Consider the following 288358-nt stretch of genomic DNA (forward strand, 5'->3'; position numbering starts at 1 on the left):
TAAGATAGCTTGGCAGGCAGGATGGCTGTGTTTTGGCTCTTGTCAGCCCCAAATACGGTTTTCATTGTTCTTGGCTGAAGTTTCCATTGTTCGGTGAATACGAGGAGTCTTTTTGCTGAGATTTGCTGCATCCCGGACGAATTCCAGACAGTTGTCAAGTGTGACTGATAAACACAATTTAATTTCCTCTTTTTAAGAAATAGCTTGAATGTATGCTGATGCTTAGGTCGAAAATAGGTCAGTTTTCCATTTTATGAGGGCTGTGAAGTCCATGATTGTTTGGCTCTCGTGGAATTCATGCCTTGCAGCCCGTCTCAAGCATGTCCTTATGAGTGGGTGCCTTTGGGGCCCCCTAACAGGACACACGCCATTGTTGGGCTCTGATCAGTCCTGCTTGTTTATTAGGCACGATGATTAAAGTGGTGGAGAGCTTGGATGGAGAATTCTCCAGACGGCGAGCCTTACAGTCCGCATTCACGAAAGCTTTTGGGAAGACTCCAACCTCTATTTTATTTTAAGGCATCAACTTAACTTCATTTCATGAATGAAATGAGGCTCTGGGCTGAAGACAAATGATTCTACTGCAAATCGTGGCAGCCATAATACATGGTTGAAGGTGTCTGGATTGCCCTAAACTCTCTCTTGATTAATAGCTGACGGATGGTTGATTTTTGGGCTATGAACAAATTAATGTACCAAAACTGTGGTTTATATTTGCAGCTTGGATTTGGGGACACTCATGTCATAGTCCTGATGTTAGATACGATGTTCAAGCTGGCATTTCAATTTTAGGCTACTGTGTATACCTTCTTGGGATGGTGTTGTTCCAGGATGAGAGTGTAAATGCAGAATGATCATGTGACACGGATTCGGATGCACAGGACAAAGGTGTGCATGATATGGGGCCTTTGAAAATCATTTTCCAATATCCATGTTTTTGTTTCCATTCAGAGATGTGTGCCTTGCTAGGATATTACTAATGTCTTTCAGCAATGACTTTCGACATACTTCTGAAAAAGGATGATCAAAAAAATTCACCTAAGACATCTGAGCCTGTGTCATTCCATGGGGCCAAGTAATAATTAGAGGAATTTGAGTCAGTGGTATTTTAAATTCATATATATATATATATATATTTATTTATTTATTTTTATTGTGCTTCACTTTATTGCACTTCACAGATGTTGTGTTTTTTACAAGTTGAAGGTTTGTGATAACCTTGTATTGAGCAACTCTATTGGCACCATTTTTCCAGCAGCACTTGGTGACTTCATGTCTCTGTGTAATATTTCACTAATTCTCCCAATATTTCAAACCTTTTCATTATCATTATATTTGTCTTTAAAAAATTTTTATTGTAGTATAGTTGCTTTACAATGTTGTGTTAGTTTCTACTGTACAGCAAAGTGAATCAGCTATACGTATACATATATCCCTCCTTTTTGGATTTCCTTCCCATTTAGGTCACCACAGAGCACTGAGTAGAGTTCCCTGTGCTATACAGTAGGTTCTCATTAGTTATCTATTTTATACATAGTATCAATAATGTATACATGTCAATTCCAATCTCCCAATTCATCCCCCCCACCACCTTCCCTGTTTTTTTTAATAGCAGTCAACTGTTTGTGGTCTCTTTGGTATCCAGAGAATCAACTTTGCCTGGCTTGATGCCCTGATTCTGTTTTTTTTTCCCTTCCAGTTTTATTGAGATATAACTGACATACAGCAATATATAAGTTTAGGGTGTAAAGCATAATGAATTGACTGACATACATCATGAAATGATTATCCAATAAGTTTAGTAATAACATCTGTCATCTCACATAGATACAAAATTAAAGAAATAGAAAACAAAATTTTTCCTTCTGATGAGAGCTCAGGATTTATTCTCTTAACAACTTTCATATATGATATACAGCAGTGTTAATTATTATTTGTCATGTTGTACATTACATCCCTAGTACTTATTTATCTTAAATTTGAAGTTTGTTCCTTTTGAGTCAGTGTTATTTGAAAGAGTTTTTCAAAAACTGGGGGGAAGGAATCAAGGTTGTGCTAATAAGTTGCTTGAGTTGGTTTTCCTATCTCTCTCAGTTTTGCTTTTATTACATCCGATTTTAAATTAGATGGCAAATAGTGATTGCAATCCAGCCAGTGTGTAGGGTTAGATGTCTTCATATGAATTTAGCTCTGACAGGGACTTTTGCTCCTCTCTTGGACTCGTGTGCGCCTGCATCACTTTTCCATTTATTTTTACAGGGATGTGTTCATATTCTTTGACACTGCACGTCTCCCCTCCTGATTGTTCCCTTATGTGTCCTTTCCCACATTTAAGCAGTGAGGTTCTTGTGAGCTCATTGCCTCACTGCACAAAGCAGAAAATAACAGGAGCATTTCCGCCTGGCTTTGGTTTCCAGGAGCCGCAGATCCTAGGGAACTAGAGGGCTCTTTCTCGATAGAAAATTTGGGGAAGTTTGTGGGTTGAGGAGAGATGGCTTTGGCAAGAAACTAGAAAATATTTGTTGGGGCCCCAGGATGGCAGAAGAGGAGGTGTGGATAGAAGGGCTTTCCGGGGGGCGCCCTGTCTGAGACCGCCCACTGAGCAGAGGAAATGAGCAGGGACGCTGGTGGAGGGAGCCTCTGAAGGCTCCGTAGAGATTTTGGGAACCTGCCGTCATCAAGAAGAGCAGCAGCATCTGGTGAAACACCCACTTCAGGTGTGGCCGTTGTGAGCCCTCTGGGCGAGGGGCGCCTGTCTCTTCTGATAACAGGGAGTGGGGCTGTTTCTGGGAGGGAATTTGGGAGATGGAAACGCTCAGGCTGGTGCAGGCTAAAATCCTCCTCCTCTGTCTCAGAATCCTACTCTTTTCTCATTAAAGCTCTGGCTTTGACTTAGAAATCAGGCTGCACGTTCAGTCTCTCTTGCAGCTCTGCTACTTATAAAATGAGAACCTGGGCCTTATTCTCAGCACAGTCTGCCCTGTGGTTGCTGGAGATGAGTGTCCTGAATCGGTGAATAGCTTCCCTGAGCCTGTACATTTCTTGCAAAGCTTCTAATGCCATCAAGAGAATTCCTCCTGCACTTAATCTTTGTAACTATCGCTGTCCCCTCTCCAAACCTCACCTTCCACCTGTGCCTCCTCTCCATTAGCCACAGGTGAGGCCTCAGGAGCTACGATGCCCCTGCATGCCAGGAGTGATCACCGTCCTGTTCATGATCAGTGATCAGGCCCCTATTGCTGTCAGACTGGCCACCCACTTCCAAAATCCTATCCTGAGGGTCTGCTTCCTGAAGCCACTGTTGGTACCAACTGTCTTAGGTCAGATTCTCTGGGAAATGGACCTTGAGCCAATAGCTTGTGTAGAATATTTAATTGAGGAGTGAAATCCCAGGCAAGCAGAGACAAGGGAGAGAGGAATGTGGTAGGCAGAATAAAGGTCTGCCCAAAGATGTTCTGAAACAGTGCATGTGATATCTTACATGGCAAAGGTGCCCGATGAGGCACGAGGCAAGGTCTTGTCAAAGTGTGCCCTGAGGGACTCAGCCTGAGTCCCCCACGTTGGTCACTGCAGTGGAGGCTAGGCCGATACGTGGCGGACAGCCTCAGGGACATGGGGCCAAGAGGACCCAAGGTGATGCATGAGGCACGCCATCTGAATCAGGAAGAGGAAAGGGAGGGTGTTCTAGGACAGGTGCCTATGGGCCATGGATGTTGGGTTCCTCCAGGAAAGTTCTCACAAACGCGTTCTTTTAAAAAAAAAAAAAAAAAGATCATAGTTCTCTTGAAAAACGCGCCATTTTCCAAAGAGTCTTTTCTTTTTTTAAAGTGCTTTTATGTTTGCAGTCTGTTTCTATTCCGTAAGTACTGGTGTGGCTGTGGATGAGGTGCAGCCATATATTTAAGACTTCCTGCTGTGTTCTCTTTCTCCACCTTGCCCTCCTTTGGCTGGTGACTTTTGTCTCTGTCCCTGGGAAGCTGAACCCTGGTGCTTTCCCGAACGACGTGCCGATACCCTGTGCTCCCTCCCAGTCTGGTACACTTGCCTCAGGATTCAGGATTTCTGAATTTCTCAGCTGGACAGCCTGGCTTACAACCCCGGGGCCCCTGATCCTGGCTTCACCCTCTGCTTTGCCCCAGATTTTCAGGTGTTCTGCTGGATTCCAACCTCTATGTGAGCTCCTATTCCTTAATAGTTTGAGGTGGCATTACATATTATTATTATTTTACCTTTTAAACTAAACTTTTCATTGTAAAATGAGACATAAATACAGAAAAGCACCCCAAAGTGCATAAAGATTATATGGCAAGCACCCTTGTAAATATCATGCGTGTCATAAAGCAGAACGTCAGCCAGCACTCTAGAAGCCCCGTCCTGTGCCCCTTCCCAGTCATACCCCATTCCCCTACCTCCATGTACACACTATCCTAATTTTTACAGTAATTACTTCCTTGAATTTCTGTAGTTCTGTCCCCTGGATATGCATCCCTAGGCATGATGGGTTTTATCGACTTTTGTAATTTGATGTCTTTTAAATCACTTTTAAAAAAAAAAAAATTAATTAATTTATTTTTGGCTGTGTTGGGTCTTCGCTTCTGTGCGAGGGCCCTCTCCAGTTGCGGCAAGTGGGGGCCACTCTTCATCGCGGTGCGCGGGCTTCTCACTGTCGCGGCCTCTCTTGTTGCGGAGCGCAAGCTCCAGACGCGCAGGCTCAGTAGCTGTGGCGCACGAGCCTAGTTGCTCCGCGGCATGTGGGATCTTCCCAGACCAGGGCTCGAACCCGTGTCCCCTGCATTGGCAGGCGGACTCCCAACCACTGCGCCATCAGGGAAGCCCTAAATCACTTTTAATCTGTGCTTTTCTCCATTCCTTTTGCTGTTGTTATTCTTACAATTTATCTGTTGAGGAACCTGGGTTATTGGACCCGTTGAGTTTCCCGAAGTCTGGACTTTGCTGATTGCTTACTTATGGTGAAGATCAGTATTTTCCTCTGTTCTCTGCATTTTCTTCATTGGATGTAGAGGCTTGATCAGACCCGTTTTTATTTGTGTTAAGCCCAAGAAGATGTGAAAGGGAGGAACTAATAAGCACTGTGGTGCACAAAACGGCTGCCGATAAATGGTTCTTCCTCTCATCCCTGGTTTAGACCCTGTTGTTTCAGAAAACCAAACATGTTTGTGTGTGTGTGTGTGTGTGTGTGTGTGTACATATACATGTGTTTTGGGGGGGGCTTTTACGTGTGCCCAATAATTATCCATAGGAAAGTCTTGGACAGTAAGCAGCCCCGATATACCCCACATTGATGGGGAGATTGAGGATCTCAGGTACCCTTTTGGGGTGTTTTTTATGCAGAGATTGAATGAACTAAAGAGTTTGTTTAGAGGATCTCAGATTCTTTAGAGGATTTCAGAGCAGACACGGTGAGAGCCGGGTTGATACTCCTCCAGGTGTGCCTTGTGGACGACTGGGGATTATGGAGCATGGATCCAAGTGTAGAAAGAGTCCTTAATTCGAGGTTGTGGCATGGTCACTTAGAGCCTGTCCTTTTAGCTATGGAAGACTATACAATATTTAAAGCAAATGCATCCCCATGGACTTGCTTGGCAGTGAAAAATGTTCATGTGGAAGAGTTTTTCAAACGTTCAGGTCTTCTCGTGGTTAGTTAAGAGTGATTGCCTCACTTGTGTTATTCTTCCATCTTTGCTTGTGGTTGTCCGTGCAGGTAAATGCAGGGAGAAATGGCATGATGGCAGAAGGAAGATGAGGCAGAGAAAGGGAAGTGACGCGATTGATGATACTGGGGGAAAGAAAACCTCGGCACACTCATTGTTATGGCTGGTTAACTGATATGTAGAAGGTTTAATCAAAGGACAGCTGTATTTTGGGAATGAGATTCTCTCTGTGTTATCTAATTAGCCAGGTCATACACCATCTGTTTTTGTGAAGCTGGTTGCATTAAAAATCAGCCAGTTGGTTTTTTGTTTTAAAACTCTTTAACCTGTTTCAGGGGAACAGACATCAAAGTGGAACATTTAGGGAGAACATAGCTTTTCTGAAAAGTTAATGCTTTAGGGTTGGCAAACTTGGGTGTACTTCATAGAAGTAGCCTGAGAGTAGCAGTACAAAATAATAAAGTAAGAAACACTCACTGAAATAGATACAGCCTTATTTGCCTATTTACAAATTTGCAAATTGTCCCCACAATCTTTTCCAATAGCGCAAAAGATATCTGTCAGTGGTCTTTAGGTGTGGATAAAGTAGGCTTGATATGATTCAACTTGATCCCGTACACTGACAACAAGTGCAAACACTTTAAAAGATTGTTTTGGATCTTTATGTTTGTTGCATTGAGTGTATGTGTATGTTTGTGTGTCTATTGTCCTAGGCTTATAAATTCTGCAGGAATCGAGGCATAGAAAATAACTGGAAAAATACTTGAGAAGACTCATTATTATAGACCTCATACTTTGGACCTGGGTTTTCTATTTAGGTGGAAACTGCCATTCAAGTACCTGGAGCTATTTTCAGGAATACATGGCTGTGTAGTCCCTGGGGCAGCAGGAAACATCTATTTTACACGCAGGAAAGATGGAGAGGAGGAGGAGGTGCGATTCAAAATATGTTTGTCTTGCGTATTCTCCCCAAAAGAAGTGTCAGTATGTTTTCGGTAGAAATAATTTTCAAGCAGCATTTTACTGGACACCTATTATGCCAGGGACTGTACTATATACTTGACTTCCTTTGATCTGTTCCCTTACAACCACTCTGAATGAGGACCGCTGGAGAAAGGATTCCAGGAGGGATGCTGCCTTAGAGTTAGATGGAATCATATTCCCACAAGTGATGCTCCAAACTTCATTTGGAAATGATGTTTCTAGAGGGAGAAAAAAGAAAAGAAAAGGAGAATGTACTATAGGCAGTGCTTTACACAATTATTGGGAACAACACACCATTGTCCTGGAAATTTTCCTTTGTGAGAGGCTGTGTGACTTTTATCTGTAACTAGGCATTATTGCTCAGCTATGTCCAACTGATTATGTGGAACCCACTCTACCCCAACACTCAAATACTATAGAATTACCTCTGTGTAAGTACACGGCACGAATATTTTGTAAAACATGAGTTAAAGGGAAAAATATTTTATAATGACAGCAGAGTGAGGGAGAGACAATTTCTGACCAACTATACAGAAATCAGTCATCAAATTCTAAGAATTTAAGAATTGTTTGCCTAATGCTCATTGTTCTTTCTAGCACTTGGGCAGTTTGTAGAAAGTCACAATTTGCAATGCCACAAAGGTAAATATATTGGATTTAAAACAATTCCACTGTGATCTAACTGAAAATATTACTGAACTCAGGGGCTGTCTACTAAAATTCAGTTTAAAATATATGAGGTCCAGCAAGACAGTCTTTTTTAGGGAGTCAGGGCAAGGTGATGTCCTGAAAGCTTTCTGCCAGTAGAGTTTGATTTCAATATTTTTGCTAAAATGCCTTATTTTTGTTTCTGTTAAAGAGCTTTCCCTAAAACTCCCTGGGAGAAGCCTAAAGCAGATTTTAAAAGTTGAAGTGAACTTAGCAGAGATAATGGTTATTAATGGCTTCATGTTGGCTGCAAGGACCCTCTCCCCGCTGTCTAAGATTCTGTCTTCTCTGCCTTTGATCTTCCCGGGAAGCTTTGAAGCTGCCGTCATCTTTGATTTTGATGTGCTGTTCTTGAGTCATTGTTTGAGTCCTTGGAAGAAGCAGAAGGGCTTATGTTCTTCTGGGCCTCTTTTCTTTTCTTTGGGAAAGTTTACATGCCGTTGTCTTGATGCTGATCCCTTCACACAGCATGGGCAAAGCTCACTTTGATGGTAGTGGGAGCCTCGTGCGTCGTGAGGGGGATTAACGGATGTGTGAGAGAAATTGGGCCCCATGGGATTCTTTCTCCATAGGTTTGAGCTCTCTGTCTCTCCTTGTCTTGCTGCCTTTCTCTGTCTTGGTTTCCCTCTCTCTGTCTGTCTGTCTCTCTCTCCCTTCCTGCTTCTTTCTTTTCGTCCCTCTCTTCCTTGATTTTAGAATTTTTTTGGCATTAAAAAATCCCAATCAACTTCAGAAAAATGCAGGCATCAATGACCATGTTATATTAGTAGTTTGAAGCATGTTGTCCTTGTGGTAGAAGATGTGACAGATTAAAACCAGTTTAGGAAAGAGCTCCTGACACAATGCAGTAAGTTGGCACTTGGGGCACAGGCAGCTCTATGGGACATTGCTTTCATTTTTGGAGCAGTAGAAATTATAATGTTTGCCCAGAACAGTGTTCTGGGGCAAATCATATTCCCTGAAACATAATTTTTCTTAAAAATCTAACAGTTCACCTGCCGATGCAGGGGACACGGGTTCGTGCCCTGGTCTGGGAAGATCCCACATGCCATGGAACAACTAAGCCCGTGTGCCAGAACTACTGAGCCTGCGCTCTAGAGCCTGCAAGCCACAACTACTGAAGCCCGTGTGTCTAGAGCCCGTGCCCTGCAACAAGAGAAGCCACCGCAATGAGAAGCCCGCGCACCGCAACGAAGAGTAGCCCCCACTCGCCGCAACTAGAGAAAGCCCGCGTGCAGCAATGAAGACCCAACGCAGCCAAAAAAAAAAAAAAAAGAATCTAACAGTCCATGTGAGTTAGGAGGATAAACCCCGGTAACACTGTCAGCCTCTGAGGAGTAGCCTGTGTGTCCAGCAGCTGTTCATCACGACATTGATTAGTTGATTAATCCAGCGTCCTGGAGGATCTGTGATGCCTGAGTGGGAACCAGCTGGTCCTTCTTCTACTTTATGTGCAGCTTCTTGGTGATACTGTGAGGAAAGAGGTCTCTGCTTGGTGCTCAAGAATGTGTCCAGGGAGGTTGTTTAGACTCTTCCTGGTTAAAACCGCCTCTTTCCTCTCCTCTTTCAGAAGTCATGTTCCCATGAGTAAGGCCATTGCCAGTGGTAAGCATCGGGGGGGAGAAGGTGCTCCTCTTGAAAGTAAGAAGGAGCCGAGGTCAACTCTAGAGTTGGTACCCTTCCTTCCCTGGTGTGAGGATGTGAGTGACAGGATGGCCTGGAGCTGGGGCCTTTCTAGAGAGATGGCCAGGGACCCAGAGAGTAGGGACCACAGAAGAAGTAGGCGCGTGCTCGTGATACCTTTTGGCCCTAGAGAGTACATACTTGAAAGTGGCGTTTGGAGAAGGGAAGGGGTGACGAAGAGGAAGTGACGTGATAGGCCAGGTCCGGAAGTCCTAGGAAGTACCCAGCCGTTTTCCCTCTCAGCTTCTTGGCTTCCCTGAAAGAACTGTACTTTGCTCTCTCTCGGGATTAGAATAACAATATACTGTATATTATGGAACAGAGTGGTCAACAGTGTCTCTATGATGGTCTAGATAAGGAGATGTTTTAGGATCTGAAGGCTATAACGTCTCTGTGACAACTACTCTACTCCACCCTTGCAGCGCTAAGCATCCATACAGCATACATGGCAAAGAGATGTGACCAGGTGTCCATAAAACTTCATTTACAAAAATAGGTACTGGGTCACATATGGCCTCTGGGTCCTGCTTTGTCGATCCACACTGAAGGCCACCATGCTTGGAGGCCATGGGATTATCGTTCATCCTAGTGACTATAATGTTAATAATAATAATTGTAAGGATAATAACTATTGAAATCATAATATTATTATCTTATTGTAATAATGTTATTATTGTAATAACCCTTACAAGGCCAAACATGCGGCAGGTACTGTTGTAAGCATTTGACATTCATTTTTTACAGAGTTGCACAACCGTCACTGTAACCTAATGTTACAACAGCTTTATAACCCCCCAAAGAATCCCCATACGCACTAGCCGTTACCTCCCCTTTCCCCAGTCTTCTAGGCCCCTGGCAAACCCCTCAACTGTTTTCTGTCTCTCTGGCTTTTCCTATTTTGGACATTCCTATAAATGGAACCATATAATACGTGGTCTTTTGTGTCTGGCATCTTTCACCTAGCATAATCTTTGCAAGGTTCATCCATGTTGTAGCATGTATTAGTAATTCGTTCTTTTTTTTTTTATTAGCAAATAACATTCCACTGTGTGGATAGACCACACTTTCTTTATCCATTCATCAGTTGATGGATTTTTGGGCTATTTCCACTTTTTGGCTGTTATGAATAATGCACCTATGAACATTTGTGTACAAGCAAGCTATCATGTGGTATATGTTTTCATTTCTCTTGGGTGTATACCTAGGAGTGGAATTGTTTGGTCATATGGTATCCCCCCATGTTTAGTTTTTTGAGGAACTTCCAGACTGTCTTCCAAGCAGCTGCACCATTTTACGTTCCCCCCGATAACAATATAGGAAGGCAACCATTTCTCCACATTCTTGCCAACAGTGAGGTCCCCTTTGTTTTGAGAATACATGAGAGATGACTGAATTGGGGGCAGGGAGAGATGCAATCAGATGTTTATTTTGGTGCTCCTCCGTGAAGAAATGAGTCACCTTTGCAGACAGGATGACACGTCACGCTGGGACCTGAATCACACATGTGTTTACGGTGAACCCTAACCTCTCGTCATCTCGAGCTCTTTTTGTAAAGTATTCTGTGTAAGTGTAAGCTTGGCCTAAGGTCATTAAAATTATGTTCCTTCAGAAACTTTTTGGTACATATTTTTGAGAGTTTATGCCTTCTTTTCATTTGCGTCATTTTATGTCATTGCAGTGAGAATAAAGCAAACTGCAGTGTCCCACATAATTAATACTTAAGAACTAACTTAGTAAAGCAACAATCAGGACCAATTTTTAGTGGAAACTGAATGTGACATAGTAAGCAAGAGTAAGAAAAAAATCAGTAGTCAGGAGAGCTGAGTTCTGCCTGCAGCTCTGCCTCCAAAATTTTATAATTCTGGGTAAATTGGTGATTTTACTGCCTCCACTTTCCCATCTCTAAGTGGGGTCCTGGCCTCTTCCATTTCTTACCTCGCAGAGCTGTTGGATGTAGCGTGAGGCAGCATATCTGGATGCACTTTGGAAAAGGTGCAGGAGTGTGAAAGTGTGCTACAGAGTCACACTGGAGTGGAATTACTAGTAGGGCGAATAGCAGCCATCTGTAGGTTGCTAGACATCATCTAACCGCCCACCGTTTTCTTCTCTTCCGTGCTGACCCTTCTCTTGTACCAGTGTTGCTCTTTGACCCAGCCACACGCAGGAGGCTGGTGTCCCCAGAAAGAAGAGGAACTGGCTCTAGGGGCCAGCCAGCCAGCGGCAACCACAGAGGCACACACGGTGGGCTGGAGCCGCTGGCTGGGAAGTCTCCCACCCCGCCAGGTCACAGAGCGGCTCACCCGCTACAGTTTTAGGGTGAAGGAGAGACAGTGCAGGCACGTTAGGCAAAGGCATGGTCTGGGCTGCCTGGAGACCACGATGGAGGCTCTCCGCGCCCCCCGTGGGCAGGAGGGAGTGGACAGAAAGCTTGCCTCCCGGCACCAGGAAGCTTTGGATGGCTTTGCTTGGGTCTGCAGCTCTCTCCATCCATCCCACCCTTGACACACTGCACCTACGAGGCGGGACGGCAGGGCGGGGCAGTGTAGAGGTGTCAGGCTGGACATGAGGCCTTCCAGATGTCAGACGGAGACACGTCTGCCTCTGGGGGCGGTGCTGGCGGCACGGAACATTTTCTTTGCCGATGGGGGCACATATCCCACGCAGAGAAAACTCTGCTCTGAGATTGTGGGAGGTTTTTTCCCTCTTAATTGAGCTCAGGTATGAGACTCATGCTGAGATTTAATTACCTTTTACCTTTCAAATTCCTTGAAATAGTAACGATTTGCAGAGTACACCCACATTCTGTTAAACGCACTAATAATTTTCTCCAACAAGCCTAATACCCAGTACGGTGTCTTTCTCTGTAGCTTCCATGTGTCCTACTGGTTTCCACCCTTGGCTGTCTCTGGGCCTTTTGGGATGCTCTGGAGGAATTTGGGTGTGGACCAGGGCCCGCCGTGTGAAGGACTGTGGTTCTGCACACTGTGGACCCTGATTCTTGGGGCACATTTAACTGCCCTCGTCTTACACTTCAGATTCCTTACCCCAGCAGTCACAGTGTGGTTGGTGCTCTGCTTTATTTCCCCGCTGCTCTTTACGTCTTTCTCGGTTACCTGACACTAGTTACTAGATTTGTATAGGTGAACTTGAAAGAGGTCAATACTTGCAGCGAAAGAAAACGTTTGGAGCTGTCAGTACTCAGATAAAGCACGTGTGTGTGTGCCTCTCTATGTGTGTGAGTGTCGTGTTGTGTTTGTGCATGCATGTCGTGTGTGTGCTGTGTGTGAATGTATTTTGCAGATGCAACTCAGTAAAGGAAGGAGACATGAAGAAACCAATTCCTGGGTGACATGTCAGGACAGCTTGTGGTTGCAGGAGCAGAGTTGGTTGCATCTTTTCTGCATTCCGTGACGCTGGAGTTCAGTAGAGATCTCTGGGCTCTTGGCAAGGACGACTTTCCCTTTCCCGTTGCTTTCGTTTCTCCTTTGGGACTAACGATAATAAGAGGGTCTTGCGTGTACTGCCTGTGTCAACGGGACAAAGCAGTTGGCTTCTTCGTCAGGGTCCCTCCCACAGCTGTGCTATGACAGGTGACGTGGCCAAGTGTCACACGCTCCAGCCAGGTCCCGTGGCAGCTGCAAGGGAAGGACAGGTGGCTTATGTTCCACGCCCTGTTTTGAGAATGGACTCCACGTCGTGTGAGACAACGGAAACAGCTTTGCGAACTAGGCCGATCCAGGCATGACAGGGAAGCAGGGACAGCTCCATGTCCAGAATAATGGCAGGTATTTTTGTTGCCTCATCCTCGTGCCTTCAGAATGTTTAATGCCATCTTTCGTTCCAGGGCTGCTCTGATTCTCTCAGTAAGGAGGCTCCATCCTAAATGCCCCCAGACTGTGACTCCTCTCATACCTTAGCGGGGGACCATTGGTCACCAGTTAGCCTGCCCTTGTTAATCGTGAGAAGCCAGTGGCCCGTACTCTTTGACCGTCAGGAATATAAGCCAACACCTCATGCTATGATGGTAGGGGGTAGGGGGCACTTTCCCAGTCTGAATTTTATGTCATCTAAAGCCCAGGGTATGTGTCAGGATATAGAAGCAAGTGAAGTCCCTGGGAAAGAGGCGATGGACCTTTTCAGCCTTCCCTGTATCCCTTAATTGCCCTGAAGAGTATTCCCGAAGTGTCTTCTACATAGGGCTGCTGGAGGGGCACCTCCAAATCCTTCCCAGACACTTAGAAGCATTTCAGACATACTCTGGGAACAAATGCATCTCTTCAATGACTGATATTTTTGCTATTTTCATGTGCATATTCATTTGGCTCCAAACATAATTCTAGTGATGTTATAATTTAATAGTATGATTATTGTATTCTTTAGAAATATAAAGATGATTTTAAAATATCTATGGCGTTATCGGAGTTGATGCCTCATAATAAATATGACAGTGTTTTTTTTTTAAGAATAAATGGTTTTTATTTACTGGTTCCAAGACTAAAGTATCACCATTGAATATACTTAGGTCCTAGGATTTGTGAGTGAATATCTGAACTTGTGGAGCTTCATTTAAGCATCTTACAAATCCGAGATTTTTTAGATAGTGCCTATATATTTGCTTCAGAAATTCTGTATTCTTCTAGTCAACACATTTGCAAAATGTAGATTCTATTTTCCAGACTCCCCCTTCCAAAAATATTAGAAAGCCTCTAATTATCAAGCTATATACAGAGAAGCTATATATACAATAATATGACAAAGATTTTGACTGAAAACTATATGTCAATGATTATTTAATAATTTCAAGGTGTAATCCATAAATAATAACTTGCTGACGCTCTTAGTTTGTGTTTCCCTAGGAAAGGACTCTGAGGTGAGGATTTAGTGCAAGTAGATTATCGGGAAGCTAGTCTTTTCAGAAAACACGGGAAAGGGGAGTGAAGAAGCGAGACAGCGAAGGGAAGCCATCCAGAAAATCGTATGTCATTCAGCTGGGTTGCACTGAAGGTAACTGGAGCTTAATGCACTCACCCAAGGAGCAAGGGAGCTGGGGTATTTATACACCAACTTGCATCATTGGTCATTGGTTGCTGGCTGCTGGGGGTGGAGCCTAATTTTCTAGCACTTCAGGCCTTCAGGTGCACGCTGCAGTCACTAGGGGCGCCCTCGGGAAGTGAGAAGTCAGGCTGTGTGGGAAGGCTCAGGGGCTACAGGGGGAGCGCCAGCAGCGTCTACCACAACTCCCTGCAGTATATTCCTGATCTCAGAGTGAAGAAAAATATGTGAGATAAGTACTGAATTCTGTGGAAGCAATTAGACAATCAGGAATGACTTGCTTTTCTGAGCTAGACCACAAATGGACCAAAGGGACTCTGAGAAGGGATTTATAATGACTGGAGTGTTTGGGAAAAGCTCCTTAAGGAAGGGGAATTTAGCTTGTGCTTTGAATGAAGGAAAGACTTTGGACTGTGGAGGGGAGAAGAGGAAAATTCCAAGCAGGAGAAATAACAAGAGCAAAGAAGGGGAGTGTGCAGAGATTCATGGAGATATGTCTTGTTGGGGGTCAGGATCTCCAGGGGTCACTGTGTTTCTGTGCATCTTGTGAGCGAAGCACAGGATGCCCTTTTATTCCAGAATGTCTTTTCAAGGGTGTCTGTGTACAGAGGCAGATGGAGATAGAGTCTCCCTCTGGGGCAGAAGGCAGGCTAGCTTTCTCTCCAGTATTATAAAGATGGTATCTCCCTCCAGGGCAAAGGTCAGGCAGGCTTGTGTCCATTAAAAAAGATTCAGGTCCCCAAAGCTCTGGTTTCCTCTCCTAGAATGCATCTCACTACATGCGCAGGTGTCCCCTGGCCTTTGCGTCACCTGGTGGGAATCGGGGAACGGGCCCCGCTGACAACAGTCTGGTCGCTGCTAGGGCCGTGAGTAATAGGGTCCTTTGTCTCTGATCCAGGAGCCTCGTGTTTTCTGCCAGCATCCGTGAACCTGTTGTGGCAGGCTAACCCGTTTGCTTGCAAGTAGGTAAAATTTCAGACCTTTCACAGTTAGGGGTATTTCTAAACACTGTGCTTGAATAAATGATCTCATTCAAGTCTCACACATCCCCATGAAGTAGGCATTGTTATTATTGCCCACATTTTACATCGAAGGAACCTGAGACTCAGAGAGATTAAATGACGTGTCCAAGGTCACTCAGCTGGTTAATGAAGAAGCCAAGGTCCAAAATTAGGGTATCATGGCTTCAAAACCAAGTTCCTTTCCCCACCCTAGCAGCCCCCGCGGTGACATCTTTGTGGTGGTGCAGGTGAGGGTGGTGGATGTGGCAGCAAAGTGACGGCCGCCCCTGGTGGGAGGCATCGTCCCGGGGAGGGAGTGGCAGGGAGGGGAGGCCGCGGTGCAGGGCTCGCGTCTCACTTAACAGCCAGGGAGGAGCGGCAGGAATGTAGTTAGTGAGACTAGGTAATTTAAGAGACGTCTTGGAACTTAATCTTATTGCCAGGCTGGCACAGTGTTCATCTCCACTGCTTCTCAATCCAGGACTTGAATGCTGACTAGGCTCTGAGCCTGTGGGAGCGTGGATGGAGGGCGGTTCAGGGGAGGGCAACGGTTTCCGGAAGAGTGGAGTGGTTTGGGTTTTACAGTGTGTCATTCTCTCTTTCTGTCTCTGAATCTCTCCCTCTCTTTTTCGGTCTCTGTCTCTCTTTCTATGTATCTGTCTATCCATTATATGTGAACTATTTAAAGAAACTCTAGACTGAGATTACAAATTAAAATAAAACCAATCTGACTTCCTTCACTGAGTATGATCATCTCTAGGTCCATCCATGTTGCTGCAAATGACATCATTTCATTCTTTTTTATGGCTGAGTAATATTCCATTGTATATAAGTACCACATCTTCTTTATATGATATCACTTATATGTGGAATCTAAAACATGATACAAATGAACTTATTTACAGAACCGAAACAGACTCACAGACATAGAAAACAAACTAATGGTTATCAAAGGGGAAAGGTGGGGGGAGGGATAAATTAAGAGTTTGGCATTAACATATACACACTACTATATATAAAATAGATAATCTACAAGGGCCTACTGTAGAGCACAGGGAACCCTTCTCAGTGCTCTGTTATAACTATAGGAAAAGAATTTGAAAAAGAATAGATATATGTATATGTATAACTAAATCACTTTGCTGTATGCCTGAGACTAACACAACATTGTAAATCAACTCTACTCTAACACAGAATAAGAATTTAAAAAATAATGAAATCAATTTGAGTCATACTGTGGGAAGGTCCACTTTTGGTCTTCCCGCTTTACGGGCTCGTGTTTACTGAACGTAAACAAACTACCAGTGTCTCGCAGCTGTTCACCCATGTTTGCTGTTCTTTTTACAGTTGAGCAGGCACTCAAGTTTGCATGAGCCACACACACGTGGTTCAACCGGAGTGTCTGTCTGCTCATCCACTGTGAAGTCTTGGGCAAGTAGGAAGAGGTTTTAGTGTGAGGCTTGGGCCTCGTGCTCTCCAACTCCAGCCCTGCTTCCTGGACTCCACCCTGCTTTCTGTTGACCCTCAGGCAAGGAATTGGCCCTTTTAGTTGTGGGTTTTTTTTTTTTTTGGTGTTTTGTTGTTGTTTTGTTTTTTAGCTGTCCACCAGGAAAGGAGAAATGGAACGGTCCCGGGTGGGGAGGGCACCTGCCCAGGTCAGAGCAGAGGCCTGCCCCTGGAGCATGGCGTGTGGGCGGAGGAAGGAGGGCCCTTGCAGGGAGCTGTCACCCCTCTCATTCCCGGCTGTGTCTGTGCTGGTGGCTGGCTTTGGGTGAACAAGTTCCTCTTTTACAATGCAAACACCACTGGGACGGTGAGAGAACTCGACTGATAACATGGTGCACATCTGTTTTGCTAGATTGCTTTTCTCTTAATGCCCGCTTCAGCTGCTTCTCTGCAGGAAGCGAGGTTACTTTTCTTCTTTGGGAAGGGGAGCATGTAGTTCTGAAGTATGGGATGCCATGGTGGGTGTGGCAGGCAGGGTCAGAGCTCTGGTCTCAGGGAATCAGGGATGGAGTTAATATTTATTGAGCGTCTTACGGTGACCTGGCATTCGTTTGGGCTCTTTGTAGAGGTTAATGATGCTGGATTTTCCCAACAGAACCTAGGAGGCCAGTATTCTCTCCCCCAGTGTGCGGATGGACAGATGAGCTCTGATAAAGCACTGTGGCCCCCATTTTATTGCAGAGATGCTTTTCCTTACAGTCTAAGAGGAAAAAGGAACTTCTAAGAGGTGAGAATAAAATCAGTGTCTGGCATGGTCCTTACCAGGTGGAGAGGAGGGAAGGAAGGAGGAAGAATGTTTATTGACCACTTACTATATTCTAGGTGCCCGTGGGCACCTTACGTCTCTAGTCATTTAGTCCTTAGAACAAGTCTGTGATACACTGTTTCTATTGTACATATGAGAACACACACTTGCTGAGAGGGTAAAGAATTTCTTCAAGGTTTCAAAAATAAGAAGCGCTGGAGCTGGGATGAGAATGCAGTTTTGTGTGACTCTGGACAAGATGAGGTTGGCCAACCGGAGTGCCCAGTGCTGGCAGCCGAGAGAGACAGAGGACATCACAGGAACGGGAGAAAAGTTCAACAGTCGGTTTACAGAGCCATTCAAGTCCCACAAAGGAAGGCAGGGGGTAGGTCTCAATGGATCTCACATAAATAAAGCAGACTGAGTTTTCTGCTGAAGGGAGGCCGGGCAAGCGCCCCGCTTCTTTGTCCTGGAAGTTGTGTGCAGGACTGGAACATACGCCTGAGCCGGTTTCTCTAATTGGCACTTGTGGGGCACAGATGGTCACGTCACCATCACCAAGGATTCAGTTCACGTGGCCCAAACGTGCGTGAGGCTCACGGGCATGGGACCTGCTTCCGTGAGGAGCATGGGGGAGCCTGGAGGGCCAGGACCGGGCTCTGAGGCAGGCCCCTGCCCTGGGGTGGGGCAGGCAGTGGGAGATTCCAGCCCGTGAGCGGTGGTCAGTGCTTGGAGCGTCAGCTAGCCTAGGGAGGAGTGTGGTGAGCCAGGGAGGGTGACTTGAGGAGGTAGGGAAGCGTAGGCATATAAAGTTGCGGCCCATGTCCGTGGTCATCATTGCCATTTAGCGCCCTCTCCCCTGTAGGTGAGGCAAGAAACTGCCCCTCTGTGCCCTCCTGACTCCACACTCCGGTCACACACATCCAAAGGACCTGGGATGGTGGTTTAAAATGCAGGTTCCTGGGTTCCATGGAGAGTTACAGAATTAAACTAATAATAGGGGCAGGACCTGCAATTTCACAAGCCCCATAATTAATTCTTTCACACATTAACATTTGAGAAAGCTTGATTAGGAATATGCATTGCTCCTTTAGAAAGTGCTCTCATGTTAATATAGGTATGTCCAGCTAGAAGTGTAAAGATAACATTTATTAAACTGCAGTTATGTGCTACGTTCTGAGCTAGGCATTTAAGTGTTATTTTATGTGACTTAAAAAATAAAACCCGTGTTGTCAGAACTGTTATTGATATTCCACACGTGAGGAGTGTGAATTCAAGAAGTAGATTGCGAGATTATCTAGCAAGTGGTAGAGCCAGGACATAAACCCAGGTGTCCTAAACATAGGGAGAGAGAAAGGCTTGGATGGAGAAAACACAGTTGGGGTGGGATGGGATTGTGTCCTGGGTCCTTGCCTGGGGTCAGAGACTGGACAGCAGCCCCTGGAAGAAATGGAAAGGGAATCTTAGACCTGGAATAGAGTCCGGTCTTTAAGATAATATCTTAAAATAAAAGGATGGTAGGACATGGAGATTTATGATTTGGTTTAACCAGCTAACAAGGTAGAATCCAAGTCCTAGAAACGAGACACAGTTTCCAAGCTAGGTGAGCACTATAAGTTACTTGCCTTCACTTCAGCTACTAAAGTAGGATTTGTGAAATTCTCCACGAATGTGGAGAGAGAATAATGATCATGCGCCCACGTCAGGTCTGAAGCAGGCAGACAAGGTGTGGGCAGTGGAAGTGTGGAGGCAGGTATCCAGGCACCAAGCTAAGGGATTCCTCTAGTGCTGATATTTTTAGTGAAACAAGCCTGACACGAATGGCTGTTAACCTCAGCGTTGTGATGCCCGTGTGCTAGCTTTCCCCAGAGGTGAGGATCCCTGGGAATCAGGATGTGTGCAGCTTGAGAGATGCTCAGGAATCTCAGCTTTGGGAAGGGCGGTCTGGACAGATCCACCAAAAACTAGGCTGTCTGAGGGGATTCAAGGACTCCATTCAAATACGGTCACAGAAAGAGACTCAGACCAAGAGAAGCCACAACCCAGTACAGATAATTTATTGGAGCAGGGTAGAGGCCTGGGATGAAAGAGGTCTGAGAATCAATTGGCCACTGGATGCAAATAAGGGCGTTCTAGCTTATTTCTTTAGTTGGTGATAGAATTGTGTGGAATTTTGGATGTCTCCTTTCCTTTGGTGCTGATATAATCACATCATGTCTCAACAAGTGAGACTAGCCTTACGATTCTCCCCTCCTTCCCGTGACACCATCCTTTTCCTTTGCCCTGTGAAAGTGACACTGGAACATCAGATTAAAGAGAGGAAAAACAGGCAGGTAGTCCTGTTTCGACCTCGGCACCAAATATGCGCATATATGGAACTGATCAAGGGATTAACGTTTTCTCTTTTCACTGGGATGCTGGGCATTCTGAGGATAAGGAATTTAGCCTTGATGATTTATACTAAAATGTACACTCCTGCAGCTAAAAGCCTCAAACACTTGCTAACGTTTGAAAGCTGCATACTAAAGGAGATAAGTTTCTGAAAAGGTGAGAACTATTGGGAACATTTGTGATGAACACAAATACTTCAAGTCTAGTGTTAAGGAATAATTTTCCATATTTTATAAACACAAATGAAAAGAGAAGTGTAATCATATTCAGCAATAATGCTTCAAAAAGACTGATTTAAATTAAATTAAAACACATAAATAAGTGTAATTCTCTATTTAAATATCAACATAGTTGAGGGATTTTCTAAAGTCAAATTTATATTGCTAGTAGAAATGTAGGGCTGTGCCTAGAATTTAATGGAATGTCATTGACATTTTTAGGCCATTTATTCACATTTGTACTTACTGATAATCATTATGTCTTAATCATGTCTTGTGTGATAAGCCATTCAATGACTTTTACTCAAATGTGTCTTGATTAATTGCTGCCGAGTGACCCAAAGTCACGGATTTTCATCAGCCAGTTTGTCTTCTTTACAAAAAAAGAGAAAAATATTGCTAAAGCTTTGGAAAGCTATTTAAAATTTGATTCAAGTCTGAAAGCCAGCCAAGTAATACATGGGGTTTCTCAAGTGGTTCAAACAGTATTATTAATTTGCATTTTTAGAATTTTCAATGAAATTATTAAAAATTGGGAATTTAAAGCTGACTATACAATATGGACACTTTAACAGATTTAATTTTTTATCAGTAGTTGCACTTTGATTACAAACAATAACAAATTATTACTGAAAATAATTAGTATTTTCCCAAAAGATTGCATCAATTAATCCTCTACTGATTTTATGTAGGTTCTCTTTAACTTTTTTGTTTTCAGAATCTTGGCTTTTATTGTCAAGTACATGATAGTCAGTTTTAGTACATTAACAGATTTAATTTTAATCAACACAAGCAACTAATTTGAATTTTGTCATATTCCTACCCCTAATTGCTGAGTTGTCTCAGCCAATGGACACACACTAATCATTTTTAAAAATTGTTGACATATATTAACTGATTTAGAAATTTTATGGCACAAATACATTTTTGAGGATAAAATGACAATTGAAGTTTAGATAATACAGTCATACTTTTGTTTACACTTGTAATTCTTTTGTAAGAATCAAGACTTTGGCTTTACAGTTGTTGGGAAATGGAAAAAAGTTTTTAAAAATTTTTATTTTATAGTGGAGTATAGTTGATTTACAATGTTGTGTTAGTTTCAGGTGTACAGCAGAGTGATTCAGTTATACACATACATATATCTATTCTTTTTTAGATTCTTTTCCCATATGCATTATTACAGAATATTGAGTAGAGTTTCCTGTGCTATACAGTAGGTTCTTCTTAGTTATCTATTTTATATATAGTAGTCACACTAATTATTTTGTTAATTTGTTTTTTTTTTTTTTTTTTTTTTGGCCATGCCGTGCGGCTTGTGGGATCTTAGTTCCCCGACCAGGGCTCGAACCCGGGACTTTGGCAGTGAAAGCGTGGAATCCTAACCACTGGACTGCCAGGAAATTCCCCACACTAATTATTTTGATCAAAAATTTTAAAGCATTGTATTGAAAATTTCCCTTTGGTCACATCAGATAAATATTTTTGATCTCCTGCCTGGGCCCACTGCTAAACTAGGTGAGATGAGAAATAAAATGATTCTGAAGTGGATTTTTTAAAGTGTGGAATAAAAGGGTAATAATGTGCACTGTGCTGAAGTGCTAAATTGTGCAATTTGACCTCTCCGATTAGAATATGATATTGCAGGTCAGTTACACAGTGATGGAGGAATAAGTGTGCGTCAGGGTTATCAGGGGCAGCTTGGTGCAGTAGAGGCATTTCCAGGGATTTTCAAAGAGTGTATACATTTTTCTAACGCAGTAGTTTTCAACCAAGGGCCATTTGACTGTCCAGTGGCTGTTTGACAATGTCTGGAGACAGCTTTGGTTGTCACAACTAGGAGGGGTGCTACTGGCATCCAGTGGGTAGAGGCCGGGCCTGCTGCTAAGCATCCTGCAGTACACAGGACAGTCTCTTTTCCCCCAACAAAGAATTATCCTGCCCAAATGTCAACAGTGCTAAGGGTGAGAAACCCTAGGTTAGGTGGAAGGAGAGAAAGTGGAAGTTCTAAGTAGGGAAGAAATGTGGATTTGGGAATAAATGTGATCCTGGATGACCTTGGGGCCAGTGGGGAGGCTTCCTGGTTATAAGGAAGGAGGTGGGGAAAATGGAGGGAAATGAGATTGGAAAGCAGATGGGCCATTAGGAGAGACTTCTGCATTTGTTATTCAAGGTAATTTTGGCTTCAGTTTTGGCAATATTATGGACTAGATATTCAAAAATATCATATGAAAAAACCCACCAGAATAGGATGAACAAATAAATTTAAAAAATCTTTTTAAAAGCAGGACTCAATTGACAAGAAATACTCAGGGTTCAAAACGAACAAAATAGCAAAAATACAGAGATTGGGGAGGCACTGAAGAAGACAGCTGCCCTGTGAGCATCTGTTGATAATTGGTAGTCAGGAGCTTTAGTTTAGTGAGCCACTTGGGGCTGTGCATCAATATAAGAGCTAAAGCCAGCCAGCCAACCAACCAACTAACCAACCAACCAACCAACCAACCAAAAACACTCATCCCACAAAGGGACACTTTAAGAGCTAGCCTTGGTTCTGGGTGGAGGGAAAACAATTTTTCTCAGAAACTGTGATCACAGGCGAGCCTTCACTGGGGGCCAGAATTTGCAGCCCTTTTGTGGTCTGAAGAAAACGAAGCCAAGAATTTAGTTCAAAGTCTGCCTGGATTGTTAGCACCTCTAGGCACCTGGCAGAGGCCAATGCAAATCATCTTTAGAGGTACGCACTTTAGACCCAACTTCAAAGGCTGCCTGTGAAGTTCCAAGGAAGATGAATTCACAGCCCCAAACCACAAAACACCCATAGTAAACTGCCATGAGTGAGAGTCAGCTAAAGTCACAAACAGCAGAGTCAGATGTGTGAAGTCTTCAGGTATGAGAATCATCAGACTGAGTTTAGTGAATTGAATAAATATAAAAAGGAATCCATAAGGAAGAAGAGATGAACTGAATAAATATAAAAAGGAATCCATAAGGAAGAAGAGATGAACTGAATAAATATAAAAAGGAATCAATAAGGAAAGAAGCAGATATGAAAAATAACCAAATATATATTCTAAATATGAAATAAAACAATTTAAAGTGAAAACATCAAATGTAGAGTAAGTAGAAAATTAGACCGACCTGAAGAGAAACAGTGAGCTGGAAGGCAGAGCTTTAAAAAAAGTCACTGAGAGGGCAGCTCAGACAGTCAAATATATGGAAAATATGGAAGTGCGGTTAAAGGACAAGGGGATAAATTAAGATGGTTATAGCCTAAATCTACTTAGAGTTCCAGAAAGAGAGAAGAGAGAGAATGAGGGAAAAACATGTCAGAAAAGGAATCGATGGAACATGTAGCTGACTGAATATGAGGGCAAAGGAGAGGGAGATTTAAGATTCTGAGACTGGGAGACCTTGCTGGTGGTAACAAACGGGGGTATTGCGAAGGGAAACTCCTTTGGAGGACTGTGGAAAGTTCGGCTTTGAAACACTGAGTGTGAGGTGGTGAGCTAATTGAGATATACGGATGTAAAGCTTTAGAGATAAGGCAAGTCTTGAGGCAGAAACTTGGGAGACCATGGAAGAGATTCGGGTGGTCCTGAGGAAGGGCAATTCCTCCAAAGAAGTAACTATGAACTAATTTTAGAGACCATTATCCTAGAGTTTTGAGAGAGGGAAAGAGAAAGCCAGATAATCATGTTAACAGGGTAAGAAAGGCCGAGACAAGAGAGAGAAAAACAGTTAACAACAAAAAGTGTGAGTGCTTCTGAACAAAATGAGTGTTGAGACAATTCCTTTGAAGTGGATTTGGTGACGTCAGATTGGAGGGGTTCAGGGCGGAAGTGTGGAGGGCAGTTCAGAGGGTTGGCAGCGTGGAATTTTGGCTCTGGCACTAGTGATTAGCACCCAAGACCCTATGTTCTGGCTGTTTGTGGTAGAGGGAAGTCTTTCACCTGGCTGAGCTCCGCGGACACGCTTCGTGATGTTCATACCAGAGTGCCAGCTTGTTTAAGGACGTGGTGCCATCTCGGGTGAGGGCCTGAGAGCATGCTCCCTCTGGCTAGCTGCTGTGCCTGGGCCTGGACCCTGGTGACTTACCTGCTCTCCAGGGTCTGGGTGAGGCAAGGTATATCGGAACAACAGTCTGAGGGGCACGCTGCCTGTCCTAATGCTCTGGGTGGTTGAAACCTTCTCTTGGGTGAATCTGCGGCGAGTTTCCTGTTTGGTGTTTATGACAGTGGGGAAGTGTAGTTGATAGAAAGAACATGGGCCCTGCTTCCAGTTTGAATCCCGGCTCAGCAACTCCGGAGCTGACTGGACCCTGGGCAGTTACCAGACTTCTGAGCCCCGGTGCCGCGGAGACCCAGCCATGCGGTGGGAACTGCTATGACCACCTCAGAGGAGTGAGAGGTGGGCAGAATCAAGGCAGAATACCTGCAACGGTTCTTGGCAATTAGGAGGCTTTTAAAAGCTGGCTGGTATGACTCCTAAAATCCCATAAGCTCTGCCAGCAGGGACAGTAATTAGATCAGTTGTACTCTCTGCACTTAAAGCCCAAGCAGTCATGGTATGGCTAAGAAAATGAAAATGTTAAGCTTACATATGTGTTTATGCACGTGTATAAGTATGTACGTGTGTGTGTTGGTGTGTGTATGCCGTGTAAGGCAGTTTCTATTTTTTCCCATTTTACAGTTGAGGACACTGAGTCTGAGAAGGTAACTTACATCTCAAGTCCCAGTTTTTCTCTGCAGCAGAGACAGGATTCAGTTCAGCCTCGATTCTCAGTTTTGAACTATGGGTCACAAGACTCACAGAAGCTGTGGACTACAGTTTTGCTAACATGACCATGAATATTTTAAAGTATGATCAGAGGGCACATTATATACAATAACCCTTTCAGTGGAGTCCTGAGAGATTACAGAGGTTGAATTGTGATCAGGAGAAAGAATTCCTGTGTATTCTCTCTCTCTCTCTCTCTGAAGGTTTTCATTTCATTGCATCATCAGGCTGAAAGAATCAAATCACCTTCCAGAAATTAGTTGACTAAATTGCTTGGAAAATAGCTTTAACAACAGCGGCTGGTTTCGAAATAGGTGAGTGTCCTTCTTTGCAGACCTCTCTCTCGCCTTCCTCTGCACCGGGCGCCAGGTGATGCTTGGTGCTATTGGAGGGAGGTGGACTTGGGGCCCGGGCTCCCGGCACGTCCCAAGGACGCGGGGCCTGAGCGTGTCTGTTTCAGCAGGCAGTCGCTTCCCTGATGAGCTGTGAGGTTGGTAAGAGCAGGGCTGTGTGATGGATTGGAGAGGGTTGCACTGTTCTTCAGACAAATGGCAAACATGTATTTTACAACCAGAAGATAAACATGGTAATAGCCACACAGAAAAGAGGAAAATAGCCTATTCATGAGAAATCATTTTTAAAAGCTTACAATAATACAAATAAATGCCTTTCTGTTTTTCCCCTAGCATTTTTTATATCTCAGGAATAAAAAGGTTTGGCTTATCTCTGGGGACATAGTGTAATGGCGTGAAAATGATATCTTACATTTGTGCGGTGAGGTGAAGTTTCCAGAGCTCTCTGAGTGATGGTCAGGACATGTCTAACAGCCAGGGGAGCCAAAGGGTACACTCCCGGTGTCTTCACCCCATGGCCACACACCCTATTAGCCTCTTGAGAACTTGCCTTTGTCAGTTACGTTTGCAATGAGCTGTGTAATATTTGCTCTGCCTTCTGTTTGCCGAGAGGATGGTCAGGACCTTGTGGATGAGAGTGCTTTTTAAAGTAAACGGTACCGATGATGATGATGATAGCAATAACAATATCATCACCATTGTATTTGTCATGTGATTATTTTTTAAAATATATTTTTATTTATTTATTTATGTATTTATTTTTGGCTGCATTGGGTCTTCACTGCTGTGTGGGCTTTCTCTAGTTGCAGCAAGAGGGGGTTACTCTTTGTTGTGGTGCGCGGGCTTCTCATTGCGGTGGCTTCTCTTGTTGCGGAGCATGGGCTCTAGGTGCGCGGGCTTCAGTAGTTGTGTCACACGGGCTCAGTAGTTGTGGCTCACGGGCTCTAGAGCACAGGCTCAGTAGTTGTGGCACATGGGCTTAGTTGCTCCGTGGCATTTGGGATCTTTCCGGACCAGGGATCGAACCCATGTCCCCTGCATTGGCAGGTGGATTCTTAACCACTGTGCCACCAGGGAAGTCCTACCATGTGACTCTTTATGAAAAAGTTTGATGACCTCGGTCTATAGGAGGCGAAGAAAATGTTTGGATTTCATAGATAGGGAAAAAGTTCAGAGAGCTTTATTCACTTGTTCAGGCTCTTACAACTGAAAAGTGATGATTCCTGAATTCAAATTTAGCCATCTAGTGTAGTGGTTCTTAAGATGTGTGTGTGTGTGTGTGTTTGTTCACTCATATGTGTCTTCCTGTGGTCCATTCAGGCAGAGCACAAAGAAAATTCATTTTCCCATCTGCGCTACCAACTCCTATTTTCCAGTGGTGACAAACTAAACAATAAATCTGCCCCCTCCAAAGCAAACACTGGGTGTTAGTAGTGAACTATCCTCCTACAAGCTTATTTTTGGGGATTATGTGTATGTCCACTACAGCAATCAGAGTATGGATGATTCCCACTTGAATCATGGTATATATATGACTTAAAACCCATTTATTGGAAAAATATAGGCAAAATATGATTGATCGCGTCATTACTCTTGGTTTCATCAAATGACCCTCAGTAAACAAAATTGATAATGATGAAGTCATTACATATATATTTACAATGTATAAATTATCAGAATCAAGAATGACAGCAATTCAGACCATCCCAGGTCACAGCGATGCTGATGATGCAGCAGCCTCAAGAAGCATCCTTCTTCCAATTTGGGAGAACTCCAAGCCTCTGCGGGTGTGAGAGCCCAGCAGAGACTCTGCAATGTTGCTAAGGGTTGCTTGGCAACAGACATCTGGGTGGAAAACTGAATTAGCATCTTTGGAAAACTTAGTTTGGTGGTTCTTAATAACTCATGTGGTCGATTACTAGTTACAGCCCTTTGCCATACATTGGGATACGAACAACTATGGAGTTGCACATTGTTGTCTTTTATAACATTGCTTTTCTGCATCTCTTACCAGGAAGGGCTTCCTTAACATCAGTGGGTTGTGGATGACACTCCACTCTTCCTCCTCTTCCTGGCTCATATTCATGGAGGCTTTCCAGGGGCCCGGTGGGGTTGAATCCTAGCAGCATTATTTACTTTACAGATGAGCAGACAGAGGCAGAGGGAGGATAAATACTTGCCCACACTCATGCATCTGTTAAGGAGCAGTGCCAGGATTCGAACCCAGGGCTCCTCTCAGGAGCCTGTGCTTTACGCACCTGGAATCCTGGAATCCCAGCATCCACGGGACTCGGGGGGTCTTTGAGCCGCTGTCCTTGTAACCAGAATTGTGCCTGTGGGGATATCTATGGACTTGATTTTTTTAATCCTTGCAAATAGGGTCATAGCTTCCATCAGATTCTCAAAGGGATACATAACCATAAAAAGGTAAGAAGCACTATGTCAGGGGTATTTTCCCTTAAGTTTATGGAGCAAAAGAGACCAAAACTAAACAAGAAATGGTTTGAAGGATGGTGTCTCTCTAGACAGACCAAATGGCACAAGAACACTCTTTGAGGGAGGCAAAAGAATATGTAGGGGGAGATCCAGACTTTGCCCAACCAGTGATCCCACCTTTCAATAAAAAGGAATTTAAAAATATGATAGCAAACCTTAAGCAGTAGAATTTGGGACTGGCTCCATTTTTCTATTTGTTTAGCACTTCCAACTGAGATGAAATTCTGAACCATTATTTTCACACCCTTTTCTGGGCTTCCTATTTCTCCATATTGTCATTTCATTGTGAATTTCATAGTTCTTCAGGTTTTTTTTTTTTTTCCTCAAAAGAAAATAAGAAAAAAATTTCCCGCATATAATACAAATCCCTGCTACTCTGTGGCAGTGAATAGTTATCCTTTTAAAAAGTGAAAAAGTCTTTATAGAGATGGAAAGGCCCATAGACATCATTTGATTCCAGACTCCATTAAAAAAATTAATTTTCGATTGACACACAGTAAAAGCTACACTTTGTGGTAAACAATTCTATGTTGTTTGACAAATGCACAGAGTTGTGTATCCAGCACCACAGTCATGAGACAGAGCATCCCCAGTGCCCCCCAGATTTCCTCATGCTTCCCCTTTCAGTCACCCTCTGTCCCTACATGAACTCCTGGCAACTCCAGATCTGTTCTCCATGCCTCCAATCTTGCCTTTTCTAGAAGGTCATATAAATGGAATCATGAAGTCTGTAGCCTTTTGGGATTGGCTGATTTCGCTCAACATATGCCTTTGTGATCCATCCAGGTTGTTGCGTGCATCAGTAGTTTGTTCCTTTTTATCGTCGTGTAGTATTCCACTGTATGGATGTTCAAGAGTTGAAGGACATTTTGGTTGTTTCTATAGCTTTTTGGGGATCATGAATAAAACACCTATAAACATTTGTGTGCAGGTTTTTGAGTTATATGGTAAGTATCTTTTCTAAAGTGTTTTTGTACCCTTCTGCATTTTGTATACAAGCTATGTATGAGAAATCTAGTTGCTTCATAGTCTTTCCACCGTTTGGTATTGTCATTTAAAAAAAGTATTAGCCATTCTAATAGATGCATAGTGGTATCTTACTGTGGTTTTAATTTGCATTTCCCTGACAGCTAATGGTGTTGAGCATCCTTTCAGGTGCTAATTTGTTTTCTTTCTTACTGTCGAGTTGTGAGAGTTCTTTTTACATTCTGGATCCAAGTTCTTTGTGATTTCTGTGGTTTACAAATATTTTCTCCCAGTCTCTATGGCTTGTCTTTTCATCTCTTAATGACACTACTCCCATCTTAAATGAGAAGAAACTGACACATCGACAGACAGCTTTTGTTGGCTCTGCCATAAACTGACTGCATGTGACTTGGGCTAAACCATTTAATTTATTCTGTGTTTTGTTTCCTGTTCTGTAGGACCAGAGTCAGGGATGAGAATATTCCTGAGATTCTTTGTAGCCAGAACAGTCAATGATTCTAAGACCGGCCCAAGTTCACATAGTTAATTAGTAGCAGAGTTGGGCTTGGACTTGGGCTGCCTCCCACTTTCTGCTGCCTTTGATTTCAATAGAATTCTTTTCACTTTTTAAAATCTAACATTTTATTAGGTAGTACATTTACAGGATTAAAAATTCAAGAAGTATAAAAGGGTATACTGTGAAGGAACTCTCCCTGTCACTCTTGAACAAACAATGCACGTTATTATTTCTTGTGTTCCTTTCTGGAGCTTTAAAAAATACGTACAAACACATTTTTATATGTGTTATGTTTGTGTGTGTGTTTTCTTTCTCTCCATTTTAAAGTGAATTATTGGCACTACAGCTTTCTTTTTTTTCACTTCTGATGGAAATGCAAATTAAAACCACACAGAGATATATTTTTTTCAGTTATATGTGTGAGGCTAAGGATATTTTCAAGGGACTAAAAAGCATTTGTCTTGTCTTTTCTGTGAATTCTCTGTTCATATAGTTCCCCTGTTTTTCTCTTTTCTATTGTGTTGCTGACAGTGTATCTATGAGTTATTTATTAGAGAAATTAACTTTGTGATATATTACAGTTTCCCCCAAGTTTGTCATCTGTCTTTGAGTCTGCTTATTGTAGCTTTGCCCTGAGGAGTTCTGACTCTTACGTGGTTGAATTCATCCTTATTTTTGTTACTTCCGGCATTTGATCACAGTGGGAAAGGGCTTCTCCCCTCTAGTGCTGAAAGAAGAATTATCCTGTGGTTTCTTTGGTTTATTAGTTCATTCTACATTTTATATATGTTTAAATATTTGATCTGTTTGGGAGTTATCCTGGCATAAAGTGTGAGGCATAGATCCAAATATGCGACTCCAGAAGGCAGCGCATTTGTCTCAACACTATTAAATAATCCATCTTTTCCCTTCTGATTGTAGTTGCCACCTATAACATATACTGTATTTCCAGAATTTTTTTATTGTGGTAAGAACACTTAACACGAGATCTACCCTCAAACGTTTAAGTGCACATTGCAGTATTGTTAACTGTGGTCACAAGGTTGGACAACAGCTCTCTAGAACTGATCTCGTATAACTGAAATTTTATACTCGTTGACAGCACTCAGTTTCCATATTTTGGGGGTTCTATTTCTGGATTCTCTACTGTATTCCATTGATTTTTTTCCTATTTATGTTAAATTTAATATGTAACATAAATAAGTTTTAGCATGCTGTAGGGCTAGTCTTCATTACTATTTTAGTTTCTTCAGACTTTTTTCAACATTTTATTTACAAAAATTTCAAGCATATGGAACTGTTGAAAGAATTTTACAGTGAATATCCGTTTGCCCACCACATAGATTCTACCATTAACATTTTACTAACCTTGCTTTAACACACATCTGTCCTCTAGACACTGGATCCATCTTCCTTTTTTTTAATGCATATCCGAGTAAATTAGAGATAGTAGTACACTTTCCCCTAAATAGTTTAGCATGCATTATCATTAACTAGAGTTTAGTATATGTTTATAGTATTTTTTTATTTTGAACTAAAACTTACACACAATGAAATGCACAAATCTTAGGTGCATATTCACCGGGTTTTGACAAATGCATGTGCTTGTGTAACTCAAACTCTTATCAAATACAGAACAATACCACCACCCCAGAAAACTCCCTTATGCCTCTTGCCAGCCAATCCTGATACACTCCCCCAGAGGCTACTGCTGTTCTGACTGCACACAGTATGCATGCTTTTGTGGAAGGCTTCTTTTACTAAGCATAATGTTTTTGAGACTTAACCACGTAGTTGCATGTATCTGTAGTTTGTTTCTTTTTACTGATGAGTGATATTCCATGTATAAATGTACCACATTTGGTTTATTTATTCTCCTATGAGGGAACAGCTGGGCTCTTTGTAGTTTTTTGCTATTATGAATAAAGCCGCTATGAAGGTTCTGGCACAGTTTATTTTGTGGCCCATGTGTTTTCTAAAAGAGGGGAGGGGGAGAATACAAATGAGTGAAACGGCTGAGTCCTGGGATAGGTTTTTAGCTTTTTAAGAAACCCCCAGTCTGAGGCTTCCCTGGTGGCGCAGTGGTTAAGAATCCACCTGTCAATGCAGGGGACACGGGTTCGAGCCCTGGTCCGGGAAGATCCCACATGCCGTGGAGCAACTAAGCCCATGTGCCACAACTACTGAGCCCATGTGACACAACTACGGAAGCCCGCGCACCTAGAGTCCATGCTCTGCAACAAGAGAAGGCACCACAATGAGAAGCCTGCGCACCGCAACGAAGAGTAGCCCCTGCTTGATGCAACTAGAGAAAGCCCACGTGTAACAACGAAGACCCAACACAACCAAAAAATTTAAAAAAATAAAAAAAGGGCTGTAGTAACAGTTTCCTTTAAAAAAAAAAATTATCTTCCTAAAGTCTTACATGTTTCTTATTTCTAAGCATTTTATCTTTATTATTGCTATTTTAAATGGTTCCTTGCCTTCAGTTTTATGTTCTAGTTTGCATTGTTTACAGATAAGAAAGCTATTCAACTCGAGACATACTAAAAAATTTGGTGTTTACCTGAAATTCAAAAAAAGAAAGCTATTGATTTCTGCACATATATATGTCTTATTTCTGGATGTTTTCTGTGGGAAAGAAGCAGTGCAATGTGCGAGAATAGCTGGCCTTTTTCGTTAACCCAGGGTTTTACATATGCGTTTATTTATCCTTTACTTCTCAGCCAATGAAAATGGCTGATTAAAACATTTTCTTTAACAATTCAAATTTCTCTTTTTCCCACTGCCATAGAGACATAACAATGCTTTCAAATATAACGTGTGCACGTGATTCTTCATTTAATTTTACTTTTTTGTGCTTCTGGAAGTTGATTCGGTATAGGATACTCCTGCTGCCAGCTGGTTCACCCTCACTTCTCTTCGTGCAAACACATCATCCCTGTTCTGTGCCTCGGGTTGTGCCCCTTGTGTTTGAGAAGCGTGTTTTTGCTGGTTCCTTGGAAAATCTCTAGCTGCTGCATCATCCCTGTGGTTTTGTTTGCTTCTGTCTTTTCCTCAACATACCCTGATCAATCTCCAGTTGCGCTGGCGGTCATTTTGATACTTTGAGGTCTGGGGTTCAACTTTCTTCTTGTTTTACTAAAAACAAATTTTTCAAATACTTGTTTTTCTTCTCCTTTATGCTTTGTGTATTTCCATGAAGAAAATGGTGGAAATACTGAACTTCCGTTCTCTTTTCATACTAAGTCTTTGAGCTCTAGAGTGTATTTTTCACTTACATTGCCTCTCAGTTTGGACTTCCACATTTCAGAAGCTCAGTAGCCACGTGTGGTTAGTGACTGCCGTATTGGACAGTTGTAGAAATTCCATCTGTTAACTTTCTCTAGGACGGGGTTTCTCATCTGTTAACTTTCTCTAGGACGGGGTTTCTCATTCTTGGCACCGTTGACGTCATGGGCCGGACAATTTTGTTGTCGTGCGGCAGGAGGGGGGGCTGTCTTGTGCGGCAGGAGGGGGGCCGTCTTGTGCGGCAGGAGGGGGGCCGTCTTGTGCACTGTAGGATGTTGAGCAGCACCCCGGCCTCCGCCCGCTCGACGCCAGTGTCGCCGCCCTTCTAGGGTCCAGCAACCAAAGATGTCTTCCACACGTCACCCGACGAGACCATGACTGGGAGAAGTAGTCACAGACACCCCGATGCGTTATTTTTAGTTGTGCTTATTAAAAGTCATCGGTGACTTCTCCCAGCCTCTGGCAGTTTCCTAAAGAGCTAAGAGAGTATAGGGAGACGTTGTAATAGGCATTCCGTTCCATCTATTTTCATGTCTCCGTGCTCCTAAGAAGCCATTTGGTAGCAATGAATTAGTTATTGATTGGAGGGCACACTGGATTGTTGAAATCCTCTTACCAGCCCCTTTCAAAGTGTTCTGGATCGTCATGTTGTAAGCCGAAGTAAATACTTTAGAGACTGTGCTGCTGAATGCTCTTTCTGAGAATCACTGTCACTGTGAATGTAATGTTCATGGAACTTATTGCAATGCATTGGGAAAATGGAGACATTCTGTTGGAGAGGAACAGGATCAGTGGTTTAGGTTTGATGACTGGATTTATGACGAAGTGCTTATTTTCAGCGATGATGTTAGATAGACAAGTCCTTCAAATGTCATCTAGAAGCCCGTAAATCTGTGTGAGAAGCCCAGATTTTTTCAAAGACCCCGTGAAAGACAAATGTAGACTGTATTTAGATTAGCAGGCAGCCATGGATTTGCTGCAAGCAATTATTTTTTAGGAACGAGGGACCTTAGGGACCTCTTGTTCTAGAGGTTTTGGTAAGGATGAGCTGGAGAAAGAGGTAAGTTACTAGCTTGAATAAAACCAAGAGTTCCAATTTGGAGTGGTCAGTGTCCCCATGTAATGAGAATATTTTTTAAATGTCAGGAATGTATCCTGACTGACAGAGAGTTCAAACTACAACTCTTAGTTTATTTTCGGTCCAAATAGTTCATTTTTTTGTGCGGTGAAAATTCTGATGAACATCCGGTCATCTCCAGATGAATGGGGCAGGTTGCTCAGACTGCTTCCAAGCTCACGTGTGTGATTTGAACTTATAGCTCTCCATAAGCAGAGTTTTCAATTATTCTTATTTTTAACGATAATAAGAAAAAATGGGGGAAGAGAAAATGTCAGTAGGTAGGATATGTTTATGTAGTGTAGTCAGGTCAGTGTTCATGTTTCACAAAGGATGAATACTTATATCCAAATTATTCATCCAACAAACGTTTTTTTGAGTATTTGCTGTATACCAGACACTAATCTAAGGCTGGAGGCACAAAGGTTAGTAAGAAGGATGCAGTCTGTATTCACAGAGATTATTGTGTGATAAGGGAGAGAAATGGGCAATGTTTAAAACATTCAGTAGGTACCATGGGGGAAGAATAGGGCACAGTGGGATGTATGGGAGAATCTGGGGTTGGCAACTTTCTTGGATTCTCGAATCTAGAGATGCTTCTAGAATGTAATAGTCTGAAAGAATGAGCAGAAGTTAGTCTGGCACGTGATAGAGATGGATTTATGTCATAAGAGGGGCAGAAGGTGTGGGAGATTATTCTACGCAGAGGAACGGCATGTGCAAAGGCCCAGAGGTTAGAGAAAGTCTGATATTTTGGGAAAATCAAAGTTCACTTCCATACTTCACAAGTGGAAAAACGCTGGGAGCTAGTTTGTGTGTTGTGAGGGTGTTATAGTTTAGCTTATTTTCCAGATATATTCACTCCCTTGCTTTTGTTGGGGGAACATACTTGCCCATGCTATTGGTGTTGGGCTTGGCCACGTGACTTGCTTTAGCTAGGGGGATATTAGTGGACGTGATGTAGTGAGGCTTGAAAGAACAAGCTTGAGTTAGCTGACTCCTGGATTTGTGAACATGCCCAGCCAAAGTCAGCAGAGCCACCTACCTGAATCCAACCTAGGTCAACCAACCCTTAGCCAACCCACAGACCTGTGAGCTAATAAACACTTATTATTGTATGCTGCTGAAATTTTGTAGGTGCTTGTTGTACAGCAGGAGCTAACTGATACACTAGAATACCAGAACACTGATCTGTAATTCAGCCAATCCCTGTACAGATAACATGTTTAATACCATCTATATGTTGCTTGAATTGATTGTAGAATGAATAATGCGTTGACAAAAGGGAAAAATGAGTATTTTAATGCAATATGATAACAAGGTTATAATTTGAGTGACCACAAATAATGCTGTTCGAATTCAAAATAAGACCTTTATTCATTTGTGTGTTCATTCAACAATGTTTATAAACAATGTTTATTGATAAAAAGTGCAATGTATCCAACACTGTTTGGAACTAGGAAGACAGTCCTCATAAAGATTATAGTAGAGGATCCAGAGGTTTCTAGAGAGAGTTTTGTAGAGATTAAAGAAAAATTCTCTACATAAAAACTCAGTGGATTGGACTCCCCACTCTGGCCTCTTGCTTACTCCCCGACCATGTGCTCCCACCCACAGTTGACTTTTAGGAAAGGCCAGATGTTCTTACTTCTTCACAGGTTGGGACCAGAAAAAAACATGAAGGGAGAGATTTCAGGTGCCCCCCAAATTAAATTCTCATGCTCAGAGGTATCCTGAGACTCTAGAAGCAATTTCCAATGGAAGTGTGAAAATTCCTTTCTGGGAGATATTTAGGCAAGGGTGTGAAAAAATCTTGGGGAGAAGTTTTAAGTTCAGTCATTCCACAAGGGGTTGGAGAGCAGAGCCAAACAACTCCATTGTCCCAAGACTCTCTTGCTGATCTGTGTGAAATGACTATCTATGGGCAGAATTTTGGTTTCCATTTTTAGTTCAGCTGGCTCTAAATTTGATGTTGTTAACGCATTGTTTAATGTGTATTCCATTGTGGCAGCTTGTCTGCTCTCAGAAATAAGCTAAAATAATCAATTCCTAAAAATATCCTCCAAGCCCAGTTGCTTTTGGCATGTTGGACGCAGGCAGGCTTTCCTATGGAAAGTTTAGCGAGCTGGGTATTTTTGTAGACCTGTTCTCGGTTGTAATCATCACCACACTGACAACCATCTGTGTCAATCTGTTTATTCGTTCCCATTTTATTCAAGGGAAATGAAAATAAATGGGCAGAACCGACTCTCTTGTTCCAGGAGAGTAGAAGAGAAATGTAATAGAGGCATAGATCTTAGAGACGGAGTCATGACATAATGTGCAAGTCATTCTTTTATTTATGAAGCCAAAAAGGGTCTGCATTCACAATACGGGCCAGAGGAAACGTTAAGGAATCTGCTCAAAAGAAAATTCTTAATTGTTAGCACCACCAATGGTGGGACAAAATGCCTTGGACACAGCTTTACTTCTGCCATTGCTGCCAAATTTTGCATTTCTGCCAAAAAAAGGAAAAAAAAAAATGCATAACCTGAATCGAATCAGGAGAAAGCATCAGGCCAGCCCAAACTGAGAGCATTCTACAAAACAACTGGCCTGTACTTTTGGAAAATGCCATTGCCATTCAAGACAGAGAAAATAGACATGAAAACTAAACGCAGTATGGATCAGTGGAGAAGTTTTCCCTAAAAAATGTGACTGGGAAAGTTGGTGAAATCTGAAGGTGACAGTAATAATGTATCAGTATTAAATTTCTTCAGTTTAATAATCCTGTTGTTCTTAGGAAGTATACTCTGAAGTATTTAGCGTTAAAGTGTATGATGTCAACAATTCACTTGCAAATGAATGGTTTGGGAAACACTCACACAGATAATAAGCAAATGGAGTGAAATGTTTTCAGTTAGTGCATTTACTGAGGGTACATGGAATGCTTTCTAGGCTTCTTGTGATTCTTCTATAAATTTTAAACTCTTTCAGAATAAAAAGTTAAGAATTTTTTAGCAAAAATTCTTAATGTTTCAAAAGGTTATGGCAGAATAAATTACTAAAAAATCCTTTACCCCACAGTCTGATGTGTAAGCAGCATGAACTTTAATTCTGCTGGTATGAATTCGTTGGTAAAAATGATCTTAAAAACTAAGTTTCTTAACCTAATAAAGAATTGTTTAACTGTAGCTAATTGTTCAAAGGGATCCACACTTAAGAAATAGTTTGTTTAGATTTATCCCATGACAATACTGATTTTAAATTAAAAAATCAAACAATTAAAATAATTAATAGCCTAATATTAATTTTCTAAAAATCAATTGCATGTTCAACCAAAAGGAATAAGCTTAGTGGTGGATTGGTCAATGTCTAGGTAGTTTTTTTGACTAAAATAATTAACTATTAGCCAATTTAGTAATCTCTAAGTTAGTAAATGTGACTGAATTTTATGTGCATTTAAGTCATGACTGGAAGCATTATTTCTTAGAAAGAAATTAAATGTATCTTTGTAGGTAGAAGAGAACTTTATGATCTTTAAAACACATCCACAAATAATTTCTATTTTGTCCTTATTCTTTAAAAAACATTTAAACTGACTATATTGGGAAGGAAAATACGGAAGGAGCAAACAATGCAGAGGTCTGCCTACTTGAGTGGGCCCATTCTTTTACAAAATAGAGATAAATAAAATCTTTCTTGTCATTCTTGATGGCAGAAAGTCTCAAAGGTGAATGTTTTGTTGACCTCCAAGAAACGCCGATGCTGATCCTCAGAGATAAGAACCAGCACGAGTTGTTGAATTATTGGAACGTCTCTGGATAGTTGGTAGTAACCGGGGCTCCCAGCTCTCAAGTGCTGCCCCCCGCCCCGCTCCCGTAGTCCTGGCCTCTTCTTTGGGTACCTCAGACTCCGTAAAACCCAACCACTGAGGAGTCAGAGTCGGGCATAGCCGGGAACCTCCAAGACCTAACTTGCATTTGACCTCATGGGATGCTACCCCTGTTAGATATCTTGAATATGATGCGTCTCTTACCTCAGGAAATTGAGCAAGATGAGAAATTCAGCTTTCAGACAGAAAGAATCAAATTAAGGATTTAGTGTAAATCTTTGAACAGCATAGGTCTCCAGAGTGACTTTTCTCCTTTGAACCAGCGTGGAGGATGGCTCCGTGCCAGCCAGCGGAAGCAGACTCTTTGTGGGTTTAGATGGCAGGAGACCAAGTCTCCCCTTAGGTGCAGCTGGGGCTAATGTTCACACTGAGAAAGGGAAAAGCAGCCACTCGCAGCTGGGAGCCAGTCTGGCATTTGCAGCCAGGTCTTGGTTTGCTGTGGCTGAACAGAAACAATTTCACAGAATTCCTAATGTGAGACAAGGCCAATCTAAAACCACAATGGTCAAGGAAAAAACCAGGACCTCTCCATGATCAAGGCGGAACGTGGACAAAAACACAAACATTCTCCAAACCACAAAATGATTAAACATCCCACTTTCCTGGTTAATATGAACGACTGCTACTTCTTTACTAATTAAAGCTTCAGTCTTACTTCCTGCCTTCTAGAAGACTTGATCAAGATGCCCAGTGATATAATTACCTCTGCTTTCTTACAGCATCCAGTTCAAAGCAAAGCCCTACTTTCTTGAATCCTTCCTCAAATCACCTAATACAAGCCCATCTTCTATAATAACACCTCAGTGAGATGCCCAGGAGTCCCCAGGATGTGGTCCTCTGGTTGCAGTGAATCAATAAACCACTATAATTATCTGCAGTTGTTTTCCTGTCCGGTCTTTGACTGAAAGACATTGATATTATCATGATTCTGTAATGCTCAAGAATACTTTCTTAGAGAACTTTGGGGAAAATAAAATAAAAAGGTCATTTTTCAATCACCACGTGACAGAGTGATTCTTAAAGCAGTGTCCTCTGGCCACTGAGAATCTGAAAAAAACAAAGGTCACTGGCCACTGGCTTGTAATTGTGACTTGGGTGGCATAGAGGATATGGGGATTTCTGACCTTTCTAGGTTTATATTTCAGGTAGTTGTAGGAAAGTAAAGGATTTATGGATTCTCTCCCTACCTCTTTATTATTTCCATTATTTTAGACAATAAATAATGGTAGAAATTAGATATCTAAGAAACAAGTTTTGATTTCTTATGAATGTTATAAAAATAAGTGTCAAACATAGTTAAAAAGTAGTAATTACTTGGTGACATTCCGCTAGGTGCTCCGTTTGCAAACAAATAAATCATCTTTGTGCTATTAACGAAAGTATAGACATACTAAGAAAACACATATTAGAAATAACATTTGAAGTTTATCATTAAGGAGAATAAATCAGAAGTTAGTTGACATGGAAGCACTGTAATAAAAATGCGAACAAGAGAATCTGAGGAATTAGGAGGACGCTTTGAAATGATAATTGTATAATGCTCTGAACTAGTCGTTAATGCTGAGCATTTTGGAGCAACTGCTTGTGTTAAAAATATTCTGTTTACTCTAGTTATTTGAAAAATAATAAAGCTGCAGTCGATGAGTTTAATTTTTTTAACTTTTATTGAAGTATAGTTGATTTACAATGTGTTAAATTTCTGCTCTATAACAAAGTGATTCAGTTTTACATACATATATACATTCTTTTTCATATTCTTTTCCATGATGGTTTATCACAGGCTATTGAACGTAGTTCCCTGTGCTCTACAGTAGGACCTTGTTGTTGATCCATTCTATACATAATAGTTTGCATCTGCTAGTCCCAAACTAGCACAGACCACAGGTCTCTTCTCTATAGTTGATGACATTTTAGCATGGAAAGCAACCTAAGAATGCCTTATTGTTGCATGGAGACTGTAAACTGAGGCATGGAGAAGTCTGAATAGAGGAGATACCTGATTCTGATTTATTGATCATTCCACCTTGCCAGCGTGCAAAAATGTTAGTGAAAGATGTATGTCACTGATTCACATGGACCTTTTCCTCAATTGGTTCACTGTGTCTAAACTTATGATGTATTATTGGTTTTGACTTCATGAGTAGATCGTCTAGAACAGGTTTTCTCAACCTTGGCGCTGCTGACATTTTGGGCTGGATCGTTCTTTGTTGGGGGAGGGTGCTGTCCTGTGTGTTGTAGGATGTTTCATAGTGTCCCTGGTCTCTACCCTCTGGATGACAGTAGCACTCCTCCCACACCTCACCCAGCTGTGACAACCAAAATCGCCTTCAGACTTTGCCAGACGTCCCCTGGAGGAGTGGGGGGAATTAGCCCCCAGCTGGTCTAGGGTATCCCTACATCAAACAACTCAGTGCGGTGATGCTCCCTAGGACTTCCGGGTCCCTGAAGGCTCGCAGAAGAAGGGAAGATCCTTCCTGGTGGGGTGTTGGTTGGGTCTTCGTTGCTTTACTTTAGATTTGTTCTTGTAAAGGAGTCTTCCCTGGTCTCATCCTTCTCAACGTTTCTTTCCATTTTGGAGGCAAGCGTGGAAGACCCAACTGTCAGATTTGTCAGTAACACAAAGGTGGGAAGGGTGGCACCTACACAGGGCAGCAGAATCAGGACCCAGACGGCTCCCTGAGGAGCTGGGCGCCATCGTTAGGAGAACGTGGTCTACGCAAACTACTGTATATACGATGGATAAACAACTAGGTCCTACTGTAGAGCACAGGGACCCATATTCAACATCCGGTGATAAACCATCATGGAAAGGAATATGAAAAAGAAGGTATATATACGTATAACTGAGTCACTTTGCTGCACAGCAGAAATTAACACAACATGGTAAATCAACTATACTTCAATACAATTTAAAAAAAAAAAAAGAGAGAGAGAATATGGCCTAGAGCAGGCCTGCTGAGGTTGGAATTCAGTCCTGGCTGCTAAGGGATCTTGGTGCGTTAACTTAACTCGTTTGTCAGTCTCTGCATCTGTAAAATGTCTATAATATTAGCACCTACTTCATGGGATTGTGATAAAGATCAAGTGATTTAATATTTGTGAAAGGCTCAGAGTCTGGCACTGAAGAAGTGCTCTATATGAGTACTTGTTAAGTTTTTTTTAAAAATATTTATTTATTTATTTATTTTATTTTTGGCTGTGTTGGGTCTTCTGTGCGAGTTGGGTTTCTGTGCGAGGGCTTTCTCTAGTTGCGGCGAGTGGGGGCCTCTCTTCATCATGGTGCGCGGGCCTCTCACTGTCGCGGCCTCTCTTGTTGCGGAGCACAAGCTCCAGACGCGCAGGCTCAGTAGTTGTGGCGCACGGGCCTAGTTGCTCCGCGGCATGTGGGATCTTCCCAGACCAGGGCTCGAACCCGTGTCCCCCGCATTGGCAGGCAGATTCTCAACCACTGCGCCACCAGGGAAGCCCTGTTAAGATTTTTTAAATCCTGAAATAATTGGCAGAAACCAGACAAAATGTAACGGGGGCGGAAAATGCCAGGTTTGCTATTGTGTTTAAAGATAGAACATGTTTGGGGGTGTTTGTTTAATAGAGAAGTTCATGAGAAAAGGCCCTGAGAATTTAGTCATGGCTGGAACCTGACTAACACAGGGGATCATGTGGGCAGATCCAGCAGGTCGCCGTCCCACCTTCTCTGCCTGTAGCAAATTGTTCCTGCAGGGCTGTGGAGTCAACTTTAAAGTCAGACACCAGCAGACTAGGAAATGTTGGGGGTAGTGGATGTGGCTGGAAGGAAACCGGGCATCATGTCCTGTGGAGAAGAGCTAAGTGTATTGGGGCTTTCAGTCTGAAGACTGTTTAGCAGGGCGAGTGACAGACAGTGTCCGTGATTTCAAGGTTGATGTTTGGCAGTGAGAGGTGTGTTCCTTATGCTTCAGAAGGCGCACCTGGGAGTTCTGCTTGACCCTCCCACGGGCACGGCTTTTTGCATTTACCATAAGGGCACATTCTCATAACAAGCTGCATCTCTCCATAGATGTGCTGCGCTGCGAGCTGGAGTGAGCACCCAGGCCCTAGTCATGGAGGAAGAGACTGAGTCTCTAGATTCCTGTTTTGATTGGGATGCTGGCCTGAAACCTTCAAGATATCTCCCAGTATTAAGATTCAATTGGTCTGTAAATGCTGAATTAACAAGTAGAATTTTTTTGATATGGTCAAAATCTCAGAGAGTCGCAAAATGTTTATAATGAAACAACACAGTTCATAGGCCTCCCCGCCCCTCCCTGTTCATAGGTCCACTCTTCTTTCTGCTTTTAGTACTTGGTGTATCTATCACAATAGTTTTAGAATCCTCATTCTGGAGGTAGCACATGTAGACAGTCTCCGCTGGTTTCTTGCTCTGAGGGTCGATAATATACTTTCCTTATTGTCCTACTCACTGCTTCTGACCCCGTTTCCAATCCAGATTTACCAGCTTCTTGTATTAGTTATGTATTGGGTTGGCCAAAAAGTTCCTTCGGTTTTTAAGTAAAAATAAAAGACACGTTTTTCATTTTCACCAAGAACTTTATTGCACAATTGCAATTGCAATTCCAGGGAATTGAAATTTTTTTCCATTAAGAGAATTTTGTAAAGACTGAAATAAATGGAAATCTGAAGGTGCAGTGTCTGGTGAATATGGCGGATGAATCAGAACTTCCCAGCCAAGCTATAACAGTTTTTGCCTGGTCATCAAAGAAACATGGGGTCTTGCATTATCCTGATGGAAGATTATGCGTTTTCTGTTGACTAATTCCAGATGCTTTTTGTAGAGTGCTGCTTTCAGTTGGTCTAATTGGGAGCAGTACTTGCTGTAATTAATTGTTTGGTTTTCCGGAAGGAGCTCATAATAGAGGACTCCCTTCCAGTCCCACCATATACACAACATCACCTTCTTTGGATGAAGACCGGCCTTTGGTGTGGTTGGTGGTGGTTCATTTCGCTTGCCCCACAATCTCTTCCATTCCACATTGTTGTACAGTATCCACTTTTCATTGCCAGTCACAATTTGTTTTTAAACTGGAAAGTTCTCGTTACGTTTAAGTAGAGAATCACCTGTGGAAATATGGTCAAGAAGGTTTTTTTCGCTTAACTTATGTGGAACCCAAACATCAAAGCGATGAACATAACCAAGCTGGTGCAAATGATTTTCAACGCTTGATTTGGATATTTTGAGTATGTCGGCCATCTCCCGCGTGGTATAATGTTGATTGTTCTCAATTAATGTCTCAGTTTGATCTCTATCAACTTCGACTTGTCTACCCAACCATGGAGCATCATCCAGCAAGAAATCTCCAGCACGAAGCTTCACAAACCACTTTCGACACATTCGATCAGTCACAGCACCTTCTCCACACACTGCACAAATCTATTTTTGCGTTTCAGTTGCATTTTTACCTTTCTTGAAATAATAAAGCATAATATGCCAAAAATGTTGCTTTTTTTTCTTCTATCTTCAATATTAAAATGGCTACACAAAAATCACCGATTTTGATAAGTGTTTTTTTAAATGCACACTGACATGACAGCTGTCACTATACGGTCTAACAAAAATCGTTTCGAATGAAGTTAAAGACAACTAAGCACTACTAGACCCATCTTACAGAAAAAACTGAAAGAACTTTTTGGCAAACCCAATAGTTCTGCATAACAAATTACCAAAGGCTCAGCACCTTAAAAAGCTTGCATTTATTAAGGATTCCTTCTGGCAGACCCTAATCCAATTTTCATATGATGTAGTTTCTTATTTTAGTAGGTCTGGGCTGGGGCCAGGAAATCTGCATTTACTGCAAGTTCCCAGAAAACGCTATAATTCGAATAGCAGGGCCTTATAGTGAAGAGGAGGGCCCAGAAGGGTGTGAAAAGATGAATGAGGAGAACAGTTTTTAAGGTTTATAAATGTAGTCACTTTGTTGGATGAGTCAGTCTCAGCAGGATGCCATTAGATTCCAACTTTATTTCTCTCTCGTTCCTGCTTTGAATTTCTTTCCCACTCCTGGTGACCCCATAGCTCTTGCATTGAGCAGACATAAATTCAGATGTTATAATTTAGTAGCAAAACTGCCATCTCTCACCCAAGTGAAGGCATCCTTTCCACCCTAGCTTGGCATTGACCAGGTTCAGCGCCTGCCAGGGAGCAGTGGGTCAGGGTCCGCTTCCTTACCGTTTTCCTGCCTTTACCCCCCATGCAGTCTGTCACTTGCCTTCTCAGACCTCATTCCATCCCTAGGCTGTTGTCTCAAGTGTGCGGGACACTCTTTTTGTTCTCTAACATCTCACTTGATCCTCCTGCGCCAACCTACTGATTGCTTGTTAGGACAAAAGTGACAGCTGTCTACCTGGGACTTTGTTTCTTGGCTCTTATGAGTAGGTGCCATTGTTTCTTGGATCTTAATTTTTCTTCTTCTTGGTTTACTGACAGATCCCTTCCTAAGAATGGTTGCATGGGACATTAGCTGTGTTCTTGTAAGTCTGAACATTTCTTTATTTGGTTTTTACACTTCACTACTGGTTTGACTGCATAGAATTTTAGGGTTTTTTCCAACATCAGAACTTTGAAGATACTCCTCCTCGTTTTTAACATGCCATATTAGATCATCACTTCTAGCATTTCTCAAAGATGGGCCTGGGTGAAGACTGTTTACTCATCTCTTCAGCAACTCATAAGCCCCTGTGATTTGGATGCAATTGTTTTCCTTCAGTTCTGGGAAACTTAAAAAAAAGTCCTTGAAAACATCCTCTTCCATTTTCTGTTATTTGTTAGGAACTCCTATTAGTTTCATCTTCTGAATTCATCTTATCATTTTGGCTATCATGTTCTTACTTTCCCAGTGTTCTCTTGTTTTCTGATTTTAAAAATTTCTTTCTTATTAGCAGGATTTTGATTTTTGTTTTGAATGAAATGTCTTCTTAAATGTGTCTGAGCATGTTAATTTTCTTTTTATCTTTTTCATCCCCCCTTCCCATTCATCTTCATTTGTGTTGTGTTCAGTTTTTCTCTTTATCTTAGTCTTTCTCTTTCGTAGCCCAGGCTTTCCTCAAATGCCTCCTGATTCTTGCTCATCCCGTTTCGCAATAGAAAGGCTGAAGGCTCCATGCGTGTGGAAGGGGCTTATTGGCTGGCAGCTTCAGTTTGGGTTGGCAGGTGTTCCAGTGCTACAGTTTTGATACTCTTCCTAGCTGATTGAGTTCTTTGTTTAATTTTGTGGGAAGAGCACTCTCTCCTCAGGAATGGATATGCTTGGCTGCATGCTTTTCTGCCGTGTGTGTGTGTGTGTGTGTGTGTGTGTGTGTGTGACAAAGAGTGAGTATGCAAGTGTTTGTGTGCATGCATTTGTGAGGGTGTGTGTGAGGGAACGTGTGTGTGCATGTGAGAGAGTGTGTGTACATATGCACCTGGGTGTGTGTGCTTATTCTACTGTGGTGTCTGCAGACCTTCACTCAGTCCCGGGGTTTGCTGCTTTTCCCTCCTTCCCTCCTTGGATCTTCTCTTGCTCTGTAGCATCCTTGTTAGGACTTTCTTCGGTGCTGTGACGTACGGCTGGCCTGTCTCCTGCGTTCTCATGCCCTCTGTAAATCTCCTGGGCTGCAGTCTCCTTTGCTCAGCTGTGTGACTAAATATTCCTCCATTTGCTCTCTGTCTTGAGACCGGTGGTTCTTAACCAGGGCAATGGTTCCTCCAGGGGATACTTGACAATGTCTGGAGAGATGTTTGGATTGTTTTAATTGGGGGTGAGGGGAAGATGCTCCTGGCGTCCAGTGGGTAGAGGCCAGAGATGCTGCTCAACCTACCATGCTCAGGGCAGCCTCTACCACATAGATGTCCGGTCCCAAATGTCAGCAGTGCTGTGGCTGAGAAACCCTGATCTAGAATCTTGTTGAAATTGCACATCTGTTAATAAGTTAGTACCGTAAAATTTTTGTTGCTGTGGATTTATTTTTAATCACTCATTTACCATCAATTTAAAAAGTTGTAAGAGAGAAATAATATAAAGTCTGTGCTGTCTCCTTTCTTAACTGGAAGCCTGAGAGCTGTGTTGTTGATTATTCCTGTTTGTATTTCTAAAAACAGGCACCGAGTTCCCTGACATAGTCTAATAGCTCTGTCTTTAAATACATTCAAATGAACCAACCGGGACTTTATAAATTCCTATTTCCTGCTCCTTATTTTTATTCTCATTCCCATTCTTCTTCCCTGCATATGGTAAGGTGAGACTTTTTGTATATGTCGGTATGGAAAATGCAGAGCTCAATCTGTCAAATAGAAAACTCCATTGAAATGCATCCCAGCTATGCCATCCAAGAAAAAAATATTTGTTTGCAAAAATGTATACTTAATTCCAAACATTTTTGCAAATCATTTTTCCCCCATTTTTCACGAAGACATTTGGATATTATCTCAAATCATTTGTAATTAGAGACATTTGACCTCTAGTTCCCTGTTTGTTTTAACTGCCAAGGCATTTTTTTTTCATTCCACATTACTCCACAGAGGTAAACTTAGCCCTGCATTTTGTACGAGCCTCTCACTGCCCTGTACATTCAGGGCTCCATACCTTACCAATGATGGGCAGAGTGGAGTTCTGAGAGCTTCCTTGTCATAGCTGATGAAAGGGAAATTCCCTCTGTGGTGTCTCCTGTTTGGAACATCTGTTTCTTGTTTCTCTGGCATTTGGCAAGATAACATAATAAGATGGCAGGAGGCAGGACAAACATGCCGCAATAAAAGTGTCCTAAGAAGACACTTAGTTCTAATTACCGCTTCACAGAACACGGCTGAAGGCAGAAAGAAAAGTTAAATTTGGTGCCGACAAGGAGGGTCACAGGGGATGGCAAGAGCGGCTTAGTTACTGCTGTTTGAATTTGGTGTTGCTCGGGAGGCATTAAGAACACCAAGCGGAGGCGTCCAGGCCAGAGGGTGTGTTCCTCCAGCAGATCAGTTACTTTATTTCCGCTGCTTCGGGGTCACAGAAGCGACGCCAAGGCCCCAGTCTGCTGGCTTTTGTGACAATTGTCGGATAAATCTGGATGCATCAACACAAACTCATCACGGGGAGCAGGGATGCAAAGCGGGAACTCACTCTGATAAAAAAGAGTCCCACCTCTCACAGGCATAAATCATCCTTTCTTCCAGCTGTATTGAGATGTAACTGACATATAACAGCGTATACGTTTAAGGTGTACAAACTTACATGGATTTGATACATGTATATGTCGCAGCGTGATTGTCGCTGTGGGGTGACCTGATGCCTCCATCACGTCACGTACTTCCCATTTCTTTTTGGTGGTCTCTTTTAAGATTTATTCTCTTAGCAACTTCCATGTATATAACACAGTACTGTTAACTATAAACACAATGCCCAAAAGGCATAAATTAAACAGAGCTATCATAAAATGAAACGTCCAGAAACCATGGGTGTATTTTAATGACCCGGGCAGGTTTGTAAGTCAGTTGCAGTTGAAGGCACTTCAGGTGAGTGCTTTGGAAGAAGACAGGGTCTTCAGGGGGAACACCTTCACTGCCACGGGTAGAAATGGCACACAAAAGTAGAGAGCAACACAGCACCTAGATTTTCCCGATTTTGTGAGATTACCTGTAATTTTTTTTTTTTTTAAAGTTACGAAAAAAGCCTCTTCCCGTCCCCAAATACCTGGACCTAGTAATGTGAGCGTGGTACCAAGACTATTTTGGCTTACGTATCCCAGAGGATGAGCCCGAGATAAAGGCTTATGCAGGACGCTCTACTGGGGAGAGTAACCCCCATGGGCAGGGGCAGAGGCAGTGAAGGTCAGGCAAGAACACAGGGAGGGATGCCCATGCAAGAATGATGTGTCACCTCGGCCACCACGGCTGGGAACTAGCTGCTTCCTTCACTGAGACTGTCTGTGAAGTCATACGGGATGTTTTTCAGACCGTCCAGCCAGGGCGGAAAAGAGAGAAGCATTTGTCGATTGGCTCCAAACCCGCCCCGATCAAACATTTGCCCTTGTGGGACAACCACTTCCCTCCATCTTTGGGTCACACGGTGTGGGTTGTGAGCTGACGCCCAGGCTGTCTCATGCGTTAGCCTCAAGAGAAGCTCTTAGAAGGCAAGCAGGGGCCATAGCATGGGGCTGAGAGGAGGTGGGGAGGGGCTTCACGGAGCCGGTCAGGGCCTGCGCAGGACTGCGTGCTGCAGCCGTGGCTGGCCCAGGAGACTGGTGAGGCCAAGAGCATCTGAAGTCGGTCCTGAGAGGCATCCTCTTCTAGGACACAAAGGCTCAAGTGTATTCGCCACCTGGGGAGCTGGCGTGCTCAGAACAGGCATGATTTTAATAATCAAGCAGGAATCTGAAGGGCAACAGTGTGACCTGCAATAAGTATTAGTTCTTTCACAGTTACAGGAAAAATCTTGTATGACCCTATCTTGTTACATTTAAAAATAATATCTTTGTTTTCTAGAACATGCTCTAGTAATTACAAAAACAAGAGGTCAGATCCAGAACGGTCCTCTCCATGCTGTGCACAGGGGACAGATTCTCCCTGCTGCCGTGAGGCTAGGAGTGGACACTGGGCTGAGGTGGTCCTCCTGTGGGCCCCACCCATAGGCTTCTGCTCTGTTTCGTGGAGAATCATGTGTGTTATGCGATGCAAATTTGGTTTCACGTGTTGAAAAAGGGCTAGAGCTTTTTCTCCCCTCATTTTAATATCTTTAAATTATGAAATAAATACACATATAAACTTGCAAGAGGATATTTCAAGAGTAAAGCCCTTACCCCAAACCCTGGAGACTAGGGGCTTTTAGAGCTCAAACTTTTCCAGATTTTGGAAAGGTGAAATACGGGCCTAAGCCATTGTGAATCCCATACCACCAGGGTCCGGAAGCAGACCATTACCAAACACATTCAGATCTCTGCAATGAAATGTACGAATATTCACACTGGAGCAGCCAGTAAAGACTGTCATAGCTTCCCTCATTTCATTTAGGTTTTTGCCTCCATGTAAGTTTTGGTACGAAAATTAATAACAAACTTTTCAGAATTGCAGGTAAGGACTGTGGACCTATATAGAAAACCTCTATACCCAGATGAAAGAATGAAAAAATGTCAACATTTTGACGTATTTGCATAAGATTAAAAAGCTTTCTGGTTCAGTTCCCCATCCTGCTTCTCTTGAGTTAACCATTGCCCTGAAGATTATGTGTGAATTCACGTGTGTTTGACACATATGTGTGTATCCAAAAACAGCATGTATTTTACAGAAATGCTGGAGGTATTTTTGTGGTTTACTTATGTCCCCCTAAAAATAGATTGAGATTTATCCACATGGATTCCTGTCATTTTATTTATACTAACTGTCACACAGTAGCCTATGGTACAAATATTTTCAAAATTTTATTTATCCATTTGTCAAGAGGGTCTGAGGTTTGACCCTACTTTCACGCTAACAGTGTAGCTGCCGCAGGTTCACGGATGCTGACAGGGGACACAAGTCTCCTGGGTCAGAGACAAAGGCTTCATTCCTCACACACAGCAAGCATCATGAGCTTCATGTCTGCACCTGTTCTCCTGGGGGCGACCCAGAGGGACCCACGTGGCTGCTGCACATGCAGTGCGTGGGTCTGTGTCACAGCTGAGGAGCCCTGGTCTTAGGAAATCCGAATCATGTACAATGGGCAGGAAGCATTCTGCCAGAACTGTGCTCCAGAGGGAGACGCAACCTCTATCTTCTGAGGCTGTTCACTACACAGACACCCTTGAGGAGGCAGTCCAGAACAAAAGCCATCAGGGCTTCTGCTGGCAGGACGTGCAGAAATTTGAGGGAGACCCATGGAGAATTGTCTCCCGTTCCACTTCTCTTATTGACACAGTTTTATTTTGTTTGCAGTTTTCTCTGTTACAGAGAGTGTTTAATGAACATTTTTCTGTATGCTTCCTTGCATGAGTTTCTCTGTGATGTGTGCCCAGGGATGGAAGTTCTGAGCTCTGTGTGTGCACATCTTCGGCTTCACTAGATGTTGCCAGCTTTCCTCTAAAGTGGTTGTAGGATGTTATCTTCCTGCCAATGGTATATAAAAAGTCCACTTATTCATAATTGTCAAAAATTCATGGCAACCAAGTTGCCCTTCAATAGGTGAATGGATAAAAAAACTGTGGTTCATCCCCACAGTGGAGTACTGGTCAGCAACATAAAGATGAGCTATGAAGCCGTGACAAGCCATGGAGGAAGCTTACACGCGTGTTGCTAAGTGAAAGAAGCCCACCTGAAAAGACTGCATGGTTCCAACTCTGTGACATTCTGGAGAAGGCAAAATCATAAAGACTGTAAAAAGATCAGTGGTTGCCAGGGGCTGGGGGGAGGGAGGGGTGAATAGGTGGGGCACAGAGGATTTTCAGGGCAGTGAACCTAGTCTGTTTGATACTGTAATGGTGGATACATGACATTATGCCTTTGTCAAAACATAAAATGTACAACACCAGGAGTGAACTCTCATGCAAAGTATGGAACTCAGTTAATAATAATGTGCTAATATTGGTTTGTCAGTTGTAACAAAAGTACCACACTAATGCAGGATGTTAACCGTGCAGGCGGTTTGTACATGGGAACTCTGTGCTTGCTGACATTTTCCTGTGAACCTAAAACTGCTCTCAAAAAAACTATTAGAAAAGTCCATTTCCCCCATCCTTGCCAGCTCTTTGTATGCCAAACTTACGTTTTTGCATATACGATGGGCGTGAAATAGAATTTTATTGCTTTAATTTTTATTTTATTTTAGGACTTTAATACAACTGGAATTAATTTTTGTGCCTGCAGTAAGGGAGGAACTAAATAGAGATCTATCTGTCTGTCTGTCTGTCTGTCTGTCTACCTACCTATCTAAGCTCTTTATGTAAATGAAGAGCCATTTATGAATGGCTCCTGGTATACCTATGTCACCCCTTCAAGATCTGTTTATTTATCCCTGTACCACCTCCTCATTGTTCTAATTCCTAGAGATTTATAAGAATGCTTGGTATGCAGTAGGGCATGTCCTTCTTCCTTCCTTTCAAATTGTCTCCAAATGGCTATACCCAGGTCTTTATTCTTCCTTAGGCATTTTAGTATCAATTTGTCAAATTTCATTAAAACTCTGTTGGGTATTTGTGAAATCCAGTGAATTTATAGATTCATTTGGGGAGAATGGTATCTTCGCCAGATTGAGTTATCTTCCCATCACATCGTGTACAGTTTTTTAGGCCTTCCTCTTAAAACATGTTCTTTTAGTTGTAAACTTTATTTTCTCAGTTAACGCACACATGGTAAAATTGACTTTCTAATATGGACAGTTGTGGTCATTCTAACCCATACATCGATTCATGTAACCACCACCCAAATCAGGATACAGAGCAGTTTCATCATGCCCCAGATGCCCTCACTGTGTCCCTTTGCAGTGACAACCTCCCCTGCCCCCAGGCCCCGCAACCACTGATGTTTTCCGATGTAATAGTTTTCTCTTGGAGAATGTTGTGTAAATGAACTCATACAGTATGAAACCTTTTAAGACTTCTTTCACTCCTGATGCCTTTGCGATTCATCCAAGTTGTTGTGTGTACCAGTAGTTCATTTCACTTTACTGCTGAGTACTATTCCATTGTATAGATGTGCCCTATTTTGCTGATTCACTCACCAGACGGACATTTCTGTTATTTCCAGGTTTCGGTGACTATAAATAGAGCTACTATATGCATATATGTAAGTTTTTATCTCTTGAGGGCTAAATACTTAGGAGTGAGATTGCTAGATCTTATTTTACGTCCATATCATCTTCTGCATAGAGATCTTGTACTTCCATTATTTGATTTAAGCCTAGGTAACATACTCTTTGATGCTGTTGTGAATGGGATTATTGACATTTTTTTTCGAGCTGATTTTTGCTGGCGTGTAGGAACCTTTCCATGTTTGTATTTTGATCTTGTATCCAAAAACCTTGCCAAAGTCTCTTATTAGTTCCAAGAGTTGGTTTGTAGATTCAGTTAGTATTTTTATGATTTGACAGGCGTATGTCTGCAAATTATGAAAATGTTGTCTTCCATTAAAATCTATATCTGTATTCATGTGTGCATATTTCTCTCTATCTAAAGATAGATATTTATATGTTATATATATGTGTACACACAAGTATATATACATATATATAGTATCTATATCTACATCTGTATATGATTTTTTAAAAAACCCTTAGTTCACTTTCTAAGGTTTGCAGAACAGCGTTGAACAGAAAAGGTGATGGCAGGCGTCCTTATCTTCCTTCTCCTTGAGTTAGCCAGTTATTGCACTGCTGTTCTATTCTCTTCTTTAATTCTGTTTATAAGCTTACTGTCTTTTTTAGACGGCGTGGTTATTTTGTATCCTCAGGCTGCTGTTGGCAACATTTGTCTGCTCTCTCAGGTCCTTTCCTGCGGCACGTTATTTTATTTTAGCTCATCTGCAACAAGTTTTTTAAAAGTGTTTAATGGCAGTCCTGTGTGCCCTCTCTGGCTGGTGAAAGTGTCCCTCAGAGCAATATTATATTTGCTTCTGTGGGTCCCCCTTGAGATTTTATGTTAATTTCTTGGTTTCAGGTTCCAAACCAAGAAATGAATAAAGCTGAAGCCTAAGCACTCAACATAGCAAAAGCCCAGGTTTCCGGTGCCTTGAGGTGACCGTTTCTCATGCTTGACACAGGCTGTGGACATGGCCAACCTGCTTGTCTCTCCGCCAGTGGGTAGTTTTTCCATCTCTCTTTTGGGGGAGGGGCAGACATCTAGGCTTCTGGCTTTCCCCTAAGAGGCCAGTGCTAGCTTTGTCACCTTGTGTAGCCTCAGGGCCATGCCTCCTGTTTTTCAGGCCACAGAACCCGCAATACCAGTGAACCCTCCACAGTCATCTTGTTACTGTCTCCTGTTTACCACTGGAGCCTTGGTTGCTTCTTTACGTCTGACACCTGGGTGTATTCCCCCACCAGTTCCCACTCCGCCCCCAAGCTGGTACAGGCATATATTTTCAACCTTGCAATGTCTTTGCAGAAAGAGTGGTTGCTTCTGTGCCACCTCGGTCTACTATAATGCCTGGGGTTCCCTTTTGCTTTCCCGCGTGGCCCTCTTCTGTATTAGTGACCACTGCAACGGCTATGTTGTAGATAAGGATAACAATGAAAAGATGTGGCTTTCTTTTTAATAACTTCCACCCATCTTTCAAGTCCTTTGGGAAGAGAGATGGGCTGTAGATAAATACCAGTTTCCTCTTACAGTCTGCACAATGCTGGGGACACAACGGGGACACAATGCCAATCGAGTGCCAAGTAGACGTTTTAGCTAACGGACATAAATTTCTCCTTAACTTTAGAGGAAGTTTGCTCTTAGAAATTCTCATGACGGAGGAAGTTGGACCACTTTGTTTCTTAATAAGTCTGTTTGCTTGAAGATACTGTCATCGCCCCAGCTGAAGCCTCTTTTGGTTAATGTGCCCCACATGGCTCTTGGGTTGGTAAGCCCTGCTGAGGATTTAGATCTTATCATGATTGGTGTCGGTTTAATTTTTGAAAATGAAAGCACATTATTTTAATTATCTATGAAGGATATTTTATTTTTATTTCAGATGTCTTTCTCTTTTCCTTTTAAATGACATCTCTGTCTTTAGCACTGTTTGTTACTTAGATGTCCTATTGATTTTGGTGGATTCTAGGCTGGCTTTTCCTTTAAAGTAATGATTAATCAAGTCTCCGTCATAGAGGCATTTGTCAAGATTATACTATATATATTCATTATCTATTTATCATCTATCTATCATCTCTCTCTCTCTATCATCTATCAATCTACCCACCCATTCATCTATCAGTCACCTGTCTCCTTTCTAGATCTTTATTCAGTTATGTAATTAACAGATGAACATTTTTAGGTTTGGGTCAGAAAATAATCACCTTTATACAGATTATTTCTAGAATTTCATATTTCAACACTTGAGATCTATGTCTGTATATTGATGTTAAGATTTACCTTTACCACTATATTTATATTTCCATATATCCTTACACAGACATGCTCCCGAAGTACAGACAGTGTTTCTGCAGCTTATTATACTGAGTCCAAACTGACTTCTATTAGGTTTTTTCATTAGTTCTAAGACTAAAGTATCTGAGTCAGAGTTGGGAATTTGCTTTCCCCGCCCTCCACTTTTTAAAAAGCCTGATCAGGCTGGGAGGACCTGATCGCCTGCTCACCCCCTACATGGCAGGGAAGTTCTGTGTGTTAAGTGGGATAATGGACAAGGAGGTCCTCAGCCCTGGAACGGGTGCATAGTGCAGCTTGAGAAACGCCCCTTCTTATTATTACGTTATTATCCATCATTCTCTCCTCCTCCTCCTCCTCCTCCTGTGTGCTGTTTTCACGATGAATTCTAGTACCCTGCCTGGCGCATACGAGGGACGAACGAAAGAAGGCTGTTTGGAATCTGTCCCTCTTACTTTAGAGAGCAGACACAGGAGAACAAGTTTCTCAGCGGGTCTTTCTTTCACTGCTCGGTTCTCACACAGTTCCTTTCCATAATGCCTGCGTTGATTGCACCTGGTGGCATGTCCCACGTGCTAACGATAAGGTGCTGATAATTATTCACCTAAACCTTCTTAGCCCTGGAGAGGGATACAGACAGTAAAGGCTACAGGGAGAAGCAGTGTCTCCCGCGGGCGGGGGTCATGTAGGGCCTGGTGGAGGGTTGGGGGCAGAAGTCTGTGCTTTTCCAGTTGGAAGCTCCACAGTAAGGCCGTGCTTCTCAAACTCTGTGCTGAAGGAATGGGTTTGGTTGGTTGTTTTGTTTTTCGCTTTCCAATCCATCCCACGACCTTCCTGCAAGACTGATAACATTGGAATTGGTCTGTACCCTGCTCAGCAAGGTGAGTACACATAATTGGATGTTGTGACAATGTCAGTTCCTTTAAGAGATATAAACATTTACTGTCACTTTCTATGTTTGCCCCGTCATGGCCCGGGAACAAATATGTGTGGATTGGTCTGTTTGGAGACCAGGCTTTTTGAGTAGCAGTGTGATGATCAATTAATGTAACCACCAACTCCTGCCTATTGTTACCCCTATTTGACTACTGTGATGACTTAAAATGCTTATTTGTTCATCTGTTCATACGATGAATACTTTACCGACGGTTGATTACATATCACTGATGTTGCCCAAGCTTGGGGAACAGAGTGAACAGTTCTGGAAAAACCCCTGCTTTGGTAGACCTTTCCTGCCAAGCCCTGCAGGAGAGGGTTTACAAAGGATTATACGAAGCCCAAGGTGAGACTGACAGGGCATCGTCATCAAGTTCAGCGAACGTTTGGGGAGGGTCCACCTTGTGCCCGAGGTGCTGCCGCCGTGCTCTCTGCTACGAGGGGGTTTAACTTCTGATGGGGGGGGTCAGTGGGCTGGACAGTGGGATGACCCACACTCAACCCTCAAGTGGAGGGCGGCACGGGGAACGTTCTGGAAATACTGAGAGCTGTGGTCAAGTAGAGGATTCATTGTTTCTGCCAGGTTAACGAAAGCAGGCTTCAGGGAATGTTTGAGCTGACGTCTCAGAAACGGTAAGGGAGATGACAGGTCCACATGCCGGCGGGGGAGGGGGAGGGAGGGAATCCCGACTAGAGGGCGGCCTTGAAGCGAAAGGAACAGGGTGGTGAGCGCATGCTGCACGTTGGCAATGGTGAGTAATCCCACGTGGCTGATGTTTGGGTAAATGATAAAACGGAGCCTGATGTTGGGAAGTAGGGTTGGCTGATGCCTTGGGTGCTGATGTGGGTGAACCTTGAAAGCTCTGGGCTCTGTTCTGTAGTCCAGAGCAAGCGTAGATGGCTCTGCAGCAGGAGACATGAGAGCCGGGTAAGACGAGGGCTGCAGCGCCCAGGCTGTCGTGCCTTCGAGGGGATGGTGAAGGCTGGAGAGAAGGCAGCGGGGCTGAGGCTGGCGGGGAGGTGATGCGCGTCTGGGGCAGTGAGGGACCCCGTGGCGGAGGACAGGACTCCACACCTCGCCCCGCCGTTTCTAACTCGAGCGACGTCGTCCCAAGATTGCACCTGGAGGGCCAGACGTTTGGGGAGGAGACATTTTGAAGAGAAGGGATGGTACCGACAGGCAGTCGGGATTGGGTCTGTGACTCGGGCGAACAGTGCTGTGCGGGAGAGCCCCGCAGCCTCCGGCTTCAGCTCCTGCTGTGCGCTGCGGAAAGCGAGGAGGGGCGAGCTGCTCAGCGGGGGCTGGGGACCACTGCAGCCTGCCTCCTCGGTCACGGGGCTTTGTCTGTGAGCACAGCCGCAGAGCCTCCCCCAGCCGTGACCCGGGGCGACGAGGCTGCTGCTGCTTTGTCGGGAGGGAAGGGGAGGCCTTGTGGTATTGGGGGAGGCTAAGCACAGGCTGCCCGGAGTCCCTCAGAGCTCTCCCTCCCCGAGGGTCCCCTCAAGCCCGCCCGCACCCCTGCACGTACTCACCTCGTTCCGTAAACTCTGTGAAGTCACCCCTGCAAGCGCCCTCTCTGTCCCTGACTGCATCCCCAGCCCACGCCCACCTTCAGTCTGGTTTGCGCTGTGTGACGTCACAGTGCCTTTAAATGATGTCACCTTTCTTCAAAATGGAGGATATGAGCAGAACTCATTACCATGGTTGAGAGGGACTTTTTATGCAGGTAAGAGGGAATTATGGGATGTGGGATCTCAGAGCACTGGGTAAAAGAGAGCCAGAAGATGGGGGCTTTGCAAGCTCTGATCAAGAAGTGGTATAGGTGGTAGAACAGGTATCTAAACGCACCAAGCCCAGCCCTTATGTAGCCTTCCCTGTGTCAGGCACCATCGTGAGTGGTTTACATGTTTTAACTCCTTAAATCCTCGTGGGAAAAATGACATCACTATGCCCATATCACAGAGGGAGCTGAAGAACAGAGAGGCTGTGTAGCTTGCCCAAGATCACACAGCTAGTATGTGGTAGAGCAGTGATTTTAACCTACTCTTCATTGTTACGGTGTGCCATTGCTCAAGTTAAGCAACAGAAAGCTTCTCAGAAGAAAATGTCTAGTATTAATTGAGTGTATTTTTTTTTTTAATAGAAAGAGATACTAGAGAATGGTAGGGCAGAATAGAAGTTTAAGGATGAGAACAGAAAAGGAGGAATTTGTATTAAAAATAAGTCTATCATCTCTGGTGTGTTCCTAAGTCTGTGTTATGCAATGTCTTTGCAAGTAGGATGGAACTTGAACTCATAAAAATAAAAGCTTGTAGAGTTTAACCAGGGCAAGGCTTTTTTATTGACCTAGTGGGACTTTGCTCGGGGGGAATGGCTACACTCCTTCTACTCTGGTTCTCAGAATCTGGGTCCCACGGAGACCTCGTTTCCCCGAGTACCAGTTTACTGGAAGTGAGTAGGTGATATCTGCACACTAAAACCTAAAAATATACATCAGTAGAACTCAAGGTTTAACAAATTCTACATTCCCTTTCTGTTCCCGCTAGGGGACATTCTTGAGGAATGGCATTGGTGGCAGCTGTGAGTGTGACATGAGACTCGCATCTGCTGAGGTTTGGATGAATGGAGGGCACAGGAAGGCCACAGAGGTGACAAGGCTGGTCTAGTGAATTTCAGCAGGAGCTGTACAGAGTTCCTAGAATGCCCACGTTATGAACAACGACTTTGGTTGTTTTACCCTTTTGTGGGGAGAGAGGTTCAGTATAAGGAGAGCCTTGAATTTGTTTTCGTTAGTTTTCAGATGTGAATTGACCTAAGTATTAAAGGAAGCAACATATGAAAGAAAACAGCACAAAGTCTTGCACTGTTTTTCTACAGTAGTTAAGTCTAGTGCAGTTTCTCAGAACCCAGAAGAATCTTATCTCTGTTGAAGGGTTGTTTCTTACCATGACGCCCTTGATTTAGGGTCACGGAGAATATGATGCGCAAGCTGATGAGTCAGGAATGTGTTCTCAACCCTGAGAAGATTTTCTGAGAGAAAAGTCAGTAGTTGAGTGTGTGTGTGTGTGTGTGCGCGCATGTGTGCGCGCGTGTGTAAAAAAGCCAATTTCTTCTTCTGATTTTCTGTTTTATAAGGAAACACAAGATATGAATAAAAACAGATATTACAGAGAGAGAGAGGGAAATCTGAACATAATCTGGATTTAAAAGGATGGTGTTGCAGGGATGATTTTATAAGCCTAAGAGCCCTTGAAACATCAGCTATGAAAAATAAATGAATATAACCGTCTTTCAAGTTACGCTTTCTTAACTTTGATTAACTGCTTTCTAAAAATGTATTCTGTGTTATGGCCACATCAGACAAGCTCTATTACAGTGTATGTGAGCTTACAGAGCATCAGTCAGACTGTAGACCACTTGAGCATGTGGGTATATGGGAGTGGAATGCAAACCATTTCCCTTGAACAACGGACGGAGAAATCCAAAACTATGACCTCGGCCAGCCTTCAAATATGTTAGCCTAGAAAAGATTTCTTGATGTTTTCCTCTTGTTATTAACTTCTTGGTATATTCTATCACTATTCATTTTCTATTAATGTCAGCATTTATTTATCTATAAGAACATTTTCACATAAATTTTATTTCCTCCAAGGATGACAAAGAAGGACCTTGTATGAAATGAAGTTCATGTGAGTTAGAGCCTCCAAAAAGTAGAAAATTTTCCTTTGCTACAGAGTGTCTGGTAATAAGTTCAGCACTTTAAAAACTGTAGTAACTTTCTCAGGTGAAGAAAGGTAGTAAATCTAGTGAAAATCAGATTAAAGGTACTGGGCCAGGCACACTTGAAGATCCAAAAGATGGATGATGAAGTAGCTACAGTGGCTGAACCCACATGGTATTTTGGGAACTAAAAGTATACACATCAGTGGTGAATAACTAAAAGTTAATACAGTATTACAACATAGCAGGCAATTGGAAATCTAAATTAATATCACCTGGATAAGGTTAGGTTTAAATATGTGAGACAATACAGTGCAATGCAAAAAGAACACAGAAAGAACAAAAATGGGAATTCTTCACCTACATAAGAAAATGTATACTGAAGAAGGGCAAATAAAAATTGGGACATAACAAAGGATGAATAAAATAAATGCAAATCTGTAAAAATTTATACAGAAATATGAGTATGGGGAGAGTAAACAAACATTTTTTTTCCTGAAAAGTGATTTAAAGGAAATCTTCCTAAAGGTCAACTCTGCGTAAATGATGTCATAAGATACTGATGCTCAGTGAGTCTACTTGTGCCCAAGAAATTTCCAGCCAGGAAAAATCACTTTGGGGCAGAGATTGGGTATGGTTGGAAGGTGGGTTTTATATTTTATAGAAAATACAAGGGCTTGAAGGAGGTATAAACATCATAGGCATGTTGAAGAGTGGGGAAGTGACATCCCAGGTGAGGAAAGTGGTGAGGCAAAGGCTGGGGACAGGAATGGTCTGAATAATCCAACATGAAGCAGTACATTGGACAGATCTTACAAGGCTCTTTTCTGGAAGCTGGAAAGGAGTCTGGCAAAGAGCAGAAAGTAAAGGACAGAGGGACTCTTTTGAAGTGTATAAGTTATCCGGTGCTCTGTAACAAATTTCCCCTAAATTTAGGGGCTTTTTCTCAAATTTCTGTGTCAAGAGTTTGGGCGTGACTTTCCTGGCTCCTTTGCTTCAGGCTGTCTTACAGGCTGCAGTCATGCTGTTGGTCATCTTCACACTTGCCTGGAGAAGGGTCAGCTCGAGGCTTACTCACGTGGTTGTGGGCAGGATTCATTTTCTTGCAGGCTTACAGGATTGAGGGCCTCGGTGCCTTGCTCGCTGCTGTCTGGAGGTGGCCTCCAGGTCCTTGTGATATGGGGTGCTCCACAGGGCACCTCATCACACGACAGCTTGCTTCCCCAGAGTGAGCAAATGAGAAGATCCAGAGAGAGGGCAAACAAGGTGGAAATCACAGTTTGCTTTTTGTTTTTTGGGTTTTTTTGGTAACAACTTTAATGAAATATAATTTATATGCCATACTGTTTACCCATTCAATTTGTACAATTTAACAGCTTTTAGTGTGTTTGAAGATTTGTGCAACCATCACCTCAGTCAGTGTTAGAACATTTTCATCACTCTCCAAAGAAACCCCACACCTTTTAGCCACCGCCCAACCTTCCAGCCCTAGGCAAGCACGTAATCTACTTTCAGTCTCTATAGATTGGTCACAGACTTTTATAACCTAGTTCCAGAAGTTACATCCCTTCACTTTTGCCATATTCAATTGCTTAAAAATGAATCCTTATGTCTTGGGCTTCCTTGGTGGTGCAGTGGTTAAGAATCCACCTGCCAATGCAGGGGACACGGGTTTGAGCCCTGGTCCGGGAAGATCCCACATGCTGCAGAGCAACTAAGCCCGTGCGCCACAGCTACTGAGCCTGCGCTCTAGAGCCTGCATGACACAACTACTGAAGCCCACACGCCTAGAGCCCATGCTCCGCAACAAGAGAAGCCACCGCAATGAGAAGCCCACACACTGCTGCGAAGAGTAGCCCCAGCTCACCGCAACTAGAGAAAGCCCACGCTCAACAGAGACCCAATGCAGCCAAAAAAATAAATTAAATAAATAATAAATAAATTTTAAAAAATGAGTCATCAGGTCTCACTGTAAAGATGAAAGGAGTCTCTGTGGCTCATAGGAGTGTCTTGTGAACAAGGCAACTTGAAATCAGATATGGCAAGACTTGGAAGGGGCTTGATTCTCCTGCAGTCACCTTCCACCTGATGTGACTTTGCCCTTCTGGGTGTGCTCTGGCTGGCTAGAGTAACTCAGAACTTGCAGGGCCCCCAGAACTGAATTCAGCAGTCCAGAAATCTGGTGTCCAGGGCAGATCACATTTTGATTCTTAGCTTTTTAAATGTAGACATTGCACATTAATTAGCATAGTTTGAGGCTGTGGTGGTTTAGTTTTTCCCTGAGATTTTCCAGAATCTAGTTGCATGAGAGTCTCTGTGAAACTACTGTCCACTCTTTGATATTCCAAATACACAATGACATCCTGAAAGCTCATAGTAAAGAAACTCACTTAACCTCATCCGACTGTGTCTTTTCCACATGTATTTGACCATGAGATACTTTTTCCCACTCGTTGCCATCTGTTAGCATTGTGGGACACAGGCGCTACACAGAACATTCTCTGAGGAGTAAAAAAAAAAAGCCATTGTAACTCTCAGTAACTCTCTGGCTCTTGTTCATACTGGGCATTGAGACAGCTAGAACTGTTGGTATTTATCACAAGGAGGATGTTAAGCCAGGGACTTCTCATGTTGCACTTTCCCAGGTGAGGTTTTGAGCCTTTGTGGAGAAGTTTACTTTGATCTGTTAAATATTATCAGGTTAAAGATCAACCATGTGCAAGTAAGCATGTGATACTGATGCTCAATTATGTCAACGGTTGCCCATTGGTTAAGCCTTAGGGATGATGTTGAATCTTCATTCTGTGATTTAGTTCATGGACCTGTGTTTCCAAAATAGCCAATCCACAAACCCTTCAAAATATTAGTTTTAATATTGAGCAGGCCAGTGCTGAGTGCTTTGTCTAACTGCCAGATGCCACTTTTCAGATTAACGTCCATCTCACTTCAGTTGACGTGCGTCCAGGTACAGCAGTTAAGAAAAAAGAACACCTGAACACATTACATCAGATAATATTTCTTCCTTTTCCCCATAAGGGGCATCTCTGTGAACTAGCTTACAGTCAAAGGGGACCATAATTTCAACATTTTCTCCAAAAAGTTGTCAAAGGAATGGGTTAGACTGAAGGGAATGGTATTAGTAAACCAATACAAAGTCCTGGTAATCCACACAACATTTTCTAGGAGCTTACAAAATCTGTCTAATGTATTTTAGATTTTGGAGGAGGATTAATAATCAACTCATGAGTCTTTGGCTTTGAGTCTACTTGCTTTCCTTTTTTAGAGTTTGTCCACTTTTGGAAACTTGCCTGTATTCCAGGATTACAAAGGCTGGTTCTTTGTAGTTCCTGGGGTGCACTGTTTCAGTGAAGTCCAATGGACTTAGAATATTCACCTGAGTCTAGAATGTTGAACTAAGTTTAAATTAGATTGTTTCCTTTACTGTCCTTGGTTTTGGTGCCATCTTAACTATGTTATTCCTTCCTTGCTAGCTATGGTAGGCTGAATGCTAAACCAGCCCCTGAGATTGCCATATCCTGTAGGACATGCCCTGTATGCTCCTCTCCCCTTGGGTGTGGGTGGGACCTGTGAATATGATGAATGCCATTCCCTTGATTAGGGTACCTTACAGGGCATAGATGATGGGATGGCACCCCATGATTATGTTATATAAGACTCCATTGGAGCAGACTGGAGAGAGATACTCCTGCTGCCATTGAAGAAATAAGCTCCCCTGTTATGAGAGGGTCACGTGACTAGTGCCTGAGGGCAGACTCTAGGAGCTGACAGCCAGTGAGAAAATGGGGACCTCAGTCCTACAACTGCCAGGAACTGAATTCTCTCAACAACCACATGAGCTTGGGAGAGGGCCTCTGTCTCCACACAACACAGGCCACTGACCCCTTGATGAAAAGCCTTGTGGAAGTGTGAGTACTGGGCCCTGTTAAGCCATGCCTGGACTCCTGACCCACAGAGACTGAGCTAATGACTGTGTGTTTTAAGACACGAAGTTTGTGGTAACTTGTTCCAGAGCAATAGATAACACATACCAGCTTAAAAACATTCTCGCAAATACCACACACTTGCTCACTTCATCTGACAGTGTTGTGTCTGCACCACGCAAGACATCTGTTCCTACTGGGTCCGATTCTTCTCCGCCCATACTTAGCAAAGCTTTTGAGGTTGACTTGGGGACACTCTATAAGCCTTAGCTCCTTGGGGGCTTTACCCTTCTCAGTTCAATTTCCACACTCCTCCTTCCAGCTTTTCTTCACATTCCTTTAAAATCCGAGCTCATTAAAGGGTTATCTCTGCAACCACAGCAGGGATGTTACCCTCTCTATTCATTAGGATCATTTGCAATACTGCTGTCTAGTTGCAGCGTCCTTCAGGGCTGCCATGCCCATATTTCTTCCCTGAATTAGCATTTGCAGTGTTGCCCCAGAGTTCTTCTAGTTGCTGCAGTTTTTAGTAGCTGCTAAAGCTTAGCAAAGGAGCAGAGGATGCTCGGAAGGGAAGCACCTGGGTAGACTGAACTGAGAGCCGTGTACCCTGTCCCCCACCACGTCCACACACTGCATCCGGTTGGGCAGTGGTCAGGGGAGTTTATACAGGTGAATTAAAGGGTTGTCTTCCAAGGGGAATCCCAAGGCCAGTAGGACCTTCACATGTGAGGTCAGTGGGGCTGGGACTCCACACATATTACAGCCACCTACCACTGGACACCAGAATTCTGTTCTTGAAAAGTCAAAGATCTGCGTGAAAAAACTAACAGGGAGCCTAAAATACAACAGAAATGTAACCTTGGTAAATGTGAACATTCTCTGAGGATTGTGTGCTGAAGGTTAATGGACCCTCTACTGAGAAGATATCCACCAGCAAGACATCTGCTGCGTGTGCCTGCGTTATGCTTACTTCCTCACTGCGATGGCTGTGAAATCTGCCTGCTGCGTGTGCAACTGGTTTCCTTGCTAGAGGGGAAGGGAAATCAGTTTCTTGCTTGTAAATAAGAATGCAGTTTCCCTACCCAGGAAGGATACCCAATCTAAGAGGGAAGAATAGAAAAGAAAAAAGACTTGGAAGAGTCAGTGGGTTGTCAGATCTCGTGCAGAGATGATGAAGAGCAGAAGACCATTGCACAGAAGCAAATCTCAGCGAGGAGAAACTCCCTGTCAGGCTGGCATAGACATACAGAAAGCTCCGCCTACAGGGACGTGTTGGTATCTACTGAGAAGTCACCCATGTGCGGCAGGGCGTGTGCTTAGAAAATTGCAGACCTGTTACCAGCTGCTGCACGGAAAGATGGCTTGGTTAGGGGTCCTGTTGTAAGTCTGGGGCTGCCCTTGTAGAGCTAGGCGTTGGCAATTTTAATCCAGGTTTGACATGAAGTAGCGCGGTTGCCTAAGCCACCTTCTGCAAAACGTACAGCCCCACAGATAAGGCTAAGAGATGGTGCCTATTAACCCAAGTACAGTAGCCTGTCAAAGGAAAAGATTGACTTGTCTTCTTCTGTAGCGCGGAGTTTCCGAACATCGTTTCTTTTGTAGAGCACAATTTTACAGCCATTCTATTTATTGGATTACTTTTCTTGGAGGCGGGCAGGTTTCTCACTATAATGTAATCTCCATGAGGGCATGTTGTGGGTCTCACTTGTCCAGCACAGCAGGCCCAGCACCTAACCCAGTTCTCGGCCCAATAGCTTTTCCTTAAACGTGTGTTTAATAAATGGAGAGAGGAGACTTGATTGTTTAGAAAAGTTTTTAAAATTTTATTTTCAGTCCTTCCTTCTTCCCTCCCTCCTTCCCTTTCTCCCTTCTTTCCTTCCATTCTTCCTCTCCTCTCTATCCGTGTAACACCTGACAGTCACCGTAGGGTTCAGTGGTCCTTGGAATGCCACGTGGAAGTCAGTGCGGTAGCGGGCTCTGCCAGAGCCTCCCACACCCGCAGCAGCTCCCCATTTCTGCTAAGTCATACGGGCCCAGGTGACATTACCAGAAGGGATCTGCAGTGCATTGCTTGTCACTTTGAATTTCTGCTTCCAACGCTAAAGGACTTGGAGCCACATTTCTGTGTTTTCTATTTGGATATTGTGGTTGTTAGAAGAAAGTGGAGATTTGGTGGGCAGAATTCTAAGATGGTCCCAGAGATTGCCACCCCTTGGTGTATATTTACTCTGTGTGATACCCTACCTTGACCATGGGCAGAGCGTTTGAATGTGATGGACCATCACTTCCATGTTTAGGTTACCAATCAGTTGCCTATGAATTCATCAAAAGTTGGGTTGTGATATGATGGTTCTGCCCAGTGAGCGGCTGTCTTCTGGGTGGGATCCTGGAAACCTTTTGCTGTCCTGTTAGAAAGAGAGAGTCCATGGAGTGCCCTTCCCCCTTCATGCGTGGATATCTGGGTGTATGTCAACCATTGTGACCATGAGGCCACAACCTTGAGAGACAAAACTAGATGCCGAGGGTAGAGGGTCAGATATAGAAAGAGCACAGGTACCTGAAGGCATCAGTGAGCAGATGTACCAGCGCTTGGCCACCCACCTCCTGACGTCTTGTTTTGTGAGAAAAATAAGCCCTTTTATTCAAGCTGTTGCTTTCTCGTCACTGTATGTTCTCCTCCAAACACAGACCTTGGGACTCTGAGATACCTGTAGTTTCTCCTACTGAGGGAAGAAGGTTGGTGGTTGTTAAATCTCTAGAAATAATGAATAACAGCAAAAAAAATTCATCCAAGATTTAGCATTTATCAAAGCAAGAATATGTGTTGCTCTCTAAGAAATGTAGTTTTAAGGGATTCATACTTTATTTCTTAAAAAAAAGAAAAAGAATTGAAATTAGTTTTCCTTTCCTAACTGCGCTCTGGTATCTGATTTCTGATCAAACCTCTAGTTATTTGTTGTGCTGGGTTAAAACCAGTTGCTTTTATTTATATTTTTAATGTACATAACATTAGGACTACTTGTGAATGTGCTGCCTGTAATGGAATTTTATTCTACGTAAATGATATCTAGTTAGTTACACAGATTCTTGTCAGGATAATCACAAAGCTGTCCATGCTCCTAAATTTTGAGAATTACAATCATTTGGGGTTACTATTATTCTCAATTATGTCAATGAAAAAAATAACTCTAAAAAATATCATATGCTGGGATGATTTTGTGGTCTGCTTCAAGGCTACCATCTCTTGTAGAAAAAACGATCAGTGAGATTAAAAGAGATACCATGATAAATATTTTTGATTCTTTAGTAGCTGAAAGATAACTTGGAGAAGTTCCCAGGAAAGAGGTAGAAATGATGAAATAAATTCAAGGACTGACATATGATGGAAGATCAAAAAGATCCAGTTAATGTGTCTTGTGGAGCTGTAACTCAGCATGATACAACAATCTATGATTACGTGAAAGGCAATACCTGGGAGAGACAGAAATAAAAAATATAGCACTTTATTTGGTTTTGATGCATCTGGACAAAACTCTCATTCATTTCTTCAATAAATATTTACTGAGTGCCTAGTGTGGGAAGGCATTACTTTTAGCATGAAGATATAAAGAAGACTGACTCAATCCTTGCCCTGAAGGTGTCACTCACAATCTGGTGAATGAGTCAGAGAAATGAACAGGCGATAAAAATGGAGGGGGGAGGAGGAGGCAGAGGCACTGGGAAGCTAACTCAGCCTGGGGGTGTCATGGAAGACCACAGCAGGGAGTGATGCTGAGTGGGGTCCTGATGAGCTAGGAGGAACTAGCTGTGTGGGAGAAGGGAAAGCATAAGGTGGTCAGGGCATATGAAATAACTCATGCAGATGGACCCAGGGGCATGGTGCCTTAGGGAAATTGCAAGCAGCCCACAAAGGCTGGAGAAGGGTGCTTGTGGGTAGGTAGCAGGACATACCCTGGGGAAAAGCAAAGGGAAAATTAATAAAGGAACTTGCAAATGATGGTAAGTCATTAAATACTTGGAGCTCGGAAATTGCATGATCAGAACATCAGTTCTGGATAGACCACTCATCTAAACGTGGATTCTAGGGTACCTGGACTAAAATCTGAGACACTAGATGGAAGGCAAGATTTGCTTGGTACCAGGCATAGTGTGGCTGGAGATGAATGGATGGATTAGAGAGGTTTTTGCTGAGTAATTGGATGAGGAGTGAGGGATGAACAAGAGCTTAGCAGCAGACCCAGTGTGGATGGTAATCCATTCTGACACCTGTTTTTTGAGTTCATTTTTGAGCATAATGAGTTTGACGTGAACACATCCATGGTGCAGTTGTAATTTATGGCCCTATGGCTCCATAAGAGACTGGGATGGGATATATTTTTGAGAGCTATCAGCATATAGAATGGATGAGAGCTCTTATGGAAAGTACCCAGAGTGAGAAGAAAAGAGGTTGAAGATAGGATGCTCAAAATCACCAACATTGAAGGGATGAGGGAAGGAAGAAGAGCACATACAGGAGACAGAAGAGGAGTGCCAGGGAGAAAGGAAGAGATCTAGGGAGCCGTGATTCATGTCATGAGCAGAGAGCAGAATTTTAAAGAGGAAGAGAGCCATACCATAAAAAGAGACCTTGCCAGCAACACTGGCATTGGGATATTAGGGGTGGAAGTTGGTGTGAAGATTGTTAGGTTCAGGGTAAAGTGAGTTTATTTTTTTTGTTGCAAGTTCACAATGTCGACTTATCATGTTATCGCTCTCTTTGATTGCTGAAAACATTCTGGGGCTAAGTAAGCAGGTGTACATATGGGGCAAATCTGAATGTGTCTTAGGAGTGGTGAGACGGTTCACAACACTTCTTTTTTGTGTCCTTTCACAACCTTTTTTTCAGCTATAATCTGCATAGCATTACATTTACCCATTTTAAGTGCAATTCAATGATTTTTTTAGTAAATTTGCTGAGTTGTGCAACCATCACTACAATTCATGTAAAACATTCCCATCACCCTACTACAAACCCCCTTACTAGTTGGCAGTTAATCCGCATTTCCCTGCCTGAGCCCTAGGTAACCACTAATCCACTTCCTACCTCTTGGACTTGCCTGCTTAGGAATTTCATGTAAGTGGGATCCTATCAGTACAACATGTGGACTTCTGTGGCTGGCTCCTTTGACCGATCATAATGTTTTAAAGCTTCACCCGTGTTGTAGCTTGTGTCAGTACTTTGTTTCTATTTACCACTTTTGACCAGGTGTTAACTGGTTTTAACCCTTGGAATCCAGAGCTAGGTAGAGGTGGAGTTCACCACTCTCCACTGCACTGCTGTCTTGTCTTCCCCAAGTCTCTAGCTTCCACTCCTCAGGGACCTCTACCATTCTCTTTCCATCTGCTAACCACTGTGCTCTTCTTTGGTTTTGGAATCAAGTGCTAGTGTTCCCTTTGATGGGCTGGGGGAGAAAAGCAGTGCTAAAACACATGCCTATCTATTTACTTATTATTGTTGTATTATTTATTTGGTACAAGGTATATGCATATGGGGAAATGGACCACTGGCCTAAGTGCTTTAACCTTACTTGCTGAACAGAATCTCATTACACCACAAACAAAGGAACCAAAGGCCAGAAAATATAAGTACATAGCCCAAGTCAGAGCCAACAGGTGTGGGGAGTCAAGATTTGAACCCAGGTTTGCCTGCTTCCAAAGCCTTTGCTCTTTCTGTATCACTGTGCTTTTCTAATTAAACTTATTTAAAGGAGGTTGCTTCTTATTTTTTAAATTTTTAAATTTTTTTTAACTCTTACTTTATTTTATTTTTTATACAGTATGTTCTCATTAGTTATCTATATTATACATAGTACTGTATATATGTCAATCTAAATCTCCCAATCCATCCCACCCCCTTCCCCCCCTTGGTATCCATACGTTTGTTTTCTATGTCTGTGTCTCTATTTCTGCTTTGCAAATAAATTTATACCATTTTTCTAGATTCCACATATATCCGTTAATATACAATATTTGTTTTTTTTCTTTCTGACTTAACTTCACTCTGTATGACAGTCTCTAGGTCCATCCATGTCTCTACAAATGACCCAATTTCATTTCTTGTTATGGCTGAGTAATATTCCATTGTATATACATACCACATCTTCTTTATCCATTCAACTGTCGATGGACATTTAGGTTGCTTCCATGGCCTGGCTATTGCAAATAGTGCTGCAGTGAACATGGGGGTGCATGTGTCCTTTTGAATTATGGTTTGCTCTGGGTATATGCCCAGAAGTGGGATTGCTGGGTCATATGGTAATTCTATTTTTAGTTTTTTAAGGAACCTCCATACTGTTCTCCATAGTGGCTGTATCAATTTACATTCCCACCATCAGTGCAAGAGGGTTCCCTTTTCTCCGCACTCTCTCCAGCATTTGTTGTTTGTAGATTTTCTGATGATGCCCATTCTGACCGGTGTGAGGTGATGCCTCATTGTAGTTTTGATTTGCATTTCTCTAATAATTAGTGATGTTGAGCAGCTTTTCATGTGCTTTTTGGCAATCTGTATGTCTTCTTTGGAGAAATATCTATTTAGGTCTTCTGCCCATTTTTGGACTGGGTTGTTTGTTATTTTAATATTGAGCTGCATGAGCTGTTTATATATTTTGGAGATTAATCCTTTGTCCGTTGATTCATTTGCATATATTTTCTCCCATTCTGAGGGTTGTCTTTCATCTTGTTTATAGTTTCCTTTGCTGTGCAAAAGCTTTTAAGTTTCATTAGGTCCCATTTGTTTATTTTTGTTTTTATTTCCATTACTCTAGGAGGTGGGTCAAAAAAGATCTTGCTGTGATTTATGTCAAAGAGCGTTCTTCCTATGTTTTCCTCTAAGAGTTTTATAGTGTCCGGTCTTACGTTTAGATCTTTAATCCATTTGGAGTTTATTTTTGTGTATGGTGTTAGGGAGTGTTCTAATTGCATTCTTTTACATGTAGCTGTCCAGTTTTCCCAGCACTACTTGTTGAAGAGACTGTCTTTTCTCCATCGTATATCCTTGCCTCCTTTGTCATAGATTAGTTGACCATAGGTGCGTCGGTTTATCTCTGGGCTTTCTATCTTATTCCATTGATCTATATTTCTGTTTTTGTGCCAGTACCATGTTGTCTTGATTACTGTAGCTTTGTAGTGTAGTCTGAAGTCAGGGAGTCTGATTCCTCCAGCTCCGTTTTTTCCCCTCAAGGTTGCTTTGGCTATCTTGGGGTCTTTTGGGTCTCCATACGGGGTCTTTTGGGTCTCCATACAAATTTTAAGATTTTTTGTTCTAGTTCTATAAAAAATGCCATTGGCAATTTGATAGGGATTGCATTGAATCTGTAGATTGCTTTGGGTAGTATAGTCATTTTCACAATATTGATTCTTCCAATCCAAGAACATGGTTATCTCTCCATCTGTTTGTGTCATGTTTGATTTCTTTCATTAGTGTCTTATAGTTTTCTGAGTACAGGTCTTTTACCTCCTTAGGTAGGTTTATTCCTAGGTATTTTATTCTTTTTGTTGCAGTGGTAAATGGGATTGTTTCTTTAATTTCTCTTTCTGGTCTTTCGTTGTTAGTATATAGGAATGCAAGAGATTTCTGTGCAACTGTATCCTGCAACTGTACCAAATGCATTGATGAGCTCTAGTAGTTTTCTGGTGGCATCTTTAGGATTCTCTATGTATAGTATCATGTCATCTGCAAACAGTGACAGTGTATTCCAATTTGTATTCCTTTTATTTCTTTTTCTTCTCTGATTGCCGCGGCTAGAACTTTTAAAACTATGTTGAATAACAGTGGTGAGAGTGGACATCCTTGTCTTGTTCCTGATCTTAGAGGAAATGCTTTCAGTTTTTCACCGTTGAGAATGATGTTTGCTGTTGGTTTGTCATATATGGCCTTTATTATGTTGAGGTAGGTTCCCTCTATGCCCACTTTCTGGAGAGTTTTTATCATAAATCGGTGTTGAATTTTGTCAAAAGCTTCTTCTGCATCTATTGAGATGATCATATGGTTTTTCTTCTTCAATTTGTTAATATGGTGTATCACATTGGTTGATTTACGTATACTGAAGAATCCTTGCATCCCTGGGATAAATCCCACTTGATCATGGTGTATGATCCTTTGAACATGTTGTTGGATTCTGTTTGCTACTATTTTGTTGAGGAATTTTATATCTATATTCATCAGTGACATTGGTCTGTAATTTTCTTTTTTTGTAGTATCTTTGTCTGGTTTTGGTATCAGGGTGATGGTGGCCTCATAGAATGAGTTTGGGAGTGTTCCTTCCTCTGCAAATTTTTTGGAAGATTTTGAGAAGGATGGGTGTTAGCTCTTCTCTAAATGTTTGATAGAATTCACCTGTGAAGCCATCTGGTCCTGGGCTTTTGTTTGTTGGAAGATTTTTAATCACAGTTTCAATTAAATTACTTGTGACTGGTCTGTTCATATTTTCTATTTCTTCCTGGTTCAGTCTTGGAAGGTTATACCTTTCTAAGAATGTGTCCATTTCTTCCAGGTTGTCCATTTTAGTGGCATAGAGTTGCTTGTAGTAGTCTCTTAGGATGGTTTGTGTTTCTGTGGTGTCTGTTGTAACTTCTCCTTTTTCATCTCTAATTTTATTGATTTGAGTCCTCTCCCTCTTTTTCTTGATGAGTCTGGCTAAAGGTTGATCAATTTTATTTATCTACTCAAAGAACCAGCTTTTAGTTTTATTGATCTTTGCTATTGTTTTCTTTGTTTCTATTTTACTTATTCTACTGTGATCTTTATCATTTCTTTCCTTCTACTAACTTTGGGTTTTGTTTGTTCTTCTTTCTCTAGTTCCTTTAGGTGTAAGGTTAGATTATTTATTTGAGATTTTTCTTGTTTCTTGAGGTAGGCTTGTATTGCTATAAACTTCCCTCTTAGAACTGCTTTTGCTGCATCCCATAGGTTTTGGATCATCATGTTTTCATTGTCATTTGTCTCTAGGTATTTTTTGATTTCCTCTTTGATTTCTTCAGTGATCTCTTGGTTATTTAGTAACATATTGTTTAGCCTCCATGTGTTTGTGTTTTTTACGTTTTTTTCCCCTGTAATTTATTTCTAATCTCATGGTGTTTTGGTCGGAAAAGGTGCTTGATAGAATTTCAATTTTCTTAAATTTACCAAGGCTTGATTTGTGACCCAAGATGTGATCTATCCTGGACAATGTTCCATGTGTACTTGAGAAGAAAATGTAATCTGCTGTATTCCAATGGAATATCCTATAAATACGAATTAAATCTGGTCTGTTGTGTCATTTAAAGCTTGTGTTTCCTTATTGATTTTCTGTCTGGATGATCTGTCCATTGGTGTAAGTGAGGTGTTAGAGTCCCCCACTATTATTGTGTTACTGTCGTTTTCCCTTTTTATGGCTGTTAGCATTTGCCTTATGTATTGAGATGCTCCTATGTTGGGTGCATATATATTTATAATTGTTATATCTTCTTTTGGGTTGATCCCTTGGTCATTATGTAGTGTCCTTCCTTGTCTCTTGTAACATTCTTTATTTTAAAATCTATTTTATCTGATATGAGTATTGCTACTCCAGCTTTCTTTTGATTTCCATTTGCATGGAATATCTTGTTCCATCCCCTCACTTTCAGTCTGTATGTGTCCCTAGGTCTGAAGTGAGTCTCTTGTAGACAGCATGTAGATGGGTCTTGTTTTTGTATCCATTCAGCGAGCCTGTGTCTTTTGGTTGGAACATTTAATCCATTCACGTTTAAGGTAATTATCGATATGTATGTTCCTATGACCATTTTCTTAATTGTTTTGGGTTTGTTTTTGTAGGTCCTTTTCTTCCCTTGTGTTTCCCACTTAGAGAATTTCCTTTAGCATTTGTTGTAGAGCTGGTTTGGTGGTGCTGAATTCTCTTAGCTTTTGCTTGTCTGTAAAGCTTTTGATTTCTCCATCGAATCTGAATGAGATCCTTGCTGGGTAGAGTAATCTTGGTTGTAGGTTCTTCCCTTTCATCACTTTAAGTATATCATGCCTCTCCCTTCTGGCTTGTAGAGTTTCTGCTGAGAAATCAGCTGTTAACCTTATGGGAGTTCCCTTGTATGTTATTTGTTGTTTTTCCCTTGCTGCTTTCAATAATTTTTATTTGTCTTTAAATTTTGTCAGTTTGATTACTATGTGTCTCGGCGTGTTTCTCCTTGGGTTTATCCTTCCTAGGACTCTCTGCGCTTCCTGGACTTGGGTGGCTGTTTCCTTTTTCATGTTAGGGAAGTTTTCGACTATAATCTCTTCAAATATTTTCTCTGGTCCTTCCTCTCTCTCTTCTCCTTCTGGGACCACTATAATGCGAATGTTGTTGCATTTAATATTGTCCCAGAGGTCTCTTAGGCTGTCTTCATTTCTTTTCATTCTTTTTTCTTTATTCTGTTCTGCAGCAGTGAATTCCGCCATTCTGTCTTCCAGGTCACTTATCCGTTCTTCTGCCTCAGTTATTCTGCTATTGATTCCTTCTAGTGTAGTTTTCATTTCAGTTATTGTATTGTTCATCTCTGTTTGTTTGTTCTTTAATTCTTCTAGGTCTTTGTGAAACATTTCTTGCATCTTCTCAATCTTTGCCTCCATTCTTTTTCCGAGGGCCTGGATCATCTTCACTATCATTATTCTGAATTCTTTTTCTGGAAGGTTTCCTATCTCCACTTCATTTAGTTGTTTTTCTGAGGTTTTATCTTGTTCCTTCATCTGGTACATAGCCCTCTGCCTTTTCATTTTGTCTATCTTTCTGAGAATGTGGTTTTCCTTCCACAGGCTGCAGGATTGTAGTTCTTCTTGCTTCTGCTGTCTGCCCCCTGGTGGATGAGGCTATCTAAGAGGCTTGTGTAAGTTTCCTGATGGGAGGGACTGGTGGTGGGTAGAGCTGGGTGTTGCTCTGGTGGGCAGAGCTCAGTAAAACTTTAATCTGCTTGACTGCTGATGGATGGGGCTGGGTTCCCTCCCTGTTGGTTGTTTGGCCTGAGGCGACCCAACACTGGAGCCTACCTGGGCTCTTTGGTGGGGCTAATGACAGACTCTGGGAGGGCTCACGCCAAGGAGTACTTCTGGGAACTTCTGCTGCCAGTGTCCTTGTCCCCACCGTGAGCCACAGCCACCCCCTGCCTCTGCAGGAGACCCTCCAACACTAGCAGGTAGGTCTGGTTCAGTCTCCCCTGGGGTCACTGCTCCTTCCCCTGGATCCCGATGTGCACACTATTTTGTGTGCGCCCTCCAAGAGTGGGGTCTCTGTTTCCCCCAGTCCTGTCGAAGTCCTGCAATCAATTCTCCCTAGGCTTCAAAGTCTGATTCTCTATGAATTCCTTCTCCCGTTGCCGGACCCCCAGGCTGGGAAGCCTGACGTGGGGCTCAGAACCTTCACTCCAGTGGGTGGACTTCTGTGGTATAAGTGTTCTCCAGTCAGTGAGTCACCCACCCAGCAGTTATGGGATTTGATTTGATTGTGATTGCGCCCCTCGTACCATCTCACTATGGCTTCTCCGTTGTCTTTGGATGTGGGGTATGTTTTTTGGTGAGTTCCAGTGTCTTCCTGTCGATGATTGTCCAGCAGCTAGTTGTGATTCTGGTGCTCTCGCAAGAGGGAGTGAGAGCACGTCCTTCTACTCCGCCATCTTGGTTCCTCCTCCTCAAGAACTCTTTTTGAGAGTAGCAAATGAATTTTTTTCTTGTTTATGAGTCTTTAATCCTTGCACTGTTTTTGTTATTGTAGCTGCATGGTGTTTCCAAGTTATATCCTCATTCAACATTTATTGATCCAGAATTAGTGCAGATTTAGAGCTTTAAATTTTATAACAGAGTTAGAGAAGCTTGGAATTATGATCTTCCCTTACAATGTTACTGGTAGGGGAAGCAGGTTGGAAAGGGTCAGCATTGATGGCCAGGTGAGGCAGTGGAGGTGAGGCAGAGTTTAGGTGGGGGCAGTGATATTTCTCTCAGTTTCTCCTCCTACTTACTAGTGCCCACGTGTGACTTTGTAGCTCAGGGGAGGCACAGTGGGTGGGTCGGTGGTGACAGTATCCATAGCTCTTCCAGATATTGGCTGTTGCTTGTATCATTTATCAGAAGCTGATGGGCTGGAACACCTGTGCATGTTGACATCTTTCTTAGACCTGGAGGAATTCCACTCAGACTCTAGTAGCCTCATGACTTATCACAGACATGGCACACTGCTGACACCAGGCAGGGCCAGGCAGGCTAGAAGAGGCAGGCCTTGGTGCCTGGTGCCTCTGATGGGCTTGTAGAGTAGTTGGCATTGGTGAGAGAAATGGGACTTCATTCCTGGGAATTTTTGAGGCAAGGAAGAAAGTCGGGCAGAAATGGGGGTTAGGAGAAAATCAAAGAAAGATTGCACATAGGAACAGTTAGGGATAATAAATCACAGGCAGGTTTGGTGAAGGAATGATTTTTATAGAGAGGCATGTTTGCTTCATTGGAATGAATTCTTTGGAATTTAGATCACATTAGAAAGCCCATTTAGGCAGCGAGAGTATGTAAAGGCAGAATGGGGCTGTTGATGAATATATTTGAATCATGCAGTGTTTGTCCTTCTGTGACTGCCTTACTTCACTTAGCATCATGTCCTTAAGATTCATCCATGTTGTCACATGTGGCAGTATTTACTTCTTGTTTAAGGCAGAATATATCACATTTTCTTTATCCATTCATCTGTTGATGGGCATTTAGGTTATTTCTACATCTTGGCTATTGTGGATAGTACTGTAATGCACATGGGAGTGCTAATATCTCTGTGAGATCTGATTTCAATTCATTTGGATAAAAACCCAGTAGTGGGATTGTTGGATTTAGTCAACAGGAATAAAGTTTCAGCTAGGCAGGTGAATAAGTTCTAGAGGTCTGCTCTACAACGTGGTACCTGGTACCTAGTATAGTTAACAATACTGTTTTGAACACTTAAAAATTTAAGAGGGAAGCTCTCATGTTAAGTGTTCTTACTACAATAACGTAAAATTTTATAAAGCTGTATTTGAGTCTTAGTGCATGCTGTGTATTTGAATAATTGGTTTAATCTGGACTCCTAGGACATAGGTTTTATTATCTCCATTTAATAGAAGCAGAGTTCAGAGAGGATGGTGATTTGCTCAAGGTCACACAGCTGAATCAGTGGCACAGATGTGTCAAACCTGATCCATTTTGACTCCACAGTCCGTGTTTGTGGCTAGCTGGAAATAAATGGAGAGGGACCCTGGAAATACATAGTCAGGGTGAATAAACTAAGAAGCTTTGGGAGAGGCAGTGGGTTAAAATGTTGGTGTAGGGATGCATTGCCAGCTGAATTTCCAGGAAATTCTCATTTTTACCCTCATGCTTTTCAAATGGACGCTGTGAGACTTTGCTGAAAAACATTTTCTTGCCCTCCTTCGAATTTGCTTGACATGTAAAATTTTCTCCTGTCAGTACTGGCTGATTTTAGAATGTAGCAGCTTGCTTGTGTCATGCAGATAATATTTGTGGTAAACAACTTCCTTGTGTCCTTACTGCTTCTATTTTATGCTTTTATTACTTTTCTGGCTTGTTCATCTGTATCTTTGCCAGCTGGCTCAGGGTGGAGCCTGTGTGGCCTGCGAGGCCTCACCAGAGAAGGTTGTCTTCTGACAATACTCTGTTGCATGGAATCCATGTTTCATTTCCAACTTGGAGACTGAAAAGAGGTTCACATTATTACCCCTGAAACCATCTAGAACAAAATAGGGAAGATATTGGTATTCCTAGATCTAAATCTTCAGATTAAAAAAAAAAAAGACATTAAATTAATAAAATTTAGAATGTGAGAACCAAAAGAATAGACATAAAGATGAATCTAGTTGTCCAGGCTATCTGTGTTTTAGACAGATATCAGACTCTAGTGTAATTTTCCTATCTAATTACTCAGATACAATTTACTCACACCTGCCAGTGGCAGCGTGACAAGTCCTAGAAGTTATGGAGACACCAGGAAACCCTGCAGATAAGCCTGTTTGGTGGTAGTAACCATCAGCTTTATGTGGGTGCAGGTCCTTTGAACGAAGGTGGTGTCTTAGCTGCTCTAAGTGACAGACCAGCCCTAACACAAGCCACCCCGGCACGCTCCTAGTATGGGCCGCATCGGCAGCACCTGAGAGCTTGCCATCCCAAAGCCGCTGAATCAGAAGCCTGGAGTTAGAGCCCGGGGATCTGGTGTGAAAAAGCCTGCCAGCTGCTCCTTGCTGGAGCCTGAGAACCGGCCCCCTGACCGATCAGATCCCAGGCTGGTTTTTTTTAAAAAATTGATTGATTTATTATTTATTTTTTAACATCTTTATTGTGGTATCGTGAGGAGCCTTTTGTCTTAGAAAATGCCAGTGTCTGTGATGCCCCCAGGGCCCACCCATGTGTGCCACACTTACTCAGTGATGCTGTGGAAACTCGGGTTTGACCTTTCACTGAGGACGTTGAGGGACACCTAGGCCCCCTGCCAGGAGAGGCTGGCGTCAGTAGCGACTCCTCTCTCTCTCTTCTGCACGCAGCTTCCGGTTCCCGGTCAATCTAAGGTGCTGACCCAGCGTGCCCTCACTTTTCCCAAATCTGTGTTCCCCTTAAAGCAAATGAACGAATCACTCCACGGGGGTCTTAATGAGCTGCAGGCGCCTTCAATCGCGTTCCAGCTGATGGACTCGAGAAGGCAGCTCCACACGTGCCAATTAGTTTCCTTGGCTACGTCGCAAAACGAAGGCTAAAATGCAGCCATCTCTGTGAATCATGTCACCGCGGGTCTCTGAAGCTGGGCTCAGAGGTGCTGCGTGCCGCGGTGGAGGCCATCCACTGGTGAGTTTCCGAGGCAGGTGTCCTTGGTCCTCAGGGACCAGGACTCAGGACACCTCCTGGGATGTTTGTGACGCAGGATGTTGCTTCCACGTGCAGCCACGCACGGCAGCTTGGCGCTCGTGCCGCTGGCGCTCATTTTCTCTGTCTCCTTTCACCTATTGAGAGCCTCATCTACACCCAAGGCCACAAGAATCTTTTTGCCCCATTAAAAATGTCACCCTCACAGAGTGGAAAATGCACCTGGGTGTTCTCCTGAGAGCATCAGTAATGCTTTCTGATACATTTAGAACAAATATATTGTGCCCTTTTCTAGGGTCAGAAAAGGTTTCTTGGAAACAGTGTGTTTCCTGTGTTATTTTTCTTGCAGTATCTTACATTGTTTGAAAGCAACTTGAAAATTTTAAACTAAGTGATAACTTATGAACAGTAAAGGTCAGGTAGTGTGCCAGTCTTTAGTGTGCAGCGTGATGTGTTTTACCTCTGTCTGCACCTGTGTAACCGACACCAAGATCGAGGTCCAGCTTCTGTCCAGCACCTGCCATCGCCCTCCTGCTCCTGCCAGGCTCTCTGTCTGCACCAGGCTGTGTATCTTCTGATTTCTCTCACCATCCATTAGTGTCGCGTGTCCTTAAAACTTCATGTGAGTGGAAGCAGGGAGTGTGAACTCCTCTCTGTCTGCCCTCTTCCCCCCCCACATGGTGTCAGTGACGCACACCCACGTGGACGCGTGGGTCACTAGCTCATTGTTTATTACCGGAAAGCACCTTGCATTTTTATTCGGAGAGGGAAGTAGTGAGAAAACAAATTGGTTCTGTTGGACTTAGATGTGAAAGCAAAGTTACTAAATGAGTCAATCCTAGGTTTTTGGTTGTGGAAATAAATACCCCAAGTGGGAGAATACCTTTGGCTCCCTGACTCTGTAATACTCTGTTTCCTCTGCTCTTAGATTCCTAGGGTCGCTTGGTTGAAGGATAATTGACTCCAGTAGGTGAGTGGGTGGTGTGAGGTGCTGGAAAATCTAGACTTGTGGATAAGTAAGAGACTTCCCAGAGGCAGAGAGTGTGGCCGTGCTCTGAGGCAGCCCTCCAGGGGACAGGCAAGGAGGGGGAGGTGAGGCGAGCCACTCCCGTCTGCCCAGCACCCACAGACCCGTTTCCCTTAAAGTCATCTTTGACTCATCTCTGGGCCTGGGCCATGTTCCACAGCAACATCAAAAAGGCTCTGAGGAAGGCCAGCCTCGCCTTGGGACATGGGTGTGATCCAGTGCTTTCTGTGGGTTAGCTCCTGCCCTGTGATTTGTGGACGTGGGGACTGTGGATCCAACCTACTTAAACCTGGATCATGTAACCACACCTTTCTGACTCAGTGGGCCCCTAGCAAGACGGTTCTGTTTCATGCTTCGATGTCCTGCACCTGCCTTAGCCCAGTCCTCCTGAGGCTCCCCCCACCCCTGACCGCCTGGCCTGCAAACTCCATCCCCGCCTTTCAGCCCTGCTTACTTCTCCTGTATCATCACCTCCAAATGTCCCATCCTTTCTGCTCAGAGGCATGCCTGGGTGACTGTGAGTCTAAAGGGAGAGGACCCATGCTCTCTGGGCATTGTTCATAGTCTAGTCACATCCTCAGGGCAGCCCCAAGCTGGGGTCTGAGGAAGCACTTTGTTCAGCAGCCCAGATGACCGTGTTCCCCAAAAAGTACACTGGACGGACACAAGGAACCTTTTCCCCGTTGTTATGTGGCAGGTGGTTTCAGTGGGGTAGTGTGTGATTTTTGTCCCCTCTCCCCAAGGGGTGTTTGACAGTATCAGGAGATACAGCTGGGAGGTGGCAGGGGCTACTAGCATCTAGTAGGTGGAGACCAGGGATGCTGCCAAACTTTGAATGCACAGGATAGACCCTGACAACAAAGAATTATCTGGCTCCAAATGCCAAGAGTGACAGGTTTGAGGGACCCTGATGTTAAACAACTTGGGATACAAGCTTGTGGTGAAAATGAAGGCATAGAGGAGGTAGATACAGAGAGGGATAAAGATGGAATTGTCATGTCAAGAAGTTACGAGCTGAATTGGCAGGATGAGAAGTAGTTTCACATATGCACTGAAGACAGGCTAGATTGGGTAAATGTAGATAAGGGTGAACATAGTCAATTAAAAATTATGTGAGTAGCATTGAGGTCTAGAAACCTCGGGATGATGCTTGTAGGGCTGTGAGTAGGAAACCAATCTTTATAAGGAGGAAAAAAAACTGTGAAGGAGAGCCTTGAACTTGGGGAAATCCTGTTGATCTGTTGGGACATCACCCATAGGTAGTTTGTATCCACTGACAGTGCTGGAGGATGGGAGCAGCCTTGTTTGCGATTCTAAATCAGTTGTATCAAAGCAAAGGCAAAACTAACAAACCCTTTTGTGCCCGATTTTAGAAAGGGATAAGAGTCTTGGAAGAGAGAACCTTCTCCATTATCAGCCATGCATTATTAAAGGAAGCTAAGGGGGTAGCAGAAGACAAGCAAACTCTTTCTTCCCACTGGCTCACATTGTTGCCTAGTTCCGATGCTTCCCAGGGGAGTTAGAACTTGGGACTTTGTTTCAGGCACACATGACTCTTCCTAAAGAAGCCTAAACATCCTCCTCTGCCTTGAGTAACTAAGATGGAGTGTAAAGGAGACTGTCCTTGAAAGGAAAAGTTACGCACGAATGCTAGGATCCTGAAGCAAGAAAACGGCTTGACATTAGACGTCAAATTGTGGAGAATTTTTGGACCATTCACATCACTGTTTGCTTTTGTTGGCAAGGTTGGCTTAGAGCAAGCAAAGCATTTTGAAGTATTTTGTTTAGACAGGAGGAATGAGGAATTCATAGACTTTGAGTTGGAGAGGACTTCAGAGGTTTTCAACCTGGTCTCCCACCCAATGCAAGAATTCTCTTCCAAGGTCACCGTTGGCCTCCAGCCTTGGCTCAGTGTCCCGACGTCCCAGTGTTCCTGCCTTTCATGGGTCAGCTCTCTGTTTGGCAGCCCTGGTCATTAGGAATATTTTTTCAACCTTGGGATTTCACCTCCTTTGCTCTGGGCTTTCTCTCTGAGCAGGAGAAATGAGAGCTCCTGCATTGATGACTAACTGGGCAGTGGTTCAGGAAGGGTCCTGGGCAGGACTGAGGATTCTCCACTCGCTGAGAAATAAACATGGAACTACTTTTATTTTCTCTAGTAACAGCTATCATGGGGACCTCTTGAGCCCCTCTTTCCTATTCGATGCTGAAATCTCTTGAGGATGTCTTTTATGGTATCTTATTTAATTGCTATTACTTAAAGACTCTTACCTGTAGTGCTGTCCATCTTGAACTTAAATTTCTTACTGAAGTAAAGAAAGTAAAGAAGGAAGAGTTCTTCCTTCTTGTCCAAAGCCCGAGCTGGCTGGTCTTGGGGACCCTGCGGCCTGGAGGGCGTGGCGGTGAGGACAGGACCTGCACTCTGACTCCGTCTCTGTCTGAACTCCCCTGGTATTGGTGCAAACATGAGCTGGGTGGAGGGAAAATACCAGACGCCGCTCTCCGTCACTGCCCTTGGCCGAGTGTTTCAACCCTCTCTGTTGTCTTTGATACCACAGGCCTGCAAATATTTCGGCACAACTTTCATGTATTCTTTCCTTCCATTGCTTCTCATACAACAAGGCCTCACATACTTTATATTTTAGTTCCCTAAGATTAAAGAGTCTACCAGTAAAAAAAATAATATGAAGTATTCATATTTATAAGACTATCAGCTCTTCCCAAAGTGTGTTCCACCTCACAAAACAGAACAAAATGCAACTGCCCGCATGCATTCTATGGTGAAATATTTTTAGGAAAATGCTTCCTTCTGTTTTTTGCCCCTTCCTTTTCACTGAGGATTTCCATTGCATATTAGCATATTAAAATCCCCAGTAGACTTGCTTCACGTTGACCCTAGCTTGTCTTAAACTTAATTGGCCATGGAGCCATTTTTATCACATAAAATGTATTACACACACATTGCATAACCCTCTAATACATATTCATATACATCTAGTAACAAAATATGTAACTGAACAATTTGTGCAAATTATACTGTTACTAATATTCACCGTCTTAAGTTATAGACAAAAGTACAAATTTTGTTAGAAATGCTGAGTCTGGCTGAATCGTTAGGTACACCATTAGGAGACCCACAAAGTTTTCCAGCTTGAGCTTCTACCTCTGAGTTCTAGGCCACTTGAGGGTTTAACCGCTGACTTGAGCCATTTCAGGTTCATAATCTCACCTTACTTTTGTAAAGGGACCATTTTTTTTCCTTTTTATAAATACTTCCCCTCGCACATCATTTTCCTTTTTAGTCTCACCAGCCAATTTCAAACACATACAAGAACCATGTAGTGTGTTGCCCCAAGGTGGAAGAAAACCTGGTGAGAGGCTCAAAGCTCGGTTTTGTGGAAGAGAATTTGCTAAATTCCTTCATCTTCCTTTTCAGCATGAGTTCGTGGGCTCAGCCTGGAATACCTACCTCCCAGAGGGCAGGGAAGAGTGAGGCCTGCCTTCAAGCATTAGCCAGGAGGTAGGAGAGATAAAAGTAAACCTCTAAGCCTCAGAGCCTACCTGTATTTACTGAAAGGTCCTCACCACTTTTGCCCGCCCCCCAAGTTGGCTTAGGTCAGTTTGCAATATTAGGTGCCGTGAGCAAAGTGATATGTAGCACAAGAACCAGTCACACATGAGCTGAGGGTTCAAAACTTCAACAGAGGAAATCAGCGTGTTAGGAATCTTCTGGGAAACCCAGACATGCTTAAGGGGGCTGAAGTTAGATATCAGGTATTTTGATAATGTAGCTTACATTTGCTGTCAAAACCAAGTCAAAAGTTGCAAATAGCTGGGTTTTCAGAGAATTTGAAATGGCAACATTTAGATAATTAGTGCAGTAGGGACAGCTAGTTGTCCCGTAAATTACTCAGGAATGCTATTTTTCTTAGTAATAAAACCTCTGATTTTTAAGTGGGCACACAGGCTCCCAGAATGAAGACTACATTTCCCACTCAGCCAGGCAGCTTGTTGAAGTCACGTAGCTAAGCTTTGGCCAATGGGCCAGATGTGGACGTGAGGTGAAAACCTGGGCTGTGGCTTTAAAAGAAAGGAGTCTGCCTTCTCATTGGCACAGGGGTGGTTAGGGGTTCAAACTGGCAGTTATGCTCGTGAGACACAGTCTGGTTTAATCTAATATTTACTTAGATTTTAAAGTATTTTTATGTTAAAAATAATTACAGATTCAAAAGAAATTGCAAAAAAAAAAAAAAAAATGTACAGGAAGTCCCATGTAAGCTTCACCTAGTTTCCCCCAGTGGTAGCATCTTCTATAACAACTATAGTGTAATGTAAACACTAGGAAATTGACATTGGTACAATCCACAGAGCTTATTCAGGTTTCACCAGTTTCCATGCACTGACGCGTGTGTGTATTTTATCACGTGTGTAGATTCTTGTTACCACCACCATAATCAAGACACAGAACTCTTCCATCACCACAAGGGCCCCTCAGACTACGCTTTTATAGCCACACCCATCCCTAAACCCCGGCAACCACTAATCTGTTTTCCATGCCTATGATCTTGTCATTTCTAGAATGTCATTTAAATGGCATCATAGAGTACATGACCTGTGGAGACTGGCTCCCCGCCCCCGCCCCAGTATGGTTCATTCAGATGGTTCTCTTGAGAATCATCCAAGCTGTTGTGTGTATTAGGAGTCTGGTTAGTTTTTGTTTGTTTGTTTGTTTTAACTTTTATTGGAGTATGGTTCCTTCTTTTTTTGTTGTTAATTTTTATTGGATGGTTAGTTTTTAAGATGATGTGGGACAAGATCTATAAGTAGAAGAGATCTTGCATTTTCTCTGGAAGCTCGGCAGCTCCCCCAAGAACCCAGCTTCCCTGGTCTCCTTGGCTACACAGAGCATGGATGGTTCATGCATGTGAAAACCAAGATCTTGATGTAGAAAAGCTGCTGCCTCAGTTTCCCATCTACCTTTTACATCATGGCGGAAAAACACAATAGAGGGGACCTCAATCCCTGCTGACTTTATGCAGCAGGGCCACCGTCCCAGCCTGGAATTAGTGCAGGACAAAAGTCAACTTTTATCTTGTTTAAACCATTAACAGCACGAGCCTCTTTTACAACACTCTGACCTACTATACTTAAATACAAACTCCAAATGGAGGTTTTTTCCCTTTGGGATTGGGTGAAAACAAATTCAATACACTTATAATCATGAATAAGACTAAGGGACAGTCTGTCATACTACCCAGTGCTAAGTACATAGTTAATAGCTAGAGCTAGCAATAGAGAATTGCAGATCTGCAAATCATCGAAGGCTTGGAAGAGACAGGCGTCATTTATAAGACTCTACAATCATGCAGTTCATGATTGGAAAAGCCAGAGGGTCATGGAGACTTATAATAGATTATCTGTTATTAAATAAAGCAATAGAAAGGGAAAACTCTTTGACGTGGTCCACATTTGTAAATAAATAGCTAATAAATAACTTCACTGACGTATACATGGCAGCAACCCAGTCCAATTGGTAAGATGTCTCAGAGTCAGATTGCCTTCATTTTACAAGTGGGCACAATATACCTTTGCTCACCTGGGTCAGGGTTATGCCAAAAGATAATAATTGCACATAACTCAGGTGGACAAGATACAGGACATATGAAGGTCACTCTTAGACCTGTATGTACTCCATTATATTGATGATACCCTCGTTAAAAGAAAATTTACAGGAAGATAAAACATATTATTCAGGGACTGAAAAACTAGAGGATGGAATCTTACACAGAAGAAAATAAAAGGAACTCATAATTAATTAAGATATGTTAGGAAATAATTTGGAGCTCTGAGGCAATGCAAATTGTAAAAGGAATTAAGGGGGAAAAATGGTTAAGTGAACAGACCCTCACTTCTCCTGCAGCAAACAGGAGCAGTTCTTCCAGGATTATTTGGCCTGTGGATGTCTGTTCTTAATATGGGGGTGCCATTCACACCATTTAAAAAATACCTTGGGGAAACAAGAATTTTATCTGGAATCTAGATTAGTTACAAATGGCTGTAGAGCAGTGTGCCTTTGGTGCACCAGTCTTACCTGAATTCACTTTTGAAGTGTAGGTATTTGCATCTCACAGTAGGTGGATGGTGTCTTCCAGGTTGGAAAGGATTGATTAATTGCAACTTGTGGGGTTTCAGCTCAGATTCCAGGGGCTTTAGGCAAACTATACAGTCTTAGAAAAACAATGACTATCTGAAATCAAGGCCTAATGGGATGGCTGTTACAACGCTATGAATGGGGCATCTACTTATGCAGAGGTCTGATTAAATTCAGAGCAGCGTGTAGGGATGGGTCAAATGTTCCCAACTGGAAAGCCAGTGGGCATCAGGAGAGAGGCCCTGGAGGTGTGTCTGCACTTTATGATGGGATGAGCAGTCAACACCAGCATGGTCATGACTCCAAGCAGTGTCCATCTTCCTAACTGGAAAGAGACATCTGCCCATGGGGACAAGTCTGGGAGGATTACAGAGGGAACAGAAAAGGCAAATGTAGTGCCTTCATAACCAAGAATGTGTCCTCATGGAAGAGCTGTCCTCCACCTCACGAAGGGATAGTCCCTTGACGTGAAAGGTCCTGGTGGCAGAACAAAAGGCAGAGAAACTACATTACTCATCATTTCATAGTTTTGAAGGTTTGAGAGTGGAGGTGGAAACAAAACAGAAGATCTGTTTGGAGACAGGAACTCTGGGAAACAGAGATTAATAGGGCAAAACCAATTTGGATATTTCATGAAGCCCTTCCAAAAGGGAACTAAAAAAGTAATTATTAAGTACATAACCTCACTAATGCCATAACAACTCCATGTAAAAAGAAAGGGCAAAGGCAACAGGAAGTACCCCATTATCTGGTCCTTCCACAGAATGGTTAAAAGTTGGGCTCACTAGAAATCTGTGCATTTCGATTTTAGCGTTATAAGCAAGTGGAGAGAAAAAAAAAGGGGGGGGGGTTGTCATAAAGAGGAGTTTTACTTTTATATAGGTAAGGTCAATAACGTTTTGTTTTTTTTTATGTCTTATTGATTTTATATCCGAGTAAAAAGACCTCCTCTATTCCCAGTTTATGAAGATATTTAGTTGTGTTTTCTTCTAGCACTTTTATGGTTTAATAATTTTAGACTTAAATGTTTGATCTGTTTGGAATTCATCCTATTGTGTGGTGTGAAGTATAGATCCAATACCTCATGGTTAACCCTTGTCTCAACATTATTTATCAAAGAGTTCATTTTTCTCTAGTAATTCAAGATGCCACCTTTATCATGTATTAAATCTCCTTATGTATTGCGTCTATGTCTGAACTTTCTATTTAATTCCATTAATCAGTCTCTTCATAAGCCAGAAGCCATCTATGGCTTCATGATATACTTTAATTAACCTGATAGGGCCTGGCCTCTGTTTGCTTTTCTGGATTAAAGTTTTCCTACTATTCTGTTTATTTTGCACGTAACCATCAGAATTAGCTTTCTAATTACTCTCACCACTCTGTCCTCCTGCCCCCACCAAAGTTGGTGTTCTTATTGGAATGTTGAATTTGTTAAAACATAGGGTGGGCTGACATCTTTACAATGTTGAGTCTTCTTCGCCAAGAGCACCATGTGTATTTCCATCTATTCAGACCTCTTTTATGTCTTTTATGTTAATGGAGTTTTTTTTAAGTTTCCTTCTAACAGGTGTTCACATTTCTTGTGTGTTAGATGTTCTACCTTTCACGGCTATTGTATAAGCATTTCAGTCAATAGTTTTTCTAAGCTTTTTAAAGAACATATATCAGAGGTATTGATTTCTGACTATTGATTTTGTGATCCTATTATGTTACAGCATTCTCTTTAGTTTGTTGTAGTTTTTTTAGTTTGTTTCCATAACTTTTCCTGGTATACAATCACATTTGCAAATACAGATGATTTTACCTTTGCTCTTTAACTTTATATTTAGTATTTTTCTCTTATATAATTTAATTGGCTAATACCTCTATTAAAGTATTATATAGTAGAGGTGACGGGGCAGATGTTTCTTTTTCATTGCCATTAATACTTAGACTAAGTTTATTATATCTCATCAAGTTAAAGGATGTTCCTCTATTACTACTTAATTGAGTTCTTTTGATAAAGAATGATGCTTGAATTTTGGAATATGTCCTTTTCAGTATCTGTAGAGATGATCATTTAATTTTTCTACTTAGATCCATAATATGAGGAAATATAGGCTTCATATTGAACTAATGTTTAACTATCCTTTTATTTCTGAGAGAAAGTATGCTTGATCTTGTTGCATTATTTCATTAACCTGCTGTTGGATTCTGGTGCTAATACTTCACTGGAATTTTTGCATTAATATTTACAATTTACAATTATAATTTATTTACAATTTATGGCATTTACAATGATAATATTTACACTTTACAGTATTTACAATTGCAATATTGTTGATTTTGGAATAAATGTTATATTCACTTCATGAAAAGAATTTTTCCTTCTTTTTCTGTGCCCAAGAACAATTCAAATAACTTTGGATTTATCTTTTCTTTAAGGTTTGGCAGAATTTGTCTGTGGAACTCTCTGCCTGTTGTTGTTATTATTATTTGGTGAATTGCTCTATTTTCTCTATTACTTCCATTTAAATGATCTAATTTTCTATCTTGTCAATTTTGATATTCTGTGTTTTCCTAGAAATTATTCATTTTCTCCAGGTTGAAACTCTGATCATCATTATTATTCTCTCTTTAGTTTTACATATTCTCCTTTATTTATTTATTTGGCTGCGTTGGGTCTTTGTTGCTGTGCGCGGGCTTTCTCTAATTGTGGTGAGCGGGGGCTACTCTTTGTTGCGGTGCGTGGGCTTCTCATTGCGGTGGCTTCTCTTGTTGTGGAGCATGGGCTCTAGGTGACCAGGCTTCAGTAGTTGTGGCGCATGGGCTCAGTAGTTGTGGAGCACAGGCTCTAGGCGTGAGGGTTTCAGTAGTTGTGGCTCACAGGCTCTAGAGTGCGGGCTCAGTAGTTGTGGCACACAGGCTTTGTTGCTCTGTGGCATGTGGGATCTTCCCAGATCAGGGATCGAACCCGTGTCCCCTGCATTGGCAGGTGAATTCTTAACCACTGCACCACCAGGGACGTCCCTATATGTTCTTCTTTAAAAATGAGTTTGTCTGGGACTTCCCTGGTGGTCCAGTGGCTGGGACTCCACACTCCCAATGCAGGGGGCTCAGGCTCGATCCCTGGTCAGGGAACTAGATCCCACATGCCCCGCAACTAAAGATCCCGCATACCGCAACTGAAGATCCCGAAGGTCGCAACGAAGATCCCACGTGTGGCAAAGAAGATCCCACGTGCTGCAACAAAGACCTGGCGCAGCCAAATAAATAAATAAATAAATATTTTTAAAAAATGAGTTTATCTTTTTAAATTTTTTTTTTCAAAAAAACTCTGAAATTAGTTTATTAGTTGTATTGTTTTGTGTTGGCAACTCATTTACTTCTTTATGGATTCCTTATGATTTCCTTTGGTTTCTTTCATTATTTTCTTTCCAAGTGTTTGAACATCATGTTTAAATTATTTGTTTTCATTCTTTCTTAAGAATAAATATTTAAGACTACACACTTTCTTCTAATGTTACTTTAAGTGCATCCCATGGGGTCTTAAAAATAGTGGTTTTACTATCATTGTTTCCTAGAAATTCATTTCCATTCTGAATTTCCTTTGTGACTAAAGAGTCAAAAGTTGTTTTAAAAATTTTAGACCCCAAACCCATTTATTTTTTATTTTTTTCATTCTGATTTTGTTTATATTTTGATTATAGAATGTTTCCTGTACTGTTTCTATTTATTTATTTATTTTTGGCTGTGTTGGGTCTTCGTTTCTGTGCGAGGGCTTTCTCTAGTTGTGGCGAGCGGGGGCCACTCTGCATCGCGGTGCGCGGGCCTCTCACTATCGCGGCCTCTCTTGTTGCGGAGCACAGGCTGCAGACGCGCAGGCTCAGTAGTTGTGGCTCACGGGCCTAGTTGCTCCGTGGCATGTGGGATCTTCCCAGACCAGGGCTCGAACCCATGTACCCTGCATTAGCAGGCAGATTCTCAACCACTGCGCCACCAGGGAAGCCCCTGTACTGTTTCTATTTTAAAAAATAAATTAAGGTCTTATTTACAGCCTAATAGATGGTCATTTTTTGTGACAACTGAAAAGGCATAGGCAACTGAAAAGGCATAGGCAACTGAAAAGACGGTGTTTTCCATTTTTAGGTTGCCAAGTTTGATGTCTTTCAATGAGATCTACCTTCTTAGTCACGTTAATGAGGTCTTCAAAAGTATATAGGTGCTCTTTCATGGACTGGGAATAATGAATTTTTATCTCTGACTCGTCATGCATTTTTGATTCCTGTAATTTCTGTTTTATGAAAGTTACTTATTTGCTACATTAATATTTATAGCTACTATGTATTTCCTAAGAACCACAATTTTTAGTATTTTAAAGTGTCCTTCTTTGTTTTGTTAATGTCATTTTGCCAAGTTCTACCCTGTATACTATTCAAATGGTGAGTTCAGCTTTTTTTTTTTTTGGTATACATCTGGCATCTTGACCATTCTGTTATATTCTGCCTTTCTGAAACGTATTGAGTTATATGTGTGGTTTTTAGTAGCAGGTGTCTGCATGAAATATGGCCCTGCCTTTCAATGAACCATGCCCCCCGGTATGCATCCCCTTATGTTGTCCCTTCCCGTTGATTCTTAAGGATTCTGGGCTGGCCCTGGGACTTGTTTGTTTCTGGTAGGATGTGGTGGAAGTGATACTGCCTGACTTCCAATGCCAGGCCTAAAGAAGCCTACAGTTGTCACCTGGGTCCCTTAGAGCACTCATTCTGGGGAAGCCAGCAGCCACATAAGAAGACTGTTCTGAGACTGCCATGGTGTGAGGAATCCCAAGCTAAGCTTGTGGAGAGGCTTCTCAGAGAGAAAGAGCTGCCTGAGCAGCCCCTAGTGTTCCATCCTTCCAGGTGAGAAGCAAGTCATGGTGGGGAGAAACCTTCCCTAGCTGAGCCCTCGGATGACTTCAGCTCCAGCCACAATTTGACTACAACTGAGTGAAGGACCCCAGGAACCTCCCAGTGGAGCCAGGTGTACCTACAGAGCTGTAAAAAATATATGTAAAGTATGGTATTAAGCCATACTTTTGGAGTTGTCGTTATGCATGAATAGATTACTAAATCAGTGTGCATTTTAGGGGGTTTGGTTAAGGATGTGTTTATTAATGTTGACTCCATGTGCATTTGTTAATGAGTATTACTGTTCTCTCAAGTAAGTTTACATTTTCTATTTTAATAGCTTTGTTTAAAAAAAGTCTTTCACTAAGAGATCTGTGTGCTTTGCTTTTTGTGCATACTCTGTCTTAGAAAACGCCTATGTTTGTTTTAAGGTTTACCTTTACACAATACATTTAACCTTTTGTTTCTTTATACATCATTTACTATTTTTCTACTCTAAGTAATGTAAAAATAGCAAGTTTCTCTTCCTCTTTCTTCTACCATCTGATTTCAGTCAATAATATAATTTTTAGTGTTTACCTTTGTACTTTCCTAAATGATTGTACGTCCATGCTTTCTGCATTAAAATGGCAAATCATTTTTATACAGTGATACTCTGAAGGCAGAACCAGACTACTTGACAGTTGAGGCAGTTTACTACAGGTTTCTCTTTCATGTCAAGTGATGGAATGGTAATGAGTCACATCTTGAACCCTTCTCCGAAGCAATTCTGCCGCCCAACTTGCTGATTCTTATACGTCCTTGTACACAAACACGTATATCAAACAGCACTCATGTCTTTAATATGCCTTCACCAGTCCATTTCAATAAGAATATTTGAAGTGCCTGAAAGCTACCTCTGAGGTGTGAATTCCTGATTCTGCTAAGCAACCACCTCTGGTGTATGAATTAAAGTTGACTAAGACACTTGTACATATTCACTGCACTGTTTTCTACTGAACAGTTTTAAAAGTAAATTACCTCACGAGCAATACAACTTACTACCCTCAGAACACTTCAGTATGTTCCCCAGTTTTTCAGGCCATGGCTTACATACAAAATCATCACAGTTGTGGTGGAAGGCACTGAAGTAAATTAGGTGAGGTTCCTATTATTGGGACCAGGTGTCCTAGGCAAATGTGTGCTTGTAGAATTTTATCAGTGATAAACTTTCCTAAACTTTGAAATGCAATATAAAAAAAAAAAAAAAGAAAAAAGGGAGGGAAAGAAAAAAGATGTGAATATTGAAATAGTTCTCACCTGTGAGCTTCTCAAGCACACTACTTCTTGCACTCATTTTTCTGTTAAGTATCATTGAAGTCATGTTCCTTTCCCCCTCCCCCTTGAAGACAAGCCCATTAGCAGATCATTTATCTACTTCTTTATCTTAGGAAACTGTGTTGAGTCTGTTTGCAGCAGATGAAAGGTCAGCAGATAGAAATGGTTGGCCTCTCTTAGAGGCCTCAGGAGCTTGCTGTAAGAATTTGCAATTAGCAGAAACTAAAGATGTTACAGATATCTTGGGTTGGCCACAAGAAAAGGAAAATGAAAACAGAAATGGGGTGGGGTGAGGCAGTTGTTCTGGTAGAATAAAGAATGATCAGTTTTTGGAAAAGATAGTAGAAAGATAAGTCTTGGGCGACTGTATTCTAGTTTTGGATTTATTAGGTAAACAGATCGTTTAGGCAAACCTGGGAAAAGTGTATTTTGTGGTGTTGGTCTTGGTTATGTAAGTGTTCCTGACAATCTCAGCTATTTACAAAGGCATGTGGTAACCAGATGGCCCAGCTTTGAAAAATGATCCTGGATATCTCCCAGAGCAGATAACCGAAATAGAGATGATTGTGATGTGACTTTATTTATCTTAACAGAAATTGCCTCCTTAGAGTGAGATAAATTTCAAAACTTTTCCCGTCTCCTTTACCTCACCAAAAATTCTGACCAAAAATTCTATAAGCAATCTTTAAAAAACCACTTTGGGGCACTTCACTCTCTGAATAGATCCTAAATAGGTATTTAGGTTTATTTGTTTGTTTTGTTTGTTTTTGGTATCTGTTTTACCTCCCGAGAGTAGACTGTCAGCTCCTTGGGTTGCTGTCTTCATCTTCTCTGATTTTTTCAGGATCACACACGTGCATTTTTATGACCTGAAGAAATCTCAGTGATGATCTGCTAAGTCAACAATTTAGTTTTAGAGATGAAGAAACAAGAGGACAGATGTTATGCTAGTTGCCCAGGTCATTAAGCTATTCAGTTGAACCTTATGAATTTGCCCTTTTGTAGGTCAAAGCAAGTCTAATTGGCAGTTTCACATATTGTTTAACATAAATGGCTAGGAATGGAACCAGGAGGGGAATGTGATGTGGGGTGTATTACACATCTTGTCACCTCAGATATTTATGGACACAGTCTAACATAAGTATTTGCTGAGGGGTTAACAGAAAATTCAGAAGCCTCCAAATTAAATACTATTTCTATAACCTGTTGAGTTTCAGAAAGGGCCTATTTGAAAAAAAATGTAAATACCAAATGAATGTTTAAAGTTGACATTTTTTTAGCTATGTCCTAAATCAGTACATTGAAAAACATACTTTGGAAATTTAATGATTCTTTTGTTCTTCCACTGAGTGTATTGTGACCTATTAACTTTGTTGCTTCAATTTATCATGACTGTAAATGGAAATAATTTTATAATATTTAATTTAGAACCAGCATTACATAGATAGATCTATAAATATCTCTAGAGCCCAAGAAGTCTTCTGATCTCAAATGTGAATATGTTATGTAGTGACCAGTTATTGGAATCTAGAGGTGGAGAAAGATGGTAACAGCGTATTCTTTTTATAAGAAGTGGAATTATGACTAATTCTTATTCTGTAAACCTACAGGTATGTTATAGTAACTTTAAATTTGTTTCCATAGTGAGGATTGAGGTACTGCAGGTACTTTTAGGGAATTTTAGGACTGATTTCTCTCTCATGGGGAATGTTCATGTCATGCTGATGAAGCAGACTGATCATTTAGTTTTGTACTGATATATATGACTCATGTTCAAAGACCAAAATGAAATGAAATGAAATTGCTTTTACTAAGCTTTTTCTAGAGAAGCTTTCCCTTTGTATATCAGTAATTAAAGGTCAAAGAGAATAGAGTATTAAAAATGCAGGTCAGGAATGTGTGATTCAGTGTGAAGCTGAATTTGAATCAATACCTTAAGTTGCTAGATGGATAATGTGATATTTTGATTAGATAGCTTGTTCTTTAAACAGGAGTGCTCTGTGTCACAGCTTATTTTTTCAAATCTTCAGTCATGTCTGTAACTAGTGTTTGTTCTAATAGTTTAACTTAATTTTTAAAAGATAAATGGTTATTCTTTGCATTTTATTGATGATTATTGCTGGAGATCCTTAGAACCTGGACTGGATCCTTAATTTCCATGCTTGCTTCCATATATTTAAATATATGTATATTTTAAAGCACTTAGGAAGGTCTGGTTTTTCCTTATTTCATGGTATATCAATTTTTTTACTGGTCTTGATAAATTATTTTTTATGATTCAGTTTTACATCTACTGTTGCCTTATTATCGATACCTCTTAAAATTTTATTGATTGTCCTATGGTTTAAAATATACTTCCTTTATTAGTTACAATCTACCTACAAATAGTATTGTAACACTTCAAGTAGTGTAAAGACTTCACAGCAATATAACCCCTTTCCCTCTCTCACCGTTTACGCTATTTTTCTGGAATACAGTTTACTTTTCCATATGCTATAGACATACACTACGTTGCTTCTATTTTTGCCTTAGAAAATTAGTAGTCTTTTAGAGCAATTAAAAGTAAGAAAAACATATGTTCTACATTCATTTTTAAAATAATTTTATTGGAGTATAGTTGATTTACAATGTTGTGTTACTTTCAGTTATACAGCAAAGTGAATCTGTTATACATATACATATATCCAGTCTCTTAGATTCTTTTCCCATATAGGTCATTACAGAGTATTGAGTAGAGTTCCCTGTGCTATACAGTAGGTCCTTATTAGTTATCTATTTTATATATAGTAGTGTGTATATGTCAATCCCAATCTCCCAATTTATCCCTCCGTCCCCCCATACCCCCCTGGTAACCATAAGTTTGTTTTCTACATCTGTGACTCTATTTCTGTTTTGTAAATAAGTTCATTTGTACCATTTTTTAAAGATTCCACATATAAGTGATATCATATGATATTTGTCTTTCTCTGTCTGACTTACTTCACTCAGTGTGACAATCTCTAGGTCCATCCTTGTTGCTGCAAATGGCATTATTTTGTTCTTTTTTATGGCTGAGTAATATTTCATTGTGTATATGTATCACATCTTCTTCATCCACTCCTCTGTCATTTAGGGCAATTAGGTTGCTTCCATGTCTTAGCTATTGTAAATAGTGCTGTAATGAACATTGGGGTGCATGTATCTTTTCGAATTATGGTTTTCTCCAGATATATGCCTAGGAGTGGGATTGCTGGATCATATGGTAGTTCTGTGTATAGTTTTTTAAGGATCCTCCATACTGTTCTCCATAATGGTTGTACCAATTTACATTTCCACCAACAGTGTAGGAGGGTTCTCTCTTCTCCATACCCTCTTCAGCATTTATTGTTTGTAGATTTTTTGATGATGACCATTCTGACTGGTGCCTCATTGTAGTTTTGATTTGCATTTCTCTAATGATTAGTGATGTTGAGCATCTTTTCATGTGCATTTTGGCCATCTGTACGTCTTCTTTGGAGGAATGTCTGTTTAGGTATTCTGCCCATTTTTTGATTCGTTGTTTGTTTCTTTGATATTGAGCTGCATGAGCTGTTTGTATATTTTGGAGATTAATCCCGTGTCAGTCGTTTCATTTGCAAATATTTTCTCCCGTTCTGTGCATTGTCTTTTTGTTTTGTTTATGGTTTCCTTTGCTGTGCAAAAGCTTTTAAGTTTAATTAGGCCCCATTTGTTTATTTTTGTTTTTATTTTTATTACTCTAGGAGGTGGATCAAAAAGATATTGCTACGATTTATGTCAGAGAGTGTTCTGCCTACATTTTCCTCTAAGAGGTTTACAGTGTTTGGTCTTATGTTTAGGTCTTTAAACCATTTTGAGTTTATTTTTGTGTGTGGTGTGAGGGAATGTTCTAATCTCACTGGTTTACATGTAGCTGTCCAGTTTTCCCAGCACCACTTGTTGAAGAGACTGTCTTTTCTCCACTGTATATTCTTGCCTCCTTTGTTGTAGATTAATTGACTGTAGGCTTGTGGGTTTACTTCTGGGCTGTCTATTCTGTTTCTTTGATCTATGTGTCTGTTTTTGTCCCAGTTCCATGCAGTTTTGATCGCTGTTGTTTTGTAGTATATTCTGAAGTGCTGTGTTCTTTTTTCTCAAGGTTCCTTTGGAAATCCAGGGTCTTCTGTGGTTCCGTATGAATTTTAGGATTATTTGTTCTTGTTCTGTGAAAAAATGTCATGGGTATTTTGATACGGATTGCATTAAATCTGTAGATTGCTTTGGGTAGTATCGCCATTTTAACAATCTTAATTCTTCAAAGCCAGTAGCAAGGGATATCTTTCCATTTCTTTGTATCATCTTCAATTTCCTTTATCAATGTTTTATAGTTTTCAGAGTATAGGTCTTTGACTTCTTGGTTAAGTTTATTCCTAGGTATTTGATTCTTTTTGATGCAATTTTATTTTTTTAATTTTAATTTATTTTTGCTTTATTTGTTTATTTTTTTGGCTGCACCTCACGGCTTGCAGGATCCTAGTTCCCTAATGAGGGATCGAACCCATTACCTCTGCAGTGGAAGCGTCAGAGTCCTAACCACTGGACTGTCAGGGAATTCCCTTTTTGATGCAGTTTTAAATGGGATTTTTTTTTTAACTTTCTCTTTCTGATATTTCATTATTAGTGCATAGAAATGCCAACAGATTTCTGTGTGTGTTGTTCAGCTGCTTGTGGAACTTATTGAAATGGTGGTTTTATATCTTTTATTATTTAAAAAAATTGTCTGCCATTATCTTTTCACATAAATATTTTGCTATGTTTTGTCTCTATTCTTACTCTAGGAATGCAGTCACCCTTATTAGATTATTTGACATTGTCCCACAACTCTTGTATGCTTTGTTCTTTTCTGTTTTGTTTTCCTCCATTCTTCTTTTTCTTAGTGTTTTATTTGGGTAATTTCTATTGAGCTATATTCAAGCTCACTAATTCTTGCCTTCACTGTGCTGAGTCCACTGATCAGCCAGTTGAAGGCATTCTTCATGTCTGTTACTATGCTTTTAAAAACAAATTCTAGCATTTCCATATGAGTCTTTCTGAGTTGCCATATCTCTGTCAAAATTCTCCATTTCTTTTTCTGAAATTTTATTGAAGTATAGTTGATTTACAATGTTGTGTTAATTTCTGCTATACAGCAAAGTGATTCAGTTATATATATATATTCTTTTTCATATTCTTTTCCATTATGGTTTATCACAGGAGATTGAATATAGTTCCCTGTGCTACATAATAGGACCTTGTTTATCCATCCTATATATAATAGCTTGCATTTGCTAATCCCAAACTCTCAGTCCTTCCTTCCCCCACACCCCCTTCCCCTTGGCAACCACAATTCTGTTCTCTATGTCTGTTTCATAGATATGTTCATTTGTGTTGTATTTTAGATTCCACATATAAGTGACATCATATGGTATTTGTCTTTCTCTCTGACTTACTTTGCCTAGTATGATCATCTCTAGGTCCATGTATTTTGCTGCAAATGGCATTATTTCATTTTCTTTTTACGGCTGAGTAATATTCCATTGTATATATAGGCCACATCTTCTTTATCCATTCTTGTTTCGATGGACATTTAGGTTGTTTCCATGACTTGACTGTTGTAAACAGGGCTGCTATGAACATAGGGGTGCATGTATCTTTTCGAATTATAGTTTTGTCTGGGAATATGCCCAGGAGTGAGATTGCTGGATCATATGGTAGTTCTATTTTTAGTTTTCTGAGGAACCTCCATACTGTTTTCCATAGTGCCTGTACCAATTTACATTCCCACCAACAGTGTAAGAGGGCTCCCTTTTCTCCACACCCTCTTCAGCATTTATTATTTCTAGACTTTTTCATGATGGCCATTCTGACTGGTGTGAAGTGGTACTTCATTGTGGTTTTGATTTGCATTTCTCTAATAATTAGCGATGACAAGCATCTTTTCATGTGCCTGTTGGCTATCTGTATGTCTTCTTTGGAGAAATGTCTATTTAGGCCTTCTGCCCATTTTTTGATTGGGTTGTTTTTTTGTTATTGAAAAATTCTCGATTTCTTCATGCATGTTTCCCACATGGTCCACTAGTACTTTTATCATATTATTCATAGTTATTTCCTGATATTCATATATATACACATATGAATATAAATAGATATATAACTATTCCCTGTTTGATAGTTCCAACACATGATTATCTCTTCATCTGGTTATGTTGATTGCTCTTTCTCTTGAACGTGTTTTCTTTTTTCTTCCCTTGCTTTTTTTGTATGCCTCACTTTTTTTTTTTTTTTAAACTGGATGCTGGACATAATGTGTAGATAAGTATGGACTGAGATAAATAATATTTATGCCTGGAACTGACATGTCTTCTAGTGCTAGGCCATTAGCTTGTGGGTTGAGTCAGTCAGGAGAGGAACTGGATTTTTTTTTTTCTGTTGTTGTTACGGTGTAACTTCAGTGCGCCAGGAGCTTCAAATTCCTCTAGCGTCATCTTTTGCTCAGGATTGAGACTGGCTTCCTGGAGGATTTTTCTCAGTGTTCCTGTCCACCCTCGGTCTCAGGCCTTCCTTGTATTCCTGCACCTCAGAGAGGGTTTCTCTTCTTGCTTTGTACCTCCTAAACTCTATTAATCACATATTCTTGATGATCTATTTTGCTAAATGTAGTAGGGCATTCAGAATATTATAAGGCACAGTCCCTGCCTCTCGTGAGTTTGTCAATCACAGTTGAAAGATGAAACGTAGATCCATAGAGCAATGTGTGATATAGACAAGGTGTGATGTCAGCCCAGGATTTGTGAAGGACGTAAAGATCAGAACAGGAAAGTCTCTGATTTAGCTTGCTCATGTACTTCCGCTCTCTTTACCATTTTTAGCAAAATATTTGACTTTTGTTTTTTTTTACTTCTATACTTGGATAAGTTGTCAAAGGTGAGTCTCAGTGCTGTGAGTTGTCACAGTGATCCAGTAGACTTTCAGATCTGTTAACCTCATATCAACCTGATGTGTGGGTTATCCTCAGGGGTGTGAGGAAGTGTGCCAGGGATCTGAAAAGCTATAGGATAAACCACTCACCTCTCCATAGACCTAGGTCTATGGTTTATGTGACTACAAGTAAGTTAAAAAATCCTGACTGTATTAAAACTTAAAATTTACCATATTAAAACTCACCTATAGGGACTTACCTGGTGGTCCAGTGGCTGTGACTCTGTGCTTCCAATGCAAGGGGCCTGGGTTCGATCCCTAGTCGGGGAACTAGATCCCACATGGTGTAACTAAGAGTTTGCATGCCACAACTAAAAGATCCCCCATGCTGCAACTGAAGATCCTGTGTGCTGCAACTAAGGCCTAGCACAGCCAAATGAAAAAAAAAAAAAAAAACAACTCACCTATATAATGACTTGGATAAGTTGTCAAAGGCAAAATTTGTATTAATTTCTTGAGATAAATCACAATTAAAAAATATAATTCCTTTGAAAGAAATTCCACACTGGTAGTATTGCTGTGGCCTTCTTGTTCCCAAGGGATGTCCATCTGGCTCTGGTGCTGCTGGGGACACTTGGAGGAAAGATTTAAGAAGCTCTTAAGTTAGTTAACCCTCCCGTTGATGTTCTGTGTTTTGTCTCTGGCCTAAGATGGGGGTGGGAAGAGGCAAAGAGAGGAACATTTCTCTAGTGTGGATACTTGTGTCCTTTTATAAAGAGGGGTAGGGTAGGTAGAAGGGTGGGTAGTTTCTTTTGTCTCCATACTTGGATCATGAGTCCTTTTCCTAAAATGTATACACACTAGGTATGAAATGACGGGTGAGAGGATTTGTGTTTTCTCTTGATTTAGTAGTTTCAGGATGGCAAATTTATTTGAAAGGAACATTTTCATTTTATTTTTACTTAGCATTTATCTTCCATAGTTCATGTTAACTTTCTGTTTTCTATTGATCTTACAGATTGGTTAATTTCTGTGTTTGGAATACAGTGACTTATTTTCCCACTACTTTTAAACAGAAAAATAAGCACAGTTAACTCTGCTGGGTTTGTCTGAAGCATCTTCTGCATGAAAGGACTTTTCATTAGAAGTGGCAGCTGAGTCCTTAGGGGACCTTCACAGCTATTCTTGTCCTCCTTTTACCAGGAAGCATTTCTGATGGGAATTTGGATGATTAATCCCATCAGGAGGTTCCTTCTAGCACATATTTACATTCATACATGTAAATTTAGCAGCAATAACATCTTCTGAACCACAAGTCATCCTCTCTCTAACTCCCTATGCTAACCTGAAATTAAACAGGATGAAGGTATAATAGGGGAAAGAGACCATTTCTAAACTCCCAGTATCTAGGGTATGTTTTCAGAAAGTTGAGTTACATTTTAGCTGAATAGGGGAGAATCGTAGCTTAACATTCAGAAGTACTATTTTTAGAATGTAGAAAGTTTAATATATCTAGTTAATACTTACTCTTGCTTAGATAAAATGCTACTCAGTTATTAGTGGCTTACCAAAATATTTATTGCTAATTAAGTTCTAATTCTCAGGGTATATGCCTTAGTGTTCAAGAAGTATTTTTAATTTTATTACTGTACCTGCAGCTGTTTAGCTTTGATGTTGTTTTGGCGAGTCATCCAAGATATCTTATTTCTCAATTTACAAATATCCTATGTAGATATTTGTAAATTGAGGGATATTTGTAAATTATTGTGTATGGAGGGCGTACACAACAGAAAATTGTACCACGAGCTCAATTTTAATTTCTATATTGTAAGAGAAATATAAGTTCTACTCAGAATAGATAGGAAATTTGTTCAGTGCACTTCACTTAACAAGCTTTTACATTTATATTATCTCACAACAAAGAGAGTCAGGGCTGATATCTGTACAAATGAACATACCTGAGTCCCTAAAAGCTGCAGGAGCCCCAGGAGTTAGATTTCTTCATCTCCTCTCTGATTCTGAAAGATATTCCAAGGAGATGAACTTGATGTTTCTGTAACTTTGAATGTAGTATCCCATATCACGGAATATAAAAGAAGGCCTGGAAAAAAACACAGAGAAATTATGCTTTAGTGACAGTTGGAAAAAGAGTCAACTCTGCTTTTTGGTTTCCCAGCTATTCAGGTTGTCCCATCTTGGTACTAGAACATGGTAGAGGTGAAGTAAGTTATTATTTTAGGTATATAATATAGCATAATGAAGAAGGGCACTAATTCCAAACACAATATAATTTTTATCTATTTCAGAAAGGTTGTCTGACAACCTTCTTTCCATTAGTAGATTGTCATTGACTATATTTTCTCATTTCTAGAAATTGACTTGTCTGATTTTCAAATAATCTTGTTCTTTTCACGTAGTGTCCTATTTTTTTTGGTTGTTGTAGTTTCTGTTCCTTTTTTTTTTTTTATCTGTATTAGACATAATAAAAGGAACTTAATCTTTAAGTAATAATCTCAGTTTTTAGGGTACAAATGATCTCTTTCATAGTGGACCCTTTCATTGTGGACCTTTAAATTTACTATAAGTTCGTCTTGAGTAGGGGCAGTTTTCCCCTTAGTATTCCAGGTCAGGTTCTGGAGGAACTTTACAGAATCACTTTGCATCTGCTTCTGCTGTGACTGATGAATTTTTTTTTTGTTTTGGGATTCTCACACCATGCAATTAATCCGCATTTTGACTGTGATTTCTTATATAAGTGATTTCCCCCAACTCAGAAGTCCAGGAGCATGGTTATAGTATACTTCCCTCTAGTAGGAAGTTTTTCTAGTCAATCTTTAGTGGACAGACAACTCCATTAGGTTTAATTCTGTCCTGTCACCTCATTAAGACCCAAGGCTACATCTCCTGTTCCACGAAACCCTCATCTCTTATTCCCTGATGTACACTCTGTTCCAATAACTCTTTCCCTCCCCTGAATTGAGAATCCGCTGTTATCACCTGAAAGTGGGAGGAGCAACTGTAGTCAGTTGGGATTATTTAATGACATTACCCGGGACATGACATAGCTTCCACGCTTATGCCTGTCGAGGGCTTGTGTCTACATGGGAATATCCATTCTCAGTTCCCACTGAGCAAGGACCTCTCCAGGAAAAGGAGCCTGAAAATCTCTTGCATTTTTTTTAATACAGTAGCACACACTCAGACACGGGGCAGAGTGCTCAGAGCCGAGAAAAAGTACATAAGCATTAACACAAGTTCCTACAATAAAAGGGCAGCCTTTATAGAATATTCTGTTAATGGAGTTTATATTGGTACATGTGTGATAGCAAGATACCCACAGATTCTGTCCAGCTGGTCCTGAAAAAGACATCTGTCATAGCTCAACAGGCTACAGATTTCAACAAATATTCTTGAGATCATTACTAGCAGATGAGAGTCTGCCCTTGGAAGCGCTTATGAACTGCCATTGAGGGAGAAACATAGTGACGTAGCAGATAGGCAATGGCTTTGCAACATCATGGTTTGACCATTACATTGAAGAGTGTTAAGATGTCACTCCAGCCCTACATGTGGCTAATATTTTTCATTAGCGTTTCAGAGCTTAAGGAAGTTTCATAATTCTAGTAGAGGCCACAAAGAAACACAAAAATGCAGTTAAGAATGCCAGCAATCCTTGGAGAAATTAAAGTCAGACTATGGTGCAGTGTGATTTCAAAGAATTAAGACCTTCAGGGCAAATGAACCAGAGAACAAAGCTCTCTAGGTAATGGGTGTCTGGAGAAGCTCTAGACAGTCTTAATCACACGTGTAGTTAGTCTTCTTCAACAAGAAAGCATGAAGCAAATGGAGGTGTTGGAATACAGCTGATCACTTCTCACTGAAATACTAAGTATCCCATTAGACTTCATATGTCCAACTCCAAGGAAATATTTTGAACTTTGGACTTCCAGAACTACATATTAACATTTATGTTGTTTTAAATCACTAAGTTTGTTGTAATTTGTCACAGCAGCCATAGGAAACCAATAACCAACATCTACAATATGATATATTTTATTTACTTTGTCTATTATCTATCTTCCACTGCTAGAATGTGGATGCCAGGAGGGCATAGAATTTTGACTATTTTATTTCTTACTGTGGCCCCAACGGTTGGGCCATGGCTTGGCATAAACCAGGTTCTCCATAAATACTTTTAAGTGGGTGTCATGATGAGAGGCTGGCTTGCGTGTCCATACAGGTTTAAGAAGTCCACCAACATGCCTGTTGCAGACAGGTTCATTTATTGTTCCTTTCACTTGCCTTAGGATCACAGTAAACATTAAGAACTACTGCTTCCAAGTGTGAGTTATATGTGTTTAAGATCTATAATTCACATCTGCTAAATATGTAGGTTATTTAAGTTAATTTCTATCAAGTTTCTCTTGTTTATATTTCAGATGTGTATGGGTATTTAAATAAAACTGATTCTCCCTGCAGTGAGGGAAGCATTTTTGAAATTTGTGGACCATGGTACAGACAGGTTTTAAGGACAAAAGGAAAACTTAGAGTAATCTTATTTTAAAATACTTCTTTATCAGTTATAACTGTGTCCATCTTGGCTTAGAGAAGGTTAGCTGTGTGCATTTTTCTCATTGGCTCACTTTCGTTATGAATCTTGTTAATGACTCCATAGAGAGGACGCCTCTTTATGTGAAGCCCTGGTGAATCTAAGAATTTCCTTTGGTGGAGCAGAGTTTGCAAGCATGCTGGTAATTTCTTTTTCAGGGGCGCAGCCTGGATGTTTTGTAAAACCGGCTCTCTTTGAAAGCCGTCAAATGAGAACTAAGAAAGCATAGCCCACGGTTAAACAGAACAAAACCTCAGGCAATTCCTTTGAGGAGCAATGTTTTTTGCCACCCAAGGCACCCCCTGTCTTTGTCTCTGGACTCTCTGTCTCTCTGTCTGTCTCTCTCATAGTTTGTTTTACTGGCTGTCCACTGGAATTTGGCAGGCGTTACCTAAGAACCTTTGATTTAAACATAGCTTTCATTATTGTGACATATATCCCACTTTGAAAATTCATTGCTTTAGTATGTTGCCTTGCCTGAAATAATGCTATTCTTCTTCTATTGTTTTTTTTTCCTCCCAGAATATGGATCTTTCGTAGCCTTCAGGCAGTGTTACAATTTTTATCGTTATTCAGTGAACTTAGAGTGCTGTGCTGGTTCACAATTGGTTTCCATCTATTTGCTTTCACCCTTTCCGTGCAGTTTTCTGCTGAGGTGATTGCACTGCTGTGCTTCGTTCCAGAAGGTTCATTCCGGTGGAAATGGGACCACCTTGATGTGATCCTTCCCTTCAGCAGCAGAGACATCCACCGCGTCACCCCGCTTGTTCCTGGCTTACCAGTGGTCCTCAGGGGCAGCCTTAACCCAAAGTCTTTGGTTTAAAAGGCTTTGTTCTTATTGAGGGAAATCAGGGCTGCGTGGAATGAGGCCCACACAGGCGCACACCTGAACAGTATTAGAGCAAATGTAGTTCCCGTGTTGAAAGAAAATGGAGCTGTTTCTGGGACATGAGCTTGATTCCTGCGTTTCTGCAGATAGCTGCTACCCCCCATCCAGGGAGATGAAGTCTTAATTCACCATGTAGGCCGCACTCAGTAGGGACATCTTGCATAGCCCCTGGCTTCATTTGCTTCATTTCTACTATTGTGTCAGCTGCTGTGGGCATGCAAGTGAGGATTGTTTATGAGTTTTGGAAGTGTATCCTAGGCTGTGACCCCTAGAATAATTTTACTATCTTCATGTTTCATTACGGATAGATTCGGTGGAGAACTGGGCTACAGGACAACTGAGTTACCACTTCCATTTGGGATTTTAATTAGCTTAGTTGTGATTTATGTGGATGAACTAAAAAGTTCATCCGTAAACAGTGCTGTGATTGAACTTAGCCAGTGCCAGGTTAAACTGGCTTCATCTAATACCAAGTGGACATGTTTTTAGTGCTTTGGCTTTTATTACGTTTTCTTAAAACTGATAACAAAAGAGCAAAACCATAAAAAAAAAACCCTCCAGACCATATCGGACCCCACAGCTGCATAAATGACAGGCAAGACGAATGTTACAGTTACAGCCTCCATTTGAACCAAGTAAAACAATATGCAGGAATTATTTTGGTCTGGAATGAACTTTTGATTTCAAACACTGAGTCTATGTCTGAATAATATGCAGTCTGTATCTAAATGTCCCTCACTGTGTGTTAGGGCTTTAATCGTGTCCCCCTCAAATTCATACGTTGAGGTCCTAAACCTCACGTCTCTCAGAATGTGACCCTTTATGGAGATTGGGTCTTTACGAGGGAATCAAGTTAAAATGAAGTTATTTGTTGGGTCCCAATCCAGTATGACTGGTATCCTTGTGAAATGGAGAAATTTGCACAAAGAGACAGACACACACAGAAGGAAGACCAAGTGAGGAGTCGTAGAGAAAAGACGGTCATCTGCAAGCCAGAGAGAATGCCCTGGGACAGTCCTTCCCTCACAGTCCTCAGGAGGAACCACCCCCAGCCTCCATAACTGGGAAACAGTAGATTTCTGTTGTTTAAGCTTCCAGTCTGTGGTGCTCTGTTATGGCAGTTTTGGCAAACTAGTACATCATGGCACATTATCCCTTCTCCACGGACTGTCGGCCAGATGGTGGATTATCCGTGCCTCTTCCTCCCCCAGCCTGTGTTGTATCTTCATTTTTGAATTGCTGAGTAGTGCCTCTATTTGCTGACAGGTAGAAAAGATGAATGCTAACTGTATTAGTGGTCTATTGCTGTATAACAAATTACCCCCAAGCTTAGTAGTTCAAAACAACAAACATTTATTATCATGTATCATCTCATTTTTGTCATTATTATGCATTTATCCTTTCACCATTTCCGTAGGAATGTGGGTACATCTCAGCTGGGTCCTCCAGCTCAGAGCCTCTCACAGGCTACAGTCAAAGTGTTGGCCTGCTGAGTCTTCAGGCTCGCTTGGAGGAGTCTCTGCTTCCCTGCTCGTTCCTGTGGCTGACAGCAGGATTCAGTCCCTTTTCCCCCAGCTTCTGTCTTTCTTGTTGAATATCAGCTGTCAGCCTGTCACTCCTTCCAGGCCATCTTTCTTTTTTCTTCTCTTTTTTAAGATTCTCTTTGGTGTTCTCAAATTTTGCTATGACTTGTTAAGGTGTTCATTTTTATTTATGAATTTTCCTTAGAATTTCTAGGAAATCTTGAATTTGTAGACTGATGTTTTTTACCCATTCTGGAAAAAGAACTTTTTTAAAAAACAAATATTATTTCCTCTGCCCTATTTGCTTTCTTTTCTTCTGAGACTCCGAGAAACCATTTTATATCATCTCTGCCCTCTGTGTTTCTAAACTTCTCTTTCATCTCTGTGTTTCTCTTTCTCTTTCATCTTTTGCATCGCTTTGTTTTACTGTGCTGCATTCTGGATAATATCTGCCCTATGCTTCTGTTACCTAATGGTCTCTTCAGCCATGTTTAGTCTGCTGCTATACTCATTTATGGAATTTTAATTTTCTTTTTTTAAAATTAATTTTTATGGAGTATAGTTGATTTACAGTGTTGTGTTAGTTTCAGGTGTACAGCAAAGTGAATCACTTATACATATACATATATCCACTCTTTTTTAGATTCTTTTCCCATATTGAGTAGACTTCCCTGTGCTATACAATGGGTTCTTATTAGGTATCTCTTTTATATATAGTAGTGTGTATATGTCAATCCCAATCTCCCAATTTATCCCCACTCCCCTTTTCCCCCAGTAACCATAAGTTTGTTTTCTACATCTGTTACTCTATTTCTGTTTTGTAAAAAAGTTCATTTGTACCATTTTTTTTAGATTCCACATATAAGTGATATCATATGATATTTGTCTTTCTCTGTATTATTTTACTTTCCATTTCTGTTTGGTTCTTTTCAAGTCTGCTAGGTCACTTTTATAGTAGTCTCTTTATATTTCATTCTTTTAAACATAATCAGCAAGTTTGTTTTGGATTTGTTGTGTGATAGTGTCAGTATCTGAAGGTTTTGCAAGTCTGGTTTTCTGTCTCGTTAATTCCCCCTCACGGTGCCTAGTTATCTTGTGCGTTTGGTGATTTTCTCTTACTTGTGAAATGTGCTTTTTCCTTGGAAAATTATTGTGAGAATTCCCTAAGGCTTAAGAGGAGAGTGTGTTCCGCAGAGAGGAACTGTACTTCTTCTGCTGGATTCTTGGGACCAGCTCTCACTCCACAAAATCGTGTAACCTTTGGTACAGTAAGTATGGAAAATGAGAGTGACATTTGGAAATTTTTATGGTAACTTGACGTTGCTATAGATAGCATCAGTGTGCTGTGTTTGTCCTTTTTTCCATATCATTTTTTGTGCAGTTCATTTTTATTGCATTTTACAAATGGAAAATGAAACAAACAGCCCAGCACTTCACCATAGATAGTCTTAGAGGTTCTGTTCTGAGCTAAATTGATAGCTTAACATTTTTTGGACTTCCCACATGATATGTATACTTGGGTTGCAAATCCATATGAGTGCTAGTTTTTATTACAGCTTCTCAGTATTTATTCCTTTGTTGCTTTTCTCAGGATCCAGGAAAGTGTCCTTGTAGTCCTTTTATGGTGCAGTTTGGTTAAGAGTCTATTTTGCTTCAAACTTACACTGAGGGTGTAGCATTTCGGATATCCCAGATTTGAGTAGAAATGTCCTCTATTAGATTTCCCACCCTGGGTGAGCCCTGGGTTTGTCTTCTATCTCCTGCACCCTATGAGAAATTAAAAACAAAAACTAAAATTCACCAGGTTGACCAGATGCCCTCAGGGAAAAAAATGGCTTTAACGTTCTGCTATCCTTTCTTGATTCTTGGTTTCAGTTTGATCTTGGCCTGATAAATGCACATAATCTTGTCAACCCTTTAATATTAAAATGCATATGTATATGTATATGTGTAGTTGTGTCCTTCTAACAAATGCAGAAAGAGGCTTAGTAAGAATAGAGGACTCACTCAAGTTCTCAGATCAGGGTGAAGTGTGTGAATCCAAAACTAGGTCTGCTGAGGGTCTTCTAGCATTGTTCCTCCTGCACTCACTTAGAGCAGGACTTCCTGGTGTCCCGCAAAGGGGACATCCTGTGGGTGCATATTGCTCACCTGACATTTATTTCAGGTACAGAAATGCTATAAAATAATGTTAAGGCAATAACATATACCGAAGGTATGTGGAACAATGGGTGCTTTCATATGCTGCTGCTGATAAGATGAATGTTTATAGCCCTTTTGATATTAATATGTTGATCGCTACTAAAATGTTCAACATATATACTCTTTGACCCTGCCATCCCAGCTTGGAGCTTCACCCCTAGAAATAAAGCTCAGTAAGTAAGGACCGGTGTTTCAGGATATATAGTGACCCTTGTTCAAGCTGACAAGAACCCAGAAACAAAGAAAATGCCCTTCAACAGGGAAGTTAGACTAAATTAGAATATATTGACAACACGGCGTATCATGTCATGCAGCCACTCAAAAGGGTGAATTTGAATATATCAGCTGGTGTACGGGAAGTTCTCCAAGACATTTTTGAGGGGGAAAAGCAAGAAGCAGAAAGGTGTACATAATATTCCATTTTTATAAAACAAGGACAAAATTCTGTGTGCGCGTGTATGATGAAGTATGAAGAAGCGTGTGGGAAGATATACCGTAGATTCTTCACATGGGTTACCAGGGAGGGCAGTGGCAGCAGAGTGGGTGGTAAAGAGGAATGGTGTGGATGGCAGACAGAAGACAAGCAAAATGGCATACACACGTGCACACACACACAGAAGGCTGCTTAAACCATGAACGAATGTGTGTGAGATAATCACATTTGGGCATTATGTAAAATTGTGTATATATATGTATAAAAAGATTTTAAAGTAAAATAAAATAAATTGACAAGAAAGACATTTGTTAAGGCAGAAAAAAAAGTGCTGCAGTGAAGGCCCAGGGCTGGGGGAGAAAGATAAAGAGGCTACCTTTTGTCTCATTGCCTTCCAGGGGGTGGGCGTGGACATGGGCCGGCTATGAGCTCCCTCTGGAGCTTTGTCTAGCTGCCTTCTCCATACCTGGCGATGGTAGAGAACACCGCAGTGCATTCCCCCTCCTCTCAGGGGCGCCGTGTAAGTACTTGCCACATGTAGTCAGTATATTTGGAGAGTCTGTGGTGAGGATTGCAATGCTGTCTCCTGTACTTGGCCAGCGTACACTGAGTGCCAGCTGGCCGCTAGGCGCCATGCCAAACCCTGTCCTCGCACAGCTGAATACGGAACCCTGGCCTCCAACTTGCTCCTAGATTTGCTCAACCTTAAAAAGGAACATTAAAAACAAGCAAAACGAGTGAAAAAGGAGTTTCCTTAAGAAACTCAGCTGTCGAGTAAGTTTCGCTGATCTTTTGAAAAAGAGAAGAAAGGAAACGCGGACTCTTCTCTGTCATTCTGTAAAGTGGAGGAGCTGACATTAGTGTAAAGCAGTTTTCGGTGTGTCACCCCTGTATTTCACTGTGCTTAAAGACATCATTGTTGCTCAATTAGCTTTAAATAGCGCAGAGGCAGGCGCCGGGTTTATAGACTTGTTTCTGTGCCATCTGCGTGCAGTAAACATGCCTGTTCCAATCAGGTGAATAATGCACAAGCTATTGCTTTATTTTCGCTTCCATTTGTGGAATCATAAAAAACCCCAAACCCTAGAAACCATAAAACAAAAAACCCCCAGACCAAAAACTGCACCCACAAGTTGCAGCCAAGTGTTGAGTTTGAGTGACCTTAGCAATCTTAAAGTGTCTTGCTTCCCCTCCTTTTAGAGGGTGGGAGGCTACTTGAAGACTGGAACATCCAGGATGATAGCTGCAGTAATTTCAGCGTTTGCTCACCCCTCTGCAACCCCGGCCCCAGAACTCTGCCCGGTGAAGCGCTCATGCCTTTGTCTAAAGCACCATGTCTTCGGCTCTGTGCTTTACCATTTGGGGAACATGGATGTAGGCCAGCTGCTTCCATGTCAGATGAGGCATGTTGGTGAAGTCACCTGACCAAGCCCGCACAGTGAGTGAATGAGGAAGAGATGCAAGTTAAGCAGTTGATTGTGCACCCTTTAAACCCGTACTGTCTAGCCACCAGCGATACGGGGCTTCTGAGCACATGAAAAAGCAGGGGTCTGAACTGAGATGTGACCTAAGTGCGAAATACACATGAGGATTTCCAAGACCTCGTGAAAAAGAAGTGTAAACTGCCTGTCAGTAATCTCTTATATCGATTACATGTTCAAATGATAATATGTTGGATATGTTGGGTTCAATAAAATATATTATTAAAATACAGTTCACATGTTTCTTTTGGCTTTTAAACGTGGTTACTAGAAAACTTAAAATTACACATGTTCCTCGCATTATATTTCTTTTAGAGAACCCTGCTTTAAACAGTACTGACTCTTCTCTACCGAATTCCTACCGAAAGCATCTTCTTGTGCTATTCATTCATTCATTCACTCACTGATTCACTAGCAGAGGTTACTTGTTTGGGGTGAATTTGTATGATGTTTTGGTGATTTGTTTTCAGTCCCCACTATTTGGGAACATATCACACTAATCTTTAATCACTGGAATAATTGTCGTGAGCAAGTCGGAGGTTTAAGAAAACTGTTCACCCAGGGACAAAAAGGAACCCCAGGCACGGTAGCCATGCTTTCAGGGGCCACTTGGGGAACCAGGCATGGCCAAGCACTGCCTGTGGGGAGGGGCCCAGACACTGGCGACAGATGGCCCGTGACCCTCAGGGTGCTCAGTACAGATGAGTGTCGTTGGTTGATTTGCAGTGGTCCTCTCTCCTCTCATTCTGAGGGTCTCCCCATCAAGGACATGCATCACCTGGTTTCAGATTCTCTCTAGGTCCACCTCCTCCACAGCCCACTCCACCCACACGGCTCTCCCACCTCTACTGCCGTGGGCTCCAGGCAGAGTTTTCCCAAATCGCCGTGTTCTCACATGTCTGCCCTTTTGACCCTGCTCTTTCCTCCTCCCAGACTGTCTTTTCCCACGTGGGCCCCTGGCAAATTCAGCCTGTCCTCAAGACTTAGCTCAGGCATCACTTCCTTGACTTCACGGACTAAGTTGGGGTCTGTGAAGCCTCCCAGAACTCGGCTCCTCCAAGTGTGCTCCATGGGCCAGCAGCAGCATCACCACCTGAGGGGCTGGTAGAAATGCAGAGTCTTCAGACCCTCTGAAGAGCCCAGTCTTTCTGAATCAGAATCTGCATTTTAACAAGATGCCCAGGTGTTTCGGTTACACACTGAGGTTTGAGCAGCATCGCCCTGGAGCACCAGATTTGTGCTTTAATTATAACACATATTGTGTTGTTTCTCTTCCTGAGCTGGTCAGCATCCTCCACTGGGTTGCAGCCTGAGCTCTGAGGTCATCTGGTTCATCTAGGCACTTAGGATGCCCAGGGACTTAGTAATTTAATAAATGTATCTGAAGAGATAAGAAGACATGGTTCCCAGTGGAAAGGGTTTGGCGGTGGATACAGATTGTGGTCAGTGGTGTATGCATAGGAAGTAGACTCTTGCAAGTGCTGGGATTGATCAGGGAGGTTACACACAGCAGCAAGAGAAGACAGTTTTGATTATAAACAGTGTCAACATTTAGGAGGAAGGTGACAGGTTAAAAAAAAAAAGGAAAGAGATGCTATTGAAGTAACTGGAGAGGGATCAGAAATATTGGAGGCAAGCCATCATGACAGAGAGGAGGAATGCTCGAGAAAGAAGGGGTGTTCAATTACATGGAGAGCCCCAGGTCAGTGACATGCAATGATGCTTAAAGTTCTGGGTTTGCAGTGCGTTAGGAGGTCTCACATGGTCTCACAGGGCTTTCATTCAAGTTACATGGGAAGAGGAGTGCTTGTCATGGGCTGGAAGGTGAACAGCAGGGGATGTGCTGTCATCTGGCAATGCAGGGCCTGAGGAATTAGGACCCAAGTCTGAAGGGCAGAGGATGGTCCAAGCAAGGCTTTCCTTAGGAAGAAGAAATCTGCGTGCTCTTTTCCCTACTGGAGTGTAAGCCCTTTACAGCAGTAGCCACAGCTTCAGGGTCATTGTTTGTGCCCCAAGGCAGTCCATTATCTGTAGGAACCCACTGTCTGTGTTGTAGTTGTAATGGATTGAATAAAAGATCCAAGGAACAAAATAAATAGGAGTATAGAAGCCCCAAAACAAGGGAGCAATTAAATGGCTGATTCAAAATTAGGTAAGAGGCAGTTTCAGAGAGTATAGCTCAGATGTCCAACTGGGGCCAGAACTAGGGTGAGGCAAGTGGGGCACCCCTTGAAATTTTGCACCCTAACCACTTGTCTCACCCTAGCCACGGCCTTAATGGAAATATTTTTCTTTGAGATGACTGGGTTGAATACCATTTGGGAGAGTTGACATTTTGCAAGTTTTTCAGAAATATAGTCCTCTCCTCTTTAGTATTCTACATCCTCTTAGCTCCAAATCAAATATTTATTTCATGCTGTCTCATTTCTTATCATAAGAACAAAAATTTTATGACTGAGGGTTTTTTGCAGAAGAGATTAACTACAGAAATAACCAGCAATTTTAATATATCTGCATCAGGGAACAAGGCCATATTATCTTCAATTAACTAACGATGAGCTTCTTTTGTTAAGCCATATAATGAGTAATTTAGAGCTTTCAGCCTATCTTTGGAGGATAAAATGTTCCATGCTGTTCAGAGTAAGCTTGCTCCTGAGAGACAAATTTAGAAAAATGTTTGTTCAATTTCATGATAAAGGCTATATTTACACCAGGGGAAGAAGTTGAGCATTTGGAAAATCTGTGCAGCACTGCGATGGAATTCCTTCAGTTGTGTTGAATGCTTCATTTTTCTCTAAGCCCCAATTTAGCTTCGATTACTATAAAAACAAAGCAGCAGGTTACAGAGGTTTTCAAGGGGTTTCAAAACCTGAGGGAAAATATTGTACTTTTTTTCTGGCAAATGTAGACTTTGTCATACTTGTTTTGATTATGAGGAGAGGAATAAGTATTGGGAAAGTGTTTTTAGCAATTTCTGAGAACATGTTTTTCCCCCAAAAATATGAACAACAAAACTCCTGTTAAAGAAAGTGCATCATAACAACTCTTTTCTTCTGCTTCAAAAAATGTTACCTTATGGCCAGTAGGGTCACATGGCTTGAAAGTACTTCAAGAAGCTAAGGTGTCACCTCTAATTTGTTTAAATATTTAAAGATGCTCCTTTCCGACCTAGCCGTATTTTAAAATTTGTACTGTTGTGATGTTATCCTTGATCACTCTCATATGATCTCAGTACAGAAATGGAGCACTCCTCCATAAGTTTGCAATTATTAGTTTATTCACATGCCAGCAAAGAAGAAACTGTCTGGATGTGGAGGTCAGGCAGCAAGGGATCCCTGGCAGGGCTTTTGAAAGACAGATTGGATGGGAAAAGCATCAATTCATAGAGAAAACTTATGGTAACAGTGACAATTATTAGCCAATGGACCCAGCTTTCTGGGGAGATCAAGTGACAAGTAATAGAGAAAGGCATGAACTTCAATATAAAGGGGGTGAGAAAAGAGAAGCAAGGTAGAAAGAGAGTGTCTGGGACGCTGTTAAGAACTGGCATGGCCCATAGCAAAACAGTGATTTGACCAAGTGTAGCTAACGGTTAAATAGTATTCATGGTCACTGATGTTCTGCTCCAGATATTCTCAACACATGCATCAAAAGTCAGAGGATAACTTTACAATTTAATTTAGTTGTAGCTGCGTCCCCTATTCTGAATTGGATGAAAGATTCACTTATCAAGATGCTAAATAACTTAATGGTATTGATAGTCTGGTAGTGATGCTGTTGGCCAAAAGAGGAAGAGAGGGCCATGATTAATGCAAGAGGTGGTTCTCAGCAGGAAAGAGATGGGTGGGGAGAAAAATGGGAGAAAATGTACATGAAGGAATGATACAGGGAGAGATTATGAGTGGCCGGGAAAAGCCTGTGGCCTCAGGACAGGTTGTGCACAGGATGCTGAAAAATTAATACCACGGTCCTTGTCTACCAGACAGGGAAGCTGTGGGGTCTCATGGGAACAATGTGGGTGGCGGTGAAGTAGACACTTGGTCAGTATACATCACAACTCAGTGGTTCCCGAGCTGCATCTCATACATTGTTGTAACGTCAATTTCTACATCCTAGTAAAATCCATTTCCTCCCGGTGGCCCACCAGGTCCTATGTGTTCTCCCCCACTGTGGTAAGCTGACTTTAAAGATGGCTCCTGGGGACTTCCCTGGTGGCACAGTGGATTAGAATCCGCCTGCTAATGCAGGGGACACGGTTTGATCCCTGGTCCGGGACGATCCCGCATGATGTGGAGCAACTAAGCCCGTGCGCCGCAACTACTGAGCCTGCGCTCTAGAGCCTGCAAGCCACAACTACTGAGCCCGTGTGCCGCAACTACAGAAGCCTGCCTGCCTAGAGCCCGTGCTCCGCAACAAGAGAAGCCACCGCAGTGAGAAGCCCGCGCACCGCAACAAAGAGTAGCCCCCGCTCGCCACAACTAGAGAAAGCCTGCGCGCAGCAATGAAGACCCAATGCAGCCAAAAAAAAAAAAGTCTTATGTGTCGGGGACCTTCAAGACAGCAGAAGAGTAAGACGTGGAGATCACCTTCCTCCCCACAAATACATCAGAAATACATCTACAGGTGGAACAACTCCTACAGAACACCTACTGAACGCTTTCAGAAGACCTCAGACCTCCCAAAAGGCAAGAAACTCCCCCACATACCTGGGTAGGGTAAAAGAAAAAAGAAAAAACAGAGACAAAAGAATAGGGACGGGACCTGCACCAGTGGGAGGGAGCTGTGAAGGAGGAAAGGTTTCCACACACGAGGAAGCCCCTTTGCGGGCGGAGACTGCGGGTGGCGGAAGGGGGAAGCTTTGGAGCCACGGAGGAGAGCGCAGCCACAGGGGTGCGGAGGGCAAAGCAGAGAGATGCCCACACAGAGGATCGGTGCCAACCAGCACTCACCAGGCTGAGAGGCTTGTCTGCTCACCCGCCAGGGCCGGTGGGGTCTGGGAGCTGAGGCTCAGGCTTCAGAGTTCAGATCCCAGGGAGAGGACTGGGGTTGGCTGCGTGAACACAGTGAGAGAGTGGCATGGACTTATATATACTACCAAATGTAAAATAGCTAGCTAATGGGAAGCAGCCGCATAGCACAGGCAGATCAGCTCGGTGCTTTGTGACCACCTAGACGGGTGGGATAGGGACGGTTGGAGGGAGATACTAGAGGGAAGAGATATGGGGATATATGTATATGTATAGCTGATTCACTTTGTTATACAGCAGAACCTAACACACCATTGTAAAGTAATTATTCTCCAATAAAGATGTTAAAAAAAAATGGCTCCTGATGGTCCCTGCCTCCTGAGAGTCATAGCCTTGTGTGATCCCATCCTTTCCAGTGTAGGCTATGACTCAATTCTAAAAGAACATTCAGCAGAGGTGATGGGGTGTCACTTCTACGGTCAGGTTACAAGAGATTGTGACTCTGTCTTGTTAGAAGATCTTCCCTTGCTGGCTTTGATAAAGCAAGCTGCCCTGTTGCAGAGGCCCATGTGACAAGGAACTAACGGTGACCTTCTGTCAATAGCAACAAGTAACCAAGACACTAGATCCAAGAATCCTCAGGCAGCGAAATTCTACCGACAACCACATGAGCACATTCTTCCCCAATTGAGCCTTCAGATCAGGCTCTCAGATGAAATCACAGCCCTGTGGGACTCCCTGAATCAGAGGATGCAGTTAAGCCATGCTCAGACTCCTGGCCCACATGAACGTGAGATTATAAATGTGTGTTATTTTAAGCCACTAAGTTTGTGTAGTGTTACACAGCAATAGATAATATAATTTGGCTTATTGTCAGTTTCTCCTCCATCCCTACTAGGATGTAAACTAGTAAAAAAAAAAAAAAAATGGAGACACTTCTGTCTGTTTTTTCCCCTCCAGTGCGTTCATGGACCTTATAATCATGCCTGACATGCAGTATTTGTTGAATGTACTGGTTGAACAAATCAACATGTATTTAGTGATGGCACAACTAAACCATATTCTTTCCAAATAAGCTAAAACCATATTCTTTCCAAATTCATTTTATATGCAAATGAATCTTTATTGGAATGTATGTATACATACAAGAGTAGTTGAAGCACAAATATTTTAAGCATATACACATGCAGGTATATTACAAATATAGGTGTGTAAATTGGATGTGGATGCAAACCATTTCACTTTGTACCTAAGGGAACACTTGTACCACAAACGTGAGTCAGGAACTTGGTTGGTATTTCCACGCCTCATTGCTCTATTTCACATGATTATTGTCTCTGTTTCCAGAGAGTAGCTATGCCAGTGTACACCCAATTAGTGGGTGTGGAAAGCTGCTTTCCCATGAAAGGCAGTGCCTTCAAAATACAGGCTATTCCTTCTTGGTGTTTAAATGCTTTTGCATGAGAGAGTTGTCCATTTGCATTTTTCATTTCATTCATTGTATTTTTCAGCTCCAGAATTTCTGTTTGGTTCTATCTTATGATTTCTACGCCTGTGTTAAATTTCTTGTTTTGTTTGTATGTTGTTTTCTTGATTTTGTTGAATTGTCTTTCTGTGTTTTCTTGTAGCTCCCTAAGCTTCCTTAAAACAACTATTTTGAATTCTTTATTGGGCAGATCACAGATCTCCATTTCCTTGGAGTTGGTTTCGGGAAAATTGCTATGTTCTTTGGTGGTCATGTTTCCCTGATCTTTCATGTTCCTTGAAGTCTTGCACTGCTGTCTGCATTTTTGAAGAAGCAGTCAACTCCCCCAGTCTTTACTGATCGGCTTTGGAAGAGAAATACCTTCTGTCAGCCCTGCTAGGGATTCTGACGCTTTCTCAGACCTTTTCTGTGGATACAGCTGCTCACATTTCTTGTTCCCTCTGGGGGGGGAATTCTTGAGGTTGTATGTCTTCTCTTGATCCTGTGAAGCCAGGCTGAGTGCTGACAGCCTCCCTTTTCTTTTCCTAGGGTAGTGTTGAATGCTCACATTTATGTGCTTTCTCCCAATCCCGCAGACTCAGGCTGGCTTGCGCTCGTGTGGAAGCTAGCCACAGTATGAGGGTGTGTGGGTGAGGCGTACAGAGTGTTAGGGGTGCCCAGGGGCCAGCTGGGGGGATCAGCTTCCTCATGGAGTCCGTGAAGCAGTTCGTAGGATCTGCGTCCCTTTGTCATTCTCTGAGAGCCTGTGGCTGTTGTCCTCTCCACCCCTCCCCTCCCCCAAGTCATGCAACTCCTCTCAGTTTTCTGGACGGGGCAGGAAAGAGCTGGGTCTCTTTGGCAGCGTCCTGCACACCAGGGAAGGCCAGGTGCTCATTCACAGACTCTTTCTGCCCCAGGAGAAATCATGCTGAGGTCTCTCTCCTGGGCACTGAGCTGTGCTGCCTTGGGGAAGGGATGATGTGGGAAAATCAAACTGTTTCTCTTACCCTCTTCATTGTGTCTAACCTCAGATTTTTTTTCTCTCCAGAGCTGTGCTGGAACTTCTCTGCTGGACTCCTGGACTTCCACAAAGGTACTGTCCTCTGTGAGTGATGGTCAAAATCGGTTTTCCTTCTGGGGAGGGTGGTAGAAAACTCCTGCCATTTTCCCAGCACTGCTCTCTCTTGTTTTCATCTCTGCGTTTATGAGTTTAGATTTCTGATTTTCTTTTGAACTTTTCTGGACCAAGGTCTTTTCTTTCCATGTCCTAACAAGGGATTGGCACTTTTTTTTTTCTGTAAAAGGCCAGGTAGTACATATTTTCAATTTGTGGGCCATATAGTCTCTGTCACAACGACTCAACTCTGAAGGCAGCCGCATCTGTGGTATGTGAACGAATGAGTGTGGCTGTGTTCCAATAAAACTTTATTTACAAAAACAGGTGGTGGGCCAGATTTGGCCCATGGGCCATGGTTTGCTGACCCCTGCTAAATCTGTGGCATCTTCCCAGCCCAACCCACCCACCCCAATGAGAAGAATGTGGATGAAAGAGTATAATAGCTATTTGGTTTTGGCCATGATAATTTAGAAGGGAGATGACTGGGAAAGTGTTAAAGGTAGACACATCACAGTTCACATCGTGCCCTGTGACTTCACAGCTGTGTGACCCTGCGTGCATTCATTAATCTGTCAGTGTGCACATGTTGATTATGTTGTTCATCAGCGATAGTATTTTTTGATATGTTTTCTGCTGAAGGAATTAGGCAGAACCCAAAGGGGATATAGGTTTGAAGCTGACTATGCAGTCTTCCCAGGAATAAAAAATCAGGGTTGAACAGAAGATGAAATAAAGGGAACATCTGGTGTTTGAAAGGAGGGACCCTCTCGAGTTGATGTTAAAATGTCACATCATACCTCTGGCTATCTCTTTTGAAAATCATTGTTCGACCTGGCTGAGGGAAAGGTCTCAGTGTTTGTTCTGCCTTTGTGTTCTGGTAATTTCATAGTCCTGGGTCTTGCCCTGGAATATACTTAATATTTGCCTATTTACAGAGGCTTTCGTTTCTTATTCCTCTGTGTGGCTGATTTGAAATTACTCCAGACGTTCCGTGATGATCAACTGCCAATTTTCCTTTTCAACTAGATAACCTGGAACCATGTTCAAGCTGTACAGGAGGTCAGCTTCCAATTTCTAGCTGTCTTAGAAAGTCTTAATTATTCATTGACGTTTGTAGAATTTGCAGCATAACCTAATTATCTTTCCATTCTGATGACATGGGTAATCTTTTAAAAATAAGTGAACAATTAATTTTCTCTGATTGTGGAAGAACTGACAAGTTATGGAAGCTGTGATGCATAGTTGAGAATCTGGCTTTGGAGCTTGAGGGCTCTGGGTTTGACTGTGCCCTCACACTGTGATCTTGGCTCAATTGCTTAATCCCTCTGAAGATAAAGTCATGTATCTAAAAAATGGAGATAATAATTCTTACCTTTTAGAATAGCTGTAAGAGCGAGAAATAATGTAAATAAAGCTACTCACACAATACATTGCCTAAGATACTTTCTCAATAAATGGAAAATAGTATTATAATAAGAACATATGACTGGAATGCAATATATATTGTCCTACTGGGTGAGTGATGAAAATTCTTGATTTAGTTTAACCAAAGTGTTGCAGTGAAGCCATTAAGTTAAGAATTATATTGGAAACAAGTTTTTAATTAGTGTAAATTAATTAGTGTAATTAATTAGTAGTGTGAACATGAAGTAGGAGACCATAAATAACTATAATCATCCGTTATTTCTAATTCACGTGAACCAGTCATCAGTAGTCTTTTCAACAGGTTTTTGCTTACTAATAACTGTGAGAAACTTTATTTAGGTTCCCCCTTCTATGTTCAACTTTTGCTAAATCCTGAGGAGCAGAGCTCTTGCTCCAAAGCAGGACAGAGGGAGGTTCCTGATGGAATACCCTTTCTTCATGAATAGGCAGTTAGCTTTTGAGCACGTGAAAAGCAGGTCTTTCTTCTACCATACGAAGACAGCTTGCATTGCTGTTTAGACAACAGCAGTAATAGAGAAAATTATTTACATTCCCTGACTTTGAATTTTGTCATCTATGCAACAAAAAGGTTTGGTGCTTTTGGCCTCTGAGATCTTTTCTCAGTTCTAATATTCTATGATTCCAAGGCATTTCCACTGCTAGAATCAGGAAAGTTGGAATTTTTCCCCAAATGCCCATTTTATCAACGCAAACCCAATTTTATTCTTGGCTCTCTGAGACAAGGGAACTGGTTTATTTTTTATTCCCTCTTTCCTAACATCTATTTTAGTGCTAAGAGATTAGGGGTGCTTAATAATTAGGATAAAGTGTAAAGAGACCAAAGTATATAATTCAGCATTAACTAGAGGGGAAGATACTGAGGTAGGTCCGTATCATCAGGATGTCACTGCTTTGCATGTGTAGACTCCTTATCTAACTTGAGACAGGATGAATTGTTGGGGCCATGCTGTACTGTGCTTTCTACCCACAAACATGCTGTACTGTGCTTTCTACCCACAAATAGTATGGTTCCCAGGAATGACTTAATGCCTAGGCCATTAGCCAACTAATACTCTCTCAACTATGACCTCACACTTGGAAGGGCATTTGTTTGGCTTTGATTTCCTCTAATGAAGATTTGAAAAAAAAGCCTAACGCATATGACAACATATCTCCCCATCAGTTCATAATTTCTCCAGGCAAAAGACAAAACCCCAAACTAACCAACAACAAAACAAAGCTTTCTGGTACACACTCTGTGGTTTCAATCCTGGACTCTCAGTGCTAAATACTAAATAACTAACTAAATAACTTAATAAATCATTTTACAGTTTTTTCAAAATTTCTCTTAGTGTATGCAGAAAGTCTGCCATCATCATAAGCTCTTTTAAAGAGTCCACTTTTACCCATGCATCTATTCTCTAGAATGTTAAATAATCATGGAGAAAAGAAATCTCTGAAATGTAAGTAACTCCTTTTGCTGTGGAAAGTAATTGGTCATGGGAGATTATCCTCAGCCAGCCCTTGAATTTCAGATATATAACCTCTGCAGAAAGGTTTAAAAACAATTAGAAAAATGCTACTGCCTGTTTTTACAAAAGTTATGCAGAAGACATCAGGGGATACACATTTATCTCCTAGAATAGCTGACCTATTTACTCATCTTCCTGCTGATATTTCAGCTGATAGCTGCAATTATTCAGATTGTGTGAATTCATCGCATCATGTTCTTTGACTAAAGTCATGCTAGAGTTAATTTCCTAGTCATCTGATATCGTTTAAAATATTGTGGGCAATGGTGGATTCGTTAAGTACTGTAATTGCATTTAGATCAACCATTCCCGCATTGCTTGTTTTTCTTTCCCCCTATTTTCAGTAGAAAACAGAGTCCTCTCTCCACTCTGCCCTCCTCTCCATGCCTTCTTTGAGGTCTCTGGTCTGGCAGCTGCAGAGTCCACATGACAGCAAGGTTCTAACTGCCGCAGCTGCTGGCTGTGCATCCCCCGAACTCTGGACTCTGAACTTCACCTAAGAGCTTTCTTGTCTCCATAGCAACCGGGACAGCCACAGGTCCTGACATTTCCTTTTGGAAAATGAGACTGTGGACATGTGCTTTGTATAGCAGATACGTGTGTTCCTGAAAACAGTCACTCTAAATCCCTGAAAATCAAGTGAAATTTCAGCATATCAGGAGGATTTGGTTTGGGGAGATACTCAATGAAGAATCGTTTAATGAATTGGATATTTCCATTCTCCCAAGAATTTCTTTTTAGTGTAAAGCCGCGTTGAATGTGAGCAAGTTACACTTGTTAAATTTTATCCAGTTCTGTTCTGCTAACTCCTTAGTGTTTAAAGATGGACCTTATAGTTGTGGAAGATAAAGAGTTCTCCACCCACTTTCCCTGTTTGTTGTGAGTGACCTATGGCTCTGGAAGCCTTCACGTCTGTCGATTTTTATGCTTCTCCCTGCCTCTCTGACTATGGTTTGTGCCTGGAGTGGAACTTTCTATCCATTCCTACCTTTGGATTGTAAATGAAGAATCAGTTACTGAGGTTTTCACACCCATTTTTTCAGATAATTGTGTGTCACTCTTTGATATGTAGTATGTTTAATATTTACAGGAAGCGCTCCAGAACTATGTATACAGTTGCATTAAAGCCCTACTGTGGGGCTTCCCTGGTGGCACAGTGGTTGAGAATCTGCCTGCCAATGGAGGGGACACGGGTTCGATCCCTGGTCTGGGAAGATCCCACATGCTGTGGAGCAACTAGGCCCGTGAGCCGGAATTACTGAGCCTGCGCGTCTGGAGCCTGTGCTCCGCAACAAGAGAGGCCGCGATAGTGAGAGGCCCGCACACCGCGATGAAGAGTGGCCCCCGCTTGCCGCAACTAGAGAAAGCCCTCACACAGAAACGAAGACCCAACACAGCCATAAATAAATTAAAAAAAAAAAAAAAAAAAAAAAAGCCCTACTGTGCAGGAGACCTGATTTGGAAAATGCTGACACTTTCTGAGCGTATCCTGTATGCCTGACTCTGCTAAGGGCACCGCTTTTTTTTTTTTTTTAATTAATTAATTAATTAATTAATTTATGGCTGTGTTGGGTCTTCGTTTCTGTGTGAGGGCTTTCTCTAGTTGCGGCAAGGGGGGGCCACTCTTCATCGCGGTGCGCGGGCCTCTCACTATCGCGGCCTCTCTTGTTGCGGAGCACAGGCTCCAGACACGCAGGCTCAGTAATTGTGGCTCACGGGCCCAGTTGCTCTGCGGCATGTGGGATCTTCCCAGACCAGGGCTCGAACCCGTGTCCCCTGCATTAGCAGGCAGATTCTCAACCACTGCGCCACCAGGGAAGCCCAGGGCACTGCTTTTTAATCTCCTAATCCCCCCAGCCCTGTGAGCCAGGCAAGGCTGGTTGATGCCCCTTGGTGTGGCTTGCTGTGGTCCATGGCCAGAATGAGTTGTCACTGCCCCTTCTCGTGGGTTAGAGCCCACATCATATTTGTAGTTAAATATTTTGCATATCATACTTCGAAAGAGTTATTATTATCCCTCTTTTATAGAATCTAAAGAAACCCCCAAATTTTTAGGAAAAGACTCTACTGGAACATTATCTTTTCACAAATGGCGAAGCTATGTTGATTCACCTTTTAGATTCAGTTAACAGTGGTGCTTCAGTTATACATTTTTGTGAGCCATGTTGTGTAAAGAACCTATGGAGCTTCCTCAACGTTTAAAGACAAAGGTGTTTTTGTATTTTTACAGGAGTACAATTCACAGACTATTTACTGGGAAATATGTGCATACTTCTCTTTTCTCTTCCGTTGTGTGTGGTTACCTTTAGAAACTATTTAACAAGATTTGTGATGGGACACATGAGCACGACTTTGTGCTGTTGATCAAATGGCCAGGTGGGGAGCTGCTATAATAGTGACGGACAGGTAATGTATATACTCAGACCTGCACAATGGATTCTGTTCTCTAAGGGTGTTTGCTGCGGTTGCATTTGCTGAAGAGCTGAAATGCAAGCTGATGAATAAAGGCAGAGAATATAAAGTGATCCTCCGGCTTATAGGAAGAATGCATGCCATTGTCTCACTGAGGACACACACAGTGTCATCCAAATTATAAATTTAGATTTTGATCTGATCGTTTTATTTTAAAAGCACAATAGGACTTAAGAGTTCTTGCTAACCACTTTCTCCATGCCTGACAAGGGGATAAAAATATATAATAAATCCAATTGCTTTGCGATAGAAAAGAATGTGCAAATCATTGGTATTTTTAGAAAATCATTATACTTTAAACTCCTCACGTGCTCTCCTCAAGTGAACACAATTCACAGACAGTGTTAAGGCAATTTAAATACAGCAAATTTTGGTGGAACTATACTTGAGATGGACTCTGTAAAAAACCGTTCAAAATGAGTAGTTACTTACTCTCAGATTATAGAACTAGGGTTTGCATACTGAACATAAAACCACTTGGAAACCTCTACTATTAACTTTAAATCTTCAGCATAGTCTTATAATGTATGTTAGTCATTTACAGCGTGTGCCAATCCTTTTCCTATCTGCCGTTTCTCATTGCTGAAGACTGGGAAACACAGGCTGGCATTTGACTCTGGAAATGAACAATTCAGAAAACTCAATGGGGAAACTCACTTAGAAATAAAATGTTCACTTACGTTTTTATTGCTCATCACACTGTTCCTTTGATGCAAATGTTAACATGATGATTAGTGATTCTAGTTAGCCTTTCCTATAAAAGAGCAAGAACAAAGTAAATTTGTGATGAAGTTTAGCAGCAAAGAAATACCTCTTCTTCAGCCTCCCACTTTTACTGACTCCCTCAAGGGGGAAGAAATTGAAGAATCAGAGGATACGCTTTGGGAAAAAAGCAGTTGCTGAAATGTGTATGTGTAGACTTAATTGCATATATATTTTATTTCGGAAAGGGACTGTCAGGAATTATGTGCTGCTCTAAGTGACCTATAGAGAGTGTTTCTTCTGCATAACACCCAGCGCACCTAGAGGAAGTGCGTGATAATAGTCACATACTATTAGAGGAAAGTGAACTGTGCTGAAGAATAGGAGTGGATCGCAGAGGGGTAAGAGTGCCCAGATAGGGAAAACAGTTAGGGGGAAGTTGAGGCCCTCAGGAGCAACATTCGAAGTCCAGCCAAGAACTTACAGTCGTAAGAGGACTGAGCAGCGACAGGAGCAGACGTTCCCTGTTGTGGTTTCTGGGGAGCCTGGCGTGCCAGGATGAGAGAGCAGTGGAGGGGATTGCAGATACATAAAGCCATGTCAGGACTCTGACCTCCATCGGTTCATGCCTCGGCAAGACCTGGATCATATGTCGTGTTCAAGTGGATACAGTTAATGACTTTCCAATCCTGAAATAGTTTTCCTTAGCGGATTTCTGTTTGGGTTTTTCAAATACATATTTTGTTTTTATCATTGGCAATAGAAAATTCTCTCTCTACTTAAATCTAAGACATGACACCATAAAACTCCTACAAGAGAACATAGGCAAAACACATTCTCTGACATAAATTGTAGCAGTGTTTTCTTAGGTCAGTTTCCCAAGGCAATGGAAATAAAAGCAAAAATAAACAAATGGGACCTACTTGAACTTATCAGCTTTTGCACAGCAAAGGAAACCATCAACAGAACAACATATGAACTGGGAGAAGATACTTGCAAATGATGTGACTGACAAGGGATTAATTTCCAAAATATACAAACAGCTCGTACAACTCAATAACAGAAAAACAAACAACCCAATCAAAAAATGGGCAGAAGACCTGAATAAACATTTCTTCAAAGAAGGCATAAAAATGGCCAATAGGCACATGAAAAGATGTTCAGTATTGCTAATTATTAGAGAAATGCAAATCAAGACTACAAGGAGGTATCACCTCATAACGGTCAGAATGGCCATCATTAAAAAGTCTACAAGTAATAGATGCTGGAGAGGGTGTGGAGAAAAGGGAACCCTCCTGCACTGTTGGTGGGAATGTAAATTGGTACAGCCACTATGGAGAACAGTGGAGGTTCCTTAAAAAACTAAAAATAGAGTTGCAATATGATCCAGCAATCCCACTCCTGGGGATATAGCTGGACAAAACTATAATTAAAAAAGATACATTCACCCATATGTTTATAGCAGCACTATTTACAATAGCCAAAACATGGAAACAACGTAAATGTCCATTGACAGATGAATGGATAAAGAAGATGAGGTGTGTGTATATATGTACATGTATGTATGTATGTATGTAATGGAACATTACTCGGCCATAAAAAAGAATAAAATAATGCCATTTGCAACAACATGGATGGACCTAGAGATGATCATGTTAAGTGAAGTAAGTCAGAAAAAGACAAATACCATATGATATCACTTATATGTGGAATCTAAAACATGACACATATGAACGTATCTATGAAACAGAAATAGACTCACAGACATAGAAAACAAACTTATGGTTACCAAAGGGGAAGAGCGGGGAGGGATAAATTGGTAGTTTGGGATTAGCAGATACGAACAACTGTATATAAAGTAGATAAACAACAAGGTCCTACTGTATAGCACAGGGAACTATATTCAATATCCTGTAATAAAACATAATGGAAGAGAATATAAAAAAGAATATATGTATAAAACTGAATCACTTTACTCTACACCAGAAACTAATACAACATTGTAAATCAACTATACTTCACTAAAAAAAAGAAAATTTTCTTTCCTTTAAAAAATGTTGTAAGATACTTAACAACTTCACATGAGATTTACACTCTTCACAAATCTTTAAGTGCACAATACAGGATTGTTAACTACGGGCCCCAAGTTGTACAGCAGGTATCGAGAACCTCCTCATCTTGTATAACTGAAACTCTGTATCCATTGAACAGCAACTCTCCATTTCCCCTCCCTCTAGCCCCGTCACTTAGAGAAGCTTATACTTTCCTGATAGTTCCTTACAAAATAAAATAAAATTTGACTCTCTGCTTCTATGTGTTTGATTATTCTAGGTACCTCATTTAAGTGGAATCATGAAATATTTGTACTTTGGTGACTGGGCTTATTTCATTTATCATAATGTCTTTCAGGTCCATCCATGTTGTTTCAAACGACAGGATTTCTTTCTCTTTTAAGGCTGAATGTTTCTTTGTATGTATGTATGGCATTTTGTTTACCTGTTCATCTGTCAGTGGACACTTAGGTTGTTTCCATATCTTGGCTATTGTGAATAATACTGCAGTGGACATGGGAGTATAGATATCTCTTTGACAGCCTGATTTCAGTTCTTTGGGATATATACCCAGAAGTGGGATTGCTGGATCATATGGTAATTCTATTTTTAGTTTTTTGAGTAACTTCCAAACTGTTTTACATTGTGACTGTGCCAGTTTAATTCCCACCAACAGTGTACAGGATTCCCTTTTCTCTACATCCTTGGCAACACTTATTTCCTGTCTTTTTGGTGACAGCCATTCTAACAGGTGTAAGTTGATATCTCCTTGTGGTTTTCATTTGCATTTAGCTGATTATTGTTGATGCTGAGTATCTTTTCATGTGTCTCTCGGCAATTTATATGTCTTTTTGGGAAAATGTCTATTCAGGTTCTTTGCCCATTTTAAAATCAGGTTATTTATTTATTTGTTTTTTGCTATTGAGTTGTAGAAATTTCTTTTATATTTTGGATATTAACCCCTTATCAGATATATGGTTTGCAAATGTTTTCTCCCATTCATGAAGTTGACTTTTTACTTGTTGATTTTTTTCCTTTGCTGTGGAGAAGATTTTTAGTTTTAGTTTAGTTTAGTTTAGTTCTTCTTGTCTATTTTTGCTTTTGTTGCTTGTGTTTTTGGTGTCATATCCAAGAAATCATTGCCTGGACCAATATTATGAAACTTTTCCCCTATGTTTTCTTCCCGGGGTTTAAGTTTCAGGCCTTAATCCATTTCAAGTTAATTTTTGTGAGTGGTGTAAGATTAGGGTCTGATTTAATTCATTTACATGTGGATATCTGGTTTCCCCAACACCATTTGTTGAAGAGTTCTCTCAAGTTTTTGAAGTAGATATGTAGACATAATTATAACCCCAAGGTGCTTACTAATCACTGCACTGGCCATATTATGCTGTTGCTATCCAAGTGGTATGCTGAGCAGCCCAGGTCGCATACACACACACAAAGATACATCACATGCACACAACACAAATACACACTCTCAAGGCAACCTATAATATGTGTTTGTCGCTGCTGTGACAGCTTCACATTATTATTTCCAAAGCCACAGGCTTTCTGTTTTCCTTGCAGAAGATCAGATTTTCCCCTTCTATTATTTTTTTGGAGATACCCTCATTCCTTAAGTCTGAGGATTCTTCCTCCTGCAGCTTTACTGGGTAACGGAATAAAGAAGTCGACACTGTCTCATTTCTCTGCTTTGCCACTCTGTCCAAAACACAGAGAGACTTTTGTTTTGAGGATTTTTTTTAAAAAATTTATTTATTTATTTATTTATTTTTGGCTGTGTTGGGTCTTCGTTGCTGCACGTGGGCTTTCTCTAGTTGTGGCGAGCGGGGGCTACTCTTCATCGCGGTGCGCGGGCTTCTCATTGTGGTGGCTTCTCTTGTTACAGACAGAGCACGGACTCTAGGTGCATGGGCTTCAGTAGTTGTGGCACGTGGGCTCAGTACTGTGGCTCGCGGGCTCTAGAGCGCAGGCTCAGTAGTTGTGGCGCACGGGCTTAGTTTCTCCACGGCATGTGGGATCTTCCCGGACCAGGGCACGAACCCGTGTCCCCTGCATTGGCAGGTGGATTCTTAACCACTGCACCACCAGGGAAGTCCCTGTTTTGAAGATTGTTATGGTAATAACTTTAGGGGCTTAAAAAATGGATAAAACATTAGCGAATGTACAGTTTCCAGTCTCTTCTTAAATGTCATCCATGCTTGCTTTCTTTGCATTTTCTTTTGATTCCTTTATTGGAGTGCTTTATGGAAATATTTACCTCTTCAGTTTTCTTATCCAGAGATTAGAGTTTCTCAAATGTACTTTTCCTTCTGCTTCTCCTTTTGTTGTAATTAAAGAATAAATGTGCAAAGATTCACACAAAGTATGTCAATATTTCAATGGGCAGTTAACATCTGTAGAGCCCAGGCTGGGTCAGTCCTTTGTGGTGGTTATCAGGTCATAGATGTTCTGATTCTCCTCCTTTTCTGGACACTGGGTGGATTTTAGGCCATGTGACATAATTTGGCCGACAAAATTGAGTGGAAGAAACATGACTCCCTTCTGGGTCTCTTCAAGGCAGTGCATGATTCGTTATGTTTCTGTCCTTCTACCTAAGTGATCATAAAAATACCTGCTGTTTGTGAGCCTTCGTAAACCTGGGTCCTCAAGTGACGTTAATGAGTAGGGCTTACTGTGTGTTGGGCAAGGAGCATGAGTAAATAACAATATGTTTTATTAAGTCATTAGAATTTCAGGATTATTTGTTATACAGCCTAGCTTAGCTGTCTGACACAGCAGTCTGTGGAAACTCTCTGTCCTTTTACAGGACTCTGTAATGTGCTCTCAGATCCCCTTTCAGGACTGAGGCACTTATTTCTACACCGGTTGGGATGTTGATAGCTGGATCCCTTTCTAGGAAATGCACTTGGTGAGGGGAGAAACCTTGCATACGTCTTCTCTGCTCCCTGAGAACAACTCCCACTCAATTATTGACAGTTTGGAGGTAGAGATGTGCAGTCCCCTTACTTCAGTTTAGGACAACTCTAAAGGGCCATCCAGCTCCAGAGTTTCCCTTTGGATGCGGGGAGACCTTGGTGTAATGACTCACAGTTCAACGTCTCTGTGTCCCCCACTTTCCCATAGGTCTCGGTTTTCAGGTTGCTGCTGCCTCGGCTCCCTGCATGTCTCCATCTCAGGGTGTAGCTCCCTGGCAAGAACTAAGACAGTCCCGTATAGTAATCATCAAATGTGGTCTTTTTTTTTTTTTTTTTTTTACAGTGACTAATGATAAAATCATTGTGTAAAGGAAGGCTAATTTCACATAATAATGATATTGTAATAAGTAATTACATTGGTCTTATACCATGTAGTTAAAACGAAGCTTTACGGCACCCAGTAAGTGAGAACAGTGTTCTTTATGTAAATTACGCCATCACCCAGCGCTGAACACGATGGCCCTCGGTCGAGCCGTTGTAACAAGCCATGGTGAGTGGTGCTGTTACTTCAGTGCGCTGGTGAAGCTGCTCTGTGGATGCAGTTCAAGAGAAAAAGGCAGGTTTAAAACCTAGCATGAGGAGGATTTAGGGTGTGATGCAAGGAGGGATTTCCCAATGGACATGCGTCATGAACTTTGCAAGAGCTTTGTTGTGGGTGCTGGTAAAATTGCATTTCTTTGGACCATTCAGACTTAGCAAAAAGTGTCACCTGCCCTGAACAGTGAAGCTGTAGTACTTTCGGAAAATGAAGAAAAGTCCTTGATGAGTGATCTTCTGAGAATGACTTTAGAATTAAAATAATAGTTTAAGGGTAACATATCCATTGTGCCTTATTCTTTAGGAATGGATTTCAGCTTAAATCACAGGGAAGCCCTTCCACTTGAAAATGATTTCCAGCTAAAATTCCTGCCATGACTTTGCTCTGCTTCTCACCCTATTACCTCTGAAAACCAACAGCTAACCTAACGCCATAAGTTTTGAAGAATTTCTGCTAATTCCACCTGATAGAACTAGCTAGAACAGCACAGGTCTGTTGGTTCACATGAAAGTAAGGACAGGTCTTTCTTCTGCCACTTCCTGTCTCTGAGGCTAGGCAGAGACTCCAAAACAAAGACTGAGTTACAACTTTTCTAGGTAGCTGTTGTAACCCCCCATATTTTTGTTTGGACACCCAACCTCAGAAGTATTTGGCAGGAAGAGGGATGGATGGGAGCTGGTGGTTGCATGCAGTATCCTGGGGTGGACGGTCACCATAAATAAAATGGAAATGCACCTGGAGGATTGTAGTTGTACACAAATTCCTTTGGAGCAGAGTGTGGATACTCTGGTGGTGGAAACCCAGGAAGATCTCATTTTCAGTATAGAAGGCAAGTGATAAGTGAACATTTGCTGTACGTTGAGATTCAAGCCAGAAGCTATGGATAGCAGTCAGTTGGTCTTAATGTAAGTAAAAGAATGGAATTTGAAAAGTACTCTAAATGAATATAGAGTGAAGATGAGTGTAATCCATGCAGCCTATTTGGGGACAGAAGCCACAAATGGATGTCTCCTTTACATGTGATAAGTAAATAAGAACAAAACTAAGCAAAACAAACAGAGCCTATGGGAAAAGCTGCAGAATTAAAAGCAATATTACCCTGACAACTCAGAAGGAGAGTGAATTTCTAATATTAAGCAAGTCAGGAAATAGAAAAGAATCCTAGAAAACTGTTTGGAATTCAAAATATGATGCAAGGCAAAAAGCCAGAGAGTGAAGTCCTAAGGGGAAAATAGGATAAGATAAAAACCAAAGGATAACATGAGAAAACAAGATAGGTGAGATAAGAGAGGAATACAAGGAAATAAAAAATGTAGTGGTAGAATTAAAATGGGCATCAGAGACAGTTAAGATTGCTTTGAGGTCAAAAACAGAAAAAAAAAAAAAAAGGCTTAATTGAAAAATTGCTTTAGTTTTAAAAAGGTACTCCTAAGAAAATGGGTTGACAATCTATGCAGTATAAGGAGAAAGAACGTTTATATACAAGGCATGAAAAATTCAGTGGAATTTCCATCTGTATCTGCGGCCCAGGGTCTCTCCTTCCTTTTTTAGGTGACATAGCCCTTCATGTATTTTGGGAGCTCTCTACCTGGGGTTGCCAATCAAATGAAACTGTGTCACCCAGTGCAAAATTGACCTTGGGATTCAAGCTCTTTGATTAGGATACCCATCCTCTGAACACAACCTAAGCGAGACCAGTGACATTCATACCTGGACTTCTGTGCCCACAGCCCCCTCTGAGAAGGTCAGAGAGGTCATCCTTGTTATAACACGAGCCTGGGACACAGGTCAAAGTTGTTTAAACCAAGGATGGAGGACTTCCACAAGTGGCATGTTGTGTGCTTGATTTACATCTCTGCCCACAATCTGCCCCCTAACCTAGGTGATAATGGACTTATCTATGAGACGTTGTCAAAAAAATATGGATATGAATATGATACATTCAGAAAGAGTCAGCAAACAGAGAAACACACAGAGAAAGCTCTATCTATACTGATTTTGACCATTTTTTTCTTTAAGTTTTTTTAAATTAAAAAAATTAACAATAAACACATGTTATTTATAAAATGATACCTGTTGATTTATAAAGTTTGTGTAACTTTGAATATTCCATGTAATCATCATATGGAAAAATATCCATAGCAAAGATCAAGTACATCCAAACACTATCAGTGTGAATGTTTATGATCTCTGTTTTTCTACTTTTTAAAAGATTTCCTATTTCCATAAACCTGTGCTACTTTAAAAAAAAAAAAAAAGATAGTTAAAGACGAGAAAAGGCCATCCAGGAAATACCTGAAGATACTCCGCTGAGGAGCAGCCCTGGATTTCTGGCCACGTGACCTGTGAGAAGGGCCTGGCTTTGTCTTTCTATCTCCAGAGGATGAAAGTGATAGGGAGTCCTTGGCATCGAGATGTGCATTGGGGCTTTGCCAAGCGTGGGCGTCCTCCGTGCCCTGTCTCTGCTGATTAATGAGGAGAAGCTGCCATCCTCCTTTAATTACTTTGTCGTGTCAGCACTGTCCATGGGTGGTGTATAATTATCCATCTGTATGGATGACTGATCATGATCTTTTCCTAAACCATGATCTCTTTCTAAACTACTCTAAGTTCAGTTATCATCATGGAAATCCAACAGTTGGGGATATTTTGCAATATTTCTAAATGTAAAAATAACCGTAATTAACAATTTTAAAAGTTTTTACACTCTCTCCTTATCCCATACTATCTTTTTGTGATCCAAATGGTATGTCAGAGCCTTACCCTCAAGTCAAGAAACTTAATTTAATTGGGATGACAGACTAATTTAAATTACATAGCACAGCATCAATCACACAAATGAATCTTATCACTTATTTCAAACCCTGGGCGTGATAGAAGTCCAGAGGAAGGCATGTGATAATGCTGGAAGTGAAGTTCAAATCGAATGTAAATGGAGTTATAGGAGAAAGAGCTGCACCTGGGAATGTGGACACTGCCATCATTGGAGAGACGCAGATATGCAGCCACAGAAACTTACTGCAGGCAAAAGTCCACTCCCATGTGTATACTTTCATTTTATAATAATTTACAGGCAGTTTATTGCCTGGACATCCTCCCTTCCTGTCCTGGGGCTCAGGCAGGAGAGGTAATATTTGTGCAGATGTGAATGGACGGGCAAGCCAGCTTCCCACAGTGGGTCCTGCTGCTTCTTCCTTTCTATACAATTAACACTCAATATCAGATTTAATGAACCAGAAAGTTAAAGAAAAATCAGTTTGTGGCTAATGAGCTTTTCAAATGTTCTAAATTTTTAATGGACTTGGTGATCCTTGCACAATTACTGGCAGCTCGAATCCAAAGGATGCAAGGAAGATGAAATTCTTTCTACTTTCAAGTTGATTTTAAAAATACACAATGCAGATCCTAAGTCATACATTTCAAAGCCTTGTGTTATGAATACAAAGATGCTTGTAAGTCACCAAAAAGATTTCATAAGTAAAATATTTTTGATTGATCAATAATTGGTTAGTTATACAAACCAGATCTATATCAATAGGGTGGTAAGAAGCTAGTAAATTGGTTTTTATGAAATGAAAATATGGTTTGATTGATTTTCGGACTATCCTACAGTATTGCTTCTTCCTACTCCTCAATGTAGACATTCTCCAGGGAACTGCACTTTCCTTCTTAGCCTCTTTTCCTTAGTTTATCCTTTTGATTTAATGGACTTGGCCAAGCTTAAGGTTTCAAATATCTTTGTTGACTCCCCCATTTTTGCCTGTAACTTACTAGTTCAATGTGTACCTTTAAAATATCTACACCATGCCAATATGTTTTGTAGATATGGAGGAAACAGTACAGATGGGGTCTCTGCCACCATGGTAGAAGTCAGAATAGAACTTGTTTTTGGGGCATTGATAGGGGCCAGAGTATGAGGGGGCTTCTGAGGTGCTGGCAATATTCTATTTCATGGCTCGGTGTTAATTACATGGGAATGTTCACTTAGTGAAAATTCATTAAGCTGTACACTTAAAAACCTTTCATTGCAGTTCAGTATATAGAAAATGCACGTACTTCACAGTTTGATGAATTTTCACAAATGGAACACACCAGTAATCCGCAACTAAATGAAGAAATAGAGCCTATTGACACCCTAGAATCACCTGTTTCACTCCTTTCCAGTCACTGACTTCTATCCTGCTTTAAAAAAGTATAGATTAACTGTGCTGCTTTTTGTACTCTGTGTATCATACAGTATGTTCCCTTTTGTATTGACTTCTTTCACTCAGTGTTATGTTTGAGATTCATCCACACTTTTACATGTGGTATGTTGTTCATTCTCATTGTCCAGTAGTATTCCATGGTGTAAATATAATGCAATTTATTCATCCATTCAAGGATTGATGGACATTTGGATCATTTCTACTTTTTGTTATAATGAATAAGGCAGCTCTGAACATGCCGTGCATGTTTTCTGGTGAGCTTACGTCAGCATATCTATTGGGTGTATTCCTAGGAATGGAATCGCTGGGTTCTAGGGGGAGTGTGCGTTGAGTTTTATTTGATACTGCCCAATGGTTTCCCGAAATGGTGCAACAGTTTATGCTCCAGGAACATATGAGTGTCGTTGCACATCCGTGCCAACAGTTGGTGTCGTCTATCTCTTCAGTGTTAGTCGTTCTGGCATGTAAGCTGTACACTTACACAATTTCCTGTACATATGTTCTACGTCAATAAAAAGTTTGCTTTAAAAAACAACCTCATAGATCTTCACCCTTCTTCTAAAACCTTATCCTTCTTTTTCTCTAATAGTTGTTCACCATTATGCTTGGCTTCCGGGATCAGAACCCTAGAATTGCTTGACTCATCTTATGTCCAAACAGTTAAGTCAAATCTTAGTGTATTTCTAGGGCATTTCTCAGATCCCACAGGAGCATGGATTGACTTTTTTCTGGGGGTTCATGAAATGCTTCCAAGAGAAGAGATCCTTGAGTTACTCTTCAAAGGACAAGTAGGGCTACCATGTAGGCAAAGGTATCCTAAAGGCATATCTGGAAGGGCGAACAGGATGTGTAAATGTGTGGAGAAAGATAATGATATGATACGCTTAAGGGTAGTGTAAGCTTTTCAGTATGGCTGAGGCCTGCAGAAGGGTGGGAGATGAGATTGGAAAGATAGACAGGAGGTAGATCATGCCGGAGGCTCTATGTTACGCTGACCAGTGTGAGCTTCTGTGATTACAAAATGGGAATAACGAGTGATCTTTTAAGTAGGCGAGGGGCTTGCTTGTGCATTAGCGAGATCAACATCATAACATAATGAACAATAGATTAGAATGATGAGGCCGTTCTTAGGGAGACCAACTAGGAAACACTTGTCATATTCTCTAGATGATAAGTTTTGAAGATCTTAGCAAAGATAGTAGCAATGTATATGGCGAGGAAGAGACGGTTGTGCAGTGTTAAGACGATAAAATTGACAGGAGCTAGTGACTGGAAAGGTGAAGGAGAAGAAAGATGGTATGAATGACTCTGAAATTTTTTTGCTGTGGATGATGAGAGTATAGTGGTGCCATGAGTGGGAATTGCATCTTGAGGTTGATGAGAGTAGGGAAGAAGGAAAAATAATGCATCGAGTTTGGACTATGGTGGGGTTGACATACAAATAAAGCATTCAGGTGGAGAAAGTCAAGTAGCCAGTTAAAAATATGATTCTATAGGCTAAGAAAAAGATGGACTAGAGACATGTCATTGGCAGTTGTAGACATTATGGGGGTAATGGAAATGTGAACGAGGTCCTTCTCATCTCAGAAAGGATGAGAGAGATGAGAGTTGAGGATGGAACCCAACCTTTAAGTGGTAGGCAGAGGAATCAGAGCCCATGAAAGAGACTAAAGCTAAAATATATGTTGCCTTGACAACCAAGGGAGTAAACTGTTTCAGAAAGAAGGAAATGGCCAACAATGTCAAGAATTGTGGAACAGTCAAGTAAAACAAGGAACAGAAAGCAAACCATGGTCTTGACAAAGGCACTTTCAGTGGAGTGGTTGCAGTTAAAGCCAGATGGAAACAGATCAAGAAGAAGTGGGAGGTGAAGAAATGAACTTAACAATGACTGTCCTTTCAATGAAGTTCTTTCACGAAGTCTGAAGAGAGGTGAAACGGGAATGTAAGTAAAGGAGTCTGAGGCGATTTTCCATCTCGGTTTTCTAAAACATGTAACACGGTATCATATGGATAGCAAGGATTCAATAGGAGAGAGCTGGAGTAAAATATATATTATTTCTATTCCCTTTGCTGGCTTATTATAATGGTTTTTACCGACTAATGAGCATGAGATCACCGTTTAAACATATTCTTGCCTCAATACTATAAGTTAGACTTCTGAATTTATGTACTCTAGATTCAAATACATACAAATCTCTAGGTGTCTTTTCCCAGGAATATTGTTAAGTGCTTGTATTTAAATATTTTGTGGGACCTCTAGTTCTCATAAAGAGGTAGATTTTATACTGACTATTGTCATTATGTATCGGTGATATTATAATTGAGAAATGGTTTCAATTAAGTGGAATTTTGAAATGGCAAATGCAGAGAGACGGAAACATTGATTTAAAAATTTGACTAGAACCGTTTTTGCACTCTAGAGAGGAGGCAGAATCCATATCAAGATGAAAGCTGCTCTTTTGCTTAGGAAAACACCGTAATTGTTCTTTTGGTTATAAAGAGTAAAGCTGCTTGCCTAGGTTGAAAGGGGGAGGTTAAAACAATGGGAGATGAAAATGCTCAGCGTACTAGGGCAACATGAATTTTTCATTGTTTCTTCTTGATCCACGGGCTTCAGTAATCCAGGGCTCAAAAAAGAAGGGATGGATACAGAGAATGTAATTTCGTAATGGCAGAGTTTGTTTTCTTTACTGCTGAATCTCTAGCACATAGACCCAGACCTGGTAAATAAGTAAGCTTCTAACAAATGTTTGTTGGATGAATGAAAGATCTTTTTGCAGAGTAAGGAAGAGCAGACTCCAGAAATATGGGAAATTTTAATAAGGAATTCTCTGTAAAATAAAGGGTGATGGACTTTTAATGTGGTACCTGATACTCAGTTTTTAGTAATTTTTTAATCCTCTGCCACCATTCCCCTCTTTTTTCCAAGTCTTTGGCAAAGTGTGTTGGATAAGGTAGGGTCGGGTTAGTGGTGCTTTAAGAAAGGAGAAGGGGGCTGGGGGAGGGAGGCAGGGGAAAAGGCCAAGGGATGACAGCAGGTAGGTGAAAGGTCGCAGACACTGTGAAAGCAAGTAAGCAAGAGCTCAGAGTAAGAGGTGATGGGCCACAGCCCAGAGATTCTCAGCCTCAGCCTCGGAGTCTGAAGAAATATTTGATAGCAACGTGCAGTTCCCGCAGAAATGGGCACACGTTTATTTATCTGGGTATCAAAGAAAACAGTGGTAGAGGATCGGTACATACGTTTATACAATTAGGATTTTAAACACACACACAAACATACACGTGCCACCACACACTCACTTCCACTCACTCTGTGCCGCAGACACTTTACATGCTGTGCGGTGTCGGGGAGCAGGAAGTAATTTAACACTCGGCCTTTTCAGTTCTCTTGTTTGTTACTGTCGTGTGACGTGAGAGAAGCACGTCAGAAGGGCCATACGGAGTTCTCCACTTCCCAAGATCTCAGGACCCTGCCTGCGTGCTCAGCATCTTGAAGGAGAATGAATTCCTGTGGAGGACTCAGAGATGGGGAGTGTGGTTGCCTCCTCACTACCTCCATGGCCCTTCCTCAGGGGCATCAAGGACCAGGTTTGCAAGCCACTGAAATCAGAGCCCATCATTGGTAATATATCTGCATTTGGACAGGTCCTTTCTTAAGACTGTATCTTAACTGTCCCCACGCCCACCCGCCCCCCAATTTCAACCACTTGGTGGGAAATGAGTGGTGATGGTGAGAGAGTTTGTGGAGAAGGAGCCTCGAAGCATTTCTTAAATCCTCTGTTGGTAGAAAAAGACACCCTGCTATATTGGGAAGTGTGGATCGTTGCCCTGGATTGGCGTTTAATTAACTGGATGACCTCGGGCCGCATCAGTGGACTCTGCACCATGATGTCTAGCAGGGTATAGAATACTTGTTCTCAGGCACAGTCTTACTCAAAAGCTCTGGGGCACGAGAGAATGAACACCACCACCACCTGTGCCCAATCAACCAGGTAGCGCTAGCTTTGCATGAAGCTGGTTGATTGGGCATAGGCGGTGGTGGTGTTCATTCTCTCGTGCCCCAGTCTCCTGCAGGACCCCCCTGAGAAACCCCTCAGAAGTCTTTGGGCCTTTCAGAGCATGGGGTGGAGCTCAGTGAACTCAGGGACCTCCAGGGTCTCACCTAGCAATAACAGCCTTGCTTCGTTTGTGGATGCTTGGTCTGCCTGCATGGAGTCTACCGGGTAGATTAGGACCCCCTGGGATGGGATCTAGTGAGTTTGGTTTTAGGCTGGATAGGTGGAAGTTGAGGATGTCAGCTCACCTGAAACATTAGGCAAGTCCTATCACCAAAAATGTGAGGAATGGTGTGGGCCAACCAAGGCTTTTATTGTCCTACCTAGAACTCTTCAGGAGAAGGATTGCATAAATGCCACCCATTATCTGCACCTCCGATGTGGTGGAAAGTCAGCAATAACCTTCATTGTGCTCTTCCTAAGAGTCTTATTTCCGGTGCTGTGTGGGTGAGTTATACACAGGGATGCACAACAAATGACTTTTGTTAATATAAGAGATTTTCTCAGCACATCTGAAGAAAATGGGATATGTGAGTGTTGGTATTTTAATCAGATTATATGTCAGATTTTGTTCCTTAAGCTATCAGTCAAGTGGAAGAAGAAAGTAAAACAAAATCCAGCTTTTGTTATATTGAAGGACAGTAAAGATCTAGAAATATACAAACAATAGCAAAACACAGCTAGACAATTCCATAGCTGCAAGCTGCATGTTAGAAGTCTGTACGAAGGGCGTAATATTATGCATAAGGGAGAAAAATTACATGCTTTTATGTTAATTGAATTCAAGGGACAGTAGTATTTCCCTAAAAGACAGACAATGAGAATGCAATGGCGCGTCGGTGGAGAGAATTGACAAGGCACGTTCGTTCAATGACAGTACATTTTTGTGCCCTCTGAGCACTGTTTTAGCTGAATCCCACAAAACCTGATATGTTTTATTAACATATGAACATATGTTCATTAATATTCACTTCAAAACATGTTTTATTAACATGAACATATGTTCATAAACATTCACTTCAAAATATTTTATAACTACAGTTGTCATTTCCTTTCTGGCCTTTGGGTTATTTAGATGTATGTTGCTAGATTTAATAATATTTGAAGATATTATATTTATCTTGTTTCATGATTGATTTTTATTTTAATTCCATCGTAGTCTGAAAAACATCATCTGTATGATTCCAATTGCTTTCAACTTATTTTATGGCCCAGCACGTGGTCTGTTTTGGTGAATGTTCCAAATGCCCTTGAAAGAAATGTGTATTATTCAGTTGTCATTTGTATCTGTCTTCTATAAATGTCAATTCAGTCAACTTGGTTAATAATGGTGTTCAATATTTCATCTTAACAGAGAAAAATGTAGAATGTTTAGACAGTCTTCAAAGGTAGTGTCACAGGATAGTAAGGATAATTGAATAATTTTCCAGTCAAACAAAAACACCTGCTCACTCAATAAAGCCAAACGGAACCCAACTTTTTATTATTGAGGTAGGAAATAAGGGTATTTTATTTAGATTATCTAAATTGACCACAAATAAGTTAAACTTCCAATTTACTTTTAAATTACAGTGAGATGATAATTCTGTACTTTATAGTTGAAAACAGCTATTCTAAGGACACCAAATACTGGTAATATATCAATATCTATATTTGTGAAACAGGAAAAAAGGATAATATTTACATAAAAATATATTCTGCACTTTACATAGAGAGACATTCTACAACTCTATTAACAAGCTGCTCCTGGACCATGTAAAATATGACACAATTTTCAATACTCTGACATAATACATTTTACTAGTTTTCTGTTGTGTAAACTAGTTAAGCACGTTAATCAGACATGTGTTGTTAATGCTGATCTAAGACTGCTGAAACGTATAACGATCCATACTTTTACCTCCATCTTCTCAAAGAACAAACTGTTTTAGTTGAATTTTAAATTTCACCAGATACTTCAAAAAATGCTCTTTCCTTCTTGCTCATTTGCGTAGTTGCTGTCCTCTACTGTAACACTAGAAATATGCAAATAGCTTGGATCTCATAACTCTTTCCTGTATAATTTTATAGCACGTAAGTTGGCATCTTCCCTTTCCATGTACTAGTTTTCTGTCACAATATCAAGTAGACTCTGTATAACAGGGATGCTTTCCCTAAACATGGGTCAAACTAAAGTTTGCTAACATGCTAAAGAAGACACTTTTAGTTCCATCTGTCCATCCTTATGCATATGTACCGACTGTCCCATCCATACAGAAAGCGTTCAGTTGAAACTTGTGACATGCGGTGGCCATTTTTTATCTTTGAGCTGCACAAGGTTGTGTTGGGGTCACAAGAAACACTGCTGCATGACGAAAATAGAATATATTTTTAGTCCCAAAGAATGGGCAACTCCTTTGAACTCTTGCCTTTGCAGGCAGTTGGAATTGCATTTGGTGTCTGAAGGAGGATGGAGCTCACAGGCATCGTACAGCTCCACTGTCTGTTTATCAGATGCCAGTGGCATTTCTCAAAGTCAGAAACTCATTCACACTGGACGGCTTTCTAATTGACTGTGACACACCAAGCGTGTTTGTCAGAGCCCAGGGTGTTTAATGCTTTGCAAATAAATGACCACCATGCTCCTGCTGTTTAACCTTTATACATGAGTCAGGTCACTGAAGGTCACTTTGTTCCAGCCAAGAAAGGTTTTTACACCGAACTAAACTATCTAACACATTACATGGCAATGAATTGTCATTGAGCCTGGTGGCTCGCCCCCAGGATACTTTTGGATATTTATAGAGTAGTCTTTTATTATCTTGATGATTGGAGGATTTTACTGCATCTAATGGGGGATATGGCAAGCCCGAAAAATACCTTGAACAATGCAGCATGATAATCCAGATGTCATTTTGACATCCAAGTAAGTAAAAAAAAAAAACTATGTATAATTGTCTAAAGCTAGAATCACACAATTTTACATGTAAAGGAACAATTTTCCCCACAATTTTAATATATATTGGATTTTTCCAGATTGTAACTCTTATGTAATTTGATGGTAGACTATACATTGTTTTATTCATAAGTTTTACACAGAGTGTTTCACCATTTTGGGAAATCATGTCGACGAGAGCAGTGCCACTCATGGTGGTTGAGTTGCCATTTATTTATACTGTTTCATGTAATTTCTATTGCTTTATAGTCACACTTGACAGAGAGCTTTATTTGACTTCCAAATTCCATTCTCTATAGTGACCTGCAACTGTGCAGGGAGAAAAGCGCCCCAGAAACTCGATCAGAGTTAAGAAAGAATTATGGATACATCAGAGATTAAATAAAGACATTAACTAATTTAAAATAGACATAGCAGTGTGGTCTGCACAAAATTTAGAAAGGAGCTGGGGGGAGATTGGTTCAAGATGGCGGAGTAGAAGGACGTGAGCTCACTCCCTCTTGCGAGAGCACCGGCATCACAACTACCTGCTGGACAATCATCGACAGGAAGACACTGGAACTCACCAGAAAAGATACCCCACATCCAAAGACACAGGAGACGCTGCAATGAGATGGCAGGGGGGGCGCAATCACAATAAAATCAAATCCTACAACTGCTGGGTGGGTGACTCACAAACTGGAGAACACTTACACCACAGAAGTCCACCCACTGGAGTGAAGGTTCTGAGCACCACGTCAGGCCTCCAAACCTGGGGGTCCGGCAAGGGGAGGAGGAATTCCTAGAGAATCATACTTTGAAGGCTAGAGGGATTTAATTGCAGGACTTCAACAGGACTGGGGGAAACAGATACTCCATTCTTGGAGGGCACACACAAAGTAGAGTGCACATCGGGACCCAGGGGAAGGAGCAGTGACCCCATAGGAGACTGAACCAGACCTACATGCTAGTGCCGGAGGGTCTCCTGCAGAGGTAGGGGGTGGCTGTGGCTCACCGTGAGGACAAGGACACTGGCAGCAGAAGTTCTGAGAAGTACTCCTTGGCGTGAGCCCTCCCAGAGTCCGCCATTAGCACCACCAAAGAACTGGGTAGGCTCCAGTGTTGGGTCACCTCAGGCCAAACAACGTACGGGGGGAACCCAGCCGCACCCATCAGCAGACAAGCAGATTAAAGTTTTACTAAGCTCTGCCCACCAGAGCAACACCCAGCTCTACCCACCACCAGTCCCTCCCATCAGGAAACTTACACAAGCCTCTTAGATAGCCTCATCCACCAGAGGGCAGACAGCAGAAGCAAGAAGAACTACAATCCTGCAGCCTGTGGAAGGGAAGCCACATTCTCAGAAAGATAGACAAGATGAAAAGGCAGAGGGCTATGTACCAGATGAAGGAACAAGAGAAAACCCCAGAAAAACAACTACATGAAATGGAGATAGGCAACCTTCCAGAAAAAGAATTCAGAATAATGATAGTGAAGATGATCCAGGACCTCGGAAAAAGAATGGAGGCAAAGATCGAGAAGACGCAAGAAATGTTTCACAAAGACCTAGAAGAATGAAAGAACAAACAAACAGAGATGAACAATACAATAACTGAAATGAAAACTACACTAGAAGGAATCAATAGCAGAATAACTGAGGCAGAAGAACGGATAAGTGACCTGGAAGACAGAATGGCGGAATTCACTGCTGCGGAACAGAATAAAGAAAAAAGAATGAAAAGAAATGAAGACAGCCTAAGAGACCTCTGGGACAACATTAAACGCAACAACATTCTCATTATAGGGGTCCCAGAAGGAGAAGAGAGAGAGGAAGGACCAGAGAAAATATTTGAAGAGATTATAGTCGAAAACTTCCCTAACATGGGAAAGGAAATAGCCACCCAAGTCCAGGAAATGCAGAGAGTCCCAGGCAGGATAAAACCAAAGAGAAACAAGCCAAGACACATAGTAATCAAACTGACAAAATTTAAAGACAAATAAAAATTATTGAAAGCAACAAGGGAAAAACGACAAATAACATACAAGGGAACTCCTATAAGGTTAACAGCTGATTTCTCAGCAGAAACTCTACAAGCCAGAAGGGAGTGGCATGATATATTTAAAGTGATGAAAGGGAAGAACCTACAACCAAATTATTCTACCCGGCAAGGATCTCATTCAGATTCGATGGAGAAATCAAAAGCTTTACAGACAAGCAAAAGCTAAGAGAATTCAGCACCAGCAAACCAGCTCTACAACAAATGCTAAAGGAATTTCTCTAAGTGGGAAACACAAGAGAAGAAAAGGACCTACAAAAACAAACCCAAAACAATTAAGAAAATGGTAATTGGAACATACATATCGATAATTACCTTAAATGTGAATGGATTAAATGCTCCAACCAAAAGACACGGGCTCGCTGAATGGATACAAAAACAAGACCCATCTACATGCTGTCTACAAGAGACCCACTTCAGACCTAGGGACACATACAGACTGAAAGTGAGGGGATGGAACAAGATATTCCATGCAAATGGAAATCAAAAGAAAGCTGGAGTAGCAATTCTCATATCAGACAACATAGACTTTAAAATAAAGGCTACTGCAAGAGACGAAGAAGGACACCACATAATGATCAAGAGATCAATCCAAGAAGAAGATACAACAATTGTAAATATTTATGCACCCAACTTTGGAGCACCTCAATACATAACGCACCTGCTAACAGCTATAAAAGAGGAAATCAACAGTAACACAATAATAGTGGGGGACTTTAACATTTCACTTACTCCGAGGGACAGATCATCCAAACAGAAAATTAATAAGGAAACACAAGCATTAAATGACACAATACACCAGATAGATTTAATTGATATTTATAGGACATTCCATCCAAAAACAGCAGATTACACTTTCTTCTCAAGTGCACACGGAACATTCTCCAGGGTAGATCACATCTTGGGTCACAAATCAAGCCTCAGTAAATTTAAGAAAACTGAAATCATATCAAGCATCTTTTCTGACACAACGCTATGAGATTAGAAATCAATTACAGGGGAAAAAAATGTAAAAAACACAAACACATGGAGGCTAAACCATACATTACTAAATAACCAAGAGATCACTGAAGAAATCAAAGAGGAAATCAAAAAATACCTAGAGACAAATGACAACGAAAACACGACGATCCAAAACCTGTGGGATGCAGCAAAAGCAGTTCTAAGAGGGAAGTTTATAGCAATACAAGCCTACCTCAAGAAACAAGAAAAATCTCAAATAAATAATCTAACCTTACACCTGAAGGAACTAGAGAAAGAAGAACAAACAAAACCCAAAGTTAGTAGAAGGAAAGAAATCATAAAGATCAGAGCAGAAATAAATGAAATAGAAACAAAGAAAACAGTAACAAAGATCAATAAAACTAAAAGCTGGTTCTTTGAAAAGATACACAAAATTGATAAACCATTAGCCAGACTCATCAAGAAAAAGAGGGAGAGGACTCAAATCAATAAAATTAGAAATGAAAAAGGAGAAGTTACAACAGACACTGCAGAAATACAAAGCATCCTAAGAGACTACTACAAGCAACTCTATGCCAATAAAATGGACAACCTGGAGGAAATGGACACATTCTGAGAAAGGTATAACCTTCCAAGACTGAACCAGGAAGAAATAGAAAATATGAACAGAACAATCAAAAGTAACGAAATTGAAACGGTGATTAAAAATCTTCCAACAAACAAAAGTCCAGGACCAAATGGCTTCACAGGTGAATTCTATCAAACATTTAGAGAAGAGATAACAGCCATCCTTCTCAAACTCTTCCAAAACATTGCAGAGGAAGGAACACTCCCAAACTCATTCTATGAGGCCACCATCACCCTGATACCAAAACCAGACAAAGATACTACAAAAAAAGAAAATAAGAGACCAATATCACTGATGAATATAGATGCAAAAATCCTCAACAAAATACTAGCAGACAGAATCCAACAACACATTAAAAGGATCATACACCATGATCAAGTGGGATTTATCCCAGGGATGCAAGGATTCTTCAATATATGCAAATCAACCAATGCGATACAGCATATTAACAAATTGAAGAATAAAAACCATATGATCATCTGAATAGATGCAGAAAAAGCTTTTGACAAAATTCAACACCCATTTATGATAAAAACTCTCCAGAAAGTGGGCATAGAGGGAACCTACCTCAACATAATAAAGGCCATATACGACAAACCCACAGCAAACATCATTCTCATTGGTGAAAAACTGAAAGCATTTCCTCTAAGATCAGGAACAAGACAAGGATGTCCTCTTTCGCCACTATTATTTAACATAGTTTTGGAAGTCCTAGCCACAGCAATCAGAGAAGAAAAAGAAATAAAAGGAATATAAATTGGAATAGAAGAAGTAAAACTGTCCCTATTTGCAGATGACATGATACTATACATAGAGAATTCTAAAGATGCCACCAGAAAACTACTAGAGCTAATCAATGAATTTGGTAAAGTTGCAGGATACAAAATTAATGCACAGAAATCTCTTGCATTCCTATACACTAATGATGAAAAATCTGAAAGAGAAATTAAGGAAACACTCCCATTTACCATTGCAACAAAAAGAATAAAATACCCAGAAATAAACCTACCTAGGGAGACAAAAGACCTGTATGCAGAAAACTATAAGACACTGATGAAAGAAATTAAAGATGATACCAACAGATGGAGAGATATACCATGTTCTTGGATTGGAAGAATCAATATTGTGAAAATGACTATACTACCTAAAGCAATCTACAGATTCAATGCAATCCCTATCAAATTACCAATGGCATTTTTTACAGAAGTAGAACAAAAAACCTTTAAAGTTGTATGGAGACACAAAAGACCCCAAATAGCCAAAGGAGTCTTGAAGGAAAAAAACGGAGCTGGAGGAATCAGACTCCCTGACTTCAGACTATACTACAGAGCTACAGTAATCAAGACAGTATGGTACTGGCACAAAAACAGAAATATAGATCAATGGAACAAGGTAGAAAGCCCAGAGATAAACCCATGCACTTATGGTCAAGTACTCTATGACAGGGGAGGCAAGGATATGCAATGGTGAAAAGACAGTCTCTTCAATAAGTGGTGCTGGGAAAACTGGACAGCTACATGTAAAAGAATGAAAGTAGAACACTCCCTAACACCATACAGAAAAATAAACTCAAAATGGATTAGAGACCTAAATGTAAGACCGGACACTATAAAACTCTTAGAGGAAAACGTAGGAAGAACACTCTTTGACATAAATTACAGCAAGATATTTTTTGATCCACCTCTTAGAGTAATGGACATAAAAACAAAAATAAACAAATGGGACCTAATGAAACTTCAAACCTTTTGCAAAGCAAAGGAAACTACAAACAAGATGAAAAGACAACCCTCGGAATGGGAGAAAATATTTGCAAAGGAAGAAATGGACAAAGGATTAATCTCCAAAATATATAAACAGCTCATGCAGCTCAATATTAACAAAGCAAACAACCCAATAAAAAAATGGGCAGAAGACCTAAATAGACATTTCTCCAAAGATGACATATGGATGGCCAAGAAGCACATGATAAGCTGCTCAACATCACTAATTATTGGAGAAATGCAAATCAAAACTAGAATGGGGTATCACCTCACACCAGTTAGAATGGGCATCATCAGAAAATCTACAAACAACATATGCTGGAGAGGGTGTGGAGAAAAGGGAACCCTCTTGCACTGTTGGTGGGAATCTAAATTGATACAGCCACTATGGAGACCAGTATGGAGGTTCCTTAAAAAACTAAAAATAGAATTACCATATGACCCAGCAATCCCACTACTGGGCATATACCCTGAGAAAACCATAATTCAAAAAGAGTCATGTACCACAATGTTCATTGCAGCACTATTTACAATAGCCAGGTCATGGAGGCAACCTAAATGCGCATCGACAGATGAATGGATAAAGAAGATGTGGTACATGTATACAATGCAATATTACTCAACCATAAAAAAGGAACAAAATTGGGTCATTTGTAGAGACGTGGTTGGTCTAGAGACTGTCATACAGAGTGAATTAAGTCAGAAAGAGTAAAGCAAATATCGTATATTAACGCATATATGTGGAACCTAGAAAAATGGTACAGATGAACCGGTGTGCAGGGCAGAAATAGAGACACAGATGTAGAGGAAAAACGTATGGACACCAAGGGGGGAAAGTGAGGGTGGGTGGTGATGGTGGGATGAATTGGGAGATTGGCATTGACACACATACACTAATATGTATAAAATAGAGAACTAATAAGAACCTGCTGTGTAAAAAAATAAATAAAATAAAATTCAAAAAAAAAAGCCGACCTCTGTTATGCAAATTATGAACTTGTTTCTATATTCGGAGAAAAACAACAACAAAAAACCTAACAGGTCAGAATCACCTACTGATGTCTCTCTGTGAGGCATGGCAATTATTTACAATCTTGTCTTTCATGGTGTACAGCCAGAGCATTTAGGTCTCCTAAAAATACCACTTAGCAGAACTACTCAGCTTCAAGTACTGTGTAATTTGGGGCTTTTTCATCATATTTTCTTCTATTTTGAAGAGCTATTTTAAGATAAAAAGGTCCATGTCTTTCAATTTTGTTTGCTTCAATGTAGTCAGTGTACATTGACTACTCCATGTCACACAGATGTGTGTGAAACTGTCCCTAACCTTATGATATAGGTTAATGGGGAATATGACTTCCCTAACAACCATAACATAAGGCAAATTTCCCATGACAGATAAAGCCCTAAATGGGTTTGAAAGAGGGAAAGTGTCTTACACACTTAAAAGCATCAGGGGAATAGTGAATCGAAGAGGAAACATTTGGGGTGCGTTTGAAATTTGGATAGGATTTTGTCAGCCTGGGAATGAGACATTAATAGTATAAGGGACATATGGGGGAAAAGTCTGGTTTTCCTGGAGATTAGTGCCATAAAAGGGGAACCATGTGACAAACTTAAAATGTGTTTGAGGTCATAATGTGGAGGTCTTTGGAGGTTGGTATTTGGAAAATGCTGGTCTCTGTTTCTTCTAATCTGGGATATTTGTGTATTATAAAGGAACTAAGCCACTGGTCTGCGGCATTATTTTCAGAGACCCTTTTACCCCTGAAGTTCTGGTCACCACATCCTTGTGCCTCTATTTTTCTGTATCTGGAGATAATAATTTCTTTTTAATTATATTTTAATATCCCCTTTAATTCCTTAATACATTTCCAATTAGATTGGCTTAAGAAAACAAATGCTAGTTTGCACTCAAAAAGTAAGTAAATGATAAGGCATTATACAACTATTGTTTTTAGAAAAGTATTCATTTCAGAATTTACTAGTGAATTATATAAAGCATAGAGGTTATAAGGAACATCTTTGCAAATTTTGAACTAGGCTAGTGATATTCCTTCTAACTCTGTGTCCAGTTTTAGGTTTTGATATATATTATATATATATATATACAATAATTTTGAACCACTCCTGAAGCTTTCAGTGAGAAGTTGTTAAAAAGTTTAATTTTAAGGACTATGGAGAAAAGTAAGAGAGATGTATGGTTTTTAGTCTGGAGGAAATGTAGCCAGGTGTTCAGTACGGTATCTCATACCAAGACTGAACTGTTTCTGCAGCTGCTAGAGCAGAGATTCAGAATGGCATGGGACTTCTCTAATATGGCTTTTCTTCACCTTCATTGAGCAGCAGTTTTCTTGGTCTCTTCTCCAACAGAATGCTATTATGCTTTATTTATTTATATTTTTCAGAACATTTTTATTTTTTATTTTTTAATTTTTATTGGCGTATAGTTGCTTTACAATGTTGTGTTAGTGTCTGCTGTACAGCAAAGTGAATCAGGTATATGTATACATATATCCCCTCTTTTTTGGATTTCCTTCCCACTTAGGTCAGAGCACAATGCTATTACGTTTAAAATGCGTCAGAATGGAACATTGCCGTCTATGCTTTACTAATACTGAAGGAGAAAGAGCATGTGAAAATTTCTTTCAAGTTGTGGAGACTCTTTTAAAGATCATTTAGTGCTGACTTCCATTGTAAAGAAAACGTAGCCAGCAAACATGACATACATACATTCACATGTGGGCGTGTATGTAAGCTTCTCCCCAGCTTTGTAGTCCTTTGGGAAACTGCAGCTGGTGCAGAATATAGTGATGGTGGAGTAAGTACCCAGAGGGTGGTGAGAGCTCGCTGGTCGAAAGGGAAAGAAGATGCTCACTCTAGTGCAATGCCAGAAGAGCGATGTAAGATGCCACTGCTGTACAGATGGCACTAAAGAAAACATACCAGTGTTTGGTCTCTCCAGGACAGACAGGGATTGAAGTCTCACACCACTATCTGTTTTCCTTTGATATTTTTCTTGTATTTCCTGCAGGTTTTTTATTTAGGCATGTTGATGCTACGTGAAGCACAAAGTGATTTTTTTAAAAAATTTATTTATTTATGGCTGTGTTGGGTCTTCGTTTCTGTGCGACGGCTTTCTCTAGTTGTGGCAAGCGGGGGCCACTCTTCATCGCGGTGCGCGGGCCTCTCACTTTCGCGGCCTCTCTTGTTGCGGAGCACAGGCTCCAGACGCGCAGGCTCAGAAATTGTGGCTCACGGGCCCAGTTGCTCCGCGGCATGTGGGATCCTCCCAGACCAGGGCTTGAACCCGTGTCCCCTGCATTGGCAGGCAGACTCCCAACCACTGCGCCACCAGGGAAGCCCACAAAGTGATTTATGTCAGATTATTGCAGTGATTGTGCCCTCTCTATTTAATGTGCTTTAACTTTGATTCATCTTCTTTTGCATTATTTTAAATTTGTGAGATATAAATATCCAGATCCATGCTTTCTTTTTCTTTGCATTTTCTGACATGTCTTTGTATGGCTATAATTTTGCTTTAGTTGCATTCTTACATACAGCACATACTTTATTTCGGTCCAAGATGGAAATTCTTTCCTTTTAGTATGTGAGTTTATCCCATTTGTGTTTGTTGATGAACCGATTCACTTGATCTCATTCTGTCACTTTATGGCATGTTATGATTGCTTTTCGTTATATTTTCTTTATGTTCCAAGTTTTGACATATGATCTGTTCGCTTTGTGTATGCTCTTTATATAGAAATTTAAGGCTGTGTATTAGGTCTGATAACTGTCTTTATGGTTTAAATAACATAATAAACCTCAGTATCATGGTTTATCAACTTTAGACTTTAGACAATATCCATTCATTCTCAACTCTGGGATGACTTCCCACCCTATTAAGGGGGAGTGGAGGACTTCCCTGGTGGCACAGTGGTTAAGAATCTGCCTGCCAATGCAGGGGACACGGGTTCGAGCCCTGGTCCGGGAAGATCCCACATGCCGCGGAGCAACTAAGCCCGTGCACCACAACTACTGATCCTGCGCTCTAGAGCCCGCGAGCCTAGAGCCCTTGCTCCACAAGTGAAGCCACCGCAATGAGAAGCCCACGCACTGCAACAAAGAGCAGCCCCCCCCCTCGCTGCAACTAGAGAAAAGCCTGTGCGCAGCAGCAAAGACCCAATGCAGCCAAAAATAAATAAATTAATCAATTAAAAAAAAAAAAAAAGAAAAGAAAAAAGGGGGAGTGGAGGTGGAAAGATATTGTGTGTTTTTTTTTTACAGGGTAGTCGTTACTATTTATTTCCATTCCAGGTACACAGTTTTACAAATTTAAGAAAATATTTTTAGTTTGTGTTAATGGTATATATTAAAGTACCAATTCAAGGGGGATGGTTGGGGAAGATAAAAGTGTGGGGCATGAGGATGAGGAGAAAAAGTGAGGAAAGAAAAGTTGTGAACCAATAGGATATGATGTTTAATCATGCTAACTCCTGTTTAATGATAAGGCCCCCCAAAGCACAGCACGTCTCTCTCTGTATATGTGTTCATAAGGTACGCAGGATTTATCTGGTAGATCCGCAAGCAGGAACTCCAACTTGAAGGAGTCCATGGAGTGGACAAAGGAGGGGAAGTTTATCTTCCATTTCCCACTGGACTAGTTTCACTCCATGGGGGACATACTATCCTACACTTTTTGGAAGGCGGAGATAAAAATGCAGTGTCTGCCTCTAGAAATATAGATCAATTATTAAGGTCCAGTATGAACTGCCCCCCACCTCCACCAACTTATCCAGTCCCTTTCCCCACCGTTTCCACATTCAGTCTCATCTTCACCTATGTCAGTGTTATTTTTGCAAGCTGAATTTATTCTTGAGTCATGGCTTTTGGCTGCTTTGTCTCACCTCCCTCAGGGACCCACTCCTTTCTTCAGCTAATTAAGCATTCAGTACCCTCTCTTTCCTCTGCAACCTTTGTACTCACAGTCATAAGACATTGATCTCTTAATTGTGCTCTAATTATTTCATGTGTATGCATTTTATCTCCTCCACTAGAGCATAAGTGCCTGAAGGTCAGGCACCATGTCTATAAACGTAAAAGGGAGACAGGGGCAGGAGATGGGGACTGGGGTTAGTTGTGAGACAAATGCTGTGTGTGGGTCGATTTGTATGCCTTGAGAAAATGCTGCACGGTGTTAAGGGCTCCTTAATTAAGCACAAGGCATTTTTTTCACACCTAGGGATCTGACAATGTCTTTCTGAACTCCTTTTAAGACTTCTAAAGTGGGTAGGTTTTGCCTTTAAATACAGTCACCTCAGCAAGGGATCTTAAATAGTTTCTGGAGCAAAAGTGAATATAAAAATTTTTAAGAACCCGCCACAGGAATTGGGGTTATTCAAACAAATCAAAGTGATTTATCTTTATCATAATTTTTTAAGTGGTCATAAAAATAATTTTGGTGACACTTTTTGGAATGAATATTGCAAATGAAAAATAATTTTTCTTTAGCAAAAGGTGAACAATTAGAAAATTATATGAAAAGTATTGTTAGGTTTTTATTGTGTGCCAGTTGATGTAGTTGTATAATTTTATGAAATTATGTACCATTATATTCCCCAGAAAATTCTCCTTATGTGATTCTGTTTTTAAACTATAGTTATATAATAATGGTCCTAATGACCACTTTGCCTTCTTTTTGGAACTTCCAAGTTATTTTACAACTTCTTTTAGCTTTTACCAGTGTCAGGAGGATGGTGAAGGTCATTAAGCATTTGCGAACGAGAAGGTCCAGTGACACTAATATAGAGCTATAGAAATTGTATTTCTATAAAGTTTCAAAGTATTTCAGGACAAGGTATTTAGGGCTAACTTAGCATGACACCCTTGTTTTGCGGATAAGGAGTTGAGGGCTGGAGGCGTTATGGAACTTGGCCAAAATAGTGAAGTTAGTTTGTGGCCAACTTGGAAATAAATTCATTTGTACCAAGTACTAGTCAAGAAGTATTAAAAATTCTTGAAGTTTTTGTCCTCATATATTGCCTGATGGCTAAGGTCAGATTTCTTTTTAAAACCAGGCTGGATATCTGCCTCAATTTATAGAACAAATATAAGGAGAAGAGAGGAAGCACTAGCTTCTGTCCCATTTTAGGTTCTACATGTGCATACTTGGTTTATGATATGTCAGTTCTAAGAAGTGTGATTTTTACATTTCTGCCTATTCCAGGCAGTGATATACAATACTAGCTAAAATAGATAAGTTGATGGATAGATAGATAAATAGATGAATATCACATGGCTCAGTGGAAGATGAATGAGGGCCCGGAGTTAGGAGGGGTCTGGGTTCCATCTCCTCCCACTGGTCCCAATTGATGGCTGTATGCCCTTGAGTAAATCTTTAATCTTGCTGACTCTTGTTATAGGGTTCACAGGAGATAAAGGCTTTGGAGAAATATGCCACTTATACTAAGCAAAGAGGAATCTGCTTGTCTGGATATTTTACAGACATCTTCATTTATTACCATTCATTGTGCTTTCATTCCACTTATTGTCCAATGCTAGATAATATTTCCCATCACCCTAAGTGAATTTTTTTTCTCTGATCCACGCTCATTTTTGTTTTGACCTGGCAAAAGCCAAGGCACAGAAATAGCCATCTAAGGAGAACAAAAATGTAAGGAACTGGGCACATTATTTCTCACTTGATGAGGGAGAGTGGTTGGGAGTGGGTGGGAGTGGGTGGATGAAAGAATGGGTTGTCCTACCACCCCTGAGATGTCTTCCTATTTCCTACCCCGCCCAGCATCCCCACCGAGAGTCCACACCGCTGAGCGCCTCAGTGGTTTGGGCTCTTCAGATGTTGCTTCCTTGAGTTGATTCCCCTGTGGTCTTGGGCCTGCCAAGTTATCAGAAAGGATGCCTCTGGGGTTACAGAGCCAGGTCTGAAAAACATTCCTCTCCCAAGCCAGGGACAAAGAGCCTTTGTCGGCTCCCTTAGAAGTTAGAAACTAAAGTAATTATTCAGTACATAAAAACATTGGTTATTTTACCTTCCTTAAAGAAACCATGGACCATCATGTCTCTCATTTAGGATAGACAGTGAAAAAATGGCAGATATTTCAATAATAAACTTACTGAATGAGGGATACCAAAAATATTAACTCTCTAAATCCAGTCTGGTGTCACTGTGAGCTTCTGTAACTGGGTTGACCAAGCGAAGGCAACGGCAGCCCATTCCAAATCAGTCTGTGGTACATTTTTAGCTCCTCCGTGCTCCATAGATATTAAGGCAACTGATCTTCATATTCTCCTGTGAGGATGGAGTAGTAAGTGTGGAACTGAGAAGTGTGGAATATTCTATATTACTCCGTAAAACTACCAGTTATGCAGTTGTTCTCATAGGTAGATTTACTCCTTGACAATTCAAGGGAGTAGAAATATTAAGTCCTGCAAGTTTGGAGCTCAGGTTGAGATCGGATGTTCTGCTGAGCTACCACAGACAAGCCTGGTCCAAGTGCTACTTGCTCTCAGTTCGTCTGCCGTGGATATGCCCATCGTTGCTTTAGTCACTGGTTTAAAAGTCAGCATTGCACGTAAAATGGACCTGTGCTGCCTGTAGAGAAATAATTACCTCTGCAGCTTCCTCCAGGACACACTGTTGACCTCACAGCCTCCTGCTCCAAATGTGATAAGCACATGGGCTGATTCTGTTTACTTGGAGGTTGACAGATAATTTCTGTATAAATGCAGACTAATGTCAGTCTCTTCAACATTGTGCTTCACAGATGCATAGGCAACACCGGTGCCCAGTTTTATGAACATGTGGATCAGTAAACCTATAATCAAGTCACCTGTGCCTGAGGAGATGTCTTATGGAAGGGGCGGACCAACAACCATCACACTCTAGAACTGTGTCTCCACAGACAAACATGCTCCCTGGGCTACATTCTTCACCCATCCTGCCCTCAACCTCAACTCCCACCTCCCCCTCCCCGCCCCCCCCACCTGAATTTCCCTTTCACTCCACGTGATGTGCAGCAAAAAACAATAGGAGAATCAGGAAGAAGCAATTCAGAGCCTGGAGTGCATACTTAAAGGAGGCTGATTGGGATGTTGAGAAGCTTCTGTGGGCAATGTGTCCTGACCTGCGAGTCTCTTCAGTTGATGTTGGGTTAGTATAGACCCTTGCTCCTTCTTGAGTGCTCATTGCCTGGGCCTTTTGTGGTGGCCCAGGGATCTGCCTGGTAACAGGCTCTCCAGGTGACCCCGGTGCCTGCACGGTTAAGAAGCGCTGCTCTGTTGCCTGCTCTGTGAGTCTGGACTGGACACAGCCCCCTGGACCCATGGCCTCTAAGGACTCAGCCCCTGTGTGGGGAGCAAATTCATTACCTAGTTAAGGATTTCACTTTCATTTCTCTTTCATCAGATGATGTCACGGGGACATACATTCTCCTGAAATTGAAGAATGATCCAAATAAACAAAAACCCTGCTTAGATATTTTATTGTGTAAATCTGATTTATCTCTAAAGAAAAAATAATAGCCAAACTGCATTGCTGGAACTCTGCCTGACTAAGCTGTCCATTATCCTATGGACAAGGAACAGACTTTTCTCTCTTCCTAGCAACGTCTTGGAGAAAAAAAGGGAAGAAATGCTTAGAGAGGCTCTATAGCAACCTAATGGGGGAATCCCAGTTAGATTGAGCATAGAAACAAATTCATGAATGACCAAATAAATGAGGAATGAATAGGTGCTTGAAAAAGCACTTGCATTATGGTTTTCCCTTTGGGGGCCAGTGAGATACATGTTTCAATTATTGGGTTGCTCCGCAAAGTTAAGGTTTCTCAACCTTGGAAAATGTGGCATTTGGGACCCATATTATTTGTGCTGGGGGCTGTCCTGTGCATGGTAGGATGTTTACCAGCATCCCTGGCCTCTACCCACTGGATGCCAGTAGCAACGTCCATCCCCCGTCCTGAGAACCAAAAATGTTTCCAGACATTGCCCAAGGTCCCCTGGGGGGTGCGAAATGGCCCCAGGTTGAGAACCACTACTGTAAATGGATCTAGACCTCCTGTTGATATTTCTTAAATGCTTCTTAAATTTAATAGGAATGTTGCTTGTTCTCAGTGAGCCTGGCAAATTGACGGTGACAGGGAAAGCCTTCAGTAATCTAAATTTAATGGGAGCTTCATACAACAGCTGAGGGCTGACCTCTGTGAGCCCATTAGAAAAGTTTTGCTTGCATTTTAAAGAGCAAGCAAAGGCAGGACTCTGGAATCGGGGAGGGCTTTTCCTGCTCACTGGCCTGCAAATATTCTACATTTACAGGCCTTCCTGGGAGACCTGGGAAGGCTGGCAAAGCAGCATTGAGGGTTGGGCGGTCTTAATCCATCGGTTTTGCCTGTTGGTTTAAAGTGATACACTAAGTTTAACTGTAGCTAGACCTTTGTTAAGACCATAAACTCAGCCAAGTATGTCTGACATTTGTGGAAGATGACAAAGCCTGTGCTATCCGTCATTCCACCTTTCTTTTTAGGGCCTTGTTTTGGTGTTCTTTGTAAGACAGGGATTGTGAAATCAATCCGTTGAGTTAAGTAGAGGCCGAGGGCTCACCGTCGGTTGCATGATCTGAAAATAAGGCCAGGGTAGTATTCCTGCTACATTGGTGGCCCTTCAGTAAGACTCGGCTCTCATTGCTCTGTGTAAATGAAGGACGGTGTCTGACGTGTGAGTCCTTCACCTGGAAAAGGGCAACAAAAACTGCAGCAGGTGTTAGATACATTCTGCAAAATGTGAACCTTTGTCTTGACTTGCAGAAGGACTGGACACACTGCTGAGTAGCAGGGAGTCACCCAGGTCAGGACAGCCATATGCTCACATTCGTTAAAGAGCCTACTATGTGCGAGGAGTGTTCATCTGTTTCTCCCTCTGTGCTTCCGACCAATCCTGGAATGTAGCCCTCTCCACTTGGCGGAAAATGACACTCAAACACAGCTCGCCTGGCTGGTAGTGAAGAGAGTTAGGATTCAAACCCAATTTGCTTATTGTTAAACTCTGAGATTTTCACAGCGCTCTGCTCCCAGAAATGGGAAAATAGTAGTCTGATTCCCTGGCATCAAGAGTGTTGTTTTTCTTTCTTGAGCTTTTTTTCTTTTCTAATGAGGTAGAATACACATAAATCAAAAACTTACCATTTTAATCATTACAAAGTGAACAGTTCAGTGGCATTTAGTACATTCATGGGATTATGCAATCATCACCTCTAATTCCAGAGCATTTTCATCACTTAGAAATGAAACCCTGTCCCCATTAGGCCTTCACTCTGCATCACCTCCCACCCCAGGCCCTGGTAAGTACTAATCTACTTTCTATCTCAATAGATTTACCTGTTGTGGATATTTCATATAAATGGACTCATACAGTATGTGCATTTTTTGTTACTGGCTTCTTTCACTTACCACAATGCTTTCGAGGTTCAGTCATGTCGTACTGTGTATCAGTACTTCATTCCTTTTTATGGCCAACTAATATTCTTTTGTGTGAATGGACTACATTTTGTTTATCTGTTCATCTCTTTGTAAATATTTTGGTTGTTTCCATCTATTGTGAATAATTCTGCAGTGAACATTTGTGTACAAGTATCTGCTGGAGTCACTGTTTCTTTAAAAATTTTTATTGGGGTATAGTTGATTTACAATGTTGTGTTAGTTTCAGGTGTACAGCAAAGTGAATCAGTTATACATATACATATATCCACTCTTTTTTAGATTCTTTTCCCATATAGGTCATTACAGAGTATTAAGTAGAGTTCCCTGTGCTATACAGTAGGTCCTTATTAGTTATTCATTTTATATATAGTAGTGTGTGTATGTCAATCCCAATCTCCCAGTTTATCCCTCCTCCCCTTTTCCCCCAGTAACCGTAAATTTGTTTTCTACATCTGTGACTCTATTTCTGTTTTATAAATAAGTTCATTTGTATCATTTTTTTTAGATTCCACATGTAAGTGATATCATATGATATTTGTCTTTCTCTGTCTGACTTACTTCACTAAGTATAATTTCTAGGTCCATCCATGTTGCTGCAAATAGTATTATTTCATTCCTTTTTTTATGGCTGAGTAATATTGCATTGTATATATGTACCACATCTTCTTTATCCTCTCCTCTGTTGATGGACATTTAGGTTGCTTCCATGACCTGGCTATTGTAAACAGTGCTGCAATGAACATTGTGGTGCATGTATCCTTTCGGATTATGGTTTTCTCTGGATATATGCCCAGGAGTGGGATTGCTGGGTCATTTGGTAGTTCTATTTTTAGTTTTTTAAGGAATCTCCATTCTGTTCTCTATAGTGATTTTACCAATTTACATTCCCACAAACAGTGTAGGAGGACTCCCTTTTCTCCACATCCTCTCCAGCATTTATTGTTTGTAGACATTTTGATTATGGCCATTCTGACCGGTGTGAGGTGATACCTCATAGTAGTTTTGATTTGCATTTCTCTGACAACTAGTGATGTCGAGCATCTTTTCAGGTGCTTTTTGGCCATCTGTATGTCTTCTTTGGAAAAATGTCTGTTTAGATCTTCTGCCCATTTTTTGATTGGGTTGTTTTGTTTTTTTACATAGAGCTACATGAGCAGTTTGTATATTTTGGAGATTAATCCCTTGTCGGTCGCTTCATTTGCACATATTTTCTCCCATTCTGTAGGTTGTCTTTTCGATTTGTTTATAGTTTCCTTTGCTGTGCAGAAGCTTTTAAGTTTAATTAGGTCCCATTTGTTTATTTATTTTTTTATTTTCATTAGTCTAGAGGGTGGATCAAAAAAGATATTGCTTCGATTAATGTAAAAGAGTGTTCTGCCTATGTTTTCCTCTAGGAGTTTTATATTATCCGGCCTTACATTTAGGTCTTTGATCCATTTCGAGTTTATTTTTGTGTATGGTGTTAGAGAGTGTTATAATTTCATTCTTTTACATGTAGCTGTCCAGTTTTCCCAGCACCACTTATTGAAGAGACTGTCTTTTCTCCATTATATATTCTTGTCTTCTTTGTTATAGATTAGTTGACCATAGGTGCATGAGTTCATTTCTGGGCTTTTCATCCTCTTCCATTGATCTATATTTCTGTTTTTGTGCCAGTGCCATGTTGTTTTGATTACTGTAGCCTTGTAATATAGTCTGAAGTCAGGGAGTCTGATTCTTCCAACTCCGTTTTTCTTTCTCAGGATTGCTTTTGCTATTTGGGGTCTTTTTTGTTTCCATATACAATTTAGAATTTTTTTGTTCTAGTTCTGTGAAAAATGCTATTGGTAATTTGATAGGGATTGCACTGAATCTGTAGATTGCCTTGGGTAGTATAGTCATTTTGATAATATTGATTCTTCTAATCCAAGAACATGGTATATCCTTCCATCTGTTTGTGTCATCTCTGATTTCTTTCATCAGCATCTTATAGTTTTCAGAGTAGAGGTCTTTTGTCTCCTTAGGTAGGTTTATTCCTAGGTATTCTGTTCTTTTTGATGTGGTGGTAAATGGGATTGTTTTCTTGATTTCTCTTTCTGATCTTTTGTTGTTAGTGTATAGAAATGCAAGAGATTTCTGTGTATTAATTTTGTATCCTGCAACTTTACCACATTTACTGATGAGCTCCAGTAGTTTTCTGGTAGTATCTTTAGGTTTTTCTATATATAGTATCATGTCATCTGTAAACAGTGAGAGTTTTACTTCTTCTTTTCCAATTGGGATTCCTTTTATTTCTTTTTCTTCTCTGATTGCTGTGGCTAGGATTTCCTAAACTATGTTGAATATACGTGGTGACAGTGGACATCCGTGCCTTGTTCATGGAATCACTGTTTTCAGCATTTTTGGGTATACACCTAGGAGCAGAGTTGCTGGGTCACATGGTAACTCTTTGTGGCCTGTGCTTCACTCTTAAATGTCGTTTCTTCCTATTGCCAAGTGCTTTGGGTTTTCACTTACTATTCATGCAGCAACCACTCAACAGACATTTATAAAGCTCCTACCATGTCCCACTGAGCATTTGTACAACGAATCAAGAGGTTCCATCTGCTGCCCTCCTGCTGCTTACAGTTGAATCAGGGCAACATGAAGCTACCAGGTATTTACAGCACAGGTTGCTAAGTACCACAATTGGGGTGCCTTGGGAACACAGAGGAAAAGGACCTAGCAGTTATGATAAGTAACCTTTTTAAACACCTACTGTGAGCTAGGCTCTGAGTGAGGGAAAGATGGAACCATGGAATGAGTCCTCCAACCACCATATGAAAGGCTGCAGCAGACACTCAGCCCCCTTCTGTATCCCTTCCACCTACTTGACTGACAGCCAGCTGCCACCATCTGCATCTCTGTGCTCTTTTTCTCTCTCTCTCTCTGTTTTTTGTTTTTTGTTTTTTGTTTTTTGTTTTGAACCAGATAGACCGAAGGCCATTCTGGCCATCCTCTAGGTAGGAGGCAATGGGGAATTAACACCTAGAGGAACAGTCATCAACCAGTGATTTTCAGGGATTTGCATTAAATACCTCAGTCTCTCACTCCTGGGGGCAGGTTGGGGGGTTGGGAAGAGGGTGGTAGGGCGAGGGGGAAATTGGGGTAATTCTGAAGGAGCTGTTGCACCATTTACCAGAGCTTCCCTGAGGGATTAAGTGTCAGGAGCCCAGGTGGTGGGTGGCTTAATGATACAGCTTGTGCTTGCTTTTCCCTTCCTGTATCTCTTCCCCACCCCCATGGATGTCCTCTGGACCTCCCAAATAACTCTTGCATGTGAATCCTTGTTTTAGGGTCTGCTTCTGAGGAACTCCAAACTAGACATGTCTATACCCTTATTATCCTCTTTCAGGATACTAGTTTGGGAAACATGCCTAAGGCCAAAGCTAGTAAGTGGCAGAATGGGTCCCAATCAAGGCAGCCTGCTTCCTGTCCCATCTCCTAACAGCCAGGCTGCCGTGATGCCGAGACATCACTCTGATTGCTGCTGTAACAAACTACCACAAACTTAGTGGCTTAAAACCACAGAAACATCTTATCTTACAGTTCTGGAGTCACAAGTCCAGAACTGGTCTCACTGGGTGTGAAGGTTAATTTTCTGTGTCAACTTCACTGGCCACGGGGTGTCCGGATGTTACTTCTGGGTGTGCCTGGGAGGGCATTTCCTAATGAGATTAACCTTTGAACCGGTGAACTCAGTCAAGCAGATGGCTTTCCCCAGGGTGGGTGGATATCATGAATAGGTTGAGGGCCTGAATAGAACAAAAAGTGTGGGAGGGAGGGGTTCATCCCTTTTTTTTCCTGCCTCACTGTGTGAGCTGGGATGTCTCATCTCACCTTTGCCTGCCCTCAGACTGGGATTTACACCATCAGCTCCCCTGGTTCTCAGGCCTTTGGACTCAGAGCAAGTTGTAGCACTGGCTCTCCTGGGTCTCCAGTTTGCAGGTTGCAGATCATGGGGTTTCTCAGCCTCCAGAATCATGCCAGCCAGTCCGTCATTGTAAATCTCCCACTGGTCCTGTTTCTCTGAGGACCCTCACTACTACACTAAGCTAAAATCGAGGTGTCATTGGGGCTGTTTCTTTTGGATCATTCTCTAGTAGAGAGTCTGTTTCCTTGCCTTTTCCAGCTTCGAGAGGCCGCTCGTATTCCTTGGCTTGTGGCCCTTTCCTCCATCCTCAAAGCCAGCAGTGGCTGGCTGAATCTTTCTCATGCTACATCTCTCTGATACTCCTTTTCTGGAGTCAGATCTCCCTTCTGCCGCCCTCCTATAAGGACACTTGCAGTGACATTGGGCCCACCTAGGTGATCCCTGCTCCTCTCCCCATCTCTAGGTTCTTAACTCAGTCACATCTGCAAAGTTCCTTTTGCTGTGTCACATAACATATTCACAGGATCTGGAGATCATGATATGCATATTTTGGGGGTCCCTTATTCAGCCAACCACAGTAACGTCCTCTGAGCCCTGAACAGAATACAGATCCCTACCTTGGAGTAAAAAACCAAACCAAACCTCCAGGTGCTTCTGTCTTGGCCAGCTCTAGCTCTGCATTCCACATGAGGTAGTGTTCTCTGAGAGCTTTCTTCATTTTCTAAACGAGCCACTGCTCTTGGTCCCCACCCTCTGTAACCCCAGAAAGATGGTGTCTCTAACCCTGATTGTCACGAAGCTGCTCCTGGTCATTTGTATGCATGGAGTTTGGCGACACTGAATCACAGCCCGCTTCTCTTCAGGCAGAATGTACGTTGAATGGCGTACATATCAAGTATGAATTGAAAAGAGCTATTTTATGTTATACAATACAGGAAAATAGATTCTTTGTCTTGGAGCACAAAACAGTGGCTCTTGATTACAGGTATTGAGGCGCTTTGCTAAACATTGCATCTCATATTTTGTGGTACTAAATTTGATAAATGTATTTCCAAAGGGATTTATTTATATGTTAATTCATCAAGGCATAAAATGGAAAGGGAAAGACTCCAGCGTATACCCAGGAATTCCAGATTTGCATTTACTTTGTAACAGCCCCCCTTGAAAGCTATTTAAAAAGTAAAATAGGAGATTTTTTTTTAAATGGTACTGCTTCGCAAAGAAGATGAGATAAGAAATGGATGACAAGCAATAGGGGAAAGGCGCTTTTTGTGCCTGTGGTTAGTTGAAATAAATGGAGTGTTCAAAATAAAAAGCAAAAACAGCAAGCAAGGGAAGTGTCAAATCTTTGCTTTGATTCTCTCAGAAAAACTTCAAACGGACGAAAATTCGACAGGGAATGTCTTTCACATGTGTAAAATACAGGTCTCCCAAGACAATCCTTGGAAAGAATTTAGTTACCAGACACCTGTGGAGAGCTGCAACTAGCGTATTAATGAAGCAGTAAAAGGGGAAGCCAGACCTTGCACGTGAAGAAGGAAATGTGGATGAGGAAGAATGCCTGGTCAGTGTCAGACCGTGAAAAATTAATCACAATCACGAGGGTGTTTGGGTTGCCAGTCCTTCACTTTTTTCTGCAATTACTGGAAAACTCAGAACACGCTGAATCATGGGCTCATAGACGGAGTTCTGTGTTCTCAGCACAAGGATTGGAATCTGTTAGAGACTGTTGGGATTTGCCATTACATCTTCTTAGCTGCTCTCTGGGGCACCTGTGGAAGAAAGACAACAAACTTGGTTGATGAATAGCTGACATTTTCATTTCAGCTGGGGGAAAAAACCCACCATGCCAGGCCCTGCTCTAGTTTTGCATTACTCATGCATTCTCTGTCAATATCTGACTCTCTCGGAAGGATAATTAAAACCTTTTGTTCACCTCATGTCCATTGCGGTGTCACCACCTTTCAGATAGGTCAGGCTCCTCTGTGGCTTTGCCTTCCGTCCTGGGCCCGGGCTGGCCTGTGAGGTGTTCTGTCTGCGTTTTCTACACCCATCCATGCTGCGCTTTTCCTCACTCCTCGAAACCCTCCTGCTACAGCCAGGTTCACATCTACCCGCCAGCCCCAGCGCTCAGTGGAAAAGTCTCAGTGAGTTTGGGAAAGTGTGGGTATCTAACCCCGTTGCCCAGACAGGCGCGTGGCAATGTCACTCAGATGCGTCCTGTGATTATCCAGTACGTGCGGGTGCCAGTCATAACAGAGACCGCTTGGGGGCGCCTCCTTCATGCAGGCACAGAGCCCCTGGCCTCCTAGAAATTCCAGTCTTGTTGGTGGAGACGGGCGAACAACCCAGCAACTGAGTAACGTACATAACATAATGCTGGAAGGCAGTGAGGGCTACGGGGAAAAGGAGCTCTGGTGAGTGCAGATTTAATCCTGTGACCAGGAAAGGCCTCACTGACAAGGTGACTTTTGAGCAAAGACTTGAAAAATTGACTTCATGTGTGGCATCCTGGCATCACAGGACCACTTGAAAAAAAAAATCTGAGCATGGGTGTCACCAGACTACACAGGACGTCATGATTTGAATTCTCAACCCGTAAAAGGAGAGACCTTCATTTATTAATACTCGTGCCAACCCTTTTCCACACCAGAGCCCACAGTGGGTGCCAGAGGGTGCGTGTCTCTGAGTGTGTCCACTGCCCCTCCCCACGGGCCCCAGCTCTCCACGGGGCACTGCATTCTAACTGCCGTCTCCCTGGATGCCAGCATCTGTCCTGGCTCTGGAGGTGCTCACAGACGCTTACTCAGGACTTTGTTTTCAATGTCCTTGTCATTTTTGAGTCCCTGGGGGATGTCCTTACTGTTTTTGTTTCCCGAGTAAAACTAAACATTGAAAAGAATGTGGGTTATATTTTATGTGGCATTTTTACATGCTCTGTCTTGACAACATCTCAAGTTTAGTTTCCATATCGTCAGAGACAGAAGTTAAGACTTACCTGTGTTGTTGGCAAAAATTGTGGGCTGCACTGCATAACCTTCGAGGCTGTCCTGACACAACATTGTGAGCCGGGAGCCTAGACTGTCTCCCCAAGGAGATTCAGTCTCCTGAAAGTATGCCCCTGTACTAGGAGATGCTCTTAATAATTTCATCTAGTGTGGCCGATTTTCCCTAAATGAATTGGTGAAATTAGCTTGTGCTCAAAACTTGCCTTAGAAAATGTGTATTTTTGGATAAAGGCCTTTTCATTGCATTTGCTTGCCTGGGTAAGCCAAGCTGTCTGAAAACAGCCGAGTCTAATGATGATATGGTCAAGGTTGCGATCACACTAAGAAAAAGGAAAGCTTTTTCATTTCAGGCAAATACTTGTTGAAAAGTTATTCAATTTTTGCAGATCTCTGCTGAGGGAAAAATACCACTTAAACCCTAAAACCCCAATCATCTAATCACAATATAAAGCTTTTAAAGAATGTTCTGCTCTTTGGAATAGACCACTGGGATTAAAATGACCTTAAGGCATAAACTCATTTTAGCAGGAGTGCGCCTTTTATCATTCCACTGAGATGTGGGTGGAGGTCACCGGCAGCTCAGCCAGACTCTCAAATTAACTTTACTTCTAAATTTCATGACAATATGACAGAAGAAGGGGCCCTCTTTACTTTTCTGAATGTTGTTTGAATTGATCATTGTGGGCTAAATTCTTAACACCAGACAATGTCTCTTTTGAGGAGTTTCTTGCTCCTGGAAGTCAGCTGCTTGCTGCCAAGAACTCCAACACTTTTTTGGCTTCATGGGAGAAGGAATGCCATTTGCTGCAGAGTTTTTTGTAACTGCAGGGAATTGAAGAATAAATGTAAGGGCCGAGAAGAGGGGGCCTAGTAAACCTTAGCTTCGGTGATTCATCTTCAATTTTAATTTAAACCAAAGCAGAGTTTCCATCACCGGGTATTTCTCAGCGTTTTGCAGAGAAACGTCACTAAGCACACATGAAGCATGTCCTGTTTTCAGAATAATTGAGGAATTGTACTCCTCCGTTCTCTCTTTGTTCTTATTTCACGTGGAAAGACACGGATCCTCAGAGCACCGCCTCTTGTCACCAGCGTGTTTGGGTTCAGAAGCAAGAATGGGACAGTTACATGAGCACATAATGCCCTGTCCCTCTCGGCCAAATGTGAGTCTGAGGACACATGAATTTGAAGTTCTAGTCCTGAACCCCAGTGCCCTCCAACTCTCCCCTCCCCCTCGGGCTTTCTGATACATATTTTACAATAGAGCAATTGAACATCTAGAACAAAGCCTCACAGTCATTTTTTAAAATTTATTTATTTTATTTTTGGCTGCGTTGGGTCTTCGTTGCTGCGCGCGGGCTTTCTCTAGTTGTGGCGAGCGGGGGCTACTCTACGTTGCGGTGCGCAGGCTTCTCATTGCGGAGGCTTCTCTTTGTTTCAGAGCACAGGCTCTAGACGTGCGGGCTTCAGTAGTTGTGGCGCACGGGCTCAGTAGTTGTGGCTTGTGTGCTCTAGAGCGCAGGCTCAGTAGTTGTGGCGCGTGGGCTTAGTTGCTCCGTGGCATGTGGGATCTTCCCGGACCAGGGCTCAAACCCATGTCCCCTGCATTGGCAGGCGGATTCTTAACCACTGCGCCACCAGGGAAGCCCCCTCACAGTTGTTTATAATTGTTTTTCATCCCTAAATTGCTAGTATTTAGGCCTGCCACACATAGCGTTCTCCAGTACCTTAGTTCTCACAGAATTTTAATTCAACCGAGAAGATACCTTGCTAGCTACATAGCCATGCAGAGCTTCGAATGAGGAGTTGGTCAGCCAGGATGTGGAGTGGGAATCCAGGCCATAGCGTGGATTCTCACGGCAGAACCATCTGTGCTGGAGTCACAGCTCTTTCATTTACTGGCGTGGACCTTTCTGTGCCTTGATTTCTTTGTCTTTAAAGTGTAGGTAATGAAAGTACCCGCTTTATAAATTTGTTCTGGGGAGCAAATGAATCAATGTCTATAAACTCCCTAGAACAGCCCCTGGCATAAGGCAAGCAATGTATATTTGCTTATTAAATTAAGTGACTCCAAAGGCAGGCTGCATCTCCTTCACTCCAAAACTTTTGGTTGAGGCAGCTCAGATTGCCTATGTGTGAGTATGTGTGTGTGTGTGTGTGTGTGTGTGTGTGTGTGTGTGTGTGTGTTATACCCTACGTACATCAACCTTTGTTATTATATCTTAGAGAAAAGCAAAAATGAATTTTTTTTATGATTTCTGAGATTAAATACAAAATTTACTACTACTGAAAAGATAAACTCTTTTGGTGACGTTAGTAATAGTTATTATTACACTAAATGTTATAGATTACTTATGTTCCAGACACTGTTCAGTGAAATTGGCACATAGTAACATATCTAATTATCAAGCAGATCCTGTGAGGTGGGTTATATTGACTCTGTTTATTGATGGGGAGGCTGTAATGAGCCATTATGAACTCTTCTTATAAGTATAGAAATATACAAACCAACTGTCTGTAGCTTGTCACTTATTAGTTGGGAATTAGTGATATGAAGGGATTCATTGAAGATACCTCCTGCATTTATAAACAGTTGTTTTGTTGTTGTTTTTTTTTTTTTACCGGTAGATATCATGTGAGGAATCACCAAACTTCGCAAATGATTTCTGTAAATTTAAAGCTCTGTAGAATTATGTTGTCCGACTGTGAATAAATATGCCTTTTAAACTTTTCCTTCATTGTTTACAATTGTGGTGTGTCGTATTGCACTGCATTGTATTTTCTTCTGCCACTTCACTTGGAAGACTGTGCCATAGAAAATCCCACTTTAGGGTGGTTGTATTGAAGTCCTGGAAAGTGATGGAGGCTCTTAGTTCATCATCATTTTTTTGTCCAGGCTTGGATGGGACTGGGCTGGGTGGAGGTGTGAGGGATTTTTAATTTTTTGAAAATGAATTGAAATGGCCTCGGATTCTTTGCAACTCCTTTATCAAGAGGTAGGGTCTCTTTTGCCACCCCTTCAAGTCTGAGGTAGTTTCCTTTTGACTAGCAGAATGAGACATTGTGAACCTTCCAGCCAAGACCTCCAGACATTCTGCAGCTTCCACTCTTATACTCTTAGAATCCTGAGACCACCCTTTCTGAGGAGTCTAGGCATGAGAAACCACTTGGAGAGGGAGGCCAGCCATCCCTACCATCCTAGCATCTCCACAAAATCTTCAGACAGTTGAGTAAGGCCCTCAGGACATTCAGCTCATAACTGCTGCTGTATAAATGAGCTTGCGCAAGACCAGCAGAAGTACCCAGTCACCCCCCACAGTCAAGTAATATTATCATTGTTGCTTTAAGACACTGAGATTGGGGACATTTGTTATGCAGCCACAGCTAACTGACCCAGTGGTCTTGGGATATACCCACTTCTGAGGCACAGCTCCTCTAATCTTCTTTGAAAAGGCTCTGCCCTGCCAGAGGTCAGCTCTGCTTGCGAGGCCCTAGCAGCCCTGACGTTTGTAAGAGTTTCTAAGACATCGCTCAGAGCTCCAAGAGATTGAAAGGTCACTGCTTCTGAGTTATTTTTGGCCAGATATATATGCTGAAACGAATGGGATCTCGAAAAAATGAATCTCAGTAGAATTTCATTCTTTCCATTTAAAAGAAAGCCATGAGTCATTGGAGAGCAAGTTCTGTATTTCTTTTCCTTTGTAAAAATCTTGTGATACCCTAAAATCACATTTTCAATCATCTGTTAGAATGACCAGTTATTACATCTTTCCTGTTCTTGCCTTTGTAACTTTTCCACGAAGAAAGAAAAAACAGGAAATTAGAGGGCTTTTTTCTTGGCTTACTATGTTGGGGGAATTTAGTAAAAAAAATTATAAGTATATGAATATTACTGAACTTACGCATTAGAGCCAACCAATTACATTTAAGGGTATGAATGAAGGGAATACAAAGTAAAGTCAACATGACCTGCCCCCTCAGGATTACTGGTTGAGGACACTCCCCTTCACTTTTGAAGAAAATGCTGAAGCAGAAGAAGAGGATTTTTAAAAATTCAAATGCTTTAAACGATGGGAAATAGTTATTCTATGCAGGCTTTGCCTGGGGGCATGAAAACCAGGCAGCTGTTTTAACTTAAGAATATTTCAATGATATTTGAAAGAAGGCAGGTAGAAACATTCAAATATATTCAAATTATCCAGTTCAGATATTTTTCAATCCACCAACCACCAAATAGAATTTCATTCACCTGTTAGTTGAGCATTGATTAGTGGGCATATTTGGTTACCTGTGCTCTTCTGGAAGGATCTAGGGTATTTAGCTATTTAGGGGTATTAGAAATACTCTCCTGGGTATTTGTGTGGTGTAAGACAGAATTGCATCTCTTAGAAATGCATTGCCAATTGCATTTTAATGTTTAACACAAATATTGGTGGTTCAAATATTGATGGTACTTTCCTTGCTCCCCTGTAACTATGCAATCCATATTTTGCAAACCAAAAGTTGACTTTTCGGAACGTAAGAATCAGGAATTATTTATAAGATTTCCAGTGTTATAAAAATTAAAATGCATTTCGCTGTACATTTCATAAGCTGCTTTTATGGAAAGGAATAGAATTCTGTTTGTATACAATATATGCATTGAGAAAAGCTTGGCACAAGGCACATAAAACTGTTACCAGGGAGTGTTATAAAATTAGGTGGGAGAGAGGAGAATGTTGGCTTCCTCTTTTTTTTTTTTTTTGGTATTATTATCTTTTTTTCCATGAGCGTACTTTTGCAGTTTGGGAAAAAAAATCTAATAACCATATTTTTAAAGTTATGTGAATTTGAGGCCCAGAAAATAATAGTAAAAAGTAAGACTCAAACTTAAGAGTCACTCTTCATGTTATGAAGAGAAGCTGGGGGCTCAGTTTTATGTTTCATTCTGATTATAATATTCACCAGGCAGTCTGCTTTTCTGCTGGTTTCCTGCCCAGAAATAGATGGGGCTATACAGCTTCTCATCTCTGTGGCTCTCTCCTAACTTATCTTTCTTAAGCCTCATTGCCACATTGAATCCCTAGAGTTGTAAATTTTCAAAGTGGTAATTATACATATTTTCCAAAATTAGGAATCAAAGCAAGACCTGCATTTTTTAAGAAAAAAAATTGAAGAATATTTACTTAAGTACATCCCCTCTAGGTGAATTTACAGTTTGACATCAGGTGAATTAACATTCACTAAATTACATAAATAAGGTTTAGTGTTTTAATCAAATAAAATGTTACCATAGTGCTAACTTGTCCTGTATTTAATATCACATGAACCAGTATTGGCTGAAATATCATCAATAATAAATGGTGAAGTCAGCTGTGATTGCATGGGTAAGAAGAGACGACAATCCAACGTTCAGTGAATGTTCCCTATATTACTGGTACTCGCGTACATGGTGAGAGGAACTAAGACCTTCCTCTTCTTTTATCAGAAGAGATAACTTGGAATCAAGAGTATTGTCAAACTTATATTCCTGGGACAAATATGCCTTCTTGGATAAGAGAACAAGCCACGCTTTGGATAGAAAATTAATAAATGGAGGAGAGAGGTGAGCATGCTGTCAGTATTAATCAGGGAGGAGCTGATCCAGGAGATTGTTGGAGGAGAAGGCCCTACATTCTCCTCTGCCCACATTTGGTGCCACAGCAGAGCCTTACAAAGCCTGCAGAGAAACCTTGGAGGCACCAACTAAAGCCAAGCTTGAGAAACAAAATTGACCCAAAGCTGAGAGTTCCTTTTCATGGAAGAGAGCTAGCAGTTCTCTAGGAGGGCTGAAGGCTTAATCATGCTCAAAAGAGAAAGACTGGGAGGATTGAGGTTATAGAAAGAATGTGGGAGAGAGAGAGAGAGTCTCCAAACGGGTCACTCTCAAAATTCGAAAGCTTTGCTTTCCAACCTTGGGTAATACTCTGCTTATGCAGGTAGAGTCACAAGCCCCACTCATGTTGCTTGGTGATGCTTACCTAATGCTTTAGTAAAGACTGCCTAAATCTCCATTGTAATTCCGCTTAGGGTAACTGAGGCAGATTCCAGAATAAAAATTTATTACATTGCTTGAAGAACCTTTTCTAAGTATATGCTACTATGGGTTCCACTTATGTAATACAGCGTTCATAGCGTTATCTGGAGTTGTGGGATCTCAGTGGTCCTGTTTCTTCACCTCTTCCCTTTTTCCTGTGGAATACAAACTTCATATGATGACGCTTCGAAAGGTCTAACCTCACACCTCTGACTTCCTTCATACCAAGAGCTCTTACTTCCTTTCTGATTCCCATTGCCATGGCCATACACTTTATTCAGACATAAATTGGGATTGCTTAAGGCTGCAAGTAACAATAAAAGGGCAACTAGCAATAGCTTAAACACAAAAAGTTTTCATTTCCTCACAAAGCAATAAGTCTAGAAGTAGGATGTTTAAAGCTGAGGCAGTGGCTTAAAGATGCCATCAGGGACCCATGATCCTTTTATCCTTTTGCTGTGCCATTCTTTGCATGTTGATTTCAGTCTCATGGTCAGAACACGGACTCTGTTCCTACGATATCATGTTTACATTCAAGCAGAGGAGGAGGAAGCCAAGATTCTGTGAAGTTTCATCTTTTGATTCACACATGGATTCCTGACTCAGGGACTTTTCCCTGTATCTCATTATCCAGAACTGTGTTGCATCCCACCTTCTTCCCTACCTCCTTCAGCTACAAGGGAGGTTATGACAATGCGTACTGTTAGTTCGAAGTATTGCTGCTCTATGTAAATATGGGATTCTGTCAGTAAGAAAAAAAAAGGCAAATAGATATTGGGAAAATAATAAGTAGTGCATGCCAGAGCTCCAAACAGCGATAAAGAGATGGTTCCCATTGCAAAAAGGAGTTGCAGAGGTGAACCCCAGTTCACCTGGCTCCAAGCAGCCAACACCAGTATCTTGGAAATGTTCTCTGGCCACAAATTCTTATCATCTCATCTCTCTCCGCCCCCTTCTCCAGCTTTTCTTCTCTTCATTAAAATGTTGATGTTTCCCAGTGTTCCGCCTTGAGCTCTCTCCTCTTATTACTGTCATATGTTCCTCTTGTAAGCTATTGTACAAATTGCAACCGATTAAATACAAAGTCGGGACCAAGGGATGCAGATCAGAACTAAGGAGGTCTGTGAGTTTCTGTCAGTGGGGAGAGGTTCAGTTCATGAGCTGAGAAGCAGCTTTGAATAAAATGATCAGTACTGGAATTGCAAAGAAATGCCAAAATGCAATCAGGGACATGCAAACGTTTCTCCTGGAAGGGAGAGGTAGTAAGTGGGATTTGGGGACCATAAGAAGGAGGGAAGGAGGAGGACATTTTCCAAACTGGGTTCACACCTTGCCTGGGGCTTCTTGAATTGCCCTTCTTCCAGGGGATGTGTTAAAAGAGCTGCTGGATCTTTATCAAATTCCATGTGATGATAGTGTTCAAGTCTATTTTCCATCTCTAGTCCTCTTCTGAGTCCTTTCCTAATTGCCTCTGGTCATATATATCCACCTGGGTGTCCCATGTCCCACTCAAGATCAGTGTGCCCCGAAGGTGATATGACCTGTCCCCATCAAGTTCCTTCCCACGTGCATCTCCTCCAGCGTTTTGTAGCTCAGTGAGTAATGACAGTCTCCAGTCGCCTAACTGAGGAGCTTCAGTCTTTGGGCTCCTCCTTCCTGAATTCAGGCCTCCATTTGGTCCTCAAGCGCCCTCAATTCAGTCTTTAAATCTCTCAGATCTTCCTGCCTCGTACTCTGCACTGCTCTTGCCTAGACTTTCCTCGTTATCATTTCGTTCCCCAGGTGGTCTCCGTACTGTCAGCGTCTCCTCATTCCCATCATCCTCCACACTGAGCTGTGGGTCGTAAAACACAGGTCCCGGCAAACCACGCCACGAGTATAAACTTTTGCTGAGTCTTTACGTCCTTGTCCCACCCTTGGCTTTCCAGCTCCTGCCCTGTATTCTCCTCCATGTGTTGTGTGCTATACCTGCCTACCTGCACTGGATTCATCGTGGTGCCCAGGGCACATCCTCAACTCCCATACCTTGTGCCTTGATTATTCTGCTCTTTCAGCCGGGAATATCCATCTCCATTTTTTTTTTTTTTTTTTTTAGAGATTGGAGTTTATTTATTTATTTATTTTTGGCTGTGTTGGGTCTTTGTTTCTGTGTGAGGGCTTTCTCTAGTTGTGGCAAGCGGGGGCCACTCTTCATCACGGTGCGCGGGCCTCTCACTATCGCGGCCTCTCTTGTTGCGGAGCACAGGCTCCAGACGCGCAGGCTCAGTAGTTGTGGCTCACGGGCCCAGTTGCTCCGCGGCATGTGGGATCTTCCCAGACCAGGGCTCGAACCCGTGTCCCCTGCATTGGCAGGCAGATTCTCAACCACTGCGCCACCAGGGAAGCCCCATCCCCATTTTTTTTAAGACCCAGAAGATTATATGCCCAACTCAAATGTCACTTTGCCTTTAACTTTCTGATATCTTCCTCAGCCTCTGGTGAAACCAAAACTTGTTTTCTTATTCTTCTATGAGTAGCATTTATCATATTTCGTTTTAATTGGTTGCTTACGTATTTGTCTCTCCATTAGGCTGTGAGTACTCAGACAGCAGGGATGCTCTTTTATTCTTTTATCTGCAGCAGTTAGCACAGTGCCTTGTGATATTCAATAATTGTGTTGAATTGAATTATAGATAATCTTCTTGAGGTTAATGGAGAGTTAACTTGATAAAATGTCATTCATCTAAGGAGACTGCATGCCCTATATTTATAATGTGCATTAAAAGCTAATGTTTTCACTTAAAAAAATCTTGAACAAACCTTTAGATAAAAATAGTCTGATAGTGCTTTCTCTACAATAATACTTGTAACTCGCCCAACCTCTGTAGGTTTTGCCACAGTAAATATCACTAATATAAATAAATGTTAACTAGCTCCAGCTCCAGGGAATCCCACTTGTAGACTTCAGCTGGGAGAATAATGTACGGAATTCTCAAGGAGCAGTCTTTTCAAACCACCTCTCCCACCATCTTCCTTGAATCTTTGCTGCAACTGTGTGTAAAACTGGCACAAATGGCATTTGACTTATTGGATATGACTTGTGCATATTTTTTATTTCGATTGCTTGTGAACACCTGTTCACCATCTTTTTCTTTAGGAATCCTTATAATTTCTTTACTAAAAATGCTATTCACTGCAAGTAGATTCTGTGTGTTCTCTGAAAAATTTATGTAGGTTATCTAATAGTGTTATAACTGAAGTGGGTCCAAATGAAGCTTAAACACCTTTACTTACAGCATTCATTGAATTAGATTCTTGGACACAGAGGCCCAGGATCTAGAATCCAACTGGCCTTGATTAAGCAATGTTAATCCAAATTAGGATTGTCAGAAAGCCTTAGGACATGTCTTCTTTTGCTAGGTGGTTAGAAAGTCCACAGTCAGTAACCTCTGGTGTAGTTCGACTTCCTTTAGAAATTGGATGCCAAGTTTCTCCTTGATTTTTCTAACTCTTATTTAATAGGGTCATCTCTCAGATGTATAAGAGCTTTTAATAGCAAAGATAAGGGGATTGTTTGATTTCTCTGTGATAGATTTAATGTGCAACTAAATAAAATTATACATAATTCAAACAGGCAACATAAATAGCAAAGTTATATTGAAAATTACAATCCTACTTACATATTTTGGTCATGGGTGATTTTATTTCTACATTCTCAATGAGCAACATAAATTCTAAATTGCACTATTTTCTACACACATGGGATTACTTTATTTACTTATGTGTTTATTTATTTGGTTGCACTGGGTCTTAGTTGCGGCAGGTGGGCTCCTTAGTTGTGGCTCGAGATCTCCTTAGCTGTGGCATGTGAACTCTTAGTTGCAGCATGTATGTGGGATCTAGTTCCCTGACCAGGGATTGAACGCGGGGCCCCTGCATTGGGAGCATGGACTCTTATCCACTGTGCCACCAGGGAAGTCCCTGCCATTACTTTTTAATCAATATGAGCCATCCAAATTATTATTGCTACAGTGACTCACTAAAGTCCTAGTAATTGTAATGTCAGTGTTATTTTTTTGTTTATGAAGTTTTCTTGCATTGAAAATATATGTCTTGGGCTTCCCTGGTGGCACAGTGGTTAAGAATCCACCTGCCAATGCAGGGAACACGGGTTCGAGCCCTGGTCTGGGAAGATCCCACATGCCGCGGAGCAACTAACCCCGTGCACCACAACTACTGAGCCTGCGCTCTAGAGCCCGCGAGCCACAACTGCTGAGCCTGCGCACCTGGAGCCCGTGCTCCGCAACAAGAGAAGCCATTGCAATAAGAAGCCCGCGCACCGCAACAAAGACCCAACGCAACCAAAAAAAAAACCGAAGGAAAAAAAAAAAAAATATATGTCTTGATCCTTCTATAAAAGTAGGCTTTTTGTAAAATCAACCACTACAATGTGTAAAGAACACATTTAAAGAAAAACAGTACCCAATATGGATTCCATTGAGATGGAAAACTGTATTAACACCCAGAGAACAGGTTCCGATGAAGCCAGCAGCCTGTGGAGTGGTGAAGGGCACAGTTCCCCAAGGAGATGGTGGAGGGAAGGCAGGTGAGCTTTGGAAAGGGGATGGTCCTTCACATACGCCAAATCAAAATAAAAACCCCTCTGTCCACTTATCATTAAAGTGAACGAAATCAGAAGGGTGGACTTCTCCTTGGTTTTAGGGGCAGCTCCAGGGGGAATTTACAAAGCGGAAGCTTGTCTTGGCTGCCTTCCCATTCTTTCTCTCTACAACTCCATGCCTATCTGAATTCTGCTGATTTCTGATCAGCACCTACCTTGAGGTCCTTCCCAGAAGCACTGACCTTTTAAAGGGGAACATTAAATTTTTTTTGTTTTAATGAAGAATAAAAGGAAATGACTCTACAACGGTGGAAAGACAAGGGGCGAATTTCACCTCCATAGTCGTCTCCTCAAATCTGGTCTCCAAGATCATCATAAAGCTTATGTGGCTCAAATATTTGATATTCCTATACATTTTAGTCTCCAGGAAGCTCTAAATGGTGGGGGGAGCTTGACATTTTCATAGTCACCTAGACAGTTAGTGAAATTTCCAGCCACATGATTTCTCATTCTCCTGACAGAACAGCAGTTATTTGATGTCAAGGAATTACAAAATGGGTTTGTCTTATTTGTGTGTTTTTTCTGGGGAAAGCAAGCTTTCCTGGTTGCTTAGATCCTCAGTGTGTCTCATCGAAGGGCCCTGCCTTGTCCTTTGATTATATATTTTTGAATTTTCTTTCATTTGTACTGACAGTATCATACTTTACTCAAGCCCTGAGCCTGAAAAATAGTGATGGTTAAGAAATATCTCCACGCTCTGTGTTCTGGAAAATCGCTGACTGTAAGGAACCAATCCCTGTATTACTCACATAGGATTCACAGGTGTCCCCCTTGTTCACCTAGGACTCACCGATGGCCCCCAACCCATGCTTCCCCTGTTTACCTAGGACAAGGCCAGACACAGTCCTTCCAAATTCCCATTCTTTGTCTCTCAAATGATTAGCCAAACTGCTTGTCCCCACTGATAAATGCACATTGGTATGGTCTGAATGTTGGTGTCCCCCTCCCCAAGTTCATGTATAGCAATCCTAACTCCTAAAGGTGATGATATTAGGAGGTGGGGGCCTTTGGGAAGTGATGAGGTCATGAAGGTAGAGCCTTCTTGAATGGGATTACTGCTCTTATAAAAGAGACCCCAGAGAGCTGCCTCACCTCTTCCACCCTGTGAGGATGCCAGCTGTGAACCAGGAAGAGGGCTCTTATCTGACCATGCTGACACCTTGATCTCAGACTTCTAGCCTCCAGAACTGTGAGAGCTAAATTTCCATTGTTTATGAGCTACCCAAGTCTCTGGTATTTTTTCCCAGCTTTACCAAGATGTAACTGACATGTAACATTGTAAGTTACATTGTAAGTTTAAGGTGATGATTTGATACAGGTATATATTGTGAAATGATTAAGGTGCCATTTTGTTACAGCTGCCAAAACAGACTAAGACACTTGTGAACCAAACTTGGGTTCAGCTTCTCTCCTTCCTCCAGGTCCCACCCTCAGCCTGAGCCTGCAGGCAGCCCCTCCTGAGGACAGGCTGACCTCCAGGTAAACCATTCTCTGATCTACTGTCCAGTCAGGCCACCCTTTCATCCACTTCACCACACCTGGTTCTTTCCAGCCCGGCTCACTCCTTCTCGTAATAGAAACCCCCTTGCTCCCTAACCTTTGAGGCGCTGCAGTCCTCACGGGCAGAGTGTTTTCCTTCTTGCACTAGGCACTCTCCCCGATGGCAACAGTCCCTCTCCTCCCGCCCTTGCAATAATCCTTTCTAAGAAAGTCTCTCCTTCCTAAGTCCAGATTTGTTTATTTGACAGTATCCTTTAAAAATGACAACACCTGAATCACTATTTGCAGCTTCTTGAATTCATGCCTCACTGTTCAGAGGAAAATGGTACTTGACAGGAAGGAGAGATGATGAAAATCTTCATGATGAAGATGTGATGTGCTCTCACCAGCAGAAAGTTTCCATTCAAATTAGTTCTGAAAGCCTAGGGAAATAGCTGAGAAGAACTATGTAAAAATAAGCAGATGAAGCATAGAAAAGTATAAGTGGAATAGTGTACCCCTCTTGTTTCTGTATGATTTAAGAGTTTGAAAAAGACCCACTTAAAACACTAACGTGAATCATGTACCCTCAGATTTCATTGCGGTCAAATCTCCCAGTAAGTGAATCTTATGGGGACTGTGGCTTGGGACTCTCCAGCCTCCTAAACGATGATGTAGAACTCTCTCTACGGGACTCATGAATGCTGTGTTAGGCTTGAATGGAAAGGGGGAAAAGTTCTCATTGACCATACTAAATCCCGTGAACTTTGCCTTTGGGGGTAGGTTTGATTTATTGAGCTTATTATTTTCTTAAGCCAAAAGAGTTTTCCTGAATATCCAACCCCTGTCATTACCCCTGTCAGTGGTAATTATGTCCAGATTAAGCCCTTTGGCATAGAAAATTTCCCCTTTGTTACCTAGGTTTTGCTATGCAAATGGGTTGTAAATGAATGGATGCACCTGATAATAAAAAATCTCAGGAATCCCCAAGTATCTTGGAAAGTGACCTATTTTTTTTTTAACTGAAGTACAGCTGATGTACAACATTATATAAGTTACAGGTATACAGTAGAGTGATTCACAATTTTTAAAGGTTATACTCCATTTATAGTTATAAAATATTCGTTATATTCCCCATGCTGTATAATATATCCTTGTAGCTTATTTTATACCTAATAGTTTGTACCTCTTAATCCCCTACACCTATATTGCCCCTTCCCCCTCCCGTCTCCCCACTGGTAACCACTAGGTTGTTCTCTGTATCTATGATTCTGCTTCTTTTTTGTTATATTCATTAGTTTGTTGTGATTTTTAGATTCCACATATGAGTCATATCATACAGTATTTGTCTTTTTTTGTCTGACTTATTTCACTTAGCATAATACCCTCCAAGTCCATCCATCTTGCTGCAAATGGCATTATTTTGTTATTTTTTATGGCCAAGTAGTATTCCATTGTGTTTATATACCACATCTTTTTTATCCATTCCTCTGTTGATGGACCCTTAGGGTGCTTCCGTATCTTGGCTATTGTAAATAATGCTGGTATGAACATTGGGGTATGTGTATCTTTTCGAGTTCATGTTTTTTGTTTTTTGTTTTTTTGATGTATACCCAGGAGCGGAATTGCTGGGTCATAGGGTAGTTCTATTTTTAGTTTTTTGAGAAACCTTCATACTGTTTTCCACAGTGGCTGCACCAATTTACATTCCCAGCAACAGTGTACGAGGGTTCAAAAGGGACCTATTTTTAAGGAAAGACAGTGTGCAGAGCGAAATACATATGTGTATGTGTGTGTTGTACTGTGTATATACACACACATGCACACTTACACCATTCCATGACAAACTCCCACCCCAACTGCACTGGCTATTCACCATCCTGGCTGCGAAGGCTCCATCAAAAATCCTTTTGATTTGTGAAAGCCTTAGATAGGTTACAGGAGTTTTATCTGGTGATGGACCGGACTGCCTGCTGACCTCCCTCCCTCCCTCCCTGCCCTGTGCCCCTGTCCTCCCTCCCTCCCTCCCTCGCTCCCTCCCTCCCTGCCCTGTGCTCCTGTCCTCCCTCTCTCCCTCCCTCCCTCGCTCCCTCCCTCCCTGCCCTGTGCCCCTGTCCTCCCTCCCTCCCTCCCTCCCTCCCTGCCCTGTGCCCCTGTCCTCCCTCCCTCCCTCCCTCGCTCCCTCCCTCCCTCCCTGCCCTGTGCCCCTGTCCTCCCTCCCTCCCTGCCCTGTGCCCCTGTCCTCCCTCCCTCCCTCTCTCGCTCCCTCCCTCCCTCCCTGCCCTGTGCCTCTGTCCTCCCTCCCTCCCTGTCTCGCTCCCTCCCTCCCTGCCCTGTGCCCCTGTCCTCCCTCCCTCCCTCGCTCCCTCCCTCCCTCCCTCCCTGCCCTGTGCTACTGTCCTCCCTCCCTCCCTCCCTGCCCTGTGCTCCTGTCCTCCTTCCCTCCCTCCTTTCCTCTTTCCCTCCAGAACACCCAGTCATTCAGTCTGTATGGGCTTGTTGTCACTTTCATGGGGGGATTACATACCTGTTGTTGATGATGCCCCATTTGTACCTCAAACTCTGATCTCTTCAGAGCCCTAAACTAATTCATTCCAATATACTGACTTTGCCTCTCTGGTCAGACTGTTAACAGGCATCCCAGACTTCAGACCTCCCGAATGAACTCTTGGTTTCTCCTCGAGTCCCGCTCCACGCCCTGTCTGGCCCATCTCACTCCCTGACGCCTACATGCTTCCTGTTGCTCAGGCCCCGGACTTTGAATCATCCTGGACTCCTCTTTCCCTCTCATTTCTGACATCCATCCCACCAACAAATTCCGTGGGCTCTTCCCTCAAAATGTGTCCCAAACCATCCCACTTGTCATCACCTCCACTTCTCCCACCCTCCTTTAAGTCACTGCTCACATCTAAGTAGTCCTCTTGCTGTCGTACTTGTCTCTGTAAAATGGCCAGAGTATCTTTTTTTTTTTTTTTTTTTAACAAAAACCCTTTTTATTTTAGAATAAAAAAGGTTAGAAAAATTGCAGATACCACAGAGAGTTCCCATATATCCTTTGCCCAACTTTCCCTAATGTTAACATCTTTCAGGACAGTACATTTGTCAAAACTAAGAAATTAACATGGATACAATACTGTTAGCAATTTTAGAGACTGTATTTGGACGTCCCAGGTTTTTCCACGAATGAACTTCCTCTGTCCCAGGATCCTATCCAGGATCCCGTATTGCATTTAGTCATCATGTCTCCTACTCTCCTCTGAGCTGTGACCATTTCGTGTTCTTTCCTTGTCTTTCATGACAGTTTCAAGGAGAGCTGGTCAGGTATTCCGTGGAAAGACCCTCCATTTGGATTTGTCTGTTGTTTTCTCACAGTTAGGTTGGGTTTTGGGACTTGGGCAGGAACATCACAGAGGCGAAGGGCCCTCCACACCGTAACAAGGATATGTGGTGTTCACTCAGCATTCTGTGATGTTAACCTTGACTGGCTTGGCTAAGGGGCTGTCTGTGGATTCCTCCCCTGTCAAGTTCCCCTTTTTCTCTTTGTATATGGGGTGACTCTTTCAGAGCATAAGTTAGTTCACGTCCACCCTTTCCTCAACATGTTCTAACAGCTTCCCTGTTGTTCCTACGCTGACCTGCAAGGCTTTCCACGGCGGCCCCTGCTTCCACTCTGATTTCCCCTCCCATGATTCCCCCACCCTCCCCTCCCACCTCTCAGCTGCAGTGGCTCCTTGCTGGTCCTGCAGCAGGCTCTGTCTTGGAGCCTCTGTCTGGGCGCTCTTCCTACTACCCCTGTATCTCCAGGACCCACTGCCTTATTTCTCTTCAGTTCCCTGCACTGCATCCTCCATCTGTATAAAACCTCTCACCCACTCGGTACTCTCTGTCTCCCTTTCTCTGAGCCATTGTGTTTTCTCCACCAACATCCATGCGTTTTGATAGCAGCATATCAGATTCTGCTGCCTGCGCAGTTTACAGCCTTTACTGCTGGTCCGGCCTCATAGGAGGCACTCAAACGTTTACAGTCAAAGGAATGAATAAGTGATGGAAAGTGGATGGCTAGAAATCTCTGTATTTAGTTTGCCATGCTTGTTGGGAAAATGTGGCATTATCTGCTCTGGTGGTGTTCAAAAGAGAAATGTTCCAATTGCAAACTACGAAACCAAAAGGGAACTCCCTTTTAACCAGACTTTCAAGTCTTCATGCCAAAGTTTAGAATTATAGTAAGCTACATATGATATTTACCTGGTTTTAAATATCATAATATTCAATCAGTTAGTTAAAAAATTGAGAATTTCCTAAGACACTAAATAAGGCAGTTCTTTAATCAGGTATTTCTGTGCACAAACACCTCAGAGAATTAACCTTGTATGAGGTTAAGGAATTTGGGACACATTTATAAGTGGCACTTGTAGTCCTCAAAGGGTTAACTTGTTTCACTCAGGTAAACCCTCAGTATCCCAAGGAGTAGTGTCCTTGTTCTGGGATTAAGCAATGATGAGTCTCTGTCAGTGTTCATTACCCGATAGACCAATGGGAATTCTCACGGCGGAGCATCTATTTAAACAAAAGAAAATTGGTAGGGGCACTTTTAAGTAATATATTTTCATATGCTCATCTAAATTCCTGGGTTTTTCCCCTCCAATCCTTTGGCTCTCTGGTCAGCGAGGTTCACGGCCACCTCTCCTCAGGATGAATTTGGGCGATCTGGAGGTACTTGCTTTTATTTTTGCTATAAAGAACCAGTTTGTTTTTCTTCTCTCTTTTTATTTATGAACAAATATTTGGAGGAGGACGATGGTACACCAAGCAAATACTATATCATACGGTGTTGATGGGCTGAAAGAATATTCTGAAGACAGGAAGCAAGAGAAAGGCAGAAGCTACATATAAAATGCTTTATGACTTACTTTCCCCATCATTTGTGTTGAGTTGGTTCATATAATGATTGCAGATCATCCCCCAAATGAGATCAATACAGGCACTCTGCAAAATTTCAAATAAAGAATTCCAGAACTAGCAGTGAATATTTTTATTTATTATCCCAGTGGAGGTAAATAGAAACCTTGTTATTAGAAATGTCACTCCTGCTAATGATATGTTTGGAAAACATAAATAATAACTATAGACGCTCCTTATTTCCCCTTGTTACTGCACATTTCAATTTTATTTTACCAATTTTGAAACTCAATATTACCATATTTACAATTTCAGGATCATTGGGGGAAACGGAAGAGAGAAATTTTCTTACCATCTGTGATAATAAGAGCTTACTCAGGTTCAGCAATGCCATTACATAATATTCTTTAAACAACAGTGAGCAAATTCCTTACTAACTAATCCAGGTCTGTTTTTGCATTTTTTTTCCCTAGCGGTTTTCTCTTTTTCAGAAACTGCAACCCACATTTCTGTTCAAGAGATTTCTATGTTTCTTCTTATGAATAATACAGAACCACTGTTGTTAATAAGATTTCAGATAAAACAGTAGGAAATGCATTCTCAGGTTACTAGACAATTCATTATTTTTTAAAAAGGCAAACATGAGATTACTTGGGTAGAGCTTGAGGTCACAATTCTTTAGGAAAAACAAGAAATTTTTAATAATATGTGAACACTGTTCATTATGAAGAGTTGTATTGTCCCTTCGGCAATGCAGATGATGTCGCATTTATTTTTTAGCAACCAGAGCTGCCCACTAGTAAGCAGCAGTGACCGCTCCAGTTTCCCCCAAATCTTTCCGCTGCTGAGTTGAATTATGATTGCCGACAGGACCTTGAATGGTCCAGAATCTCATTTATGAAATGGTATCTGAAGGGTACCCAGCAAAAAGATTTAATACAATTTTTACATTTTGTCATTTTGCTTTAGAGCATTTTAAAAGAAACACAGTGTTACAGATATGGTTCTGTAGCCATCATTCCTCCCCTCCCTCCCTCCCAGAGTCGGTCAGTGCCATTTAAATTATCTTTCTTAGATTTTTACAGCATGTGGATTGTTCTGAATTTCTAAAAATTCATACAAATGGTCTATTTTATCAAAGACTTTCCAACTTGTTTTTTTTTTTTCATTTAACATAGTGTTTCCAAGTTTACCTGTGTTTACACAAGTAGCTCTGGTTTCTTTGTTTTAATTGTCATGAGCTATTTCACTTTATGAAAGCATCATAATGTGTCAATTTCCCTATTGCTAGATCTTAGATATTTTTGCTTGATTTGTTGTTTGCTATAATAAGCAATGACAGTAAACATCTATGTCCCTCCCTCTTTGTGGGCGCCTGGGAGAACTGCTCTAGGGCATGTGACTAGAAGAAGAAGAATTGCTGGGTTGTGGATTATACCCATCTTGAACTTTATTAGATTTTGCAGAATTGCCTCTAAAGGGGTCGTACCAATTCTCCTTTCCACCCAGCAAGTGTTCGGGTTCCCATTTCCTCATATTCTTGCTTTTATCACACTTGTCATGTCTTTGCCAGTCTGATAAGTGTGAAATCACACCTCGTTCATTTATTTATTTACCTATTTAGTAAGCTTGCTTCTTTATCTTGTGAGTTCCAGATCTGGGCAGTTCCAGGCATCTTTCTATTCTGAGTTTTTGTTATAGCTTATGTAAGTGATATGCTCAAATAGAGAAAATGAGGTGTGGTTGGGTATTTCTCTTCTTGGTATAATTGAATCTTCCCTTCTCGGATTGCACGTACAAGGCAGGATTCAGGGAGGCAGCACGTGCTATAAATGATGATGGCAAGCCTTCCCCAGCAGACTGATAACTCCACATGATAGAGACTTCCCCTTGCCAGGGACGGGGAAGCTGTCCTGGATGAATGGATGTATGGTGGGCGTGAGGGTCCTGGATGAACACCATGGTATTGTTATTGGCAGTGACATCCAAAGGCCATTATATAATTCCCTTACTTTTGTCGGTAGCCGCAGAGAGTACACCGCAACTCCCTACTCCGGCTGCTGTTCGTGGAAGGGGTCCTCTCTTCTCCTGTTAAACGCTGTCAGTTTACATGGTTGCTGGCACAGGGGCTCTGCTACTTCTTCGACTTCATTTCCTATCTCCTCTAAGCCCCAAATTGTACCCCAGCCATGCTGGTCTTCTTCCTACATCTTCATGATGCCAGGCCATTATTACCACAGGGCCTTTGCACCTGCTACTCCTTCTACTGTCTCTGGAAGACTTTGCTTCCTAGGTCTTAACATGACTGACTCTTTTTAAATCATTCAGTTCTCTCAGTTCAAGTGTCACCTCCTTGGAGAATCTGTCCATGACCATTTGTCTATCTATTGATATTTATCCCCTTCTTTATCACACTCCCTGGTTTTATTTTCTTCAGAGTACCTATCACTATATGAAATCACCCTTTTCACGTGTTTTTTGTTTGTTTTTTTGTCTGTCTGCCCTATTAGAATTTAAATTCCAAGTGAGCAATGCACTAGTCTGCATGGCAAGATCCCCATGCCTGAAGCATAGTTGGTTCTCATTCCATATTTATTAAGGGAATGAATGGTGTCTATTTTAGGGGAGAATATAAAATTATTCCCACTTTATCCAATACACATTTGAGAATCCACCCTGCACTAGGCTCTGAGCAAGATTTTGAAGATACACAAGACACCTTTCATGCCTTCAAGAAACTCACAGTCTGGAAATGTAGCATGCTTAGGAACATTAAATAAAACAACAGTCATTGTCTCAACTTTAGGGTAAAGCTACTACAGGCTCAGTCCTCAAGGGGAGAAGAGTGATTTACCAAAAGATGATTCCTGCTATCTTGGTTTGCAACTTAGTTTGGACATCCAAAATTAGATAGAAAAAAAAAAAAATGGAAGGAAAACAAACTCAAGTGGGAAATAAAAACCCTAGAGGATAAAATATAGTGAAATGGCTACTCAAAGGATGAGGTAGAAGAAATAACAAACATCGGTGAGGATGTGGAAAAAGGGGAACCCTTGTGCACCGTTGGTGGGAATGTAAATTGGTGCAGCCACTATGGAAAATAGTATGGAGGTTCCTCAAAGAATTAAAAATAGAGCTACCATATGATCCAGCAATCCCACTCCCAGGTATATATCCAAAGAAATTGAAATCAGTATCTTGAAGAGACATCTGTACCCCCATGTTCGTTGCAGCATTACTCACAATAACTAAGCTATGGAAACAACCTAAGTGTCTGCCATGGGTGAAAGGATAAGGAAGGAGTGTGTGTGTGTGTGTTTGTGTGTGTGTGTGTGTAAATGTTCAGCCATGAGGAAGAAGGAAATCCTGCCATTTGCAACAACTTGCGTTACGCTAAGTAAAATAAACCAGAGAAAGACAAGCACTGTATGATCTCACTTATATGTGGAATCTAAAAAGACAAACACAGAAAAAACAGAGTAGAGTGGTGGCTGCCAGGGGCTGGGGGTGGGAGAAATGGGGAGATGTTGGTCAAAGGATACAGACTTGCAGTTAGAAGATTAACAAGTTTGGGAACCTAATTGATGTACAGCATGGTGATTGTAAGCTAATAATACTGTACCATATACTTGAATGTTGCTAAGAGAATAATAGATCCTGAGTGTTCTCAGAACAAAAAAGAAATGCTAACTATATGAAGGGCTGGAGATGGTAGCTAATACTATGGCAGTAATCACCTTGCAATTTGTAAATGTATCAAATCAACACATTGTACATTGTAAACTTACATGGTGTTGTGTGTCAGTTATATCTCAGTAACAATAAATACATGCTGAGATTATAGCCAGTGGGGTGACAGAGAGCAAGGCTCTGCTACTACCATTTATTTTCTTCATGTGTACATTTATTCACTCAACAAAGACTGAATGGCTGAGAATGATAAAAAATGAGGCGCAAGACTGGCTGTAATTAGGGGCTCCGGGGCAGGGTCGGGCAGGGTGAGAGGGGAGGTCACCACTGGAGCCTGCCCCTCTCCTCCCAGCCCTGGAAGTCCCTCCCCACATGGTGACACAGTCTGCCTTTAGTTTCCCCGTAAGAGTAGGAAAAGGCATCAGTGAGTGTCCAGTGAGATCAAGAGCAAGAAGCAGCTTACAGACGACCACAGGATCATCAAGATGACAACAGAAGGTCACAGTTGCCGAGCAAGACCCCAGATTCAAAGCCCGGGAAAGCCCACATTCCTTCAAGTTAGACATCTGTCCAACCGGATGATGCTGGAAAAATAGGAAGCGGTGCCTACAAACATAGGCTGTGTTTTTGGACAAAACCTGGAAATTACATCTCATTGTTAAAGTTTGTTTTTGTGGGGGGAGATGGGTTGGAGGTGGAGCAGGTGTTTTTATATGAGTGCCAAGTGAACCTGGGTGATGGTGTAATTTAAGGTCATTAGTAATCAAGCTTATTGGAAAATAACGAAATAAGATGCCATTTGGGACGTTAATAATTATTACACGTCTTTAGCAGCATTGGCTGAACAAAGGAGACTCATGGTGCCTTCCGTGCTGATAGAGAAAGGTATTTACTTCCCTAAAACCAAGGGCTGCACTAACATTGCTGCCCTGTGGAGACACAAGACGTAATCGCTGGGTTGAAAAGAAACCCTGCAGCTTGGCCATTGGTGGGAGTCTACACTGACTTGAACATCATTCAGTAAATGCAAAACAGATTCCAGCTCCAGGGCTGCTGAAGGAGCCTCCTGGTCTCTCAATCACAGAGCCGGCTCTGCACCTTAAGACATCCTCTTTCGTTCCTTCCAACTGACATCCGGCTGGAAGTGTGCCTCTGAGCCTCTCGCAGGCCCCAGAAAAACGCCTCATTGTGCAGGGACGTGACCCGAAAGGAGAAACGAAGTTGGTGGAGCTGTTGAAGATAAGTACTCATCTAAGAAGCACAGAACCCAAATGATTGACTTTTAAATAAGGCGTGTGACCGATGAGCACTTGAGGTGAAAGCTTTGCATCCTTTGCTCCTGGAGCTGTCACCATTCGGCAGCAACACAACCGCATGCTGATTGGCCAGGTCCTCGGGTCTGGCTCTTATACAAAGCATTGTGTGCAGAAGCTCCTCAGCCCGAATTTGGGGAAGGCTGCTCCCTCCTACAATGCTCGGACAGCCCCTACTACACAAACTGATCTGGCCTGAGTGACCGTGGCGCCAAGGTTTCCAGCCTGCTCTGTCTGAGCAGGCAGATGCCAGCAACGCACTCTCCAACAGTCGGCTTAGCACCGTGTGCCACCGTCAGTGTGCGGGCGACACCTAAGACCAGTTAGCTGCCTGACCTTGTACTAAGTAAACATGACCACTATTTCACACGTTGACACTGCAGTATAAAACTGACACTGCATTGCGTGTTGCTGCGCAAAGAACTCACTTCAACAGCACCTGCCTCCTGCTCTTTGGGAGTCGGCCGCCGGAGCGTGTTTGCAGCCAGTGTGGATATAGGCAAGTTATAAGCGCACGGTCCCAGAGTCGAGATACGCTTTATTTATCTTCACCAGCAAGACCTAGGGTACCTGTCCTTTCAGCCAGATCATGTGTAAATCTTACGTTATCAGGGTTCTCCTCTTGATTTTGTCCAGTGCATTTATTTCACCAGCATGGACATGTAACTTTCTGTGCTGATTTCCTCCCAGTAAATGTTGAATGAGGGTCAGGAACTGTGCAACAGGTAGGGGATAAAAGAGGGTGTGAGATGGACGGAGCACCTACCCTTCTGGGGAAAAGGTGATTCTCATTCAGGGTTGGGATGAGGGTCTGCAGACTGCAAGAGTCTTTTTATTAAGGAGGCATAAAGAGATGGTATTTAGACAGAAACCAGGGTTATATCTGAGTGATAACTGTGCCACAAGTAAACGTAGCCCACAATAGAAAAGCTCTGTAGGAAAGATGACGCATGTGGCTGACTGGGTCTCCTGTCCCAGAATGTCTGGAGGCCCAGCGGTTAGGAGCAGGGCGGTGCCACCCCACTTCTGGGCAGCATCAGCCAAGGCAGCCCAGAGGGAGACTGGGTTCTCAGTATCGGGTTCGTTAGCAACCTGGAGGTTCCTGAAGTAAAGAACCTGGCAAATCAGCAGTGCTTCATCATTGATGAATTTAATTTAATTTTTAATTGAAGTATAGCTCAATTAAAAATTAAATTAAATTAAACCTCAGTCCAGATAACATCCTGAACATTATATAGTTTGTTGTGCAGCTGTAGCAAACAAATACAGACGTGAGGCTAATGGAATCCAGCACAGGGAGATGTGGTGGAACGGGGGAAGGGAAGAGAAGTGGGTTTGTGTTATCTCTCATCCGAGGTATTCCACACCCGTTCTGCTGTGGTTGACTAGGTAGGCTGGGAAACTCCCAGCCCCACTTCCCTTTCAGCGTGATCCATGCATTGTCACCACGGAGCTGAGGGTGGGCCCTTCCTAGATGGGTGTGACACGGCTCTCAGCTCGCTCCTGGCGTCACCAGGGCACACGTTTCTCCTGATATTCAGGGACACACTTCATTCATTAAAGTCACTGGGTCCTGGAGAATGAGGACATCCTAGTGAGTCAGAACAAGACTTGGTTTTGGGTATATTGGAGTGGAGGTCTGGCTGCTTCCTTCAGTGTGATCTTGGGCAAATTCATCACAGTGAGCCTCAGTGCACTCATTCATAAACTGGGGCTGCTAATAGATATTGTATGTGTTTGCTCAGAGAATATACTGAGTGATGAAGATAAAACCCGTTGTCCTGGGCCAGACACATAGGAGGCCCTCAGTAAAGGGAGGTTCTGAAACCCCCCAAAATCCAGTAGTCGATGGGTTAGTTTGCCATAATAAAGCACCACGGACTGGGTAGTTTAAACAGAAATGTATTTCTCACAGTTCTGGAGGCTGGAAATCTGAGATCAAGATGTTGGCAAGGTTGGTTCCTCCTGAGGCCTCTCTCCTTGGCATGTAGACGGCCATCTCCTCCCTGTGTCCTCACAGGGTCGTCCATCGTGTCTGTGTCCTAATCTCTTCTTCTTAGAAGGGCGCCAGTCTTATTTGATTACGGTCTGCTCTACTGACCCTATTTTAACTTAATTACCTCTTTAAAGCCCTGTCTCCGAATACATTCTGAGGTCCTGGGGGTTAGGACTTCAACCTATGAATTTGAGAGGGACACAATTCAGCTCATAAAAATATATGTAAATGCTTTCTTTATAAAAAAAGAATATGGAATGGTCAATAAGATAATGATGATAAAAGACCTTCAAAAAGTTTAGGGAACTAAATTAATATAGGTGATGATATTTATATAGATCTGAAGTGAACAGTTTTTCCCCCATGATACTTTCTTCGCTCTTCCCTTTGAAGCCTTGAAGCACATTCACAGACCACAAGACACAAAAATCAGTGTGCTAATTTTAAAGCCAGGCTAACAATTTCTGCTCTTAATTTCGGGTATCGTTGCTATAAATGGATGCAGAGTGGCCCCATTTACCCATCTGTCAATCATAACAGAGTTAAAAACGTGAGACACATCACCTGGTATCCGAAAGCACGCGATAGAGATAGATTTGCAGTGACGTGGAAGAAGCAGCCTAGCGCTCCATTTTGCAATCCTATCAGTCCTCGCCATGATTCTTACACAATGACCTAGCAGTTGGTCTGACATAAAAGCTGCACTGTGGGGCTTCCTTGGTGGTGCAGTGGATAAGAATCCACCTGCCAATGCAGGGGACACGGGTTCGAGCCCTGGTCTGGGACGATCCCATGTGCCGTGGAGCAACTAAGCCCATGCACCACAACTGCTGAGCCTGTGCTCTAGAGCCCACAAGCCACAACTACTGAGCCTGCGTGCTGCAACTACTGAAGCCCATGCACCTAGAACCAACGCTCTGCAACATGAGAAGCCACCGCAATGAGAAGCCCGCGCACCGCAACAAAGGGTAGCCTCCGCTCGCCGCAGCTAGAGAAAGCCTGCGTGCAGCAACGAAGACCCAGCGCAGCCAAAAATAAATAAATTAATTACTTAAAGTTAAAAAAAAATTTTTTTTAAGTAAAAAACAGCTACGTTATGGAAGGATGCCTTCTCACGTTGAAAACCTGATAGATATCTGGCCTTTACGTTCAACCTTATTGTGTATTGTGGGGCAGTCACAGATGAAAAAGGGTCCAATGTGGTTTTTGTTCGTTTGCCTTTTAAAGCCTTTCCTCATGTTGGAAAGAAGGAGAGGAAAACCACGCCCCATGTTGTTCGTGCCTAGGAGAAGGCACAGCGCTCCCCTCTAACCCTGATAGACCGTTGCCAGTCAGTGCCTCGCTTGCTGGCAGTGGGAGCTGACATGTCCGCGATTACGCACTTCCATGGGGACCCTTCCCTTCGCGGCTGCCGGTGCGCCCCTCACACCCACGCCCAGGGCTGAGGACGGTGCTGGCGTGCTCCGCTGTGCCCTGTGGGCCAGGCGCGAGCTGGGCGGCTGGCGCCCGCAGCTGGGTCTCCCATGGCCCGGCTGGATTCCAGTTAGGGGTGCTCACCTGCTTGCGCTCCTTTCCACAGACAGGACATCGCGGGATACACACGGAGCCTCAGCCGGAATGGGTTTTGTTCCAACAGACTCAGTAGCGAAGGCTCGCGCCTGGGCCCCGTCTGCCCTGCAAGGCCATCCTTACCTCGTCTCACCCCACCTGCGATGCTCTGCCAGGTCTCCTCTCCATCTGGAAAGTGTGCGGGATCATTTCATTGTCTCTTATTTATTTTTCACAAGGGGATTCCTTCCTTTGGTCGAACATCTGCCATTTATGTTCGCCACGATAGTCACTTTGTACGCGGTGGTTTGAGGATGGCGTGGGTTATATGCACATTTCTGGAGACTTCAATAGCTTTTCGTCATCCTTTCCCCAGTTGTTGTCGTTGAAGTCTCACATTTGAGCAACATTTGGGTGTGTGTCCTAGTGAAAGCTGCTTCTTCGCTTGTTTACCTTTTGATCTGACCCCAGACATACGTAGGTCTGGGCGGTTTCTAAGGCAGAATTAAGTAATGCAAAGTCCCTGCCTTCTGGGAGAGGCCACCTGAACAAGACTGAAACAGTTAATAGTTGGGGAACGAGCCAGGTGAAGGGCGTGTGAGCCACATCACACCCCAGGGCCAAGCTCACCTCTGAAGAACGGGTGACTCTTCTCACTTTACAGATGAGGAAACTGAGGCTCAGAGTTAATAAAGCAATCTCCCTATCACGCCCAGAGGGACAGCAGAGCAGGGACACAAACCCAGGTTCACCTGACCCTGCATTGCATGTACTTTCTATTAAAACTGCCCCAGGGAGGAGAGGACTTGTAGAAAATAACACGCTTGCCCTTTAGTTATTTAGACCCGTGGGCCACCATCTTGCTTTTCTACCCACAGGCTCTCTTTCTTTCTCATCACTGCCCACATACTAACTCACCACTCCTTCCAGACATTGCCAAATGTTCCCAGGGCAGAAGAATCACCCCCTTCCCCCCCTGAGGAGCACTGGCTTGCGGGTATCGTGGGTAACGAGAAAAATGGAGTCAATACTGCTCCTTGCAGTTTTTCTTCCAAGTCTGGTCTGCAGATCACTTGTGGTAGGCAGAATAATGCCCAGTCTCTCCCCACAAAAGATATCCACACCCTAATCCCGGGAACCTGTGAATATATTGCTTTACAGGGCATAAGGGACTTTGCAGATGAGATTAAGCTTAGGGACCTTGAGATGAAGAGACAATCCTGGATTATCTAGGGTGGGTCATCACAAGGATCCGTATAGGAGGAGGAAGGCAGAAGAGAGATCTGACTACAGAAAAGGAGTGTAAGAGGGATGCGGGGTGAGAGGGACAACCTTTCCTAGCTGAGGGAGGATATATATATATCTCCTGTATCTATGGAAGCAAGGTCAGAGAGCTGCAGCGTTGCCTGCTTTGGAGACGGAGGGAGAGAACCATCAGCTAGGGCATACCAGAGCCTCTAAAATCTAGTTGAAAAGCGAAGAAACACATTCTCCCCTAGGGCCTCCAGAAGGAACACTGCCCTGCCCACACCTTGAATTTAGCCCCGTGAGGCTCTTGTCAGACTTCTGACCTCCGGACCTGTCAAAGAATGAATTCGTGTTTTAAAGCATCCCGTTTGTGGTAATTGGTGATAGCACTGGCAGTAAACCAACACACCAGCTCCATCAGAATCACAAATGCAGATTCCTAGTGCTCAGAACCTTCTGGACGTGGAGCTTGGGCATCTGCATTTTCAACCAGCACATAGCGGGCGACTTTTGACATCTTAAAACCTCAGAACCATTGAGTAAGTGTGTCTAAAAATCATCCTCCACTTCTTAAGGAGAAAAGATTTCTAAAAAAAACTTTCTAAAAATGGTCAGCAAGTTTCCCCTAAAATTAAAAATGAAGGATAAATTTTTCATATGATGTTTGAACCAGAATTGGGTTTGGTGCAGTGGATTTGGCTGTTTTTGAAAAAGAGCTGCCATTTGTTTTTGTCTTGGAAGTCATCTGATTACAGGCTGGGTCCAGGGCAGTGTGTCCGATGGGACTTCCAGATTGGAAACTCTTGGTGTTAGTTAAACCCTGCTTCTGAACACATTCGGACGAGTGCGTCTGCCTCCCCAGGGCCCCTGCCATCATGGAGATCTGAACACCAGAGTGGACTTCAGAGTAGATGTTTGCGGGAGAAGCGCCGAGTTTCCTGGAATTGATCTGTCAGTCTTGACGAAGGATCAGACAGGCTGTGCGCGCCCAGTGTTATCATCTCTTTTCAAGACGCACCTCCACACCGATGTGGTTACTAGACAGGGGTGTGCAGGTGACATTTTGTTCTGACCCCTGCTTCGAGTAGGAATCGCCGCCTGGGAGATTCTGCACCTGTCTTGCCAGATGATACATGACTTCCTTCTTATTTGTGAGGCAGAAGCACAGTCATCCCTGATATTTTATTCGATTTAATGAGGGAGAAAGGCCTTATAGAGGAGCTCCGGATTGGGGTAGGGTGGAGGTTATTTTAGTGCAGGTGTGGGCTAAAAGATCGCAGGAATGATGGAGTTCAGTCTCTCTCCCATCTTGTCTCTGTGTGTAGGTGTGGCAGGGCTTTCATTTTCAAAATAAGGACTTTTTTTCCACACAATTATATCCCTAAAAATAGTAGTATAAAACTGACTCCTTCACCAGAAATGCAGCTTAACAAGATGTTTCTGAAACTAGTTTAGTTTCAAAGGAATGATGATGTGTCTGTGGTCACATGACTGCACTGACAACAGTTGTGTATCAGCTGGGCGCCAGGAATTGGATCATTACCCTCCCTAAGTGCCACGGATTTTGTTTTAAAGCTCTGTGAATGGTTTCACTGGAAGTTCTTGCAGGTTTAGTATCTATTTATTAAAATTACATAATAATGGATATGTTGGTCAAGGGTTTTAACTTTTTATTTTTTGTTGTTGAGTAAAAGAACAAAACTCACATGGAGATCCTCAAAAACTCAATACAGGATTACCATATGACCCAGCAATGCTAAGTTCTTATCCCACAGAGTTGAAAACTAGGACTCAGATATTGTATATTAATGATGTTCATAGCAGCATCATTCACAATAGCCAAAACATGGATTTAACCCAAATGTCCATCAATAGACGAACGGATAAGATGGGATACATACATAGAATGGAATATAGTCAGTCTAAGAAGTTCTGACACATGCTGTAATGCGGATGAACCTCGAGGACATTACATTCAGTGAATAAGCCAGACACATGAGGACAACTACCGTATGACTCCACTTCTGCGAAGTACTTTGCGTTGTCAAATTCACGGAGGCAGAAAGTAGAAGGGTGGTTACCAGGGGCTGGGGGAGGAGGGTTGCAGAGTTAGTGTTTAATGGGCACAGAGTTTCAGTTTGGAAAGATGAAAAAGTTCTAGAGGTGGATGGGGAGGATGGTTGCAAAATAGTGTGAATGAATATTGCCACTGAACTGTACGCTTAAAAATGGTTAACGTGGCATATTTTACATGTATCTTACCACAGGAAACAACACCAGAAGCCTGAAAGGGAAGAAGACCGTCCATGGCTTGTCATGAAAGGGCTGCACTTCATCATAGGACCCTTATCTGTAAAATGGACCTAGTTACACTGTCTCCGTGGAGAAATGACAGGAGTAACCCAAATGTTGCCGTCTTGGCATGTGCTAAAGCTGCATGGCCTTGCTGCTGCAGCACCAAAGCACAGAAGGCAGAAGCCTCAGGGTCTGACTGAGGGTGTGGACCAGATCTTAGGCACTCCCCCAGTCATTGTGGGGACTCTCCATTGTGCTGTAAATGCTCACCGCTCAGCCTCAGCGGTGCTGTCCCTCCTCCTGTCCCGGGGCTGCCCATTCCTGAAGTAGAAGCCGGAGGCGCAGGAACCCAGATGCAGCCCGGGGAGGTCAGACTCGCAGAGCGTAGGTAGGGCAGCAAAGAGTAGAAAGTGCAGCTGGGCACAGACAGAACCCACACAGATAGTCACGTGAAGTGGGTCCAGCCCGTCCTCCTTTCCAGGGGAGCCGTGTGCGCATCCTGAGGCCGGCTGCCTCGGAGCTGCGAGGAGCCCCGCCCCCACGCTGCTCTCCGGCTGCGCCGACCGTACCCACTCACGTCCGCACCAGCACAGCCCCGAGCCCCAGCTCACCGGCCGACGTGGCACCTCCCACGGATCGGGCCTTGGGCCGGAAGCATTTCCTTTTCCTCTGCGTTCCAATGCTCGCCCTTCATCGTCTGACTCTTCCGTCTCCTCGCTAATGAGCGTGCGAGATCCCAGTTTACCACGGCTCTCTTCTCTCCTGATACCGCCTACGTTTGATGAAACAATCCTGATTGTTCCTATACACTCTTGAGTGTCAAGACCCAAATTTGACGTTTCATCTGTATGTCTTTCAAAGCTCCTTATCGTTGAACTGAATTGACCTCATTGAACCTCTTTTTTAAAAACATGGCTGTGTTCAGGACATCTGTCTCCCCACCTTGGGCTCCTTAATCAAAAGTACCAGAATTTTTAAAAAAGCACCCATCGTAGGGGGTTATGGTGGTGGTGGACTTACCATGGAAGGAGGAAGTTTGTTAGGCCCTGAATGCACAGTCTGGTATCTCTTTGAACTTTTCCATATCCTTTCACTAAAGTAGGCAGACACCTTTCTGCTTTGCATCTTACCAAACCAATGGCTTCTTAGGGCCATTTATCATTGGCTATTTTTCCTGAGTACCTCTGGGTTTTATTCCTGAAATTATTCCCTTCTGGGTTACATTTTATCGGGTGGCTCACTTCCCGAGCCCTATTAGATGACTGCGTTTTATGTTCCCTCCTATTTTTTACTAACTTAATAAATTAGCATCAGCAAGTTTTACTATGCCTCGAATGACCTTTTCCCTAAGGTCGTTTTAGTGAATTCATTGTGCACCGTGAGTTTCGGTAGCGTGCCCCTGTAGGGAGTCATTGCTGCAGAAACTCTGTGTGCTTCCTTGTCATCTCCGGAGTTGAGTTCTTCCAACTGTTTACCATGAAGCCCTCCATTTTTCCCAGGCTGGCGACCCAGTTTGTGAATCATCTGATTTTCTTCCTTCTATCAGCCTTTCAAAAATTGTTTTCGTGTTTACGCTAGTCTATAAAGGAAAGGGCGAAATGAAGGGGAACAAATGAAAACAGTATCTGGGCTGGGACACGGGTGAGGAGAGCGAGGCACTTATCTAAAGCACAAAATTTATCCCCCCGCCCCCAAAAAACCCTTAATCATCACGATACGTAACATTATAAGGCAGTATTTTCAGACATCAAGTTGGTGAACTATGGCCCATGGGTTGGCCACCTGTGTTTTTGTAAATAACATTTTATCACAGAAAGGATTAGGGGATTCTAGCTTACAATTCGGGAGCTTTTGCGTTCATTTAAAATTTTTAAATATTGCATTACAGTATCAATTTTCTTGATGACTTTTGTACTGGAGGCCAGTTACTTTCCTCACCTAGTCCTAACCTTGCAATAAATGTTGCCAGTCAGAAACTAGAAGAAAAAAATGGTCAGTGATGTTAAAAAGTCTAAAAGAGAGCAGCTTTTGAAGGGTTTGTGAAATTTACTTTGACCGGTTAGTCACAGAGCTAAACTTGGTGTGAGGGGGTATGGGCCAACTAGGAGGAGTACGGGGTTTATTTCTGGTGATGAAGTGCTTTCCAGTTGATTGTGGTGATGGCTGCACAACTCCGTGGATGTGCTAAAAACCACTGAACTGTACACTTTCAATGAGTGACATATATGGATATGTGAATTACATGTTAATGAAGCTGTCACAAACCACAAAACAGGAAAAGATAAAACAAATACAGGCAAATAAAATCATGTTGACATTCTTGCAAAGGCCGCTCGATGCACTTTGAATAAATTCTACATGTGTTTAAAACATTAAATAAACAAACTCACCACTCTGCCACCCCTCCGCTCACCTGATTTACCTGGTCAGCCCAGGTTGGCTGAACCCTGAGATGGTTTGCTGCTCTAGGCTGCTTTGGGACTTGCAGGAGAAGTGGAGGCGTGGCTGGAAGCCTCTCGCCAGCCTCTTCCCAAGGGCTGTCATACCAGTGACTGGCGATGGAACCTCCCCAAAGCACATTTGGCCTGGAAGGGGCCTTGATGGTGCATTGGGTCCGTTTGCAGACGATGAGACCACAGGTCTAGGAGGCCCAGAGTCATGCAGCTGAGTCAGGCAACCTGCTGGTCAAGCTAAAATGGAGTTACATAGTGTTGCACTTCACTTGTTCACATCTACCAAGACAGTAAGGCTGGGGAAAAGGATCTGAGGGGATCAAACACTTGTTGAAGTCACACTCAGTGACAGGACTATTTTAGTACTTTCCTTTTGTTATCCCAGCTTCATCCTAGGTTAAATCTATAGTAATCCTCTCACACTCGTAAAGAAAGTCTATCTGAACTGAACTGATTTGAATGGATGATTAGCAACATTTACAGTGTATTTTAAGATTCCGAAAGATAAATTTTTTGTGTGGTGAAAAATGTGCAAATATTTTCTTTTTTATTATTTTTAGCATGGATGATAATCATACTAGGACTCTAGAAATAGCAGGGTTTTCAGGGGAGCTTCAGAAAATCTTTGGACGTTAACATTTTCTTAAGAAATTTTAAGGAAAAAAATCAGTGATGATTTATTTTGATTGCATATTCACTTCCTTGATTTTAGGATAATACAGAATTACTCCCTTTCCTTTAAAGTCAGTATTCTTTTTGAGGGGTTTACTTGCCTTGAATTTTTGAGTCACTTGAGTAATATGCTGAGTTTGAATCAATATCCTTTCTAAAGATGATGATGATGGTAATGATGATGATGTAGGTATTTGTTGAGTATTTTCTGTGTGCAGACCAGGGTTTCTCAGCCTTGAAGTCAGTGAAGTCATTTGGGCCTGGATAATTCTTTGTTGGAGGGGCCGTCCTGTGCATTGTAGGATGTTTAGCAGCGTCCGTGGTCTCTACCCATCAGCTGCCGATAGGACCTCCCTCAGTTGTGACGACTGAAAATATCTCTAGGTGGTGCCAAGGTCCTTGAAGATGGGCTTGCCCTGGTTGAGAGCCCCTGGTGTGGGCTCTGGCCTAAATGCTTTAGCACCAACATCTCATTAACTTACGTGAACCATGTGAAAAAAGAACCATGGTCATCCCCATTTTTAAAAGTAGGTGACAGTGTTAGAGCCTGAAGGGCTTGCTCAAGAAGGTCGCTCAGACAGTACGTATGGGAGCTTCACTGGCTGGATGTTACTTCCCAATATGGAAAAATAGTAAGTGCAATGATTAGAAAACCTCTGTAGTGGATAAAGGATTGGCAGTTTTGTATAAAGTAAAATATACCCTTACTATACAACACAGCAATACCAGTCCTTGGTATCTACCATAGAGAAGCGAAAACTTACATTTCCATAAAATTCTCTAGCCGAATGTTCATAGAAGCTTTATTTGTGTTAGTCAAAAGCTAGAAACAACCCAAATATCCTTTAACAGGTAAATGGATTAAAAAAAAAAAAAGCTATTTGGATATGATTGTTTACTACTCAGCGATAAAATGAAACAAACTATTGATATGTGAAACAATTTAGATGAATTTTAAAGACATAATCCTGCATGAGGGAGAAAGCCAGTTTCAAAGAATTACATGCTATATGATTCCATTTATTTGACATTCTCAAAAAGACAAACTATAGTGATGGAGAACAGATCAGTGGTTGCCAGGGGTTAGGGATTCGGGGTGACTATGAAGGGACAGCAGGACAGAGTTGCCTGTCTTGGGTAGCTACTAAAAAATACAGCCAAACTTAACACTTTGTTTGAGTGACTTTTTCTTAGGCTGTGCACATGCATTTTAGTTTATTTTTTTCACTTCTAGAGCTGTCTCTATTTTGGATTTATGATGTTCTATTACAGGGGTCAGCAAATAACCACAAATGGGCCACATTTGGCCCACCATCTGTTTTTTTATTTTGTTTTTTTAATAGATTTATTTATTTATTTATGGCCGCGTCGTGTCTTCGTTGCTGTGCGTGGGCTTTCTTTTAGTTTCAGCAAGCGGCGGCCACTCTTCGTTGCGGCGCGCGGGCTTCTCATCGCGGTGGCCTCTCTTGTTGTGGAGCACGGGCTCTAGGCGCATGGGCTTCAGTAGTTGTGGCTCGCAGGCTCTAGAGTGCAGGCTCAGTAGTTGTGGCTCATGGGCTTAGTTGCTCCACGGCATGTGGGATCTTCCCGGACCAGAGCTCGAACCCGTGTCCCCTGCATTGGCAGGCGGATTCTTAACCACGGTGCCACTAGGGAAGCCCCCATCTGTTTTTTTAACTAAAATCTTATTAGAATATAGCCTCACCCATTTACTGACATATCATCTATGGTTTCTTTTATGTTACAATAGCAGAGGAAAATATTTACTATTAAGCCCTTAAGAGAAGAAGTTTGCTGACCCGCTGTCTATAGTATTACCTAAGCTGAAAAATTGGCCTTTGTGTGGTTTCAATGTAATAAAAAATTATACACTTGAATTATCTAACTAAAGGGATACTTTAAAATAATAGTATGATTTTACACCAAGTTCCATACCTTGTACGCTCTGCCCCTGCAAATCATCCGAGTGTCCCCTCTTTCCTTTTCTTCAAGTACGTAATTTTCCTTCACATGGGCTTTACCTTCGTGTTATCACGCATTTTATTTGCAACAACATAACTTGCAACTATCAATACAGAGAGGTGAGCGAAAGCATAACTCAGTGTAATCTAAATATGATCTCCAACATATTTCACCTCTCTTCTAGCTATCCACAAATTGGCAAGAGAATCTTGCGTGTGTAACGGAACTACTTTTATTTTATCATTCTCCTGTCCTCTGGTTCCTGTTTGGGACAGCTTTTCATTATTTGGTGACTGGATCAAAAGCTTGGTAGTAGGAGGAAGAAAAACAGAGTAAGCCAGTGACATGTGTGGTTTATAAACCAGATCATCTCCCTTCAGTACACGAAACTAGAGGTCCTTGGAATTTGAAATATCTTTCTTAATATTCTTCTGAAAGGCCAGTGAGAGCAGCGTTATTTTCTTGCATTTAGTCTTGGTATCTCTTTTTTATTTGTCTCCATGGTTTCCAGAGTTATATAATATTGCCAGTGTTTATGATGTATTAGCTTGCTTACAAATACCAATTCTTTCTCTATAACCTTTTTTTGTCAGTGTAGTTTAGAAAATTAACAGAGGTCAGCCCTACCTTGTTTTGATGGCCTTAATGTACTGATAGAGTATGACCATGCTGTCTCCCAGTGCCAATTATGAATCACTTTCAAGCCAACTCAAAGCATCGAAATGGAAGCACTTTTCACTTCTGTTATTTCACACGGAATTGGAGCACTGTGTTTCCTGTGGTCCTTTCCCACGTCCTTTCATCTCCTCTTTGTTTGAAAATAAAAGGCAAAAGTTATCAATTCCCTTAGACGTAAAGCATGTCTGATACATAGAGTGTAGACTTTAAGAATTAGACACACTGCTACTTTATAACCACAGGCATATTAGCAACTAGGAAAATATCACACACTGGACATCCACCTCCTCATCCACTAGACTTGGCAACAAGTTCTTTGTATGGATTATCCCAGTTAATACAGCTCTTTGGGTTCAAGAGCTACATTTCAGAGAAGAGATGATTGGCTCAGAGGAGAGCCGTGACTTGTGCAGGGTTGACTGCCCTTTGTCTTTTCACTCTTCCCCCCTCTAGCTGGACCTTAGGGAGGTCAACTCCCATGGTAGGAAACTTTCTGCTAAGTGGCCCTTCGTGACGAAGCAGAAGGAACAAGTATGAGGGGTGTGAGTTTTAGCACCTGTGGTCTTCTCCAGTGGCCTTTCTGATATAGGATGGTTTCCACCAAAAATACTTGAAAAATGGGCCTCCAGTGACCTTCTGAGTGAGGACCAAGGTTGTTATTATTATTCAACAAAGGTTTATTGACACTATATGAACCCTATATTGTCTTTGGCACTGAGAGGGGTTCAAAAAGGCATAGTCTTGTCATATAGAAACTTTGTCCAATTTGGGAGGCAAAATTAATCCCTATGGATCTGTTAAACAAGAGAGTCTCTCTCTAGTTTGCATACTTAAAAACTAGCATCTATTCCACTCCATGCCCTGTGTCTGGAGCTCGGAATACAATGGTGAGCTCGTCTCCATGGGGCTTATATTCTAGCAGAAGGGTAGTCAGTAAACAATTAGACATATAGACAAGAAATCTCAGACTGATAAATGTGTTGAAGGGAATAAACACTGTGACAGAATCGCTAGTGGGGACTGTGCAGTTTAGATGGGATGTCTCAGAAAGGAGGTCTTTCTGAATGTGTCATCTAAGATGGAATCTTGAGGGAGCTTGTCTTCCAGATGACCACCATCAATTTTCCTGTCCCTGTGTATGCATGGCATCTCCCCATTAAGAGAAGGTGTCTCTACCCCTGTCCCCTTGAATGTGGGCTGGCCTGTGCCCTTTTGATCAGTAGAATACAGCAGAAGGGACACTTAAGGACTTCTGAGACTTGGTTAAAAGACTCTCTGCAGCTTCTACCTGGAGCTCTGGTTTTCCTTCCTCTGTAAGGCACTTGTGTAGGAAGTTTGACTGTTCTGAGGCTAACATGCTATGAAGAAGCCCCAGGTAGCCACAAGGAGAGAGAGAGAGAGAGAGAGAGATGCTGGTCAGCCCCAGGTATTTCAGCCATCTCAGTCCAGGCACTAGGCACGCAAGTAAAGGAGCCATTGCAGCCCTAATAGATACTACATGGAGAAGAACCAAGAGCCCGCACCTGTGACCCCAGATATCACAGAACAGAGACAGGACGTATCCTCTGACCTCTGCTTGAATTCCTGACACATAGAGTCATGCATAAAATACAGTAGTTGCTGTTTTAAGCTACTAAGTTTTGGAAGGTTTCTTATACAGCAGTAGCAAACCGGAAGAAATCTGAATGTGAGACAGCGCCAGCCACTGAATGTGTAGTGATACCTTGTACTAGACTTTAGGTATAGACTATGCATGTGACTGTTGCCTTTGAAAAGCTCACGTCCTAATGGTGGAAATAGATGGCAAATACACAATTACAATAGGGAATAGAGAATAGTACATGGTATGATAGGTAATTACCAAGGAGAGGCACCTAATTTAGCTAAAAGAAAGGGATGCCCTATCTGTGAGCAAGAACTGATCCAGAAGAGAACAATGGTGACGACAGAGAGAACTGAAAAATGTAAAAACGTATGTCGTCAGTCCATGGTACAAATGGGAATTCGCAAAACAGAAATATAAATATTTGTGATGTGTGTTAGTCCGAGTGTCCTGAGAAGTAGACATCAAGGCAGCATTAAACTCTCAAGGGTCTTATTAGGGAAAATACCTGTGTGAAAGGAAGTTAGGAAGGAGCTGGAGAAGGCTGGAAGAGGGCTCTGACCACAGTAAAGTCTGACCTGAAATGAAGGAGAGAGAAGGTTGGGTAGAAGAATCCTGGACAGCCATGAGCTCTCAGGAAGGTTCAGCTGAGCCAGGGGAGTCCTGGAGCCAACACAGGAGTCTCACGTCTCCCAGAAATGGATCTGGGTTAGTGTTTCCATCATGCTTAATCGTTGGCGGGGAGCAGCCCGTGGGACCTCGCTGCGAACGTAGTGATAGATTCTAGAGCTGAAGCTCTCTGTCAGTCAGTTACACCAAGGCAGTGGGAGGTCGGCAGGGTGCACGAAGTACTGCTGGCTTCTCCAGGAGGCGGCTGGTATGGGGAAGGGGCGGTGTGAAGTACTGCCGACAAGATTTCAGCTTTAGAAAGATCAGTTTGCAACTGTGGGGAAGGTAGATTGGAAGGAGTAAAGTCTGGAGGTCATGGAAATCAACAGAGTGATTATTTGCAATAATTTGATGAAGATATGAAAAGAATCTTCTTTGTATGTGGCTGAAGTGAATGATTCAACAAACATGTCCAAGGCAAACTTAGGTGACTTGTGATCAGCTTAATGAGAGCAGGGGATGAAGAGAAAGGGTGAACGATGGTGGTCCTTTGTAGCTAATGACAAATAAGGGACTGTGGAGTCTAGCAGGGACGCCTGTAGGGGCAGGGGCTGGAGACATGATTGTTGGGTTTTATGGAGACGCTAAGGAAAGGGGCTTCAGGTGGAGACACCCAGAAGGTTGTTGACATATAGTTTGGGGTTCAGAGGTGATGGAGGTCAAGATCTGGAGGCAGGGACAAACGGGAGCAGAGGAGATGAGCCAGGGACAGTACTCTTGGGCGACAGGCCCCTGCAAGACTCTGCATGGACTTGTAATTTGGATTTGAATTGGAAGAAAGCAGCAGAGTACAAGTTGAACCAAGAGGGGTTTTTCAGACAAGGGCTAATAAAGTCCATGAGAAAGCTGGAGAGGCGAGGCAGATGATGACTATACAGAACCCCCTGCATTTAGCAGCCATGGGGTTAGGGGTCACCGACAGGAGCATCTGGTGTTACTCGAGCAGCTGTCACGTGCAATAGCAAATTTTGGATAAACAGCAACTTGCCTTAAAATAAGGTGCTTTCAGGACATGGAAGCAAGCTAAGTGTCCATCGACAGATGAATGGATAGAGAAGATGTGGCACATATATACACTGGAATATTACTCAGCCATAAAAAGAAACGAAATTGAGTTATTTGTAGTGAGGTGGATGGACCTAGAGTCTGTCATACAGAGTGAAGTAAGTCAGAAAGAGAAAAACAAATACCGTATGCTAACACATATATATGGAATCTAAAAAAAAAAAAAAAAGGTTCTGAAGAACCTAGGGGCAGGACAGGAATAAAGACGCAGATTTCGTAGAGAATGGACTTGAGGACACGGGGAGGGGTAAGGGTAAGCTGGGACGAAGTGAGAGAGTGGCATGGACATATATACACTACCCAATGTCAAATAGATAGCTAGTGGGAAGCAGCCTCATAGCATAGGGAGATCAGCTCGGTGCTTTGTGACCACCTAGAGGGGTGGGATAGGGAGGGTGGGAGGGAGACGCAAGAGGGAGGAGATAATAGGGATATATGTATATGTATAGCCGATTCACTTTGTTATACAGCAGAAACTAACACACCATTGTAAAGCAATTATACTCCAATAAAGATGTTAAAAAAAAAATAAGGTGCTTTACTTCTAGTGTTAGTTTTTCAAAGATCTTTTCATTTATTATGTCTTTTAATTTTTCTCTCTACAACATCCCTGTCACTGGTATTATTATTTCCATTTGATAAATGAGAAAAGGAAGATGCGGAGTAGCTGCATGGTGGTCAGAGAGAGGTTTACTAGGGAACCAAGCTGCAAAGCCTCAAGCTCTGGTTCCCTTGCTTTGGAAGGAGGGTCATTGCCAAACAGGTCTCCCCTTTTACGCTCTGCGAGCCTGCCCTGGTCAGGATGCCTGTGCTCCTTCCCCATCACTGGAGCTAGAAAAAGGTTTTAAATCTGCACTTAGGTTGTGCTTCTCTGTAACATTTAATTACTTTAAGGTGACTCTGTTATGCACCTTATGTAGATGGGTTAGCTTCTGCCATGCGTGCAGCTGAGATCATTTTATAGAATTATTTCTCTTTGCCCTAATTGTCCAAAAGTGAAAGGAGTCACTGAACTTTGAGAAGCTTCCATCTCTCATTACAGCTATTAAATCAAAGCCTCCCGTAAATGGAGAAACACAGTGGAAAATTTAAAAATATGCCATTTGCATCTGCTCAGCAGGAAAAACCCACAGTAGCTTAGATAATCTGCTCCTTGTTTGTGCAAACACATTGGATAATGGTGCATTTCGCTGGCCATTTGCACATACTGTTACCCAATTTGTGCCTGCTCCTGCCTTTTCTCTGGTGCATCAGCATGTGTCTGTCTGTCTTTGATGCACCTGTATTATAAACAAATCCACTGGGCTCTTTGAGAAATTTAGCCCAAGGTAGAGTTTGGGTTGTTTTATTCATTTTTCCCCCCATGCCTAAAACATGCAGTTATTTTATGTCCTAATTATCTTCATGACCATATGGACAGTTAAGGTGGAATGGATTCTCGGCCTAGTTACAGTGGGGCTGGAAATCCAGTTTGGATGGAAAGAAGAACAAATTTAGTAACTGAAATCAAATACACTCCTGGAGGTCTCACATTCAAACAAAAGGCTGAAGAATATCCAAATTTTGCAGAGGTGACCAACCCAGTACAGCGACCACAGCCTATAGACAGGTGGTGTCATAGGCAGCGCCCAATGTTAGCTCACTCTCAGGAGGACACGTGTGCAGTGGCTGGTGAGAAGAGACACGGAACAACCTCAAGGCAGTAACCTTCTGAGAATGCTCCTGTCACCTGCAGAGCTGGGCCTGGGAAAAAGTGTGACAGCAGTCACTTATCTTTGTTTTGGACCCTTCCATCTTCATTTCTGACCTGTTTCTTTTTGATCTCTCTTCCCTTGTAAGAGCCGATCCTTGCTTGGTCTTCCCCATCTCTTTTTGTCCCAGGAAAACCATCTGATAAACAGCCTGTGCAGATAACAGTACATTATCTTTCCCATGGCAATTGGCATTTGGAGACTCTGATGCTCAGTGGAAAATAACTTATTTCTCTCCGTGGAATTTCTGGTTTGTAGTGATGAAGAATGACCTCAGATTCTGCCCTTGAAGGTAAATAGATCATACTCCCCAGAGGCACTCCTGCTTTGGCAGGGCAAGTCAGTAATCAGAATGCAACGCTTTGTGATTGAATGCCTATTTCAGCCGAGGCAAAAAGTGAGTTTAGAATCACAAGGAAGTGTCATTCCCTGCTTTTAAGGAGAACTGGAGGAATAAGGTTTCAATACAGATAGATACATATCAAGGAGAAGGTGATAAATGTCGTTGGGAGGACTTGTAAAGAATCCTGGGGGTTGGCATATCAGAGAAGCCTACATGGAGGAGGCGGCATTAGAGATGGGTGAGGGGGTGGGTAAACTCTTAACATGTAGAAATTGTGTCCTCCACACACAGGGAGAAGCACAGACCTCTGCACAAGGACCCAAAGTGCAAATTCTGGAGTAGAGACAGCAACAGGCATTTAAGGGGAGATTAAGGGGGTGGGGGGAGAAGCAGGGCTAGGGAGACCACAACTTTACAGCATTCAGTGGAGAGAGGACATTCACACATCACTGCGTTTGCAAGGTAACAGCCTGTAACTACGGCCAGAAACTCAGCTGCAAATGGCTAAATCCTCGACCAAAGCTATAATATGTTTATGTTAAGGGATTTTAAAAGGTTAATATTGTTTACGTGGGCACAGGGAATAGCACATTGACTATGAATTAAATAACGTTGGTAGTATCGGAAGAGAAAAACACTTAAAAACGTTCAATACTTATTGCTGTAAAACCCACTCATTTGGAATTTTTAATGCCATCCCTGGCTGGTCTGGAATTTACCTCTCCCCTGCTGATGAAGATGTATGTAATGAGCGAGTTAATTGTGTTAGCAGAGCTCAGCCTTCTCAGGCATCTTAAACCAGGGTGGGGTAGCTGATATTTGCAGACAAACAAAGCAGGTGCTAAGGGATTTTGTCTGTTCGTGAGCATAGGTGCTGTTTGGCAATGGTACCTCATTGTTTTGCGATTATTTTAGTTGAGGGTGACTAGATAGCCACAAAAGGAAGAGTAAATAGATAGAGATCTAAATTCCCTGACTGTATGGTGTTCAGATGAACACAGAGAAGGCCGATTGCTTACCCTTCAGGCAAGAAAGTCCCATGTTCGGCAGGCTTCAGGGAAAAGCCGAACAAGTCAGGCGTGTTTCCGGATGCCTCACAGAAACTAGGCTGCAGCGGCCTGCCGCTCTGGGGCCGCTGCTGACACCCGTGCCCCTGGGTGCGTTTGTGCCGATCGTTCACTTTCTGTGCTCAGGGAAGAGAGGCCACACCAAGTCACAGCCTTTCACCTCATCCCCACTTGTCCTGTCATGGTCCCCAAGGTGAGGGGGCCTCCTGTGTTTGCCCAGTGGCCTCGCCAGAACCGGCTTCTCCCTGTCACCATTCAGGTCCTGTCATGAGCCTGGGACACCAGCCCAGATGCTCCCATGCTCAAAAGGTGCCCTCTTCCTGCCAACAGAACCCCCTCACTTTGGCTAGAGGCTCCAAAGAAAAGGACTTTTTGATGTTATCTCTATGCTGTTGTGGACTCTTTGGTGTGTGTGCAAACTAGCCAAGGGCTCTGATACCAGGGATCCTTGGAAAGGTTGCCGTTTGTCAAGGCAGATGGGGGAAGAGGGAAGTTCTGTATACCCTCCTCCCAGGGCCCTGGGTCCTACTTGCCTTAGGTTTGCTTAATTAAGTTGTACTCAGTAAAACAAAGATCTGCAATTTCCACTTAGAGGAAGCCAATGAGAATTGCACTGAGAAAATGCAAATCAGTGTTGCAGTAAAGCTTTTACTATTTTCTTATCTTATTCGCCAACCCCTTATCTCCCTTCCCTGCTGATACCATCGTTGTTTCAACTAGTCTTTGCCCCTTTAGATGGAGACCTCATAATAAAATATTTGAAAGCAACTTCCTTCTGTGGCTTAGGGCTCGGAATGCTTATATGAATGTTAACACAAATCTGTACTCCTGTGGGTTATTTGATAAGTCATTGCAAATTTAGTACTGAAAAATATCTATTACAATTTATTTTGAGAATCTATTGTTTTCCTTGAGATATTCGGATGTCTGTGTGATGATGCCTTTATTTCCCTCTTACCCACCCTTCTGAAAAAGCAAAGAACCTCAACACATTTGAGTCTGAGGGAGAAAAGACATTTCTGCCTGGAATTGAGTCTCCGTTTCTCCCTGTTTTATGCCACGTGTCTTTTCAGGTGCTGGTTATGTACGGACTGTTCTGCATTACGTCATCCTCCCTAATGCCTTTTTAAATGACAGTTTGCGTTTTGAAGAGTTTTCCAGAGGTTAATTGGTGAAGACCTGAGGGGGTGGGGCAGCTTTCTCCTGGAACTCATCTCAGTTATTGTGTAATGGCCTTGCCTAATGTGTTTGAGGTAAGAGCGATGATTTTGCCTCCTTGAGGTTCCATTTCCTACAGGGGCTCTCTGGGCCCTTCCTGCCGACGAGGAGGCGGATGCTGTAATCAGTTCAAACCTTTCTGCGATCACATCAGACCCCTCCCTCCTGCTCTGAGCCCTGTGCTGACTTTCTGAGTGGAGGATGTGTGAAAAAAGTTTTCACAGAGTGCTTATATTTTAAATTTGCTTTTCTGTAATCATGTGTTCAGAGTTCCACTGAGATGAAATGGCCTTTCTCTTAAGTGCTGGTAAGATTTCTAATTTGTTCCAGAGCCATGTAATATTCAAAAAGGCTAAGACCTTTTTTTAAGCTGGAAGTCGTCTTGGGTTTGCGTCACCCTCTGTAGGAAAGTACAGGGGAAAAGTCATAAACAGTCAACCTCCGTAGGCCGGGGTAGGACAGCGTGGACGACTGAGGGGAGCTAATCCCCCCAGGAGAATGCCGAGGGGTATGCAGAGAAAGACAGCAGCGCAGCCATGCACCAAAAAAAGACTGTCTCAGTGAGTCAAATGTTTGTTGTAAAACATGCAGTCTCATGGGAATAGCTTTGTGCTTAGACCGTAAATGCTCAGGAATGGCAAGGCTATTCGGAATGGAGAGAAGCCAGTCTGCTCCAAGAAATACTAATTGGGGGCTGATTATGGGCAAATCTCGGGTCTAGGCACAGCCAACTCAACTATTCCGAAGGCAGAAGAGGTTTCAGCCCTTAAAAGATTTACATGTTATTATGAGTGACACTGATAATAAGCAAGCTATAACAATACCCTCTGGAATGTGCCAGTGGGGTAAACCCTGGGTGTCTTAGGATCAAGTGGAAGAGGAATTAAGCCAGTTATTGGTAGTTGTGATTGGGAGGAGGAGTGAGGTCTAAGCAAGGCAAAAGCAAAGAAATGTTTAATCTGCGATCTGAAAGAAGGACAAGAGACAGGCAGGTAGAGGGGTGTTCTATAAGAACACCGTCTCCCTGCAGCTTACCACATCATCTTTTTATTTATTTTTATTTTTTATTAAAAAAATTTTTTTGGCTGCATTAGGTCTTCGTTGCTGCGCGCGGGCTTTCTCTAGTTGCAGCGAGTGGGGGCTACTCTTCGTAGCGGTGCACGGGCTTCTCATTGCAGTGGCTTCTCTTGTTGTGGAGCACGGGCTCTAGGCACGCAGGCTTCAGTAGTTGTGGCTCGCGGGCTCTAGAGCGCAGGCTCAGTAGTTGTGGTGCACGGGCTTAGTTGCTCCGCGGCATGTGGGATCTTCCCGGACCAGGGCTCGAACCCGTGTCCCCTGCATTCGCAGGCGGATTCTTAACCACTGTGCCACCAGGGAAGCCCAGTCTTTTTTAAATGTAATTATGTCATTTATTTTTTCTCAATTTATTTTTTTTCCTTTTTAATTGAAGTATGGTTTGTTTACAATGTTATTTTAGTTTCAGGTGTATAGCAAGGTGACTCTTTTTTTTTAATAAATTTATTTTATTTATTTTAAATTTTTGGCTGCATTGGGTCTTTGTTGCTGAGCACAGGCTTTCTCTAGTTGTGGCGAGCGGGGGCTACTCTTTGTTGTGGTGCACTGGCTTCTCATTGCGGTGGTTCTCTTGTTATAGAGCACAGGCTCTAGGCGCGCGGGCTTCAGTAGTTGTGGCATGCGGGCTTAGTTGCTCTGTGGCACGTGGGATCTTCCCGGACGAGGGCTCAAACCCGTGTCCCCTGCATTGGCAGGCGGACTCCCAACCACTGCGCCACCAGGGAAGCCCAAGGTGACTCATTTATACATACATATATCTGTTCTTTTTCATATTCTTTTCCATTATGCGTTATTACAAGATATTGAATATAGCTCCCTGTGCTATACAGTAGGTCCTTGTTGTTTATCTGTTTTGTATTTAGTAGTGTGTATCTGTTAATCCCAAACTCCTAATTTATCCCTCCCCGCTTCCCCTTCAGTAACCATAAGTTTGTTTTCTCTGTCTCTAAGTCTATTTCTATCAGATTGTCTTTTAACCTCAACCTATGTGGCAAGTTGTTTTTGTAGAAACCATGACTTCACGATGCCCATTGATGCTGTCAGTCAATTACAAAACTTCTTTCATACCAAAAAAAAAAAAAAAAAAAAATCAGAATGTTCTTTTTCTGGGTCTTATAGATGAATTTCCTTTTCTCCAAAATATATTTTTCAAAATATATTTTCATAGAAGTTATCACTCTTTTCCATTCTTCATTATCACAGAAAGAAGGCAGACATATCCATACTTGGTATTCATCAGCAGATGTGGCTTGTGAATTTCCTGTCACAGTATTCATGGATCCAGGTTCACTTTGACATGTTAGGAGCTTAGGTGAGATTCTCCTCCCTACTCCAGTGAAGAGACTGATCACTGCCTGAGGCTATGACTTTTAGCCAACTGTGGGTTTAGAGGGGCTGAAGGACAGAGATATAGCCTCAAGACCAATGATTGGACCAAGTCATCCAGTCATTCAGGGACAAGATCTGTTCTAGCTGAATTTCTCTTTCACAGAGCAGAGACCCTGAAATGCCATCATTGTATCTCATCTGGATAGGGTTTGGGGTGTGTATATTAGTCATTACATTCCAGAGAAACTTAACCAACAGTTAAAGTTGTGTGTGTGTATATAGAGAGACAGAGAGAAAGAGACAGAGACACAGATAGAGAGAGAGAAAGAGGGAGAGAGAGAGATTTATTATAAGGAATTGGCTCCCATGATTATGCAGGCTGGCAAGTCCCAAATCCCCAGGTAGTCCAGCAGGTGGAGATCCAGAGAAGAGCTGATGCTGGCTTTAAGTCTGAAGGTCGTCTGCTGGCAGAATTCCTCCTTGCTCAAGGGAGGCCAATCTTTCTGTTCTGTGTAGGCCTTCAACTGATTGGATGAGGCCCACACACATTATGGAGGGCAGTCTGCTTTTTTCAAAGTCCACCAATGAAAACGTTAATCTCATCCAAAAACACCCTCACTAAAACATACAGAAAAATGTTTGACTAAATGTCTGGGCACCATGGTCCAGTCAAGTTGACACATAAAATTAACCATCATAGGGGGATTGAGAGTTCAACCAGCCATGAAATCATTACACACAAGGCATAAGCCTGGAGGGAAAGGGGAGAAAGGGAAACAGGGAAGGAGAAAGGAATAGAAAGGAGAAAATACAGAAATCAACACTCTAAATGAGCCACAATCCAAAATTCCAAAACCTGTGTAGAAACCCATTATAAGAATTGATTACAATCAATAAAGTCAACATTTAAAAAATTAATTATCTTGAAAAGAGTATTCTAGAACAGTCTGAGTTTAAAATTTATGTATTTAAGATGCTTGAGTAAACAACATCCTTTCTAAAAGGACAGGAAAGTTATCAAGATAGGCAGAAATAAATATAAAAAGTTAGAAATCACAGAAAAATTGAGCAATTATCAGTATTAAAAAAACCCCCAAAATCCTGTTTTGGAGATAAACTCTTACTACACATGCTCAAAGATAAATTGGTGATTAGATGTTGTTACAACATTAGAACAAATAGAATAGCAGGAAAAATATTTTTTAAAAGAAATATAAGAATATAAAAGAGTAGCTGTGAGATTTTTTTAGTGACCTTTTAAAAAAATGTATTTATTTATTTATTTGGTTGCACCATGTCTTAATTGCAGCAGGTGGGCTCCTTAGTTGCAGCTCTCTGGCTTCTTAGTTGTAGTATGTGAACTCTTAATTGCAGCATGCATGTGGGATCTAGTTTTCTGACCAGGGATTGAACCCGGGCCCCCTGCACTGGGAGTGTGGAATCTTATCCACTGCACCACCAGGGAAGTCCTGTAGCTGTGAGATTTGAGGACCAGATACAGATGCTTTAATATTATTTTATTAGGAGTTTCTTAAGAGACAAATGGCTGGAGAATGGATAGAGTTAGATGAAGTAATATTCAAAATTATTCAGAATTAAAATCTTCACATGAAAAATGTGCTCTATGAACTGAAAAGGTGAATAAATATAAGTCTGTTCCATGGCATATAATAGTTAGTTGTAAACCATTGAGAATGAAGAGAAATTCTTAAGGTACCACAGTGAAACCTACAAGGAAATGACAATTCAGCTAACAGTGGACTTCTCTTGTACAGTAATCCAGGTTAGAAGGAAAGCACTTGCCATCTTCACATTCAAGGGTAAGCATCAGGGGACCTCCCTGGTGGCACAGTGGTTAAGAATCCACCTGCTGATGCAGGGGACACGGGTTCGGGCCCTGGTCCGGGAAGATCCCACATGCCGCAGAGCAACTAAGCCCGTGCACCACGACTACTGAGCCTGTGCTCTAGAGCCCGTGAGCCACAACTACTGAGCCCGCATGCCACAACTACTGAAGCCCGCGTGCCTAGAGCCTGTGCTCCGCAACAAGAGAAACCACCGCAATGAGAGGCCCGCGCACCGCAACGAAGAGTAGCCCCCGCTGGCCGCAACTAGAGAAAGCCCACACACAGCAACGAAGACCCAATGCAGCCAAAAAAAAAAGAGTAAGCATCAAAGACAGGCATTTTTTCACAGGCAAACTTTATATGCAAAGACTATAGAGCTACCATTTTAAGAACTATTCAAGGATGTTCTTCAATAAGAAGATAAGTGAGAATGTAAGAGAGAAGAGTTGGGGTTCAAGAAACAGTGTGTACAGAAATGGATGGAATAATACCAACTAATTTAATTAAATGCTAAATGTAAAAATAGCATTGTGCATTGAAAATAAAAGCTCTGGCAACAGTAGCAAGATAGTAATGAAGTGTTTTGATGAAGCATTCAATTACTGAGTAACTTCAGATTTTATTAGACAAATTAGTGTGTAGTATATGTAATGAAAATAACCACTATAAATATAAAATAGGATAAATAACGGAAATTGAGAAGAAATAAAAGGAAATGAAGTTAAAGTAAAAAAATAAGTAGAAGGAGACAGAAAAGAAAAGAAAGGAAAAGGATGGCAATATAGAAAATGCAATATAAAATGGTGGGAATAAGTCCCAGTATATCAGTAATTATCATCAGTATAAATGGACTTACCTACTAAAAATCCGGCTATATAAAGATGACACAGCTAAACAAAATCAAGGAGAATACTAATAAAACGGAAGTTTAGAAATACTAATATCCCACATTATAGAATTTAGTATATAGATTGTTTTAGTAAAATTAGATGGTATATAATAAACGCAAAAGGGCAAATCTACCAGAAAGATATAACAATATGAAATTGTATGCACCTTGAGCTCCAGAAAGAAAAGTGACAGAATTACTAAGAGAAATGAATACATTCATCTGCAGTTTAAGATTCTAACATGCTTCTGTCAGAAACTGATAGATCAAGATAACAGAATATTAGAAAGTAGATAGAAGGTTTAAGTAATGATATTAAGAAGTCTGGTATAATATAAATGCAAAAACTTGTACCCCAAATATAGAGAATGACCACAAGGCAATACATTGGAAATCAGTAATAAAAAAATAGTTAGTAAAACCCCATGCATTTGGGAATTTAAAAATGCAGTCCTAAATAACTCGTAGGTTGCAGGAAAAGTAACAATGGCAATTAAAAAATGCTTAGAACCATAACAACACTAATGATATTGTAAATCAATCATATGCTACCAGTATCTTGGAGAAAAACAAAAAAATCAATACCTTTCAGTATGCGTTCACCCCATTTCCCTAATAAATCAAGACCATATCCATTTACAAAACTCTGCTATAAAGCTTTGTTGGAAGCATTTTAAATTAATGGCAGCTATTTGATATTATTGATTCTAATCAAGGTTCTCATTTCGCCAACAAATGTATAAATCACCGCTTGTCCAAGCTTAACACAAAGGGAATATTTTTGCACATAATTTTAGAATAAGTCAAGAATGAAGGTGTAAGATCATTTGGAAGCTATTGTAAGCAGCTCCAGTGTCAGGGAAGAGTGTTCATTCCAGCCCACAGCAAAAGAGAGTACTTGATAATAAGATTCATCATATCAGAGACGCAGGGAAGGCTCCAAGACAGCCTTACTGAGGTAGGGAGAACATTCCAACCACCACTAGAGGCGGAACAGTGGAGAGCATGGCGGCCACTTCCATATGCGTTTGTATATTTGTTGCCTGTGACAGCGTTCAGCAAGCAAGCACTTTCTGTAAAGGGCCAGACAGTAAACGTTTTAGGGTTTGTGGGTCAGGTGGCCTGAACCCTGACACCTGCAGTGTGAAAGCAGCCATAGACAGTTTACCAGCAAGTGGAGGTACTTGTGTTCCAATGAAACTCTATCTACAAAAACAATGGTGGGCCAGATTTGGCTTGAGAGTAGTGGTTGGCTGGCCCCTGAAACAGAGGACCAGAATGGAAAACTTGAATTGGGAGACAGTTGTTTTATCTTGGTTAGTGTTTGTGTTATCTGGAGAATGCACAAGTTTTGCATTCTTTCTTTACTTGTTTTTGTCCTAAAATATACTTTGTAGAACTACATTACATTTATTTGAATAAAATCTTAACAGCTATCCAGGTTACTCTTGCATTTACTCTGAGATTATCTGTGTGCCACTTTCATCAACTTTGGGTTTCTTTTCTCCTCAGCAGTGCTTATGATACAGTGGAAGTTGTAAAAATATTTGTATCCACAGTTATTATTTCTAGAGCTTGATAAATAATTGGCTATAGTTTACCAGTTGTCCTTAACTGGCAGTTTATGGAAAATTATTATATACTAAACCACCAAAATAAATGATTGGTGGATAGATGGATAGATAGATAAATAGATATTTAGGTGGAAAAAAATAAAGTAAGTTTTCCCTTAGCCATTTGAATATATACACACCTAATTTCAAGGAGTATTTAAGCTTACTTTTGATTTTTTTCTGAAATGCATATTTGCATTGTATATTACCCATATATGTGAAAAACTGCTTCCTCATGAAAAAGTGTTATTAATGTCTGAGTTTTAAGTTTGATTATAAGCCACGCAAGTAATTTCTAACAGTAAAATAGAGAGTAGGCCATGAAACCCATCTTTGAATTTCCATAAGCTTTTTCTTCCTTTACATTGCCATCACGCTAGCTTGATATCCTAAGCAGTTTCCTTTCCCTGAATCAATGGCTAAATAATGGCAGTGTGATAACAGGAATATATCACTGTGATAAATACCTAGTTTTTATAGATCATCTATATTGTCCTTGTGTGTGTAAAGGAAAATTCATTTATTTAAATGTCATGAAAGACTGCTTTGATTAATGTTACTAGTGGCTAGGAATGAGATTCTGTTCCCTGAGATAAAAGAAGGACGTGTGATGTTAAACAGTATTCAGTAGAAACTGAAAAGGGGGAAGAACATTTAGTTTTTCTTCCCATTTAGATATTTATGTGTATGGTAACTGTCAGAGTCAAGAGAAAAATAATTTTGCATCTGAAGCAGGGGAAAATAACAACTCATAAATACATCCCACATCATTAAAACATATTTATAAGAATCTATTATATCATCTGTTAATGAAGAATGTAATTTATAGAAATATTTCAATATTGTAGTTTTCACAAGGCACCTACAGTTAATACTTTTTTAAGTAGTGAGTTTCTTATGAAACGTCAAGAACAACAATAGACAGCTATGGAAGCAGAAGGGAAGGCTGGAAGAGAGGGGATAACACCCCATTAAAAAACCCACAGAGCTACCTGGGGTGACTGAAGGCTGTTGGAAGTGGAATTGCATCTCTCTTGGGAGTGACAGGTGGGAGGTTGCTTCATTAAGCTAGAACCAGGGTGCCCAAGGGGCAGTGAGAGAATTGGCAGAAAGAATTAATTTCTGCTCTTACCTCTCTCCCTGATATTGCTTTGGGTGTGTGTGTGTGTGTGTGTGTGTGTGTGTGTGTGTGTGTGTGTGTGTAGTCCTTGCCTGCCCCATTTGCTGCAAGGAAACTATTTCAATAGCCAGGCCACTGATACTCCTGGGGTGGGTGATCATACCAGGGCAGCACAGCATCCCCACTGTGGTGAAGAATTGATGAAAGGGGTGTCCCTGGGTCTGACCTACCCTCCTTGGGCATCTTCTCTTCAGCCCACTCCCCTTCTAAACCCCCAGCAGTGGTGAACCCCTCAACCTCCAGAGACAAGATTTAGACAAGAGTCTTAGAGAAGACCCTGGGCAGAGGATTGTCTGATATTGTTGAGGGAAAAGAAGTGGCCACAGTGCTTCTGAGCTGCCAGGGGCTTTCTGCCTTAGGACGCAGCCACTCGCCAGCACACAGAGCAGCTGGGATTCCTAGCTCAGAGTTTATCAGCCTCGGCAATAGTGACATTTGGGGTCAGATTTGTGTTTGTTGTGAGGCTTGGGGGGCATCCTGTGCATTATTGAGCAGCATCCCTGGCCTCTACCCACTAGATGCCAGTAGCATCTCCTTTCACCCAGTTGTAACAACCGGAAGTAGCTCCAGACATTACCACGTGTCTCCTGGGAGGCGACAGCGCCTCCAGGTGAGAGCCCTGACTTGGAATAGCACACACTCCTAGACTGAAATGACTAGAGACTCAAAGAGTACAACCTGTAAAGAGAAAGCAAGTGGAAAAACATACCCACTGAAGCAGAATTACAGAGAGAGATGGCCCCAGAATGTAAACATAATGACTGTACTCAGTGAGATAATGAAAGAGGGTAGCAATATAAAGCACATAATGAAAAGTCACACAAATGAACCAAGTAGAAATATGTAGTATGGAAAACACTATAGTTAAAGAATACAGGCATTGGACTGAGTAACAGGATGAATGCAGCTGAAGAGCACATGGGTGAGCTGCAAGATAAGTTTCAAGACTCTCTCATGAAACATTAGAGAAGGCTAAAAAGAAGGGAATTACAATAGAAATGCCAGGAGCATGGTGAATAGAAATATAATCAGCAAGAAACAGAGGAGACCCAGAAAGTGTGAGTAAAAAATGGAGAGGAAGCATTGTTTGAAAAAAATAATGAGAATCCTCCATTATTAAAAAAAGAAAAAGATGAGAGATCTTTGATGGAAATGGCTGCGACAGTTCCCAACATGATAAACAAGAAAAACCACACACGTAGGCATATTAAGAGGGAAAATCTTCAAGTGGCAAAGCAAAGGGTATTCAAGAAGTTCCAAGGAGAAAGCAGTAGACTTCCCAAGAACAAGACTCAAACTGACAACGCAATTCTCAACATCAACCCTAACTCTAAGAAGTCAGTCATGACTGAATGTTTGTGTCCCTGCAAGTTTCATATGTTGAAGCCCTAACCGTCTGTGTGATGGTATTTGGGAGGTAATCAGGTCACAAGAGTGGAGCCCTCATGATGGGATTAGTGCCCTTATAGGCAGAGATGGCAGAGAGCTTGCTCTCTCAATCTCTGACTGTACTCACGGAGGAAAGGCCATGGGAGGACACAGCGGGAAGGCAGCCACCTGCAAGCTAGGAAGAGAGCTCTCACCAGGAACTGAATTGCCTGGCACCTTGATCTGGGACTTCTGCCCTCCAGAACCGCAAGGACATAAATTTCTGTTGTTTAAGCCACCTCGTCTATGGTATTTTGTTACGGCACCTTGAGCAGACTAATACAGTCAGAGTAATATTTTAGAATAACTTTGAATGTAAAAACTCTATATCTAATCAAACTGTCAGTTAAATGGGAGAGTGTGATAATATTTTCAGGCGTGCTAGTTTTCGAAAGATTTTCTAGACAAAAATCCAGTTTGAAAATAGTCTGAGAGGAGTTGCTCAACTCTGGGAAAAGGCTGTACGAAATATAGATGAAGGGAGGTAACACCTGTTAGGTACATTTATTGTTGTCTAATAAGACCAGGATAAGAAAAGAAAAAGGCAAACAAGATCTTAACCCAGAACTAAAATTCTAGACAGTTGCAAATAGTGAGAGACAGTGGGGAGATTAAAGGGATATGAGAACTTGCTTAAACATGTATCCTATTGGGGAAAGATCTACATACTAATAAGTTAAGAAATCAGTAGTAAATATGGATCTTAAGAAAGAGTGATCATGGGCTTCCCTGGTGGCGCAGTGGTTGAGAATCTGCCTGCCAATGCAGGGGACACGGGTTCGAGCCCTGGTCTGGGAAGATCCCACATGCCGCGGAGCAACTGGGCCCGTGAGCCACAATTACTGAGCCTGCGCGTCTGGAGCCTGTGCTCTGCAACAAGAGAGGCCGCGATAGTGAGAGGCCCGCGCACCGCGATGAAGAGTGGCCCCCGCTTGCCGCAACTAGAGAAAGCCCTCGCACAGAAATGAAGACCCAACACAGCCATAAATAAATTAATTAATTAATTAAAAAAAAAAAAAGAAAAGAAAGAGTGATCATGAACAGAAGAAAAATAGAATGTGTTACATTTACATCAGCCGGGGGAGAAAAAAAAAATTCATCTATCAAGAGAAAGCAGAAAAGGACAATAGAAACAAAGATAAAATATAGCAAGTGGAGATGTGACATAAGATGGTAGAAACAAATCAATATAAAGATTTAGAAATCCTACACTCATCAATTAAAAATTGGAGGCTACAAAATAAGATTCAGTCATTTGTTGCCCAGAAGAGTCATGCTTAAAAGATAGAGAAAACATGAAAATAAGGGATGTCCATTATAAACCAATGAATGATGGGGTAACAAAATAGGACAAAACAGATTTTAAGACATATCATAAAGGACAAAGAAGTTTACTAGATTGTATAAGAAACAATACTATAAGAATTCCAAATCATTGTGAACATATATTATGGAGAAATAGATCTACCAACAATTGTAGTTTGTGATTCTTCTAAGAAATAGTTTGATGAAGCTGCCAAAAAATACCATTATGAAGATCTGAGTGATATAACTAAGAAGCTTGAAATATTATAGTTAGTTAAAACTCTACAACCAGAAAACAGTATATATTATTTTTGCGAACTCACAGAGCATATACCCAAATAGTCCAATCCTTAAGCTTACCATTTCTTTTATTCTTCCTTTGCTATGGAACAGGTAGGTCATTTGCAGATGAAACAATTATCTACATACAAAAAACAATAGAATAAATAGACCATTATAATTAGAAAGAGTTCAACAAGGTTGCTGGGAATGAGATAAACTTAGAAAAATTGAAAGCAATTCTCTACACCAGCAGCTTGAGTGTATAATCAAACATAAGATACCATTCACAATAGCAATAAAAACGATCAAGTATCTTTATGCACAATGGCTATGGAGAAAAATGTAAAATTCTCCTAAAGGAAATAGAAGGTAATCTGAATATGTGAGGAGACATTTCTTTCTTGTGATGATACAATTTGAGTATTATAAAGGTGTCAATTCTCCTAATTAATCTGTAAATTCAATATTGCTGTTGGATTTCTCTAGAAACATGATGAACCTAATCTAAAATTTTTATTGAAGAACTTGATTTTTTTGTCATTTCCATGGAAATGACAAAAGTCTGACAAAAAAAACTAAAGGGGGAAGACTTGCCCTAACAGACATTAAGGCATACACAAAAGCTATTGTAATCAAAACAGCACAGTTTTGATTATGGACAAAAACATAGACAACTGGGGTACCATAGAAAGACCCATATGAGAACAATATAAAAATATGCAGTGTTTCATCACCTTCAGTATCAAAAGATCCAAATTTGTACTCTGAGTATTTACCCCAACAAATTCTCACAACAGGTCTTCTGGGAGCCACGTACGAGAAGGTTCATCCTGGTGTTGTGGGTACTGGCCAGGAACTGCAGACGTCCCTGGGGGCTGTGTAGAATGCGGAGGGTGCACACGGAGGAGCACGGTCCTACAGTCAGAAGCCAAGCACTGTGTGTGTACACTGCATCACACACAGATCCAAACAGTACAGTGCTGAGTGAAAACAAGTAAGAAACAGAACGTAATCTATTACACAAAACAACTGTGCTCATCGTACAGCAGCACATACCAAAAAATACATCCTATAGACGTATATCTGTAGCTGAAAACAGTGATGCGCATTTTACACACACAGGTTTGACAGATGTCCGTTAGGAAGGCTATTTCTGTGGGGACAGGAGAGGAGTGTGGACCAAGGAGAACAGGCACGTGTACACAGGGGGTAAACACACGTGTGCATTTATGCCTGACACACTCAACCATGAGGGAGTTCCCTTCTGCAGGCAAATAATGATCATGTGCTGTGGTCTGCAAGAAGACAAAAAGGTAGTGATCTCGGTCGTCCAGCATTCAGTTCATTTAAAAATCTTGTGACAAAAACTGGGTTCAGACTGCACAGGGAAAACATCTCCATATGTTTGACATAGCTGGAAGGCCCTGGCAAACTTAACCTTCCACCAGTGTATCCTAGGGGAGGTTTCTGCAGAAGAGCATCCTTAGCTTCATATAATCAGAGGAAATGGCTGGGAAGAGTTTGTTTATCTCCCCAAAGAATTGCAATTCCAGAGGAGCAGAAAAGATTGCCAATTTCATTACTTTTCACTATCTGTGCCCCTCCTCGGCAGAGAAAATGACTTGCAAAGGTCTCCTTGGGCTGGTAAACTCATCCTGCATGTTGACCAAGAGCGTCGCCTACCTTTCTTTCCTGGAAAATGCATTTACAGTTTGAACAGCTGGCTCAACTGTGCAGAGAAAGCACCTCCTGGCTTAGCTTAGACAGGGGGTGGCTGAGAGCTCCAGGAAAAAGCAATTCTCTCCACACTGTATGAACAAAAGCTGGAGAGGTGAAAAAAGGCCAAGGTTTGGAGGAAGTCCAGGCTTTCTCTGGCTTCTTGAAACTCCTTCACAATCCTAGGGGAAAACCGTGTATTAATAACACGAGGGCTTGCCAGTGTCCTAAGGTTAAACTCATATTTTCAAGGGACATTAATTATAGGATCAAACACATGAGCATTAAACTTAGCCATGAAAATTACTTTTCCCTTCCCAGTTGCATAGAAAGGTCGACTCTGGCCACAGAAATCAAAGGCAGTGAAATGTGAGCACATTTTATAAGGAAACTTTGGAGATGCCCTGAAGGGAGTACTCAACTGAGAGAATAAAGACCAACTGTCTTTGGAAATAGAATTATCCCCCAACACAGGTCTGAAATGAGGTCTGAAAATTATAAATGAGGTCTGAAAATTATAAATAAAGCCAGCGCTGGGTATGCTGCCTGCTGTACTCAGTCTCCCTTTTGTTGCCGTGTCTCTTGAGCCCCGCTTGGGCTTATTGACGGCCTGGCATCCTGGTGTGTGGGCCCTCAGCATACCCTGGATGGTGTCTGAATACCCCGTTCCCCAGGACCAACCAAGACCCTCTTCTCAAGGCTTCAGTGGGATCCTCAGGGCCGCAAAACAGAAGGGGCTTTGGTTTTATCTGAAAGGAACACTGGAGTTCTGAACATTATTTCATGTAACAGAAATACCCTGCTGTTAAAACATTAGCAATCATAGATTTCAGATTACTTTTTCAGAATATGGAATATCTGGCGTGGTTAACGGAGGATGTTGGTTTAAACCGCTTGCCCTCCATCCAGTGTGAGCTCATTAGCATCCTTGAATAAGTCATTTAGCAGCTCTGAGGCTCAATGTCCTCATCTTAAAATACCAGCAGTGACATCCACTACTTCTCAAAGATGTAAGACCCTTGGAGGTGGTGTCTCAGGTGGTTAGCAATGGGAGCGGTCCCTCCAGGGTGCAGGACCAAAGCAATGTCTCTAGAAGGGAAGGTTATGAGCAGCCTGGAATGCCATGGGCAGGAGTTCCAGAGAACTAAATGCAATGATGAAACAGACTAAATGTCTGCCTTCTGTCTGTTATCACCATGCGCTAGCAGTTCTGTACAAGGTCAATGATAAACTATTCCACCTCTCAGGGTGGGTACCACCCACTCCAAGCCCCCACCCTCACAATCACTGCTGGGAAGTTTAATGCTCTCTACACACCTAAGAGGATTCCTTGTTATTAGGCGCTTGCGGAGAAAGGGTTTAACCCAATGGAGTGGCGAATAAGTAGATCTTGTAGGAGTTTTCTGATCACTCCACATTCTTGCTGCCCACTCATATTTTATTTGAGGTCAGCTCACTTCAGTTCTCTGAGGTGATGACCACATAGCAAAATCAACAGTCATCCTTCAAGTCCACTCATTCTTTGCCTGCAAGAAATACTCTATCCTCAACAATATGATATAATTGCTTACATAATCATTAACATTAATTAAAGCCGAATCATTGCCTTGGAACATGGATTTGCATGTTGAGTTTTCCTTATAGAAGCTTGCCATCAATCTTTATTTTAGCTCTTGGCTATTTTGTTTGTGTCCTTGGAGATGAAATGAAATATTTCCAGTTGAGGGAGGGACAACAATACCCCTTAAGTTTATATGTAATTTGAAAAATAATTTTAATTAACATAGGGGAAAGTTAGCCAGTGAAAGAAAAATCTATAAATTCAAAGATGTATTTATTTGTAGCAGGAGATAGACTGCTGTCAATTTTTGTTTTGGATTTATTTAAGTGGGCTCTTTTGGTGAGAGGATTGGGAGTTTTGATTTATAAAAGCCTTATATATAAGCACTGATGCCCATAACCAAAGATCTTTTTAGAGGTCAAATTTGCACATGAACATTCCCACCTATTGATATTCAGTGTTTGAGTTTTCAGTAGACATATTTTGTGTTAAACTTACATTAAGAACCTTCAAAATCATTTGTCTTGCTACACACATTCTACATTGGGTTTTATCTACATGTGAGCAGAATAAAACACAGTGGAAAAATCCTAACAGACTCTCCTTTTGTTCCATTTCCAATGAGAACAATTATTCCATAGACTCACGGTTAGAATTGCTCTGACATTATCAGCTGCTCAGCTGGGAGAGCTCACCCTGCAAGGGCAAGCTGCTTTGATAACAGGAAGAAGGCATCTCATAAGTTTAGAAAGAGAAACAGACACATATCCCCCGTTACTTAATGGGGGATAATTTGGACGAGGAAAACGCTGAGTGCTAAGTGCTGTGTGTGGTGGAGGGCACCTTGGAAGGAAAGATTAAGTAGTTATGCCTCATTAGCGTTAAGTCAAGTAGTAGGAGGTAGAATTTTGGGCTTCTAAATGATCACTGTAACTCGTGCTGAAGTCATTTAGGTTCCAAGAACAGTGGTTAGCAATGGGAGCGGTCCCTCCGGGGTGCAAGACCAAACTAATGTCTGTAGAAGGGAAGGAAGACCGGTGGTGTGGATTTCCATCCTGCCCTGTGCTGTTGTATGGGGCTTCCATTCTAGAGTTACCTTTGCGCCTAGTGATGTTTACATTGTTTGGGAGGGAGGGAGCGATTTAAAACACTGCCTTCAAGTAACCCGGATGTGCATGGTCCTGTTTGGACAGATGGCTGGAACGGTGATGAGAGCCATATGGGTGGGCTGTGAGCAGAGACCCTTCAACCGTTTCCGTTTTCAAGGTTGTGGTACTCAGAGTCTCTTTAGCAGTGAGCAGAGAAGGAAGACAGGCATTCTTGCAGAGTTCATGATTTACTTGAAGATTTGCCTGAGTTTTCTATTTAGGATTCGGACTGTTTTGACGAAGAGTATTTGTCATGTGGAGATAAACCCACTTAGTTGTAAGCAGTGGGTGCTTTTCTCAGTGAGAGCAGGTCCTGAGGTCTGTGGGTGTCTCGTTTAACTAGAGACTCACCTCATGAAGTGTTGATGGCTCCTTTACGGGGGCAGTCAGAAGGCAGAAAAGGCCTTTTCGAGCAGGGTATTTCCCTTGGGTGGGCGTGGGATGTGTGTGCCTGAGTTTGCCAACCTTGGCAATTTAAGGTGGCGTGAGTGGGGTCCACCAGCTGGCGGAAGGCGTTTCTCAGAGGTGGGCACTGTTCAGGAACCCTTCCGGTGGCACTAAACACTTCTGGGGAAAGGAAGGTGGTATGGACATAGAATTGAAGGCTCTGATGTCTTTAGAAGAGCTTGTTAATCTATTGAAAATCTGCCCAGACTAAGAGTTGGAGGACGGCATTGGCGTGTTTTTATATCCACCTGTCTTTCCCCAGCAACGTCCTGTAGCCACTTGTCATCCTGTTTCCACGTCCGTCTACTCCCCAGAGCATTTCTGTGACTGCTGCTCCGCACAGCGATTACCCAGCAGGTGGCTTTCCTAGAAGATGCCTCCTTGCTCAGCCTTGAGGAGAGGGCTGTGGCACAAATACCCCTCTTGAGAGCTTTCAAGCCTTCTGACTTGGATGAGTGACACTGAAGGGACCAGCACAGCGGGGGGAATCAACACCAGAAGCCAAACAAAATGATTCTAACGATACCTCCTAGCTCCCTTCATCCCTCTGATTTAAACATTTTTATTTTCTGGTTTTCCAACTTCATTTTTATTAATCGTGTTTTATTGAACACACACACATGTACATACTTAAATAAATAAAATAAAATTCCAAAGTAATCTAGAGCCACCATCCCCAGAAATTGCTAGCAGCCTTATGAGCGCTTTCTGAAATTATAAATGTATGACCAGGCAGAAACGAATGTATATGCACGCCGCTCATGCAAATGGGGCATGTTACACACACCCTGCTGTGAACAGCCTCCGTTTGTGAATATTCTGGTCGTGTAATGGGGCAGGATGACGCGTGTCCCCTTAGTAATAACCTGAGATGGAGGGCGATGAGGTCCACTCCCCTTTCCTGCCGTCCATCTCACAGAACTAGCCAACTGTGTCTTCAACCATGCCTATTAATAGTTGCCAATCTGGACTTGTGAAAATAAAGTTCTCTTCTTAAGGGGCATTTCTTGAATCAGAAGTAGACTATCATTTTATGATTGTAAGTCATTGTTGTTTCTTTTACATGATCTGGCTCTTTGTATCCTTTGCTCATTTCTTTTAATTGAGTTGTTGACTTTTTAAAATGGATTTGAAATCTTTATATATTAAGGGAATTAGTCTCTTTTCTTTTGTGTGTGTTACATATATTTTGTCTGTTTCCTCATTAAGCAGGATACTGACTTTGAGATACACACAGTCACTTTTGACATCTTAGAGATGGGCACATGTATTTCTTCCTTGAAGAGAGTCTTCATGGTGAATGGATGTTGAATTTCCTCCAATGCCTTTTCAAATTCCTATAAAAAATGGCCTTTTGTAAAAAATGGTTAATGATTCAGTAGCTCTCCTTAAGCGACTACTTTCTTGGGGATGATGCTTTAGTCAATGAAATTGCTTCTGATTTCTGCTAATATTTTGCTTGTGGTTTTTGCTTGCGTTAATAAGTATGATTGCTTTTTTCTTTATTTTACACATGTGCCAAATTGATTAGAATTTTGTATCAGTATTAATTCAGGGGGCTTCCCTGGTGGTCCAGTGGTTAAGAATCCACCTTCCAATGCAGGGAACATGGGTTCAATCCCTGGTCGGGGAATTAAGATCCCACATGCCCTGGGGCAGCTAAGCCTGTATGCTGCAACTACTGAGCCCGTGTGCCACAACTAGAGAGAAGCCCTCCATCCACCACAAAGAGCACGCGTGCCGCAACTAAGACCTGACACAGCCAAAAATAAAATAAATAAATAAATATTTTTAAAAAATATCAATTCAGATGTTACAAAGTTAAGAAAATTTTTATCTTGCTATACTGTGTCTCAATTTAATTAGTTTAATAGTCATATTTAAACAGTAGAGTTTCATAGAATAAACTCAGAACTTACCTTTAAATTTATTCCTCCATTTACTATGTTTGTTCTTTCCCTTCCCCTGGATGAAATGTTTGGCAAGACCAAAAGCTTTTCTGTTTATTCTTGGGTAGTACTAGTAGCAATACAGTATTTATATTAATTATTAGTGTGTGAATAATACCATTAGTAATAGTAATTATTAATTAGTAAGTTAATACTTAGTTTTAAGTAATTAATTAAATAGTATTAATGTTAATATTAAAACTACGACTGTACTCAAATCCCTGTGTATTTCAATTTCAACAATCCTGTGGCTTCTTTGTATTCTGTGCTCCTCTCCTCTCTTGCACTGTTACAACCTTTCTACCCTATATTTTCCCATTAATGTCAAGGGTTACATAATCATTCTGCCTTCCCACTACAGAAACAAGAAAACATCTTTTCTATGTTTAATTCTTCCCCTCACCACAAGTCACTTCATATGCTTCACTATCATTATTTGGAATTTTATATTATGCTTCCTCTATTTTAAGAATACTTTAATAACATTTAGTATACTTCTCAGTGGTATTATTATTAATCATTTAATTTTAATTGTAAATTTTCCCAGTTTAATTGTGCACTTCTATTTCTTCTCCCTCTATTATCAGGTCCATATTCTTTGCATTACAGGTTTTTGCTTGATTTTCTTTTCTCTGGAGAAGGCACATGGTTGGATTGAGTCTTTGGATAATCATAGGATTTTTTTTTTCTTCTCTTTCATCCCCACCAAAAAAAGATAGATTACCCAAGTGGAGAAAGATTTTAGAGTTAGGAGGAGACCTTAAAAATAAACCAAAAACATAACTATAAAGACTGACCCTCACAAATCAAATAAACTTCTCTTAGCAACAAAAAGATACTCCCATCAACCTGGCTTGAGGAGCACTTAAAAACAAAAACAGTCCTTGCTGACAAGACCACACATTTTCAGACAGTTAGAATTGTTTCAGCTTTATGATATGTTTTAGATGTCATTAAATCTTAAATTTTAGCAAATCATGATAGGGGTGATATAGCTAAACCTTAAACTGGTTCTTCACTCAAATATAAGAATGTAACCTTATGACATAATCTTTTCTTTGGATTTCAGTATTTAAAAATTTTTGAGTGGCTTGCCAACTTTAAAAAATGAGAATGTTTTACATTTTTAAAAATCCAGATTTTTCAGCTTTTCTTGAAAAACTGGAAAAGCCAGTAATACTGGTCTTGCATATGCACTGAGTATCATCTTGCTGGCGCTAAGTAAACACCCACTGCGATGATCTTTGAATTTCTGCCCAGGTGTTTCTTTATATTTTGCACAGCCAGTAAGCATTGGAACCCATGATGCCTGACTCTGCGTGATAGAGATGGCTGCGCCTCATGCGGCTGAGAGGAGAAACGCAAAGTGTAGTGCAGACATCACTCCTTCGTGACTTCTGCTTTGAAAGGCCCTACTGCCCCCCCACCCCGCCCCGTTTTTGTCTTTCTTGTTTTCCTTTGTATTGTAAACACATAGCTATTTTAACACTTCTCCAAATGCACGCTGATTTTTTTTTATTACCAACACTGCAGTTAATGAACATTTCTTTCTCCCAGTTGTTCAGATAAAAACCACGGAGTGAGTCAGTCTTGACTGGCCTCGTTGACATTTAAGCAGACTCGAAGGAGCCTGCCGAGGGTACCTACAGGATGTCGGAAAGAGGGGATAGTTGGGCCGCGCCCTCGGGCAGGGCTTGTGTTGGAGGAATGACAAGGCCTCCAGTATATGTAGCTGGTCTTGAGTGACAAATAACCTCAAAGCCAAGGAGGTTTGTTGACTGAGTCACACTGTAATGCTATTTTCCTCTAATCATATTTGTTGCATTTCTTTCCATTATTATTTCTCTAATACCCCTTAGGGACCACTTTTCATTGCATTCTAGGACTTCTCTCCAGTAAAAGTCTTCTTCTATGGTGGAAAAAAATAATGTCCTGTCCTGAAGGCATTCATCTCAACATGGTTTTTTTTGTTTTTATTTTCCCCAGTATGAAATTTTTGATGTTCAATCAGGTCTGGGTGGTGCACAATTGTTGTTCATATTCAGGATACCTTTTTTACCTTTCCCAGTGTGGATTATTCGTATCTTAGATGGTGTGATTAACAGATGGAGCCTTTTCCACATACAGTATATTGACAAGACATTTTCCCCTTTATTTGGATCTGGAAAAAGCAGGAGCTCCTGTCCCTCAGAGGTGTGTGATCTTGGGGAAGATTCCTAATTTTCTATGCCTCAGTTTCCCTCATTTGCATTGCAGATAATAGTAGTTGCAACTCAGCATTGTTTGGGGGATTACATGAGCTCTAACATACATAAAAATGGTTAGAACAGTAGCTGGCACATAACAAACTGTACGTAAGTGTTTATTGTTGTAATAGTAATAATAATAATAGTTTAATAATAATAAAATAGTAATTAAATAACAATAAAAATTATAACACGTTCCAGTGGAAGCTACTTCCAGATTTGTTAGACTCCTGGAATATTGTTCCTAGGCAAGATGTATTTCTGAGGTGTTATGCTGCTTGATTTTTCCCACTTTTTTTCAAAATTACCCCTATGTTGACAACCTTCTCTGAAATGGAACTTCACAGTATCAAGGATTTGTGTCTTTTCTTTGTCATCCTCTGGAATGTGTCTTTTTATTTATTTTTTAATAAATAAATAAATAAACAAATTTATTTATTTATTTATTTATGGCCGTGTTGGGTGTTTGTTGCTGTGCGTGGGCTTTCTGTAGTTGTGGCAAGTGGGGGCTACTCTTCGTTGTGGTGAGCGGGGGCTACTCTTCGTTGTGGTGTGCAGGCTTCTCATTGCGGTGGCTTCTCTTGTGGCAGAGCATGGCCTCTAGGTGCGCGGGCTTCAGTAGTTGTGGTGTGCGGGCTTCACTAGTTGTGGCTCGCGGGCTCTAGAGCACAGGCTCAGTAGTTGTGGCTCACGGGCTTAGTTGCTCCGCGGCATGTGGGATCTTCCCGGCCCAGGGCTCGAACTCATGTCCCCTGCATTGGCAGGCGGATTCTTAACCACTGCACCACCAGGGAAACCCTGGAATGTGTCTTTAGGAATGTCTGTCCCGGAGACAATTCTTAGATCTTAGGCCTCATCTAAGTGTGGGCCAGGTCTGTCTTCACTGTTTAGAGCTTCTCCCTTTGCCCAGCAAAGCTTGCATTCAGGTTGGACTAATGAGTCTACATGAATCTCTCAATCTCTTCGAGCAGGTTCAGCCACTGCATGTTTCCTGGAAGAAGTCTGCCCTTGGGGCGAGGCTCTGAAGAACCTCACAGAGCTTTCTTTCTCTTCCTTTGTGTTGGGAGAGGACTGGGTCCTGGTAACATAGAGGCCCTTGATAAAGCAATGACCGTCTGTTCGACCACAGCAAATGTACGGCTCAGGTGCGCCTTGCCCCCGTGTCCCGTAACCAGAAGCAGAACCCACCGTGGTGCTGGACCCCAGGCCAACCAGCTCACTTACTGATCACGCAGTTACAGAGGCAAAATGAAAGGAACAGAGTCTACGATAAAAGAAGAGAAGATGGTAAACTTTCCCAGTCTTTGCTGTCATCCCCTGACTGTGTTTTTAGTGCAACCTATCTATAATCTCATGTGTGATTTTTATTTCTGCAGTGATTTTATATTTCTCATTCATTTCTTTCCAAGCCTCCGAGTGCCCATTTGTCTTCTCCATTTCTGTTCTGGCCTTTCTCATAGTCCTTGCTCCTCTTCCATGCTCCTTTCCTCAGAGAATCCATATTTAATTGCATTTAATTGACTCCATTTAGTGTGTTAATTCATTTTTTATTTTCTTGCCGTAGATTTGTGTGGGTTCCATGTGGATGACTGTCTTATTCAAAAAAGTAGGGAATTTCCTTATTTTGTGCTGGTTCTCTGGGGAAATGTTACGAGGGAAGGGGAAGGGAGAGCCAGGGTGGGGCAGCTGGGCTTTCGAGTTGATTCCTCAGAACATTCCTCTCCAACACCCTCCCTTTAAGAAATGTGCCTTTCCTGTTACCAAACTCATGTTCAGCTGCTCGTGGCTCAGGGATCCAGTACTGAGAGACGAGTGTTGGGCAAAAGGCAAGACAGGTTTCTTGAGGAAGCCAGCAGTCCTGGGGAGAGGATGGACTCCTGTCCTAAAGAGCCAACTCCCCAGGTTTTGCTCAGAGATTTATAGGGAAAAGAGGAAGGGGCTTCGTGCTGGGGAGAGAGCAGTCATCTATTTTCAGAGATGATTGTGTTGGTCATGCAGTTCCAAGCAGCCATCAAGTCTTTCTTGCCGCTAGAACACCAAGTCATAAATCTCTCACAAGCAAGCCCTAAAAAGCAAGAAACAAGGAACAAAAGCAAAGAGCTGAGGGTCCCCAGCTACAGTCTCACTGCCTCAGTCACATTCCCTAGAGCTGTACAGACTTTGGGAGTTAGAAGCACTCTGATTGTGGGAAGTGCTCGTGTTTGCCGTGACTCTGGTATAACAGGAAAGACATATTAGAAATGATTTCTCCCCTTATAGTTAAAGGGTAAGAGGGATGCCTGAATGGGAAAAGTGGTCCCCAACTTCAGAATCACCACTGAAGTCATTAGTTAAGGCTTCCCCATGTGTCACAATGCTGGGGGTTACTAATACACAGTAAGCTTGACTTACTGGGATCTCCTGTTTCCCCACAGTGCTAGAAAAAGCAGTGAGATGCGGTGAGATACAAGGTAGTCGCAGAGAGATGGGGAAATGTCAGTGGTCTGGAAAATCCACAAATTTGTAAATAGTCTATGGATAATTGTACATTGCCTTGATCTGTGGTATGCTTTGGAAGCAATAAAGCAGTATGAAGATGCAGATTATTATTAACGGCTGTATAGTTAATAACATTTTACTGTTTAAAGTAGGTGGTTCTGAAATGCATCCTTGCTTATATAGAGAGTTGACCCGTGTCAAAATGACTTTCAGGGACGTGTAATTGTAGCTCTCAATCAATTACACTTATACTGACAACCCAAGATATTTATAGCCAGCAGACAGCTGGTTGGAATATTCTGGAGCCCCTCTACACAGGCTCTCTCTCCTTTTCCTGTCATCTGAACTCATAGCTCTGGCCCCACCTTTCACCTGGCTTGTTCCTAGGGTCTCTTAGTTTAAGCCTCACTTGTAAAGTTACTCTTTTTCCAGAAATAGAGCAGGGAAGAAAAAGGAGAGGAGGGTGAAGCAATTTTGAGGCCAAGGTGAAATGACTTAACACAAAGCATTGCTTCTTTATCTCTCCAACAATGGGCTCAACAGCAAATGAAAGTAAATCTCCAGGGGCTTCCCTGGTGGCCCAGTGGTTAAGAATCTGCCTGCCAATGCAGGGGACATGGGTTCGAGCCCGGGTCCGGGATGATCCCACATGCCACGGAGCAACTAAGCCCATGCACCAGAACTACTGAGCCTGCGCTCTAGAGCCCGCGAGCCACAACTACTGAGCCCATGTTCCACAACTACTGAAGCCCGCGCGCCTAGAGCCTGTGCTCCGCAACAAGAGAAGCCACTGGAATGAGAAGCCCGCGCACTGCAGCGAAGAGTAGCCCCCGCTCGCCGCAACTAGAGAAAGCCCACGCGCAGCAACGAAGATCCAAAGCAGCCAAAAATAAATAAATTAATTAATTAATTTAAAAAACAACAGTAAATCTCCAAGTTTGGGGGTAGGGATGTGGGTTGCTGTACCCACTGATGAAAACAGTCTGATATATTCAATCACATGTTCAAAGTGTTGGGATTCTTCAAGTTTTCTTCTGATTTAAAAAATTCATGCATACCTCTTCTATGTCATAGTATTTTTACTGGAAAATAATATTTTATCTTACTTTTCATCAGGAAATTTCTTGCCTGTCTCTCAGTTACTGGTTGAAATACGATTACACTGAGTTTATAGATATTGGGAAACTGGGCTAAAATGAAGAGGGTGCCGCTTATGTCAGGTGTAACATAAGGACAATTTTTCTTGTCTGTCTTGGTGTCACAGTATCTCTAGAAAGAAATGCCATATAAATATGATATACAAATGCTAATACTGGTTTAATGCTTTACCACTTCTCAGGGTAATCTCTAAGGAAGGAGGTACAAATTTCCTGAAATGCCTAGAGGACACTTTGTAATATTTTTAGGTCACATTGGAGAAGTTTTTGATCACTGTACTTGCTGAGGAATCAAGTCACTTATGCCATACACTGAAAGGACCAACTGGCTAGTCCCTTGTACTCAGAGATATGCTCTTTAAAATCTTTTCCAGCAGAGAGAGTGATGGGTTTTTTTTAACCAACAGAATAATTTAAAAAATACTAAGTCTCAAAAGATGCAGAATGAATGTTGAAAAACTCATGTCAAACTATCTTATTTGTTACTGCAAGTGGTTGAAATTGGAGGGTAGTATGGGGAGGTCATTAATTTCTTCTGTAATAATCTCTGATTGGTTCCATAATCCCAGGATTAACGATCTTCATTCAAATTTCAAACTTTGTTATTTCAGTTTCCAGATCTTTCCATCTCTGCTTGTCTTAAATTCCCCAGATCTGAAGGTCATGTCATCATATTATTTCACCAACTTCCAATCATCTCTGCTATCATTCCGCAAGTACTGGGTCATCCATGCCAATTTCTGGACGGCTTTAGCTCCTGGTTCACTGTCATTTTCTTTAACATAATTTTGTTTTAATTCTTGGTCATTTAAAAAATATATATACACATATATATATATGACTTTCCCATAACTTTTCTTTCTTTAATGACTGTGTCCTCTACCCTAACTTAGCCACTCACACCATTATTCCTTAATACCAGTAACTGTACACTTTCATAATCACAATTTCATGAGTCCAGCTGTCCTACCACCACCTTCCATTTTGCCAGCATATGCCTTGTAGTCATATATTCCAGCCAATGTTTCTGTGGCTTCACTGGGAATTCCAACCCATTAGTCCGACCATCTTTGACTGTCCTTCAACTCCCTGAGACTTCTCTGCCCTCCGTAACCATCTTCAAATCCATGTCAATCATTATCTCTGCATATATCCTACACTCCTTTCTACTTGCTTGGCCAAATGACAATGTTGATGAAATGAAAACCTCTACCTACGCCACATCAACATGCAGCTGAACGTGGATGGAGAAAAACTGCTTTCTGGTCTCCTTCTACATCCATGACTCAAAGAATTGCCCTTGATGCTGTCAAAACATCATGTTGTAATTCCCTACGCTAGTTTATGGTTTTACTTCCTACATGGCTATTTCCCACCTTCTATCTCTTGCTTTCTAAACTCTGACATTTCTTTCTCCCATGTTCATGCATAGCTTATGGGCTTGCTTCTGACTTCACTAAGGAAGTTAAAGCGATCAGAAAATGAATCCCACAGACTCCCACTAGCACACCTACCCACACACCAGCATCTGCACTGCTCCCACCTGCTGCCAGAACCTTCCCTCTAGTTAGGGTGAATGATCCATGATCACATCTTATGCCAACTCCTTCTTCATTCATTCACTAGATCCTACACTCCACTGACTCAAGGACGTTGTCCCAGCATTTGTTTCCCCTGCCTCTCTCTTATAAATTATCCTTTCTTTCTCCCTGCTGGATCAGACCCATAAGAAACCTTGCTGTTATTTCTCCTAACTAAAACCAAAATCCTTCTCTTGCCTTGCTCAACTGTTGGCAACTCATTTCAACTTTTAATTTTTTGTTTCTAATATAGAGAAATATTGTTATATACAAATACAGTTTGTATATTAATATTGTCTCCTGCAACCTTGCTAAACTCATGTTTTATTTCTACTAGCTTTTTAATAGATTATTTAGGATTTTCCACACGTATTGTTATGTCATCCATGATTAGAGAAAATTTTAATTCTTTCTTTAAAAATATGTGTGCTTTTAATTTTTATTTAGTTGCTGTAGTATATAGGCTAGGACTTCAAGTACAATGTTTAATAGGAGTGTTAAGAGAACATGTCCTTGTCTTGTTCCCTATTTTGGGGAGAAAGAATTCAGTCTTTCACTAATTTAGTAGTTCAGTAGATGTCCTTTATAAGTTTAGGAAGCTTCCTATTATTCCTAGTTTTCTGAGACCTATTATAAATTGATGATAAATTTTGTCAAATGCTTTTTCTGCATCTATTGAAATGATTATATGGCTGTTTTATTTTTGGTAGGTTGATATGGCAATTTTTGTATGTTAAACTAGCATTGTATAATTGGCATTATTTCTTTCAAAACTATTTTATAGAATTCACCAGTGAAGCCATTTGAGTCTGGAATTTTTTGTCAGAACGTTTTTTTTTTAGCTAAGAATTCAATTTCTTAATTAGATATAGGACTACTTTGGTTTTCTATTTCTCCTTAAATAATCTTTGACTATTTGGACAAAGAACTTGTCCATTTCATTGAAGTGGCTGAATTTATGGCTATAAAATGTTAATATTTTTTAAAAAGTATCTTTTAAACATCTCTAGGCTCTCTAATGTTTTTTTCCTCTCTTTACTTTGTGATATTGATAATTTGTATTTTTTTCTCTCTCCTGTCTCTCTCTGTCTCTCTCTTTCATGATTTTTCTGGTTAGGAATTTATCAATCAGTTTTTCATTTTCAAGGAGAAAGCTTCTGGTTTTATTGATTTTCTGTTTTCTGTTTTATTGATTTCTGCTATTTATTTTCTTTCTTTTTTCCTGTTAATTAGAGTTTATTTTTGCTTCTTTTCTTAGTTTCCTATGGTGGAAGCTTAGATCAGAGAGCAGCAAACTACAGCCCATGAGCCAAATATGGCCCAGTGCTTGTTTCTGTAAATAAAGTTTTATTGCAGTCCAGTCATGGTCATTCCTTTTAAGTATTGTCTATAGTTGCTTTTGTGATACAATAGCAAAGTTGAGTTGTTGCAGCAGAGACCATATGACCCACAAAGCCTAAAATATTTGCTTTCTGGCCTTTTAAAGAAAAAGTTTGCCAACCTCTGGCTTAAATCATTGATTAGTGACCATTTTTGTTTTTTATACATATGTATTTAAGGCCATAAAGTCCCTCTAAACACTATTGTATGTACTTCCTATAAGTTTGTCAATATGGTGTGTTTTCAATGAGTTGTTTAATTTCCAGATATTTGCTGTGTTTATGTTGATTTCTGAGTTAATTCCATTTTGGACAAAGAACACACTCAGCAATATTGTGATATTTCTAAACCCCATGGCGCTTGCTTTATGGCCCATCATATGATGTATCTTGGTGGACATTTTCTTCCAGTAGGTCCTTTGTCTCCATCATGGCACGTTCACTTAGATCTCTGCCCTGTTCTGCTTCTTTCCACTTCTACTTTTTTGGCCTGGGCCTTGTGGATCTTCCCTGGGCCTGTGCGAACTGAGAATCCGCCGAGTGTTTGGGAAGATAGAGGGCCCACTCTCTGTGTTTGTCTTGCTTCTAGGGACACTATTCATTTCCAGCTGCTCTTCTGGGTTTGGGCTCTGGACGCTGACCCTTCTGGCTTTCTGTTGCCCAAGCTGTGCATGTTTAGAGAATGTTCTCGTTTAAGAAGATCATTAATTTGGCATATTTTCACTCCCTGTTGCTCTAATGTTTCACCAGGGTCTCTCTGCACCTCTGTGGTTAAGCAGTCTGTCTGCTAGTGATTTAGGCAGGGTATGTTCTGAATTTGGATTTTAATCCGTCAAAGGCTCTCATGCTCCCAAGATTTCCCATTTGATTTCCAGCTGCCCTCCCAGCCTTTACCCAACAAGGCCATGTGGATGGGGCAAGAAGCCACAATCTAGCAGTTCTTACTCTTATAGCTGCAAGTGTTTGAGGTTAAACTCCCCTCCAGTCTGTCTCTTTTTAGAAGCTTTCAAGCGTATTTGTAAAAAATTTAGCCAAGTGCATGGGATCACTTCACTCCACTGATATTACTAAAAGCCTATTACTGAATGAATGATTTTTAAGTAAACTTTTTGTTGAATTAAAACACACAGACAAGTACACATATGATTATACAGCTGACTGAAATTCTCCTGGAATTAACACCTGTCTATAACCACTACTCATATAAAAAGTAGAAAATTATCGGCACTTGAGAAGCCCCCTGGGAACCTTTCCAATGACTAACCCCTTCTCCCCAAAGGTAACCATTCTGCTGACTTCAAATGCTATCGTTTACCTTTCTTTTTTTTGCATTTTCTATAAATGGAACGATGTAATAGGAGCCTTTTGGTCTCTGACTTTTTTTGCATTTTCTGTAAAGGGAATGATGTAATAGGAGCCTTCTGGTCTCTGACTTTTTTTGCATTTTCTGTAAAAGGAATGATGTAATAGGAGCCTTTTGGTCTCTGACTTCTTTTGCTCAGAGTTAGGCTTGCGGAGTATGTGCTGCTCTGTGTCGATGCACTTTATATATTCTCATTGCTTTATAGCATTACCTTGTGTGAATATAACCTGAGTTACTTTTTCTCCATCCTGCTGTTGACAGGCAGTCAGCAGTTGGGTGGACCGTCTGTGGACGAGTTGTCTCCAGTTGGAGGCTGTTACAAGGGTCGGTACTGTGGCCATTCTTTGATGTGATGCCTCCTGGCGTGCATAGTCACATCCTGCGGCACGTGATCCTAGGAGTGGAGTGGCTGGGTCGTGGAACGTGTACATGTCCAGCTGTGACGGACATTGTGAGACAGTTTTCCAAAGTGGTTGTGCTCTCTATCCTCCTTCCAGCAGCGTAGGAAGGTTCCGAATGATCCATTTTCAATTGTATTGGCTCGGGGACGGTTTCACGTCACTGCTGCTCAGGGTTTTCTTAGTGAGACGGTGCCCTCATTTCCATCTCCCCAACCAAACCCACATTTAACAGCATTTAAGTACAGCCAGCCATCTGGATGGACAGCTACTGCCTAGGACCCCCTGTGACCTACTTTTCTTCAAGACAGCAGACTTACTTCTGGGACCCCCAGACGTAAGTCCGTGACTCTCAGAATCTCTCTAGATGACAGACTGTTATAAATTTCCCTTATTATCTTATGTTTTATTTCAATTTTGGGATTCAAGCTTTCTATTTTAATCCTTGTAGAAAATAAAAACTTAACTTTGTATGCTTCCAAATAGTGTATGGACCAGGGTACTAATCATAAAACCCAGAAGTTTTGGTACTTGTTTCATATAGATTTCTCCATGAGGTTTTTTTCCTTTTTACTAAACTATTTTCTTTATCACAGTTGTAGCCAGACTCTCAAATAATTTATGGCAGCAAGTAATTCTTTATGTGGTGCACAGATGTGTACCACTCACATCTGCTAGTAGCCAGAATTCTAGGGTGGTCCCAAGATTTCTGCCCTTTGGTGTATGTACACACCTTGTACGATTCCACACCTTGAGGGTGAGGAGGGCCCGTGAATGTGATGGGAGACCCCTCCTGTGATTAGGTTACCGGTCACTGACCTTGAGTCAATCGAAGGGTGATTATGCCACATGGGCCTGACCTAATCAGGTGAGCCCTTAGAAGGAACTGAGCTTTTCCTGAAGTCAGAGGTATTGGGAGTGTGAGAAGGATTCTGGAGGGGCCTCCTAGCTAAGACCTGTGAGCAGCCTTGAGGAGCTGACAGCCAGGAAGAAAATCAGGACCTCGGTCACACAGACACAAGGAAATGGATTCTTCCAACAGCCAGTAAGCTTGAAAGAGGGGCCCCAGCTTTTGGATAAAGATACAGCTGCTGACACCTTAATTTCAGCCTGTGAAACCGAGTGCAGAGAAAATCACCACCCTTCCCCTTAACGCCTGATGCGAATCTATGAACTAGTGAAAGGGAGTTGTTTTAAGTTGCTAAGACTATGAGAACTTGTAACACAGCAATAGAACACTAATAGGCCTCTCACAAAAATACTGAGTCACAGGGTAAAAAACCGTTTTATGCAAAAATGAGGTAGGATTCTGTTGACACTTCCCCCAAAATCACATGTTGCATCTAGAAAGCCACTGAAATAATTTGATTCTACTGTGGGGCTGCTCTTGGCTCTCAGGGATCTAAACTCAGAGCTGACTCCCCAGTAAGGGAGGCTGCCGCGTTCTCTCACTCACGTGTGACAGACACTGCACTTCTTCTTGCTCAAGAGTCTTTCTGAGAACACAGATTCAGACTTTCCTTCCCAAAACTTTGGGTGAGTTTGGTGCTTCAGGCAGACCCTTGCTTATTCCGTGGCTTCTCCCACCCTTTGGTGAAGCGCACTTCCCCGGGCAGGTCATGACTGGACTTCAGTAGTTCGGCCGTGAAGGAGGAATGCTGGCCTCATGGCGCCACAGGTCAGCTGGGTCTGAAGCCAGTTCTAAGAATGAGGATGAGGAGCACAAGTGGAGTGACAGCGGAGGCCCTCGAGGGAGCACGGCGACGGAAAATAGGCACCTGCGTATGTAAACCCTGGTAGGCTTTTTAAAAATGCAGCTGGCTCTTTCTCTATCACAGTCCGTGATCATGCTTATGCAAAAAAAAAAAAAAGGGAGAATTAGAGTTGTGGTTATGGCACACAGATGTAAGGCAAAGTGCAAATAGATCCTCTGTTTTGGGGATTTGAAATCATGTACATTTTTGTTTAGTTACTGTTGAAACTTAGCTCTGGGACTTTTCGCCTCTGTGAAACGTGAATGTGGTAGGAGATCAAAGTAAAAACACAAGTGGAAATAAGGCCCGTTTCTACCACTGGTGAGGAACTCTGAGCCCAAGGGGGCTGCATTTAAAAAAAAATTGTCCAGCAGTAAATTTTTTTTATTGAATTAGTTGACTTTTTTTTTTCAGCTAAAAAAGTAGCATTTTAAGCGTGCTAGCCACGGTTTGCTGCAGCTGAGTATGTCTCAGTCCAGACCGGCCACCTGCTTTCTCTGCCCTACCTCTCGTCTCGGTGGCACCACGGCTGAGCATCAGGGACTTCTATCATTGGGTTGATGCTGTTTCTTTCCCCCGCACGTGTGGCCGGGTCTGTTGACATACAGGAGTGTGACTTGTGCTGTAGGCGTTCGGGCAGGGGCGGGGCAGGTCAGCCAGCCCTCATCTGCGGGCACAAGGGGCAAACTGAGGCCCGTCCTCCACCCCCTCTGTGAGTTCTTTGCTTCCTCTCTGATACCATTGCCTTTTCCTTCCTTGCCTGTTCCCATTTGTCCTTAAGAATAGGTATCAGAGCACTTAAGACCTCCCGATGATGCCCGTTCTTCACGGATTCTGTATTTGTGAATTCGCCGACTTGCTAAAATGTGTTTTTAACCCTAAATCCACACTTGCAGCACTTTCACTGCGGGTTGTTCAGTGATGTGGGCAGAGCAGAGGTCAGCGCGAGTTGCCTGATGCGTATGTTCCCAGCCGAGGTAGAACAGGGCGACACTCTGCCTCCTCGTTTCGGCTCTCACGCTGGAGACGAGGGTCCTTTTTGCTGTCTATTTAGTGCCACAGGTTTTTTGTTTTGTTTTGTTTTGTTTTTGTTTTTGGTAATGTTGCCATTTCACATGGCCCCCAAGCCCAGTGCTGAAGTGCTGTCTCATGTTCCCACATAGGTGCAAGAATACCACCATGTGCCGTAGGGAGAAAATACAAGTGTGCGACAAGCTTCCTTCAGGCGCGAGCTACAGCGCTGTTGACCCTGAGTTCAGGATTAATGAAGGTTTCCCCCTTAGGAGCGTGGTTAGTATTTGCTAATTCAGCGTTTGCCGCAGCTTTACGGAGCACAGCTCTGGTGAGTTCAGAGATGACCTGCATCGTGGTGGTTGCCCAGCCTCTCCGTCAGTGGCAGGGTCGGTCCCCACCTGCTCAGACCAAGTGCTCTCGTGTCAGTCTTGGCTTCTCTGTCTGTCTCTTGCACACTCCACATCGAGTTGTGATACAATTCAGTAGGCTCTACCATTAAAATATATTACGCCTGAATGTAACTGCTTCTCACCACCTCCGCTGCACCCAGCTGTTCCCGTGGCCTGGATGACTGCAGAAGCCTCATACCTGACCTGCTTGCCTCTGCCCCTCGTCCACAGCTACCAGTATCCCGCTTCTAAAAGATCAAATGGCTCCTCTACTCAAAGTAAAAACAGAAATCCAGAAGAACATACGCCGTCTGACATCATCCTTGACTGCTGTTTCCTGCTTCTCTCTGTCTCTCTCTGTTTCTCTGTCTCTCTCTGCTCCAGCCACTGGCCTCCTTGCTATTCCCCAAACACACCCCCGGCAAGGTTGTGGCGAACAGTTGAACAAACACCATTATCCCCAGCTGGGCTCAGTGAAAGAGCTTAGGGAAGTGTGTGCCCCCCTTGAGGGGAGGGGGGTCTGTCTTCCCCACTCCTTCCTGCCCACCGCCCATTCGCGTGCCTTCCACGGTGCGTGGTGAAGCAGAATGAATACTTGTTTCCACTCGCTTTTGAGCGGCATTTCCAGGAGGAAGGAAGACGCGGTTTGAAGGCAGAGAAATAGTCAACTTCATTTCCGATGGCTGGGAGGAGTCTGCAGTGTTTTAGGTGAGGGATCTAAAGTTTCTCGCTCACCTACATTTCTCCACCTTTATGGAGCCCTTATGACGTGATGGGCTCTAAGTGCGGGGCATGGTGCGGGTTCCTTTCTGTAATCCTAATCGCAGCCTTTTGGGAGTGAACTGTTCTATCCTCATTTCACATGATTGGATGAGGCTTAGAGCCTGTGCACCTTCTGGGACCCAAGGGTATCCCTTGCATTCTTGGAGTTTGTAGCCATGCTGCGCTCTGGTGAAAGTGCTTTCTTATCCTGGGATGTTTTTTGGTAGGAATAAAGGACAGATTATAAAATAGTAGGATAAAGACATTGTAGTACACATTATTATTTCTCATTGTTAATCCACATGTCATCTGGTTAATATATGTCCTAAGAAGCTTTATTCTTCTAAGTTACAGCACTTGGATTAATTCAACATGATCCTTGTTGTCATTTCTATAAACATTAGGCAACAGTTGCATGGTTGAGAAAAGAATGCCACATTATCCCTTTCTTCTTATGAGAAACTCACATTTCACATACAGCACATTTTCTAGGAACATAAATGACATTTATTCCCTCTTTTGGACATTTATTTCAGAGGCAAATAGGAACTTTAAATTAATAAAAGAACATCATTGAAAGCCGGAGGAAACAATTATTTTCTTGGGTTGATTCATTAGCAGAATGGGAACACCTTCTCAAAAACATTCTTAAACTTTTTGTCTAATTATTTTGCCCATATTTTAGGCAGATATGTCATGCTGTTCTGAAGAAAAGAGGTGCGTGCATAAAAAAGGAATGTCCCGAGCCTTCATTTGCTCCCTGTAGCTCTACTAATTCCGTTTACTTCTTTGGACCGTATCGTCAGGACTTGTTTTGGACAAGAACCTTGTCAGCAGTGAATCTGCACTTCTCAATAGTCAACAAACCAAACATTTTCCCGTGACGGCTTATCTTCAAATAGAGATCCTAATTTTCTTTTATTTGGCACCCCACGTAAATGGCTATGAAACCGTGCTGTCCTGTACGCTCACGCAGTTCCCATGCATTTTGTTGCGTAATAACCCATCCCCCAAACTTAGTGACTTCACACAACGGCATTTTGCTGTTCTCATGATTCTGCACATCGGCTGGGCTGGGAGAGCTGGTCCCGCTTCACGTGATGCTGGCTGGGGCTGCACGTCTCTCGCGACCTGACTGTGCTGCGCCGTCCACGGTGGCTCCCGCGTGTGGCCTCCAGTTGCTGCTGTTGGCCGGGACCGCAGCTTGGGCGGTCGTCGGAGGGCCCAGGGTCTCCTCCACAAGGCCTTTGCATGCGTCTTGGGCTTCTCGTAGCATGGTGGCTGGAATACAAGGAACAGGAAGATCTTAGGCCTGGGCTTGGAATTCCCAGAGCATCACTTGTTCATTATTATTAATTAATAAACGTAATGTTTAGAACAGTTTTAGGTTCACAGCAAAATTGACTGGAAAGTACACATAACAAAGGCCCCTGCGCCCCGTACACACACAGCCGCCTCCACCAGCTACACGTCCCACCAAAGTGGTGCATTTGTTACAATCCAGGAACCTACCTGGTCACGTCATTATTGCCCAGAGTCCGTAGTTTCCATTAGGGTTCGCTCTTGGTGTGGTCATTCTGTAGATTCTGACAAAGAGCACCACGTGTTTTTTTGCCAAAGCTAGTTCAAAGACCAGCCCACAATCAAGGCAAGGGAAATAAGGTCCATCTGTTGATGTACGGAGCAGATGTACATCCAGGAAGAGGAGATATTTGGGGGCTATCTTTGGAGCCTCTTTCCCACAGCGACTGAAACAAACAGACCTTGTGCTTTATAGCTTGCGTAGCTCAGGTCAGCATTTCTCACACCTAAGTGTATGTACAGAACACCTGAGGACCTTCCTGAACTCCAGATCCGTTTAGCGGGTCTGGGAGGGCCTGCTAAGATAGGGCTGGAGAGTCTGCGTGTGTGCCAGGCTCCCAGGTGCTGCCATGCTGTTAGCCAGTGAAGCGTGTGGCCAGAGTGACTGACTCTGAAAGGTTTGCAGCCTTCCTGGTTGCCACGTGCCTCATTCTCTCCTGACTTACCAGCTTTGTTCTCCTGTTTTCTCAACTTTTTTTTTTTTTTAATTTATTTATTTTCTTTTATTTTTTTGGCTGCGTCGGGTCTTGGCTGTGGCACGCGGGGTCTTCGTTGAGGCATGCGGGATCTTTCATTGCGGCGTGGGCTTCTCTCTAGTTGTGGCGTGCAGGTTTTTTCTCTCTCCAGTTGTGGCGCATGGGCTCCAGGGCTCATGGGCTGTGTAGTTTGTGGCACGCGGGCTCTCTCGTTGAGGCGCACGAGCTCAGTAGTTATGGCGTGTGGGTTTAGTTGCCCCCAGCATATGGGATCTTAGTTCCCCAACCAGGGAGCGAACCCGCATGCCCTGCATTGGAAGGCAGACTGTTTACCACTGGACCTTTACCACTGGGAAGTCCCTGTTTTCTCTACTTTTGACGCTGGTAGGCAATGTAGATGTGGAAGAGCCTTAAATCCAAATTCAGGGTCACCCTCCCACACAACATTTTGCTGACCACCCAATTCTCTATTCATTGTCCTAATTCATTTTAACCCACTTGGGGCTTGCAGTGCCCACTTGGCATATATTATAAAACCCTGACATTTTCATTTTATTTTTCCCATGTTTATGTCTGTGGCTAGCTGATAAGTCTTTTGGTTGATAGGGATGGTGACACACTTACTTAGATTATGGCCCAACAAGATTCATCCCAGCAACCGCAATGATAATTATACCCACCAGATCAGGGATGCTTAGGATGTTCTAGACCTTGATAAGTTGTTTTGTTTTTATTTTTATTTTTGCACAACAAGGCTTTGTGGTATTGTGGTTATTGAGCAACTTCCCGCAGTGATTACTGCAACCCTTGTGATTATTGTTTCCAAATCACAGAGGAGGAAGCTGAGAAGTTAGCCCGGGGTGGTAAGACCAGCTGGATTGGAAGCCAGGTGTGTCTGACTCATTGACCTGTGTCCTCAGCCAGTGTGCTTTTTGGCTTCTGGACATTTCTGGAACAGATCTGTTGAATCATCCATTGTCTTTTGATCCTTTTCAGGAATGGTGTATTGGGTAAGTTTCAGGGATAGTTAGGTCCTTGTAGGGGCACTTAGGTACTTACAGAGTAATATCCAGCCCCTGGTGATAGCTCACCCTTCCGTTGCCATCCCTTCAGCCAGTGAGAGTGTTTTTACTTTAAAGGATCTCATACTTTTATGACCAAGTAATGAAAACTGAAGGGAAGTAGCGTGTCCTTCACTTCCCATATGTCAAAGTTTACATTATGGAAATAATAGTAGCTAAGCTAGAGTAGCCGCATCATCAGAAGGGATCCACATCTACGTGTATTGCTTTTCAGATTCCCCGCGACAGTTGTTTCCTGATAACGCATATTTTATCTGCTACCTCCTTCACCAATTAGTGTCAGTTTCTCAGTGCAGATCTTCCCCAGTTAGCCTCTCGTAAAACCGAAGAAAACTGTTAACAAGACAAGCAAACTCTGCTGAAGATACATTTCATGTAAAATAAATACTGTTGCCTGTAAAAAAGCAATTTTAATGGGGCTCTTTCTTGGAAGGAAAGAGAGTTATTTTCTAAGTAAGGAAGAAAAGTAGCTCCAATTGTCAGCTCGTGGTTTGATGGATTATTGCTTCTCTTGTTATCTGTTTGGTCAGTATCTGCACACGCTCATGGCTGTCCTTGCAGTGAAGAAAGGAAGAACCGCCAGCGTTATTAAAAGTGAAAACGGAAATCTAGTCCATTTAAATTTAGATGCTATATCGAATTATTTTCTGTGCATTTATTTTCACTCTTAGGACAAAAACTCTTATGTCCTGAAGAACAATTTCTGAAAGACTGCCATGATAGGCACTTACACTTGGAGTCATTGACTTTGATGTATTGTAGAAGATTTTTATATACAAACATGACTAATGATATTTAAAGCCTGTTTGTGGCTAGACTGCAGATCTTCCGCTCAGTGGTGCTGCCTGCAGGGTCATTGAGTGTCCCATCCCCACCCGCTGCCACATTTTGGATTTCTATGCCATTGCTAAAAGTCGTCCAAAATCGTACTTTATTTTAAAGACCGGCTTTATAAGGCTCAAGCGAACGTATGGCAGAATCCATAGAACCCTAACCATCAGTAATGGGAGAGATTTCCCGCCTTAGAGAGTCAGGAACTGAAGCATAAGTTGCTTTTAGGGGCTCTTTGCAATAAACGATGTTTAACCCTTTAAGCAAAAGCAGAGAAAGGAGGTGCAGCTTGTCCTGACAGCTGTGTTTACTTCTTCCATGGAGGGAGGGACTTGGGAGGCAGACAGTTCCCCACGAGGACTGCAGGAAGTTGCTCTGGCTTCCAGGGGACCTCAGACACTTCTAGACCTTTCCACTGACCTGCACAAGAAAGCTTCAGGGGCCAGAGCTTTCCTTACATGAGGACAGAAGTTGTGGGGAGAGGAACTGGCTGAACAAGTAATTCCTTGAAGAACGTTAGCTTTCATCTGTCAGAGCAATCTTTACAAAACTTTCTTATTCTCTGCTGTTTTGTTTGGACCAAACTGTTACTGGGTTATCTTTAGAACTGCCCCATAATTCTGCATTTTCTGGCTCCCTAAAATGAGTGTGTTTCCTTTTCTTTTTTTTTTTTTTTTTTAATTTATTTAGTTGGCTGTGCCAGGTCTTAGTTGTAGCATATGAACTCTTAGTCGTGGCATGTGGGATCTAGTTCCCTGACCATGGATCGAACCTCGGTAGCCTGCACTGGGAATGAGGAGTCTTAGCCACTGGACCACCAGGGAAGCCCCCCTTTTCTTTTAAAATCTCAAGTCTTTACACATGCTGCCATGTCATTTTCTTTCTTATCTGTACTTCAGAGTAAGTCACAGTTATTTCACAAACAGATGAAAAAAAAAATGTTCCCCAAACAGTATGATCTCTACCCAGACACCCCTTGTCTGGGCTTGTGTTTCAGAAAGGAAATAGGACGGTACATCACTGTGATCCGGCATCCTAGAGAAGAAGACATCTGAACCTTTTTTCTATTATTACTCAGCATCTCCAGCATTTTATATCTCAGTGAGCCCCTCTCGCATTCTTATTAGTGTCAAATTGTGATGCTGCGTCTTTGCCCTCGTAACCTTCCCATCTGGTGGTTTAGGAGAAATGCGGCTTGCTTGTGACAGCGCTGTAACCGTCAGTGAATATGCTTGGTCACCTTTGAGGGAGGCTGATGGTCTGGTGTAAACTTGCCCCTAATTATAAAAGCACCGAGGCTGTGGGAGAGTGTTGCTACAGGCCGCTTAAGCATGTTGGAAAAAAACATGTGTGTCATGTGACCATACACGGTTCATGCTCTCTGTCTGTTTAGTGGGAGTATGGATGGGCTGGCATCTCCTTGTAGCAGGCAAAGAGAGCAGCGATTGGCAAACTATTTCTCTCAAGGGCTACATACTAAATATTCTAGGCTTTGTGGGTTATGTGGTCTCTGTCACATCTGCTCAGTCCTGCCATTTCTATTAAGATAATAGTGACTTTCTTTTTGCTCTAAAAAGATATATTTTTATTATGAAAATAATAAAGCAATGCAAAAAAGTATACATTAAAAAAAATCACTCCAATGCCCACCATCCAGAAATCATTGTGGTCAACACTTGATCACTGTTAAGAGGCATCTCTCTTAAGAAACATTCAGATTGAAAGAGCCATAAATTGTTACTAAATGATAGATAGCTGGGGGAAAAGTACATTACAAATGGCGTCAAACTTATACATGTTATTTTTAAGAACAAATATTTTATTAAGTTTTACTTAAATTTAACCAAAAACAGTAAGTGGAAATAAAAGTGAAGGAATTGTTAAATGAATATTTCTTTTTCAAAAGGTACTTCATTTCCTAGAAGAGTTATACCCAACTCATAAACTATGATGAAGGAGCATAAAATGTAAAAAGTTGGTTTTGTAAAAAAGATGCTTTTTTAAAAAAAATTTATTTAAAAAATTAAAAAATTTATTTTTGGCTGCATTGGGTCTTTGTTGCGGTGCACGGGCTTCTCATTGCAGTGGCTTCTCTCTCTTTTTTTTTTTTTTAGATTTCATATATATGTGTTAGCATACGGTATTTGTTTTTCTCTTTCTGACTTACTTCACTCTGTATGACAGTCTCTAGCTCCATCTACCTCACTACAAATAACTCAATTTCGTTTCTTTTTATGGCTGAGTAATATTCCATTATATATATGTGCCACATCTTCTTTTTCTTTTAATTTAATTTTATTTATTTTTTTATACAGCAGGTTCTTATTAGTCATCCATTTTATACACATCAGTTTATCCATGTCAATCCCAATTGCCCAATTCAGCACACCACCATCCCCCCCCTACCCCGCCCCGCGGCTTTCCCCCCTTGGTGTCCATACGTTTGTTCTCTACATCTGTGTCTCAATTTCTGCCCTGCAAACCGGTTCATCTCTACCATTTTCTAGGTTCCACATATATGCGTTAATATATGATACTTGTTTTTCACTTTCTGACTTACTTCACTCTGTATGACAGTCTCTAGTTGCATCCACGTCTCTACAAATGACCCAATTTCATTCCTTTTTATGGCTGAGTAATATTCCATTGTATATATGTACCACATCTTCTTTATCCATTCGTTTGTCAATGGGCATTTAGGTTGCTTCCATGACCTGGCTATTGTAAATAGTGCTGCAATGAACATTGGGGTGCATGAGTCTTTTTGAATTATGGTTTTCTCTGGGTGTATGCCCAGAAATGGGATTGCTGGGTCATATGGTAATTCTATTTTTAGTTGTTTAACGTACCTCCATACTGTTCTCCATAGTGGCTGTATCAATTTAGATTCCCACCAACAGTGCAAGAGGGTTCCCTTTTCTCCACACCCTCTCCAGCATTTGTTGTTTGTAGATTTTCTGATGATGCCCATTCTAACTGGTGTGAGGTGATACCTCATTGTGGTTTTGATTTGCATTTCTCTAATAGTTAGTGACGTTGAGCAGCTTTTCATGTGCTTCTTGGCCATCTGTATGTCTTCTTTGGAGAAATGTCTATTTAGGTCTTCTGCCCATTTTTGGATTGGGTTGTTTGTTATTTTAATATTGAGGTGCATGAGCAGTTTATATATTTTGGAGATTAATCTTCTGTCCGATGATTCATTTGCAAATATTTTCTCCCATTCTGAGGGTTGTCTTTTTGTCTTGTTTATGGTTTCCTTTGCTGTGCAAAAGCTTTTGAGTTTCATTAGGTCCCATTTGTTTATTTTTGTTTTTATTTCCATTACTCTAGGAGGTGGATCAAAAAATACCTTGCTGTGATTTATGTCAAAGAGTGTTCTTCCTACGTTTTCCTCTAAGAGTTTTATAGTGTCCGGTCTTACATTTAGGTCTCTAATCCATTTTGAGTTTATTTTTGTGTATGGTGTTAGGGAGTGTTCTAATTTCATTCTTCTACATGTAACTGTCCAGTTTTCCCAGCACCACTTATTAAAAAGACTGTATTTTCTCCATTGTATATCCTTGCCTCCTTTGTCATAGATTAGTTGACCATAGGTGCGTGGGTTTATCTCTGGGCTTTCTACCTTGTTCCATTGATCTATATTTCTGTTTTTGTGCCAGTACCATATTGTCTTAATTACTGTAGCTTTGTAGTATAGTCTGAAGTCAAGGAGTCTGATTCCTCCAGCTCCGTTTTTTTCCCTCAAGACTGCTTTGGCTATTCGGGGTCTTTTGTGTCTCCATATAGATTTTAAGATTTTTCGTTCTAGTTCCGTAAAAAAATGCCATTGGTAATTTGATAGGGATTGCATTGAATCTGTAGATTGCTTTGGGTAGTATAGTCATTTTCACAATATTGATTCTTCCAATCCAAGAACATGGTATATCTCTCCATCTGCTGGTATCATCTTTAATTTCTTTCATCAGTGTCTTATAGTTTTCTGCATACAGGTCTTTTTGTTTACCTAGGTAGGTTTATTCCTAGGTATTTAATTCTTTTTGTTGCAATGGTAAATGGGAGTGTTTCCTTAATTTCTCTTTCAGATTCTTCATCATTAGTGTATAGGAATGCAAGAGATTTCTGTGCATTAATTTTGTATCCTGCAGCTTTTCCAAATTCATTGATTAGCTCTAGTAGTTTTCTGGTGGCATCTTTAGGATTCTCTATGTATAGTATCATGTCATCTGCAAACAGTGACAGTTTTACTTCTTCTTTTCCAATTTGTATTTCTTTTATTTCTTTTTCTTCTCTGATTGCCATGGCTAGGACTTCCAAAACTATGCTGAATAATAGTGACAAAAGAGGACATCCTTGTCTTGTTCCTGATCTTAGAGGAAATGCTTTCAGTTTTCCACCATTGAGAATGATGTTTGCTGTGGGTTTGTCGTATATGGCCTTTATTATGTTGAAGTAGGTTCCCTCTATGCCCATTTTCTGGAGAGTTTTTATCATAAATGGGTGTTGAATTTTGTCAAATCTTTCTCTGCATCTATTGAGATGATCATATGGTTTTTCTTCTTCAATTTGTTAATATGGTGTATCACATTGATTGATATGCGTATATTGAAGAATCTTTGCATCTCTGGGATAAATCCCACTTGATCATGGTTTATGATACTTTTAATGTGTTGTTGGATTCTGTCTGCTAGTATTTTGTTGAGGATTTTTGCATCTATATTCATCAGTGATATTGGTCCGTAATTTTCCTTTTTTGTAGTATCTTTGTCTGGTTTTGGTATCAGGGTGATGGTGGCCTCATAGAATGAGTTTGGGAGTGTTCCTTCCTCTGCAAATTTTTGGAAGAGTTTGAGAAGGATGGGTGTTAGCTTTTCTCTAAATGTTTGATAGAATTCACCAGTGAAGCCATCTGGTCCTGGACTTTTGTTTGTTGGAAGATTTTAAATCACAGTTTCAATTTCATTACTTGCGATTGTTCTGTTCATATTTTCTATTTCTTCCTGGTTCAGTCTTGGAAGGTTATACCTTTCTAAGAATGTGTCCATTTCTTCCAGGTTGTCCATTTTATTGGCATAGAGTTGCTTGTAGTAGTCTCTTAGGATGCTTTGTATTTCTGCAGTGTCTGTTGTAACTTCTCCTTTTTCATTTCTAATTTTATTGATTTGAGTCCTCTCCCTCTTTTTCTTGATGAGTCTGGCTAATGGCTTATCAATTTTGTTTATCTTCTCAAAGAACCAGCTTTTAGTTTTATTGATCTTTGCTATTGTTTTCTTTGTTTCTATTTCATTTATTTCTGCTCTGATCTTTATGATTTCTTTCCTTCTACTAACTTTGGGTTTTGTTTGTTCTTCTTTCTCTAGTTCCTTTAGGTGTAAGGTTAGATTGTTTACTTGAGATTTTTCTTGTTTCTTGAGGTAGGCTTGTATAGCTATAAACTTCCCTCTTAGAACTGCTTTTGCTGTATCCCATAGGTTTTGGATTGTCGTGTATTCATTGTCATTTGTCTCTAGGTATTTTTTGATTTCCTCTTTGATTTCTGCAGTGATCTCTTGGTTATTTAGTAATGTATTGTTTAGCCTCCATCTCTTTGTGTTTTTTACATTTTTTTCACTGTAATTCATTTCTAATCTCATAACGCTGTGGTCAGAAAAGAAGCTTGATATGATTTCAGTTTTCTTAAATTTACTGAGGCTTGAATTTTGACCCAAGATGTGATCTATCCTGGAGAATGTTCCATGCGCACTTGAGAAGAAAGTGTAATCTGCTGTTTTTGGATGGAATGTCCTATAAATATCAATTAAATCTATCTGGTGTATTGTGTCATTTAAAGCTTGTGTTTCCTCACTAATTTTCTGTTTGGATGATCTGTCATTTGGTGTAAGTGAGGTGTTAAAAGTCCCCCCCTATTATTGTGTTACTGTTGATTGCCTCTTTTATAGCTGTTAACAGGTGTGTTATGTATTGAGGTACTCCTATGTTGGGTGCATATATATTTATAATTGTTATGTCTTCTTCTTGGATTGATCCCTTGATCATTATTAGTGTCCTTCCTTGTCTCTTGTAATATTCTTTATTTTAAAGTCTATTTTATCAGATATGAGTATTGCTACTCCAGCTTTCTTTTGATTTCCATTTCCATGGAATATCTTGTTCCATCCCCTCACTTTCAGTCTTTATGTGTCCCTAGGTCTGAAGTGCGTCTGTTGTAGACAGCGTATATATGGGTCTTGTTTTTGTATCCATTCAGCAAGCCTGTGTCTTTTGGTTGGAGCCTTTAATCCATTCACGTTTAAGGTAATTATCGATATGTATGTTCCTATTACCATTTTCTTAATTGTTTTGGGTTTGTTTTTGTAGGTCCTTTTCTTCTCTTGTGTTTCCCACTTAGAGAAGTTCCTTTAGCATTTGTTGTATAGCTGGTTTGGTGGTGCTGAATTCTCTTAGCTTTTGCTTGTCTGTAAAGCTTTTGATTTCTCCATCGAATCTGAATGAGATCCTTGCCGGGTAGAGTAATCTTGGTTGTAGGTTCTTCCCTTTCATCACTTTAAATATATCATGCCACTCCCTTCTGGCTTGTAGAGTTTCTGCTGAGAAATCAGCTGTTAACCTTATGGGAGTTCCCTTGTATGTTATTTGTCGTTTTTCCCTTGTTGCTTTCAATAATTTTTCTTTGTCTTTAATTTTTGCCAATTTGATTACTATGTGTCTCGGCGTGTTTCTCCTTGGATTTATCCTGTATGGGACTCTCTGTACTTCCTGGACTTGGGTGGCTATTTCCTTTCCCATGTTAGGGAAGTTTTCGACTATAATCTCTTCAAGTATTTTCTCTGGTCCTTTCTCTCTCTCTTCTCCTTCTGGGACCCCTACAATGTGAATGTTGTTGCATTTAATGTTGTCCCAGAGGTCTCTTAGGCTGTCTGCATTTCTTTTCATTCTTTTTTCTTTGTTCTGTTCCGCAGCAGTGAATTCCACCATTATGTCTTCCAGGTCACTTATCCGTTCTTCTGCCTCAGTTATTCTGCTATTGATTCCTTCTAGTGTAGTTTTCATTTCAGTTATTGTATTGTTCATCTCTATTTGTTTGTTCTTTAATTATTCTAGGTCTTTGTGAAACATTTGTTGCATCTTCTCAATCTTTGCCTCCATTGTTTTTCTGAGGTCCTGGATCATCTTCACTATCATTATTCTAAATTCTTTTTCTGGAAGGTTGCCTATCTCCACTTCATGTAGTTGTTTTTCTGGGGTTTTATCTTGTTCCTTCATCTGGTACATAGCCCTCTGCCTTTTCATCTTGTCTATCTTTCTGTGAATGTGGTTTTTGTTCCACAGGCTGCAGGATTGTAGTTCTTCTTCCTTCTGCTGTCTGCCCTCTGATGGATGAAGCTATCTAGTGGCTTCTCTTGTTGTGGAGCATGGGCTCTAGGCACGTGGGTTTCCGTAGTTGTGGCACGGGGGCTCAGTTGTTGTGGCTCGCGGGCTCTAGAGTGTAGGCTCAGTAGCTCAGTAGTTGTGGTGCACGGGCTTAGTTGCTCCGTGGCATGTGGGATCTTCCCGGACCAGGGCTCGAACCCATGTCCCCTGCATTGGCAGGCGGATTCTTAACCACTGTGCCACCAGGGAAGCCCAAAAAGATGCTGTTTTTTAACTACATGTTTCAACTTTAGCCATTATCTATTCTCTCCTTGTTATGAAAATGAGGCTTTTTATTAAAATACAATTTCCTCTTTGTATCTTTCCCAATGACCTTTGTTTTTTTTTTTGTATTGTAATAATTTTTTTCTTTGTATATAACCATAATTTTATTCCTGAATCTAAAATTATTTGATTCTTCACCTCAGCCTGCTGATCACTGTTTCTCCATTCCTGAGTTATTCTAATTGGTCTTTTCTTGCCTGACATTTGTCACCCAGGAACGTTTTGAAGACAAGTCTGTGTGTGCTGCATTCTTTCAGCATTTCCATGCTGCAGAATGTCCATCTGTGGCATTTATAATTGAAAGGCAGCGGGGCCAGGCATGAACTTTGGAGAGGACACTTCCTTACCTTCAGCATTCTGTAGTCATTGCCTGGTGATCTTCTGGCATCCAGTGTCGCAATTGGGAAATCTAAGATCAAATTGAGGCTTTCCCCTTTTACGTACCTTTACCTTTTCCCACCTGCATTCCCACATGATTCTTTGTTTTTGGAAGTGGTGAATTTCATGATGTCTTCCTGCTGATAATTCCTCAGCAAATTCCTTGGGATATGGTGTCCTCTTTATCAACACGTTCAAGTGTTTATTGCAGAATGAAATGTCATTTATTATAACTCTGAATTGATTTGCGTGCATTTGCTCTCTCATCTTCTGCAGGAATATCAGGTATGCGATGCTGGACGCCTGTCGTGTGGTGCTCATCAAACCATCTTCATACTTCTTTTATATCACTGTTCTCTTCTGTTTGCTATATTTCATGGACTCACCTCTAGACCTTGTGCTTCTGAATTTGCTCTCTGTTACAGGCACTTGATCCAGTTGTTCTTTTCACTTATGTTGTATTTTTTCTTCTTTCCCATTTTTTTCCTAGGCTCCATTGGCTAGGTTTTTAAAATTTTCCTTTTGTTGTTTTATAATTTAATAATAATCTCATATCTCTTCTGTATAATTTATTTGAGACTCTGGAGAAATATTTGTCTGAAATCTGTGGTTTTCTCTTTTTGGGGAGATAAGTTTGGTCATACATGCACTTGTGTTGTTTGTGATCGCTTCTCTCTCTTCCTCACTCCCTTCCTCTGTGTGCAGAAGAGACAGGGCCCTTCTTTCACACTGTTGTACCTTGTTGAATGGGACCTGCTAGTCGCTCCGGACACTGGGACGAGGCCCCGAGGGCGAGGAGGAATGGAGGCTGTGCACAGCCTCCGCTTGGAATCCGTGGTCCTGAACACGCTCTTGCCAAAGTGGTTACTTCTGTGCCCTGGGACTATGTCTCCCTTTGCAAAATTCAGGCGGTTTGGTGGGTTCCCAGCAAAGCCCTCAGGAGTGTAGTTACTGGTACGGTCACCAGTTCCTTGTGGCCTCCTCTCCGTTTCCCCTGAGCGTCATCTCTGACGGGCTTCCTCGCTGGACCGCTGCATTGCGGACCATACGAAGTGCCTGTCACGATGGCAACTCCTCTTCCTCCTCATCTGGCTGCTAGGTTAGGTCTCCAGAACAGGGATTTGTGACCTCGCACTGTAGACACTTGGGGCTGATCGTTCTCTGTTGTGGTGGGGAGGTGTCCTGGGCGCTGTAGGAGGTTTAGCAGCACCCCTGGCCTCACCCCGCTAACTAGGTGCCAGTAGCATGTCCCCAACTGGGGCAACCCACGAACGTCTCCACTTACTGCCCCGAGTCCGCTGGGTGGGGAACTGCCCCCACTGAGAACCACTGATTAAAAGGAGCATTTTCTTCTCGCCCCACCCCCTGCCAAATTTGGGTCTCAGGTCTCTAATCAAAGACGTTTGGGGGGGACCTTTCAGGATACTGGCAATTAACATGGGGAAACACGTATCCTCTTAGGAGTCCAGTGTCACACTCTCTGCCTTGGTCCAGACTTCACAATCCTTGTCAAGTTTGTTCTATTTGTGGTAGTTTCATTGATGAATATTTCAAGTTATTGATTGTTTATATTTTGTTGTTTTCGGTGGGATTCTGAGGCAGGGAAGAGATGGAAAATGGTCTCACTGGATCTCTTTAGCTAGAAGTCTCTTGCTTTTCTTTCAAAACACAACCCTGAACTGCTTCTATTAGTTTTTCTTGTTCAGAGGGACAGAATGAGACATTCAGTTCCAAATTATCATTTTTGCCCACTAGACAGTTTTTCACAGTGAATGAAGAGAGTAAATGGAAGTAAAATGCGTCTGATAAATTGTATTTTATAACATTGATTATCTCAATAATGGAGTGATCCATTTTTGTTCTGGACAAGACAGAAATGCAGTGCTATAGAATTGAAACATAATTGGTCTATTGTGATAGTGTAAAATGTATTTTTTTAAAAAATTCATCAACCTCTTTACTCAACCCTAATAACCCTTATTACCGAAGGGTTATTACAGAAGTATGAGGCATCATCATAGTATTAAATTGATGCTAGACCTGAATCTAAGTGATGGCGTATGATATTCTGCAGATGGAAAAGTTGTCCTTTAATTTGAGGTGTTTTTTTCTCCCTCCACTGAAAGCAATAGTTACTAAGCATCTATATGGTTTTAGATTCTATAAAGAATAGTCTTTATTCACAGGGGGCTTAGCAGGGCTTCATCCTATAGATACATTGTAAAAAGATTACAGTTTTCAATTCCATGGAACTGAAGATCAACTTCAAATATGGAAAACATATACCTCTACTTTGCCTTAATCTTGGACTATATTTTATAAAGTCCTTAATGTTAGAATCATGTTTGCTGTTATTTTATGCTCTTAGCATAGAAAGTCTTCATTGTGTATTCAGTGGGTCCCTGTGGCTTCCCGTGATGGGTTATATGTGTTATTCCATTGAGCATGCATACCTGCCTCTCAGTTTGTTCGGAAGTTGTGGGAAAATACAATGGCTATCACCATTGCACTCCATTGGCTTGGACAGCAGAAATTGCAGAAAAGTTTGATGTCAGCTTAAATACGTTTCTGTATTTGTGGACTGAGCTCTATTAAAAAGGTTCAGGGTGACCAATTTATGAACGGAGAAATGATTATTTTGCATTTTGGTAGATCTTGGATGTAGTGTTGGGCACTGAATAACTTTCCAAGGTAAATTCAATCTGGTATTTTCACTTCTATATGTTCACAGTTAAATCAGTACTTGTGTAGGCTTTATATCCATCATGACACAGAAATATGATGAGAGGATAAGCAAATGTGACTGGAGTTTGTTGTGTCAGTAATGTTTCTTATAATAAAATAAAAATATTGGGAATTCCCTGGTGGTCCAGTTAGTTGGACTCTGTGCTTTCACTGTAGGGGGCCCAGGTTCGATCCCTGGTGAGGGAACTAAGATCCCGCAAGCTGTGCAGCTCAGCCAAGAAAATAAATAAAAAATTAAGGAGGCCGCTTTTAAATAATTTCATAATTCTTATTTTGTAGGTAACTAGAGTTAAGTTTGGGTATCAAATAATAATACAAATCCAAGTTACTGGATTGTACCTAGAGACTTTTTATCATTTCTAATGTCCTCCTAATCACATACGAAAAGCCATTTAAAGAACAACTCAAATTCCATGTTGGCCTGAGTGCCTTCCTGGGTCAGTCTGTGTGAAGGCACACTTGTGTCTATTATCTGAGTATACATTTTATATCTTTACCTGATAAACTCTTAGAGACACACACATACATAAGCATAAGTGTGTGAGTGTGTGTGTGTGCCTGTGAGTGTACCTCACATATTTTAAATACAGTGTCTGGTATGTAGTAGTTGAATAAATGTGAGATGAGTGAATAGAAGTATAAATAAAGAACCGTCAAGTGGCATTTTGTCAACCTCAAGCATGCTTAGCTGCCAGTCTTATTCCAATCCCTTTCACAGGCACTGAATTTTAAAAGGGCTGAGTCTACCATTACATGCATTATACAACATATCCCAGAGTTTAAAACAATTACATAGTTGCTGAATGCTGAATTCAAGCAGAATTGTTGAAGAGAGGTACAGATTGATTGACCTCAGTTAGGAAAAACTGCCTGAAATAGGTCAGTCATATAGAAGTTGAGCTGGAACACAGCGGTCCCAAACCTTTTTGGCACCAAGGACTGATTTCGTGGAAGACAATTTTTCCGTGGATGGGCGGGGAGGGAGATGGTTTCAGGATGATTCAAGCGCATTACATTTATGGTGCACATTCTTTCTATGATTATTACATTGTAATATATAATGAATAATTATACAACTCACGATAATGCTGACAGGAGGCAGAGCTCAGGTGGTAATGCGAGCGATGGGGAGCGGCTGTAAATACAGAGGAAGCTTCGCTCGCCCGCCCGCTGCTCACCTTCTGCTGCGCGGCCTGGTTCCTGACAGGCCTCCGAGCGGTACCAGTCCGTGGCCCAGGGGCTGGGGCTCCCTGCTGTAACAGGTAGTGAAGTTTGGGCATCCATTCGAGAAGGTTTGAAATAAATATAAATGTTTTTAAAGTCCCCCCTATTTTAAGGCCAGTTACAACCTAACAACATATAGTTTCTAACCCGGGAAATACTCCTCAGTCTTCTGATTCTTATACATCATAGTCAAACTCACTTCAAGTGACTTGTATGCGTGGCTCTGTCTTTGCATAAACCTATAAAAGACACCATATCGAATGCACCAATAGGGCTTGAAGCCCGTAGCCCAGGACATGAATTCTGTGTGTGCTTTGGATACGTGCACACAAGAAGGTGCATGAGTGGCTGTGTGCAGAGGAACCTGAGAGAACGTTGCAGTGCCTAGTGCCTCAGTCACAGCTACCTGTGATCTGGTCAGTGGAGCCTCAGCTAAGGAAACTCCCTGTCTGGCGAGGGGGATTCATAGGAAGGGGGCTCTTAGAGTCAGTCCCCACAGAGACAGGTGGGGGGCACTCATGCGTTTGCTGAGAAGCCTGGAGGCTCCCAGCACTCGTCAAAGAGAGGTCAGGAGACCAAGAGGTGGAGGAGAGAGAGGGATGGAGGACAGGCTACAGGGAGTTCAAGCAAGGGGATGGTGCCCACTCTGGTCCAGTGCACACTTGCTTGAGGCTTTGGTTCATTTAATGATGGGAGGAAAGGACTGTGGAACTTGGCAGTGGTTCTGTGGTTGAATGGGGATTCTACAGGCAGTGTTCACACTATTGGCCACATCTCAGCATTTAAGCCAGGTTCTGCACTCACTGTGGGTTTTTGAAAGGCCCAGGTGGAGATGAATTGAGGCCCCAAGCCAACAGCCCCACCTAAAAAGTTCCCAGTAAATATCCAGCACCAGCTTGCCTGCCCAGGAGAGTATCTTCCATCCCCTTGTTGAGCTGCCCCAGCTGGTACTACTGGGAAGGGAGATGAGTCATTGCCACCTAACCCTGCCCAAATAAATGAGTGTTGCTGTTTTAAGCCACTTGATGTTTGGGGATGGTTGTTACGCAGCAATAAAATACTGGAACACTGCTCAATAGATATCTCTTGGGTGAGTGACGAGGGAAATTGACATTGTTAAAACCCTGGAATTAGGACAGTAAGATGACTTTGAATTATTTGAAGCATTTGAACAAACACTTAGAAAATGGAGAGACACTGGTAAAATGTTTTTTGAAGGAGAGGAAAAGACTGACAAGAAAAAGATGCACTGATAACACAGTTAACAGTCCAACAGTTTTGTGAGAGCTGTATAAAGAGCTTTGACTAACTGTAATTTGGTGTTTCTAATTTCATCATTAAGACTTTCCCTTTATCATGTTTACCCACATTAGAGAGACAGGCTCATTAGAATGCAAGTTCATCTTGGTTAGGGGTATTTTGCTTTGCTGTTGGCAGCTGTACTCTGAGAATTTGAACAGTGCTGGGCACATAATAGGTACACAATAAATATTTGTTGCATGAATGAACAAATTACAATTGGCTGAAGTCCCACCTGAGGAAATGCGTGCATTAATCTAGGTTACTTGGATTTGTTTGGTACATGTGTTTTGAAAAGTCAAGCTACTGAGAGTAGGCAAACTTACGAGTCCCAGGATATAATCCAAGATGTTTCCCATTCACTTAAAAATTTTTTTACACTTTCCATGAGGAATGTTCTGTGCCCCAAATCCCACGTTTGTGAGAAAGTGGTTGGAAATTATATCTTGATTACTCAGAGACTTCAAGACATCTCCAGAAATACAATAGAGACACTTTTGGTTGACTTCCTTCATTCTTTGTTTCCCTTTGTAGTCACGGTGCTAATAAGCAACAAAAAGGTAAATAGCAGGAGCGGCAGGTGCATAATTCAGTAGGGTAATCAGCTGGTGAATTGTCAAGAGCAATAATATAAGTGCGAAAAGCAATAATAGCATTTGTTTTGGTTATGCAATAGGCATTGTATTTTCATCATCCAAAAGGCAGGAACAGCTGTTGGAGTTGGGGTAGAGGAAGACTGAGACCATGAAAGGAAGGACCCATCTCTGTTTATAATACTTCCCTTTGAAGGTTTGGATTCAGTGGTGCCAGCATCCAGATTGTTCCTTTGCAAACAATAACAATTTTGTGGTATGACTCAGGAAACTGACACATGGTATACAACCAAATCAGTCACATACTAATTTTGAAAATGAAATGTTAGTTCACATTTACTAAAACATACCTTTTCAACTTTAAGGCTTGGGAATAAGTCAATATTTTGCATGTCCTGAAACCAACAGGTCAGATTATGAGAACAGAAATGAACAAGACCCTAGATGGACATACAGATACTTACATGTAAACGTACAGTTATTTAAAGCACCCCATATACATATGTAGTTCCTGAAATGTGGCCTCTGATCTCATTTCACATTGCTTGTGTTGGACTCAAAGATAAAGTGGATTTGTGGTTTATTTGATGTGAAACTTGTGGCTGTTTACATCCCACACAAGGATGCTATTTGCTCTCCTATGTCCTGAAAATTTTAAATATAATATAAATATTACATGGGGATTATGTTGTTTGCTCTCGCTTTTATTGAGAGAGAAGCCTTAAAATAAGAGTTGCCAAATTTTTTCTGTAAAGGACCAGATAGGAAATATTTTCAGCCTTGTGGGTCACATGTACTCTGTTGTATACACATATACTCTGCTCAGCATTGCTGAGGTAGATCAAAGCAGCCATATGTAAATGTACTCTGGCTGTGTTACAATAAAACTTTATTTATAATAACAGGTTCAGGCTGGTCCTGAGTGGCTTAACATATTGCCTTCAACTGATTCACACTGTGGTGTGAAGAATTACAGAGGCAATCCTGAGGGCAGGCTTTGACAAGGAAGGAAGGGAAAGTACAACTGAGAAAGAGTGTGAGGGGCTTCCTGAAGTTGCAAAATAAATGCAGGAAGCAGTAGTAAAAGTGCGGGCTCCCTAAGAGAGTGAGCCCAGTGACTTGAAATTATTTATACCATCAGTGAAAATCTGAGTATATTATAGCTGTCTGAGCGATATTCCAGTAACGTTGAAAGGATCCACTTGTTTGGTTTAGATTCTGTCTTAAATATTTGACAAATTAAATATTTTTAAGAACCAGAAGAAATAGAAATAACTTGCAATACTGATAATTTTTATGTACTTTGATTCTCGAAATATTTGGAGCCTATTTCATGTTCCATGAGGAATTTTAATTTAAAAAACAAGGAGACTGTTTTCTTCAGTAGGTTTGAATGGGTCAAGAACCTCAACCCGGGGCACAGGAAACGGGTATTTGTTTAGTAACACACATGTGTGGAAGAATAGGGTAATGAATATTTTTGTGCATAATTCTTAGAACCATTTTCATCTGAATATTGTAATTGATAGCTGCTAATCTGTAATGTGTCAAAGGAACCAAGGCAAATTTAATATGTGTATTCTCCTAAGACTCTAGCAATATATCACAAGCTGTGTGGCTAAAACAGCGGAAGTTTGTTGTGTCATGGTTTTGGGGGCCGGAAGTTCAAGATCAAGGTGTCAGCAGTGTTGGTTTCTTCTGAGAGCTGTTGGGGACAGTCTGTTTCATGCCTCACTCCTAGTCTCTGGTAGCCTCAGCTATACCTTGGCTTGTTGGTGGCACTCTCCCTATGTCTTTACTTCGTCTGCCTTCTCTGCCTGTCTGTCTGTGTGTTCAAATTTCCCCTTTTGTAAAGATACCAGTCACATTGGATTAAGGCTCACCCTAATGACTTCATCTTAACTCAGTCAGGTGAAAGCCCCTGTTTCCAAATGAGGGTACATTCACATGAGGGTTAGGACTTCAGCATCTTTTAGGGAGATATAATTCAACCCATAACAAACTCGTATGGGGAAACTTCACTTCAGCTTTGAAACTATATTCATTATTGCAGAAATGGTTGTAAAAACAAGAGAAAATTTATGGTCAATTATGATTCTGGTGCTAAATCAGCTTCAGCATTCATCTTAGCAATTAAAATTGCAGTTCTGAAAAAGCTGAGATCTTTATGTTGAATACTTTCCATTTACGTTTTAAGTGTCCTTTTGCAAGTAAAAATTATATCCCACTTTCAGAGGAATGTGCGTATTTTAGAGTTAGCCCCTTTCTTCACTTAATTGTCTCTGCATGGAAAACACATTAAATATTTTATAGAGATTTTAAAAAATCAGCTCACTTTTTTGCTTCTTGGGATGGAGAATAAATGGTTAAAAATCTATAAAAAGCCATCACAGCACCATGCTCTTATACCCAAATCAGGTCACACTGGCTGTCCAATGATCTGAAATGCTGACCAGGATATTTGAAACTGGGCTTGTCCCTGAATGTGAAGAATGAGTGACATTCTGATCTCATGTCTCCAACTTCTGTTTTTCAAGCCCAGGATCTGAGAGGCTTTATTCGTTCTGGAGGTTCTAGGGGAGAATCTGTTTTCTTGCCTTTTCCAGGTTTTAGAGGCCACCCACATTCCTTGGTTTGTGGTCCATTCCTCCATCTGCAAAGCCAGTAGTATAACATCGTCAAATTTCTCTCTCTCTTTCTCCAACCACTGCTTCCATCTTCACACCTCCTTCTCCCACTCTTATAAGGGTCCTGTCTTATAAGGACCCTTGTGATTATATAGGGCACACTTGGATAATCCAGGATCATCTCCCAATTGCAGATCCTTAACTAAGTCACATGTTCAATGTCCGTTTTGCCATGTAAGGTAATATATTCACAGATTCCGGGGATTAGGAAGCAGACCTGTTTGGGGGGGCCATTCTGCTTATCACACCCCCTCTTGTGTCCCTTGCAAGCACTACAATTCTAGCATCATTAAACTGACAAGGCAAACCAGAGATAGGTATACGTCTTGGGGGTTTAGGGGAGTGCTACAGACATTTTTTGAGGAAGTTAAATTAATAACAAGGAAAATCTGAGAAACTTTCTAGATAGTCTTTGCTGGAGCAGCACGAACTTCCTAATATTGGAAAAATCCTTGTCTCTTCTTCTGCATGTTTCACTTGCTGTAGCTTCTCTGACATCCGAAGACTAAAGAGTTGGATTCAGATCTCCCCAACATCATAAACAAAGCTGTGACTGCCCTAGAACCCCTACAAGGCCTGAAAAGAAACAGAGTGACCGACGACTTCTAATTTGTTGTTCAACTTTCATCACATTCCTTAGTCTTTCTGGGCCTTATCTGCCTTACATGTAAGAATATGATGCTCTGATAAGTGACTTTAAGTTTTCTTACGGTGGCAAGATTTTTGTGTTATTAATCAGGGTCCTCCAGAGAAACAGAATCAATAGGATATGTATACTTTCAGAAGGAGATTGATTATGAGGAGTTGGCTCATGTGATTGTGGAACCTCGCCGGTCCCAAGATTTGCAGGGTGTGTCAGCAAGCTAGAGGCTCAGGAAGGCTGATAGTTTAGTTCTAGTGTGTGTCCCAAAGCCTGAGACCCAGGAAGAGCCAGTGTTTCCGTTCAAGTCTGAAGGCGGGAGAAAAGTTGGTATCCCAATTTGGAGGCTGTCAGGCTACCAGCATTCTTACCTGTGGGTAGTCAGCCTTTTTGTCCCAGTCAGGTCTTCAGCTGATTGGATGAGGCCCATCCACATTATGGAGGACAATCTGCTTTCCTCAGTCTACCAATATGTTAACCTCATCCAAAAACTGCCTCACAGACCCACCCAGAATAATGTTTGACCAAATATCTGGGCACTCGATGGCCCAGTCAAGTTGACATAAAATTAACTATCAGCATTTTAAACTGAGGTTTTTGAGCTCACTCCAGTTCAGTCTTCCAGCTGTGACCCATGCATAAATGTACATGCCTGGCCTCTCTAGGGATGGGGGTGGATCAGCTTTTGAGTTGTACAAGAATTTACTTGGAAAGTACTGACATCACGTTCAGCACTGACCAGGGATGGTAGGAAAATTCCCACCATGGAAGGACAATTCTTAGGGCTTAAAATTAGAGGCTCCGATTCAATTTGACTATCTTACAATTTATTGCTTGAGTGCTGAATGCATAAAATTAGAACATTGCAGGCATTGGCAGGGTGATACTTTTTCTATTTATTTCATTTCCAGCCAGTGCCCAATTTGCCCTATCTATCTTTTCATGCAGCTGCTCGATCTCCCTTCATAAAAATAAGCAGAGCCTTTCTTTGTGTTTGTCACAGCGGGGTGTTACTCATGATTTAGGCCGCTGCTCTTGGAAGCCCAGTTCCACTGCTGGCTGCTCATGCTTGCTCTGTGGGCGTCACACAAGTATGTAAATAACTGATAAATGCAAGTCAACACATCAGATACAGAAAGGAAAAGAGGGCTCGAAAGAAAAGAATGAAGCAGGAGGCAGGAGGAGTATAAAGAAAAGGATAAAAACACCAGACAAAGCAGCCACCAAATTGAAGAAGACTGGGAAAGAGAAGACATCTAACATCTCAGTAGGAGGGAGAAACAAAATGTAGGCAGGCAGGTAAAAGTGGAAAAGTACCAAAGAAAAATTAAAAAAAAAAAAAAAAAAGGAAGAGAAAGACAAGGCAAAATGAAATGAGTAAAAATAGAATGGTAATTTCTTTTCACAAGGTAGTCCAGAGAGTCTAGAAAAACAGCCTTCCTTTTCTCTCTCTCTAACCTGATAATCCCCTATATAATATTTCTGCTCCCCTGACTCTCCTGCCTACATTTCAACATGATAAGGAGGCCTTCAGGGCAACAAAAGACTGAAACAAATGACGCGATCCCATAGTCGCCCCAAAGTTAATACTTTTACAATTATTTCGAAATAAGGAGCAAAATAGCAGCAGGGGAGAAGTACTGACGGGGGTGTTCCAACGTTATCACCTGCATTAATGTGTATGTGATGAAAGTGATGAGCTCACTGAGTCAAAACAGTTTTTATTTGAGGCCTCTACTTCAGTGATACATTTTGTTGTGTTTGTCAAGCATCTGTTGAGTGCCCGGGTGTGTAATGTGTGTGGGGTTGTGAAATGAAAGCTCAGTTTTTGCCCTCAGGTAACATACAGCTTAGAGGAGAAAGCTTAGGTAACATACAGCTTAGAGGAGAAAGCTTTGGCAGGTGGTACTTTTTGATGAAAGGAGTGGGAAAGAAAGTTTGGCAATGACAGTGGTTTGCGTTACTTGTATTAATGCTGGAATTAAGACGGTAGTGCCCAGAGGTCCCTGGCCAGTCCAATATAGGACAGCTTTATCACTGACCCTCAAATGTGGATTGATTTCCTGCCAAGTTTTTTGGACAGGGTTGCTTGCTTTGCTGCCAAAAGAAAGGACAGAGGCTTTTTAGGGACAACGCATTCATTCCTCATCCCGTTTCCCCAAGAGTAACAAGAGACGCACTTGAAGTGATCTGGTGCCTTTAAGCCACTGTTTTCTGATTGATATCGCACACCATGGGGAACACCTAATTGGAATTCAAAGGATGTCTAAGGACTCATTAGATAGATCTTTGCATGTTCCTGTTTTATTCCACAGGGACTGTGTTTTTCAGTCTTGTGTTTTTATACCGCTCATGCTGCCCTGAAGTAAGAACATTCTCCAGACAGTCAGAAAAAAAAACCTCTATTTTACTTAAAAAGCAATATTTAAAAGTACTGTCCTCTGCAAAACATATCGAATGTTGTGGTTTTTTAAACTGTATTTTGGTCTATTCTCTGACAGTTCTCCTCACAGCTGGGTCTCCTTTGATTACTTTAATTACTCAGTGAGTAAGTAAAGGTCATTTCATTTCAATCACATTTATTAATCACCCACATTTTCTCTTCATTAACATTTTTTCTTTTTACATGAAGCTGGGCTCCTAAGTGATTCTGTCAGAGCTATTAAGATGTTAATGTCAAGTCTGGCTGCAGTAAAGTGAGTTCTCAATGAAGGCAGTGGAGGTTTATTTATTTCCCCTAAATTGTGTTTGTTTTCATTTGGTAAGTATTAATGATGGGGCCCAGGAACAATCCTAGGTCTAATGGAGCACAAATTACTGGCTACCAGTGGGAAATTAATCTCTTTCCCCTTTGGAAGGGGTACTGTGGAGATGTGCTTCCTGGTTTCACCAAACGGGGTTTTTCTTGATGATTCTGTAGGTTGTCAGTACCAGGTCATCTAAACAGCCTTGATCCTATAAAGGGTATAAAGACTGTGTTTGTATCCATTAGGATCTGCCACCCCAACTTCACCACACTAAATGTGTTTCTTTAATATGTAGATATACCCAAAATGTATCAGTTAAAAGGAGTTGAAACAACATTTTGGGTCATCTACTTGCAGGCTAGTAACTATGCAGTTACTAGACACACACACATGCAGTGGTAGACACACACACGTGCAGTGGTAGGCATGCACACACACACACACACACACACACACATGCATGCACGCAGTGGTAGGCAGCTTCTAAAATGGCCTCTAGGATCCCTGTCTCTTGCTGTTGTAAAAGAAAAATTGCACTGGACTTTTTTTAAAGTGGCGAGAAAGATTTTATTCAAGACTATTGCAATAGGGGAGAGAAATTGAACTCAACTCTTCTGACACAAAAATTGAGAGATTTTAGGTCCTGGGGAAAACTAGTTGAAAAGTATTGGAGGATGTTGGGGGAGGTTGGTCAACGTGGTGAGGCCATCTGTGTTTGCTAATTGGTAGGAGTTAGGTTCCTGCCCTCCTACAGAGACTGGGAGATAAGGGCCCTGTCTTCCTTGATGATTACATTTCAAAAGGAGGGCTCCCAGGTGCTTGAGAAAGACTTTCCTGGGTGGTAAAACTGGCAAGAGGCTGGAAGAAGTTGCACACCTCAAAGGGCCAGAGAAAGAGTTTGCAATTCCAGTTTTCTTAAGTGAGTGCTCTGAGAAAAGGGAGGTCAGGGGCCTCGAGTCAGGAAGCAATCTCTCTAAAGTTTCAACAAGCTGAAGGGAACGTTTTGGTCTTTTGGATCAGTATTTGTATCCTTGTGTAATCCCTTCCTCTTGAGTGTTGTCCAGATCTAGTAACTTGCTGCTAACGAATAGAATAGACCAAAAGTGATGAATGTCGCTTCAAGATTAGGATGTAAAAGACTGTGACTTCTGTCTTGCGTGCATGCTCTTTCTCTTGATTGTGGCTCTTCTTGCTAGCTTGCTCTGAGGAACCTCATTGCCACATTGTGAGCTGCCCTGTGGAGAAGCCCATGTAGTAAGGAAATAAGGGCATCCTTGGTTCAACAGCCAGTGAGGAGCTAAACGCTGCAAACAACCAGCTGAGTGCGGTCGGGAGCACGTCTACCCTCAGCTGAGCCTGAAGGTGATCACACCTCTTGCAAGCACTGCGGTTAGCACCTCACATAGAATCTGTGAGATGCTAAATGTTTGTCACCTCCAGCCCTAAGTTCTGTGGTATTTGTTATGTAGCAGTAGATGATTAACACACACAGAACACACACACATGCACAGTATCTACCTGTCAAATCATAAATACTACATACATTAAATACTGTGTGTTTATGTATGTATGTTTATGTGTAAGAAAGACACCTAGGGCCAACATTCTCTAGCGGAAGGTGTAAAATCATTCATAAGAGGTAGAGTACATAGGACTCCCAGATGGATTGAATATGAAGAAAACGGCTAAATCGAGGAAGGCTTGTGAGCTGCTTGAGCAATGGGGAGAATGGATAATAGTGATATTTATAGAAGTAGGGAAAAAGTAGAGTAAGTATGTATTTTTGGACTTTTAAGTGAATATGTTAAATAGGGAGTTGAATAATCAATGTAGACATCAGGACAACATTCCAGATTTGGACGTAGAAGTTTGAGTATCATTTTACAGGTGATCTTTAAGCCATCTGAGGTAAACTTGTAGCAAGAGAACTTAGAAAGAGGAAAGAAGAGGCCTGATAATTGAATCCTGGATTAGCCAACACTTAAAAGGTTGATATAGAAAGAGAACAGTAAAAAATAAAACGGAAGAAATTGCAAAGAGTTGGTTATAATGCGCCTGTTAATTTAGGGGGAAGGTGCTGTAGGTACACAGGAGAAAATTGAGGAACATTCTCTAATGTTAAAACAAAAATAAAAACAACAAAAAACCCACAGTGAGTGCAGAACCTGGCTTAAATGCTGAGATGTGGCCGATAGTGTGAACACTGCCTGTAGAATCCCCATTCAACCACAGAACCACTGCCAAGTTCCACAGTCCTTTCCTCCCGTCATTAAATGAACCAAAGCCTCAAGCAAGTGTGCACTGGACCAGAGTGGGCAGCATACCCTTGCTTGCACTCCCTGTAGCCTGTCCTCCATCCCTCTCTCTCCTCCACCTCTTGGTCTCCTGACCTCTCTTTGACGAGTGCTGGGAGCCTCCAGGCTTCTCAGCAAACGCGTGTGTGCCCCCCACCTGTCTCTGTGGGGACTGACTCTAAGAGCCCCCTTCCTATGAATCCCCCTCGCCAGACAGGGAGTTTCCTTAGCTGAGGCTCCACTGACCAGATCACAGGTAGCTGTGACTGAAGGCACTAGGCACTGCAACGTTCTCTCAGGTTCCTCTGCACACAGCCACTCATGCACCTTCTTGTGTGCACGTATCCAAAGCACACACAGAATTCATGTCCTGGGCTACAGGCTTCAAGCCCTATTGGTGCATTCAAAATGGTGTCTTTTATAGGTTTATGCAAAGACAGAGCCACGCATACAAGTCACTTGAAGTGAGTTTGACTATGATGTATAAGAATCAGAAGATGGCGGATCATTTTCTAGGTCTAGAAACTATATATTGTTAGGTTGTAACTGGCCTTAAAATAGGGGGAACTTTAAAAACATTTATATTTATTTCAAACCTTCTCGAATGGATGCCCAAACTTCACTACCTGTTTCAGTTCAACTTCTATGTGATTTACCCGTTTCAGGTGGTTTTTCCTAATGAGGTCAGTTTGTTCCTCTTCTCAACTCTGCTTGAATTCAACACCTATGTAATTGTTTTAAACTCTGGGGTACATCATGTAATGTGTCATTTTACCTGTCTGTGGGTTGAGTCAGCCCTTTTAAAATTCAGTGCCTTTAAGAAGCATCTTGACTAAAACCCACAGCTAAACATGCTTGTGGCTGATAAAATGTCAAATAACAGTTCTTATTTATGCACTTTTATTCACTCACTTAAATAGACAGAAAGCAATAATGTTCTACTACACCAGAACTAATCAAATTAGTAAACATAAAAGGAAAATGATCTCATTCATTGTAGCAACAAACTCCATAAATTGCCTAGGAATATACCAAACAAAAGAGGTGTGAACTCTGCATAGAGAAAAATTATGAAATAATGCTAAACAATATAGATAGACCCAATAAGTGGAATAACATAAGTTGTTTGATACATAGACTTTATAATAATGATATTGATTCTCCAGAAAGAGGTGAATAAGTACAAAGAGCATTTAATAAAAATCCTAATAAGTTTGTTTTGTTTGGTTGGTATTCGGCAAACATGGTTAAGTTTATGAATAATAGCAATCTTCCCAGAATAACCAGAATAATACTGAAAATTCTGAAAAATAAGAACATAATGAGGGGTTCTTTCATAATTTGAAATCAAGATTTTTGCAAAGTACTGTAATAAAATCATGGATGTCTGGGTCCAGAAACTGACCCATAAATATATGCCCTTTCTTAGATTTGAATTCAATAGACAGTGCAGAGACAATTGGCCTTCTATCTAGGAAAAATTTTTTAAATTCGATCTCTATCTCTTAGCATAGATGGAGAAAGATTAAAACCTAAAGATGAAAAACAGAGCTTTTAAACTCTTTGAATGAAAATGGTTAATATCTTTATAATTTTAGGGTAAGAAGCAACATTTTAAATCCATATTCAAAAACCAAAACTCATAAACAAAAGATTGCTAAATATGTTTTTATCAAAATCTAAAATGTTTTCATGACATATCACCATAAATTTGAAACTTAAAGGCACACAGGAGAACAGATGATGGTATCTGCTATCTACATAGATATTCATCTATCTATCTATCTATCTATCTATCTATCTATCTATCCATCCATCCATCCATCCATCCATCCATCCATCCATCCATCCATCCATCCATCTATCTATCTCTACCGTGTATCTGTATCAGACCAAGGGATTATTGCTTAGGATATAGTAATCCAACAAGTCAATTGGAAAAAAGATCAGAGGAAAAATAAAGACCTTGCAAGGAAAATTCACCAAAGTATGTAAATCAGCAATAACAACAATCAAGTGGAATAGCAATAACAACTTGAAAAGATGCTCAAGATCAGTAGTATTGGGGAAAATGCAAATTGAAATAAAAATAAGAGACAGTTTCAAATCCATCAGAGTGGCAAAATCTCTGAATCTGACAACACTGTATTAGCAAGGCCGTACGTGTGAGCAGTTTGCAAATATCTAGGGAAGTGGCGCCAGTGCCTGCTCCGCGTCCCAGCAATTCCACTCCTAGGATGCACCCTAGAGTAGTTGACGGGTGCGGAAAGACACAGCCACGGGAGGGGGTATCTGAGAAGGTGATGGCATTTCAAAGCAGACTAGAGCCATCGTCTTTGCCCTCGTGGTATCTGGCTTATGCAACCACTACAGGAGTTATCATCTTCTGCAGTTATTTGCTGAAGCGCGTAACAAGAGGGTCAGCTTGGAGGTTGGGTCAAGGCTCACAGAGGACAGATGTCAGACACAAAAGTGAGGTGAGAAATCAAACAGCACAAGAGATCCATTCAAAGATTTTGACATTCTTCTTCAATATCAAGGATATGTAGAAAAGGGTTAGGAGTTAGACATTTTTAAAAAGCTCAGAGTCTTTGTCTTATAGTATTTAGAAGGGAACCTGTGAGGTAACAGGGCTTCCTGACTCGCAGCATGATTTTTTCCATGCTATGAGGCTTTCTCTACTGCACTCCAGCCTTTCACTTTCCACGCCTAGGCTGCTGTACAAACTCATGCCATAAAAACATGTTGCAGTGGTTGGCGGTTGGCCAGATAATAACCTTCCGATATTTGTCTACACGGAGAGAAGGCATTTATGCAGAAAGGATGTTTAAAAGTTAATTGCACAGCAGTCTGTTTTGCTGAACCACCGAATCTTCAGTAAAGTGCCGGCTACTGGCCTGGAGGCTTAGGGTACTTATGGAATGATGTTCTCAATTGTCCTCTCTGCAAAGTTGTTTTCTAGCTACGACCACACCCATACATGTCATTGGTACAAGTGTGTAAATCAAAAGTCAGCCTTCTGGCGACGAAGCACAGCTGATCTCGGCTGAGAGGATGGTGTGAACATCTTACACCTACATCATGGTGGTTGTGTACGTGGACACGCACATCCCGCCTTTCCTGGCACGGTGCAGATTTATGCCTGCAGTCCTGGCGTAATTAATAATAACTTTCCCTTTTACTAGTAAAAGGCTCCAGGTCTGGATGATAAAATTATACAGTCATCTTTTAGAAATTAACAATGGCAACACTAGCTAACATTTATTGGCTACTTTCTCTTCGCCAAGTCCATTGCTGAGCAATTAACTCATTTAATCTTTTTTAATCCTATTAAATGGAACTTTACAGAAGGAGAAAATGAGACTTAAACATGTAAAGTAACTTCTTGAAAGCCACAGATCCAATGTACATGCATAAGGAAAACAAATTTGTGACATATATCAGAGAATCAGTGCTTCACACATTTTCCAAGTAACTGTCGTCTCTGTTTTGATAGTAATCTTTAGAAAAGTTGGTATTGTTTTAGGATTCCTTTTACTATTCTCAAAAATGCAGTTTTGGAGGGTCTGAATGAGAAAAAATTTTAAATATGCTTGAAATCCACCGCAGTCTTGGATCCCTGATGAGACAAAATAGAGCCCACAGCTGGAGCCAAGATATTCGGTCTTGAATGACAGAGACATCTTGGAAGCCTCGGTCTGATGTGGTTCCACAGCACTGGGCTCAGGGATGCGTGTGAACCAAGGTGTGCTTGCCTGGGGAATCTGAGGGTAATAAGTGAGGACTCTGTGCAAGCCAGAGGGCTGTGCTCTCCCGTACTGTGCCCTGCGGTCATGTTGTGTGCTATCCAACCCTGTGATTAATGAAGTGCTGTTAGCTGGGGCAGGATGCTATGCATACATATCCAGACGGGCCAATATACGGGACTCCTTCAGTCTCATGTATATGAAGGGAGCCCAGAGGTCCTCCTTCACTCAGTACTATCGTCCACAGCTGTGCCCTGGCCAGACCCCCCCCTCCCCCATCCTCACTCTCCATGGGGATCTGGAGGTCCGGAAGCGCATTATTTGTGCTCATGGCTCCACTGTGTAACCTGGCCGCACTGACATCTTTATTCTTCTAAAGAAGTAACCTGGTTTCATGTAGTCAAATTGGTTTCTGTTAAGACTTTCCTTCAGCTGAAGTTGTCCTTTATCACTACAGTGCTTGAGCAGTAAGATTACGCCCAGGAGCAGATGCTGTCCATGTGTGACTCAACTCCCTGGGACCTTAACCATTTCACTGCACCAGTAACTTCCAGGACCGTAGAAGGCTGATCTTCCTTGGTGTGCCACGGGCCCCAAAGTGCCGGGGAGTTAACACTCCCTGGGAAGCATCTTCTGCAGATGGCAGATGCACGTTGTTATATAGTACCCCAGCCTCCTCGCTCCTGGAGTGAGATAGTTCCAGAACTGGCATTTTGCCCCATTCTCCACGGTTTGCTGATGGGAGTAAGCTCCAGTTGCTACCCATGATAGCTTGCTTACCAGCACCCCTTTCATGGGCTGCCTTCCCTTCCCTAGCTCGCCTCTCCTCTCCCCAGCCAGAGTACCGGTCCCTCCAAACAGACCACTTGTGCTTGAGCCTTTGCCTCAGGATCTGTTTCTGTGAGAATGCTGCTTAAACAGGTCCGGCTCTGAAATCCTCTCCAAGCGCTCTGTTTCTTCATTAGCCCTTATCTCAATTGTGACTGTGTGGTTATTTGTGTACTGCACATCTGTCTCCCTGACTACGTGACAGGTGTCCATGTGTGTGTCTGGTTCACGTGATGCTTGACAGATGTAAATGCACAATAGGTACTTACTTGAAAAACAAATGAATGATTTTAGTGAAATCTGTATCTGTGGCTTAAACACCAAACAGGTCCTGAGAAATCTAGCCAGAAACAGAAGATGGTAAACCAAGGTAGATTGCATTCTTGGCAGGGGGCGGGGACAGGACAAAATACGGTCTTCAGAACGGAGGCTTGAGGACGAAAGAGCAAATAAAAACCACTTCCAGACCCCTGCTTCTGAGTAGCATTATTCCATCCTTTTTTGCCTATTTTTTAAAAAAATATTTATTTATTTGGCTGTGCCGGGTCTTAGTTGTGGCACACGGGATCTTTTAGTTGTGGCATTTGGGCTGTTAGGTGTGGCACGCGGGATCTAGTTCCCTGACCAGGGATTGAACCTGGGCCCCCTGCGTTGGGAGCACAGAGGTGGAAGTCCCCTTTTTTGCCTATTTTCATCTGAAGATTTTCCATTGAATCTAAGGGTAATGCACTGAAACTCAAAGTAAGCCCATAGTTAGAAATAGTACTGCAAGGGCTCACTCAGGTGGCCAGGTTAAAAATCCTGGTGTCATTGATTTTAAGAGCCTTAGAAATCTTCCAGAAAGTTTTAGGAAAAATCCAGACTGGTACGCTGGTACCCTGTCTTATTAAATATACTTGGACTCTGCGAACAAAAGGATGGACCTAGTTCTGAAAAATTACTTTAATAGACATTTTATTTAATCTTTGAGATATTTTAGCTAGTTTCCCTGAACCATGGCTGTTTTCTTAGCTTTTATTATTGTTGCTATTATTGTTATTATTATTAAAAGTCCAATTTATTTTCTGTATGCTTTCCTGTCAAAGGGAGGAACCATAATTTACTTAGCAATACCTTTATTTTCTATGTTCACACTCTTTCTAATTTTCTACTATTATAAATAATATTCTGAGAAGAATCTCTGTGTACAAGATTTTTCTATATTTTTGGCTTATCTCCTTAAATAAAAATCTTCAAAAAGATTTACTCCCTCTTAGTACTCCTTTAACTCCAGTTCTGCTCTTCCAAAGCCATGATCTTCGAGAGGAGTCCCATGACGCTTGGATAATACTTATGTATTTCTTCACCAAACAAATGTCTGTTCTGTTTGTCCTGCTTTGTCAGCTGATCAAGCCCTTGGTTGTCTTCACCTGGAATTTATCCACAGTTCCAAATCCATGCCCTCGTTCCATTTTGCATTTGATAAATCGACCCAGATTCCAACTCTTGTCTGCCTTTTGCACTGATTTCACCTCATGTACAGGGTTTTACATGGAGCCTTCAGCCTTACCTGCTCTGGTTTTCTGCTTCACTACTGCTGTTTCATCTGCGTAACTGACAGCTCTCAGCTCTACACCTTGACCCCAGGCTCAGATCCAGCACTAGTATCACTTCCTTCCCTGGAGGACCCAAATCTGTGGTTATACACGTGTCCTCAAACGAAGGAAGGCTTCTTTGCAGACCATTAAAGACAATGGTGCGTGAATTTCAATTTCTTTTAATAGAATACCTACTTTTTAAAATACAAATTGTGTCCCATTTAATTTTGTTGGAATTAATTGGGGAAACATAGGACAATAAAGTAGGATATATGATATTTAAGGGTCCACACTGAATTTTATATTGTATACTAGAAATTTGAATTATCTGTATTTTCTAGAATTTAAAATTGATGCCAGTTTTAATATTTTTCTAACTCTATTTACTCTGACATAGAAGGTGTAAAATAAACACGTAGCCATGGATTATATTTTATAAAGAAATGTTAGTCTTAATTGTTTAAAATATATATACTCAGAAAATTAATAATTTGCTTTTGAAGTGAATGCAGAGTGAGTGTGACAGATCATTATGAAGTCATTTAATAAGCCAAGATAATTATAAATCTCTTTTCCCAGGTACTATATAAACAAAGGTATTGTATTATGATAGCTGGTTGTCATGGCTACCAGATTTTTAATATGCTCTTAAATAACTTAGTCTAAGTATTTTGGGCAAGTTTATACAAGAGACACTTTTCACACCTAGTGAACATCATGACTAATTAGAGCTGGTAGAACTAAGGCCACAAACTAATCTGAAGCATAGGTTGTGCTTTAAAGTAAATATTTATTTCATAGCTATGAAGACAAGACTGTGTTGCTGATGAAGCACATAGGTGCTGGGTAGACCGTGGTGCTCATCTTGTCCCTCCTCACCGCTTACTTTCTGTGGGTCAGAGGAAGAGTATGACAGTGCCTAAAAAGTCCCCAGAGGTGCGTCTGTTCAGTGACAGCATTGAACTCATGAAAACATCTGGGTGTTCAACTTCAGTATGTTTGTCACTGTAAGTTGAAAGAACCCAGGAGTACCAGCCCAGATATTCTGTATCTTTATTTATGTCTCCACCTATGACTATGTGTATCTACACATATACCGACTTCTATATCCACATCTATTTCTAAAACCATCTTTTCCATCATCTGTGTCTATGGCTATGATGATGACTTTTCAAGTATATGTAATCTACATCTGTCCCTATACCTAAATCTAAAGTTACATCTACATCTGTAACTACAGCTGTATGTACGTCTACATACCTCTCTCTGTATGTATACTCTCAGCCACCCCTACACTGTGTACATCCACATACGTGTGTACAGCTCCACCTCCATGTACGTCTGCATCTATACCTACACCAGTACCCACATCTAAGTTTACATCTTCCCATCCTTATCCGTGTCCTGGATGAACTTGCCCTGAAGCCATGAGGCTGGTCTCCGGGAATCATAATGCCGTAAACCAGTGCATTTGTCATGTTTCATGCATCCAGGCTCCCCAAATCCATCTACCTCGCCTTTCTCCCTCCCCACTTCCTGGCCTGCTGCCAATTCCAGGGCCTTGTTTTCTGCCACCACCGGGAATTCAGGATCTCTTTCCATTCTTCCGCAGAGAGAGCAGGAAATCCTTCCTTTCCCCAGTCAATATCACAATATGGATGGTCCCAACTTATGGTGATGTGAAAGCAATACACATTCAGTAGAGTTTGTACTTTGAATTTTGAAGCTTTCCTGGGCTAACGATACGGAGTATGATACTCTCTCAAGATGTTGGCAGTGGTAGTGAGCTGGAGCTCCCCATCAGGCATGCGATTACAAGGGTAGACAACCTCTACGCTTACTACCATTCTGTACCCAGACAGCCATTCTGTTTTTCACCTTCAGTACAGTTGTCAATAAATTGCGTGAGGTATTCAACCCTTTATTATAACGCAGACTCTGTGTTAGACGATTTTGCCCAACTGTAGGCTAATGTAAGTATTCTGAGCACATGTAAGGTGGGCTGGGCTAAGCTGTGGAGGGACATACCCCATTGTAAGTTGAGGAAGATGTGTTATCTCTCTGGGACCACATCTCTGCTCACAGGGGCAGAAGTTGCCTATGTTAACATGCAGAATTGCTTAACTCCTTGTTACCCTGAACTTTGCCTTTTGAGAATATGATGAAGCTTTCTCTTTACATATCAAGACGACCCAATGAGATATTGATATTCCCAAATGAAAGCTGGATCTTCCTCCAATAATGAGATCTGCCTCTCCTGCTAGAATAAAGGAAGACTGCTGAGAGCTCTATATCCATTTCCACTTCTCAAGCTTACAGGAATATTGGGGTCTGGCTTCAGAAATAAATATATCATATATTTTTCATTGCCCCTAGGAAAACTTATAATCAAGGTGTTATTTAACTTCAGTGTACTGTCAAGATGCATCCTGGGTGCCGCCAGGCAGGCCTTTCAGAAAGGAACTGCGGAGCCAGGGTCAGCTGGAAAAGGTAAAGTGCCAGCTGCAGCCCTGCCTACAGCTTCCTCCGGCTGCATCCGTCCAGTTGATGAGCTGACTGACCGGCCCTGGCCTGGACCCGCTGCCCGTCCTCCATTCTGGTCCTTCTAGCTCCTCTACCCACTCTGAACCCTCTCTTTCCGACCTCCACTGAACCATCTGACACACATCTTTTGTTTTCTTTCTTGCCTCTGCTTTATGCTGGTCTCTCATCCCCGTGCGTGTGACCCCAGCTTGGGCTCTGATCCCAATTCTAACTGCTGCTCAAAACGTCTTCATCCTCTTTTTTTCCCCTGCATGAAATTCTCCAAAGAATCCTCTTTTCTAAAAGTAGGCTCAAACTCCCAACAGGACCAGTTCTTCTTCATTGTCCTCTTACCACCTGGCACATCATCTGTTATAAGGAATTGGTGCACTAACTTGCAGAGAACTCACCCGGCGCTCAAGTCAGCTAGCCTAGACCCATCTAACTTCCCGGGCTCGCTCATCTCCTTTACACAGCTGACAACCTGCTGATGGGGTCTGCTGGCCATTTCCTGGCCAGACGTTGTCCCCGGCCTTTGTCTGCTTCCATGTGTGTCCGTCCTTGGACCTGGAATTGTGTCTTTCCTTGGCATCTGCTAAGGTCCAGCTGCAGTGCCCAGATGCCGTGATGCTGTGTCTCCCGCCCGCATACTCAGTGCTTTTCACTCTTCTCCCTGGCTCGTTGTACTTCTTATACAGCGCTTCCTCTCACGCTGCCTTGTGCTTTTGGTCGTTCGCCTTGCATCTCGTCTCTCCCAGTAGGCGAGCAGCACTAACTTCTCTTGAGAACTACTTGGAAAAGCAAATTCTCAGTCCCACCCCAAACCTGCTGAGTCCAAACCGCTGAGGGTGGGGCCTGGTAACCTGCATTTTAACACACCCTGCCCATGGTTCTGATGCATGACTCTTGTTTTGAAAGTGCTGACTAGACTCAATACTTTGTTTTTCTCCTGACAGGGCAGTAATGCACTGCAGGTGATAGTTCTTTACCAGGAGCAATATTATTAAGTGACTCCTTTTTTCCTTTTTGTTCTGTTCCTCATTTTTGGGCACAGCCTTTCCCGTGGCTCTCTGACGTCATCCCTCTTCCTGGCAGTGATGACAGTGTGGGTGAAGGTTCATTCTCTTATAGAAGAAATGAGAGGAGAAGCATCAAGGCAAGATTTGGTTTCTGATATCAAACATTGGATTTTCCAACCAGAAAGTAGCCTGTGAGCCAGACTATAGTGCCAAGTAAGAACTACTAAATTCCTTATTTATACCTTAGTATTTCCACAGCTGTGCTGGATGGGCCTAACCATTGAGTTTTATGCAAGGGAGAAAGATCCAGGAATGAGAAAAAAAGGGAGGAGGGTCATGGGTGTTATAGAAAGGAGCAAAACGAGTGAGATTGAGAAAACGAGTTGTATTAGCTTCCTGTCACTGCTATAACAAATCACCACACTTGGTGGCTGAAAATGACACAGATTTATTACCTACAATCCTGGAGATCAGAAGTGGGTCTTATGGGGCTAAAATCAATGCTGTGTCCCTTCGGGAGGGTCTAGGGGAGGATCCATTTCCTTGCCTGTTCTGACTAATACAGCTGCCCACATTCCTTGGCTCTTGGCTCTATTCTTCTGTCTTTAAAGTCAACAGGGTGGCATCTTCAAATGTTTCTTTCTTCTTTTGATCTCTGCTTTCATCCTCACTTCTCCTTCTCTCACCCTGTCAGTACTTCCTCCCTCTCATAACGATCCTTGTGGTTACATTGGGCCCATGCAGACAATCCAGGATAATCTTCCCGTCTCAAGATCCTTAACTTCATCACATCTGCAAAGCTCCTTTTGCCATGTGAACTAACACTGTCACAGGTTTCAGGGATTAGGATGCAGACACCTTTGGGAGGAGGCATTGTGCAGTAGTATCCCCGCTGTACCCCGCTATGAGAGGCGCGGTGGAGATGTGGCCAGAGAGCACGCACAGTCGCGCAGTGGCGGTGGGGCCCCTGGTCACGTGCACTCCCTGAGTTGGAGGTATGAGTGGTGTGTCCTTGGATACGATGCTGACTTTACACATGGAGGGCAATACCTATACTGTGGGTTTCCACTCCCTCATGCGTGGCACAGGGGAGAACCGACTGTGGCACAATGCTGTCTGCATGTTGTTAATGCACTCCCCTCATTAGCTTTTTAGTTTTTCTAATTGAGAAGCCAGAAAGCACACACAGAGCTTAGTGTCGTTCAAAACTGTGATGAGATAGAGAATCCCGAAGATGCTACCAGAAAACTACTAGAGCTAATCAATGAATTTGGTAAAGTAGCAGGATATAAAATTAATGCACAGAAATCTCTTGCATTCTTATACACTAATGATGAAAAATCTGACTGAGAAATTAAGGAAACACTCCCATTTACCATTGCAACAAAAAGAATAAAATACCTACGAATAAACCTACCTAAGGCGACAAAAGACCTGTATGCAGAAAACTACAAGACACTGATGGAAGAAATTAGAGATGATACAGACAGATGGAGAGATATACCATGTTCTTGGATTGGAAGAATCAGCATTGTGAAAATGACTGTACTACCCAAAGCAATCTACAGATTCAATGCAATCCCTCGCAAACTACCAATGGCATTTTTCACAGACTAGAACAAAAAATTTCGCAATTTTTATGGAAACACAAAAGACCCCAAGTAGCCAAAGCAATCTTGAGAAAGAAAAACGGAGCTGGAGGAATCAGGCTCCCTGACTTCAGACTATACTACAAAGCTACAGTAATCAAGACAATATGGTACTGGCACAAAAACAGAAATATAGATCAATGGAACAGGATAGAAAGCCCAGAGGTAAACCCACACACATATGGTCAACTAATCTATGACAAAGGAGGCAAGAATATACATTGGAAAAAAGGCAGCCTTTTCAATAAGTGGTGCTGGGAAAACTGGACAGCTACATGTAAAAGAATGAAATTAGAACGCTCCCTAACACCATAAACAAAAATAAACTCAAAATGGATTAAAGACCTAAATGAAAGGCCAGACACTATAAAACTCTTAGAGGAAAACATAGACAGAACACTCTCTGACATAAATCACAGCAAGGTCCTTTTTGACCCACCTCCTAGAGAAATGGAAATAAAAACAAGAATAAACAAATGGGACCTAATGAAACTTAAAAGCTTTTGCACAGCAAAGGAAACCATAAACAAGATGAAAAGACAACCCTCAGAATGGGAGAAAATATTTGTAAATGAAGCAACTGACAAAGGATTAATCTCCAAAATATACAAGCAGCTCATGCAGCTCAATATCAAAAAAACAACCCAATCCAAAAATGGGTAGAAATACCTAAATAGACATTTCTCGAAAGAAGATATACAGATTGCCAACAAACACATGAAAGAATGCTCAACATCACTAATCATTAGAGAAATGCAAATCAAAACCACAATGAGATGTCACCTCACACTGGTCAGAATGGCCATCATCAAAAAATCTACAAACAGTAAATGCTGGAGAGGATGTGGAGAAAGGGAACCCTCTTGCACTGTTGGTGGGTTGATACAACCACTATGGAGAACAGTATGGAGGTTCCTTAAAAAACTAAAAATAGAACTACCATACGACCCAGCAATCCCACTACTGGGCATATACCCTGAGAAAACCATAATTCAAAAAGAGTCATGTACCACAATGTTCATTGCAGCTCTATTTACAATAGCCAGAACATGGAAGCAACCTAAGTGTCCATCGACAGATGAATGGATAAAGAAGACGTGGCACATATATACAATGGAATATTACTCAGCCATAAAAAGAAATGAAATTGAGTTATTTGTAGTGAGGTGGATGGACCTAGAGACTGTCATACAGAGTGAAGTAAGTCGGAATGACAAAAACAAATACCGTATGCTAACACGTATATATGGAATCTAAAAAAAAAAATGGTTCTGAAGAACCTAGGGGCAGGACAGGAATAAAGACGCAGATGTAGAGAATGGACTTGAGGACACGGGGAAGGGGAAGGGTAAGCTGGGATGAAGTGAGAGAGTGGCATGGACATATATACACTACCAAATGTAAAATAGATAGCTAGTGGGAAGCAGCCGCATAGCACAGGGAGATCAGCTCAGTGCTTTGTGTCCACCTAGAGGGGTGGGAAAGGGAGGGTGGGAGGGAGACACAAGAGGGAGGAGATATGGGGATATACGTATACGTATAGCTGATTCACTTTGTTATACAGCAGAAACTAACACACCACAGTAAAGCAATTATACTCCAATAAAGATGTTAAAAAAAACAAAAACAAAAACTGTGATGAGAGGGGCTTCCCTGGTGGCGCAGTGGTTAAGAATCCACCTGCCAAAGCAGGGGACACTGGTTTGAGCCCTGGTCCAGGAAGATCGCGCATGCCTTGGAGCAACAAAACCCGTGCACCACAACTACTGAGCCTGCGCTCTAGAGCATGCGAGCCACAACTGCTGAGCCCATGAGCCAAAACTACTGAAGCCTGCAAGCCTAGAGCCCGTGGTCTGCAACAAGAGAAGCTACCGTAATGAGAAGCCCACGCACCACATTGAAGAGTAGTCCCCACTCACCGCAGCTAGAGGAAGCCCACACGCAGCAATGAAGACCCAACGCAGCCAAAAATAAAAAATTAAAAATAAAAATAAAATAATAAAATAAAATAAATGTATTACAAAAAAAACTGTGATGCAAATCCAAAATCAGATTCGTTATTTGCCAATCTCTCTCAATCAAAGCACCATCAATCTCAGTCGAAGCATTTCTTTCTAAGTGACAGGAGAGATCAGATTTATGAAGTAACAGATTTGTTGTTGTTGTCGTTATGGAGGTGTGACTCCTGGTGAGGGATCTCCTTATCCCACACATACCTGCCTGGTGTTGTGTGATATCTCAGCCGACTGTGCAGCTCTTGAGGAACCCAGCAGTGGGTGGGAGTAGAAGAGTTCATCTCTGTTGCTTGTCACACCGGTGGGCAGTTGACTTTTAACTCATCTGCTGTAAAAATGTGTAAATTGTAAAGTGGGAGCCTGGAAATAACTCTGGAGGAAATTGCTACTGAGAACCTTGGGAACATCTTTCAGAAAACACTAACCTCCAAGTTATCTTTTCCAGACTAGAGTCATTGGATTATGTAAGCTCCTTTACACCATGGTGCCAACAGAGCACTTTCAGAAGAGATTATGTAACTGGGTTCACAAGGCAAAGTAGAATCTTTGAAAATGTATTATTCAGAAGTATAAGACTTTCTAAAATTCCTCAGTCTGCTTTAATTAGCATGGCGGTGTTTGGGGGAGACACCAAATGCTGGTTGATACTGTATGAAATTTGTGTGTTTGGTGTAGAACTAGGAGCATTTGTAGGAAGAATGAGCAAATAGATCTTTCAAGGGAGATTGCAGGGACAGAAGTCATTTAGAGCAGCTTGGAGTGGCTAGCAAGAGCTTGTGGTGGGTATGCTTTGTCCGCCCGTCACATACACCTTCATCCTTCTCCATTCTGTCTGTAATCTAAGAGGAAGGCCCAGTGGACTACAGCTATGGGCATCTGCCAACTGGCTTCATGCTGCTTCTGGGAGGAGGTTGGTGGGAAGCGGGAGGCCAGCCTGGGGATGCAGCTACCACGGGGTTCTGGTAACCGTGCCTAGCCATTGTCACTGCAAGTCTGGAAGTAGTAGCTGCTCGTCAGTGGTCCTACCCGCCGTGCTTCAACATTCCTCTCCAACATCTTTGAAAATAATCAGTTTATTAAACTCTCCTCAGTTTCATTTTTTTCTGCTGACATTTGTATATATTATTATTATATTCTTAGGTTATATGCTGTATAAAATCTGTAGGAAACACTGTGTACTCTATTCATTTCAACTAATTTTTTTTTAATTTAATTTATTTATTTATTTATTTATGGCTGTGTTGGGTCTTCGTTTCTGTGCGAGGGCTTTCTCTAGTTGCGGCAAGTGGGGGCCACTCTTCATCGCGGTGCGCGGGCCTCTCACTATCGCGGCCTCTCTTGTTGCAGAGCACAGGCTCCAGACACGCAGGCTCAGTAATTGTGGCTCACGGGCCTAGCTGCTCCGCGGCATGTGGGATCTTCCCAGACCAGGGCTCGAACCCATGTCCCCTGCATTGGCAGGCAGATTCTCAACCACTGCGCCACCAGGGAAGCCCTCAACTAATTTTTTTAAACAAACTCCTCAGGTGAAAGAGCTTTCAGATGAGAAATGAAGGCAGTGTTAACCTAAACTGGCGTTCCTCCAGATTCTTACAATCAATGCTCAGGCAAGTGGCTCCCACAGATAAGGGTCCCTGAGCAGGACCCAGCTCCCGATGGAGAAAGCCCTGGCAGGTACCCTAGACACGGTGAAGAAAGGTGGTGAAATGCCCTGTTTCCTGCGTCAGAGAGGGTTAGTTTCAAACCCGGCCTCCCTCACCTTGCGTGTGCAGATTTGAGCAGGCTTGCACCCAGAATTCCTTGTGTATAAAGTGGAGATAAGGATGCATCCCTCGCAGGGTATTTGGGAGGAGGAAGGGATGAGATTAGAGGTACATGTCATCATCATCACCATCACCTCCTAACACGATAATAGAACAATTTGACCTGCACTTCACTGGAGAAAGATGATCTAATCTTATTTTAGATCTGCATCAAAACCATTGCTTTGTATCAGTGTCACTGATACAAACTGAATTGCACACTGTAGAATTGTCACCTTAGATCCATGTGTCTCATTAGTTCTTTACATTTTTTTTTTAAAGAAAAAGTTAACCCTCTTATCTAGAACATCGTTTTTGCCAGGACGGCACCATATTTACCTTAGCCTGGAAATTTCTTACACTGCACTCTTTAGAGATTGTTCAAATCATTCCATTTCTGGAGTCACTCTTGTTAAAATTTTGGGCATGGCCAAATAGTTCTGCTTCTGGAAAGCATCCTGGAAAATATTTTTTTTCCTTCTGAGTGCCAGCTAGCAACTCAAACCTGTCATTCTGGTGGAATTTAGAAAACCTTGTAGGCTGAGTAACATTGCTTGTCTTGTGCTTGGTTCCTAAGTATAAGAACTCGGGGTTCTGTGTGTGTGTGCAGAGGAATTCTCACATGGGGCAGTGGGTTTGTAATGATGTGAAAAAACAAATCTTCACGGGTCCATCGTTAGTAGATTGACCAACTCATCTTGGTTTTTAAAACCCCCTCGGTCCCGGGCAAACCAGGACAGTTGGTCACCCTACCTATTGAAAACATTCAACACGTTTTCAACTTTAGGTCTATGATACAATAGACACAGGAAGCCAGAAAAGCAAAGGATGTAGAGTTGGGTCCTTCCTCTATTCCAGCTCCACTATCTTCAGGGGGAACATTTTTCTAAGCATCAAGGGAATGGTGTGTCTTGCAATGTTATAAAATAGAGCATATGCGCAGTCATTAAATTTCATGAGTAGGCTATTTGCATTTCCCAAATTCTTACTTTGTATCAGGTTGACAAGTATGCAAATGGGGAAAAGACAGGAAGAAATGTAAGTTGCTGATGAGTCTTCTTAGCATTTCCCTAATGGTAAGTCATGTACAGGGTGCGTGCTGTCTCCTTGCCGAATGTCATGCGGTGGAGGAGAATGCTGCCCTGTCAGGCATCCTTCAGGATCCTTTATAGTTTCCATTTCTCTATGTAGAGTTTCCTTAGGCTATTTAATAATGAGCTGCACAGTGACATCTAGTGTCGGAAGCAGAGAGAAATTCCAGAGAACACACATAAGCTGCTCACCATTTAATGCAAAGTCCAAAAGAATATAACGTATGCTGCTGAGAACAGGGCTCCCTTTCCTGAACTACAATTCTCTGCCTTTCTAAACTAACACCAGTGAACAACCTCATGGATATATGCTCACCTAGGATGTCTGAGTCATAGCAAGGGAAAAAATTAACCTGTCTCTGTGGGTGCTGTCAAAACTAAACCTGTTACAGTGGTCCCACAGTATTCCAGGGGAGGATTGGTTCCAAGACCCCTGGTGAAACCAAAATCCCAGGATGCAAGTCCATAATATAAAATGGCTTAGTATTTGCATACAACCTGCACAATCCTCTCATATACTTTAAATCATCTCTAGATTACTTCTAATACCCAATACAATGTAAATACTGTGTAAATACAATGTAAATACTATGTAAATAGTTACCAGCACGTGGCAAACTCAAGTTTTGAGTTTTGGAAATTTCTGGAATTTTTTAAAAAATAGTTTTGATCTGTAGTTGGTTGAATCCGAGAATGCAGAATCTGCGGATACAGAGCGCTGAGTGTATGTAGCTCAGATGTTTTCCATCGTGTGGTTCTCTTTTAAAGAACAACTATCTAGGGAGGTTGTCCTATTAACCCACACATATCGTGTGTCTCTGATCCCCATACAAAGCAGTGATTCACCACTGAGCTTTGTTTGGACAGGAGCAGCTTCGTGTTCGGACGGCGCTGTTTGGTGGGGTTGACCCACGTGAGGAGCACAGCATGAAAAGAAAGGAGCGCTTGTGTACTGCGATGCAGAGGGGAGCAGGGAGCAGAAAGTGGTAGAGTCGTCATCACGACAAATTGCCAGCCTCGTCACAGTGATCTAGGGCAAGCAGAGCCCAGGATCATCTAGTACCAGTCAGCAGTAAGGGTATTTTGATCAACATAACAAAGAGAAACCATTTAGTAAGTACCTACTTGCATGCAGCATTGCAAATGCAACATAGTTTTCCAGAGTTTTTATGAGTTAATGGGCAACAATTTATTTTTACAGCTCTCCTGCCTGACCTCTGTACTCAGCCCACTAGCCTTTCTGCCAGAGCTCAATCACACCAGGTGTGTTCCCACCTCAGGGCCTTTGCACTTGCTGTTCCCTCGGAGCTTTGGAGCTGATTTGGAGCTTTGGTCCCTCTGGTTTCACATGCCTGGAATCAGGTCACTATTCTGGTCTCAGCTCAGATGATCCTCCAGAAAAGCCTCTGTAATCAGCCTGTTGTCATTTCCATACCACATTATACTAGCGGTCCTACTGAGCACAAAATAAAAGGAAAACAAATAAAACCTAAAAATTGGAAAGAAAGAAAAACTGCCAGTATTTGCAGATGACATGATTAATTACACAGAGAACACTAAAGAATCTAAGAAAGTATCAGGATGAATAAGACACTTCAGCAGGTTGCCAAAAATAAGATCAAGATACAGAAATCCCATTTCTATGCATCAGCAGCAAAGGTTGTCATTTAACACACAGACACACGACACAAGAATCATCAGAGAACGGTATGCAAGGATTTTCATGTATTTCAGTAATGCAGGTAGAGAGAAACACAGGGTATTTTTATTAAAATTTTGGCTTAGGGTCTTTTAGGCATCACTTGTGCTGTGCCTTCAAATCTGGAAGCATGTAAGTGAGGACTTAGGGTTTGAGAATTTTTGGAAACTAGTTTCTGCTTTTCTGCAGTCCATCTAGAGCCAGGTCAGACAAATGTAGTTCTCAGCCTCCTCAGAGCCTTTTTCCTCGTCCTTTTCTCCCCGAGGTTCCTGCCCTTCGAGGCTCAGGGTTAGGCAGGAGTCTCAGGATCGGTTTCCCCGCCACCTTGGCCTCATCTCCTGGGTGCTGAGGACGTGGGCGCCAGGCCAGCAGGAAGCTGCAGTGCCCCACATGCTGTCTGGGGCACCGTAAGGGCCTCCAGTGCCCCTGCAGCACCCAGGTCACGCATTCCTGTCGTGTCTGGCCTCACTTTAGCGTTAGTGCATCAGTTATTCCAAAGATATTGTAAACATGCTTATCCAGAAAGTATAGTTGTTCTATGCCAAAAGTGCTTTCTGGAAATGCAAGTCCCTTTTTTATTGTAAGTTGTACAGATTCACTTTATTTCACTAATACCTGCTTAATAAATATTCGATGAACGAACACACGGAGAGAGCATAACTTCATCTGAGTTAAGCTAGTCATTGATCAATGATGATGTGTAGATACTTACATGACATTTGCCGTGTCATCCTTGTAACACTGTATCCTTAAAAACCTGTGCCACTCATGTTTTCACGAGAAATCTAGCCTCGGTTGGCCAGTGTAGTGAACAGATGCTTAAGACAGCACTGCTGACCCCTGCTCCTGGTGTTCCCATTCTTGTGGAATTCCCTCCCCGTGAGTGTGGGTGGGACCTGTAACTTGCGTCTAACCGATAGAATACGGCAAGGTTGAGGGGAAGTTAGTTCCATGATTGCGTTACGTGGCACTCGGACCTCTCTCTCAGAACCGAATTCTGCCCGTGACAGCTTAGAAGCAGATCCCTCCCCACGCCAGTCTCAGTTGAGTCCCCAGCCCGAGTTTCTTCCCTGCTTGCAGACTCACGAGAAAACAGTGAGGTAATAACTGCTGTTGTAAGCTGCCAAATATGTGGACCTCTTGTTACGCAGCAGTAGGAAACTAATACAGTGAGTGGACTGGTTATAGAGGCTGTTCAAACACAACCCTTTTCTGTAGGTGAGGACATTTTTCCAATAAGATATTTGGGTAATTGATATTAAACTACAGTACTTTTGGGGTGACACCTAATGCTGTTCTAAATGAAGTAGAATTCCTGACCATGGAAACAGCCTGGGAAACTCCCACCACAGCCGTCTTTCTTAGCCATCCACAGAATCACAGGTCCTGAAGAGCTCCCCAGAGTTCAACTGTCTGATCTTAGATTAATACCTAGACCATTCCTCTTTGTCACTCCCTTCATGGCTTATCAGTACTGTCTGATGATGAGTTTCAGTCCTTGCAAGGCTAGAGAGGAATTAATGGAGGCCATTAGGAAAGGTTAAGGGGAAAGGCAGGTTAATCTGGTTAAAACTGAAGCTGAACATGAAACAGAAAATCACTCTACTCCATCTCTCTTTCCTTCTCCCCTCCCCTCCCCCTCCCCTCCCCTCCCCTCCCCCTCCCCTCCCCTCCCCTCCCCCTCCCCTCCCCCTCCCCTCCCCTCCCCCTCCCCTCCCCTCCCCTCCCCCTCCCCTCCCCTCCCCTCCCCTCCCCTCCCCTCCCCTCCCCCTCCCCTCCCCTCCCCTCCCCCTCCCCTCCCCTCCCCTCCCCCTCCCCTCCCCCTCTCCTCCCCCTCTCCTCCCCTTCCTCTCTTCCCCCTCCCCTCCCCTTCCCCTCCTCTCCTCCTCTCTCCTCCCCTCTCCTCCCCTCTCCTCTCTTCTCTTCTCCTCTCCCTCTCCCTCATGATCTCCCCACCCCTCCCCTCCCTCTCCTCTCCTCTCCCCTCCCCTCCCTTCCCCTCCCCTCCTCTCCCCCGCTCCTCCTCCTCCTCTCCTCTCCTCTCCTCTCCCTCCTCTCCTTCTCCCTCTCCCTCTCCCTCTCCCTCCTCTCCTTCTCCCTCTCCCTCTCCCCTCCCCTCCCCCTCCCCTCCCCCTCCTCTCCTCCCCTCTCCCCTCTCCTCCCCTCTCCCCTCTCCTCTCCCCTCCCCTCTCCCCTCCCCTCCCCTCCTCCCTTCCCCTCCCCTCCCCTCCTCCCTTCCCCTCCCCTCCCCTCCTCCCTTCCCCTCCCCTCCCCTCCTCCCTTCCCCTCCCCTCCCCTCCTCCCTTCCCCTCCCCTCCCCTCCTCCCTTCCCCTCCCCTCCCCCCTTCCCCTCCCCTCCCCTCCCCTCCTCCCTTCCCCTCCCCTCCTCTCCTCTCCTCTCTCTCTTACTTAAACATTTATTGAGGTCCCTCTATGTGACAGGTATTAAGCACTAAGTTAGAGTATGACCTATGTCTAATATGTCTTATTTAATGAAAGACACAGAGGTCTTATTTATCAACGTATGTCTTCAAAGACTCACTTCCAAATCAGGGGTGGGAACAGATACATAGTCAAATAATTGTTACAGTCAGATAGATGCCAATAAAATCATGTGCAAATACTAGAGAGCCAGGATTTGGCTGAATGTGTTTGGCTGTTTTTCTTCCTTTCATACCAGGACTCACAGGAGAAGAGAGTAGAAAAGAAAGATTCACAAATACTTCAGTTAGGAAAATGCAATGTATGGTGTCATGGGCTGAATGGTGTCTCCCCAAAAGATTTGTTGAAGTCCTAACCCTCCGGACCTATGCACGTGACCTTATTTAGAAACAGGCTGTTTGCAGATAAAATCGTGTTCGGATGAGGTCATCAGGGTGGACCCTACTCCAATGACTAGTGTTAACTGAAGAGGGAAATCTGAACAAGGAGACACACGGGGAGGATCCGTGTAACAACGAGGCAGAGATTGGAGCGATGCAGCTGCGAGTCAGGGAAGGCCAAGGACTGCCGGCTACCTCCAGAAACTAGGAAGAGGCAAAGGAGGATTCTTCCTTAGACACTTCAGATGGACAAGGCCCTGCTGACAGGTACATTTTCTACTTCTGGCCTCCAGAACTGTCCCGCAATCAGTTTCTCTTGTTCTAAGCTGCCCAGTTTGTGGTATTTTGTTATGGCAGCCCTAGGAAACCAATACACATCGTGAAAGCACATGGATCTGGCCCAGGATGAGGGAATGATTGGAGATATGCTGTATGAATCAGCAAAAACTCGCAGCCCGTACAATGCAGGTGTCTGCCCTTTTTTAATCCAAGGCAATAGAGATTCTAAAGTCCGTGGGTGCATTGCTGGTGTTCAGCTGGCAGTATTTGGTAAGCACGGTTGGAAGCAAGTATTCACGCAGCCCTTATCTTGAACTTGGTAATTGTTGTAAGCCAGAGACAGTGTAGCTTCTTGGAGAGAGGCACAAGCAAAGATGCAGTCAGCAAATGGAAGACTCCCAAAGGGTTAATATGAATTATTGGGATTCACCGTGCATCCTAATGTGTGTTTGAAACACACACACACACACACACACACACCCTAAAGCAAAAAGAAGCTCTTCTTTTACTTGGAGGTCTTCATGGTTCTGGAAAGATTGCTTTACTGCAGAAGTACACTCAGCGCCGCCCGCGGTGGGCGCTCGTTGACTCTGCGCTGGCCAGCTCACCGTGTTCTCTGCAGCCCTCAGTGCTCCTATCGGGAGCCCCACGGCTTTTCTCCCAGCGAGTGGAGGCCCGTTACACACCACAGGGCATCCCTGCCGTGCCCCCAGCTCCCTCGTTACCTGCTCGCCTTCCTTCCCCAAGCCCTCTCCATTTTACCCTGTGAATAGTTCTCAGGTCCACTCACTTCTTTCCTTCTCGGCTCTGATCACTCCCCTGGACGGCTGGCAGAAGCATCAAAGCTGGATGCGCCATTTGCACGTGGCCCGCCAGCCTGTGTCGCCATAGCAGCCAGAGAGTTCATTTCAAACGGCGGGGTGGCTTCTGCCACACCTCCGGTTCCTCACTGTACCCTCAACACTCTTATCTTTGACTGCCCCCCCTTGCCCCGCACTTGTCTGGGGATGGGGTCCAGAGCCCCTGCCCCAACTCTCAGGCCCAGTGCTGCGCACACCGCCTGCCTCCGCGTCCCTCCTGCTCCTCCTCACTTGTCACCCAGGTGCTCCCTCGCGCTAATAGGCAGCAGCTGCTGCTCTGCTCTCATTCTTGAGACGTCACCCAAATATCACCCCTTCTTGGGCAGTGCCGCGCCCCTTGGTCACCTGCCCTCAGCGTGCCGGCACGTTTGCGTAACTTGTAAATGGTTCTTTGTTTCTGAGGTTCCTTGATGATAATGTCTGTCATCTGCGTGTGATGTCAGCTCCCTGATGCAGAATCTACATTTGTTTCATTTCACTCTTGAGTCTGCAACATTAAGGGTAGTGTTTTCTTGCATCAGTAAGTGAAAGAATGCAATAAAGACAATGTGTTTTTAAAAAATATTTATTATTTATTTGTTTTGGCTGTGCCAGTTCTTAGTTGCGGCATGCGGACTCTTAGTTGTGGCATGCATGCGAGATCTAGTTCCCCGACCAGGGATCCAACCCGAGCCTCCTGTATTGGGAGCACGGAGCCTTACCCACTGGACCACCAGGGAAGTCCCAAGGCAGTGTAATTTTTTTTTTTTAAATAAATTTATTTATTTATTTATTTATTTTTGTCTGTGTTGGGTCTTTGTTTCTGTGCTAGGGCTTTCTCTAGTTGCGGCGAGCGCGGGCCACTCTTCATCGCGGTGCGCGGGCCTCTCACTGTCGTGGCCTCTCTTGTTGCGGAGCACAGGCTCCAGACGCGTAGGCTCAGTAGTTGTGGCTCACGGGCCTAGTTGCTCCGCGGCATGTGGGATCTTCCCAGACCAGGGCATGAACGGGTGTCCCCTGCATTGGCAGGCAGATTCTCAACCACTGTGCCACCAGGGAAGCCCAAGGCAGTGTATTTTGAAGAATAATTGTGTTCTCAATACATGAACTTGTTTATAGCAGGATGGGGTTCTTCATTTTTTTGTTGTTTAGTGTTCTGGTTCATTTCTTTCTCTCAGTGAACATTTGGATGAAATGATCTTTTCCCCTTTCTCTGAAATTAAGCAATGAGTGCTCAAATCTGAATCTTCAGGGTACAAGAGGGAAAAAAAAGACACTTGGAAATTCACTTTCCAGTAAAACTCATGTATGTTCGCGGCAGGGGCATGTCAAATAGAAAAAGCTTGAATTACCTTCAGATAAATATCTAAAGTGTAAAATCCATTAAAATAATTTAAAATCATGAAAGCCTCTACCACTATGTGATCATGGCTCCCAGTTGCATGGAAAATTTTTGTCAATAAAAGCAAAACTGATTGCAATTATGTCTTACACTTTGTCATGCTATTTCATTATCTGTAATGATTCAGTTTACTGATCATCATGAATATTTATTGAACTTCTATGATGCTTCAAGCTGTATATTTGCTTAGATGATAATAAGCTACTTTGGTGTAAATTTAATAACCCATCATGTACAGTGCGTTAATGAGTAGAGTGGTGTGGAAGAGCCGTCCACACAGGAAACAGTGTCTGGGGCTGTTCTGTCCAATGTGGTAGCCACTCAAGAGCTATTTAAATTTAAATATAAGTTAATTAGAATTAAATTAAAAATTCAGTCGTTAATATGCATTAAGCATATTTCAAGTGCTCAATAATCACAAGCGGTTAGTGGCTACCATACTGGACAGCACAGACAATTTTCCATGATCACAGAAAAGTTCTGTTAGACAGTGCTAGTCTAGGGAGCTTTGTTAACTGTACCCTCAATACACATGGGTAGTATGCTTTGGGTTTTGTTTGTTTGTTTGTTTTAAGTTAAACTAGATTAGCAGAAGTGTAGTATGCAGAGAAGAGCAGTCATAGTTTCCCAGGGATCTTTTCTGTTTCAGACTCATCTAGATGAGTGATCAGCAGACCATGCACATCAAATCTAGCCTGATTGCTGTTTTTGAAAATAGGGTTTTATTAGAACACAGCCACCCTCATTCATTTATGTATTATGTACATCTGCTTTTGCAAAGAGTGGCAGAGTTGAGTGGTTGTGATAGAGACCATATGGCTTGCAAAGCCAAAAATACTTACTGTCTGTCCCTTTTCAGAAAATGTTTGCCAACCCCTGGTCTAAATACTCGTGTCCCACTCTAAACAGAATCTTGTTGGATTGGCGACCCACTAGAGAATGAGCAGCAGTGAGGCATCATTAATAGAGACACTTATTCTCCATTCGCAATAGAGACACTTATTCTCGAGGAGAAGTGCTTTGAGATGCTAGTTGTTTTCAAATACTTTAGAGGCATCTTTCATCTAGAAGAGAGAAGAAGACCACAGGGTAGAATTTATGATGAGGAAGAATTACAGTCAACATGTTGGGGTAAGTTTCTAACAAATGCACTCTTTGATGGGTAATGGGACAGTCTCTTTCACAGATTAGTTAGAGCCTCCTTACTACGAACGTTGAAGCCAAGTGGAGTGAACATCCGATGGGCATTTGTAGAGCAGATTCCAGCCCAAGTGAAGCTGGATGATGTAATGTCCCAGGTGCACCTTTCTGCTTCACAAATCCACTGAAGACCCTTTTGAAAACCCCTTTCCAAGAAAAATACCCTCTGCCGATAGCCACAGCACCTTTCATGAAATGAGTTCATGAACCCTCTAACTATGCATCTCTTAACTCTGAAAGAATTCTTCCATTCTCAAATTCTATGAAATAAAAATATTTTCACTTGTTCAAAATCTACATCTAAAAAGAATTCAGGACAACTCATAATTATCAATCCACTGTTACATGGTACAAAATTTGGACACACACATAAGCAATGTGCAAATGCCTTAAAAACATTGTCTTCTAGGAATGTTACACCAAAGACTGACAACATATGTCTAAAACCATAATGCTGACAACATTATATTCTCATTTTCATGGGTATTTTAGCATTATATTTAAGGTAAAAATTTAAATTTCTGAAAAATGGGATATATGTGAAATAACCACATTCGTACAAACATTATCTTGCATTGTAGCCATTAATTTCTGTTTAGGGTCATTCTCATGACTGACTTTACACTCAACCTCAAATCCTTTATCTCTTCCTATCCACCATCTCACCAAGGATATTATGGTGGATAATATTCAGTTTTCCTTTCATTGAAAAAATACTTTGGTTTCCTGTGTGACTGAGATTTAAACCCAGAAATTTTAAGAAAGCCAAATCAAGTACTGAGAAAATTCACAAATGAAGAATATCTTAATATTGTTATGGGTATTTATTATATATCCAAATCATGTTATATTATCAGAAATCATAATAACACCATTATGCTCTGCAATTACATGCTTCAGTGGCAACTTATCATGTGTTTACTGTAATTACACCATTTGACTAATTACAGCAATTATGCCACTTAGTGGCTGAATTCTTAGCTCTGAATTCCATTGATTGGGTGGACTTTCTCCATCATTCTATGAGGTTTTGTGCCCTGAATTTGGTGAATGTAGACTTGAATTTCGTGGTGCTAGATTTCTCTCAACTTCCAGTGATGATTTTAAGGTTTGGGGATGAATCC

This window comes from Eubalaena glacialis, chromosome Y (genome assembly GCF_028564815.1).
Source record: "Eubalaena glacialis isolate mEubGla1 chromosome Y, mEubGla1.1.hap2.+ XY, whole genome shotgun sequence".
NCBI classification, from domain to species: Eukaryota; Metazoa; Chordata; class Mammalia; order Artiodactyla; family Balaenidae; genus Eubalaena; species Eubalaena glacialis.